The sequence below is a fragment of the Taudactylus pleione genome, unplaced genomic scaffold, assembly GCF_031769625.1.
Source record: "Taudactylus pleione unplaced genomic scaffold, aTauple2 ptg000391l, whole genome shotgun sequence".
NCBI lineage: Eukaryota > Metazoa > Chordata > Amphibia > Anura > Myobatrachidae > Taudactylus > Taudactylus pleione.
In genome coordinates, this window is record NW_028284792.1 from 16,686,921 (window position 1) to 16,975,278 (window position 288,358).

The following is a 288,358-nucleotide window of genomic DNA, read 5'->3' on the forward strand; positions in this document are numbered from 1 at the left end:
TCAGCCTGGTAACAGGCTCATTAGGGCTTGCAGCTGGAAATGGCTAATATAAGCATGGTTTGTTTGAGGCTGAGTGTCTCACACCTGGGAGAGCAGGCAGACTAGCCTGTTCAGAGACACTTGGTGATAATCCTTGTAAGTACTGTGCTAGTGTTTTGTTGATGGTAAGGGCAATAGGCCCTACCATTATTATAGAGATGGAATCTGCTGTGTAGCTAGTGCCCAGCTGGGCTAGGACTTATGTTTATGTTTTGTTTGTGTTTATATTCATTTGGCACAATAAAGACTGGTGCCAACCAGTTTGTACGAGAACCCCTGACTTGTATCCTGTTTTCTACGGCTGCTGTGTGTGTAAAGAGGGGGTCCATCTACCCCAGGAGAGGGACCCCTATCCCGACTGTGTTACAATATATATATATATATATATATATATATAAGCTAAAAAGAGATTTTGTTTATCTTTGGGCGTGCTGCGGCGCTGGCTGTAGCTGCTGCTAGCGCTGCTTAGCAACAGCCCATGTGACTTGTTGTGCCCAGTCCGCTGCGTCACTTCCAGTTATGGTGCGTTCCATACAATGGAATGCACGGTACTTCCGGGTTGTGGCGCGGCGGGGTTATTTCTGCTATGTGCATGCTGGCTGAGTGCGCTTTGCCAGTTGTGCGGGCGGGGTCTGTGTCCTAATATTGTGAGTATGTACATTATGCATATTTGAGTAATGGTTTTCCCTATATGTACCCTCTTCCGGGTTTTCACTGGGGGTGGGGCTTTGCTAATTGATGTGGCTATATCAGATGGAAAATGGGTTGTTGGTCTATGGGTCTCCCTGGTGGTAGCTTTGTGGTGCCTTTTCTGTCCTGACAAAGGTCCTGTTGTGACTGAAACGTCGACCATTGTTATGTGATCCGTGAGTAATTAAAATATGCCTTTTACTGATTGGTGAGTGCCCATCTCTTTTTTGCTTATATATTTATATATTGTGACACAGTTAGGTTAGGGGGTCCCTCTCCTGGGTAGAGGACTCCTTCCTTACACACACACACACAGCAGCAGGGAAGCAGCACACCAGTCTGGATGCAAGTACCAGCTGGTCGGCGCCAGTCTTTATTGTACAATGTCAGAAATAACATAAAGAAAACATAAACATAAATCCTAGCCCTGTCGGGGCACTAACTTCACAGGTAGTTCCCTCACTACCAGAACCTGGCAGGGCCTAATGCCTTCACCAGCAACAAAGGCACAGCACAACACTCACAGATAGGTTTTCCAAGTGTCTCTGAGCAAACTCCCTGTCTGCTCTCCCAGGTGAGACACTCAGCCCTAAACATACTAGGCTTATATTGGCCACTCTCAGGTGGAAACCCTAACAAGCCTGTTACCAGGCTAAGAGAACCAAAACCTGGAGTGGCCGTGGGTGGAGCCCTCCCTCTCCTCTCACCCACAACCCCCAGGTCCCAAACCGGCTTTTCAAAAAGCCGAGACTCAAGCCTGCTACACTGCAGACTTTCTCCTGGGGGTAAAAAACACATAAGACAAGAATCTGGGACAAATGTACCTGCCACAGACCACTTTACCAGTGATCCTATCACATATCCCCACCCTTTGTTTCGACCTGTGGGGCGGAACAACTGAAGCCCCCAAACAATGAACGCGTGACAACGCGTCTGCATTGGCCAGCTGGCTTCCTGGCCTGTGTTCCACTGAAAATGTAAAAGTTTGTAACGCCAAGAACCATCTCGTAATTCTCGCATTACTGTCCTTATTTTCGGACATCCACTTCAAAGGAGCATGGTCAGTGATCAATTTGAACTTTCTTCCAACCAAGTAGTACCTGAGAGCCTCTAAAGCCCACTTTATGGCCAACGCCTCCTTCTCCACTGTGGCATAGTTTCTCTCATGTACATTCAACTTTCTGCTTAGATAGAAAATAGGGTGTTCCTCACCCTCCTTGTTCTGGGACAGGACCGCTCCTATACCTACTTCTGATGCATCGGTTTGTACTATGAATTCCCTGTCAAAATTAGGAGTCATCAGGACTGGTTGGGAACACAACGCTACTTTCAACTCCTGAAAAGCTTTTTCTGCCTCAGGACTCCATTCTACCATGACTTTTTGTTTGCCTTTGGTCAGGTCAGTCAGTGGGACTGCCATGGTGGCAAAGTTGGGTATAACCTCCTGTAGTAACCCGTAATTCCCAAGAAGGCTCTCACCTGCTTCTTATTCAGAGGCCGTGGCCAGTTTTGTATGGCATCAACCTTATTGAGCTGAGGCTTTATCAGGCCTCTACCAATGGTGTATCCCAGATATTTTACTTCCTCCATGCCTAGACAACACTTTTTTGGGTTGGCTGTCAAACCTGCCTTATAGATGGAGTCCAACACTGCTTGTACCCTGGGTAAGTGAGACTGCCAATCAGGACTATGAATGACCATGTCATCCAGATAAGCAGCCGCATACCGTCTATGGGGCCTTAGAATCCTGTCCATCATTCTTTGGAAGGTAGCAGGTGCCCCATGTAGCCCGAAGGGCAACATCTTGTACTGAAACAAGCCATCTGGCGCTGAAAAAGCTGTCTTTTGTTTGGCGCTCTCGGTTAACGGTACTTGCCAATACCCTTTGGTTAGGTCAAGAGTGGTTAAATACCTTGCCGTCCCTAGTCTCTCAATCAGCTCATCCACTCTTGACATCGGGTAGGCATCGAATTTTGAAACACTGTTCAACTTTCGGAAGTCATTGCAGAAATGCACACTCCCGTCGGGCTTTGGAATCAACACAATGGGACTTGACCATTCACTATGTGATTCTTCAATAACCCCTAATTCTAGCATATTTTTAATTTCTTTCGACACCGATTCTCTTTGTGCTTCTGGTAACCTATAGGGCTTTAGATTAACTTTAACCCCTGGGTCAGTGATGATGTCATGTTTAATGACCGAGGTTTTCCCAGGTACGTCAGAGAACAGTACCCTATTTCTAATCAGAAACTCCTTGACCTCTTGTTGTTGAATTGCCGACAGGGTTTTTGCCACTGTCACTTCGGGAACTAAGGGCCCTGGATTTACTGGAGGGGCTCGGTCGGCCGACAGTACCATTCTATCTTTCCAGGGCTTTAACAGATTTATATGGTATATCTGTTCCGGCTTTCTTTTCCCCGGCTGGTAAACTTTGTAATTGACCTGCCCCACTCTTTCTAAGATTTCAAAGGGCCCTTGCCATTTAGCCAAAAGTTTATTTTCCACAGTGGGAACCAATACTAACACTCTGTCCCCAGGAGCAAAGCTGCATAACCGAGCATTGCGGTTGTATACCCTCTGCTGTGCCTGTTGAGCCTGTTCCAGGTGCTCTCTCACTATCAGCACTACCGCAGCGATTCTCTCCTGCATTTGAGAAACATACTCAATCACCGTTTTGTAAGGACTAGACTGCCCCTCCCATGTCTCTTTGGCAATGTCTAGTAACCCCCTTGGGTGTCTCCCATACAACAAGTCGAAGGGTGAAAACCCGGTGGAGGACTGGGGAACTTCTCTTATGGCCAACAATAAATACGGCAATAAGTAATCCCAATCCCTACCATCCTTGTCAACCACTTTCCTAAGCATGTGTTTTAACGTCTTGTTAAGCCTCTCGACCAGCCCATCGGTTTGGGGGTGATAAACCGAAGTTCTTAACTGTTCAATTTTGAACAGGCGACATAACTCTTTCATGACTTTTGACATAAACGGTGTACCCTGGTCAGTTAGTATCTCCTTAGGTATACCCAGCCTGCTAAAAACATGAACTAGCTCTCTGGCAATGGTCTTGGTTGACGTATTGCGCAACGGGATCGCTTCCGGGTACCTGGTAGCGTAATCCATTATGACCAGAATATACTGGTGTCCCCTGGCAGACTTCATTAAGGGTCCAACCAAATCCATCGCTATTCTTTCAAACGGCACCTCTATAATAGGCAATGGAACTAGTGGACCCTTAAAATGTGGCCTGGGAGCATGATACTGACACTCAGGGCAGGATGCACAAAAGTCAGAAACCTCTTTATGAAGCCCGGGCCAGAAAAACCTCTGCATTATTCGCTCAGTGGTTTTCTCTACCCCTAGATGGCCTGCCGTTATATGACCATGGGCCAGATCCAACACTGTTCTTCTGTAGGCTTTGGGAACTATTAGTTGTTCCACAATATCTTCCCCCTTCTTAGTCACCTGATATAACAAATCCTGACACATTGCCATGAGGGGACAGGACAAAGGACTATCAGGGTCTACGGGTTTACCATCAACTACTTTTACATTCTCCCTGGCTTTTACCAAAGTAGGGTCATTCAACTGCTCCACGGCAAAGACCTCTCTTCTGACCTCTAAATCAGGCAGACGATTACCTGGCCCAACAACACTTCCCACCTCAATGGGAGGCACATCAGTTGGCGGGCCACCGTCACGCTCCGCATTCTCTAGTTCGCCAATCATAGTAGAAAAAGGGAACAACTCTGACTCAGAAGAAACTCCCTCCTCCACTATGTCGACAACCTCCTCAAATGGATCGGGGTTGTTCACTTCTGGAACAAAACGGCTTTCCCACAACTTCCAGAAGTGAGCAAAGTCTCTCCCCAATATTGCATCGTACATCAGACCATGCACCAAACCCACAGAAACTATAGCTGAACCACATGGTGTCTCGATGTTCACCTCGGCAGTAACATAATATCGAGTATCCCCATGTTTGCAGGTCACACCAACAGTTTTCCCCTTACGCCTCAAGGGGTTCACCAGCTCAGCTTTTGTAAGTGTCACCAAGCTACCAGAGTCTAACAGTGCCTCTACTCGGTTTCCATCTACAGTGAGTACACACATGTGCTTATCAGTCTCAGCCTGCCGGTCAGCCATACAGGCTGTCTGTGCAAAGAAAGACCCCCTGCGGTAGACATGAGTAGTATCACATTGCATAGGTTCAGTTGTAAGTGAACAATTAGCGGCAATATGGCCGAAGCCACCACATCGGAAACACTGAGTCATATTAATGTCTAGTTGTTTATGGGGCAAGAACCTACCTGGCCTGGCAGGCCTGTCTCCAGGTTCTACAACCTCAGTCTTAGGTACATTCCACCGCCCAGCACCCTTCTCCCCTGGAACAGTCTTACCAGTGTCTGTGGGAGTTCGCCGGTGCGCCATCGGGGCTCGGTGGGGCATACTCATCAGCTCCTCAGCCGCCACGTACCTCTCCACCAGCTCGACCAACTGGTCCGCGGAGTTAGGGTCTGCATGGCTCAGCCACTTGCGCAGAGTCACAGGTAATGATCGCAGGTACCGGTCCATCACAACCCTTTCCACAATCTGTGGTCCCGTCAGCGTCTCAGGCTATAGCCATTTTGAGGACAGATGGACAAGGTCATGCATCTGTGAACGTGGAGGCTTGTCCCTATGGAACTCCCAGCGGTGGACCCGTTGGGCACGAACAAAGGTGGTGACTCCCAAGCGAGTTAGGATCTCCTGTTTTAGTTTTTTATAGTCCTTGGCATCAGCCAGGCATAAGTCGAAATAGGCCTTTTGTGGCTCCCCAGACAAAAAAGGTGCCACCAGACTTGCCCACTGCTCCTTGGGCCAACTCTCCCTTTCGGCCGTTCTTTCAAATGCAGTGAGATAGGCCTCCACATCATCGCCCAAAGTCATCTTTTGGAGGAAGTGACTGGCTCGTACGGAGTGAGTGGGGGTGGGAGGACCAGTAGTAACCTCTCTGGGCTGGGCGACCAGGTGCTGTACCACCTCTCTTATGGCCTGGCTGTTTTCCACTAAGGCCTGGCGGGTTTCCTCAATGGCGACCTGTTGTTGCCTCTGGGCTGTCTCCAAGGCCAACAGTTGCACCCTGGTGGATTCCTGCTGAGCCCTGGTAGATTCCTGCTGAGCTGCTGTAGCTTCCTGCTGAGCCCTTGTAGATTCCTGCTGAGCTGCTGTAGCTTGGAGCAAGGCCTTAATGATGTCCTCCATTTTGTCCTGGGGTGTAGGTTGGAAGCTGAACCTTGCCTCTCTGAGCATTGGCTGATGCCTCTTCTATGGGACTCCAAGGACACAGCGTTATTTCCATACTCACAAATTGGGTGTCTGTCCCTTTAATTTTTAAACAGAAAGTTTTCCTCTTGCTGCAACTTCAGTGTGTGTGGGTGCCCGCATTCTCCACCATATTGTGACACAGTTAGGTTAGGGGGTCCCTCTCCTGGGTAGAGGACTCCTTCCTTACACACACACACAGCAGCAGGGAAGCAGCACACCAGTCTGGATGCGAGTACAAGCTGGTCGGCACCAGTCTTTATTGTACAATGCAATGTCAGAAATAACATAAAGAAAACATAAACATAAATCCTAGCCCTGTCGGGGCACTAACTTCACAGGTAGTTCCCTCACTACCAGAACCTGGCAGGGCCTAATGCCCTCACCAGCAACAAAGGCACAGCACAACACTCACAGATAGGTTTTCCAAGTGTCTCTGAGCAAACTCCCTGTCTGCTCTCCCAGGTGAGACACTCAGCCCTAAACATGCTAGGCTTATATTGGCCACTCTCAGGTGGAAACCCTAACAAGCCTGTTACCAGGCTAAGAGAACCAAAACCTGGAGTGGCCGTGGGTGGAGCCCTCCCTCTCCTCTCACCCACAACCCCCAGGTCCCAAACCGGCTTTTCAAAAAGCCGAGACTCAAGCCTGCTACACTGCAGACTTTCTCCTGGGGGTTTAAAACACATAAGACAAGAATCTGGGACAAATGTACCTGCCACAGACCAGTTTACCAGTGATCCTATCACAATATATATATATATATATATATATATATATATATCTCAAACCAATCTTCCATAGAGAAGGAGGCGGCACTCATCTGGACTTGCATCAAAAGGTAAAGAGCATGATTTATTGAGCCGACGTTTCAAAGCCGGAACGGCTTTGTCATCAGGGTGCAGAAGTGAAAAATTCACTTCTGCACCCTGATGACAAAGCCATTCCGGCTTTGAAACGTCGGCTCAATAAATCATGCTCTTTACCTTTTGATACAAGTCCAGATGAGTGCCGCCTCCTTCTCTATGGAAGATTGGTTTGATGTGTAGTTTATTTAGGAAGGCACTGTGGCATGAGTTTATATACCTGGAGTGCCCATCAACATGTATACTATATATAATATATATATATAGTGACACAGTCGGGATAGGGGTCCCTCTCCTGGGGTAGATGGACCCCCTCTTTACACACACAGCTGCCGTAGAAAACAGAATACAAGTCTGGGGTTCTCGTACAAACTGGTTGGCACCAGTCTTTATTGTGCCAAATGAATATAAACACAAACAAAACATAAACATAAGTCCTAGCCTGGCTGGGCACTAGCTACACAGCAGATTCCATCTCTATAATAATGGTAGGGCCTATTGCCCTTACCATCAACAAAACACTAGCACAGTACTTACAAGGATTATCACCAAGTGTCTCTGAACAGGCTAGTTTGCCTGGACTTTACCATCTTTAGTGGAGCATCCCTCATTATATACTCGGTGATATGAGTGCAGCTTCTCGGATTGTTTGTATGTATATATATATATATATATATACATATATATATATATATATATATATATAAAACACGGCTCAGGATGGCACTCCCAGAAATAATATCAATGCGTAGGTGCCCTCCACAATGGTACCGACATGTGTCAGCCCAAATCATAAATCCAACGAGGCGGCACTCTATAAATAATTTCACTGAACACAGGGATGAAAAAATCCGACGTTTCGGAGCTATTTAATACTCCGTCCTCAAGGTACAAACCACAAATACAAATGAAACACATTAAATACACTCACCCACCCTCACGTGTCCTCCATACCGCCTGTCGTCCGGGACCGGGGCGCACTCCGATGACGTCAGAACGCCCAACTCCCACGCAGGCACATCACAATGACGCATCAGCGTCAAGATAGGGGAAGACCTCAACAGACCGCGTCCCGGTCACCCGGGCAACAGAAAACAGCACATCAAAGGCACGACATATTAAATACTGTGGATATCAAAAAACAATACATGTCACATCTAAGACAATACTAAGTGCATCTTATACAATACAAGACAAACCAACAAAAAACAGATAAACTAGCATGAATATATATCAGACACCATGGTGGATAGAGGAGCTACTTTCCAAATCCCATATTTCAAAAAGCACATCATATACTACATCCTGAGAGGCTGGACCATAAATATGAATCACACTTCATTAAAGATGATTGCAATATATCATAAGGAGAGTACGTATAAACTCCATACACAAATAGTGTGACATATGCTAAATTCACAAATACTTTTAACATTATTTAAAAGGAATTGTATACCAAAAGTTCAGACATAGTGTACTGAGCTACAAACGTCCTATGGTAGAGTTTACAGAAAGCAGTGCAAACCCGGATTTTCATTTAATCCCCTGGGAGCTAATACTTCAAGTCTAAAGATCCATCTGGACTCGCATTGTAGCAATAGTTTTGATCTATCACCACCCCTGGGAGGGGGTGGAACATGATCAATAATCATGTAGCGCAGCGTAGCTAGACTCTGACCCTTGGTGCAAAAGTGCCTGGCCACCGGCTGTTCGCTGTTGCCTGAATTGATCGCTGCACGAATGGCCGAACGGTGTAATGCCATATCGGTCTTTCCCACGTATATGAGGCCACAAGGGCACACAATCATATATACTATGAACTTTGTGGTACACGTAACCCGGTAGCGTATTTTAAATTTCTTGCCACTGTATGGATGTGAAAAATGGCTACCCGTCATCATTGATCGACAAGTTAAACAATTAAGGCATTTGAAGCATCCAACTTTGGGACTTAAAAAACCTTCTGGTTTTGCTACTCCAAAAGTGCTGATATCAGTCTTGACGATCCAGTTGCGTAAGTTACGCCCCCTAGTATAGCAGGGCATAACCTGCGACTTCTGTAGTCTTAAATCAGGATCGGTGCCCACAATGGGCCAAAATTTCTTGACAGAACTATTGATCTTATGGCTACACGGATGATAATGGTTCACCCAGGGGATCTTATGTTCATGATCAATATTGTGTTCCCTAGACCTAAGCAACTCCTCCTGGGGTATAGAAAGTGCCCTAATTTTCGCCTGTAATAATAAATCATATGGATAACCACGTTGGCGAAATTTGTCAAACATTAATTCCATATGTTTCAAGGCTGTAGTCTCTTCACTACATATCCTGCGAGCCCGCAGGAATTGTGAATAAGGCAGACCATATTTTAATGGTCTAGGATGACAACTACCATAGTGTAAAATCGTGTTTCTATCGGTACTCTTACAGTAAAGCTGTGTAATTAATTTACCTGTCTTGAGTTCCAAGTTGACATCCAGATAATTCTTCACACTAGTAAAAATCAATACTGTATGTGAATTTAATGGGACTACTAGACTGGTTATGCTGCTCAATAAAGCCCACGAACTCAGATTCAGACCCTGTCCACACCAAAAAGATATCGTCTATGTATCTGGCATAAAAAAATGCTGCCAGACACATAGACGTCCTGAAAAAAAATGTCATGCTCTGCAAAGAACATATATGCATTGGCGTAGGATGGGGCCACATTCGACCCCATCGCTACGCCAATGAGCTGTAAAAACAATTTATTGTCATGCAAAAAAAAATTCTTGGTCAGGATCATCTCAAGGAGATCGAGTATCAAATTAATATCAGGACCAACAAAATGGGGACTATCCATCAACAATTTTTTCACCGCCAACAGCCCTTCATTATTAGGTATTACCGTATATAAGCTACTGATGTTAATGCTACATAGGTAACTACCCTCTGGAATGGAGGTCAGGCTGTGTATTTTCCTTAAAAAAGAGGTAGTATCTAATAAATATCGAGGATGATCTTTAATACACGGCTGTAGAATAGTATCAAGATACACCGATTCTGCCTGGAACAATGATCCCCTGGCCGATATAATCGGTCGACCAGGGGTATTGTCCAGGCATTTGTGTATCTTGGGCAACATATACAGGAGTGCCGTAACAGGACATTTCGGGACGAGTACATCCCTTAATTGACTTGATATCTGTCCCTCACTTACTGCTTGATCCAATCTCTCAAATAGTTGTCTAGAGAAGATAGCAGTGGGATCGCTAGTTAAGGGTCTATATACCAACACATCAGAGAGTTGCCTCTCAATTTCGCCCATATATTGATCAATATCCTGAACAACAATAGCCCCGCCTTTATCAGCGGGGTGAAAAATTACATCTCTATAATTGGACATATTACACAGCGCTCCCCATTCCTCCTTAGAGAGATTACTGTAGCCAAAGTGATCATTCTTAGTTGGAATTAATTTCTTGACCTCCTGGTCAAGTAATCGGATATACGTTTTAATTGCCGCATTGTTCGATGCTGGCTCAAAAGAAGATCTGGATTGAAATTTGTTTAACGATCATGGAATGTCACTGATGGAATCTTGTAAAGGTCTCGGTGTAGCTTTAACTCCATGATAAAATTCATGTAACCTCAGTTGTCTGTTGAGGCGATATTTCTCTATCTCCCATGACATGGGTTCCAATTTGGTGGTAGGTACATATGAAAGGCCACGGCTCAGTACCCTAATTTCTGACTCAGTCAGTGTCCATGAGGAAATATTAATTACCGACGATTGCGTTGAAGGGGGGGTCTTCCCACTCTCCTTTGTTCGCGTCCTTGCCCATTGCCTGCTTCTCCTGGTGTACCTCCGCCACCTCTTATTGGTGATGGGTGCATCGTGCCTCTCCCTAAAGGGCCATAGCATTGGGATGTATTACCAATGCCCACATCCGAATCACTGGTGTTCTGGTGTGATGAATCAGAGTTACTATACATCTGTCTAAAGCCCCGTCTCTCAGGGCGACGCTGTTCACGATAAAGGCGGGGCTATTGTTGTTCAGGATATTGATCAATATATGGGCAAAATTGAGAGGCAACTCTCTGATGTGTTGGTATATAGACCCTTAACTAGCGATCCCACTGCTATCTTCTCTAGACAACTATTTGAGAGATTGGATCAAGCAGTAAGTGAGGGACAGATATCAAGTCAATTAAGGGATGTACCAAATGCCTGGACAATCCCCCTGGTCGACCGATTATATCGGCCAGGGGATCATTGTTCCAGGCAGAATCGGTGTATCTTGATACTATTCTACAGCCGTGTATTAAAGATCATCCTTGATATTTATTAGATACTACCTCTTTTTTAAGGAAAATACACAGCCTGACCTCCATTCCAGAGGGTAGTTACCTATGTAGCATTGACATCAGTAGCTTATATACGGTAATACCTAATAATGAAGGGCTGTTGGCGGTGAAAAAATTGTTGATGGATAGTCCCCATTTTGTTGGTCCTGATATTAATTTGATACTCGATCTCCTGGAGATGATCCTGACCAAGAATTTCTTTTTGCATGACAATAAATTGTTTTTACAGCTCATTGGCGTAGCGATGGGGTCGAATGTGGCCCCATCCTACGCCAATGCATATATGTTCTTTGCAGAGCATGACATTTTTTTTCAGGACGTCTATGTGTCTGGCAGAATTTTTTTTTATGCCAGATACATAGACGATATCTTTTTGGTGTGGACAGGGTCTGAATCTGAGTTCGTGGGCTTTATTGAGCAACATAACCAGTCTAGTAGTCCCATTAAATTCACATACAGTATTGATTTGACTAGTGTGAATTATCTGGATGTCAACTTGGAACTCAAGGCAGGTAAATTAATTACACAGCTTTACTGTAAGAGTACCGATAGAAACACGATTTTACACTATGGTAGTTGTCATCCTAGACCATTAAAATATGGTCTGCCTTATTCACAATTCCTGCGGGCTCACAGGATATGTAGTGAAGAGACTACAGCCTTGAAACATATGGAATTAATGTTTGACAAATTTCGCCAACGTGGTTATCCATATGATTTATTATTACAGGCGAAAATTAGGGCACTTTCTATACCCCAGGAGGAGTTGCTTAGGTCTAGGGAACACAATATTGATCATGAACATAAGATCCCCTGGGTGAACCATTATCATCCGTGTAGCCATAAGATCAATAGTTCTGTCAAGAAATTTTGGCCCATTGTGGGCACCGATCCTGATTTAAGACTACAGAAGTCGCAGGTTATGCCCTGCTATACTAGGGGGCGTAACTTACGCAACTGGATCGTCAAGACTGATATCAGCACTTTTGGAGTAGCAAAACCAGAAAGTTTTTTAAGTCCCAAAGTTGGATGCTTCAAATGCCTTAATTGTTTAACTTGTCGATCAATGATGACGGGTAGCCATTTTTCACATCCATACAGTGGCAAGAAATTTAAAATACGCTACCGGGTTACGTGTACCACAAAGTTCATAGTATATATGATTGTGTGCCCTTGTGGCCTCATATACGTGGGAAAGACCGATAGAACCTTAAGAGAGCGTATGGCATTACACCATTCGGCCATTCGTGCCGCGATCAATTCAGGCAACAGCGAACAGCCGGTGGCCAGGCACTTTTGCACCAAGGGTCAGAGTCTAGCTACGCTGCGCTACATGATTATTGATCATGTTCCACCCCCTCCCAGGGGTGGTGATAGATCAAAGCTATTGCTACAATGCGAGTCCAGATGGATCTTTAGACTTGAAGCATTAGCTCCCAGGGGATTAAATGAAAATCCGGGTTTGCACTGCTTTCTGTAAACTCTACCATAGGACGTTTGTATCTCAGTACACTATGGGCCTGATTCAGACCCACTCGCGAGCGGCTGTCCGCTCGCAAGTGGCTCGATGTTCTTCACTGAGCATGCGCACGACGGAGGGAGCTCCGTCGTGCGCATGCGCCAGACGCGACGAGCGAAGGAAAGTCCTTCGCTCGTTGTGTCTGATCAAAGGGGGTGTGCTGTCGATGTTGATTGACAGCACGCCCCCTTTGGTGGGCGTGCTGGGGGCGTGCCTCCCTGACGGGGGCGTTCCTACGGGAACGCCTCCCGTCAGAAGCCGGCCCACTGACAACACTAGTGATGTCAGTGGGAGTGATTTTGACTCTGATAGAGCCAAAATCTCTCCGGAGCTTGCGGTTGAAAACCTCAACCGCAGGCTCCGGCTTGCAGTTTCGATGGTCGCGATGGTCACGACCATCGCGGCCATCAAAATGCACACTCGTATAGGCTGTGGGTGGTGACCCACAGCTATACGAGCGTCCAGGAGGACGCTCCATTTTCATGGAGGGCGGCCCTCATTCAGAGCGTGCGCTCTGCTCAGAGCGTCCGGCTCTGAATGAGGGCCTATGTCTGAATTTTTGGTATACAATTCCTTTTAAATAATGTTAAAAGTATTTGTGAATTTAGCATATGTCACACTACTTGTGTATGGAGTTTATACGTACTCTCCTTATGATATATTGCAATCATCTTTAATGAAGTTTGATTCATATTTATGGTCCAGCCTCTCAGGATATAGTATATGATGTGCTTTTTGAAATATGGGATTTGGAAAGTAGCTCCTCTATCCACCATGGTGTCTGATATATATTCATGCTAGTTTATCTGTTTTTTGTTGGTTTGTCTTGTATTGTATAAGATGCACTTAGTATTGTCTTAGATGTGACATGTATTGTTTTTTGATATCCACAGTATTTAATATGTCGTGCCTTTGATGTGCTGTTTTCTGTTGCCCGGGTGACCGGGACGCGGTCTGTTGAGGTCTTCCCCTATCCTGACGCTGATGCGTCATTGTGATGTGCCTGCATGGGAGTTGGGCGTTCTGACGTCATCGGAGTGCGCCCCGGTCCCGGGCGACAGGCGGTATGGAGGACACGTGAGGGTGGGTGAGTGTATTTAATGTGTTTCATTTGTATTTGTGGTTTGTACCTTGAGGACGGAGTATTAAATAGCTACGAAACGTCGGATTTTTTCATCCCTGTGTTCAGTGAAATTATTTATAGAGTGCCGCCTCGTTGGATTTATATATATATATATATATATATATATATTAGGGGTGAGCGGGTTCGGATTTCTGAAATCCGAACCCCCCCGAGCCCCCCCGATCCGAGTCCGATCCGAGTCAGGCTCGACTTTTCCCGCCTGACTCGGATCTGAAATCGAGGCAAAACGTCATCATCCCGCCTTCCGAGTCTCGCGGGTTCTGGATCCTATATAAGGTACCCGCGTCGGCGCCATTTTCTCACTCGGCTGTGGACAGTGAAGAGGGAGGGTGGGAGTTAGGGCTGTGTAGTGTAGTGTAGTGTAGTGCTGCTGTTGTCCACTACTTCAAAGTCCATAGGGGCTGGCTGTGTTGTGCTGTGCTGCTGTTGTTAATAGGGGCTGTGTCCACTACTTCAAAGTCCATAGGGGCTGGCTGGACTGTGTTGTGCAGTCAGTTCTCCATAGTCCTGTGCAGTGTCCCAGTCCTAAAGGAGTGCTGTAGTGTTGTCCAGGGGGTGCTCTGTCCATCAGGGGTGCTCCCCCCAAGTGCTAAAAAAATAATATATTTTCTGTGTTTGTGAATTGTGTGCGCAGTAGCCGCACGTGCATCAACAAAGTAGTGCCAAGCGTGCGCCTGTGTCATAAGTAAAGGGCCGGCTGGCTTGACCGTTAAAGGGTGCTGTAACCCCCGAAAGTACACTCCAGTCCAAACCAAAAAAAAATTATTTTCTGTGTTTGTGAATTGTGTGCGCAGTAGCCGCACGTGCATCAACAAAGTAGTGCCAAGCGTGCGCCTGTGTCATAAGTAAAGGGCCGGCTGGCTTGACCATTAAAGGGTGCTGTAACCCCCAAAGTACACTCCAGTCCAAACCCAAAAAAATATTATTTTCTGTGTTTGTGAATTGTGTGCGCAGTAGCCGCACGTGCATCAACAAAGTAGTGCCAAGCGTGCGCCTGTGTCATAAGTAAAGGGCCGGCTGGCTTGACCGTTAAAGGGTGCTGTAACCCCCGAAAGTACACTCCAGTCCAAACCAAAAAAAAATTATTTTCTGTGTTTGTGAATTGTGTGCGCAGTAGCCGCACGTGCATCAACAAAGTAGTGCCAAGCGTGCGCCTGTGTCATAAGTAAAGGGCCGGCTGGCTTGACCGTTAAAGGGTGCTGTAACCCCCAAAGTACACTCAAGTCCAAACCAAAAAAAAAATTATTTTCTGTGTTTGTGAATTGTGTGCGCAGTAGCCGCACGTGCATCAACAAAGTAGTGCCAAGCGTGCGCCTGTGTCATAAGTAAAGGGCCGGCTGGCTTGACCGTTAAGGGTGCTGTAACCCCCGAAAGTACACTCCAGTCCAAACCAAAAAAAAAATTATTTTCTGTGTTTGTGAATTGTTTGCGCAGTAGCCGCACGTGCATCAACAAAGTAGTGCCAAGCGTGCGCCTGTGTCATAAGTAAAGGGCCGGCTGGCTTGACCGTTAAGGGTGCTGTAACCCCCGAAAGTACACTCCAGTCCAAACCAAAAAAAAATTATTTTCTGTGTTTGTGAATTGTGTGCGCAGTAGCCGCACGTGCATCAACAAAGTAGTGCCAAGAGTGCGCCTGTGTCATAAGTAAAGGGCCGGCTGGCTTGACCGTTAAAGGGTGCTGTAACCCACAAAGTACACTCCAGTCCAAACCAAAAAAAAAATTATTTTCTGTGTTTGTGAATTGTTTGCGCAGTAGCCGCACGTGCATCAACAAAGTAGTGCCAAGCGTGCGCCTGTGTCATAAGTAAAGGGCCGGCTGGCTTGACCGTTAAGGGTGCTGTAACCCCCGAAAGTACACTCCAGTCCAAACCAAAAAAAAATTATTTTCTGTGTTTGTGAATTGTGTGCGCAGTAGCCGCACGTGCATCAACAAAGTAGTGCCAAGAGTGCGCCTGTGTCATAAGTAAAGGGCCGGCTGGCTTGACCGTTAAAGGGTGCTGTAACCCACAAAGTACACTCCAGTCCAAACCAAAAAAAAAATTATTTTCTGTGTTTAGCCGCACGTATATATCAAATCGATATAACATAAATGGAGGACCAAACTTTCTCCGATAAAAATAAAATAGAGAAAGATCAAGAACCACTTCCTCCTAGTGCTGAAGCTGCTGCCACTAGTTATGACATAGACGATAACATGCCATCAACGTCGTCTGCCAAGGCCGATGCCCAATGTCATAGTAGAGGGCACATACAATCCCAAATGGCAAAGTTCAGGAAAATGACCTTGAAAAAGACATTTAAATCAGCTGAAGAGAAACGTAAACTTGCCAATATGCTATTTACGACACGGAGTGGCAAGGAACGGCTAAGGTCGATCCCTAGTATGTTCATGACTAGTGGTTCAGCTTCACATGACGATGGAAGCCCTCCTCCCACTAAAAAAATCAAAAGAGTTAAGCTGGCAAAAGCACAGCGAAGAACTGTGCTTTCTAAGAAGATATCACAAATCCCCAAGGAGAGTCCAAGTGTGGTGGTGGTTGCGATGCCTGACCTTCCCAGCACTGGACGGGAAGAGGTGGCTCTTTCCACCATTTGCACGCCCCCTGCAAGTGCTGAAAGGAGCACCCACAGTCCACTTGCTGATATGCAAATTGAAGATGTCACTGTTGAAGTACAACAGGATGAGGATACTGGTGTAGCTGGCGCTGAGGAGGAAGTTGGCGAGGAGGATTCTGATGGTGATGTGGTATGTTTAAAGCAGGCTCCGGGGGAGACAGTTGTTGTCCGTGGGATGAAAAAGCCCATCACGGTCATGCCTGGGCAGAAGACCAAACATTCCACCTCTTTGGTCTGGCAATATTTCTATCCAAATCCGGACAACAACTGTCTTGCCATATGTACCATATGTAAAGGTGAAATAAGTAGGGGTAGGGACGTCAACCACCTAGGAACATCCTCCCTTATACGGCACCTGCAGCGCGTTCATAAAAAGTTACTGTCAAGTTCAGAAACTTTGGCTAAGACCGTAAGCAGTCCAGGGACACCTAAATCCCGTTGTCCTGTTGTATCCAAGCGCCTGCAAACCACACCGTCAACTCCCTCCTCGTCAATTTCCTCCTTAGTCAGGATCGGAAGTAGTCCTGCAGGCCATGTCACTGGCATGACTGACTCTCCTATCCGGGATTCCTCTGGAGGATCCTGCATTGCTACGCCTACTGCTGCCGCTGCTGTTGTTGCTGCTGCTGGGAGTCGTTCATCATCCCAGAGAGGAAGTAGGAACACCACTACTTTTACTAAACAATTGACCCTCCAACAGTCCTTAGCGAGGAGGATGAAGTACGACAGCAGTCATCCTGAATCAAAACGTATAACTGAGGCCTTGACTGCTATGTTGGTGTTAGACGTGCGTCCGGTATCCGCCATTAGTGCAGTGGGATTTAGACAATTGATGGAGGTAGTGTGTCCCCGGTTCCAAATCCCGTCTAGATTCCACTTCACTAGGCAGGCGATACCGAGACTGTACAGAAACGTCAGAAAAAGTGTCCTCAGTGTCCTGAAAAATGCCGTTGTACACAATGTCCACTTAACCACGGACATGTGGACAAGTGGAACAGGGCAGACTAAGGACTATATGACTGTGACAGCCCACTGGGTAGATGTATCACCTTACGCAGCAACAGCAGCAGCGTCACCAGTAGCAGCATCTCAGAAATGCCAGCTCGTTACAAGGCAGGCTACGCTGTGTATCACCGGTTTCAGTAAGAGGCACACCGCCGACAACCTCTTAGAGAAACTGAGGGAAATCATCGCCCAGTGGCTTACCCCACTTAGACTCTCCTGGGGATTTGTGATATCTGACAACGCCACCAATATTGTGCGGGCATTACATCTGGGCAAATTCCAGCACGTCCCATGTTTTGCTCACACAATAAACTTGGTGGTGCAGAATTTTCTGAAAAGCGACAGGGGCGTGCAGGAGACGCTTTGGGTGGCCCGAAAAATTTCTGGCCACTTTCGCCATTCAGCGACTGTGTGCCGAAGACTGGAGCGCCAGCAAACACTCTTGAACCTGCCCCGCCATCACCTGAAGCAAGAGGTTGTGACGCGGTGGAACTCAACCCTCTATATGCTTCAGAGGATGGAGGAGCAGCAAAAGGCCATACAAGCCTATACATCCACCTATGACATAGGCAAAGGAGGGGGTATGCACCTGACTCAAGCGCAGTGGAGAATGATTTCCGTGTTGTGCAAGGTTCTCCAGCCCTTCGAACTTGCCACACGTGAAGTCAGTTCAGACACAGCCAGCTTGAGTCAGGTCATTCCCCTCATCAGGCTTTTGCAGAAGCAGCTGGAGAAAATGAAGGAGGAGCTAAGACGGAGCGATTCCGCTTGGCATGTGGGACTTGTGGATGAAGCCCTTCATTCGCTTTGCCAGGATTCCAGGGTGGTCAATCTGTTGAAATCAGACCACTACATTTTGGCCACCGTGCTTGATCCTAGGTTTAAAGCCTATGTGGTGTCTCTCTTTCCGGCCAACACAAGCCTGCAGAGGTGCAAAGACCTGCTGGTGAACACACTGTCAGCTGAAGCGGAACGTGACACGTCAACGGCTCCTTCTTCATTTTCTCCCGCAACTGGGGCTGCCAGGAAAAAACTTAGGTATCCTAAGCAACCCGCTGGCGGTGATGCAGGGCAGGCAGGACCAAGTTTGGACATCTGGTCCGGACTGAAGGACCTGGCAACAATTTCTGACATGTCTACTGTCACTGCATATGATACTGTCACCATTGACAGAATGGTGGAGGATTACATCGGTGACAGCATCCAAGTAGGCATGTCAGACAGTCCATACCTGTACTGGCAGGAAAAAGAGGCAATTTGGAGGCCCCTGTACAAGCTGGCTCTATTTTACCTGAGTTGCCCCCCCTCCAGTGTGTACTCCGAAAGAGTGTTTAGTGCAGCCGGGAACCTTGTCAGCGAAAGGCGTAGGAGGTTGCTTCCACAGAATGTGGAGAAGATGATGTTCATCAAAATGAATTATCAGCTCTTCCAGGGAGACCAGCCTCCAGAAGGTACAGAGGGACCTGTGGTGGTGGATTCAAGTGGGGACGAGTTAATACTTTGTGAGGATGAGGATGTACACACTGAAGAGGGTGAGGAATCGGTGGATGAGGAGGATGAGGATGACATCTTGCCTCCGTAGAGCCAGTTTGTGCAGGGACACATTAATTGCCAGCTTGTTTTGTGGGGGCCCAAACGAACCAATCATTTCAGCCACAGTCGTGTGGCAGACCCTGGCACTGAAATGATTGATTTGTTAAAGTGTGCATGTCCTGTTTATACAACATAAGGGTGGGTGGGAGGGCCCAAGGACAATTCCATCTTGCACTTCTTTTTTTTCTTTGCATTATGTACAGTTTGGGGCCTAGTTTTTCTAACTGCCATCCTGTCTGCCACTGCAGTGTCACTCCTAGATGGGTCACGTGTTTGTGCCGCCCACTCGTGTCGCTTAGCATAGTCATCCAGCTACCTCGGTGCAACCTTTTGGACATGAAAACACTATTGTGAGGTGTGAGGTGTTCAGAATAGACTGGAAATTAGTGGAAATTAAGGTTATTGAGGTTAATAATAGCATAGGAGCAGAAAAACCAACAAATTCTGTGATTTTAGCTGTTTTTATGCTTTTTTAAAAAAAAATACAGATCCAAAACACAAAACCCAGAACCCAAAACACGGAAGGGTGGTTTTGGCAAAACCAATCCAGATCCAAAACACGAAGAAAGATCCAGATCCAAAACCAAAACATAAAACACGAAAAGTGGCCGGTGCACACCCCTAATATATATATATATATACTGTAAATACGAGGTATGTCTATAAAATAATGAGACTGTGACTCCACCTAGTGAACAAAGTAGTCAGAACCAGTTCCAACTGCATACGTAGTAACCTTGAACTTGTCTGAACCTGCATGACAAGCAACAACACTCTATGACGTTCAGTTGATTGTGATTTGCATTTTAATTTGGTTGTTTTTTCTGTAGAGTGCCAAAAAAATGCTAAGTTTAAAAGTTGAACAACGTGTCAATTTGAAATTTTTTGTAAAATTGCACAAAACACCAACAGAATGTTTTCAAATGCTTACTACGGCCTATGGGAATGACTGGAAAACACCGTCATCACCAAGAATTAAAAAAGCTTGTCAAAGCAAGTCAAAATTCAAAGCAATGCTTATTGTTTTTTTCGATATCAAGGGTGTAATTTTGCAAGAATGGATTCCAGAAGGCACAACAGTGAACCAGCATTATTATAAGGAAGTTTTGAAAAAGCTGAGAGAAAGAGTCAGAAAGAAATGGCCGCACCTGTGGAAAAATGAATTCATTCTTCACCAGGACAATGCGCCTGCTCACAAAGCACTTTCTGTCACCATCACAGTCACCATCATTACAGATCATAAGAACTTGGTCTATCTACAGATGGCTCATTGGCTGAATGCTACACAAGCTCGCTGGTCCCTCTTTTTCTCCTGGTTTAATTTTAAATTTAAATTTGACCTGGAGTCCAGAACAAAAGGGCTGATGCTCTTTCTTGGTCCTTCTTATCTCCTTTTGAAGAAGAGGATCAACCGCAAGCTCAGACAATATGGGATCCTTTTGTCTTTGCACCCATTCAAGTCCTTACTCCTCCGTCTGAGAAAATTTTTGTAGATCCCCAATTATGGGAAAAATTGCTGATGTGGGCCCATGCCTCTCTTTTTGCCAGTCATTCAGGTATTCTCAAAACTTTCAAGTTTCTACAGTGTTCCCAGTGAAGGCCCACGATGAGGGAGGATGTTTGGAAGTTCATTATTTCTTGTGCCAAATGTGCTCAACACAAGTCTAGTCGTCATAAAATTGTAATGTAGGTACATTACATCCACTACCTGTTCCGGATCCCACTTGGATGCATATCTCAATGGACTTCATCTCTGAATTGCCATCTTCCAAGGGTCAAAATACCATATGGGCCATGGTGAACCGGTTTTCAAAAATGGCCCATTTTATTCCTTTAATCGGTCTTCCTTCAGCTCCTCAGTTGGCAAAAGTTTTTATTCGTGAAGTTTTTCGACTCCATGGTCTGCCGTAGGAAATTGTATCTGACCGTGGGGTTCAGTTTGTGGCAAAATTTTGTAGGGCTCTCTGTGCTTCCTGTTGTGGGATTAAATTAAAGTTTTCTTTGGTTTACCATCCTCAGACCAATGGTCAGGCTTTTTGTGTCCTCCTCTCAAGACAATTGGATTGACCTGTTACCCTGGGTGGAGTTTGCTCACAACTTTAGGTACCATTCTTCATCTAACTCCACTCCATTCTTTGCAGTATATGGCAAGCACCCATGGGTGCCTGATTTCCAGGAATTACCATGTATGGAGGTTCCAGCGGTAACAAATTTAATGGAGTCTTTCTCAAAACTATGGAAGGAGATTAATTGCTCCTTAAAGAAAACTTTAATTAATTCTAAAAAATTTGCGGACCGGGGACGTCTTGCTGTTCCTTTTTTGAAGGTTGGAGACAGGGTGTGGCTTTCTTAAAAAAATATTCATCTGAAAGTTCCGAGTATGAAATTTGCTCCTCGCTTTATCAGTCCATCAATCCTGTGGTGTACAAGTTGGAATTCCCTCCACAGCTAAAATGTCCAATACCTTTCATGTCTCAATATTACTCCCACTGGTGCTCAATAGATTCCAGCGTTCTCTGCCCAGGACTCCTCAAGTCCAAACTGTTCAGGGAATCAATTTCCAGCATAGACTTGGTTCTCTTCAATACCTTATCGATTGGAAGGGGTACGACCCTGAAGAACATACTTGGATTAAAGCATCTGACGTTCATGCTTCTCTTCTGGTTCGAACTTTCCACAGAAGATTTCCTGAGAAGCCTTATGGGTGTCTGGAGTCCACCCTGAAAGAGGGGGGTACTGTCAGGTTGCAGCCTAGGATCGGCCGTTACTCACCACTGCGTCGGCTTCCCCTGATCCCTCCGGTGGTCAGAAGAAAGGTGTGGCGGCATGTGACGTGTTGAGTATTATACCTAGAGCCATGTGGACATCCGTGTGCTGCGCTGTGTCTTGGTTGCTACGGTAGCCATCATGGACGCAGCCATGACAGTTCACAACACCTGACTGCCCTTGACCCAATGGTAGAATGGTGTTGGTCAGCTGACACTGTCCACCAATAACCTGCTACCTTAGGGTATAAAGCCAGTCTCCAGACAGAAGGAAGTTGTCTGTGCAACGTTGTCGCTACCCTGTGTATTGCTGATACCCAGTTCCAGGTTCCCTACATGATCTCTTCGAGAATCAAGTGCCAACGCCCTGTGCAACAGTGCGTCCAAATATCTTGCCTGTGTGCGAATCAAATGCCAACTCCTTGTGCAACAGTGTGTCCTAACACCTTGCCTGTGTGCGAATCAAGTGCTAACTCCTTGTGCAACAGTACATCCTAACACCTTTCCTGTGTGCGTTGTTCTACCACCTGCTGACGCAATTGTGCGTCTTTCACCACTCCTCCAGTGTGATACCCAGTTCCAGGTTCCCTATGCGATCTCCTCGAGAATCAAGTGCCAACTCCCTGTGCAACAGTGCATCCTAACTTCTTGCCTGTGTGCGAATCAAGTGCCAACTCCTTGTGCAACAGTGTCCTAACATCTTGCCTGAGTGTGTTGTTCTGCATTCTACTGATGCAATTGTGCATCTTTCACACTTCCAGTGTAAGCTGCAAGTGCCATACTGTGACCAACAGTGCCTCAAGCACTTACCCCTTACTCATATGAGTACTAGTTCTCTGTACTTCTTGTAGAAGTATACCTTATTTGTCTCCATTCCCACAGTATCAGACACCTGTCCAAAGGGCCGCGACCTGCCAGCTGGGTGCAGCATAAATACCCATATACTGCTTGGAGGGGTCCCTGGTGAACACCTCCCAGTTGGTTAGACTCCGCGCCTTTGGACAGGTCTTGCCAATGTTTCATATATCCAGGCCTCATGCCTACAGTTCCTATCTTATCCAGGGACCTCAGCTTCCATCCCCTGGGATTCCATTCCACTGAACGTGACAGCATAGGCTTGGTACACCAGCCACCCAGCTTTGTGCATTCCTCTTCAGTTACCCATGCCTGCTCCCAGCCAGATCTAACAGCAGGCATGACACAGCCACAGGAGAAGAGAAAGAGGAAGGCAGTAGTGACCTTCAGAGACAGCAGACTGCACTGCAGAGGTGATAGAGGACTCTAAGGTAAGTTCCAGGAGGGTAGCTCAGGTGACTGGCCCCAGTGAGCCACTGGAGAAGGAGACAGGATCAAGTTGGGGTGGAAGCGATTAGAGAATAGGAGAGCCGAGCCCCGGTTCCTGATAGCAGCTTCTTTTATTTTGTATTCAGAGAATGAGTGACTATTCATTAGAGAATTAGAGAGTTCTCAGAGAACCAGTCCCACCTGAACATCGTTATTTCAAGTCCGATCCGAGTTCGGCTCAGGATTTCCCACCTGACTCTGATCCGAAAATGAGGCAAAACGTCATCAATCCTGAGTCGGATTCTCACGGGTTTTGAATTGTATATAAGGTCCACCCCGCAGTGATTGGTGCCATTTCCTTGAGTCCTGGGCTGTGCTGTGTTGTCTGTAGGGTGTGCTGAGCTCCATCCAGGGGGCTGTGCTGTCCATCCAGGGGTGTGCTGTGCTTCATCCAGGGGGCTGTGTTGTCCATCCAGGGGTGTGCTGTGCTCCATCTAGGGGGCTGTGTTGTCCATCCAGGGGTGTGCAGGGGTGTGCTGTGCTCTGTCCATGGGGCTGTGTCATACTTGCTGACATTCAGCTCCCTCCTTCCGGGAGGGAGCTGAATGCCTGCAAACAGTGGGGGGTGTGGCTGGGCAATGGGTCCATTTGGGGGTGGAGCTGTATGATCGCGTCATCATGGTCCCGCCCCCTCCTCACAATGCCGAAAATAAAGGCATTGTGAAGCAGGGGGTGGAGCCATGATGACGCGATTCAGCGCGAATCGCGTCATTGGGCCCCCCGCTGCAGGGGTTTCTAATAGGTAGTCAGGGGGGGGCAGGCGGAAGCCGGGAGGCTTGCCTGCCTTTCTGGGGAGTCGGGAGCGGCACCCGATATTCAGGAGGCTCCCGAGGGTAGGCAAGCCTGGGCTGTGTTGTCAAGGGGTGTGCTGTTCATTAAGTGTGCTGTTCATCCAGGGGTGTGCTGTCCATCCAGGAGCAGTAAAAAAAAGTCAAGAAAATTAAAAAAATATAAAAAAAAATAATAAGGTAAAAAAAAGTTAAAAAGTAGATTTTTTTTTAGTGCTGTACCCCAGTGTATCCATATAAGCACTGTGATGCTGCAGGCTCTACCCCCCTCAGTCTATTCATATAAGAACAGTGACACTGCTGACCATACCCCAATGTATGCTTCTGTACCCCAGTGTATCCAAATAAGCACTGTGATGCTGCTGGCTGTACCCCAGTGTATCCAGATTCCATATAAGTACTGTGACGCTGCAGGCCATACTTCAGTGTGGAAAAACTTTTATATATACAGTATTTAAACTTAGGTTAATTAGTATACACTAATATGTACCCCAGTGTATCCATGCAAATACTGTGATGCTGCAGGCTGTACCCCAGTGTATCCATACTAGGGGTGTGCACCGGCAACTTTTCATGTTTTGTGTTTTGGTTTTGTATCTGGATCTTTCTTCGTGTTTTGGATCTGGATTGGTTTTGCCAAAACCACCCTTCCGTGTTCTGGGTTTTGTGTTTTGGATCTGTATTTTTTTTTAAAAAAAGCATAAACACAGCTCAAATCACAGAATTTGTGGGTTTTTCTGCTCCTATGCTATTATTAACCTCAATAACCTTAATTTCCACTCATTTCCAGTCTATTCTGAACACCTCACACCTACAATAGTGTTTGTTATGTCCAAAAGGTTGCACCGAGGTAGCTGGATGACTATGCTAAGCGACTACGAGTGGGCGTCACAAACATGTGGCCCATCTAGGAGTGACACTGCAGTGGCAGACAGGATGGCAGTTTGAAAAACTAGGCCCCAAACAGTACATAATGCAAAGAAAAAAAAGAAGTGCAAGATGGAATTGTCCTTGGGCCCTCCCACCCACCCTTATGTTGTATAAACAGGACATGCACACTTTAGCAAACCAATCATTTCAGCGCCAGGGTCTGCCACACGACTGTGGCTGAACTGATTGGTTCGTTTGGGCCCCCACAAAACAAGCTGGCAATTAATCTGTCCCTGCACAAACTGGCTCTACGGAGGCAAAATGTCATCCTCATCCTCCTCATCCACCGATTCCTCACCCTCTTCAGTGTTGTGTACATCCTCATCCTCACAGAGTATTAATTCGTCCTTGCTGGAATCCACCACCACAGGTCCCTCTGTACGTTCTGAAGGCTGGTCTCCCTGGAAGAGTTAATAATTCATTTTTATGAACATCATCTTCTCCACATTTTGTGGAAGCAACCTCCTACGCCTTTCGCTGACAAGGTTCCCGGCTGCACTAAACACTCTTTCAGAGTACACACTGGAGGGGGGGCAACTCAGGTAAAATAGAGCCAGTTTGTACAGAGGCCTCCAAATTGCCTCTTTTTCCTGCCAGTACAGGTACGGACTGTCTGACATACCTTCTTGGATGCTGTCACCGATGTAATCCTCCACCATTCTGTCAATGGTGACAGTATCATATGCAGTGACAGTAGACATGTAAGAAATTGTTGCCAGGTCCTTCAGTCCGGACCAGATGTCCAAACTTGGTCCTGCCTGCCCTGCATCACCACCAGCGGGTTGCTTAGGATACCTAAGTTTTTTTCTGGCAGCCCCAGTTGCGGGAGAAAATGAAGAAGGAGCTGTTGACGTGTCACGTTCCGCTTCAGCTGACAGTGTTATCACCAGCAGGTCTTTGCACCTCTGCAGGCTTGTGTCGGCCGGAAAGAGAGACACCACATAGGCTTTAAACCTAGGATCGAGCACGGTGGCCAAAATGTAGTGGTCTGATTTCAACAGATTGACCACCCTGGAATCCTGGCAAAGTGAATGAAGGGCTTCATCCACAAGTCCCACATGCCGAGCAGAATCGCTCCGTCTTAGCTCCTCCTTCACTTTCTCCAGCTGCTTCTGCAAAAGCCTGATGAGGGGAACGACCTGACTCAAGCTGGCAGTGTCTGAACTGACTTCACGTGTGGCAAGTTCGAAGGGCTGGAGAACCTTGCATAACACGGAATTCATTCTCCACTGCGCTTGAGTCAGGTGCATACCCCCTCCTTTGCCTATGTCATAGGTGGATGTATAGGCTTGAATGGCCTTTTGCTGATCCTCCATCCTCTGAAGCATATAGAGGGTTGAGTTCCACCGCGTCACAACCTCTTGCTTCAGGTGATGGCGGGGCAGGTTCAAGAGTGTTTGCTGGTGCTCCAGTCTTCGGCACGCAGTCGCTGAATGGCGAAAGTGGACAGAAATTTTTCGGGCCACCCAAAGCGTCTCCTGCATGCCCCTGTCACTTTTCAGAAAATTCTGCACCACCAAGTTTATTGTGTGAGCAAAACATGGGACGTGCTGGAATTTGCCCAGATGTAATGCCCGCACAATATTGGTGGCATTGTCAGATATCACAAATCCCCAGGAAAGTCTAAGTGGGGTAAGCCACTGGGCGATGATTTCCCTCAGTTTCTCTAAGAGGTTGTCGGCAGTGTGCATCTTACTGAAACCGATGATACACAGTGTAGCCTGCCTTGGAACGAGCTGGCGTTTCTGAGATGCTGCTACTGGTGATGCTGCTGTTGTTGCTGCGTAAGGTGATACATCTACCCAGTGGGCTGTCACAGTCATATAGTCCTTAGTTTGCCCTGTTCCACTTCTCCACATGTCCGTGGTTAAGTGGACATTGGGTACAACCGCATTTTTCAGGACACTGAGGACACTTTTTCTGATGTTTCTGTACAGTCTCGGTATCGCCTGCCTAGTGAAGTGGAATCTAGACGGATTTGGAACCGGGGACACACTACCTCCATCAATTGTCTAAATCCCACTGCACTAATGGCGGATACCGGACGCACGTCTAACACCAACATAGCAGTCAAGGCCTCAGTTATACGTTTTGCTTCAGGATGACTGCTGTCGTACTTCATCCTCCTCGCTAAGGACCAGGGGCTGGCTGGCAACTTTTAGCCTGGGGGGCAAATGCATGCAGGCGGCCCTGGCAGAGGGGTAGTGTGTAGCTAGGGTGCCCGAAGAACATGCGTGCTACAGCGCCCCCCCCTCAAGTGTTCCAGGGAGGAGGCGGGTCCATATGGGATTAATGTAAAGTAAAAATAAAGATTAGGAACAGCCCCGTCATGGTGCCCATATGCAGTGCCCCCCTGTGCCCCAGGAGAGGATCCCTTTATGCAGGCCTCCAGTAGTGTCCCCAGTAGTGATTCCCCTATGCAGTGCCCCTTATACAGTGCCCCCAGTAGCAGTCCACACCCCATGCAGTGCCCCCAATAGTGGTAACCCTTATGCAGTGCCCCTCAAATAGTGGCCCCAGTTGTAGTCTCCCCCCTTTGCAGTACCCCCAGTATTACCCTTTTTATAGAGCCCCCAGCAGTGGTCCCTCAATGTAGTGCCCCCAGTTGTAGTCCCATCCCCCCTATGTAGTGCCCCTAGTAGTAGTCCCCTCCCCTTGTAGTGCCCCTAGTAGTAGTAGTCCCCCCTTGTAATAGTAGTCCCCCCCTTGTAGTGCCCCCAGTAGTAGTCCCACCAGTTGTAGTCCCCCCTTGAAGTGCACCCAGTTATAATCCCCAGTAGTGGTCCCCCCTTGTAGTGCCCCCCCTGTAGTGCCCCCAGTAGTGATCTCCCCCTTGTAGTACCCCCAGTAGTGGTCTCCCTCTTGTAGTGCCCCCAGTAGTAGTCCCTCCCTCTTGTAGTGTCCCCAGTCCAGTAGTGGTTCCCCCTTTGTAGTGCCACCAGTAGTCCCCCCCCCTTGTAGTGCCCGCAGTAGTAGTAGTCCCCCCCTTGTATTGTCCCCATTAGTAGTAGTCCCCCCCTTGCAGTGCCTCCAGTAGTGGTTCCCCCCTTGTGGTGCCCCCAGTAGTGGTCTCCCCCTTGTAGGGCCAGCCTCCCCCCAGTAGACACACGTAGTAAAACAAAAAATAAAAAACACTTACCTGAATCCCCGCTCCCGCCGTCGCCATCCGCTCCTCCGTCTGTCCTTCCCGGGCATTATGGGAGAGACGTCATATGATGTCATGATGCCTCTCCCATTGCCCACTGCGGGAGCCAGAAGATGGAGCGGCTCCTGCAGTGGGCGCAGCAGCAGCTAATGAGAGTCTGACAGACTCTCATTGGCCGCTGCTTACAAGAAACACACAGCTGCCGGAGCCGGAGCCCGTCCGGTCAGCGCTACACATGAGGTGCAGTCTGTGTCACAGTGACACATACTGCCTGCGGCCCGCATGACGCTGCGGCCTGGGGGGCACATGGCACCCTGCCCCCTGGCCCAGCCCGCCACTGCTAAGGACTGCTGGAGGGTCAATTGTTTAGTAAAAGTAGTGGTGTTCCTACTTCCTCTCTGGGATGATGAACGACTCCCAGCAGCAGCAACAGCGGCAGCAGTAGGCATAGCAATGCAGGATCCTCCGGAGGAATCCCGGATAGGAGAGTCAGTCATGCCAGTGACATGGCCTGCTGGACTACTTCCGATCCTGACTAAGGAGGAAATTGACGAGGAGGGAGTTGATGGTGTGGTTTGCAGGTGCTTGGATACAACAGGACAACGGGATTTAGGTGTCCCTGGACTGCTTACGGTCTTAGCCAAAGTTGCTGAACTTGACAGTAACTTTTTATGAACGCGCTGCAGATGCCGTATAAGTGAGGATGTTCCTAGGTGGTTAATGTCCCTACCCCTTCTTATTTCACCTTTACATATGGTACATATGGCAAGACAGTTGTTGTCCGAATTTGGATAGAAATATTGCCAGACCAAAGAGGTGGAATGTTTGGTCTTCTGCCCAGGCATGACCGTGATGGGCATTTTTCATCCCACGGACAACAACTGTCTCCCACGGAGCCTGATTTATACAAACCACATCACCATCAGAATCCTCCTCGCCAACTTCCTCCTCAGCGCCAGCTACACCAGTATCCTCATCCTGTTGTACTTCAACAGTGACATCTTCAATTTGCATATCAGCAAGTGGACTGTGGGGGCTCCTTTCAGCCCTTGCAGGGGGTGTGCAAATGGCGAAAAGAGCCACCTCTTCCCGTCCAGTGCTAGGAAGGTCAAGCATCGCAATCGCCACCACACTTGGACTCTCCTTGGGGATTTGTGATATCTTCTTAGAATGCACAGTTCTTCGCTGTGCTTTTGCCAGCTTAACTCGTTTGATTTTTTTAGCGGGAGGAGGGCTTCCATCGTCATGTGAAGCTGAACCACTAGTCATGAACATAGGGAAAGACCTTAGCCGTTCCTTGCCACTCCGTGTCGTAAATGGCATATTGGCAAGTTTACGTTTCTCCTCAGATAATTTAAATGTTTTTTTTAAGGTCATTTTCCTGAACTTTGTCATTTGGGATTATATGTGCCCTCTACTATGACATTGGGCATCGGCCTTAGCAGACGACGTTGATGGCATGTTATCGTCTATGTCATGACTAGTGGCAGCAGCTTCAGCACTAGGAGGAAGTGGTTCTTGATCTTTCCCTATTTTATTTTTATCGGAGAAAGTTTAGCCCTCCATTTATGTTATATTGTATATACGTGCGGCTAAGGCGCACACAAACACAGAAAATTATTTTTTATTTGTGTTGGAGACTAGTGCACTTTATGGGTTACACCACCCTTTAAGAAATGAGCCAGCCGGCTCTTTACATATGGGACACAGGTGCACGCTTGGCGCTGCTCCTTTGTTGATGCATGTGCAGCTACAGTGCACACAATTCACAAAGACAGAAAAAAAAGAAGAATTTTTTATTTTATGTGGAGCGCACTTTGAGGGTTACACCACCCTTTAACAGACAGACGCACGCTTGGCGCTGCTGCTTTGAGGATGCACGTACAGTGCAGACAATTCACAAACAGAAGAAAATGTTTTATTTTTGTTGGAGTGCACTTTGGGGGTTACACCACCAATTAACAGACAGACGCACGCTTGGCGCTGCTGCTTTGAGGATGTAGGTGCGGCTATAGCCCACACAATTCACAAAGACAGAAAAAAAAGAAGAATTTTTTATTCTTTGTGGAGCGCACTTTGAGGGTTACACCACCCTTTAACAGACAGACGCACGCTTGGCGCTGCTGCTTTGAGGATGCATGTACAGTGCAGACAATTCACAAACACAGAAGAAAATGTTTTATTTTTGTTGGAGTGCACTTTGGGGGTTACACCACCCTTTAACAGACAGATGCACGCTTGTCGCTGCTGCTTTGAGGATGCAGGTGCAGCTACAGCCCACACAATTCACAAAGACAGAAAAGAAAGGAGAATATTTTTTTTTTTGTGGAGCACACTTTGGGGGTTACAGCACCCTTTAACGGACAAGCCAGCCAGCCCGCCCTTTACTTATGGGACACAGGCGCACGTTTGGCGCTGCTCCTTTGTTGATGCACGTGCAGCCACAGTGCACACAATTCACAAACACAGAAAATATTTTTTTATTTTGTTTGGAGTGCACCTTTGGGGGTTACAGCACCCTTTAACGGACAAGCCAGCTGGCCCTTTACTTATGGGACACAGGCGCACGCTTGGCGCTGCTCCTTTGTTGATGCACGTGCAGCCACAGTGCACACAATTCACAAACACAGAAAATATTTTTTTATTTTGTTTGGAGTGCCCTTTGGGGGTTACAGCACCCTTTAACGGACAAGCCAGCCGGCCTTTTACTTATGACACAGGCGCACGCTTGGCGCTACTTTGTTGATGCACGTGCGGCTACTGCGCGCACAATTCACTAACACAGAAAAAAATATTTATTTTTTTGCACTTGGGGGGAGCACCCCTGATGGACAGAGCACCCCCTGGACAACACTACAGCACCCCTTTAGGACTGGGACACTGCACAGGACTTTGGAGGGGACACAGCCCCTATGGACAACAGACTGCACAACACAGTCCAGCCAGCCCCTATGGATTTTGGAGAGTGGACACAGCCCCTGTGGACAACAGCAGCACAGCACAACACAGCCAGCCCCTATGGACTTTGGAGGAGTGGACACAGCCCTTATGGACAACAGCAGCACAGCACAACACAGCCAGCCCCTATGGACTTTGGAGGAGTGGACACAGCCCCTATGGACAACAGCAGCACAGCACATCACAGCCAGCCCCTATGGACTTTTGAGGAGTGGACACAGCCCCTATGGACAACAGCAGCACAGCACAACACAGCCAGCCCCTATGGACTTTGGAGGAGTGGACACAGCCCCTATGGACAACAGCAGCACAGCGCAGCACAGCACAGCACAACACTACACTGCACTACACTACACTACACCGCCCAGCCAACCCTAACTCCCACCCTCCCTCTTCACTGTCCACAGCCGAGTGAGAAAATGGCGCCGACGCGGGTACCTTATATAGAATCCAAAACCTGCGAGACCCGGAAGGCGGGATGATGACGTTTTGCCTCGATTTCAGATCCGAGTCAGGCGGGAAAAGTCGAGCCTGGCTTGGATCGGCCTCGGATCGGGGGGGCTCGGGGGGGTTCGGATTTCAGAAATCCGAACCCGCTCACCCCTAATCCGTACAGGTACTGTGATGCTGCAAGCTGTACCCCAGTGTATCCATATAAGTACTTTACGCTGCTTGCTGTACCCCAGTGTATCCAGATTCCATATAAGTACTGTAACACTGCTGGCCGTACCCCAGTGTATCCAGATTCCATATAAGTACTGTGACGCTGCAGGCCATACTCCAGTGTATCCCTAACTAACTACTGTGACGCTGCTTGCTGTACCCCAGTGTATCCAGATTCCATATAAGTACTGTGACGCTGCAGGCCATACTCCAGTGTATCCATATAAGTACTGTGACGCTGCTTGCTGTACCCCAGTGTATCCAGATACCATATAAGTACTGTGACGCTGCAGGCCATACTCCAGTGTGGAAATTCTTTTATATATATTTAAACTGAGGTTAATTAGTACACACTAATATGTACCCCAGTGTATCCAGATTCCATATAAGTACTGTAACACTGCTGGCCGTACCCCAATGTATCCAGATTCCATATAAGTACTGTAACACTGCAGGCTATACTCCAGTGTATCCATATAACTAAGTACTGTGACGTTGCTAGCTGTACCCCAGTGTATCCAGATTCCATATAAGTACTGTGACGCTGCAGGCCATACTCCAGTGTATCCATATAAGTACTGTGACGCTGCTGGCCGTACCCCAGTGTATCCATATAAGTACTGTGATGCTGCTGGCCGTACCCCAGTGTATCCAGATTCCATATAAGTACTGTGACGCTTCAGGCCATACTCCAGTGTATCCATATAACTAAGTATTGTGACGCTGCTTGCTGTACCCCAGTGTATCCAGATTCCATATAAGTACTGTGACGCTGCAGGCCATACTCCAGTGTATCCATATAACTAAGTACTGTGACGCTGCTTGCTGTACCCCAGTGTATCCAGATTCCATATAAGTACTGTGACGCTGAAGGCCATACTCCAGTGTGTCCATATAAGTACTGTGATGCTGCTTGCTGTACCCCAGTGTATCCAGATTCCATATAAGTACTGTGACGCTGCAGGCCATACTCCAGTGTATCCATATAAATACTGTGATACTGCTCGCTGTACCCCAGTGTATCCAGATTCCATATAAGTACTGTGACGCTGCAGGCCATACTCCAGTGTATCCATATAACTAAGTACTGTGACGCTGCTTGCTGTACCCCAGTGTATCCAGATTCCATATAAGTACTGTGACGCTGCAGGCCATACTCCAGTGTATCCATATAAGTACTGTGATGCTGCTTGCTGTACCCCAGTGTATCCAGATTCCATATAAGTACTGTGACGCTGCAGGCCATACTCCAGTGTATCCATATAAGTACTGTGATGCTGCTTGCTGTACCCCAGTGTATCCAGATTCCATATAAGTACTGTGACGCTGCAGGCCATACTCCAGTGTATCCATATAACTAAGTACTGTGACGCTGCTTGCTGTACCCCAGTGTATCCAGATTCCATATAAGTACTGTGACGCTGAAGGCCATACTCCAGTGTGTCCATATAAGTACTGTGATGCTGCTTGCTGTACCCCAGTGTATCCAGATTCCATATAAGTACTGTGACGCTGCAGGCCATACTCCAGTGTATCCATATAAGTACTTTGATACTGCTTGCTGTACCCCAGTGTATCCAGATTCCATATAAGTACTGTGACGCTGCAGGCCATACTCCAGTGTATCCATATAACTAAGTACTGTGACGTTGCTTGCTGTACCCCAGTGTATCCAGATTCCATATAAGTACTGTGACGCTGCAGGCCATACTCCAGTGTATCCATATAAGTACTGTGATGCTGCTTGCTGTACCCCAGTGTATCCAGATTCCATATAAGTACTGTGATGCTGCAGTCCATACTCCAGTGTATCCATATAAGTACTGTGATGCTGCTTGCTGTACCCCAGTGTATCCAGATACCATATAAGTACTGTGATGCTGCAGGCCATACTCCAGTGTGGAGATTTTTTTATATATATTTAAACTGAGGTTAATTAGTGCACACTAATATGTACCCCAGTGTATCCATGCAAATACTGTGATGCTGCAGGCTGTACCTCAGTGTATCCATACAGGTACTGTGATGCTGCAAGCTGTACCCCAGTGTATCCATATAAGTACTGTGACGCTGCTTGCTGTACCCCAGTGTATCCATACAGGTACTGTGATGCTGCAATCTGAACCCCAGTGTATCCATACAGCTACTGTGATGCTGCTTGCTGTACCCCAGTGTATCCATATACGTACTGTGACACTGCTTTCTGTACCCCAGTGTATCCAGATTCCATATAAGTACTGTGATGCTGCAGGCCATACCCCAGTGTATCCATAAAAATACTGTGATGCTGCAGCAACATAAAATTACCAATATGGTGATATTCAGGTGCGAATTAGGACTGTTGTTCTAAAGCAGCTGCTAAACAACAGGAGTAGTCAATTCCAATATTAACCAAAAAAGATCCAACAAAAATAGCAGCGCTTTGATATAATACATAAATTACGTAATACCAATGGATTTGTCTGAAATATCACTCAATATTTAATAAGGTAAAAATAAATAGCAAGCAAATATATATATAACATCAATTTAGATCAATTCATCACATGAGCTGCATAGAACAAGAACCAATAATGCTTGTTCCTATTAAATAGCTGGACTAAACTTTAGCTTGAAAATCAATACTTAAGGACTCCTTCAATGTAAGAGCACAGTCCACTCACTAGATAGTTACCATAAATTCACCTCTGGAGAAAAAGTCCCATGCTCGTAGTAGTAGTAATAATCCAAACGAGTAAGTCCTCACCAGAATGCGGTCTCTTTAGTGGAGCCCAATCCACAGGTTCATAAATGTCCAAAAGTCCAAGTTTAGTGGATGTGTAGTCTAGTATTTGTCTAAGCGTTTCCACAAAGGTAAAGTGGTTCTTGATGGCAGGTAGGGAAATTAAGTTCATTTATATACATAAACATTGTAAGCATATATATATATATATTTATACTATTGATAAGACTCAGAGGCAGACTTAATATAAAAACCTAAGTTTTGATAAGTAATAAATTGTAGAAACAGAAATTCATATATTATATTATATTATATTAAGGAGAGAAGTTCCGGCCAATGGAACGCAGATGTGGTCACGTGGTATCCACTCCACAGACTGTCATCTGCTCTTCATTAACCTCTAATCTTTCTTATTATATTGACTCATTCCTGCAGCCCCGAGTTTCTTCATTGAGGTCCCACATCAAAGATACAGTACTACACATTTTTTTAATACAATTAGAGATGTAGTATGGAAGGAGTCTTATGCCTTCCTCACTCTAGGGGGTACATTTACTAAGATGGGAGTTCTATTAAGAAGTGATGTTGCTCTTAGCAACCAGTCAGATTCCAGGTATTATCTTCTAGAATGTGCTAGATAAATGAGAAGTAGAATCTGATTGGTTGCTATGGGCAACATCAATTCTTAAATAGGACTCCCATCTTAGTAAATTTACCCCTAGATGTACAAAGCCTATACACTAATATCCAACATGAGATGGGTTTAAAAGCTATTGCCATTAGTTTGGCAGCTGATGGGGACCTCATGGAGAAACACAGGAGCTTCATTTTGGATTCTATTTGTTTTATTTTGAAACACAATTATTTTCTATTTCTGGACACTTTCTTTTTAAAGGTGATGGGGATGGCCATGGGAACCAGGTTTACACCCAGTTATGCCAACCTCTACATGGGTGAGGTCGAAGACCAACTCATGTGGGGGGTAGATTTGGCGTGCACCTGGTTCTCTATGGCCGATACAGAGATAATCTTTTTATAATTTGGGATAGGGACCTCACATCTATTCACTCTTTTGTCACTTATCTCGATTCCAACCCCATTAATCTTTCCTTTGCCCATTCATTCCACTGTTCGTGAATAAACTTTTTGGATCTGACTCTAGAAATTAAGGATAATAAAATCTGTACATATAATTATTTGAAAGAGATCGGTACCAATGCCTACTTGCACTACAGTAGTGCACATTACCTTCCTTGGAAAAAGAACATTCCAAAGGGTCAAATGTTTAGTCTCAGAAGGAATTGTTCTGAATTGAAGCCCTTTGAGACACAAGCTAAACCAATGATGGAAGCTTTTTCTTGAGTAAGGATACCCAGAACAATTAGTTAGAAAAGTGTTTAAAGAGGTCAAAAATCTAAATGGGATGTCCTCTTGGTGCAATAGAAATCTTGAAGGAGTCACTGCACTTATTTTGATGTATAACAATCGATGCCCAGAAATTAAGAAAATTATTTTGAATAATTACAATATTCTTATACAAGACAATATATTACAGAACATTTTACCTTGTAAGCCATGCTTTAGTTTCCATAAGAATAAGTCCCTTAAGAACTTACTAGCACCAAGTCATTTGAAATGTTTAGAAGAACCACATAAAAGGTCCAATTAAGGAGACAAATTGGCTTCCAAAGAAACCTAAGGGGTTTTATAAGTGCGGTAAAAATAGAAGCACTACTTGTAATTCTGTACCAAATCGAACACTGACAATTACCATAGAGGGGGAAGATAAGCCATACTGTATGTTATTAGGAACTTTATTAACTGTGATACATCCTATGTTATATATATGCTAGCCCGTGGATGCAATCTGAAATATATTGACAGAACAACTCTCCCATTCAAAACACATTTCTTAGAACATCGTAGAAACATGTAAAATAAAGTTCATATGCATAGTGTATCGAAATACTACAAGGATTTCCATAATGGGGACCCCAAATGTCTTCAAATATTAGGTTTGAAACATATTCGAGTAACCCAGTGTGGAAGGGATCAATATAAGAATTTTTGCAGACAGGAGGTATTCTAAATGTTTAAAATAATTTCTATTTTCCCAGAAGGTTTAAATGAATTAGTAGAACTTAATATAGTTATTCAGCTATGTACTACTCCTGCTGCTATCCAAAGCTATTGAGCTCATGTACTCCTAATATGCTGTTTCTTTTCTTGCTTCTTATTATTATACTTCTTTACTTATTTATTCCTTTTTAATGCGTCCCCTTTAAGATCAGTGGAGTGTTGTTGCCATGACAATCTGATGTATACTGTCTAACAATGAAGGGAAGAATTAGTGAACGTGTTTGCGGTCCATGTACTGGTAATCACGTGGGGACTTATGCGCTCCAACCACTGGAAGCTGTTGATAGATTACAAGTGAAGGTACCGCAGTGTCACAGTGATCGGCGCTAGCCTCGGAGTTAGATTCTTCTGATGAAATGGGCTTGCGACTGATAGATCCCACCTTGATGCCGTGTGGTGTAATGGATGATCACAACCACAAGTAGGTCGGAGAGCAGATGACGGTCCGTGGAAACCACATGACCACATCTGTGTTCCATTGACCGGAAGTTCTCTCCTTAATATAATATAATATATGAATCTCTGTTTCTACGGTATAGTACTTATTAAACCTTAGGTTTTTACATTAAGTCTACCTCTGAGTCTTATCAAAAGTATATATATATATATATATATATATATATATTACAAGCAGTAGTGGTGACTGGTGCTAGAAATGTAAATATTCACAGAGAAAATTTAATATTGTCTTTTCCTTAACACCTCACTTGGGGATAAGTTTACACTCCTCTTCTATCAGAGAGGCCACTATTAAAGTCTCCAAACTAGGACCGTTACTCAAGAGAGTCCAATAAATAGTGTTCATTAACGGTGAGACATCAGCGCCATCTAGTTTATAGTCCTCAATAGTTACTTGTGATAATTAGTCCAATCAGGAGAGCTTCTTCAACAACTCCCAGTATTTGCAAGTGACAAGTGAAAAAAAATAAATATAAATTTTTTTATTATTAATGTGATGTACACAAAAGTATACAGCGTATCAAAAACCAAGCTATAAGTGCCACTATATAATAATTAAATAATATAATTGCAAAAAAGTGCAAAAGTGTAAGCAGCAACCAGAAAAAAAGGTGCACTAGTGCTTCCCCACAAGAATAAAGTGCACCGTGCTTCGTGCAACTTTGAATAATAGGTACCACAACCAACAACCACAAAAAATATAGTGCATGTACACATACCAAAAGACTTTTCAAGGCCTTGCCCTGTCATCCACCATGTCACTCATAGGGGTTTGATAGTAAAAATTGAAGCAAAGGTACCAATGAGTAATATAATGTGAGACTACATTTAATAAAAATTCAAAAAAACATACATCTAAGAACAGGATAATCAGCTTATCTTGTTGAGACCATCAGCAAGAGGATATGGACCACCAACACCAGAAATTCCTCAGGTCACCTAGACTTCTTCAGGAGGATATCTAGATGCCAACTAAAGCCCCCTTATATACCCATTCAAATAATGCTAATTACCTTAATTAGAGGGAGCCCAGCATCATTGCTTATCAACTGCGCATGTGCCAAAGCCAGGGAACATGGGAAGAAGGTAATTGTGTCTGTAATACACATATTGCGCTTGCGCCCGTCTATAGGATCACAAGGATCTGTGATTTCCATGCAGGTACAGCGTGTATGTACGTCACTTCCATCCGGGCGCTGATCGTACATGACAGCCTGCTGATTACTGGGAGAAAGACCTCCCCAAGCCACATGACCATCTCTGATACTGGCATCATGTCCATCTCCAACGTCGGCTAACTGCACTGCCTTCTGGGAGGAAAGTCAATGTGCACAGGCATTACATCATTACAAGATCGCATAACAAATTGCACAAAGCCTCCTAGGGCCATTTTCTAGGAGTCCTATATTATATGAAGGTGGCCATTTTGTGTAAGACTAATTTTCGTTCACAGTGGCTACAGCTCCTAGGTCACACAGATACACTACTTGGCAAACGTATATAATGGACTAAAGTGGCATCTAGTTACAATAAATACATGATAATAAAACTAGAACACAATTAAATACAAAAATACATAAAACATGTAAATTAATACAAGAAATAAAAACCTACCATTACAACATATACAATTTTAATCCCCAATACAGGTAAAGTATCAAATATTATAAAAATGGGGCAATCTCATAATGTTCGTTCAAACCATTGGGGATGAGGGTGTTTAAATTATAGATCCAAAACATTTCCCTTCTGGATAAGTTATTATCCAGATCCACACCTCTATTCCCCATTTTCACATGTTCAATTGCACAAAACCTCAGGCTACTAGGATCTACATTATGCTTATTTAGAAAATGCCTAGGCACCGCATGATTATCTTGTTTATTCCTAATACTCCTGACATGAATCTGGATCTTTAGTGGACATTTAGTTTTACCTACATAATTTTGTCCGCATCCACACTCTAGAAGGTAAATAACATATATGGTATTACAATTCATAAAATCTTGGATTTTAAAAGTTTTTAAATTACCTAAACTAGAAAAAGTGTTTGATAATGGATGTGCAAATTTACAAATTATGCAATATCCACATTTTTGAAAACCTCTTATTTTAGTACCAAAAATACCTTTAATATCTTTATTTAGGAGGGGTAAGGACCTGGGTGCTAATATGTCTTTAAGATTTGTGGGCTCTTCTAAAAACCAGCTAAGGTTTATCTGGTAGGACTCTTGAAAGAATAGGATCATCCTTTAAAAGGCCCCAGTGTCTACAAATAACCTTTTTTATTTTTTTCTCCTGGTCATTAAAATCTGTTATAAAAAGAACCTGATCCTTGTTCGATTTATTCTTGGTTTTGTACTCTAACAGTGTTTCTCTCTTTACATTCTGAGTTTTTTCCACAGCTTTCTTAGTAATTTCTTCAGGGTAACCTCTATCTAGAAATCTTTTTTTATATATATCCGATTCATGTTTCATACATACTGTACATCTTCTTTACTACAGTTACGTTTCACTCTACAAAATTGAGAAAAAGGTATATTATCTCCCCAATATTTTGCATGACCACTTTTATAGTGTACATTATTATCACTATCCTTTATTTATATGGCACCACAAGGGTTCCGCAGCGCCTTACACAGTACATAAACGAATAAGCACACAAGAAAACAGATATTAACAGTACAAACAATGCAGGACAGATACATGATTTATACATTGCTGCATAACACTTAGATAAGCAGCATGGTGTCTGTAACTAAGGGTTGGGTGCTGTTGTAAATTACAATATAATTAAGTGAAGGAGAAGCACATGAGAGAAGAGAGCCCTGCTCGTGAGAGCTTACATTCTAAAGGGGAGGGGGCAGACAAACATGGGTGACACAGATTGGCTGGATACAAGGGTCATAGTAGTCTAACATCTATGGAAAGTTAGTCTAAACTTAGGAAACTGTTAGTGTCCACAGTTTTAATGAAACTCGTAGTACTAATTCACCATTAACTGAGGACAATGTTAAATCTAAAAAATCAATGGATTCTTCATTTAAATTATGAGTAAAAGAAAGATTATATTCATTCTGACTTAAATAGTACATAAAATCATTAAATAATTCTACAGTTCCCTCCCAAATTATTATAATATCGTCAATATATCTTTTAAATAAAACAATATTCTTTTTAAACAGGTTATCTTCATAAATATACTTCAGCTCCCAGCTTCCCATATGGAGATTTGCAAAGCTGGGAGTGAAAACTGTATCCATGACTGTACCACAGGTTTGTAAAAAAGTAATTCTCCATGAATTTAAAATAATTATGTTTTAAAATAAAAGCAATCAAATCACAAATTAAATCCTTCTGTGCTATACTCATTGTGGAATCAGTATCCAAAAATTCTCTACAGGATGTAACCCCTTTCTCATGTATAATGGATGTATACAATGACTGTACATAAATTGTTGCATTCTTATATTTATCCTTCCAGGTTACCTTCACCATATTCAGAGGTATTGGCCGTCAGGGAATTAATCCCAGATATTATCATGGTGAAGCACTAGTGCATCTTTTTTCTGGTTGCTCCTTACACTTTTGCACTTTTTTGGATGTATGGTGCAATTATATTATTTAGTGGCACTTATAGCTTGGTTTTTGATGTGCTGTATACTTTTGTGTATATCACATTATTAATATATTTTTTATATTTATTTTGTCGCTTGTCACTTGCAAATATGGGAGTTGTTGAAGAAGCTCTCCTGATTGGACTAATTATCACAAGTCACTATTGAGGAATATACACTAGATGGTGCTGATGTCTCACCATATCTGAACAATATATATATATATATATATATATATATACTTACAATGTTTTTGTATATAAATTAACTTAATTGGATGGATTGTTTGTATCAGGTGTGAACACGCTGCTCATTAAAGAAGGTATATATACCTAGTTTGGTTGCATAGCAAGTCACCATTGATAAAGCTGCACAGGACAGCGGCGAAACGTGTCAGTTGTTCATCCTTACCCACCATCAAGAACCACTTTACCTTGGTGGAAACGCTTAGACTGGACTACTCATGCACTAAACTTGGACTTGTGGTCATTTATGACATTTAGTGGATTGGGCTCCACTAAAGATACCGCATTCTAGTGAAAACTCTACCCTTTGGATTATTACTACTACTACCAGCATGGGACTTTTCCTCCAGAGGTGAATTTATGGTAGCTACAAATTGAGTGGACTGTGCGCATACACAGAAGGAGTCCTTAAGTATTGATTTTCCAGCTAAAGTTTAGTCCAGCTATTTAATAGGAACAAACATTATTGGTTCTTGTACTATGCAGCTCATGTGATTAATTGATCTTAATTGATATTATATATATATTTGCTTAATATTTATGTTTACCTTATTAAATATTGAGTGATCTTTCAAACAATGCATTGGTATTACTGTGACATTGCAGGCTGTACCCCAGTTTATGATTCTGTACCCCAGTGTATCCATATAAGCCCTGTGATGCTGCAGGATCTACTCCAGTGTATCCTTCCATACCCCAGTGTATCCATATAAGCACTATGATGCTGCAGGTTGTACCCCAGTGTATGTTACCTATCCCAGTGTATCCATATAAGCACTGTGACGCTGCAGGCCATACCCCAGTGAATCCATATAAGCACTATGATGCTGCAGGCTGTACCCCAATGTATGTTTCCTACCCCAGTGTATCCATATAAGCACTGTGATGCTGCAGGCCGTACCCAGTGTATCCATATAAGCACTGTGCATTTGTGCTGTGCGGTTGTGCCGCTGCTGTGACGCTTACTTTTTAAAAAAATTTTGTTTCATACTGTATTTATTTCAACTAAAATAATAAAATAGGTACATTTCTCAACCTTGATTTGTACAGTAGATACCAACCTGGTGGGCTTGGCTTTCCTTGATCATAGCAGTCATGTTTTGTCAGATGCAACTCAAGTGCCAAATGGAGAGGCTATTTTGTGATGGTACCTGGAGATGTTCTCCCTCCTCCCCTCCCAGCCTTCCCATACATAATCCCAGAAGCACAATGATAAGACATGTTTAGTACCAGACGTTTAAATCCCTCTGCCCCCTTCCTATTCAGAGATTCCATTTTGTGTACTGCCAAATTAATAGTTCATCCACTCGTTCAAGAATAGAAATGGGCAGGTGCGGCACCGGCATTACTTCCGTCAGTGGGAGGACCCAAGGACATTCCCTCTTACACCTCCTGTCTTTGCATTATGTGCTGTTTGGGGCATTGCTGACTGTCTTTTTGTGTAGATGACAAACATTATTGTTATAGTTTGTTAAACTGCCATTCTGTCTGCCACTGCAGTGCCATTCTCTTTCCAAGATGTGCCATGTTGGTAATTGAAGTGCCACAGCCTCTGAAGTCTTCAACATCTGGTTGCTGAATGCCAAAAATAACCAGAATTTTTTATGGCCACAGATAGCTTCTCCTGCATTCCCCTTTCATTTTTTGTTAACTTCGGAACCACCAAAGAGCTCAACTGGGGCAAGGACTGATGTGAATGATTAAAATATTTTTTGTAAATGCCTCCCCTCCTCTCTCAAATTTGCTTCGGAAATCAAAGCTTAAAATAACTTTACTATGATTCAAACCCTTCCTTCCCCTGCTTTCAACTACATACATACTCCAACTTCCTCAGGCCTCTGGCCTCAGTATTGATTAATAAAAACATTTGTTTCCCGACGTATCATGTTGGAAGTTGAACTGCCAAAGCCGCTGAAATCTTTGACATGTGGTTGCTGTATACCAAAAATATCCAGAAATGTTTATGGACACAGACAGCATCTCCTGCATGCCCCTTTCATTTAAAAAAAAAAATGCAGAACCACCAAAGAGCTCAACTGGGGCAAGGACTGATGTGAATAATTAAAATATTTTATGTAAATGCCTCCCCTCCTCCCTCATAAATTTGCTTTGGAATCCAAAACTTAAATTAAATTTACTACGAATCAACCCTTCCTTTTTGTGCTTTCAACTACATACATACTCCAACTCCCTCAGGCCTCAGTCTTGATTAATAAAAACATCTGTTTCCTGATGTGCCTTGTTGGAAGTTGAACTGCCACAACCACTGACCTCTTCGACATGCGGTTGCTGAATGGCAAAAATGACCAGAATTATTTATGGTCACAGACAGCATCCCCTGTATGCCCCTTTCATTTAAAAAAAAAAATCTGAACCACCAAGTTGATTGGGTGGGCAAAACATGGTAGATTCTCAAATTTACCTAGTTTTTTTCATTGGAGGGGGCTCCATCCCCAACCGGTTGCCTCAGGACCCTGGTGAATTGATAGGCTGTTATAAATAATGGCTCAGCTCAATAAACGTCTTCCTCCTTTGTATGTAGTTGACTCTAAGCGGAATGACAGGATTATGTAGATGGTGGGTGTCATGCGAGAGACCAGAAATATGAGCAGCAGCACAGAGCATCTTCCTGCTAGGATGTGTGCAATAAAGTGCAAATATGTTTAATACAAATATTAGTTGTGTATATTGGTCGCTTACATACAAAATTTACATGTCACACACCGTGCGTAAAGCAGGCTGAGGTAACCTGAGGCATGCCACTCGTTGTTGACAAACAACTTCCAGCAGGCCCAGCAAACAGCACGGATGCTGGGAGTTGTAGTTCAGCCGGAGAGCTACAGGCTGCTTTCCTCTGATATAAACAGCAAGTCTTGGTCCCATTATCCCTAACAACCTCCCTGAGCACAAAGTAAACGTCTGTTTACAGTGTGTACTATTTAGCAGCACCTCCACAAGCAAGGCTGCATTTCTATTAGATGTATAAAAAACCTATTCCAGATCAAATATGAACTTGATCCTACATTGATCCTCCCTCGTGAATTTTCTTCAAAATCAAAACATTAAAATGAATACATTTACAAATTTATCAATACTTCCGTCCTTGTCTACCACTGCACTACCACTCTGTGCCATGTTGGAAGCTGAACACATGTTTGTGCCACCCACTGCTGTCGCTTAGCTTAGTCAGCCAGCTAGCTCGATGCAACCTTTTGGCCTAAACTGGATGAAATCAATATTGTGAGCTGTGAGGTGGTCAAAATTGACTGGAAATGACTGGAAATAGCTGTTATTGAGATTAATAATACTGTAGGAACAAAAACAGGCCCATATTATGTGATTTCAGCTGTTTTTATGATTTTTTAGAAAAAAATAAAGATCTAAAAGCAACTGCACATGCGCAAAACGCTGGGAAAATGGCAGCGGCAGCCATTTTCCAGGCGATTTTGACAGCGTTAATACAGGCGCCCATGTGGGACTCCGGAGGTGTTAAAAATATGGGTGCACGGTGTGTGGTGCGGGCATATCCTGCACCCATTATAGAAATGCCATGTTTCCAGGACGCTAAAGGGTTAGCTGTAGAGTTAGGAGCAAAGCCAGCTTCTGAGTGCTCAATTTGCAAACTGGAAAAAAATAATAATTTTGAGCTGCATGTGGTAAAATGTAAGCAAAATGTATAAATGGACGTGAGCGGTGTGGTCTGGCACAAAGCATGCAGTAATCACAAATCTTACAGTGCAACATACCTTGTTCATGCTGCAAATACTCACCCAGCCCAAAATTTGCCCCAAAGTTAGATGCCTGAGGATATATTCAGCTCACAAATGGTATCAACTATCAAACCAGATTACCCTGTTTGACCAAAATGTTTTGAGTCAGTGAATTCCTGAAACTAGTGCATATTATAGTACCTCAGGCACATGTGAAAATATTCACCTTTCCCTGTGTTAATCTTTATGAAGTTATTTTTAGTTTTCACAGTTCTTAGAGTGCAAGTAATAAAATAATAGCAGTGTATATAGTGTAAAAGACTTGGAAACCACTAATAACCACACACTGCAATTGTCTAAGTCATTTTTTAATGATTGCCTTTGTTATATCTGTTGACTGATTTGTAATTCATAATAAAATGGAATAACATTGTCATCTGTCATCAAGTAATAATAACGGTTGGTAAAAATTACTTATACAGCATGTTAAATACATTCTGTATATATATATTATATATATATATATATATATATAATATATATATACACATATATACACTCACGTTTTTATAATCCAGTTTGCTGGGGTAGCTACCCATATAGGACGCTCAAAGGGGTCCCTGCAGAGATAAAATAAAAATAACAGGGGTGCTCTCACCAGTCTTTAGAGAAACATAATTTTTTATTCCATACAGAAGTGCAGTTTACAGCAGCATGCTGATATAGATGGTGTAATGGTTAGCGGTACTGCCTCACAGCACTGAGGCCATGGGTTCAATTCCCACTATGGCCTTAACTGTGTGGAGTTTGTATATTCTCCCTGTGCTTGCGTGGGTTTCCTCCGTGTACTCCAGTTTCCTCCCACACTCCAAAAATATACTGGTAGGTTAATTGGCTCCCCACAAAATTGACCGTATGAGTATGTGGTAGGGAATATAGATTGTAAGCTCCACTGGGGCAGGGACAGATATGATTGGTAAGATATTCTCTGTAAAGCGCTGTGGAATATGTGTGCGCTATATAAACAAATATATATATATATTATAAGGAACATATATATATCAAACTAAAAACTTACTAGAATGTTAAAACTATTAATTTCAATGCTGAGGCACTACATAGCTAATGCTATATTCCTATGGTAATTACAGCAAAATTGTATGTTTTTCTTTTCTAAGGCTAAACAGTAAAAAAAAAAAAAGATTTCCTTTTAGTATACATATTCCATGAAGACACTAGCCTGAGCCTAATTTACAGAAGTTCTTGTATCCCACTAAAATGTACATTCTCAATAGCATACCTTAATGATTATTCCACCCCTACTCTAAAGGCCAGTATCTGGAATGTACTCTCATGGGGAATCCTGTAGAACGTGCTTCTCTACAGGGGGCCTGTGTTAAACTCTTTTGCAATCACCTAGCATAGAAGGGACAGTGCTTACATGAACTGTCACACATACTGCCAAGGAAAATGATAGTACAGAAGGATGAACCCCGGGAGATCTCTACTCTCTCAGGAAAACCTCAAGGATTTAGGAGACGAATACTTGGATTGTTACCTGATGGATTCTGTCATGAATTAAAAGAGCTGCTTGGATTGGCCATACCTGTGGTAAGAGCTTATTTCTATTACTTTGTATGCGAATGTTAATCATGCATAGTTGACAATCTTAGCATTTACTTTTTCAAAAGGACACTTTGCTGCTGGACACACTATTAAGCACATCACTTATGGTGCAGTATAGGCAGAAACTGATGCACTACAACTCACATAATGACATGTTCACTTAGGGGTCAATCCTATTTCATGCGAAGTGTGCGAGTTGACGTTGCAACAAGGTTAAAACGCCAGTAATGACAAAGCCCCTCGTGCCCTTCGCTTAGTTTTGCTCGTTGTCATGATGACTTGCATCTGCGAGTACATCGCATACAATTGGATTGACCCCTTAGTGTGGCTATAAAAATAGTCCAAATTGTAAAATGTTTGTAATTTATATACAGAATGTATAACAGTGTTATGTAAAGTCCATCAATATTGAAAAATTATGCTATTTCCTAAAGAAAAAACACAAGTATAAGTCCTGAAAACCTCTCTCTTTAATATAGTGTCATCAGGCAACTATATAATTGTACAGTGACAAAACAGATGTCTTATTATTAACGATACCAAGTGACATTTGTTCCAATAAATAGCATCAATAAGATATGTAGTCAGAGCTATTTACCATTACGGTGAGACAGCTGCTCTAATATTGCAGTGGAGAAAAGTTACACTGCCGTGTTCTGTCCCGGTTATGTTCTTGCACATGGGAAACCTTAGGTCAGTGCATGCACAATAACCAGGAGGCACAGTGGGAACTGAAGAAATACCTCTTCACTCTCTGATAGCTCTTTTCATAAAATAGGCTTCGAAAAGCTAAACAACCATTCCGGGAAAAATAAATGGTCCCTTTAGCTGCATACTATGAAAGCATTCTAAACTCTACAGATTTAAGGTTGCACCTATCTTAAGATGCGTGTAACTCAAAATACAGATTTTAAAGTTTAAAGTGTGCTGACTCATTAGGGCATATGGGAGGGTAGAGTGGGAGGGGGAGTGGGACCGGGAGTGTAGGGGAGATGTAACTACGACCCACTACGATACCACAATCCTGCTTTGGTGGCATGCACCATAATATTGTGCAGTCATGCCTCCTCCAGCACCCATATATCCAGTACCCTTGGCAGCCCTGCATATGGGTGCACAACTTTTGCATTCATGGAAACAGAGCAGACACAATCTTGCGTTTCTTGATTTATTAGCAGTCTCTAAGATAACCTAATTTCACCACAATAAAACCATAGAAGAAGTACATATAAAAGAGGGAAGTTACACTTGACGCTTTATACATGCTACAATGTGTATATTTGCTCCTTTTGTTGCATGAAGCATATGAAAGAGGATCTTACCATCGATTGGACAGCATTATCAACAATGTCAGATAAGACATTTTGTTATATCATCGTATCTTTTTTGGAAAGCGCCAAGTTTGATTATCCATTTTTTATGGGTATTACTTTGATAGGTAAATATAACTATAGCTATTAATGCTAGGTGCAGTAACATGAACATTTGTAATATGCTATATTTTATTTATGAAAGAGTACTGTTTTGCGCCTACCTGTCCAGTTCTCATACATGGGACCAATAGTTATCAACACTATAATAAATAAAAATCCTACATGCACCTATTACACACCAGACTGTATGCCATTTAAGTACTGTACAGGTAATTTCAATAATTTCAGATATTGCAATGTATATTTACGACAAATTCTTCCCATCTGGCCAGTACTGCAATGTTCTTCAGAGAACATGACAATACTCTGCCTCCTACTATTAGGGGCTTGATATACAAAGTGGCGGCTTTTGTACACCGGTGCTTCCCAGCGGGTTAGAGGTGAAAATTTAAAATGGCATCTGCAGTCAGCGTAAAGTGGTTTGTAAATAAAGCCTTAGATATCAGGCAAATATTAAACATAAGCAGTGGCGGATTGTTCCTAGGGGCTGTGGGGCTGCAGCCCCCCCCAGTAAAATCAGCCACTTCAGTGAGCCAGCAGCAGTCCATGATTTCACTGGCTACACTGGTGTGCAGCCCTACATGGCTTCTCGGGGCTGCAGTCAATGCAGTTCCCAGAAGCTGGTGTTATGCGCATGCATGGCACCAGCGCCGCTCATTCGCTTGCATTGGTCCTGGCACCTGCCAGATCCATTGCGCAGGCGCCGGGACGCAGCCAGCCAGACCAGCAGCAGTGGCAGCCCCCCTCAAGTATGAGGATAGGAGCTACTGCTGAACATAAGTTATTCTATTTTTGTCGGCAGCCCATAGACTCAACGTCACAGAACCTCCCCCAAGCATAACAATTAGTGGGCACCTAATAATCATCATTGAGTAGTTATATGAACATGGGTGTATCTAGGGGTCAGAGTGCCCAGACAAAGTAAAGTACCCCCAATGTCACTCCAGGCTCCTCCATGTCACTCCAGAACTCCCATGTTACTCTAGGCTCCTCGTGTTACTCTAGGTTCCCCCTGTGTATCCAAGTTCCCCCTGTGTCACTTCAGGCCTCCTCTGTGTCACTCCAGGCCCACCCAGTCACTCCAGGCCCATGCCCTGTGTCACTCCAGGCCCCGTGTCTCTCTAGTCTCCCCCATGTCACTTCAGGCCTCCTCTGTGTCACTCCAGGCCCACCCAGTCACTCCAGGCCCATGCCCTGTGTCACTCCAGGCCCCGTGTCTCTCTAGTCTCCCCCATGTCACTCCAGGCCTCCTCTGTGTTGCTCCATGATCCCTCTGTCACTCCTTGTCCACCCTGTGTCAATCCATGCTTTATTAAATCTCCTCCTATGTCTCCTCAGTTTCTCAGTGGTGCTGTGCGACGTGGCATCATGACACTACATGCACTGTCCCGAAATAAAAAGAAAGTTATTGTACCGGCTGCCTGTTGGGACCTGTGAATCAGCCCAATGGGGAAGGGATTACTCCCCTCAGCTGGCGCCCCTGGCAACAACCATCCTGGCCAAGGGGTACATTCGCCCCTGTTATTGAATATAGTAAAGTATAAGCCTGTAGAACCATCGGCCCCATATGCACAATAGTGGTTGACCTGACCCTCCCGCAGACATAGCGAGACTTCCTGTGTGCAACTAGACCCCAGGCTGCGTCCGCTGCTGCAAGTGCTTAATTTTGCACGCCTCTGAAACACCGTCCAAACGCACAGGCATGCCTGCGTTTGCCCGACCACTCCCTGCCACCACCCACAAACGGCACTTCCTGTCAATCACTTGTCCCTGGGGCTGCGGACTCCCTGCATACGCATACTCCATTGCACTGCCCGGTTTGCGCACACACACTGCGATGCATAAGCATGCGCAGAACAAAACCATCAACCGATTGTGTGCGTCTGCATCTGTGCATTCCTTGCTGAATCAGGCCCTATGTCAGTTTTGTTTATGAGAGACGATCTTCATTCAGGTCAAGGTGTATTATAATACAAAAAAAAAAGGGTCTGTGTGCTTCAGTGCCTGGCTCTTAGCTTCTGGGCTATTAGCTTCTGGGCTATTAGAGCAGGTACTGTGGTATATCTCTAGATGTATTTATTATTGGGAGAAAATATTTAAAGCCAATGAAAACTTTTTTAAGAACTGTTTGAGAATCCCCTGTGTGACAAAAACCTTCTCCAGCCGTCTCTAACTACAGTTTACCCATGAAAAGTATGGTGGAAGCCTATTTAAGAATGATAACAGCTGTAAAATTACTGCTGCTGTCCTGTTATCACGAACACCATTTTAAGACAATAATAGTGGAGGATCTCTAGATGAAAAAAAAAAAATTCCCCTAAAGCAACAATAATAATAAAAAAATGTTTTCTATATTTTAGAATTATTTTGATAATTTATTTTTTTAAATAAATTATTTTTCCATGGAAGTAGAACTGGAAACCCAGCCCAAGCTGGCCCAGCATACTTTTAAATGTAATAGATTATTTATTTGTGATAACAGTGGCGGAACTCCCAGAGACAATGGAGTCATTTGCCGCCAGGCTCCAGCCCTTAAGGGGGCACCTGGCTCCATTGTCCCCCGCTATGGAGATTGAGCACCGCTGATCGGCGCTCCACCTCCAGCGGCGTCAATACAGGTGTGCGGTCGCACCCCCTATTTGCCGGGCGCCCGCTGAGTGTGTTACCTGCGTGCCCCCGGCTCCTTCTTTCCCCTCGGCGGTAGCCGGAGGAACGGAGCTCACTCCTGAGCTCCGCTTCCGGGTCCCGCAATGCACTATGGAAGTGATGTCATGACGTCACTCCCAGTTCCGAGGAGCGGGCGCCGGGGACGGAAGGCAGCAGCTCTGGAGCGGGGTTTCAGGTAAGTACTGTTTTTTTTTTTTTGTATGTGTGCGCGCTCACAGGGGGGGGGCTCACTACAGGGGGCATTATTGGTGGCTCACAACAGGGGGCATTACTGGGGGCTCACTATAGGGGGCATTACTCAGAGCACTACAGGGGGCATTACGGGGGCTTACTACAGGGGGCATTACTGGGGGCTTACTACAGGGGGCTTGCTACAGGGGGCATTACTGGGGGCTTACTACAGGGGGCATTACAGGGGCTTACAACAGGGGGCATTACTGGGGGCTTTCTACAGGGGGCATTACTGGGGCTTTGTACAGGGGGCTTACTACAGTGGGCATTACGGGGGCTTACTACAGGGGGAGTGGGTATGAAATACCGCCGGACGCACGGCCGGCGGTTTGATTCCCGTCAGCGGCAGCCTGACATGAGCAGAGTTCGGAGCAGCGGAAGCCCGACAGCGCTGGAAATCCCGATCATGGATAGGTGAGTATCTACTAACCTAACCCCCCTAACCCTAACACTCCTTAGGGGTGCCTAACCCTAACTTCCCCCCCAAGTGCCTAACCCTAATCCCCCCTCCAAGTGCCTAACCCTAACCACCCCCTTCCCCGCTGCCTAAACCTAAGTCCCCCGGGGGGATGCCTAACCCTAACCCTCCCTCCCCCTAGCCTAACCGTAACCCTCCCAGGGGGGTGCCTAACCCTAAGTCCCCCCCGGGAGCCCTAAACCTAACCCTCCCCCCCACGGCTGTCCGCTCGCGGCGCCCGGCATCACTACAATCGGGATGCCGGGCGCCGGTCTCCCGGCGTCGGGGAAATGCAGGCGGCTACATCTAGACGCCCGGCATTTCACCCTTGCCGGGATATGACAGTCGGGAAGCCAGCTGCCGGTATTTAGGCAGTCGGCTTCCCGATTGCATACCCTACAGGGGGCATTACTGGGGGCTTACTACTGGGGGCACTGCAGGGAGTTAACTACTGGGAGCTTACTACAGGGGGCTTTCTACTGGGAGCACTACAGGGGGCTCACTACTGGGGGCACTACAGGGGCCCTTACTACTGGGGCACTGCAGAGGGGAACCACTACTGGAGGTACTGCATAGGGGGACCACTACTGGAGGTACTGCATAGGGGGACAATTACTGGGAGGCACTACATAGGCAGCACTGCATAGGGGGACCTCTACAGAGGGCACTGCACAGGGGGGCCACTACTGGGGGAACTGCATAGGGAGGCAGCAGCTGGGGCTGGCATAGGTGCTGGGGGGTGGTACATTTAAATTTGGGGGGGCACCAACATTTATCTTACCTCCGGGCACCTGGGATGAAGTTACGCCACTGTGTGATAGGCAGCCCATAAGCCCTCCTACTTAATTAGTGGCTAGTTAGTCAGGAGCCATCTTTCATCGCTCACAAATATTTAGGCCCACTCGACAGTATCTTTAATTTTTTTTTCCCATTGGTAGAAACAAATAAATCAGTGATCATATGAATACGCACTTAGGGGTAAATTTTCCTAAGTATAGAGTGTGGTCGAGTTAGCAAACTCGGGAGAGTTTGGGCATTTTTTCCACTCGCAGATTTACTAATGTTAAACTTGAGAGAGAGATCTCCTTTGCTACGGGAAAATACTGGAGAGTTAGCAAACTTTCTTCAATTCACCATCGGCTAACTTGAGAACCTTTTCACTAGTGAAGATAGGATTCAGGAATTTACTAAGCAGAGAGTTTCTAAAACTCTCATGAGATGGGACAACTCTCCTGTAGAAATTCGGGAAATAAATTCACCTGCCTGTGATCTGCGAGTTTGGCAGAAACATACACAGATCAGTGTGATCCATGTATGTTTGTGCCTGTAAATATAAAAAAAGGGTTCATTTTTATTAAAAAAATGACGCGAGGTCCCCCCCAAGGTGTCCGATCAAAGGGGGCGTGCTGTCAATGTTGATTGACAGCACGCCCCCTTTGGTGGGCGTGCCAGGGGCGTGCCTCCCTGATGGGGGCGTTCCCACGGGAACGCCTCCCGTCAGAAGCCGGCCCACTGACATCACTAGTGATGTCAGTGGGAGTGATTTTGGCTCTGATAGAGCCAAAATCACTCCGGAGCTTGCGGTTGAAAACCTCAACCGCAGGCTCCGGCTCGCAAATTCGATGGTCGCGATGGACTCGACCATCGCGGCCATCACAAAGCACGCTCGTATAGCCTGTGGGTGGTGACCCACAGCTATATGAGCGTCCAGGAGGACGCTCCATGAAAATGGAGCCCGGCCCTCATTCAGAGCGTGCGCTCTGCTCAGAGCGTACGGCTCTGAATGAGGGCCTTGGTTCAGAACCCTTTGGACACCGAGACCCACCCCCACCCAAAATGACTAATTAGGCAAAAACATATTTTTATATACCTTTTTTCCCCCTAATAATGATTAATTTTTGGGGTCAAAATGTGAAAAGTGTTGGAAAATGGGTTTAAAGTACTGGGTGAGGTATTTGGGGCGGCTGTATGGATGGGACATTAAACATTGCAGGTGGCTGCAGCAGGTGTATTTTTCGCATTTTTTTAAAAGTGCACTTTTAAGACACAAAAATATACTTGCACCCATTTTAATGTACCCCCAATGTAACTGCAGCAATTATTTTCTCCCAAAAATATTGCTTGTTATAATTTTTCCACACTTATACAAATATGCATGTAACAGCCATTTGACACAATTTAAAAACTCAAAATACTTTTATTAGGTCCACTAATACACTTCTATATTGATTTCCAATGTCAGTTAGGCTTTGATGGGGTACAGACTGATTTCCCCAAAATGTGCTGTGCTTTTCGTTGGTTTCACACAGTTTCGCACTAATTTATTTTCGTGTCTTTTGTAATAGGATAGTGCAAAAAAACAGGAGCATGCATAGACAACAGACTCGAAAATATCACACCAAAACACACAAATTGTGCAAAAACTTCTTCAACGTTAAGTTTTTGCTTTTTCGTGGCTATTTGAATCCAACCCTAAGTATACTGTGTGTGTGTGTTTATTTGAGCACTCAATAAGCACACCAGACCAGAAATCCAGAGACCAGCTGCCAGCAAGAAATAGGTAGGCATCTTACCATGAGATGGGAGAAAATGTACTTAGAAAGCTCAGTTCTGTCTTCTACTGGTTATTATTTATTACTGGATGTTTAAACTTTTCCTGACCACTTATGTTATTTACATGAGATAAATGTTTGATACAGAAAGTTCGTTTTTTAAACACTCCCCTACAGCTGAGATAACCTGGAGCTACTGCTTACTGTGATCGCTGGCCCTGCTTATGTCAGATCATGATGTATTGCACTCAGGGCAGGCAACAGAAGTCTTGGAGCCCGGTACACTGATGTCTCTGGGGGTCCCACCTTCTCACCACCCCCGATCCCGCACATGCCTCCTCTGCATGTGTGAAATGTGAAGTATGATGTGTTAACTGAAAGATATGCCAGCCTTTAAATAAAGTAAAAATACACTATGACTTACCACACTGTTTCTCTGTCACTGATGATGCAGGCTATAGTTCTTGTCTGCCGTCTCATTCAAGGTCTTCTTGATGACAGTGCTGTCAATGGTAGGAGGGATGGTGTATGCAGCCAGCCATCCTCAGTCCCTCATCACCTTCCTCAGCCCAGAAGCCCCCATCACCTTCTGTCCCAGCCCCATCACCTTCCTGTGCCCCCAGCCCCCATCACCTTCATGTGCCCCTAGCACCTACCTCTGCCCCCAGCCCACATCACCTTCCTGTGCCCCCAACACCTTCCTGTGCCCCCAGCCCCCATCACCTTCCTGTGCCCCCAGCCCCATCACCTTCCTGTGCCCCTAGCACCTTCCTGTGCCCCCAACACCTTCCTGTGCCCCCAGCCCACATCACCTTACTGTGCCTCCAGCCCTTATCACCTTCCTGTTCCCCCAGCCCACATCACCTTCCTGTGCCCCCAGCCCCCTTAATCTTCCTCTGCACCTTCACATTCCTCCATCCCCTATCACCTTTTTCTGTCCCCAGCCCCCTTAACATTCCTCTGCCTCCAGCCCCTAACAGCTTGCCCCCTCACCTTCTTCTGTACCCAGTGTCTATTAACTTTCTGTGCCTCCTACTAATTTAGGACCCCCTCACCTGCGCAGCGGCAGAAGATGTGTGACGACGTGACCTATGACGTCGCCGCCGCGTTGCTCTCTTGGAGGTCATACCGGGCCCGGGCCGCAGCTGAGTCACCGGGAAGAGCCCAGCACTGGAGGCGGAGCCGGGGTTGGGGGCGGCTATTGGTCCCGGAAGCTGCCCATCCGGTCCTCGGCGCCCCACTGGACTTCAGGGCCCAGTACAGGTGTACCCGTAGTCCCCCCTGTTTCCGGGCCTGATTGCACTTTGTATGAGGCAGAACATAGCTTGTTCACTGCAGAGACAAGTTTCACTGAGGAGTAGGTGGGGTGTCTCCGGCCTGGTCCAGCAAGAGTGGTTCTCCATGCTTTCACTCACCAGCAAAGCATTCTCCACGAGCCGGATAGCAGACTCCAAATTCTCAGCTTGATGAATTTGGACCCACTATGCAATATTGGAAGGAAGAAGTCCAGTAAACTGTTCCAGTGTGACCAGCTCTACCAACTGGCCAGAGGTATGCTGTTCAGGTCGCATCCACTTAACTGTGAGGTCACCTAATCTCTGGGCCAGGACCTGAAGTCTGACAGCAGGATCATATACAGACCTGAACCAAATAGCAGCCTTCACTAGTCATAAACCTACACATCCTCTGTTGAGTAGGCAGCATATGCAGCTTGGACCTACCCCAATAATAGAGGGGAGAACCATATGGCCCTGGACTCCTTGGACCAGGCCTAAGAGGTAGCAACCCTTTCAAAAGTGTTGAGGAAGGCCTCAATATCATCCTTAACCAGTATTTTTGGAAGTACTGGAGCCATCGCCACTGCTTCAGCTGCAATTCTTCCCTGGTCAATTTCCTTATAAAGTGCGGCTCTTTCCTCATGAAAATTATGCTGCTGTTTCTGCAAAAAGTCCAAAAACTGCTGCATCATAGCCTCCATAATGGTTTTTTTAGGACCCTTGAAATCGGACCCACCTGATCCCACTTCTGAGCACCACACTTGTAGTGGGTAGATTCAGATGACCACTGAAAACTGAAGTGCTTTGAAACAAATAGGAGTAAATTTACTAAGAATCATTTTTGACTTCTATAGCAAATCACTGGTACTGGAAAATCAAGGGAAAACCGACGTGGGGTCCACCTGATTTTCCAGTAACCAGCACCAGAGGCATACACTATAGCAGGAAGAAGCACAGTGTGGGGTCCCCCTGCCATAAAGTAAAACCAGCCACAACCTGGTCATCAGGATGGAAATCTCTGGAAAGTCAGGACCCCAAAAATAAAATGGGGTCCCCCCTCCCGATGCTGGAGGTCAAGAAGACTGGGGTCTGCGCAGAAGCACACTCCCTCTTTAATTTAACCCCCCCTTGCTACAAGCTTCTCCATGTAACACAAACATTTAATTTCAGGTTTTCGGTAGCAACCTGTAAAATAAATTGCATTAATCATATGGCCTTCTTGAAGTTCCTTTACTGATATCATGGGCAATAAAAGTCTCTCGACATATATATATATATATATTTATAATATATTTATTATTTACTTTGTTAAAATATGACCTTTATTATAATTACAATAAAAATGTGTTCATACCTTTTCAATAACAATTATATAAAAAATATGTAGAGTATGATGTAAGTCCGAAAAATTGTGAATTAAAAATAAATTAAACTGGTTGTCCATCTACAGTAGATTATTATTTATAATTAAGTGCAGCACTCGGCTCCTGACACTGTGAGGGAGCTGCCCAGCTCTGCACACACAGGGCAGTCCACACCTCCGGCACCCCTCCTGCCCCCCCAGTAATAAGCACGGTGACGGGACCATGGGGATTTGGCAACAATGCCACGCCCCCTTCCCATGGCTTTGCCACGAGCACGTTATCCCTCCCCGCACCAGGTGACACCGCGGGGAAGGACGCCAATACTTTGTCCTCCAATTACACAGGTCTGCGAAATTTAAGGTATTGAAAGCTGTTTTAATAATACTTTATATTCTTACTTATACTCCTGTGTACGTCAAGAAATAGTATATTAAAAAAATGACCACATTACATTTACCTATAAGGGGTTACATACATTTTTAAGAAAAAACAAGACGTTTAATTGTTTTTGACATATTTATTGTGAAATACGAAGAACTGTAGATGATTATCACTGTGTTTTTGTCTTAATTACATAATAAAATAACAATAAAATCAAACAATAATAGAAACAAAACCATAATTATTGAAAACATCGTTAATATCTTGTTTTTTTTGTCTTCAAACTTTGTTTTTGTTTTGAAGCTTTTTCTGTGTCGTCTCTGTGTATCATCCAGCAGTAGTCAGCCATCATGCTGACGTCCAAATGACCCTGGTATCTTCTTTCTACATCTTTAACGTCTTGATGGAACCGTTCACCCTGTTCTTCACTGTAGTGTCCGAGATTATTCGGGAAATGCTCAATATGGGAATTCAAAAAATTTACCTTTAAACTCATATTGCAGACAAGGGCCCTCATTCAGAGCCACTCGCTAGTGGCAGTACGCTCGTTCCGAGCGATGTTCGCACATCTGCGCATGCGTACGGTTTTTAGTACGCATGCGCGAAGCAGTCAGTGCGGCCAAAAATCGTTGGTACGCAATATAGCGAGAGCCTGCTATTTTGAGTGACAGAATGAGGCGTATGTGGGTGGTAACAGGGGAAGGTGCTTGAAAACGGGGAGTGGAGATCCGAACGCAGGCGTGCTTAAAGGTCAAAACGGGCGTTTTAAGGGAGTGCATAATTAATACAGCAGCGTCATTGACCACGTCACTTGGTTTTTTTTAACTCAGAACTGCTCGCAAAATAGCGGTTGAAAACACCAACCACAAGAATAGCGAGCAGTTCATACGCTGTACGATGTACTCGATTAATCTAATAAATAGCGGACATGACGTATGGTGCGTGCGGCCAGGGGGCGTTTTTATCAAAAAAACGAGCGTATGTTTTGCTCGCTCGTTCAGACTTAGAGGTGGGAACAGACTGCAATTTGCGAACGGATCATTTGAATAGCCACCCCTTGTTTTTGAATGAACGACCACAAATAGCGAACGGCTCTGAATCAGGCCCAAGGTTTCTGTAACTATTAAGCATTTCCCTGACAATTTTTTTGTAGTTTGGATCCTTGACATTGCCTAAAAATTTTGAAATCACTTATACTATATATGTACTGTCAGGGGTGTTTCTAGAGAGAAGGGGGCCCATGTGCAGTCTCCGACATGGGCCCCCTCCTCTCTGTCCGGCAGCCGGCAGTGCACAGAGCTGTGCATGGCCAGCGCCAGAGTTATAGTCTCTGGGCACTAGAGTTCGTCCAGAGTCTATAGAGTATGCGCAGGTCACCGGGAAAATGTCCACGGCGGCCATTTTCCCTGTACTGCACATGCGCAAAAATACGGGAAAATGGCTGCCGCGGACATTTTCGAGTCGTTTTTACAGCGCCGGACCCCCACGCCGACGTGGGACTCCCGAGAGGTAAGTAATACTATGGGTGCAGGGTGTGCAGTGCGGGGCCCCCCTGGACCTAGGGGCTCCAGTGCCCCGCACACCCTGCACCAATTATAGATACGCCCCTGTGTACTGTGTGTGTGTGTAAATGGTGGTAGGCAGGGGTTAAAATGAGCCGGCACAGGGCAAAATTGTGTTGCATCTGTTGTATTTGGTTCCACCTTCGCCAGCTCACTTTATAGTTGTTGTGTGTGTGCAATGTTCCTTTAGACGGTATGGGGTTTAGGCCCTTTGTAAATTTCAGCTCCAGGACCATGTGGACCTTAATCTGGCACTGGGCGGGGGGAAGTTTTATGACGAGAACTGAGTTGCAAGGTTCTATACTACCGACTGAATTCATTTAAGACAATGTTTTATAATAAATGTAGGCAGAATACATTTATTACTATAAAGAATATGAAAAAAATGACTTATTCATAAATACACATTTTGCAGAAAAACGTTATGTGATAAGCAAAATCGGGAGTCATTTTCGTGTTCAGAAGCCAAAAATCTATAAGTATCACATAAATTAATTCAAAGAGCGTTTCCATTGCATGTATACATTGTGACACAGTCAGATTAGGAGGTCCCTCTCCTGGGTAGGGGACTCCTTCCTTACACACACACACAGCAGCAGGGAAGCAGCACACCAGTCTGGATGCGAGTACAAGCTGGTCGGCGCCAGTCTTTATTGTACAATGTCAGAAATAACACAAAGAAAACATAAATCCTAGCCCTGTCGAGGCACTAACTTCACAGGTAGTTCCTCACTACCAGAACCTGGCAGGGCCTAATGCCCCCACCAGCAACAAAGCACAGCACAACACTCACAGTTAGGTTTTCAAGTGTCTGAAGCCCCCAAACAATGAACGCGTGACAACGCGTCTGCTTTAGACAACAGGCCCCCCGGCCTGTGTTCCACTGAAAATTTAAAAGTTTGTAACGCCAAGAACCATCTCGTAATTCTCGCATTACTGTCCTTATTTTCGGACATCCACTTCAAAGGGGCATGGTCAGTGATCAATTTGAACTTTCTACCAACCAAGTAGTACCTGAGAGCCTCTAACGCCCACTTTATGGCCAACGCCTCCTTCTCCACTGTGGCATCGGGTAGGCATCGAATTTTGAAACACTGTTCAACTTTCGGAAGTCATTGCAGAAACGCACACTCCTGTCGGGCTTTGGAATCAACCCAATGGGACTTGACCATTCACTATGTGATTCTTCAATAACCCCTAACTCTAGCATATTTTTAATTTCTTTCGATACCGATTCTCTTTGTGCTACTGGTAACCTATAGGGCTTTAAATTTACTGGAGGGGCTCGGTCGGCCGACAGTACCGTTCTATCTTTCCAGGGCTTTAACAGATTTTTATGGTATATCTGTTCCGGCTTTCTTTTCCCCGGCTGGTAAACTTTGTAATTGACCTGTCCCACTCTTTCTAAGATTTCAAAGGGGCCTTGCCATTTAGCCAAAAGTTTATTTTCCACAGTGGGAACCAACACACCCAGGATCAAAGCTGCGTAACCGAGCATTGCGGTTGTATACCCTCTGCTGTGCCTGTTGAGCCTGTTCTAGGTGCTCTCTCACTATCGGCACCTCTATAATAGGCAATGGAACTAGTGGACCCTTAAAATGTGGTCTGGGAGCATGATACTGACACTCAGGGCAGGATGCGCAAAAGTCAGATACCTCTTTATGAAGCCCGGGCCAGAAAAACCTCTGCATTATTCGCTCAGTGGTTTTCTCTACCCCTAGATGGCCTGCCATTATATGACTATGGGCCAGATCCAACACTGTTCTTCTGTAGGCTTTGGGAACTATTAGTTGTTCCACCACATCTTCCCCCTTCTTAGGCACCTGATATAACAAATCCTGACACATTACCATGTGGGGATAGGACAAAGGACTATCAGGGTCTACGGGTTTACCATCAACTACTTTTACATTCTTCCTGGCTTTTACCAAAGTAGGGTCTCTCAACTGCTCCATGGCAAAGACCTCTCTTCTGACCTCTAAATCAGGCAGACGATCAACTGGCCCAACATCACTTCCCACCTCAATGGGAGGCACATCAGTTGGCGGGCCACCGTCACGCTCTGCATTCTCTAGTTCGCCAATCATAGTAGAAAAAGGGAATAACTCTGACTCAGAAGAAACTCCCTCCTCCACTACATCGACAACCTTCTCAAGTGGATCGGGGTTGTTCACTTCTGGAACAAAACGGCTTTCCCACAACTTCCAGAAGTGAGCAAAGTCTCTCCCCAATATTGCATCGTACATCAGACTATGCACCAAACCCACAGAAACTATAGCAGAACCAGATGGTGTCTCGATGTTCACCTCGGCAGTAACATAATATCGAGTATCCCCATGTATGCAGGTCACACCAACAGTTTTCCCTGTATGCCTCAAGGGGTTCACCAGCTCAGCTTTTATAAGTGTCACCAAGCTACCAGAGTCTAACAGTGCCTCTACTCGGTTGCTATCTACAGTAAGTACACACATGTGCTTATCAGTCTCAGCCTGCCGGTCAGCCGTACAGGCTGTCTGTGCAAAGAAAGACCCCCTGTGGTAGACATGAGCAGTATCACATTGCATAGGTTCAGTTGTAAGTGAACAATTTGCGGAAATATGGCCAAAGTCACCACACCGGAAACACTGAATCATATTAATGTCTAGTCATTTACGAGGCAAGAACCTTCCTGGCCTGGCAGGCCTGTCTCCAGGTTCTACAACCTCAGTCTTAGGTTCATCCCACCGCCCAGCACCCTTCTCCCCTGGAACAGTCTTACCGGTGTCTGTGGGAGTTCTCCGGTGCATCATCGGGGCTCGCTGGGGCATACTCCTCAGCTCCTCAGCCGCCACGTACCTCTCCACCAGCTCGACCAACTGGTCCGCGGAGTTAGGGTCTGCATGGCTCACCCACTTGCGCAGGGTCGCAGGTAACGATCGCAGGTACCGGTCCATCACGACCCTTTCCACGATCTGTGGTCCCATCAGCGTCTCGGGCTGTAGCCATTTTGAGGACAGATGGACGAGGTCATGCATCTGTGAACGTGGAGGCTTGTCCATATGGAACTCCCAGCGGTGGACCCGTTGGGCATGAACAAAGGTGGTGACTCCCAAGCGAGTTAGGATCTCCTGTTTTAGTTTTTTATAGTCCTTGGCATCAGCCAGGCATAAGTCGAAATAGGCCTTTTGTGGCTCCCCAGACAAAAAAGGTGCCACCAGACTTGCCCACTGCTCCTGTGGCCAACTCTCCCTTTCGGCCATTCTTTCAAATGCGGCGAGATAGGCCTCCACATCATCGCCCGAAGTCATCTTTTGGAGGAAGTGACTGGCTCGTACGGAGTGAGTGGTGGTGGGAGGACCCGTATTAACATCTCTGGGCCGGGCGACCAGGTGCTGTACCACCTCTTTTATGGCCTGGCTGTTTTCCGCGATGGCGACCTGTTGTTGCCTCTGGGCTGTCTCCAAGGCCAACAGTTGCACCCTGGTGGATTCCTGCTGAGCCCTGGTAGATTCCTGCTGAGCCCAGGTAGCTTCCTGCTGAAGTTTGTTCGTCTCCTGCTGAGCTCTGGTAGATTCCTGCTGAAGTTTGTTTGTCTCCTGCTGAGCTGCTGTAGCTTGGAGCAAGGCCTTAATAATGTCCTCCATTTTGTCCTGGGGTGTAGGTTGGAAGCTGAACCTTGCCTCTCTGAGCATTGGCTGACGCCTCCTCTATGGGACTCCAAGGACACAGTGTTATTTCCACACTCACCAATTGGGTGTCTGTCCCTTTAATTTTTAAACGGAAAGTTTTCCTCTCGCTGCAACTTCAGTGTGTGTGGTTGCCCGCATTCTCCACCATATTGTGACACAGCCAGATTAGGAGGTCCCTCTCCTGGGTAGACACACACACAGCAGCAGGGAAGCAGCACACCAGTCTGGATGCGAGTACAAGCAGGTCGGTGCCAGTCTTTATTGTACAATGTCAGAAATAACACAAAGAAAACATAAACATAAATCCTAGCCCTGTCGGGGCACTAACTTCACAGGTAGTTCCCTCACTACCAGAACCTGGCAGGGCCTAATGCCCCCACCAGCAACAAAGCACAGCACAACACTCACAGTTAGGTTTTCAAGTGTCTCTGAGCAAACTCCCTGTCTGCTCTCCCAGGTGAGACACTCAGCCCTAAACACACTAGGCTTATATTGGCCACTCTCAGGTGGAAACCCTAACAAGCCTGTTACCAGGCTGCGAGAACCAAAACCTGGAGTGGCCGTGGGTGGAGCCCTCCCTCTCCTCTCACGCACAACCCCCAGGTCCCAAACCCCTCTGTGAGGCCTGCCACAGAGCCCAGGGCATATATTCATGTAAATTGTTTAATGATAATAACACCAATATACATATTAGTATATTAATATCTATATTTATTAAACATTTATTCTGGCAAAGTTCATATGGATTATTTCTCCTTTCTGTACAGATGTCTTGTCTATAATTGCGTAGATGTCATATCTATAATATATTTTAATATGTTTTGTTTAAATTGTATCAGCAATAATGTAATAGAGTAAATTGCAAGATTTAAATTGCAACGGCAGAAAAGGGCATTCTAAGTAGGCCACCTAGATATATTTGCAGTCCCGGTCATTATTTGAATAGTATTATAGATGCCACCTAGGTTGTTGTTCTCACCAGGGCCATAACTAGGGGTGTGCAACTGGTGCAGCCACACACAGCGCAGGGCCCTGTGGGCGGCACAGTTGCTGCCCCACGGTCCTTGCTTCTGCGTCCAAAGATGCAGCTGTTGTGCTCATATCGTACAACTCTGAATTAGGCCCATAGTACCTTAGGGCCTAATTCAGAGATATACGCAAACCTGATGGTTTACGTACATCTCTGATGTTTGTTTAACTGTGCACATGCAGTACCTGCTACACCAAGTTACTGACCTTCTCGTAGTAGTAACAATGTATAACTTGACTGCTTGGTTTGAAACCTGAATGCTAGAGGATGGGATGGGGACCACAGGCAGTGGGGCACACCGGAGATTTCCCCTTTAAACAAGCTTGGACTGGGCTGCTAGGGGAATCAGGTAATTCCCCGGTGGGCCCCACTATGTTGCAGCCATGTCCCTTTCTGTGAGGAGGCGTAGCTTAGGGGCCTGCTGCCGGATTAAAGACAATGGAGCCGGAGCTCCTCTACTCCAGTTTAGACCCCTGGGCCCTGCCAATTCAGCCCCCGGCAGCCTGAAGCCCCAAGGGAGGCCCAAGCTCCACCCACTCATGGGTAGCCGAAGCTCTGCCCACTCACGGGTAGCTGAAGCAGCGCCCACTCACGGGTAGCCAAAGCAATGGAATACCACAGGTCAGCGTAATATCTGGTTCTGTTCTGCCTGCCTGTGGGGGTGGGGGTTGTGAATATATGTGTGTGTGTATATATATAATATATATATGTATATATATACCCACCAGGGTGCGGCACTCATGGCCCATTCATCCAGAATAAATGCTGCGGATAGCGTATTGGTAAATCAACGTTTCAATATATTATTTCATATTGTCATGAGGATAACACAAGGCAAAAAAGTACCTTATATACCCTTGTCCACCTCCTGAATGTCGGTCTGCAGGGAAGGACTACTCACCCGCCCTGCTGCCGCGCAATTGACTGACATCATCCCCTGGAGCGTTCAGTCACATGATACTGCAAAGTGTATCATCACCATGGTTACAAAAATGGACACTGCAGGAATGAAAATAGAATAGAATGTAGAATGTTACAAAAATGATCTACAGTATTACATATTATCGAAATACACTGTATATAGCACAGAAGTGGTTGATACTAACCACTCTCTTTTGCAACAAGTGTTGCCAATGTTTGCAACATATTACGTATCGGCAAACATGGAAAAAATAGCTCTAAGCATGTGATCTGAGAGACAGCAGAAATAACAACATATCCAAAGATCATTGCTAATATACACTAGACATAACATAGAAAGAATATTAAACTTTTATCTAAAACATGCATATTAAATGTTATCATTGAGGGTTAGGGTTAGGGAGAGTGGGAGTGTTAGGCAGAGCCGTAACTAGAGTTTATGGTGCACTGTGTCAGAAAGAGCATTGGCGCCCCCCTCATTTTTCAAAGGGACATATTGCACCCAAAAAAGGGGAATGGCCTCATGGGGAAGGGCCAGGGAATAGAAAGGAGATGCCAGGAGATGCTGGGGATGAAATAAGAGGAAGCTACAAGCAAGAATGATAATAAACAGAAATTTGACAGGCCCAAACAGCGCCCCCTGACCTGTGGTGCCCTGTGCGATGGCACCGGCCGCACTACCCTAGCTAAGGCCCTGGTCTTAGGATACTGACCGTCAGGTGTCGGTATCCTAACCCTGTCAGGATGCCAGCATCGGGATTCTGACTGCTAGAATATTGACAATATATATTTTTACAACAAATTGCTTTACTTCATTCAAATACATAAACACATATCTTAACACCTACATTAGCACTTTGAGAATAATTAGGGACATATTTATCAATTATCAGGTTTTAGACCTGATAGTAAAAATGTATTATCATTGCCATTCATGGTAAGAAGTTATTTGTCACCTGAATGTATAAAATAAAAACACATGCAGGCACAGGGACGCTGAAAGGAGCCCACCCCTGCAATGTATTAGCAATGAAGTGATTGCATTAGCAGTTACCTTATTACTATATTGGGAACGCCGGCACGCTACTGCGCATGCGTGTTGAGGAATCCTCTTCCAGTAAATTTTACAAATTGTAGCCCAAAGGTTACAGTGGCTAATGCCATCTTTAGATGGTGTTAGCTGCTGGGGCCAAACTTTGGGATGGTAAAGTTGACAGCTTTAGATACCTATGAGGGTTGCAGCTTCTCTCTGAGATATCTGCTGCTGTCCCTACTTTTCACATATGGCTGATACTTAATATTTGCAGGTATTCTACGAAAGCGGGTGCTTTCGGGGAATAAGTTGCAAATATTATATGACGAATAGGCCCCTTAACTACTTAACCGATGATTTTTTCCCCACAAAACTGTTCAGTAGTTGTCAGGTTTTTCTATTATTCAATACAGTTTAAAATGTATTTTTAATAATATATTTAAATATTTAATATATATATACTTCCCAATGGTGTGGCACTCCTGGCCCACACCATTGGGAAGTATATAGCATATTGTTATGCATTTATGAAGGCACCCGGCATATTGTATCTATACGGAGGATGGGAGAGCCGGGACCTTTGTGACTCTATATATATAATTAAGTATATTTATATCAGAGATGAGCGGGTTCGGATGTACTCGGTTTTACTCGGATTTACTCGGTTCTCAAAACGGCATTTTTATCCGCTATCACGTGTTTTGGAAAGCCATTAAAATAAATCCGAACTAATCCGAACTTGCGGTAAAATGGCGCTAAGAACCGAGTAAATCCGAACATCTCTAATTTATATATATATATATTCAATAGTCAAAAAACCTTACGGTTTTACATGTCCCATTAAGGCATCTTAGACATGATCTGAAATTTCACAAAACCTTCTGAAAATCTCATTCTGTGAGAGTGCTGAATCTGCAGTTAACCACAGGGTGTGATGGCATACCATATCTGTATTGCGCAAAGAACATCAGCCTTAATGATCGTAATTTCATTGCTTTTTTTTAGTTTGAGTGGCACATATTCAGTAGGTTTTGTGAAATTTCAGATCATGTTTAAGAAGCCTTAATGGGACATGTAAAACTGTAATGTTTTTTGTCTATGGAATTTCATTGCTTTTTTATAATTTATTAACCATCAAGCTTTTGACGTGCAAACCGGGCCACCTGCAGGGCAGAAGGGCAACAAATAGGTACACTAACACGGGTGGATGAGCAGACAGCACACAGGAGGTGTTTTAAGGGTGCAGAGGGAGAGACGGCTGCGGGGGCAGGCTGCAGGTGTGTGGGGCAGTGGCAGCAGTGGAGCTGCAGAGCAGTGGTAGCAACGGGCGTGCACAGAAGCATCAGTGGGCGACAGAGGGACTCACTGGTGCTGGGCATGCAGCTTAGAAAATCAAATCAATAAGACACAGATGAATGGATGAATCAGTGAGATCCATACATGTATTGTTTTAAAAAATGAATGTGTAATCTTAAAAAAAACAATTGCGTGCCTGCACAGCACAACCAGCATCGGGCTTCGGAGCCCCAGTGCTGGTTGTGCTAAACAGAAGGGACAAACAACGTAGGGGTTCAGAGCCAGTCTTGGTTGCCAAAATACAGAGGATGAGGGACGTAGGGGTCCTCTCCAAAAAAAAATAATTTTCACATAGAGAAATCCCAAGGGGGAATGGTGTTTAAGGGGCTACATCTCAAAAGCTATTGGAGGTACGGTGCTAAAATTTGGCATGGGCTGGTAGAACTGTCGATCGGTGCTGCACGCCAAATTTCAGGGCAAACATAAAAAATTAGGACTTGGAAGTAATTTCAATTTTCAACTGTCAGTATTTTCTGACACTCAATTAGGACCATTTTGCTGTTGTTCTCTATGGGGGATTTTTGGGAAGGCATAACTCAGGGTAAATTTACACTTTGGGTTTGTTTTATTAGGCAGCTATTGTTCCAGGGTAGGTGCTTTCGGGGTTTAGGTAATTGAGAAAGTTATAGTTTTTGAATTGTCACCTCACAAATCCGCCATTATAGAGATAGGAAGTTTCAACTTGATGCGCAGCCTCAGTAGGAGCTTCCATCAGGTGTACTCACTGTGGCTTCACTTGGGTGCACCAAGATGACAGGTCAGTGTGGATGGTAGTGGCGGTGGGCTCGCAGGAAGGAAGCAGCCGCAAGCTGCGGCTGGAACTGGGGATAGTAGGCGTTAGCTGTGGCTAGGACCCATGGGTGTTAGCGGCGGCAGTGGTGCAGGCGGAAGTACCCGGGGGAGGTAGCAGCAGACTGATGCAGGCTCGGATCTGAACAATCCATGATACCTGTATTTAAATAAACACAGAAGCAGGGATGGGTCAGTGAGATCCGTCTGTGCTTCTGTTTAATTAAAAAAAATGGCGTGGCCCCCTCCCTAAAACAACAACCAGCACTGGGCTTTGGAAAGCCAGTACTGGTTGTGCTAAATACAGGGGACAAATGATGTAGGGGTCCCCCGAATGAAGCACAACCAGCACCAGGCTTTTCAGAACAAGTCCTGGTTGCCAAAATATGGGGGACAAATGATATATGGTCCCCTGGATACAGTGCAACATGCACTGGGCTCTGAGCCGGTCCTGGTTCTGGAAGTACAGGGGGAAAAAATGTGTAGGGTCTCCCCCCTGTATTTACCAGAACCAGCACCGGACTCTTTCTAGTGTGGGGGGGGTGATGCTACAGCCAGGGGAGCCCTTTCACCCGGCCCCCCAGCCGAAGCATCACCCCTAACCGCTAGTCAGCCCAGGCCGGGGATCCCTGGGGACACCCCCAATAAAGGGATCCCCCTCTCCAGGGAACCCCATGCCCAGGCTGATAGCCCTGGGCTATCTTCAGCACCCCTGGGTGGTGGGTGCTGGGTTGATTGTGTTGGGTGGTGCATATGAAAATATAAATATTGTCTCTTGCAGTAGTACTACAGGTCCCAGCAGGCATCCCCACATACTGGCACTTGGAGAACCACAAGTACCAGCAGGCAGTGCATTAAGGGCCTGCTGGTACTTATGGTACCCCTGAAAAAGAAATATTAAAATTTTAAAAAAAAGACACACAAGTTTTTAAAGTATTTTATTTAGCTGCACCTTCACCTGGGGCTTCAGCCCTGTCTTCTTGCTTCAGCTGGTCTTCTCTCCAGCCCCCCGACCGATGACTGACTGGACGGGGCCTCGCACTGGCTGTATACAAGCCAGTCAAGGGGGTGGGGCGATGACATCGTGAGCCGTGATTGGCTTGCGGCGGCCATCTTTGAAATTTAAAATGTCGCTGAGGTGCCATTTTTAAAAAGGGCATGTTCGGATCTCACCATTGAAGACAATGGTGAGAACAGCTCATTGGCTGAAAGGTGTAAGGCTCGCCTCTCTCAGCCAATGAGCGCTCTGCACCCGGATTTCTGGACTGAAATCCTGCAGCAGAGCTCTCATTCGGGTAGTAGTGTCCTTAGAGTAGCGTCCTTAGAGGACACCACTAATGTCCGTGGGCTCGCGTAATTGCGTTGTTTTTTTTTGCCAAGACCCTGGATTGCCTACTTTGGAATGAAGAGGACAGATCCACACATAGGAGGAGGCGAGTATGTCATTTTTATTACTGGCACTCCATAGCATTGTCTACTGGAGAATTGGCTTCAGGAATACTAGGTGAGTATGTGAGATAGTGTGTATGCATGTGTGAGTACATGTGTGTGTGCATGTATGTTTTAATAAAATTGTACTTTCTACGGTGTGTGTGTTCTGTGGTTTTTTAATTTTGCTTTTGCTGTGGAACTACAGGTACCAGCAGGCCCATAATGCCCCACATGCTGATATTTTTGGTTCTCCAAGTACCAGCATGCAGGGGAGGCTTGCTGGGAACTGTAGTTCCACAGCAAAAGCCAATATTTTAACTTTACTTGCACCACACTTTACACAATCAACCCGGCACCCACCACCCAGGGGTGCCGGGGATAGCCCCAGGCTATCAGCCTGGGCCTGGGGTGCTCTGGAGAGGGGGATCCCTTTATTGGGGGAGTCCCCAGCTCCCCAGAGATCCCAGCCTGGACTGACTAGCGGCCAGGAGTGATGCTTCGGCTGGGGGCCCGGTGAAAGGGCTCCCCTGGCTGTGGCATCATCCCCCCCCTAGAAAGTGTCTGTTGCTGGTTCTGGAAAACCATATGCATTTTTCCCCCTGTATTTCCAGAACCAGGACTGGCTCAGAGCCCAGTGCTGGTTACGCTGAATACGGGGGACCCATACATCATTTGTCCCCCATATTTTGGCAACCAGGACTGGTTCTGAAAAGCCTGGTGCTGGTTGTGCTTCATACGGGGGACCCTTATGTCATTTGTCCCCTGTATTTAGCACAACCAGTACTGGCTTTCCAAAGCCCGGTGCTGGTTTTTGTTTTTGGGGAGGGGGCCACACCATTTAATTTTTTTACACAGTTTTTTTTTAAATTAAACACAGAAGCACAGACGGGTCTCACTGACCCATCCCTGCTTCTGTGTGTTTTTTTTAAAACACAGATGAAGGTATTATGGATATTCCAGATCCGAGCCTGCATCTGTGTGCTGCTGCCTCCCCCAGGTCCTAACGCCTGCTACACCGCCACCCGCACTGCCGCCGCACCACCACCGCTAACACCCACTACCGTCCCCGGTTCCTGGCCGCAGCTAATGGCCGCTAACTCCTACCCCCTCACCCCCGCATCCCGGCCGCAGCAAACGCTGACTTCCTTCCCCCCCGAAGCCGGCCGCCGCTACCGCCCGCAAAATGCAGTCATCTTGCTGCACCCAAGTGAAGCCACAGTGAATACACCTGCTGAAGGCTCCTACTGCGGCTGCGCAAGGAATTGAATCTTCCTATCTGTATAATGGCGGGTTCGTGAGGTAATACTTTAAAAACTGTAACATTCTCATTTACCTGAACCCCAAAAGGCCCTATTCTGGAACAATAGCTACCTAATAAAACAAACCCTCATAAAGAACAGCAGAAAAGTTGTCCTAATTGAGAATGTCAGAAAAAAAGTGACAGTTGGAGCTATAGATTACTCCCAAATCCTCATTTTTTATGTTTTTGCCCTGAAATTTGCACACAGCACTGAGCACCAGTTCTAGCTTTCCCTTTTAAATTTCAGCCAGGTACCTCCAATAGCTTTTGAGGTGTATCCCCTTAAACACCCTCCTCCCCCCTTCAGAATTTTCTATGGGGATTTCTGTTTTTTTCTATTCAGCCTTAATATAAGGGCACGACCGTACATTTATAATATATCTATAAATATAAATATAGATATATCTATATCTAGGGGGTGTTTTGCAACTTTCCCATCCCCCCCATGTCCATAGGCTGCCATTCTAAAGCAACTTCCCACCCCCTATTGGGAATAGATATCCACAGTGGACATACCCCACATCCCATTACATCCCATTAGTAGTGAAAAATCTGTTCTGTAAACCAACCCTCCCCCCTATAAAAAGCCCCTTTTCTTTGCCCCCTTCCTCCTACCCTGTGACTAATATTTTTTTTTAATTATTTTAGCCCCCCTCCCTCTTCCAGGTCATATTTTTATATATTACCCCTCCCTCACCCCCATTTATGCTTAATTCCCCCCATTGTTACATCCAAACCCCCATGGGCATACACCCCTTCCTGCCCATATGCAAAACGCAGCAGAGTGTGTGTCAGGAGGGACTGATGATCAATCCCTCCTGCTGAAGCTGATTTCTGCACTAGCAGAGATCAGCCAAATTGTTCTTGGAGGGGAACTAAGGGGGAGCGATTCTGGGAAGCGATTCCAGATGTGATGTCAGTGGTCACAGACTGCAGCATCACTTCAGGTGGTCTGGAGAGTCAGAGCCGGGGAAAGCAGTGGGGAAGCTTTGTGGCATGTGTTGCGACCTTGCTAGCTGAATCACTGCTGGCTGCGGTCACACCCATGGAACTAGCCACACCACATGGCACAAACCACACACCCTGTGCTGACCACATCCACACAGCACTGGTGACACTCCAACATCACTAGTCACACCCCCTGTAGTGGCCCACAATAGGCCCTTATTCATTTCAGCTCCAGACCGTTGTGAACTTTCCAGGCGTCTACCTCCGCTAAACCGAGAGTTACACTATTTAAGTGTTTAAGCTACCTACACAAATCTTTGGTGGATCCTCACATAAGGATTTCACAAATCCAGAGGACGTTATGGCTTTCCTGAAAGAAGAAAATGAAGCGATGATCCGTGATATTCCTGATGAATCAACCGCTGTGACCTGATATATCATGGGGTTAAGCTATGGCTATAGTTTTGTTCCTCTATCACCATGTTCATTTTACCTAGTTCCAGTTATTACATTTCTAGTTCTTACTCCTTGTAATAACCCTGTAATGGTATTGTACTACCTTTTACGAATGTTTATAGTTTGCTTTTCTATTTGCCTGCTTATGTGAAGATTTATATAATAGGCTGTAATGAGATGGGTTCTTCATTTCAGCTAGCAATTAAATACTATGTTTTCTCTATCACAAACTAACATTCGCCTGAAGTCCCTTTATTACAACTATTCTGCTCGAATTTTCTATGTCTTGTTGCTTTTGTTTCCCTCTGTACCTCCAATGTCTTGTAATGTATTTTTCCCTAACCCTCTCCCAGACTCCCCTGTTGTTAATGTGGCGACTTTCCATGCTCATATCCATATAAGTCTTGTACTTTTTGTCTATGAGATTTTACGGCCTCCCTAAAAATTGGCACATTTAATGTGGGAGGGATTAACTCACCAGCAAAACGTAGAAAAATGTTATTATATTTGAAGAAACATGATATTGATTTTGCCTTTCTGCAAGAGACCCATCTAATATCTACAGAGACAAAAAAACTCCAAACGCTGCAATGGTCTTTAATTGCAGCTGCTTCGTATAACTCCAAGTCTAGGGGAGTGGTTATACTGGCTAGAAGGGATCTGGATGTACAGGTATTGTCAGTTGAAGCTGACACAGAAGGTTGTTATGTTCTTGCTGAGATTCTAGTCAAAGGTTCTAAATATTATTTATGCAATATCTATGCTCCGAATGTATACCAAAACTGATTCTTTCGTTCCATTTTAGCCAAACTACTCACATTAGAACCTAATACGTTAATACTATGTGGAGACTTTAATCTGATTTCTTCCACTTATCTGGATAGATCCAATACTCCCAAACAACCCCCTCCCCTTCCCAAATTTGGAGTTCCCCTCCTAGCTAAAAGCCTTAACCTTATTGACATATGGAGAGCTCTTCATTCTATAGAAAATGATTACACGTGCCTTTCAGCAGCACACAATACAATGTCACGTATTGATTATACTGTACCCTGATATCCAGTTTCCTTTTCTCTAAAGTACTTAAATCCTCCATTGAGCCCATATCCCTCTCTGATCATGCACTAGTTTAGTTTGAAATCCAGATCACATGCGCATGTGCATGACGGAGGGAGCTCCGTCGTGCGCATGTGCGAGACCCGGATAGCAACGGGCTCTCAGTCGCTCCGGGTCTCGCACCAAAGGAGGCGTGCTGTCGATGTTGATTGACACCACGCCCCCTTTGGTGGGCGTGCCGGGGGCATGGCTGCCAGACGGAGGGGTACCCATGGGAACACCTACCGTCTGAAGCCGGCCCCACTGACATCACTAGCCACTGATTGGCTCTGGCTACTGACAGTTCCCACGTGGTGTGACTTGCCCACGTGGGAACTGTCAGTAGCCGGAGCCAATCAGCGTCTGCTCTACAGTCAGCGCGGCTGCTGATTGGCTCTCGAGATGTGCCAGCTCCATGCATGTTCCGTCAGCTGGCATTCGGGAGCTATCAGTATGTGTGGCAACACACATACTGATAGCTGTTGCGTGGGTCGTGTAAACTGTTTTTTTAGTTTTGCCAAGTACCTGGATTACTGCGGAGACCAGCGCCAGGATATAGGTGAGTATGAATTTTTCTTTGCAGAGCCATTCATTAAGGATATTCTACTGGACAAGGGGACAGACACATCTGGTATAGGTAAGTATGTGTGAATGGGTAGGTGTGTGTAATATAGTTATACTGTCACGGTGTGTGTTTTGTCTTTTTTTAACTATTTATTTTACAGTGAAGTTACAGGTGCCACATGTCTGCTGGCATTTGTTGTTCCACAAGTGCAAAATAGCAGGCATGCTGGCACTTGTAGTTCCACTGTAAAGCACAACAGTTTTACATTATTTGTCCCCCCCATTACCTCCATCCCCACCAAACCAGGGGTATGGGGAAGACCCCCTGGGCTTCAGCGTAAGCCTGTGGTGCTTGGGAGGGGGGGGGACCCTTCTTTGGGGGGTCCACGACTCCCCCGAGATCACCGCCTTGCGCTGACCAATTTGGGGTGCTAATGCTTTGGACCTGGAGCCCCGGTGATTGGGTCTCTGGGCTGTTGCATTACACCCCGGTCGGTTGGGTCTGGTGCTGGTCTTAAATACAGGGGGATCCCCACGCTTTTTTTCCCACCTATATTTAAAACCAGAACTATTCCCTGCAGCCTTGGGTTGGTTTCTAAAATACGGTGGAACCCTACACATTTTGTTCCCCATATTTTTAGAAACCACCACTGGTTGGCAAGCCTGGGGCTGGTTTGGCTTTTGGGGGGGGACCTTATTTAATTTTTTGAAAAATTTTTACCCCGTTTTTTTACAGGTTAAACAAAATGGGAATTTTCAGGAAGTATTCTAAGGACCCCCCTAAAGATGTGCAGATATAGGGGATGACAAAGAGTACCCCCATTTTTAACTCCTGAAGGAAGTCAGGGTTTGTAATAGCAGCGGCAGGTGCATAAATGCGGCTTTGAATAAGGTGATGCAGAAGATCATTTAGAAGTTTTTAGGGCAAAACAACTATGCCCATCAAATTTGGGGTACTTGAAAATGGGGTTCCGCATATTTTAAACTTGCTAAAGTGACTTTAAAAAATCGTGAAAATCCACCTGCCGCAAACACCTGCAATCAAAAAAATACTTGGGGCGTACTTGGGGACCCCCCAGAGTCAAGTTCGCTAGTTTTTAAGTTTGTACCCCAACTTTTTTTTTCGCCCCCTTTTTCAAAATCAATTTTTGGGGTGTCCTTAAGTTTTTTTAAACATTTTTTTGACACAGATTACCTTTGGGGAACTGTCTGAAGGCTGCATGGGGGTTCCCGAAACGTTGCACCCCAAAACCCCAATTCTGCATTTTTTACCGCCTGTCATTCATAGGCGATACTTTACCAACTATTACATTGCATTGACTTTCCGCCTAGGCGGAAAGTCTTTGAAATTGAATACGGGGTAAAACCAAAACAGGCGATAATTACGTCATCGGCGGTAAATTACCGCAAATCCTGACTTAACGCCTCAAATTGAATAGGTCCCTTAGCCTTTATCAAGTTCTAACAAAGATTCCAAAATTATATTAGCCTTGAATGCATAAAAGGCCTTTGATCTTGTATCGTGGCCTTTCTTATTCCTTACATTAGAGAAATATGGCCTCCCCATATTTATATTAGATACTATACGCACTCTATATACTTTATCACACTCTCGGGTTTACTGTAACGGCTATCTTTCTTTGCCCCTCTTAGTTGGCAGAGGTACTCTGTCACCACTCCTCTTGGCCCTAGCAATAGAGCCCCTAGCAGTAGCAATTCGCTCATTCTCTATAATTCAAGGGATTTCTATTGGCAATGTTAATATGAAAATTGCACTGTTTGCACACTTCTCTTCTTATCAAATCCTGATCACTCCTTACCGGCAGCCATGGACTTAATTAACTCCTTTAGCACAATATCAGCTTACAAGATTAACATCACCAAATCAGAAATATTATATATCAATAATACCCCATTATCTCACACAGTTAAAGAAATTATTCTCCCATTTAAAATAGCATAATCACATATAAAATATTTAGGGATTAATATAGGGTCAGATCTCTCAGCTTTATACAAATTAAACTTCACCCTGGTTTTTGAACGAATCTTTCTCCTCCTTGACAATTGGAGATCCTTATCTATATCTCTATTAGGAAGACTAGCAGTAATCAAGAGTATCATATTTCCAAAAAATATTTTACTTCATCCAGATGTTTCCAATATCCCTAACACGAAAAGATATTTCCAAAATTGGAGCATTATTTTCCAAATTCCTATGGCAGAATAAAAGGCTAAGAATAGCAAGACAAAAGTTGAAAGTGCTCAGAAAAGGAGGAGGGCTGGGAATCCCGGACATTTTCGTGTATTCCTTAGTGGTATTCTTCAGATATCTCAGTGATTGGCTGTTGGAGAAAGACGACTACACAGATAGAGCACTAGATGTAGCCCTTTTTACCGATACTCACCTGCTGCTCTCATTCAGACAAAATCTCCTCTTATTCCCCATAGCATTATGAATAATTTACTATTTAAAGATACATATCAGGCTTGGCTTGCTCTTCTTAAAAAACATGATAGAGACCCATTCATTACGCAATATATACCTCTTTGGGGAATTTCATCATTCCCACCTTCATTAATCAACCCCAATTTTCAAGTTTGGTGTCTCCTGTTCATTCAAAGTCTTTGATCCGGGAGGGACTATTCTCCCTGTTTCCGAACTCCAGTGCAAATATGAGCTTCCAAATCAGCACTTTTATATGTACCTCCAGATCCGTCACTATCTAACCTCTATCGATTTTAAACCCTCTGTAGATCCTGGACCTAATTCCCTAGATAACTTACTAAAGTTTCTGGTCAGGAACACTATTAAGACTAGATATATCTATCCTCAAATGCTCCCAACTGTTACCTCACCTCAATGGGATGTACTGTTTGCAAAATGGAAATCTGATATACCTGACTTGCAAGGTATTCAATGCTTATATGTCCACTATGATAATCTTTAAAATTACTACAATCAGCTTATCTACAAGAGGTACACTTTTCTACTCTTCACAGAACCTACATCACTCCTTCTCAACATAAATACATGATCCCAGATGAAACAGGTAAATAAATGCTTAAAATGTGGGCACTCACTTGCAAATTTTATTCATTGTATGTGGGAATGCAGAAAAATAAAAACATTTTGTAAAAAACTCCTTCACTTCAACAAGAAGATCTTCTCCATTGAAATAAGTCCTGATGCCCTGCCATGCTTATGCTTGAATTTCAGAAACTAGGAATTGGGGCCTCACAAGAAGACCATTATTCCCCTATTAGCTAACATTCTAACCCTAGGAAAAAAAGCAATATTAATCCATTGGACTTTCAAATCTGCACCTTCTTTAGCACTGGTTAAACAAAAATTACTTAAACTTCTTTATTTTGATAGAAGAGCCACCATTCCAGAAATAGATAAAAGAGTTGAGAAATGTTATGCTAAATGGGAACTATACATAGAATCTCTAGACAATGCCACTCAACAACATATTTCAAAGCTCTTCGAAAACACTGATTGGTATTTGCTCAAACACATTACTTAATTACCATTAATGTAATTGTTTTCTTGCCTTTATCTCCTTGTTGTTTTCGATATTTATAAGTCTATCATCAAACCACTCTAATGATATTTATATTTTTGCTGGAGGTACCTCCCTACATTTAGTATTGATTATTTTTGTGAGTTTTAAGTCGCCTATCCCTTATTCCCTTATGTGTCTTCCCTTGTCTACACCCTCCCACCCTAATCCCCCTTTAGACGACAATAGTCGTTCTATATAACATAATTTGCATCTCTTTTACTTTGTTCTTGGGTGTTACTTTTATGTATTTCATGTATTCAAAGCATAATACTTCAGTCTTATTCATGATTGGATTCCGTTCTCTAGGATTGGGTCCTGTTGTATAAACAATAGACCCTATTGAAAGAGAATGATTGAGCCTATTTGTATCATTTTTAGTTTCATATTATAACGAGACAATATTGTCGTATCTGTTTTTCATTCACTTCTGTGCCTGATTTATTCAATGGTTGTGTTAAAATAGAGAATAGTTTCTCACAAGATTTGTCTTTGTAAAATATGTAAAAACCTTAATAAATATTATATAAAAAAAGAAATAAATAACAAAATCTTAGTGATCTGTGCACGTTTTGTCTATTGCTTAACTTCTATTCGTCAGTGGCTTCAATGGAAACCGTCATCAAATAGAACACGCCACAGCAAGTTGACATTTGGAAACTGCTGTAAAATGATGACGTCTTCAGCTTAGACAACAGAACCGCCACTTTGTAAATGCTGTAAATTTCACATAGAAACTGCCGTCAGTTGGGGTTCTAGTCAATAGATAGACAGTAAAAAGGTGGACAATGTCTACATAGATAACAGATGCTAGACATGCAATAGTTCATCAGGGACAAAAGGTTGATACAGAAAATGTCAACATGGATGGAGGTCGACAGGTCAACACAAAATTGGTCGACTCTTTTTAGGGTTAGACACTAGAAGGGAAAGATTGGGTTAGGCACTTACCCTGATGGATGGGGTTAGGAACGAGGGAGGGTTAGGCACTTACCCTGATGATTAGGGTTATTCACCAGGAGGGAGGGTTAGAGTTAGGCACAAAGAAGAGGGTTAAGGGAAAGATTATGGTTAGAAAAAAAAAATGTGTTGACCATTTTTGTGTTGACCTTTTTACCCTATTGACCTTTTGTACCTGTCAATATTCATCCATGTTGACCTTTACTGTTTCTACCTTTTGCCCCTGTCAGCCTAGTGTCTCTCTAACATCTGTTGTCTGTCTACACCAGAGGTTCCCAAACGCGGTACTCAAGGCTCCCCAACAGTTCAGGTTTTAGAAATATCTATGGTTGTGCACAGGTGGCTTAATTAGTACCTCACTCAATTTGATTCAAACACCTGTGCTCAACCATGGATATCTCTAAAACCTGAACTGTTGGGGAGCCTTGAGGACCACGTTTGGGAACCTCTGACCTAGACATTGTCTATCTTATTACTGTATATCTTTTATACCAAACCCCTCAATTGATGGTGGTTTCCTTTGGGCTCTATTGGGGCAGATAAAAATATGCAGAAACTAACCATTTAGCAATGTACAGTATTTGCTAGTTGTATAGTCTAAGTATAAAAAGAACAAAAAGTCTGATTCATACAAAGAACTTAATGCTATTTTAACCTTTATTTTCTATTTTGATTTTATTGTAGTTCCTATCACAGATGATGATGTTTCTTTTGGTTTGTGTGAGCGCCATATTCTGCGGTCATTTAGGCAAATTTGAGCTGGACTCGGTAACACTTGCTCTAGCCGTAAGTATTTGTAGTTTTGTAACTAAATATTTGTATAAATTTAAAGAATTAGGTCATCCAAATTGAAAATTCCATAGTTAGCATTAAATGGGCAATATAGATTATCTAAAGTTTGGCGTACCTCTTAATCTTTCAGGACCCATACAGTCTCACATCAGCAGAAATGAGGATAAAACTGCTGTTGAGCTATTGGGGGGTAGGAAGCAAACTTAAAATATGTGAAAAGGTTTTGAATATGGAAGGAGAGAAATGGGGGGGTGCATGTTTCAGCTCAACGTCTCAAAATAACAATATTAAAATAAAGCTGCCTAGTATTTATGTGGTAGATACAAGATCAAACATACAAAAAGAAAATATTTCATTTGCACCCTTCTAAATGAGGCTTTGAGCCTGATTCTGAGTTGGACAATGCTACACGCAGTTGCCCGATGTTTTAAGCCTGCACATGAGTCTGCATCGCACAGCGCATGTGTCCCGATTGTCTGTGCTCAGAGACTCAGTATAGAAGGGTCTGTAATTTTTAGTAAGTGTTTATGGGAGGAACAAGGGAATGGCAAAGTCGATACCAACGCGTCATTGAAAGTGACTGCGTCCAAAAATGCATAGCCACTCACACAGTAGGTCATACTCAGACAGAGATGCTGCACTTGTCATAGGGCAAGTACCAGTTTATATGGTGCAACCAATAGTGTGTCTAAAGATGCACAGAGATGGATATACACGAGCCCTAGTGGGATTCTCAGTTCTGTGAAAATCGGCCGTGCCATTAGTATAAGATGCAGACACGACTGCAGCAAAAGATGCACCTATATCAGACTCAGAGTCAGCCCCTTTGTATCAAAATGCAATAGCTGCTATGTGCCATTCCGGAATTGTTTGGAGGATGAAAGTCTTCCTAGGTGAGGTTGGTTTAGTCTGGAAACCTCAGTCTGCACCTATGTTGGTGTTTCTGGGCATATTTAAGTGAGCTTGTTACATTGGTTTGTGTCTGCACAGCCTGTTGCTCATGCTAAATGGCTTTTTCTTAGAAATCTGCAGTCATTTTAGTAATTGGGAGCCTCCCAAGCTTCCAATATTACATCTGCAGAGGCGGATTCATTTTATGGCACATTTTATTTTATTTCTACAAACACTGGGCACTCAGTCAGCGAAGTTTCCATCACCCAACCCTGCGATCCAATACATGCTCCGCTCATTCAGCTCAGCCTGCCATTCTGCTCGTCTTCCTTGTAGGGATGAACATCAATGGTGGATGGTTACAGACCAGCAATGTGTTCTTATGATGATAGTGTTTTATCATTCGATGGTGGTGTTTTAATGTTGCCACCATTAAATGGTAATTAATCAATGCTGTTCCGATGGTAACCTTTTTGTTTTTGAAATCCTGGGAGCTGCACCACCCCTGGTTTCTTCCTGGTTGCTGCTCTCTACATCAGGGATGCATATTGGGTTCGTTGGAGCCTCTGTCTGCCTCACTTGACGAGACCTGTTCGGTCCCTCCCCGCTCTAGGCTGCTGCTAGGCAACATAGCACATTACTAGCTCTGATTGGTTCTCACTGTCTCATAGCCCGATTCAGAGATATATGGTAACTCGATGGTTAGCATACATCTCCGATGGTGAGTGGTCTGTGCATGTGCAGGACCCGTTTTGCGCATGTGCCGAACGGGTCCTGTGATATCACCCGCAGACTCTCACAAGCCGTAGCATGATTGACATGCTATGGAATTTGGGGGGCAGAGTGGGGGCGTGGCTGGTCTCCATACCCGGAAACAGGGCCATGTCGTCCTTATTTTCTGCAAGATATGAGGCCAGGGTCAGATTTGACGCAGATTTCATGGCCTCACAAGTGACCAGGAACCAGCCAGACTTCTGTAAACTTCAGCCTCCACAACCTGGCCAAAGGAGCAACTATTGCATTGAGACCATTAACAATGGTGATCCCAGGCTGTGACCTTGGTCACAGTGCTGGATCGCAGATGCAGCAAGTAGGTGTCTGTTTCCTATAGACACCTCCTGCTGCATTAGCATTTTAGATGGACAGAATTGCACAGCCACTTGTGTGCGGCTCTGCAATTCCATCCATCTCTGAATCAGGCCCTCAGAGCTTAGCCCTCACTCCTGCAGCAGCAGCCAGCTACGCACTGCAACTATTTGCTTTCCCTTGATATCTGCATCTGCCATAGGGGTCTATTCATCACTGCCAGCAGAGTGGCAGTGCTAGTTTAGTATCCAATTTGCTGCTAATTGCAGCTGTGAGTACTGAATTACTGGTGCAATGCTACATTGCTCCGATGTGGGGACAGCTGATCCAAAAATCAACTGTCCTCGCAATTTCTAAGACTGCTACTTTCAGTGAAACTTTGCACAGCCATCGGTGACCAGTCCCATTTCTTACACCACTTCCCACTAAGGGGGAATTCAATTAGACACAATAAAATGAAAAGTTAATGTTGGAGACGTTTTCGCATACCTCGCATGTTTTGGTGCCATATTTCCGCGTCTTTTGTCTATGCGTGCTGCCATTTTTCACACTATCCAATAGCAAAAGATGTGGAAACACATTTGCACAAAACTGTTCATGGAGTAATCTGTGAAAAGTACAGGTGAATTTGGGGTAATCTATCTGTACCCCTTAAAATAGGTAACTGACATAGGAAATCAATTTAGAGGTGTATTAGTGGCCCTAATAAAAGTATTTGGGGTTCTTAAATTGTGTCAAATGGCTGTTATATGCATATTTGTATAAGTGTGGAAAAATTATAAAAAAAACTATCTTTTTTGGGGAAAATAATTGCTGCAGTCAATTAGGGGTACATTAAAATGGGTGCAAGTATATTTTTGAGACCAAAAAGTGCATTTTTAAAAACTGTTAAAAATGTACCAGGTGCAGCCACCTGCAACGTTTAAAACACTTGTCCCATCCATGCAGCCCCCCAAAATACCTGACCCACTACTTTAAAACAATTTTCCAACAGTTTTCCTTTTTTCACCTCAAGAATGACGTAATTATTGCCCAAATTAAGCTAATTATAAAACATTTTTGTCTAATTTGTCATTAGAGGGTGTCCAAGGGGTTCTGAACCAAGTCCCCATATTGTTAAGCAAAAATAGGGATTATCCACAACTTTTCACCTGCTCTGAGATGGTGAAAACAGTTTGCTGGTTTATGTCCATGGAGAATTCGCACATGCAAAAACTTCGGCAATAGGAGTACACAGTAAGAATTTTTAAGCGCAAAGTTCGCACGTTCAAAAACGCTTTTCGCAGCTAATTGAATCCAACCCTTAGGGGGAAATGTACTAAGCCTTGGAGAGAGATAAAGTGGAGAGAGAGAACCATCCAATCAACTCTTAACTGTCACATCAAAAGCTGTGTTTGAAAAATCACAGTTAGGAAGTGAGTGGTTGGTACTTTATCACACTCCAAGGCTTAGTACATCTGCTATCGAGATGCGGTCATAATGCGGACCACTGGAATATCGTCATTCAGAATGCCAACACTGGAATCCCGACACTTATCAGAATACTGGCGCTGGCATCCCGACCGCCAGGATCCCGAAGGTAAATACTGGGGTTAGGGGTAGGGTTAGGCACTAGGCAGAGGTTTAAGCTGCGGGGGGAAGTTAAGTTTAAGCTATGGGGAGGGAGGGTTATGTTTAGGCATTGGGGTGGAGCTTAGGTTTAGGCTATGGGAAGGGAGGGATAGGGATAGAGATAGGGATTAGGTTAGGCTTACTTACCTGGAGGCGTCAGGATTGTAACCTGGGCAGGATGCCGGCATCAGGATTATGTCCGCCGGGAACCCTGAGCACCTATACCCATCCCCTGCTATCACGTATTTACTCTCACCGTGCTGCTCCCCTCACACTAAGCCCTGCGTCCTCCCTTTTCTCCCCAGCAGCTCTCCCCACAAACTCTTACCTCACACTGAACCCCTCATAAAATATCACTGACAGTATCCCATCCTTGGTCACACTACAGGCCTACCCAGACAGTCTCCCTATTAGCATACAGTCGCAGATGCAACTGCAGCAAAAGACCCAAGGAAGGCCGTGACTGTGTCCAACTCAAAATCAGGCCCTGTGAAGAGGGAGCTGCTTTCAGAAGTTCCCTGGGCTGGTTTTCCATGCCCATATTCAGTGGTTCATAAGCATCAGATGGCACATTGTCATAGACAGTCAATGTTGCTACTGCTTTCTATTGAGGTATTTATCCAATATCCAGATATTCTTCAAATACCAAATTGTACTGAAAAGAATGATCACAACACCATAATGGCAATTAGAATGCACTGTAAACATCTATTATAATCCCATATACAAAGTTAGTAGTTTTAATGGGTGTGTTGGGACCCACGTTGATAATTTAAAATGTAATATTTTTAATAGGTATGCATTAAAATATCTCACTGTATTAAAGTTGTTAAGATTGTGAAATATAAAAAGATAAAAATGTGCAAAAGAGATGAAAATTAACGTGTACAATAAAATATGCAAAACAAAACCGTTGTCAATTTGTCATTCTTTCAATATGATCAGTGTTTATTAATAGAGTGGTCCATTACTTATTATAGTTTATTCTGTTATTTATGTTGCAAATAATTATTTCTTAAGGCTAAATGCCTTCATCAGCTCCTAGAAGGAAGTAGCAAATTCTATCAAACAATGCAGTGACTAACAATGTGTATAGTCAGAATTCCAAACTGATACAGTGTCTTCTCTTCCTATGCTTAGATGTCTTATCCTTATGTATTGCCATGCAGAGCTGGCCCTAGGCCTAGGCATTCTAAGCAAATGCCTAGGGCATCTGGAATGCTTTGGGCATTCCATGGCTCTGCATCTCCCCCATGCTGCAGCTGCGATAAGAGCTTTGCGGCGCTGCAAAAGTGTTTTTTTCTAAGGGGGCGTGGCCACACCACCTGCAATTTGGCCACGCCCCCTGCCAACTGGGCTCGGCTGTTGGCAGGCCTGCCAGCCCCTCTTAGCCAGTACTATGCTTCAGTGGCTGGCTCCTCCCCTGAGACCAGCCACCAACGAGTTCCATTACAGACTGGCACCTCCTCTCCTACCTCCCTCCCACTCCTCTCCTCCCAGTGCCCATCTTGTGTGACCAGTCTTATTCAAACCTTTATACCCCCTTTCTGTGGTCTTGACTACCCCCATAATCTCCAGAACCAGGTAACTGTTGTGTGAGTGTGGGTTGTGTGTGTACAGTGTGTATGGGTAGGGAAGGGGTTTGGTAAAGGACCAACAACTTATCTTGCAGTAGTCCATATAACATGTGCTTGTTTTTGTTTGACAGTAAATATGTGGGTTTTGGATTATAATTGTGTGTGTGTATGTGTGTAGAAATCTATGATTGTTACATGATATATAGCTATATATATAGAAATCACAGGGGCTCTGCACTCACCATAATAACTAACAATAATAATAATAAACATAATAAACAGTGGGGTTTTGGTTCATGAATTGATCAATGCATTTAAGCTTGCAGCCCCTGTCATGGGACCCCACTTTACTGCAAGTCCCTACTCTATTGCTCAGAATTATAACATGGACATAGCCATCACATTAGTGTTAAACTCAGGGTATGCTATCAAGGTTTAAAGCTCACAGCAACTTTGCTTTTAAATGTGAGACAGTTACCAAGCACACTTGTTGCTAAGCACCTAGGAAAACAGCTGACACAAGTTAGATAACTAGTTAAAAGGGGTGCATAAAGAAAATGTGATCACAAAAGTGATTAATTATAAAAATTAATCATAATAAACAAAAAGCACTAATCCACGGCACTCACCATTCCTAGATTTGGGGTGCAACATGGTATGTGACCACATTGTTTAAATAGAAATCACAGGGGCTCTGCACTCACCATAATAACTAACAATAATAATAATAAACATAATAAACAGTGGGGTTTTGGTTCATGAATTGATCAATGCATTTAAGCTGTTTTCCTAGGTGCTTAGCAACAGGTGTGCTTGGTAACTATCTCACATTTAAAAGCAAAGTTGCTGTGAGCTTTAAACCTTGATAGCATACCCTTAGTTTAACACTAATGTGATTGCTATGTCCATGTTATAATTCTGAGCAATACAGTAGGGACTTGCAGTAAAGTGGGGTCCCGTGACGGGGGCTGCAAGCTTAAATACAGTCCTGAAGTCTGCGGTCGCAAAGAAGATGTGTGTACACTGAGGTCAGGACACAGCCTATATACCTTACAGGTTTCAGAGTTAACAAAGGGACAAATTGACAGGTTCTCATTGGTTCTTGCTTCTGGTCAATCTGGTCATTGGTCAGTTCATAAGGTGTCATCAGGGGTATGGCTCAGTCTTCCAACAGTCACATTGTGTAGCTTCCAGCCGAAGAACTGGTTAATACTAGCAACAACACTGAATAGAAGTAATAATATTCTATTAAATAACTCCCTATCATCCATAACTAGAGGACGCATGATGCGACTTCTTTGCCGATAGAAATGGATGTCTGCAAATAAACAGGGATTTAGTATGATACCAAACATGACATGTCCACTGTATTCTGAACCTTAGATCTCTTTAAGTACATCTTACACCATAATTATTAGCTAACAAATACCTTTAATAACTCTGATTATTATCTATAATGTGTGGGAACCATTTTATATGTATGCGTTCACATATGTGCATCTGTGTATGTATGTGAATATATACAGATGAGCGTCCATGTGTAAGTATGTGAATACGCATTTGTGCACATTGGATTGCACCGATGCAAAGTAGCATCCTAGTAATACGTCATCAGACCATAGACAACTATATCGTCAGATAATAATTGTAAAGCGATCATATTCAATTATTTGACTTTGACAGTCCACCCTTTGATAGAAAACATAAAACTATCACATTCTATTCTTAACCTTTTTAGTCATGCATAATAAATTATTATCTAATGTTCTATACGGTATGACAGAATTCAGTCATTGAACCGTCAGTAGTGCACCTCAGGAAAGGGTAAAACAACCCTTATACACACTCAGCAGATCTATAGGGGACCATTGGTAGGATGTGGGACCTCATCAAACTTATAAAGGAAGTTTGGGGGAATTGAGACTACATTATCTATGATCTTTAATGGAACATTTACAATATATTTTATTATACATGACCAAGCCTATTCACATGTTATTATCTGTTGGTACATTACATTTCAGGATTGTAATGCAGTTCTTCATTAATCTTAGTACCTATACCACCACCGCTCACCACTATTAGGATTTCATTTTCATGGTTTACCTTGGTTGTACATTTTCCACATTTAACACAGTAAGAACACATCTGACACATAAACCAATTACTAAGATGACAAGTATAAGAATAAGGAGCTTACCTACACTAGCAATCATTTCCTGGGCCCACTGCCCTAGACAGGAGAACCATTTTACAGGGTTTAGCCATGAGAACCATTCCTCTACCTTTACCTCAGTCTAGTACAAGAAGGTATTATGGTCCTTCCGAATTTCCCATTTCAGTTGTAGGATTTCATCCAATCACCTCTTTGGGGTTATTAGTATTATTGGTGATGTACGTGCAACATTCAACACCAAATTGGGTGGCCAGAGTCACACAATATCCACCAGTAATAGCTGTCAGGTAGTTTAACACTACCCTATGTTGCACCAATTCCTTTTAATAAGCCTGTAGTTCCTTACCCGTATACCTGAAAGCGTCTTCATACATCTCAGTGATGTTGTCTATTAATTTAGCCAGGTCTTGGATGGATCTAAATTTTAAAGTTCCCCGAGTGATCCTGGTGGGATCTAATGCTATAAAAAATTTGGAAGCCAGTTGTTTCACTTATCAACTGTGTGGCTATATGTTCTTCACCAGGGATCATATTTCTTTTGTCACGATGTTCATATTGCATGTGTATGTATGGGGGTGGTGCAGTTTTATGGATACCAATCATTTCATCATGTGTAAGGGTCATTACCTCTGGGACCAATTTGCCTATAAAACATAAACCCTTGGAACTCAGAGATAACCAAGAATATGCCCTTCTTCCACAAATATAGTATACATTATTTGGGAGGACATATGGTATATTACGATCCTGCACAATATCACATAAAGTTTTAACAAAACTACATATGCCTATTGTCCTCATCTGTTCAAGACACGTTTCAGCCTGAATAACATTTTTAGAATAACCCATAGGAACTTTTCCAATAGATACCACATTCGGTTTGTTCCTATGTCCTCGTCTCTGGGGTTCATCACTACTGGTGTGGCAAGCCATTGTCTGATCCAATAGGTCTGCTTTCCAATTCTCCAGTCTTTCTATGTATGATATGTTTAGACACAGCAAAGACCGATCTACAAAGTATTGGCGGAGCTTTAAAATAAGGGACCTCGTGATGTTATACTTCCTGTCTATGGACCTCCCTCCTCGTAATTCATGGACCTCAGAGAAATTTAATGGGAATGATACTAATCCTACATTATGTTGTCCCTGAGGCACATGAGTGCACACCCAACATTCAGTCTGGTTTAAGACCTTACCCACTAAGAAATGGTAATCCTCTAAAGGATGCTCGCCCAAATACAGATTACTCTTGGACTGGCATCTCATCAACTAGGGATCCACAGTACTCACAGATACAATATTCCTCAGACAATAGCCCCTCACACTGTCTCCGAGTTCCATGGCTAACAGATCTCTTAACAATCCCTGAACTGAGCTTGACCATAGGTTGCCCTGATCGTTCTATTGCTCTCTCCTCCGACTTCACTCTATCAACATCACTATCGGCCTCCCTCTCCGTCATCTGTCCTCTGTCACAGAAATAGGAAATTCTGAAATAAATATGAATGAGAAGAACCCTGGAACAAGAAAAAGAAACAGAAACAGATCACCACTCCATTGCTGGATTAGTAATCTGTACAAATCTCTGGCTCAGGTGTTTTCACAGCAGTCTTTAGTTCTCCCGGAACAGGCTCGCAATAGACAGGTCTGCGTTGTCTGTCTCGAATTTGCCTTGTACCTCCTTTGGGTGGTTGACCTTTCTGCAGTGAGTGGAATGTATCTCTTTCTGCTACTTTCAAGGACGTGGTACCTGTCATCAACACATGGTAAGGACCTTCCCACCGGTCTGTCAAACAACCTGAGCGTAAGAAATTTTGGATCATAACATATGCTCCAGGTTCAACATCATGACAGTTTGTTTCTGGGATATCATGTAACAACATTTTCAGTTTCTGTTGCTTTTGATTCAGTTGTCTACTCATTTTTATAGGATATTGCACAGTAACCTCATTATTACTCTTCAAATCATCTTGTGGACTTATAATCAAATGAGGTTGCCTCCCAAACAGTATCTCAAAGGGGGACAGATTAAGAGGAGATCTGGAAGTGGTTCTGATGCTATGGAGGATGAGCGGTAAGGCTTCTGGCCATCCTAATCCAGTTTCAGCCATGATATTACTCAGTTTATTCTTAATAGTACCATTCACTCTCTCCACCTTCACACTGGCTTGCGGTTGGTAGGGGTGTGAAGTCTACTATTGATTCCCATAAGCTTACACATGTTCTGGAAAACATCACCAGTGAAATGAGTACCCCTATCACTTTCTATGATTCTAAGGATACCGTATCTGCATACAAACTCCTGAACAATCTTCTTAGCAGTAAAAACAGCAGTATTAGTGGCAGCTGGATATGCCTCTACCCAATTAGAAAATACATCAGTAAAAACTAATAAATACTTGAGATTCCTGCAAGGTGGTAATTGAATGAAGTCAATTTGTATTACCTGAAAAGGACCATCTGTCAGAGGGATATGGGGTGGCTCGGTTGGTACTGTCTTCCTGACATTTTTCCTCAAACAAGTCAGACAGGACATTGCTTTCTTTCCAGCTTGAGAAGAAAAGCCTGGTGCACACCAATATGCTTTGACCAATTTGCACATACCTTCTTTTCCCAGGTGAGTCAGACCATGCGCTGCCTCAGCCAAGCTTGGGTAGTATGCCCTGGGAGCAACAGGCCTACCTTGTCCATCTTTCCAGAGTTCTGAGGACTCCTGACCACATCCCTTTTGATCTCCAGACCGCCTTTTCCTGTAGGGAACACAAATCTTGCATTTCAATTAATTTCTGTGTGTCTATTGTCTGGAAGACCATCACTTTGTTAGTTGGTATATATATGCGTAAACCTGCTGCTCATTTGGCAGCTTCATCTGCTCTCTTATTGCCCATCAACACCGGGTCTTCTTCGCATGTGTGGGCTTTGCATTTGATGACAGCTACTACCTTTGGTAACTGAATTGCTGTCAGAAGTCCTTTTATGTGTTGTGAATGTGCTACTGGTGTTCCTGCTGCTGTCATAAAGTTCCTAAGACGCCAAAGAGCCCCAAAATCATGTACTACCCCGAAGGCGTACCTAGAATCAATGTATATGTTAGCTGATTTACCTTTTGCCAACTCACATGCTCTCCTTAATGCCACTAGTTCAGCCACCTGAGCTGAGTGAGGTGGACCAAGGGGTTCAGCCTCTATGACATCCTCATCATCTACAACAGCATAACCTGTGCATAATTCTCCTGTGTCTGTCTGTCTGTCTATGACAACTCCCATCCATGTAAAACATCAAATCTACATCTTCTAATGGTGTGTCACGTATGTCTGATCTTGCAGTAAAGGTCTGATTCAAATATGCCATACAATCATGTGTGTCAGTATACCTGCAAAACTCACCGCCAACCAGAAACTCACCTCCTTCCACCCTTTGTGCATCTCAAGGCACATATGGTAAGTACGTTGCTGGATTTAACGTATTGCACTGTTTAATGGTGATATTTGCAGGTGCCATCAGAGCTACAGTAGTTCCCATTTCGTGAACTTTGCTGAAGAGACATGTCTGGTTTGGGCAGAATTCAACAAAGAAGATACTGCATGCGGTGTATAGACAGTTGTATCATGCCCTGCTTAACAATACATCACCTGATTCTAAGCTTTACACTGGTGTTACCTATATAACTCCATTATGTTACTGTTCTTGAATAGCCAGGAGCCACAAACTCTTTAATAATAGAGCCTGCTGTTCAGTGTGACTTCAGTCCTGTAAAAATACTCTTTTTGGAAAGAGAACTATTACAAATCTTGTGCAAACATTAAAAGAAAATTAACACAAGCAAGTTTTTGTCAGTAGTTCTGGGAGAATTCATTGCTGGATTGTCTTTCTATTGAGACATCACCTTATACCCAAGTTAACATTCCATCTATTGTAACCTAGAATCCTGATTCTGGTCAATACTTGATCAAAGTTAACCTCTTGTAAACAACAAATGGATCTATTGTCTAAACTTCTAAGTAGATCAAAGAATAACCTGTTCTCATTAACATATCCTAATCTCAATATTTACTGTAAACAAGGACACCTGATCTTCCCAAAATGCACAACGACGGAAGCTGCATACACTTTAACACATACATAGTGGTGTGTTTATCGTCTTCTACAAAAAAAAAACAACATTTTTCTTTAACAGGGTATAAATTACTTTACAATTTCTTTATTTTTGGTATCAGCTGTACTTCCACCTGCCATTGCATAGGGGGGCAGAGGTGTGCATGTGCTCTCTTCTTTATGCGCGATAACGCTACCTTGCAGCTTGGGTACACTACCTGGCAGCGTGCTGCTTTGCGGCATGAGTATGCTGTTTTGTGACATGCTACTTCACCACATGTGTACGCTACTTTGCAGTGTGCATACACCGCCTTGCCACGTGTTCCCCTCGTGCTACCATAACTTTAACCATCATTATACCTTACTCTTTTCTTCAAAGATTTGACTAAACATATGTTGTCTCTAACATTACTTAGTACCTCCGAATTGAAACTGCCAACTTTGGGAAAGGGTTTCATAATCCTTTGGTCATCTTGACCCATATGTCGCAGTATGCTGTAGCATATGCACCATACTTCACATTCATTATATACCTTGCCGAAGCAGTCGGCCCATCCATAAGCAGCACCTCATTGACCATCACTAGCGACTGCTAAGTACCCATCTGGGACAATGCTTTCGCTACTTTCACTAGGCACTTTGACCGGTGGACGAATTAAACAAGCTGTGTCCACTCACTTCCACCCGCTGTGCACAGCCGACTGCTAAATGTTTTTTTTTTAGCGTACACAATGAGGAAACAGAAAATAGCCTATGCAATTAATCTGCTTTCCGGACAAATTAACCAAGCTTTGTCCGACCGCTTCCTACTTTGAGTTACTCTCCAACTGGTAGAATTTAAGTATTCCACTTACCCTTGCCAGTGATTTCCTCCAACACAACCAATTCACAATCATGGTTCACACAACTATGTGGTCCGATCACATTGCCCAGAGACACTAACCTATCAATGGACTGCGATTACAATTGGGAGTCGACCGATAAAAAACCTCCAGTTTCTCACTCAGTTATACCTGTTGTGTATACTGCTACGGCTGTCCTACCCGCCTCTTGGACACCTTGCCGACCCTGTCTATTTTCAACAGTTCAAAAAGCAAAAACCTTCTCTCCGTTTTTCTTTTTCCTTTTCACATCACAAGCATACGTTCACATTCATATACCTTTGTTTTCTGGATGGAAAAATGTTTTCCCCCGTGACAATACCTATTCAGAGGTTTTAACAAGTGATACAAGAATATCTATCACAAGGATTGCTTAAACATGTGGCAGTACTACAGGGAAGATGCATATGCTATTTGCGAATTGCCTATTGCAGTGCAAAAGTGACAATAAAAGAAACAGACTTTTCTCTCTTGCCCCTGGATTCTAATCAGCTCTCCTTAGATTACACAAAAACGGATATTTGGTTTCACAACATAAAGTGATACACAGGCTTTAAACAGATTACCCGTGTATGACGCGTCCACCCTGTGTTGAGGTGTCAAAATCCATATGATATGTGTTGTCGAAACCGAATAATTGGGTAAGACAGAATCTGTTTGGCAATCAGGAAAACCTGCACGAAGCCATCTTGTGAATGGCAGCAAGACTCCATTTTAGAAAAGAAAGCTTACACAAGCGCCATTTTGTCAAAAATACATAGTACACAATCCACAGTGCAAAATTGATAAAAGTAGCAATTTTGCTACTCACAACGCAAAGTTGCTAAAAAATAGCACTAACAGCTTTTTAACAATCTTCCCCTAACACCTACCGACGGTGTTTAGCAGACATAAAATAACTTTGCAACACATTAAAATTACCACAGACTTATATTTGAGTAGTAGCAAAGTAGTGGTGTTTTCCCTGCATTCACATTAACACATACGCGATGTAGCAAAAAGTAGCAACTTAGTGGTGTTTTCCCTCCACTTCATGTTAAACATAGGACAACGTAAAATAGCGATTTAGACGCACAGCCAGCTTTTTAGCGACCTTTCCCAAACCCATACTGGCATGCTCACACACATACACAGAAGCCTTTCCAAATTAATGCTGGTCGCTAAGTGCCCCACAGACCCTCAAACGCACAACGCAATTTAGTGTCATTTCTCCCCGCATACACATTTAAAAGCAATGGTTCCGCAGCACAAAAGGAATGATTATTACTTGGTTTAATAGCAATGTCAGCATATAAAGAAATTAATGTTTTCTGTAACTATGGCTTAGTAAATGACAATTGGACCGTGTTTGGTGCCGTACTGATCTACTCTGTTCCCACAGCATCGGTGAGAAGATCAGAACATGCGGCTATGAAATATGAATGTTAGAGAGAATAACTTCTTGAAATGTTGTATGCCATAGTTAGATTAGATTTATTATGCAGTGGGAAGGTGAACACAATCAGGCTGTTAGAGGCTGGGTTGGGTCTTTGCACTGACCTACGAATTGTACCGTAACGGAAAAAGCAAGAAGAGGAACCAATGAGAACCTGCCAACGTATTCTATTGTATTGTTTATCCCAGTACGGGTATATATGTGAGTGCTCTGAAACAAGATGCCAGTCTGTGGTGTTCTTGTTATGCTGTTCGATGGAGGTCTCATTATTGATGCCGGTATCTGGTCCCAGAGTGCACGCATATGCATTGACTGTTTCTTATGACCTAATGTTTGTACAATTTATTTTGCGCTCATTGTTAGATCATAGCGTGGTAACATCTGTACTTTTACCTGAATAATAATCTTTAGCGCGTTGGACCACTATTCAACTGTCTTAGAGTTTTATTAATGGTATAATTAAACACAGCGCCAATTAGCGACATCTTGTGATTTTAGAAGGTATAGGCAGGTTTTGTCTTAGAGGTTCTAGGCAGGTGAATCTTAGAGGTTTATAGGCAGGAATGTACTAAAGGTTTATTTACGATTCAACAGTTGGGGGCTCGTAGGTTTATCACGTTATCTGATACACGGTAACACTCAGTCAGTTCTCTCTCAGCAAAAGGGTGGAGGCGCCTTTTGAGAGACGCATTAGTCTTTCATTACCACAGTGTTGCTGAGAGCGTACTGCCGGTTATTGTGTAGAGGAAGCGCTGGTCAGAATCCAGGGACAAGGAGAGAAAAGTCGTTTTCTCTTATTGATAAAAGTTTAGAGGGAGTCGCATAATAGCATTAAGGTAATAACACGTGCGCCTGGTCACATCACTGTGTATGCGACTAGACACACAATTGCGTACACGTACTTCCGGTTGTGCTGCCATGTGTTTGAACAAAGCCATTGAGGTTTTCATTTTTTTCTATTACCAATATCTGGGTTAACATGTATTTTTCTGCGCTGGAAAAAAGTGTGTAACAGTGAATACTGTTGAACAAAGTTAAGGGTATCGTATGATCCTTAAGGGCTAGGTGCAAGGGTTAGCCTAGCCGCGCGGTAAGCAGCTTTACCGTTCTATACACAGTAGCAGGTGTACATGTTGTCTTTGTTGTAGAGAGGTGCATGAGAGTAGCCGACATACAAACTCTCATAGGTGTGGAAGTTGCCTTACTAAATCTTATCTGGGTGTGGAAGTTTCCTTTTTCAAATCTTATCCAGGTGTGGAAGTTGCCTTACTAAATCTTATCCAGGTGTGTGGGCGCCGCTGACTTAAATCGTCCACGGGTAAGTTAAAGTGTCTTGATTGTCTTTCACCGGCTTAAATCTTTATTGAAAAGCATAGGAGTTGTCTCAGAATGGGAGCCACGCAAACAGTAGAGATGTTAGGCAATGATGTGCTGCTAATGGAGGCGCGGATCAGATCGGCCCGTCGTATCATGCATACCAAGTATGGTACTTATGCAATAAGGTATTGTGATTTATGGTTTAATATGACGAGGAAGAGTGTTAGACCGTTTCCCAGAATTGGTAGTTTTGATAAAAATGTGTTAGACAATGTCCGGGATCACATTAATTTGTTGCGCTCCCGAGAGAAAAAGGTTAAATATTTTGAATGTTTAAAACTGTGGCAGCACGAGGGGGAAATGTGGCTGAAGAAAGTACCTGCAAACAGGCGTCGCGGGCACAGTCTCGGGCAATGCGCCGGTGATGCTAAATAGCACCGCAGATGCATCGCTTGATAGCGCGCACGCACTGCAAGGTAGCGTTGCAGAAGGTAGTACAGATGGTTCACCGCCCTATGTGGATGGGGGTGTAGGTGCAGTCAATGTAAAAAATACCCATAAAAATGTAAGAAGCAACTTGTTCATGATGCGGATGATGAGCCTATTGTAATGTCTGCCATTTCCCATGCTGTGCAGATGATAGATGCTGCATCACCACAATCACGAGTGGTGCCGCCATCTCCATCGGTAACAACAAGGGAAGTGTTAATGCCCTCTGCACCCATAGAGGAAGTTGTTCATACCATATGCAGCAGCAGTAGACTAAACCCCCAGCCAGGTAACCAGGTCAAAGGTAGCAGCGCTACCGGTCTGCATCCCATTCGGACAATAACTGTTCCAAATGGAAGTGCAGATGCAAACGGTATAGTGCCCACGAGGGAAGTAGTAATGCATTGTCCTTGGACAAGAGCAGAACTAAATTCCATCATAAATGATTTCCCCGATCCCAAAAAGGAATTAGCCAAATGTCAAAGATTTTTGAGGAATTTGGGTAGTTCACATGAACCCACTAATAAAGATTGGCGTGTGGTGTTAAGGGCCTGTCTGCCACGCAATACCGACGTGACAAAATTTATCACGGATTGTGTATTGGATGATGACTTTCCCTTAACAAACCAAGTAAACCAAGGTAACATTTCCCGCATTGTAACTCAATTGTGTATATATTTTCCAGTAGTAGTTAACTGGAACAAAATTTTCATCATTAAGCAGGAAGAGAGTGAATCTGCAGAAGATTACTGTGATCGGGCTCTGCAGGCTATCACCCAGTACACTGGGATAGAGGATATTAAAGATAGCACTCACCACAGGGGGATGATAGTTATGGTACTTGTGGACGGTATGAAAGAGAGTTTAAAAACTTGGGTTCAGACCTCACAGCCTGGCTGGTGGCCACTTACAATAGATACCCTCATAGAAACTGCCATTGAACATGATAAGAACATCTCCAAAAAGAGAGAAGCCCAGAGCAAGAAACTAATGGCTGTCAGTATACAAGCTCTGGAGGGAATGACGGTAACATCACAGCCAACAGACACACTTGCACTTGCACACACACTCACTTCTGAACAAGTATGTGCTCTCACTAACCCCACTCAACAACAAAAACAACTCTCTCCCACTAACCCGATGCAACCACAGGTCCCAGGCTATCCACCAACTTCTTATCCCCCACAATACCCTTACCCTCCCTATCCTTACCCATATCCTCGACCGTTACCCTCTGCGCAAACCTCACAACACCACATGTCTTCACCCGAAACATGAACCTGTTTTAACTGTAAACAAACAGGACACTTAAGTAAAAACTGTACAGTAAAAGGAGTAGGGATCCCACATCAGGGAAGACCTAGATATCCCCATAAGGGATATGCACAGAGGCCAGCAAATGTTCAGCAGGCACCAGCTCCAATTGTAGCCGTAAATGCTTTATTGGAGAATGGTAGCCAACGCTAGGGGTCAGGTCATACCTGTAGTCTACAGATGGTCAGGTTAACAGAAAGTACTAGGGGAGAACCGGTCATGATGATTGATGTAGCTGGTACTGAATATCCTTTTCTTGTAGACACAGGGGCGACCAGGTCGGTGATAAAATCTCCCGTTAATTTGCAGGTGACCAACGAGACAGTACCAACAATGGGTGTAACAGGTAAAGTGGAACATTATCCTTTAACAAAGTCCACAGAGGTTACTATTTGGCCGTTGCATACCAGGCATTCTTTTCTCCTGGCTGCTGCGGCTCCTACTAACCTACTGAGCAGAGACTTGTTATGTAAGATGGGATGTGTTATATATTGCACCCCTGATGGTGTATTTTTAGATATCCCAGAGAGAATGGAATACGAGGTGCGGGATATGTTAGACACTCCTCAAAGGATAATGTATCACTCTACAGTTTTAAATGAAACTCCATCACAGGTAGATGAAATGTTGTCCCTAATTCCAGATTCCCTTTGGACTAAAGATGGACAGGACACTGGATTAATGGCAAACGTAAGCCCTGTAATGGTAAATTTAAAAAGCGGAAGGCAAGTCCCAAAAATTCCCCAATACCCACTAAAACAGGAGGTAGAGTTAGGGGTGTATCCCATAATTGAGCGGTTATTGCAGTAGGGAATTTTAGTCCGTACAGCAAGTGTAGCCAACAGTCCAATTTTTCCAGTGAAGAAGGCTGGTGGGAGGGGTTATAGGCTGGTACAAGACCTTAGAGGGGTTAATAAGGTGGTAGAGAGCCAATTTCCCATAGTGCCGAATCCAGCTGTCATCCTTATGCAAATTCCACCAAATGCAACCCATTTCACTGTCATTGATCTTTGTTCTGCTTTCTTCTCTGTACCTCTTCATCCTGACTGTCAGTACCTATTTGCATTCACATACAGGGGTGTACAATACACATGGACACGATTACCCCAGGGTTTCATAGACAGCCCCAGTATCTTTTCCCAGGCATTACACAATTGTTTACAGTATTTTCAACCCACCAATGGATCTGTTCTAATTCAATATGTGGACGATTTATTGCTATGTTCTGACTCGTTTATGTCATGTTTGAATGATACTAAACTTTTGTTGCTTCATCTCTCGCAAACAGGACACAAGGTTGCTAAGGACAAACTACAGCTGTGCCAATCCAGAGTTAAATACTTGGGACACTGCCTAACCCAGGGACTGCAACATCTCACTACAGATAGAATCCAGGCTATACAAAACATGACACTGCCACGTAACCAACAGCAAATCCGTACCTTCTTGGGAATGTGTGGATATTGTAGAATGTGGATCCCAGGTTTTTCTATTTTGGCCTTACCTTTACAGGAATTAGTCTCTTCCTCAAAGCCCGATTGTGTCATACACACTGAGGAATCAGAGCAGGCTTTCCTTAATCTTAAGGATAGTCTGACAAAAGCTCCTGCATTGGGAATACCCGATTATGAAAAACCTTTTGATTTGTATTGTACGGAAGCTGATGGTTGTGCTGCAGGTGTCCTTACACAAAAACATGGGGATGCCAGTAGGCCCGTAGCATATATGACAGTGCACAATTGGACACTGTGGCGAGATCACTCCAAAAGTGTTTGAGAAGTGTAGCAGCAACGGCTCTATTGGTCAGCAAAAGTGAGGATGTGGTATTGGGCCATGATATGATTGTTTATACCCCACATGCTGTGTCTGCCCTGTTGAACTCTGCCCAAACCAGACACGTATCCTCAGCTAGATTCACCAAATGGGAACTAGCTCTAATAGCACCCTCAAACATCACTATAAAGTGGTGTAATACGTTAAATCCAGCAACGTACTTACCGTATGTGCATAAGAATGCACAAAGGGTGGAGGATGAGTCTCTGGTAGAAAGTGAGTTTTGCAAAGGTATTGATACGCATGATTGTATAGATTATCTTAACCAGACCTTTACCGCTAGACCTGACATACGTGACATACCTTTAGAGAATGCAGATGTGACATTTTACATGGATAGGAGTTGCCATAGACAAACGGATACAGGTGAGTTATGTACAGGTTATGCTGTTGTAGATAACAGAGACATCATAGAAGCTGAACCTCTTGGTCCTCCTCACTCAGCCCAAGTGGCGGAGTTAGTAGCACTGAGAAGAGCATGTGAATTGGCAGCAGGCAAATCTGCCAACATTTACACTGACTCTAGGTATGTGTTCGGGGTGGTTCACGATTTCGGAGCTCTATGGCATCTGAGAAATTTTTTGACAGCAGCGGGCACACCAGTCGCTCATTCTAGACACATAAAAGAATTATTAAAAGCAATTCAGTTGCCCAAAATGGTAGCAGTAATAAAGTGTAAAGCCCACACATGTGAGGAAGATCCGGTATCATTGGGCAACAACAGGGCGGATGAAGCTGCCAAGTGGGCAGCAGGTTTAAAAACAAATGTACCCATAGAACAAGTAATGGTTTTCCAAACAGTTGACATGCAGAAATTAATTGAGATGCAAAATTTGTGTTCTACCCAAGAGAAAGCAACCTGGAAGTCTAAGGGATGTGGGCAAGAGCCCTCTGGACTCTGGAGGGACGGACAAGGTAAGCCAGTGGCACCTAAGGTGTATTACCCAAGCCTGGCAGAGGCAGCGCACGGACTGATTCACTTGGGAAAACAGGGTATGTGCAAGTTGGTGAGGGCATACTGGTGCGCACCAGGTTTTTCTTCACAAGCAGAGAAGATAGCAATGTCCTGTCTGACCTGCTTGAGAAAGAACATACGGAAAGCGGTCCCTACCGAACCGTCCCACATTCCACCGACTGATGGACCTTTCCAGGTGATACAAATTGATTTCATCCAATTACCACCCTGCAGGAACCTTAAGTATGTATTAGTGTGCACAGACGTATTTTCTAACTGGGTTGAGGCCTACCCAGTGGCCACTAATACTGCTGCATTTACTGCCAAGAAAATAGTTCAGGAATTTGTATGTAGGTAGGGTATCCCTAGAATCATCGAGAGTGATAGGGGTACCCATTTCAAAGGTGATGTTTTTCAAAATATGTGTAAGCGGATGGGTATTAATAGCCGACTTCACACCCCCTACCGACTGCAAGCCAGTGCCAAGGTAGAGAGGATGAACGGGACTAAAAATAAGATAAGTAAAATCATGGCAGAGACTGGACTAGGATGGCCAGAAGCGTTACCTTTGGTCCTACATAGCATAAGGACCACTCCTAGACCTCCTCTGAATCTGTCCCCATTTGAAATATTGTTCGGTAGACAACCTCATTTGATTATAAGTACACAGGAAGATCTAAAGGGTAACAACGAGGTAACTGTGAAGTATCTTATATCAATGAGTAAGCAGTTAAAGCAACAGCAGCAGAAACTGAAATTGTTGTCTAATGATATGCCTGAAACTAACTGTCATGATGTTGAACCAGGAGAATATGTAATGATCAGAAATTTCTTGCGTTCAGGTTGTTTGACTGATCGGTGGGAAGGTCCGTACCAGGTGCTGCTGACGAGTACTACATCTTTGAATGTGGCCGAGAGAGATACCTGGGTCCATTCCACTCACTGCAAAAAGGTCAATCAACCGGTGAAGAAACAAGTCGGAGACAAAGCTGATAGCGTGGATCTGTGCTCGCGAGCTTGTTCCGGGAGGATTGAAAAGGTCGTAGTAAGATACCTGAACTGAGAGATATTCGCAGGTCTTGTTGTGACAATGGACGGGCCTGCTGTGTTCATTTTCATATTCTCTTTTAGAGTGTTCACCATCCTGTTCAGTCCGGGGATATCTAGTGTCTGTGATGGGGGACCGATTGAGGAAACGGGAGCTGATGGCAGTGCTGATGGAGTGGAATCAGGAGGAGTGCAATGCCAATCAGGGAAGTGTCTTTCCAATCTTAGTAATGTTATTGTTAAAAGAGCTGTCATTCTGGATACTCGGGGAAGGTGTGGAGGGTTATCGTCTGAAGATTCCTGTATTTCTGAGCTTTGTGGGTCCCTAGTTGATGAGAACTGTATCCAACGGTGCCAACCTAAATATAATCCGTACTGGGGTGGGTATCCTCTAGAGGATTATCATAGCATGGTGGGCAAAGTGTTAAATCAAACTGATTGCTGGGTGTGTTCACATGTGCCCCAGGGGCAGCATGATGTAGGGTTGGTGCCATTTCCGCTGAATATCATGGAAATTTTAGAATTACAAAAAGGGAAAACATTGGATGGAAAATTCCTCTCATCCAAACCACCTCATTTCATACTCTATCAATTCCAAGTAGATAGATCACTTTTGTGTTTAAACATAACCAACCCCAATAAACCCGGGAGTTGGGAAGTGACGGGGATTAATCAGTCGATGACCTTCTCACAAAGAGCTGATAATGAGTCCATAAACCATGATTTATTGCGCTCCATTAAGTCTGGTGGGAAACATTTTAGGTATCGGTATACATTGAGTTCCACCAAATAAATTATTGGTAAGGTGCCAAATGGTTATTGTGCTAACATAATACATTCAGAAACTTGCATGTATCAGATGGAAGAACCAGAAATAGGATTATTTGCAAGGGAAATGTGCTTAATGATAATGATGCATACCATTCCTTATGTTCTCCCTGATAATGTATATTTCATCTGTGGAAGAAAAGCATATAAATGGATCTCCCCGAGTTCCAAAGGTTTGTGTTACCTGGGAAGAGTAGTCCCAGAAGTTATGACCCTCACACATGTTGAAATGCTGGGTATACATAAAAACACACCGTCACCATATCTTCACACACAATATGAACACAGAGGCAAAAGAAATATGGTACCTGGTGATATACATAAAGCCACTCATTTAATCAGTGAGACAACTGGCTTTCAAGTTCTGGTCACATTGGACCCCACCAGGATTGCTCGGGGTACATTAAATTTTAGATATATCCAGGAACTTGCTAAATTAATAGATAATATCACCGAGATGTACGATGACACATTCAGGTATACAGGGAGAGAATTGCAAGCGTACAAGAAAGAACTGGTGCAACACAGGCTAGTGTTGAATTATTTAACTGCTGTTACTGGAGTGTATTGCATAACATTGGCCACCCAATTTGGAGTAAAATGTTGCACCAATGATACCAGCGACCCTAAGGAGGTGATAGACTGGAAGATGGATGAAATTCTGCAGCTAAAGTGGGAATTTCGCAAGAACCATAACACTTCAGTGGCTGAAGTAGGGGAAAAGATAGAAGGATGGGTGTCATGGCTGAACCCAGTAAAATGGTTCTCAGGTCTAGGGGAATGGGTCCAGGAAGTGATCGCTAGCATAGGCAAATTCTTAATCCTTATACTGATTGTCATCATAATAATTGGCATATGCGTCCGGTATGTTCCTATTGTGTTGAAGTGTGGAAATTGTAAAAACAGAGTGAAACGAAAGAATGAAACTATGATGGTGGTCAGTAATGACAATATGTATACTGAGGTAAATATAGAACTGCATTACAACCCTGAACTAGGAAATACAATCATTTGATGTATTATATTTAGACATGCATAGAATGTATTATTGAAATGTTATTCATAGAACACCTCAGATAATGTAAAGTCTCAATTCCCCTTCAAGAATCTCCTTATAGGATAGGTGCATCCCCACATCTTTCCCATGATCCCTTAAGGATCCGCGGTGTGCATATAAGGGCAGTTTTATGTCCCTCCCGGAGACGCATTATCTGAATGGTTCAAATTACCACACTGTGTCATACCATAATAACATTGAATGGTATATTCTCATGCATGGCTAAACAGATTCAGAATAGGTTGTGATAGCGCTTGATTGGCTATCAAAGGGTAGACTGTCGAAACCGAATAATTGGGTAAGACAGAATCTGTTTGGCAGTCAGGAAAACCTGCACGACGCCATCTTGTGAATGGCAGCAAGACTCCATTTTAGAAAAGAAAGCTTACACAAGCACCATTTTGTCAAAAATACATAGTACACAATCCACAGTGCAAAATTGATAAAAGTAGCAATATTGCTACTCACAACGCAAAGTTGCTAAAAAGTAGCACGAACAGCTTTTTAACAATCTTACCCTAACACCTACCGACGGTGTTTAGCAGACATAAAATAACTTTGCAACACATTAAAATCACCACAGACTTATATTTGAGCAGTAGCAAAGTAGTGGTGTTTTCCCTGCATTCACATTAACACATACGCGATGTAGCAAAAAGTAGCAACTTAGTGGTGTTTTCCCTGCACTTCATGTTAAACATAGGACAACTTAAAATAGCGATTTAGACGCACAGCCAGCTTTTTAGTGACCTTTCCCAAACCCATACTGGCATGCTCACACACATACACAGAAGCCTTTCCAACTTAGTGCTGGTTGCTAAGTGCCCCACAGACCCTCAAACGCACAATGCAATTTAGTCTCATTTCTCCCCGCATACACATTTAAAAGCAATGGTCCCGCAGCACAAAAGGAATGATTATTACTTGGTTTAATAGCAATGTCAGCATATAAAGAAATGAATGTTTTCTGTAACTATGGCTTAGTAAATGACAATTGGACCGTGTTTGGTGCCGTACTGATCTACTCTGTTCCCACAGCGTTCCGGTGGCATCGGTGAGAAGATCAGAACATGCGGCTATGAAATATGAATGTTAGAGAGAATAACTTCTTGAAATGTTGTATGCCATAGTTAGATGCAGCGGGAAGGTGAACACAATCAGGCTGTTAGAGGCTGGGTTGTGTCTTTGCACTGACCTATGAATTGTACCGTAATGGAAAAAGCAAGAAGAGGAACCAATGAGAACCTGCCAACGTATTCTATTGTATTGCTTATCCCAGTACGGGTATATATGTGAGTGCTCTGAATCAAGATGCCAGTCTGCGGTGTTCTTGTTATGCTGTTCGACGGAGGTCTCATTATTGATGCCGGTATCTGGTCCCAGAGTGCACGCGTATGTATTGACTGTACCTTATGACCTAATGTTTGTACAATTTATTTTGCGCTCATTGTTAGATCATAGCATGGTAACATCTGTACTTTTACCTGAATAATAATCTTTAGCACGTTGGACCGCTATTCAACTGTCTTAGAGTTTTATTAATGGTATAATTAAACACAGTGCTAATTAGCGACATCTTGTGGTTTCAGAAGGTATAGGCAGGTTTTGTCTTAGAGGTTCTAGGCAGGTGAATCTTAGAGGTTTATAGGCAGGAATGTACTAAAGGTTTATTTACGATTCAACAGCGTGATTTCCGGTAGCGTGATATCAGTCATGAGCCCCCATCTATGAATACCATTTTTCTTAATAATAAGCTGCATTATTGCATACATGAATACCCAGAGCTACAAAGGTTAACATTTTTACCTATAAAATCTTTTTTTATGGTATGTGATTCACACACATGATATAATGGGAACTACTAATATATATCACATTTAGTGTAGACCCATTAATACTAGGAGTGTTGACCAACTATATACTAACATAATATACCTGCTGTGTGGGATTAAACCTTATAGCTAAGAGACTCAGAACTACAACATATATTTGTGTATACTGCATAGCTAACAAATATTTACTATAAGCATTGCATGGCAATACATAAGGATAAGACATCTAAGCATATGAAGAGAAGACACTGTATCAGTTTGGAATTCTGACTATACACATTTTTAGTCACTGCATTGTTTTATACAACTTGCTACTTCCTTCTAGGAGCTGATGAAGGCATTTAGCCTTAAGAAATAATTATTTGCAACATAAATAACAGAATAAACTATAATAAGTAATGAACCACTGTGTTACTACACTGATCATATTGAAAGAATGACAATTTGACAACGGTTTTGTTTTGCATATTTTATTGTACACGTTAATTTTCATCTCTTTTGAACAATTCTATATTTTTATATTTCACTATCTTAACAAATTTAATACAGTGAGATATTTGAATGCATACCTATTAAAAATATTACATTTGAAATTACCAACGTAGGTCCCAGTGCACCCATTAAAACTGTGATTTCTATAATGTTTAAGTAGTGGGTAGCACCTCAGCAAGCTATATATTTAATCTGTAGATACAGATGAACTGAGTAACAGCTAATTGGAGAGAGGACAAACAAAACTGTAAACTATAAATTACATAATAGATGGCTGGTGAGGGATTGGTGCTCTATTTGTAACATCTATTAAAATTCATCTGATGCAACTGTGGTAGATTCTGTTTAAAAAAACTTTAGATGTGTTTTTTACTATTGGTAGAATTATATATGTAGTGATACATTTGCTGATTCAATAGCTGCACTTCGTTACTAGCTCATGTACAATTTTCGGGAATGGCTTACAGGTACATGGATGATTTTGATGACCATAATTTCCTATCCAGTATACAACACTTTGGCAGCTAAGTAATGCACCTCTTTGTCAGGGGAAGAGTATTCTCCAAACATTTTATCTAGGAGTGATTTACAGTAATAGGCTAGCACTTCAGTTTCTGGTTGGAAAACTTGTTAAAAAAAACCCATGTGCTAAAATCTATAAAATGATATCACAATCTCATATCTATGTTTTTTTTTTCTTCACAGGTAATAAATGTGACTGGCATATCAATTGGTTTAGGCATGACCTCCGCATGTGATACACTCATGTCCCAGGTACAAAAGAAGATAATGGTCTATATATTGTGCACATGCTTTTTAAAAATGTTTAATCAAAAACACTCTCCAATGCTCCAGTTAGTGCTGTCTACAGTACCCGGTACAAACAGTAACACGTCACCTTATGACAATATGCAAAACAATAATGGTGTCAGTATGTGTGGTGTGACAAAACCATTCAGAGACATAAAATAAAGGGGTCAATCCTGTTAGGTGCGAAGGGTGTGATGTGCCTTTACAATGGCATTTAAACGTCAGCAACGGCACCGCTTCTCGCACCCTTCGCTACCCGACTCAAGCCTGGATCCGCATAATTTTGTTCGGAGCCCTATGGAGCTGCGAGCAATATTAGGCGAATCTGGGTTGGCGTAAAGTGCGGCCACTGCTGCCATGACTCGCACCGGCGAGATCATAGCGGCTAATAGGATTGAGCCCAAAGATGGTAACTTAAAAAAAAATATTAAGTCCGGGATGTACTAAGGTTGCGCAGGGACACCAAGAGAGGGGGGGAGCAGGTACTAATTACCGGGGCTTGTTAGGAACAGGCTTTCCTTCCCCATATGCATGACTCAGAGCCTTTAGATACATGGCCTACGACACTCCCATGACACTCCCACTAGACAGAGTGATTCCAGGCACTCTCATTGTTCCACTCATTTGCAGCTCCTAAATGCCCTATTTCACAGAAAGACAAATCCAGTCAAGTTCTGTATGACTAAGAAGGGGACGGAGATACACAAAGATGTGTAAAGTCATGTCTGCACATGCGCTATATGGAAATAGTCACCATTTGTGTCAGTGAAAAAAGATCCGTCCGAATCAGAAACAGTCCCTTATTTCCCAACTGGTATGCAGTCGGGAAGCCGGCGGACGTAATCCCGACAGCCGGCTTCCCGACCGCTTTATCCCGGAGAGGGTTAAATGACAGGCGTCTAAATCTAGACATCTGTCATTTTACCGACGCTGGGAGACCGGCGCCCGGCATCCTGATCGAAGTGATGCCGAGCGGCGGGGGGGACGGTTAGGTTTAGGGCTCCCAGGGGGGGGGACTTAGGGTTAGGCACAGCCCCGGGAGGTTAGGGTTAGGCTAGGGGAAGGAAGGGTTAGGGTTAGGCACCCCGGGGAGGAATTAGGGTTAGGCACCTCCCCAGAGGACAGGTTTGGGCGGTGGGGAAGGGGGGGTTAGGTTTAGGCACTTAGAGGGGGGATTAGGGTTAGGCACTGTGGGGAAGGTTAGGGTTAGGCACCCCTAAGTAGTGTTAGGGTTAGGGGAGGGTTAGGTTAGTAAATACTTACCTGGGGACGAACGGGATTTTCACCGATGTCGGGCAGCCGCTGTCGAGATTTGAACTGCCGGACTTGCGTCGTGCGGTAATTCATACCGATTCCTTCCCAACTAGATTATTAAAAATTGATGGTAAAAGTGACTTTCAGCCATGACTAAAGTGACTAAAAAGAATCCTGTTTGCAGCTTTCAGCTTCCAGATCAAAGATAGAAATTATATTAATATTCTCAATTTATTATTTACCTCTTCTTCTAGACATATGGAGGAAAAAATTTGAAGCGAGTGGGAACAATATTACAAAGAGGGATTCTCATCCTAATGCTGTGTTGTTTGCCATGCTGGGCTGTCTTCATTAACACAGAACAGGTGCTGCTGCTCTTCAAACAGAACCCAGAAATTGCAAGGTAATTCTATATTATAAAACCAATTAATGGTAGCAATAAGAAGAATAAAATGTGTTTGTTACTGTTTTGATTGAAAACTTTATCAATTAGAAATAGTCAAGCTGAAATAAATTTGTGTGTCTTGTGCACTCATTAAACAAGCCCACATCTGTATTAAAACAAAAAATACTGTACATACAGTACTATTTACTATGAAATATATACATCCTAATGTGTAAACATAATTTTAAGCTGCACTGCTACCTATGGAGGGAGTCTTTTTTAAGTTATTGGGGCCAAAACACTGAAAGCTGCTCCCTCCTTTTATGTGCATTATAGTTAATAAAGGGCCTGATTCATCAAGGATCGCTTTTGCTAAAGCGTACGCAGATGGCCGATTGTTGAGTACTGCACATGCGTATGCATCGCCGTGCGTGTAGGCACCACTGCGATCGCACTGCATGCACGGAGACCGCGCAAATCCAACTCAGAGAGATTGACAGGCAGTGAGCACTTGGGGTTGGTGACGGGTGGGGGGTGGCGGTTGGTTGGAGAAATACAGGTGTGCCTGACCGCTGCATGGGCGTGCATAAATTAGCTATTGCGATTGCATACGCATTTTGAGTACTCACTGTGTGCAACGAGGTTAGCAATTCTAACTAAGGTCAGGGCTGCTGTAATTCTGTGTGAGGGGCCGATGGTATTCGATGTTACCGATGTTTATTAACATTTGCAAGGTATTACAGATGTGAGATAGCGGTGGTGGGAGGCAGTGGGCGTCTCTTTGCTGGCAGTGCGATGGTATTGCGATTGCAATCATTAGCATATTTTCGCAACAGATCTGCGTGCGATTATGGAGCTGTGGACACAATAGCGATCCTTGATTAATTAGGCCCTAAGTACGTTTAATGTACAGTGAACAATTCAAAACATAAGTGCAATCAGCAGGGCCGTAGCTAGGGTAGTGTGGCCGGTGTCATCACACAGGGCACCACAGGTCAGGGGACGCTGTTTGGGCCTGTCAAATTTCTGTTTATTATCATTCTCACTTATAACTTCCTCTTATTTCATCCCCAGCATCTCCTGGCCTCCCCTATCTCTTCCCTGGCCCTTCTCCATGAGGCAATTCCCCTTTTTTGGGTACATTATGTCCCTTTGAAAAATGAGGGGGGCGCCAATGCTCTTTCTGGCACAGGGCACCAAAAAGTCTAGTTACAGCTCTGGAAATCAGTTTGAACATAATGAATTTTAAAATAAAATACTCATTCAAATCTATAAAATGAGTAATTGAGGTTTACAAAGACTCTCTAAAAGTAATTGTTAGAGCAGTGGTTCCCAAACTTTGCTGAGTCACTGCACCCTAGAGTTTTAGCATTTTTTTTCATGGCACCCCTATGCCAAAAGATTTATATTGATAATTTCAGCAAAAATTATGAAATCATGTAAATTGTGCTTACCTGTCATCCTTAGGTTCACTTATGTGGAGGTGGACAGAGGGTTGCGCTTTAGTTTGACAACAGATTTTATGAATGGCAGCCACCAACACTGGTTTTGCCTAACACATTGACCATAAATAAATTGATTTGGTCCCATACTACTAATCTGTGGCAACCCTGCAAGTGCCCTCGTAGGCTGAACCCCCTTTTTAGTCACTCCGGGGGTCGGACTGCCCCTGTGGACCACTCCGTGTGCAGTGCCGGCTCTCACATTGTGTCAGGAACCGAGTGCTGCATGTAATGCTATAGTGCAGCACCCGGCTCCTGTCACTGGTGCGCCCTGCACCCCCTGCGTGACGCCTCTGTCCACACTGCCAGCCTGCCACCTTGCATACCCTAACACACCCACGCCACCAGCCTGCCAACTTGTTCCCCTAAAACACCCACACCACCAGCCTGCCACCTTGTATCGCCTAACACACCCACAGCACGACCAGCCTGCCACCTTGTATGCACCTTGTGATGCATTCTGGGGCTTTGATGTAGTGGGTAATGCCATCTTCTGATGGGTTTCCTCTATTGAAGCATATGGGCTTCTCACCACCGAGTGCTTTGAGAGGGATCCAATCAGATCCCTCCCATCACCCCCTGGTCTCCTCGTCCCACACAGACCCCCCTGTGGGGGCAGCTCCACAATCCGAGTTACTGGGGGAGGAGTGGGGAAGTGTCGTCAGAGGCAGTGAAGGAGCAGCAGGCACGGGGTCGACACATTCCCCTTCAGCTCTGCGGGGCCACATGTAAAAGAAAAGGTTTTGAATTTTTTTTTAAATGTCTCCAGGCAACAGGAAGCCCCAAAGGCACATTGTCCCACCAGGAATCTTCCCGGTGAGGTCTATGGTCAATCCGCCCCTGCATGGAGGCAGTGCAGACATTTTTTTGCATGGTCTCCGTGGCTACAGCTTGTCTGTGGAATGTTTTGGGAGAGGGTGTGACTGGGAGGACCAATCAGAAGTGGCAAGTACAGACAGTACTGCTCCCCCTTTATGTAGCATTTTCAAGTGATGAACAAAAGTGTAGGAGGCTGATTCTGATTTGAGAGCAAAGCAAAAAAAAAGCAAGTAAGTTTGCACACGATGTTGCAAGTAGAGCAAATGCATTTGTTTTTTTTAGAAAGTAGGGTAAATACTGGCAGCTTTGCATGTAGCCCATAAATGCTGGGCAGCTTTATTTTTCACTGCAATCTACTGTAGATTTAAGTTTGGACACACCCCTTTCAATTCTATCTCTCTGCACATGTAGCTCTCCCCTACCTGCTGTGCACCTGTATCTGTTTCATTTGAAAATAAATCATTGGAAATCATCATATACTAGAGGTAGTTTCCTTCCATAGCATGTCACTGTACTCTAAGGCAACGATAGGGGGGCTGCAACCAAGCGCTAACTAGAGGAAAGGAATGGTTACAGTCAGAAAATTCCCAATCGCTAACTAAATAATACAGGGGTTTGGGTCTGCGCATCCAGTTGTGTGTGTATTAATGTTTAAAAGGAAGTGTAAATACACAGATTTAGAATGTAAAAATAAACTATTTATTTATTAGTCACAATGGTCAAACTAAACAAGGTATACATTGATTAGAAATGAAGGCAATTCAAATTTATTCATATACCTCGCAAACATGGGTATATGGTTACATTTGCATTACCCTACCTTTTACCACATTGTTTTTACAGCGTGGCCCAGGTTATTTCAATGAATGGAGCCAGAGATGTCACTAAATACAGTAAACCAACTTACACAGAAATTCACAATAATTCATATCAATAAAACATGATGATGATAGTGCTGATTTAAAGCATATGTGAAAGCAGCACCTATGAGCGCCGCGGTAAAGTGGCCATGTACTGCTACATCTGAGAGGCGTGTCATAATACTTACTATACATCCAAATGTAAACGAGCCCCAAAGCAGTCAGTAAGATCTACTTGTTGATGAAAATACACTGATAGTTTCCAGAAAATGCTTGTAGCCATAGGGATCATTGTGCCTTATAACCAATGCAGGGAAATTACACTAATGATCACATTTGAATGTATATATCTGGTTTTTAGATATATAACAGGTTCATAATGGGGGTAAGATGCAATCAGGGATATTGCTAGACTTTTCAGGGAGTCAGGGAGATTGCTGCTATTTCAGGCAGTTGGAAAGTATGATTTAAAGAAATTGGAGCTCTATATGAATCTCTTACAATGGAACTTAAAAAAAAGTTAGATATGGCATAGTACAGTATGAATGATACTGCCATAACATTTCTTGCTCCATTCTTTCAGAAGGTAATTTGTTTGTTTCTCACTGGATGCTGTCATATTTTTAATAGTGTATGTCCCAGAAAGCATAGTATTTGTAAAAAACAAACAAAAAAAAAACAATATTGCTTCAGCGCACACTTTTATTTGCAATTTGCAAAGTGTAAACCCAAGCAAGACAGTAAGAAAGAATATTGTGGCAGCCCCATTTTAAAAGTGCTGAACATGTTGAACTTATGTGAGGCAGTGCAACCACTGTCCTTGCTGTACTATCCCATGCAGTCTTCTCTTAATGACATGCAACATTCTTTGAATATCAAAAAGTTCTTTCACTTTACTTTACTGACATCCGGGCAATATATGTTATCAAGTTGCTTAGATGCTGCCTTTTACTCTGCAAGTGCTGGGACTATTTAAACCAAAACGAAACAATTTTTTTTCTTTTTTCAGGTTAACACAAAAATATGTGCTAATATTTTTACCTGGTCTTCCGGTAAGTTTTTAATTGGTGTTTACTGTTTTAATGTTTTACTGTGTCACATCCCCTGGGTTCTGAACCCAAGATCTGTTTTCATCAATGCTCCTTAACTCCTTTGGGTTACGCTGATTGCTTCTGCACTGTGTTTGTCGCTGCTCTTTCTTGCCCACCATAAGAGTGTCCAGCCAGTGGCGTCACTAGCGGAATGCGGGCAGTGCAGACCAAACCGGGTGTCACTCTTCAAGGGGGTGACACCAAAATGCTGGCTCCTCCTCAGTGAACCGGAGCTGGGAGCTTCACTGTGATGTTAGTGTGCAGCGCCCAGCTCGTGGACACTGAGGAGGTGGCACTGCAGAAAAAGGGGGCAGCCCAGCATCTCTGGGGGGGTTGTGCCACGAGGCCATGCACCATCACAGTAAGGCCACACCCTCCCAGCAATGCCATGTCTCCTTTTCAGGCACGCACAATGGCTCTATTCGGCATACCAAATATCACCGACCCCAGTGACACCACTGTGTCCAGCTACTGTAATTTTCTCATCGCTCCCCAGGAAGTGAATTCTGTAAGACACATTTCTTTCTGTACCTTGCAAGCTCATTGTGTACTGTTTTCTAGCAGGTTTACATTGGGCTAATAACAATCTGTTTATAGATGGAGTATTTGTTGTTTCTGGCATGCTATTTAAGAACTAGTCATAACCACTTTAGGACTCACTAAATGGGTTATAGCATCCCAGTAGTATTTAGCAAATTGCAGTTTATTACTGTACGATGGGGCCCAGCAAAAAACTTTCTGACTTCAGTAAAGTCTTCTAGGTTTTGCTATGTCCCCTGGACCTCTCCGGTCAGGTAAGTTATGGTAAATACAGTGATACAAAACAAAATATACTTAAGGAAAATATTAACATTGTTAAATGGAGCCTTTAGTCTGCCTCCTGTCTGATCCTACTACTTTACGTGTTGGGATCTAGCCTTGTATGGCATGTCTCCTGTGTGTGTGCACGTGATGTGCTATCCTAGCCTGCATTCTATATTTTTTATATTGTCACACTTGCTTGGCCTAATCTGGATACTTAATCACAGGAGCATCTGAGTTACTGATAGCCCCTTGTGAAGGCAGCTACAAGGTTTTACATTAGCAGTTATGGCTTCTGGCATATTACTGAGTGTAGGTCTTTTTCCTGTGTGTGCCGTCTGGTAAATCATTGTGTGCTGTAGTATAGCTTAGAGATGAGCGAGTCCGGATCTCCACCCGAATGTCACAATCTAGGCTGGGATCTGAGTCCAGCTCGGGTTTTCCTGCCTAACTCAGATCCTAAAACGAGGCAAAACGTCATCATCCTGCTGTCAGATTCTTGCGGGTTTTGGATTGTATATAAGTCCCTCCCAGCGGTGATCGGCTCCATTTGCTTGCCGAGTCCTGGGCCATCAGGGCTATGCTTAGTCCAAGGGGGGCTTTGTTGTGTCCCATACAGGGAGATGTGCTGGGCTGGGCTATGATATCCAATACAGGGGTGTGCTGTGCTGGGCTGTATTGTCCAATACAGGGGTGTGCTGTGCTGGGCTGTGTTGTCTAACACAGGGGTGTGCTGTGCTGTGCTGTGTTGTCCAATACTGGGGTGTGCTGTGCTGGGCTGTATTGTCCAATACAGGGGTGTGCTGTGCTGGGCTGTGTTGCCCAATACAAGGATGTGCTGTGCAATATTGTGACACTGTAAGTGGTAGCACAGTGTTTTATTCATGAAAAAATATTGTAAAACTGTAAATGAAAATGCAGTGTAATAGTCAACACATATTGAGACACTGTAAGTGGTAGCGCAATGTTTTATTCATAAAAAATATTGTAACACAGTAGGTCATTGATACCACACTGTAATATTTAAAATTGGTATGAATTGACGTGTGTGCTGTACCCCACTTCGTTCATGTTTGTTGATATGGAGAACGATCAGTTGAGAAGAGAGCAGGAACCACATACTAGTGCTGGAGTTGCTGCCAGTGCCACCAGTTATGATGATACTAGTCTGTCTACATCATCTACTAAAGCTGATGCCCAAGGGCATACAGGGCTTAAGTCAGAGAATCTAAAATCAAAGAAGCAATCTTTTACATAGGTAAGAAAAAACATCAAAGGGAAAGTTAGCTGCAGAAAGACATAAAAATGGCAATATGCCTTTCATCACACAATGTGGCGAGGGAAGGCTAAAGCCTTGGGCTTTATTTATGACTGGTGATTCTGCATCTTATGATGATGTAAGCCCTTCTCCTTGTAGACATTTAAAAAAATGAAAATAGTTAAGGCACAGGAACCTAAGTGTGTCGGTGGGTGCCATGTGTGAACCTGACCTTTCCAAAACTGTACTCGAAGAGGAGCCTGCTTCCACCACTTGTGCATCCTCTGCAAATATGGGGATGAGCAGTACAAGTCAACATGCTGACATAGAAATCAAGGCTACTTTGGTGGAAGGTCACCAGGATGAGGATGATATTAGTGTAGTTGACGCTAATAAGGATGCTGATGATGAGGATGTTGTTGATGAGGATGTTGTTTGTGTGAATCAGACCCCAGTGGAAACAGTTGTTGCCCATGATAAGGAAAAGCCAAATGTCATGCCTGGGCATAAAACAAAAAAATCCACTTCTTATGTGTGGAATCCTTTCTACCCAAATCCGGACAACAATTGTCAAGCCATCTGTACCTATTGTAAAGCCAGAGTAAGTAGAGGTAGCGACCTTATCCATCTAGGAACCTCATCCCTATTACATCATCTACAGCGCATCCATCAAAAGTGTTTGCAAAATTCAGAAACTTTGGCTACAAAAATAACAACAAGCAGTCCAGCTTCAGCTAGCTCCCTTTTCTCTGCTAATTCCAGGCACCTGGCATCTTCACCACCAACACCTTCATCAACAATATCCTCAATCATGATCGGAACTAGTCCTACATCCAATTTGATAAGGCTAACTCAGTCCTCCCCTATCCTAGATTCCTCAGCAAAATCCTTGAGTGCTACACCTGCTTCTGCTGCTGGGAATGGCTCTTCATCCCAGAAGGGGACCAGGAAGACTACTCATAGTAGTTCAAAGAAAACTATTGACTGTTAAACAATCCTTTGCAAGGTGGAGCAAGTATGACAGCAGTCTCCCAGATGCATAGCAGATCACTGATACCATAACAGCTATGCTGGTATTAGATGTGCATCCGATATCCGCCATTAGTGCAGTGTGTTTTAGATGGTTAATTGAGGTCCTGCAAATCCCATCTAGGTTCCACTTCACTAGAAAATCAATTCACAGCCTGCACAGAGACTTTAAAAAAAACTGAATTAGTGTCCTCCAAAATGCCGTTGTACCCACTGTCCACTTAACCACAGACGTATGGACAAGTGGAACAGGGAAAATCCAAGATTACATGACTGTAACAGTCCACTGGGTGGGTGAATTGCCTTCAGCTGCACCAACAGCATCAGCATCTAAGAAAAAGCAGCTCATTCAGAGGCAGGCTACTCTGTGTATCACTGGTTTCACTAAGAGGCATACTGCTGACAACCTCTTAGAAAAGCTCATCGAAGTCATTGCAAAATAGCTTACCCTACTTCTACTCTCCTCGGGATTTATGACTTCTGATATTGCTACCTGTATTGCGAGAGCATTACAGCAGGGTGAATTCCAACATGTCCCATGTTTTGCTCTCACAATCAACATGGTGGTGCAAAATATTTTCAAAAATTACATGGCTGTGCAGGAGATGCTCTCTGTGGCCCTCAAAATGTCAGGACATTTTTGTCATTCAGCAGGTGTATGTAGAAGATTGTAGCACCTGCAAGAAATGTTGAATTTGCCATCACCAGCTGAAGCAAGAGGTAGTTATGAGGTGGAACTCCACCCTTTATATGCTTCAGCAGATGGAGTAACAGCAAATAGCCATCCAAAGCTACACAACGAATTATGACATACAGTAGGAAGAGGAGGGGCAATGTACCTTACTCAAGCTCAGTGGAAAATACTTTCCATGTTGTGCATAGTGCTGAAACCCTTCAAAGTAGTCACCTGTAAAGTGAGTTCAGACACTGCCAGCTTGAGTCAGGTAATTCCCCTAATTATAATTTTAGAAAAGCAGCTTGAGAAACTGAAGGAGGAGTTGAAATGAAGTGATTCTGCTAAGTATGTCGGACTTGTAGATCAAGTCCTTTATTCGCTTTGCCAGGAACCAAGGGTTGTCTGGATCCTACAATCGGATCAATACATTTTGGCTACCATGCTGGATCCTAGATTCAAGTCATATGTCATGTCTTTCTTCCCAGCAGACACAGATCTGAAGAGATACAAAGAGCTGTTGGTAAGAAAATTGTCAGCTCAAGTGGCATGTGATGCAGCGATGGCTCCTCCTTCAGTTTTTCCAGCAAGTGCGACTGCCAGGAAAAAAGTTAACTTTCCCAAAAAAAGACCCATTGGTGATGCAGATGAGTCAACACAACCAAGTTTTGACATCTGGTTGGGTCTAAAAGAATTGCCTACAAATAATTAGACCTCTACCATGACTCTATCTGATATGGTCACCTTTCAAAGAATGGTTGAGGACTATTTTAATGATAGTGTCCAAATTGGTATGTCAGATAGTCCGTTTGACTACTGGCAGGAAAAAAGGCACATTGGAGGTCCTTGCACAAACTGGCATTGCTTTACTTGAGCTGTGTACTTTGAAAAACAAATCAATTGCTTCAGCCACAATTGGCAGTCCCTGTCACTAAAGTGGTTGGTTTGTTAAACTGTGCATGTCCTATATACAACATAAGGGTGGGTGGAAGGGCCCAAGGACAATTCCATCTTGCACCTTTTTTCTTTGCATTATGTGCTGTTTGGGGCATTGATGCCTGACATTTTTAATTTCATAGTTTATGAATGTCTAGAAATTGTTATGGCCACAGACAGCATCCCCTGTATGCCCCTTTAATTTTTAAAAAACTGATCTACCAAGTTGATGGGCTGGGGAAAACATGGTAGATTTTCAAATTTACCCAGTTTTTTTTTATTACTCCCCCCAACCTCAACCGGTTGCCCCAGGACCCTGGAGAATTGATAGGCTGTTATGAATAACGGTTCAACTCAGTAAACGCCTGCCCCTGTTGTATGTACACTCTAAGCGGAAGTGGAATAACTGGATACTGTAGATGGTGGGTGTCATTAAAGAGTGACCAGAAATATGATTAGCAGCAAAGAGCATCTTCCTGCCAGGATGTTTGCAATAAAGTGCAAATACGTTTAATACAAAAATTAGTTGTGTATATTGGTCACTCACATTACATACATATTATTATTTTTTCAAATATATTTTTATTATGACTCTTCAGCATATAAACAAGATATAATATACAAATGTATACAATATAATGTAACAATTTAGCTTACAATACATAACATTACATTGATGTAATTGAAATAACCAACAGTATGGTATATGACACATAACAATTTAAATGAATAAATTCAAAATTGTGTATGAAATTTCCATACAAAAGGAGTATTGGCATGCCAAGAGGGGCGCATATACCCAGGCTGAAGATATAAGGCAATTGATTTCTCTGAATTAGTCTGTAGTCCCGAGATAGCTCCAAAGTCCTGGAGAAGGTTTAGCAGGTGATGTAGAGAGGAGGATGGTTTAGATACGTACAGTAGGATATCGTCTGCAAAAGCAGTGATTTTCAATTCTTGTGTGCCTATTGAAATACCCCTAATATTTGATGATTGTTGGATGAGGCACAATAATGGGTCAATAGATATATTAAAGAAAAGAGTGGACAGGGGGCAACCCTGAGGGGTACCTCTAAACATCTCCACTGTCCCCCCATGTTCCATTCACTAGCAGGGAAGTTTTAGGCGATGCATAGAGATAACGTCCGAAGTCTATGAAATTCCGGCCAAAATCTCTTTGTGCCAAAACTCCACAGAGGTGAGGCCAAAGAACAGTGTCAAATGCTTTATGACAATCTAAGCTAAGAAGCATGTTTCTTGAAGATGGTTTATTAGAGGATATCACTGTAGCTGCTATAGCTGCCCTGATACCATTCACTGAATGTTTACCCTTCACAAAGCCCAATTGGTGTGAAGTAAGAAGATCTGGGAGGATATTTTGCAATCTTATGGCCATTATTTTGGCCAAAATTTTAAAATCGACGTTAAGCAACGTAATTGGTTTATAGGAGGCCACTAATTGAGGGTCTTTATCTGGCTTGGGTATGAAAATAGTATGTGCTGAGTTAAAAGTAGGGTAGAGAGGAGAGTGTTTATGAATATGCCTATAAAGCTCCAACAAAGTGGGGACTTTGTCATGTCTCATTAGTTTGTAATATTCCCCCGAGAAGCCATCTGGACCCGATGTTTTATGAGATTTAAGATTTGAGATAGTATAATTTATTTCCGTAGGGGATATATCTCTATCTAATCTCTCTCTTTGCTCTCTGGTCAATCTGGGGAGGCGTGCTTCAGTCAGTAATCTAACTTGGAGATCCAGATCAATAGGTCTATCCTCATAAAGGTGTTCATAATATTTCTGAAATTGTTCAGAGATTAAATCTGTCTGAGAATATGGGGTTCCGGAGATAGGATCCTTAATCATGTGAATAAAGCTCCTCTTTTCTTTAACTTTAGACATTGTGGCCAACAATTTTCCTGGCTTATTTCCCCAGCGGAAATATTTATTTTTGGCATAATCTAACTTACATTTTGCTTGGGAAAGTAAAAAGGATTCCATCAATTTACATGATTGTCTATAAACTTCTAAAGATTCCCCATTCGAATTGGAAATATATAGCTGGAAGGCTGAAGTCATAGCTGCTTGCAAGGCTTTATATTGAGTATTAGCTTCTTTCCGTTTCCTAGAGATATAATTAATAATATGGCCCCGCATCACCGCCTTTGACGCCTCCCAAAAAAGTACAGGATCATTCCAATGATCAATATTATCATCAAGATATTCATTCCATTTGGTTGTTAAGAAATTATAAAAGTCATTTGATTTGGATAAGTATGTGGGGAAGCGCCTAAGGCGGGAGGCATTTACCAAAGAGGTGTCATATAGAGATATACTTATAGGGACATGATCGGAAAAGACTATATCTCCCAAGTTTACATTTTGTATCTTTGAAAACAATGAATCTGCCACTAAAATATAATCAATATGGGATAGGGTTCTATGAGCTGCCGATAAGTGAGTATAAGACCTATCCGAGGGGTTTAGTATTCTCCAGGGATCAACTAATTTGTGGAGAGACTGAAATCGTGCTAAGTGTTGCCAAAAAACCGAGTGAGGTCTTACAGGGGGTTAGATCTATCCAAGATCGCATCAGCAACTGTGTTGAAATCACCTCCCCCTATTAAGTTCGGAGCATCTCTTGTCATCAAGAACTGAGAGAAATCAGACATGAAATCGGCCTGGGTATTAGGCGCGTAAAGATTCAGGAGAGTATATTTAGTATGAGAAATAGAAATATCTAAAAGAATGAAACGCCCTTCTGGGTCCAAGTATTTATCAAGGATCACATATTGTAAGCCACGATGTAATAGAGTAGCCACTCCTCGCGATTTGTTTCTAAACGGAGCAGAAATACACTCACCAATCCAGGAGTCCCTCAAAGTAGAATCGTCTCCAGCCCTCCAATGCATCTCCTACAAAAATTCTATAGAAGCTTTGAGTTTTTTAAGAAAGGTAGTGACCCTCTTCCTTTTTATGGGTGTATTTAGACCTCCCACGTTCCAAGAGTTCATTTTTAGAGTATTATCTACATTAGAGTGTGAAAGTACAGGTGATGCCATTAACCAATACCTTTAGGAGGGAAGAAAACCCAGCCGCCGAGAAGATATTTCCAGGGGGGCCATGCGCATGGCAGACAAAACATTCAAACAAATACATTTCAGTTAGTACATACAAAACATCAAAAATTTCAACGCATATTTGAACTAATAAAAAATCTAAAGAAAGTGCTTCCGAGTCATTACTTTTTCCTTTTTCCCATCCAAAAACCTCTGCACGTCCCCTTATAAAAGGAGAAGTACAGGAAAAAATTGCAAAAGATATGAGAACTACCAATAGTAACAGTTTACACCATTTTTGCGGACCATCCAGGAACGCCAGTAGTAAACAGTGAACGCGGGGACCAGCCGCAAGTTAATCCACACAATTAAGAGTATAATATTCCTTACATATCTTTTCAAGGCCGTTGATTTGGAGACCTCGGGGGAGAGCGCCTATTAAGGAAGTGAGCCTTAGCTTTGTCAAGGTCATCAAAAAAAATGGTTCGGTCATCCACTTCTACGCGTAGCTTAGCAGGAAACAGGAGGGCGAAGCGTTGGTTATTTTCCACCAGGAAACTACACACCAGGGAGAAGGCTTTTCTTTTCTGAGCCACGGAAGCAGAGGAGTCCTGAAAAATTAAAATTTTGATATCATCAATATACAATTGGGCAGCTTTCCGATAGGCCATGAGGATCTGTTCTTTGGTTCTATAGTCCAGAAATCGGGCAATAACTGGCCTTGGTCGGCCCATCGCATTATCTCTTTCCGGACCAATCCTATGAGCCCGTTCTATCTGTGGCGGGGGAAAATCAGGAGACATTTTAAGAGCCCGTGGCAGGGTTGAAGTAAGATAATCCAGCAGGCGTTGACCCTTCACCGTTTCAGGAACTCCAATAAATCTCAGGTTGTTTCGCCTATTTCTGTTCTCGAGATCGTCCAGTTTCTCCACCAAAGCCCCCGAGGAACGAGAACATTCGTCTAGGCTCACCTGTAGAGAGTGAATTGTGTCTTCTGCATCGCTCAGCCTTTGTTCCATTCCAGATACCCGAGAGGTGTTAGTGTCAATCTGTGCCAGGGCTGAGTCAAGAGATGTTTGCACAACTTCAAATTTTTTAACAATCTGGGGTAAAAGTTTCCTGGAAATTGCCTCCACCATATCTGTGATAGACGTCTGGGCTACTACGACTCCCTGTTCAGGGCAGGAAGTGTCCAAAGGGCCCTACGAGGATTCTGTAAGGCCTTGTGAGGTGGAGGAGGATTTATTGCCCATGGGCCTATTTCTACCCATTTTAGAAGGCTTACAAAAAAAAATTATTTCTCTCTCACTTTTTCTTTGTTAATAGTAAATATTACAACGTGCAATCTTCCCTCGATAATTAACTCCCAGTGGAATCTACACACTAAAACCTGCGGCTAGGTCCCCTTGCACACCGAAAGTAATCACATGTATTCACAACCTGCAGTCATTATGAAAGTTCCGTTAAGAAAAATCTTGAAATTATCGATCACTGCCCCTAGGTGGCATCAGAACACAAAATATTTTAGCAAGATAATTAGCAATCAATTAGAAGTTTTGGTAAGTATTGTCAGGCTTAATGAATATGGTAATTAAATAGTGCTTTGTCACCGTTTAACTTGTTTGAATACTGCAGTACAGGTAGAAACAGTATAAGTACAAAAATTAACTATTAAATGATAGCAGTGTGCTATCAGGAGACCACTCACTTAAGCATTCATCATGCCGATGGTGTTTGGTGAGAAACCTCTATATGAATAATACCGTTTTATAACATTTAGAGAAATGCAATAGAGGTAGAAAATATGGACAAAAGAGCTAAATCACTTGCAAGATAGTGACCTATAGAGAGTATAATAATCTATATGAGAGACACAAAATATATTAGCAAGATAATTAGCAATCAACTAGAAATTTTGACAGGTATTGTCAGGCTTAATGAATATGGTAATTAAGTAGTGTTTTGTCACCGTTTAACTTGCTTGAATATTGCAGTACAGGTAGAAACAGTATAAATACAAAGGTTAACTAGTAGATGATAGCAATGTGTTATCAAGAGACACCACACCTAAAACACTTATCGTGCAGGTGGTGTTTGGTGAGAAACCTTTATAAAAATAATAACGTTTTATAGCAGTTGGAGAAACACAATACAGGTAGAAAATATCAAAGGAGCTAAATCATTTGCAAAATAGTGACATATAGAAAATATAATAAACTATATGAGAAATCACCACTATACAAACCTGCAGAGAAGTAAAAGGTGGGTCTCAGTGGGCAAGGACATCAATAGTCCCTTCAATTTCTGTGCATTTGTAATGTCCAGTTGGAGGGGCAGGACTTTCAGCAGAGGTCACAACTCCAGATCTCCCCTGTAAGGACCCAAAGACCCAGGACACCGGACCAAAATGGGATCTCCCCGCAGAGACTGGTCAGCCGTCAGCCCTGGAGGGTAAGGAACAGCAGTCTCCACAGCTCTGTGTAGGCAGCTCTCTCTCAGCCATCAGCCGGATAATCAGCAGCGCAGCAACTGCGAATCTCCCTCGGCAGCACCGCCCTCCTCCCGAAAAAAGGACATCCACCGCTCACAGCGCAGGAAGGACTCACAGCGGCTACACTTCAACCACGGCACATAGCAGAGCACACCTCCAAGACTCCGTCAGCGGCTCCGTCTTCAGCAAGGTAGGTGCTATGGTCTCCACGAGTCGGCCAGCCAGGTTTTGTGTTTCCAGCCCGTCGCTCAGGTGTCCCGCAGCTCCGCTCCTCCGTTATGCCACTCAGACACCCGCGAACATCACAGATGCTGGGAGTTCTAGTTCAGCCGGAGAGCTACAGGCTGCTTTGCTCTGATGTAAACAGCAAGTCTTGGTCCCATTATCCCTAACAACTAAATATGTGCGGGTTCGTGTTACTCTGTTCTTTTCGCCAAAATTATCGCAAGTTCAGATTAGTTCGGATTTCTCTTATTGGATATCCAAAACACATGACAGCTGGATAGCCAATATGATGCAGTTTTTGAGATCTGAACATATCCGAGTAAATCAGAGTAAAACTGAACCACACATATCTACTAACAACTTCCCTGAACACAAAGTAAATGTCTGTTTACAGTGTATACTAGCAGCACCTCAACAATCAAGGCCACCACATTTCTATTACATGTGTAAAAAACGTCCTCCAGATCAAAGATGTCTTTCATAAACTGAAGAACTTGATCCTACATAGATCTTCCCTCAAATTTTTTTTTTTGTTTTTTTGGATTCAAACAAGAATGTATTTACTGTTCAAAGGACTTGCGGTGGTGTAAGTCACATGCATGTGCACAATAGCACAGTATTTAAACATCACTAAATTTAATTTAAAAAAAAAAACTAGAAGAGTAGAAAAAAAACAAAACAGAAGATATTGACAATTGCTGTGTCCTCTTGAAACCCCCCCATAATTTCCCATGTGTCCATCCACTACCTTATTCAGTGGCAGCAGCCTGCACAATGTCTAGAATGTGAATGGGTAGTGTCTCCAAACTTTGTCTTGTGGCTCAGAATCTCATACATGCAATCATCACTGCAGCACCCCTATACACTGGGAGAGGTCTCGTCTATCTCAAACTGTAAAGCACCTCTGACGAATTAGTAAGCACCGTGATTGTGTTTGAACACTGTAAGCATGACTTTCTTCATCTGCATGCTATTTGCCATCAATTGTAAGATTTGTACCAGGAATTTCCCCAATCCTTTTCTGCGGACACGGATCTCCAACTGCACCTCATAACAATAAAGGACCTCATCCCCGCACTCCACATCAAATCTGAAGTGCACAAAAGCAACAGGCACAGAAAGCTCATCTCTGGCAATAAGATACCAGGCACGTTCATCTGTCAGCTCTTCACGCTTTTCCCTATCCTTCCATCCCCACTCGCTCTGTTCATATAGCAGCTGCATATTTGTCTTTGTGAGTACAAATGCCCAGTATAGAGTCTTCTGGTCCAAATCTGTTACTCTGCAGCACTCTACAGACAAATTCAACCCATTTCTGTCACACTTCTTGAAGACTGGAAAGGCTCCCAAAGGGTCACCCAGCTGATGGACCGCTTGCACCTTGGCACACACAGCTGCCATTGAAGGATGTTCCTCTTGGTGTTTTTTTGTCTTTTGCCCATACAGACTTCCTCCCCTTGACATAGCTGATGACATAATACTCTGAAGCCTGGTTCAGTGCTGGATGGGGTGAAGAAGTTCATACATTTATTTAAGAATCAATACTTCCATCCTTTGCTTGTCTTCAGTCCATAAAATATTCCAACTCCCTCGGGCCTCTGACCTAGTTAATGAAAACATTCTTGGTTTTTAAACTTCCTAGGGGACGTATAGTTTATTAAATTGCCATCCTGTCTACCACTGCAGTGCCACTCTGTGCCATGTTGGAAGCTGAACAACCACATGTTAGTGCCGCCCACTGCTATCGCTTAGCTTAATAAGCTAGCTAGCTGGATGCAAACTTTTGGCCTAAACTGGATGAAACCAATATTGTGAGCTGTGAGGTGGTCAAAATTGACTGGAAAAGACTGGAAATAAATGTTATTGAGGGTAATAATACTGTAGGAACAAAAACAGGCCCAAATTATGTGATTTTAGCTGTTTTCATGATTTTTAGAAAAAATACAGATCCAAAACCAAAACACGCAAGGGCGGTTTTGCCAAAACCAAATCCAGATCCAAAACACGAGGGAGATGCAGATCCAAAACCAAACCATGAGGATGAGCGTACACCCATATAGCTATAAATGGATGCAGAGTATGCAATGTATAGAGGTCCCCTGGGTCAGAGGGAGCACTACACCCATTACAAAGTCGTACTATTGGCCATTCTTTTAAAACATGGTGCATGCGCAGAACATGCTAAGACTTTGGGGTCTATTAATCATCGTAGGACATATGGCCCCCAATGAGTAAGTATTGATCTTGCTGCGAGGGATACTTAAGTATCCAACTTGCAGCGGGGGAACTTGACACTGGAGCAATTTATTAATGCTCCGGTGTGGGGACAGCTGCTCCAAAAAGCAGCTGTCCCCTCGGTTAGTACTTATCTCCTCCCCATCGGCCCGGCTACGCATGTGTGACCCGAGGGCACGCATGCACAAAGCCGCTGGGGAGGTAGTGGGGAGGCAGCGGAGGGATCCGCTCGGATTCCCTCTTTGCTTCCCAGACCACCTTCCCAAAGGAAGGAGCGAGGATCAGAGAACAAGTGCCATTTGAAGATGGCGCTTGTTCTCGGAAGCAAACTCAGATGGTCCATTTGGGACCCCTCATGATGATTGGCCTGGTAACTAAAATACACAGAAACTAGCATTTTCGCATTGGTTACTTCGGCATTTATCGTTTGATGAATAGGCCCCTCTGTGCCGTATCTTCTGTGCATGTGCTATAAATCAAGGGGGGAGGGATCTACAACCTCACTCATGTCTTTTTTTTACCTCACTGTTGTTTGTTGCCGACTACTTTTACTGTTCTGAGTTTTGGCTTGTTTGATTGTTTTACCCATTTATCATTTCACTACCTCACTCCTCTTTTCTGAAATTTTTTTACTTATTTTGCCCCAAACCTAAATCTAAATTTCTGTGATCTGCTTTGACCTAATCTTCCTTCTGCTCCCCTTAACATGAAAGCTGTTACAGGCAGAGCCCTCCTCCATCTTGTTCTTCCCTATGACACTCCATGTCACCGATGTTTGGCTCATTAGTCTCCTTGGGCCTAATTCAGACCCACTCGCAAGCGGCTGTCCGCTCACAAGTGGGTCGATGTTGTGCACTGCGCATGCGCACGATGGCGGGAGCTCCGTCGTGCGCATGCGCCAGACGCGACGAGCGAAGGAAAGTCCTTCGCTCGTTGTGTCTGATCAAAGGGGGCGTGCTGTCGATGTTGATTGACAGCACGCCCCCTTTGGTGGGCATGCCGGGGGCATGCCTCCCTGACGGGGGCGTACCCAAGGGAACGCCTACCGTCAGAAGCCGGCCCACTGACATCACTAGTGATGTCAGTGGGAGTGATTTTGGCTCTGATAGAGCCAAAATCACTCCGGGCCTTGCGGTTGAAAACCTCAACCGCAGGCTCCGGCTCGCAGTTTCGATGGTCGCGATGGTCACGACCATCGCGGCCATCAAACTGCACGCTCGTATAGGCTGGACGCTCCAGAATTATGGATGGCGGCCCTCATTCAGAGCGTGCGCTCTGCTCAGAGCGTACGGCTCTGAATGAGGGCCTTTGTCCCTCTCTCTCTGTCTGTTTTGCCATACATTGGGTACAGGATCACTGAATACTGATTTGATTTACACCTGCAACTCCTGCTAGTGTTAGCAAGTTGCCATACCATTGCCCATGTGGTGTGATATTATACTATGTTCTTATACTGTAGTATGCTATGCCATTGTATATTATGCTTTAATATCCTGTCACAGTGTATGGCGCTGCATACACTTGTGGCACTGTATAAATAAAATAAATAATAATAACATTAATAATAATCAGTGATATTTTTCAGCAGGAACTCAAGACCTGATTCAGATCCGCTCGCTAGGATGAGTTCGCTCATAGCAGGCCGATTGTTGCTTTCCTCGCATAAAAACGCATTGTAGTGCACAAACCAGTGTGAAAGATCGGGAAGCGTTCGCTCATTGCGCATCGACTGCCCAGCAGAGTGAGTGACAGGAGAAGCCGTTTGTGGGTGGTGACAGGGACTGGCTGCTAGAAATGGGGGAGTGGAGGTGTGAACACAGGCGTGCCTGAGCGTCTCAACGCTGTTTCAGAGGCGTGCATAATTAACAGGCAGTGTTATAGTACACGTCACCTGGTTGTATTTCACACTGAAGTGATCGCAGTGCTTGTGGCAGGGTATAGTCAACAACAAGCGCTGCGTTCGCTTCCGATGGTACACGATGTACTGATGGTTGCATACACTTCCTGGAGATGACGTGCGCAAGTGGGCATCTTAAGACAGGCTTGTGGGCATCTACATACACAGAGCGATTGCATGCCAAGACATAGTGGGCATTCTTATGCCTTGCCGTGCGATCGCCTGCCGTGCCTTCACTTAGCCGAATTTGCATATGCTGGGTGCGAGTGTACGCATGTAGCCAGCAAGCAGCTGAACAAAATATTATTATTTTTTGGTAAAGAGACACTGCCTGGGCTGGCTGTAGGGGGAGCTGCAGCGAGCAAGCCCCTCCCTGTCAGTTCCCATAGACCGGTGCACCGTGATCGGATGACAGCGCCTGCCACACTGTCCACAATTGCAAGGCCAGTGCCGGGACGTAGGTGGGGGTGCCCCCATAATACTGCTGTAGGGGCAGCCAGGTGCCGTGTGCGGAAACCCGCTCCCGGAGCCCCGGCTGTCAGGTGACGTGACTGCTGGATGCGTTTACGGGAGCAGCCATCTCTAGGTCAGTGACCGCCGTGACTGTGCTCAGTGCTGCGGGGAATCTTCCTCCGTTCTCCCCAGCCCCAAGGGTCACTTACATAGGACTCCAGCGGAGGTAGGGAGCCGCTCCCAGCTGCCTATAATATCCTGGGGAAGGTGAGTGAGCTGCAGGCACCATGTGTGTACATGGCTGCTGCCGCCTGAGTGAGGGATAGAGGTGCAAGGGGTAAATAAGTAAGGGATGGAAGAGGAGAGGGAAGTAAGGGATGGTAGAGGAGAGGAAGATATGAGAGGTGCAAGGGGTAAATAAGTAAGGGATGGAAGAGGAGCAGAGGTAACATGTGAGACATTATAGAAAGGGGAAATAAAACTGATATGGGGAACAGGTGGATGGTATGAACACAGGTAGGATAACTTTCTATAATATAATATGGTTTCTTTTATCCCATATAGTGTTAAAAAGTATCTAAAATTGATTTCACATTATCAAAATCCCTAAAGCTTTTAGGGTTCTAAGTGTTCCCCAGATTCAAGGCCATTCAAGTCAATATTCCATACCCCCACTCACTGATTTTATTGCCGGAGCTCTCTCCTGTAGCAGCACATGTGTGTATCACATGTTGGTGGTGCCGGCTGTGGGAGGGGTGAAGGATCTTTAATAAATGATGGTGTACTTATTTACCTGCATTCAATTTGCCTGCACTCATGTTTTTAAGTGAAAGTGGTCTTTTTCAATATGTGTGTCTGTGTCAGTATGTGTGTGCGTGTCTGTGCCAGTTTGTGTCTGTGTGCATGTCTATGTCATTGTTTGTGTAATGCGAAACTGTCCATTAAATACATAAATACATATATAGGGAACATTTATTGTGGTTAGATTTTTTTTTTATTGGAAACCCCTCTTTCAAAATCCTGCGTTTGCCACTGCAGGCAGTGCCTCTACTTAGGTTTAATATGTCCTGCCATTATTTCTGTGGGCTTCAACTAATGAATAAAAGCATCATCTGTGCACCTAGTTTTACCCACTCCAGTTCTCACCAACAATGTCTAGGGGTCCCAGTTCTGTGCCCACATCAAATACAAAATCTGACACTGTGTGGGGTAAATTTACTAAGATGGGAGTTCTATTAAGAAGTGATGTCGCCCATAGCAACCAATTGTCAGGTTGCGGTCTAGGATCGGCCGTTACTCACCCCAGCGTTGGCTTCCCCTGGTCACTTGCGTGTCAGACGCCGGGTGCGGCGGAGGGTGATGTGCTGAGTATTATTCCTAGAGCCAGGTAGACTGCCTTGAGCTGTGCTGTGCCTTGGTTACTGCGGTCGCCGTCATGGACGCAGTCATGACAGTTTGCATCACCTGACTACCCTGTAGCCAATGGTAGCATGTGGTAGTCAGCTGACGCTGTCTGCCAATGATCTGCTTACTGCTGGGTAAATAGCCAGCCTCCGGACAGCAGGAAGTTGCCTGTGCAACGTTGTCGCTTCTGAGTGTATCTTTGCTGTTACATCATTCCAGGTTCCTCTGTGATTACTTGTGAAACCAGTGACAGATTTGTGCAACAGTGCGTCCAGTAACATCTAGCCTGTGTGCCTCTATACCAACTTCCGTGCAACAGTGCATGCAGTACATCTAGCCTGTGTGCCAGCTATATCTACTCTCAGTGTATCTGTGCGTTATCATCTTGCCAGCATACATTACTAATAACGGAATCCAACGCAGGAGTGTGTCAAGAACCCCTTTTGGTATATCAGTATATGTGCCTATCTCGACGCAGCTTTGCATCAAGGACCCCTTTTTGGTGTACAAGTTATAGCATCTTTCTACGCAGTTTGCATCAAGACTCCCTCTCCAGTGTACAACTCTCGAGTGCTCTCCTTCTCATCACAGGACACCTAGTACTATCAGCAATATAATACAAGTAGTTATCTCCTGTATTGGTGCTTCTTTTTAGAAGTATATCTCCTGGGCCATTTATATCTATCTCTATTCCCATGGTATCAGACACCAGTCCAAAGGGCCGTGACCTGCCAGTTGGGTGCAGCTAAACCCATATCCTGATTGGTGGGGTCACTGGTGAACACCTCCCGGCTGGTTAGACTCTGCGCCTTTGGACTGGTGTCGTCATCGTCTGACATCCGTGGATGAGGAGATCACATATACAGGCCCCACGCCTCCGATACCTCCCTCAACCCGGGACTTCAGCTTTCACTCCCTCCAAAGGGGAATTCTCCACAACGGACGTGACACCAATCAGATTCCAGGTATTATCATCTAGAAGGTGCTAGATAAATGAGAAGTAGAATCTGATTGGTTGCTATGGGCAACATCACTTTTTAAATATAACTCCCATCTTAGTAAATTTACCCCTGTGTCTCTCCAACCTTAACCTCCTATTTTGCTGTAGTGGCAAGCAATACTTACCATCTTTGTCTTCTGCCTGCTACTCTTCACAGCTCTTCTTCAATTCTGTGTGTGACATCATGATGTCACACATGCTGCGTCACCAAAAAAGGGAAAAACTTTGGTGAAAGGGCTTTCCCTATATGCTTGTGGCCTGGTGGATAGTGCAGTGGCACAGGTAGTGCAGCAGTCAGTAAAGCACTGGCGTGGGGGGCAGATGGAGTGGACTTTGACCCTAAGTGGAAGAGGCCCCTCAGAATCTTGGGGTACTGTACAAGTGTGTCCTTTGTACCTACCTGTTGCCACGCCTAGTCATATCTGACCACTTGGATGTGTAAGGCAGAAAAGATGTCCTGAAAAATTAATGACCATCACTGGTAATAGCCAAAAGATCATTGGACACTGTAGTTAACAGGATGTTAGTGTCTTCTAGCAAGTAGGGTGAAGGTGAAAGGGCTATAAAAATAAATTGAGAAATAGTTGTCTGTATGAATATTATTATTATCCTTTATTTATATGGTGCCACAAGGGTTCCGCAGCGCCTAACAAAATACATAAACAATTCAGCATGACAAGAGAACAATGACTTAAAGTTCAAGACAATGCAAAGACAAGTGCATGAATATTAACTTAAAACCCTACTAAGACCCTGCTATTTTATTGTTATTGTCATTTGATTGTAAGTTAGTTTCTACATTTTATTTAGTGGTTTAGTTAGGTTTAGGTTAGAGTGCAATTTAGATTTTTGTAGTTTTACTTTTAAAGTTTTATATCTGTGTTCTGTGTGCATTGTATGTTCTAACTTTCACTTAACATGCATTTTATCATTGTTACAGGCAGTTTTTCTTCAACAGCTACTAGCAAAATATTTACAAAACCAGGTAAAATGAACATTATTATATATATATTATGGTATTGATTGTGTTAGTTTTATAGAGTTTTAAACCATTGCTAGAGATTCTGGCAGATATGCCTTCATGCAAAGCAGAAATGGAGCTGAAAATTACACCCTGCAAACCAAATTTGGCAACTACCTGAGGCATATACCCCCAATGCACGCATCTAGCTAGATCTATGGAGAGGAGGACTAGCTCCATCAGCGAGTTTGTCATCAGGTCCACTAGTTCAAGAACCATGCATGTGTTGTCTGGGGCCTGGCTACTAAGGATGAAAACCTACCTGTTCTGGATAGATTATTTGGGGGAGTAAGGGATTTAAACAATTAGCCATGAAATTGGCTTCGGTATCATTATGATCTAAGCCTCTACCATTTCTGCCTGAAATTTGCCGGTCTTGGTAACTTCATTATAAAGCTGAACCAGAATGTGAGCTATGGTGTCATCAAAGGCGCTATAGAGGCATTTATATAACCATTGGGACCAGGGTTTTTTTTTCCATAGGAAGAGATTTAATATAGTCTTAGATTTTCTTAAAGGACCAGGGAGCATTCAAAGTGGAAAGCAAAACAAAATACCCACACCTATTATGCTTGTATAATTTCAGTTATTACAATAGGGAGGTGCACCCAGGAATAATAAATGCAATTGGGTACTAGAAAGAAAAGTATTCCTATAAGGGGCACTCACGAACCTTAATATGAGTAATCTGGAGATATTACAGCTAGTTAGGAATATGACATGAGGTTAAAATATAACTTTTAACGATTTAACTATCTAAAATAACGCCAGCGAAATATAGAATTAAAAATCAATTTAGTGAAACATAAAGTAAAGGTGAAAATAAAATAATTTGATGATCTCAAAACACCTATTATTCAATATTACCTCCTCGTTATTTCACACATGAACGACGTCCCCCAGTTATAATGTAATATCATACCATATGTTGTTATGGTATGTAATAAACCTTATAGAGGGTCCTTTATTAAGATTGACTCCTGGAGACAAGTACAGTTTATGATATTAATTAAACATCACAATGTTGTTTAACCATGGTGACTTGTGTTAATTATTAACCGTATGGATGCGTCGGATTATTCCAATATGGGAAAAAAGTAATCACAAAAGGAGCAGTAGTGGTTCTAATTATATAGTGATTTCCCAGCAGGATCCAATTTTATTGCCAATACAATCCTCTTTTAATCCTCATAAACGGTAGCTATTAGGATGGTTACATTATATATATTTGGCAACTAGGGATTAATTAGTCGGCTAGTGTGAAAATATATTCAACAGTATCATACGCATCGTTACATGTATCCTTTAAAATGAAAGAACATATGACTATTGTAATTAGTCAGGCATACTGTTATGTTTCAGTTAGATAGTGTATCTCGCTATTTCCATATGTATCCAGTACCTAGACTAATTCTCTTTTATATATAGCTCAGTTTCACCCCTATAATTATTAGAGGCTATGAGTGCTATTATTAAATTATTGTATGATTCTGTCTTTTACATGTAGACACAGTGTCTTTCTTGTTGCCATTTAGTATTTGCTCATTACACTGTTTCCAAATGAAGTGCATACATATTCTACAGCACTGCAAGTACAAGTATAGGAATTAGTTTCTAGCCATAGCGATATCATTATCAGCATTAGCAATTAATAACTTCCCATTCTGACACCGTTACCCATAGCCTTGTACATACTGCTCATATCACCACTATGGTATAGACATGCATATACTCTTGCATATACATGTGTGATTAGTTAAAAATTTTAACTTGTACGGAGGGAGTTAGATCAATCTTATTTCATTTCATCCCTCAGGTATGTGATATATCATCTCTCATCCTGCCTACTGCATATATACTCTACATAGACCTTCATGCAATCATGTGCAGTTTTTAAATGTATGTGATATTTCATCTCTTGCATAGATTTGTTTTTACATGTGTAGTCTATATTGTTCAGTGAAGCATAGTTTATGGTATATATCTGGCCTGGTTTTTGCTCCAACTCAGAGCAAGTTATCTCCTTTGATCAGCAGACCAATTGAATCAGATGTAGCCTGTCTTAATCAAGGATACAACTCCTTTATATTCAGTATAGGGGCAGCTGGGGCTGTTTGCAGCTGGGGTTAAAAGCACCAAGTGTTAAAGGCACAAAGTGTGATTACATAACAATTAATCAAACAGTTGAACAAACATTGGCCAACATCAAAGTTAATTTCAGATTTCGACAAATTTTAAGGAAATCAGTTTTAAAGTAACAAAACTAATACTCACCATGTACTACACATTTCTTTTCATCAAAACTATTCTTTATATTTTCTCTAAGGATATAACATCCTTAACTCTCCCTGGATATCACCTCTCTGTGCTCATTGCAACCGAACTGATTCACTCCCCTCCTCATGAATAAAATTCATGAGCTTTCTTTTCATCATACCGTACATTGACTATTACAACCTCATTGTGTCACTATAAAAAACCTTTACAACTATATCTACAGTACTTCTCTATCCTTCTGCTTTTATTATCTGGTGACATATCACCAAATCTAGGCCCCACACAAACACACAGCGGTTTTAATATGGAATAAATACCCTGCAAACCCCATGTGTCCCCTATCACCCTCCAAATCAATAAATGTACCTTATGGAATCCACACTCTATCACTACTTATCATTATTTTACATCTGAACATCTCTTTACAACAACTACTTTCACCAATTTCTACATTTACCTGAGACTGCTGGTTCACACCTTAACCATACAGTAACAACCATGGCTTTCCACAGACACTTACAAATACTGTCACATAAAGTAGAATGTCAGAGGTGTAAATCTTACTCCATCTTACTTGCTCACATAATGTAAAACTGGAATCCACCCATCTGTCATCCTAACCCTCTGTCCCATGCTCACTGTCTACCATCTGTGTCACCCCTGTCTGTATGCCCTTTCCCTTTAGAATGTAAGCTCTCACGAGCAGGGCCCTCTTCCCTCATGTGCTTATATTATCTACTCTATACTCCTTATAACAGCACCTAACCCTCGACTTTTGCCATCCTGCTACTGTTGCAGCAATGTTTATATACCATGTACTTGTCCTGCAATGTCTTATACTGTATGTCAGTGTTTTCTTGTTCTGTTCAACTGTTTATGTACTGTTTCTGTACTTTGTTTTTGTACTTGTTAGGCACTGCAGAACCCTTATGGTGCCATATACATAAAGGATAATAATAATAATCATAATAAACACGCCAGCAGCGTGTGTCGCGTGTCTCCCTGATGCGCGTTTCGCTTAACAGCTGATTCATAGGGTCAACCCTTTCCCCGGTTGACAGATCTTTTATAACGATATCCCACCAATCAGACAGTGTCTTAGCTAATTGGCATCTCTTACAGCCAATCAGCTTTAGCCTTCCTGATTGACTCTCTCCAGAGCCAATCAGACTTGCCTGTCAGCCCCCTCATTGGCTGAATCTCGTATAGTGATAACAGCTATAGTAAACATAGAAGTACTAAAGAATTGTCTCACATCTAACATCACAGCATCTTCCCTTCATCAATTGGTAATTTTGTTTTAATGTCTCAATAACAACAGGGGTACAGTATACATATAATCTTTATCCTGCACATAAATATTGGCTTTCTTATTATATGGCATTCTATTGTTACATATTATCTAGATATGCATCAGTTATAATTCCCCAGGTGTCTATTCTATTGGGCATTACAGTAATCCTATTAGTTGTTATATATACCATCTTCTAAACCTATACATAATTATGAAGATTAATAAATAATAAACATTGTTATTTAATATAATAAAATAAATATACATATATATATATATATATATAAAAATATATACATAAATAAATGATTACACTTCAATCAAAATTATTACCATCCTAAATGTGAACTATTATAAATTATTCTGTTGTCTATTACATATACTAGCATATACTTAACATGATCTATCTATAAATTAATATAATAGTAAACATTATCGTGAATATCCCTACATATATTATACTTGTGATAGCCATTAATAAAAACCTAGTGATCCATATTGCATATAAAAACTCATACAAAAAATTAAAAAAATTCCAAAAATTGGTGTTATATCCATACTGAGTGATAATCATTTGTTATTCATGATAATTATTAGCATATTCCCCCATATTCAAATTTGATTCATGATATATTGTGATTAATGTGTATGATGACAATCATAATACCAAGTGAAATATTGTTTTTATATATTTATGGACATAAATAATAATAATAATAATAATAATAATAATAATAATAAAAAGTATATAAAAAATATAATAAAATAATTAAATAGTCAATATTAATAAAACAAACAGTGTTCAAATCAAACCACAACAAGCTGGTGCATTCAAAGTGGTCTAGTGACGGGGAGGGAAGCCCTTGAGGAAAGAAGATATAGAGCCCACAGACAGTGGAGGAGTAGATTGATCATCCCGCAATTTGTATAGCTGGGCATAATACTTAGAAAATGCATTAGCAACATCCAGGGGGTTCAAACATTTAACACCAGAGGGTTCAAGAAGACACTTGACCCTATTGTGGGCTTGATGGCAGTATAGAATTTATGCCGCAGCCAGATAAGGACAGACTTCATATGGAGCATAAAAAGCTACTGAAGTTGCTGATGCAGCTCATACAGTTCTTTCTGAAGGGACTATAGGTAAAACTTAACTTATATTATGGTATTTCTAAAATAAACTAATAATAATGCATAAACGTAGCTATTAGAGAAGAGGTGCTAGACAGTGATGTGAAGGAATTCATTGAGAGATATCCAGTGTTTTACTATAAAGCGGTAAAATAAAGACACAAATAAACAAAAGACATATCACATCTAAAAAACATATCTGATTAAAATGCACCATGTCAGTATTGCAGGTAATTTCTATTATCATGTGCAGGCTTAGTTCAAAAAAAGATTTTAGAATTCAATATTTACAATATACTGTAATAGGTAAACCAACGTTTAATTTTAGAAGAATAGAAAAGGATCATTACACTGTCTTCCAAGTTACGTCTTACCTATAGTTAGAATTTGAACAACCTAAGGGCATTATTCCGACCCGGACTTAAGTAAACAATCAGGGCTCAAATCAAATTCCGATGGACATTCTGAGCAACCATAGGGTTCCTGGAACCCTTCACACTCCCACATGTTATCCTTGAAAAAGTCAAAAGATGAAAAATGTTTCATGAATTGTACGCAGCCTTTGTGATGTCACGTCGATCTGCTGATCCTCTTCCGCATTTACTGCCAACTGCTGGACAAAATGACCAGCAAGTCGAGCAGAGATGAAGAAGACTACTGGTGGCGAAGACATCACCACCACAAAATACTTTACAGACAGCATGTACTTATACTTAGTTCCTAATGTGGATGTTATTACCAGTATTTATCATAATTCATTTCACCATGCAAACTGCCATGGAAGAACTACAGTATTTTCATCTCAATGTTAGGTTTGTCACGTTTACAGTATGTCTCTATTGCACCAGCAACGTTTTCAACCCCAGAGTATGTACATACTCAGGTATGTATGCTGAGTGATCACCTCACTCTACTGAGTCCTTGCTGCCATGCCCCTCCCCCCTCCCCCCATGGGACTGTCTTAACCCCCCCCTTCCTCCCCACAGGTCTCCTCCAAGATGTGCAAGCACACATGAGCGGTATTAAGCTCTATTATATGAAATGCCCTCTGTCCATCACTCTAGAGAGCATGCCCTATGGAGAGGTAGAGGGTGACAGGGAGAAGGTGGCAGGGAGAGCCACTGGGTGACATGGGAGATGCAGACATGGAGAGGCAGGGTAGCCAATGGGTGACAGGAAGGTACAGAGGGTGACAGGGAAAGACAGTGGGTAACAGAGGAAGGTAGAGGGAGACAGCAGAAGGCATAGGGAGACAGAGCAAGGCAGAGGGAGACAGGTATAGGCAGTGAGTGACAGCAGAAGGCAGAGAGTGACAAGAAGAAAGTGGCAGGGAGAGGCAATGGATGACAGGAGAAAGGCAGACAGAGAGAGGCAGTGGGTGACTGGGTAGTCAGAGGATGACAGGAATAGGCAAAGGGTGACAGAGGAAGGCAGAGGATAGCAGGGAGCCGTTATTACATTACACTACTTCAGCTTTAGACTACCTGTATCCCTCCAGCTGATGTGAGACTTGCAGAGTCCCGACATATTTTGCTGCCTCCACCTCTCCTACCCAGCAGCACCTCTCACCTTGTGCTGTGTAGCGGCTTACTCCAGTCTCTCCAGCACTTCCTTTCTCCTATGCAGGCTGCAGCCGACAGGAAGTGGAAGTTAAGGCTGAGGTGCACGTGACTTGTGGGAGAGTGGAGCTGCTTCCTGAGTCCTGCTGCCGCAGGACAGTTTGTAAGTATGGTGGTTGCGGCAGATGAGAGCGAGTGGGTGCCGTCAGATTAGATGGCATGGTGGGGTGACAGCGGCTGCATCTAATTCCCCATCCCTAGAATCACCACTGTACACCAACGTACATCTCTTCACTTATCTCAAAATATCTCCCAACCCCACTTCTCTGCTCTGCACAAGATCTGCGTCTCTCATTCACATGCATTACTTGCTCCCACTCACGGTTTCATGACTTTTTCGGGCTGCACCAACTCTGTGAAATGCTCTCACACACACTTTCCTCTAGTCTCCAAACCTTCAAACTCTCCCTGAAAACTCATCTCTTTAGGCAAGCATATCAAATTCCAGAACCAACCACATAACCTCCATAAGCTATCCTACCCAATTACATCACCACTATACAGTCTACACATAACTTTACATCCTCTGTCTGACTGGATCATACAGGCCACCAAGAACCTCTGCAATCTGGCTGGATCATTATGCAACTGGTAGCACCTATTCTTGTGTTTCAATGCCTATTTTACTATAGACTGTAAGCTTGTGAGCAGGGCCCTTTTACCTTTATGTCTGTCTGTTATTACCCAATCTCGCTTAATTACTGTTTGTTCCCAGTTGTAAAGTGCAATGGAATATGCTGCACTATACACTGAAGTGCCAAGTCATTGGGTGGCGTCACCATACAGTGACATCTTGGAAATGCCCAGACGTGCATCAGTTTTAATCTGACACCATATAAGTGAGTTTAAACGCCGGCTAGGCTAATCATGGCAAGGTGACATGAATTATTGGAGTTCGAGCGGGACATGATGGTGGGTGCCCTATGAATGGGACAATCCATTTCCGTGTGGATTTTCAACACTCCTTGATCTATGGTGTCACATGTGTACCAAGAATACCTCATGGAAGCCACCGTGGATAGCGCAGTAGCTGACCACAGGTGCTTAATAATCGTGACAAACGGTGTCTGGCCAGAATTATCTGTGGTAACAGACAAGTGAAACTGGTTCAAACCACATCCACATTCAATGCAGGAGGTACAAGTTAACACTACGACACCAGACACCGCACCTCACCTGTGCTAGTGATGTCGCTACTTGGACCCTGGAGGACTTGCAACATGTGGCTGGTCCAATGAGTCACAGTTCCAGTTGTTTTGGGTTGATGGTAGGGTACGTGTGTGGCACAGACCCCATGAGGCCATGGACCCCAGTTGTCAACAAAGCACAGTGCAGGCTGATGGTGGTTCCGTAATGCTGTGGGGGGGCATGGGTTGGGTCCGTCTGAACATGTAATTGACCGGTATCCGCTAGGTTGCATTGCTTGATGACCGTTTGCAGTGTTTGTGGACTTCATGTACCTCCACAACAATAGAATATTTTTAAGCAGAATAATGAACCGTTTCATCGGTCTCAAGTTGTCTAGTATTGGTTTGAGAAGCATGTTTGAGAGTTCCAAAGAATGGCGGCCACCACGTTCGCCCGACATGAACTCAATCAAGCTTTTATGGGATGTGGTGGAGAGGTCCATTTGCACCCACGATGCTGCACCTACAAATATCAGGGAGCTTTGAAAAGCTATCCAGATGGCATGGATCAACTTCCCTCCAGTGGTCTTCCGTCCACTTGTAGAATCAATGCCATGTTGAGTTGCTGCACTTTGAACGGGCTAGAGATGGTCCTACATGATACTATCACATGACTTTTGGCACTTCATTGTATAAATAACTGTTATTATTATTATTATTATTATTATTATTATTATATATAGAACTGGCTATGCCACTGATAGTTTCCCCCTAAAGCTGCCCATCTACTACAAGATGCGGGGTTGACAGCACGATTACGACATCATAATCGTGCCGTCGTCCCCCTAGGGTTGAAGTGCATACACTGGATGTTCAGATGTTCAGTCAGTGGCAAACGCAGGATTTCTAGAGGGGGGTTTCCAAATGCTTGATTTTAGAGCGAGTGTGGCCAGTCCATGAAGAGGGCAGAATTAGTACTCAACCAGTTTTAATATGCATCATACAAAGTGTATTGTGTATCATAATTCCAGCATATACAGGACCAGAGATCACAGTAAGCCATTAGATGCGGCAGTAGGCCATCCTTCCTGAGCTGGATGTTTTTATTTTAGATGTGGGCACCATTCCAGACTATTGGAGCAAGTCCGGGAGCCTGGAGGAGCAGTAGAAGAACCTAGCACTGCCCTGGACATATATGTACATATTGGGCTCTATAGCAGTGCATCCCTAATAGTGCATGTTTTCCAGATCTCCTAGTTGGTGCACAGGTTATTTATTACTGTCTGATACATGTTAAAAGATCCACAGGTGGTGCTAATTATTTCATTTGTGATACTGAGAAGAACATGCAACACTAGCAAAATTCTATTATATTACTATTTCTACAGTGGTCATGTGTGTGCTGGAGAGGGGGGTTTCCAGGCAGAGGGAAACCCCCTCTGCGTTTGCCTATGTCAATGTATGCAGATCAATCATCTCCGAACATAGCAAATGTTAAAAACGACCAACGGGCACGCGCATCGCTGGTTGTTTTTAACATTTTACTGCCCGATTTGCGGACGATTTGCAAGCGATTGCACGCTAACAACGTCGTTATCGTGCAATCGCCTGTCAAAATCGCCTAGTGGATGGGCAGCATAAGGGATTTATATCTCATAAGCCCGGAAGTCCTCCTATCGCAAAAGACAGCTCTTATCGTGAGAGCTGTCCTTTGCGATTTTCTTCACACATACCGGCATTATTAATGCCGGCATGCATGCGATGAGTGGCGGGATGCACTGCATGTAAATTGCTTGCTTGATGCATCCCGCCCAATTTAAAGAAGAGGTGTGGGTCGTGGTTCATAAATTACCATATACAGTTATTTGTTTAAAATATGTGTTGATTAGTATTCTCAATAGACACAACAAATAAAACTACTATTTCATTCCTTTTCAGGGTATTATGTGGCCTCAGGTTATCAATGGTTTGTTAGTTAACATAATTAATGCAATTGTCAATGCAATTTTACTATATGGACTGAAGCTGGGAGTGGAGTAAGTAATGTTACATTTAACTATTCTTCTACTTCATGTATGCCAGTGATAACATGCTGCAATTAACAATGTATGTGCATTTATCTTGTTATGTGTTATAAAACATACATAAAGCAATAGTACTAGAAAACAACTAATATGAGTATGAATAAATAAAGCAATCTCAGATTGTGATAACACTTACCATATTTGTATAGCCAACTGAGGAAACCCGGAGTATGTATACCCCAAAGTAGTAACCAATCAGCATCTAACTGTAATTTTACAGACTGTAAAATAACAGTCAGATGCTTATTGGTTGCTACTTTGGGGGATAAGACCTACAGGTCATGCATGCGTAAAAGAGCCCTGGCGTCCGGCGGAAGGAGCCGGATAGGGGGAGAGGAATCTGAAAGGATCCCTTTTCGCGACCTGGGGCTCCCACAGTCAAGCTCCAAAAATATTGTATTTTCAAAGATTGATGAATACGGGGCCATTCTGCGGGAGGAAGGTAAGCAGCAGTTATCTGTGATATCTCCTGCTTCACCTTCTTGATGAATGACCCGAAAACTTAATTTCTACAATTGCAGGTGAAAATGTTCATATTCACCTGCTTTTGTAGAAATTAAGTGATGATGAATAGAGCCCTTAGAGAGATAAAGTGGAGAGAGATAAAGTACCAACCAATCAGCTCCTATCACTTTACAGGCTGTGTTTGAAAAATGACAGAAGCTGATTGGTTGGTACTCTCTCCACTTTATCTCTCTCCAGCTTTGATAAATCTCCCCCTTAGTAACAGCATTGTTTGGTTATACCTTTCATTAGCACCAATCTACAGAGACTGGGCTTGATTCATGATCGCTATTTGCGATAGCAGCTGCAATTACACACGCAGGTCCACTGCGAAAATATGTTTGCAATCGCAATGCCGTCGCAGTCTAACACAAGGATGCCCATATCCCCTTACACACATCCGTAATACTTAGCAAAATAGCAAAACCATCTGTAACACTGAGTACCATCGCAGCCTCATGCACACCTGCTCAAGGTCTGACTCTACTTACAAGTTGCCAACCTTGTCGCACGCAGTGGAAGCTCAAGCTGCATATGCCATCGCAGTGGCTAATTTATTCAAGCCCATGTAACGGCGTTCAAATGCACTGACACGCCTGCATTTCGCTGCCCCCCCCCCGTCACCACCCCCAAATGATCACTTCCTGTCAACCACTCTGCGATGGGTTTGCGTAGTGCGCAGAATGCAACAATCGGCCTCTATTCACCACCACAATGGCTTCGAAATGAAACAAACAAGATGTGATTTAACCGCAGACTTTCAGATTTAATTTGATGGTAATTACATCCAAATCAGGTGAACTGTGTAGAAATTACAACGGTTTCTATATGTGCCTTCCACTTTTTAAGAGGCCAACAGTAATGGGACAAACTAAACAATCCTAAATCTAACTTTCACTTTTTAATACTTTCTTGCAAATCTTTTGCAGGCAATTACAGCCTGAAGTCTGGAATGCATAGACATTACCAGACGCTGGGTTTCATCCCTGGTGATGCTCTGCCAGGCCTCTACTGCAAATGTCTTCAGTTCCTGCTTGTTCTTGGGGCATTTTCCCTTCAGTTTTGTCTTCATCAAGGGAAATGCATGCTCAATCGGATTCAGGTTAGGGGATTGACTTGGCCATTGCATAACATTCCACTTTTTAGCCTTAAAAAACTCTTTGGTTGCTTTTGCAGTATGCTTCGGGTCATTGTCCATCTGCACTGTGAAGCGCCGTTCAATGAGTTCTGAAGCATTTGACTGAATATGAGCATATAATATTGCCTGAAACACTTCAGAATTCATTCTGCTGCTTTTGTCAGCAGTCACATCATCAATAAATACAAGGGAACCAGTTCCATTGGCAGCCATACATGCCCACGCCATGACACCAGGGAAATAATTATTTTGTCATCCACCACAGTTGTTTTCCGTGGTCTTCCGGGTCTTTTGGTGTTGCTGAGCTCTCTGGTGCGTTCTTTCTTTTTAAGAATGTTCCAAACAGTTGATTTGGCCACACCTAATGTTTTTGCTATCTCTCTGATGGGTTTGTTTTGATTTTTCAGTCTAATGATGGCTTTCTTCACTGATAGTGACAGCTCTTTGGATCTCATATTGAGAGTTGATAGCAACTGATTCCAAATGCAAATGTCACACCTAGAATCAACTCCAGACCTTTTACCTGCTTAATTGATAATGAAATAATGAGGGAATAGCTCACACCTGTCCATGAAATAGCTTTTGAGTTGATAGTCCCATTACTTTTGGTCCCTTAAAAAGTGGGAGGCACATATTGAAACTGTTGTAATTCCTACACCGTTCACCCGATTTGGATGTAATTACCCTCAAATTAAATCTTAAAGTCTGCAGTTAAAGCACATCTTGTTTGTTTCATTTCAAAACCATTGTGGTGGTGAATAGAGGCCAAAATCTGAAAATTCTGTCAATGTCCCAATATTTATGGACCTGACTGTACATATATATATATATATATATATATATATATATATAGAAGAGGAACAGCAGCAGCGGCACTCACGGGACCTCCAAATAAGACTCGGAACACAGTAGTGTGGTGGATTCAACGTTTCCGTCAGTGAAGACTTTTATCAAGAACATTCTTGATAAAAGTCTTCACTGACTGAAACGTTGAGTCCACCACACTACTGTGTTCCGAGTCTTATTTGGAAGCCCCGTGAGTGCTGCTGTTCCTCTTCTATCTGCATGCAAGGTCACACACATCTGAGATGGCACCAGGGTGAGTATCCATCTTTTATGCGGAGTGCCGGCTTTATTAACTTGTCAACATTCCCAATTAGGAATTGTCCGAAACCATGCCCAATTCTACAGAATCTCTACCCAGATTCAAATATTGGTTTAAAGTAGTGGTGAATATGTGACACATTCACCTTATATCAACTGTAAAAGATGTGAACTAATCTTGTCAGCAGGTCAAAATATATGGAAGTGTGAGCTCAGAATGCATTGGGGGTGATGTATCAAAGCTTGGAGAGAGAGATTAAGGGTCTCATTCAGACCCGCTCGCGAGTGCTGAGCGCTCGCAAGCGGGTCGATGTTTCCCAAATGCGCATGCGCACGACGGAGGTGCCTCCGTCCTGCGCATGCACGAGACCTGAATAACGACGGGGTAGCCGTCGTTATGGGTCTCGCACCAAAGGGGGTGTGCTGTCGATGGTGATTGACAGCACGCCCCCTTTGGTGGGCGTGCCGGGGGCGTGGCTGCCCAGATGGAGGCGTTCCCATGGGAACGCCTACTGTCTGGGTCCGGCCCCACTGACATCACTAGTGATGTCAATGGGAGTGATTTTGGCACTGATAGAGCCAAAATCACTCCAGGGCTCGCGGCAGCGAGACCCTACTGCAGGGTCTCGTCGCAAGCCCGATGGTCGCGATGGTCTTGACCATCGCGACCATCATCATGGACGCTCGCATAAGCTGTGGGTGGTAACCCACAGCTATGCGAGCGTCCAAGAGGCCGCCTCACAAAAAAAAAAACACGCCCTGATTCAGAGCGGGCGCTCGTTCAGAGCGTCCGGCTCTGAATCAGGCCCTAAGTGGAGAGATATAAAGTACAAAACTGATTAGTTTCTAACTGTACTTTATCAAACATTTATCTCTCTCTACTTTATCTCTCTCCAAGCTTTGATACATCTCCCCATAGTCTTATAGAGTTCACACTTGTAATAGTATTGGCTTAGCAAAATAAGAAGGCACATGATCCTACATTTCTTTTATAGATTAATAAAAACCCCAGACCCAATGTGGTGTTTTGTTTCATATGAAGATTTGTTAAAGAAGGCTTTAACATCACAACAAAAGCAATGGTATATGGGATATATAACACTGGGGAACAGTCAGTCTGTTGTCAGGGATTTAAGAGTCATGTAGATTAATTTTGTGCTTCTGATCATGAATATGCCATGCTTATTTTTTAATTGGCTCTAGTTTTTGAAATATACATATGTCTTTAATATTTATGAAAAATTAAATTAAACGATGTTAAAAATAGTTAAAAGGATTTTTTTTAATTCTAATTAAAATATTATAAAAAGACATTACATTCATAAGTGTTAGGAAGCTATGAGAACCGTTTTTTGTAGGATTTTCTTTTGTATTCTTGTTGTGGGCAGTCCCTCTGCAGACTCCAACAGTAATCGGCCATCGTGTGACGATCCCACCTTCCTTGATATCTTTCTTCCATTACCTGAATATCCTGGTGGAACCGTTTACCCTGTTCTACGCTTAAATCTCCTAGATTGGACGGGAAGTGATTTAAATGGCTGTACAAAATATGTACTTTAATACTCATGTTGGCACCTACTTTCTCGAAACATTTTAGCATGTTGTGGACTAATTCATGATAGTTCCCTGCCTTGTGATTGCCTAAAATTTTTTTAATGACAGACACATAACTCGATTCGGTTTCAGTCATAGATATGGTAAAATTTGGATTCTTCACCAGTTTCCATATCTGTGGGCCGTCAAAAATTCCTGCCTTAATATTTCAATACTAAGAGATGGAAATGTTCGACAAATATATGTGAAACAATCGCCTAACTTGTCCAATGCTTTTACAAATTGTTTATTTAAACCCAGTTTGATATGGAGAGGCGGCAGTGTGATTTTTTTCCTGTCAATTAAGGGCTCATGAATGATGTTGGCTTCTCCTACAGTTATAACTTCTCTTGGAGGCCATACGGTTTGCTGCCAGTGCTTTTGTTTTGCACGACTATCCCATAAGCATATGTGACAAGGATACTTAGTATATCCACTTTGCTGCCCAAGAAGAAAGTTTACCATTTTTAAATTGACACAAACAGACCACTGATGCTGAGAATAAGCAATTTTTTCTAAAACTAACTTGATATTTTCATACTGTTCTTTAAGTTTTGTGAATGACCGATAGGAATCTACGCAAATTTGTTCCCATTGTGCAGTAATACGCATTTTAAGCTCCTTTTAGAACTATCCAAAAAGAGCCGCCAGTCTTTTGCTCGATATTCTGGTAAGCCCATCATCTGGAGAAGTTCCGGAATATTGTTGCAATACACAAGATTGTTATCTTGGCTAAAGAACGGCAGTATGGCTTGCTCTCTATTTCGATATGACATTATAGTAACATCTGGCTCAAGACAGTGCTTTTCTTGAAGTCTGGATGCTAAAAGCTCAGCTCCTTTTTTCGATAAATTGAAGTCACAAATTAAATCGTTTAGTTTTGTTTGAGAAAAAGTGTTTGGAGTGGAGGAACTTTCTTCAAACTCACTTTCATCTGTGTTTTCACTTGCACTGGATGAAATTAATATTTCCACATCATCACATTCAACATCGTACAAAGAACTGAATGATGGTACAGGTATATCTTCACTATGTGGTATCGGTTGTTTTGCAGACTTCATACTTGGGTATTCCCATTTGCGTTTCTTAGATCGATTCATAACCTTCACATTTTCAGCACAAAAATAGCAGTCACTCAAGTGATCTTTTGGCTCACACCACATCATAGGTATGCCGAAGGGCCTGATTCAGACCCACTCGCGAGCGGCTGTCCGCTCGCAAGTGGGTCGATGGTGTGCACTGCGCATGCGCACGACGGAGGGAGCTCCGTCGTTCGCATGCGCGAGACGCGACGAGCGAAGGACTTTCCTTTGCTCGTAGTGTCTGATCAAAGGGGGCGTGCTGTCGATGTTGATTGACAGCACGCCCCCTTTGGTGGGCGTGCCGGGGGCGTGCCTGCCAGACGTAGGCGTTCCCAAGGGAACGCCTACCGTCAGAAGCCGGCCCCACTGACATCACTAGTGATGTCAGTGGGAGTGATTTTGGCTCTGATAGAGCCAAAATCACTCCTGGCCTTGCGGTTGAGAAACTCAACCGCAGGCTTCTGCTCGCACTGGCGATGGTCGCGATGGTCAAGACCATCGCGACCATCATCCTGCACGCTCGTATAGGCTGTGGGTGGTGACCCACAGCTATACGAGCGTCCAGGAGGACGCTCCATAATTATGGAGGTGGGCCCTGATTCAGAGCGAGCGCTCTGGTCAGAGCGTCTGGCTCTGAATCAGGGCCTAAGTCCTTTTCGATCACCTTTAGTCCAATTGCAGAGTGATTCTATGCAAGTTTTACATACTTTGTGAGGCACCCAAATCTTGTCTTGCTGGCTTATGTGACGTCCAAAATAAGCCTGATACACTTGTTTTACGAATACAGTTATATTTTTTCTTTCTTTTGAAACACTATATTTGCTACAAATATAACAAAAAACATCAGGGTTGTTAGTACACCGTCTCCGAGAAGAACTCATTTTTATGACAAAAGCGTTTCGTTCCACACATTCAGTGACAACTTCCAACAAAAGCCGAGGATGTACTAAACAAAATAGGCCCAACCGGCAGGAAATTGGTTGTGGTGGGACAGAGAGGGCTGAACAAAGGAACAGGAGGTGTGCTAACTGCGTCACTCGGTCCTCTCCGTTGCTCCTCTCTGTATGCTGGGCGGAGGCGTGGCTATGGTCTGAGGATGTCCCAGCAGGCTCAGCAGAGCACTGCCACGCCTCCTCCCAGCGTTAGTGAGGAGATTTGAATGTGTTATGTGACTCAAAGGTGACTACCAGCTACGTTATCACAAATACCAGCTACGTTATCATAAATAAGACAAATTCTTGTTACTGTTGAAAGAGGGTAGTTGTAAAAAAAAAAAACTAAGTCGATTCTGTTAAGTAAAGCAGGCCTAGAGATTAGTAAGGTACTTCAAATGGAGAAAATAATAGAGTTTTATAATTTTTCATTAATTTGATAACTGGAGCCAATTCAGCTATAGCGAAGATCTAATGTGAAAATAGGACCTGCGAGTACTCTCACACCGATCTTAAATCCTTGGCAAGAAAAAATATAGATTTTTTTGTTCCCCAGTGTAATATATTCAATTAATCTTTGTTTTTATTTATGTAATTGTATTCATACTTCATACTATAGTATTATTGCTTAAGACATTATTCATTTTTGTTTCATTTGTTTCTTCTAGGGGTTCCGCTTGGGCAAGCACAATTTCGCAGTGGACAATGTCACTTTTGCTATTTTTATACATAACTGGGAAGAGACTGCATGTAGAGACATGGGGAGGTATGTGAATAATGATGCAGGAAGCACAGATTTGTGAATGTTCATTTAGAGACACAGGGAGTGCGACTTTGAAAAACGTGCAAATTTGCAGCAAAAAACATGTGAGTTTGCTTTTGCTGGATGTAATAGAGTGTGAGAAGGTGCAAAGTCGCATAAAACTCATATCAAGCCTTCTTGTCTTGTACAAGCTAGCATCCAGATGTTTTCCCATTTCAAACATAAAACTCGCAGCACGTAATAGGGTGCGAGTTATAAACAGAACTATTAAAAAATGTTTTTTAAATAATAGTTCTGCTTCAGGCTAGCTGGTTTAGCCTGAGCAGCAGCATGTATAGCAGAAGCCTACATATCAGTGAGATCTGTGAATGCTTCTCTGTGTTAAAGTGTAATAAAGTGTTAAGAAAACAGAAAAAAAAAATTACGTGGGGTCCTCTCCCATAAGCACAACCAGCACCGGGCTAGTGAAAATATGGAGGAAAAAAGATGTAGGGGTCCCCTGCAATTTCATCAACCAGCACCAGGCACTGTGATCCGGTCCTGGATGTGGAAGTACAGGGGACAAAATCAGTAGGGATCCCTGTATTTTTCACAACCAGCACTAGGCTCTTATTAGCAGGGGTGTAATGCCGCAGCCGGGGGACATGCTTCATGGGATCCCCAGTCAAAGCATCCATCACCCCACACTAGTCAGCCCAGGGATCCCCCTCTCCAGGATACCCAGACCAGGGATGAAGCTTGGGGCTATGCCCCGCATTCCTGGCCAGTGGATGTGGGGTTGATAGTGTTAAACCATAGATATAAACTTATATTGTCTTTTACCGGGGGACTAGGTGCCAGCAAGCCTCCCCCACATACCAGTACATGGAGGACTACAAGCATCAGCATGCAGGGCATTAAGGGCCCGCTGGTACCTCTAGTCCCCCTGCAAAATAAATATTAAAATAATGACATGATGCACACACCGTTGGTTGTATTATTTAAATACTCATTCACTCACACTCACCTGCACTCACACTACTTACTTACCTTGTACCTTACGCCAGTATGTCCCCTTGTCTAATAGAATCCACACAGTAAAAAAATAATTTATACCACCCCATGGTTTAGGTCCTCTTCGGTCCATGTAGGCATCCATTGTCTTGGTAAAATAAAAATATATAAATAATTTGCCTCTAAGGACAGTACTTACCGAATGATGATTCAGTTGCGGCATTGCCCATAGAAATATATGGGATGACCGTTCATTGTCTGAGAGGCGAGCCCCTGGCTCACTCAGTCCATAAATGCTTCCCCCATAGGTTTAAATGGTGGGAATGAATTTGAATAACCCCACGTTCCAACCTTTGAAGTCTATGGGGGCAGCATTTTTTTCCCTGTATTTCCCAAACTCGTACTGGCTCAGAAGCCTGGTACTGGTTCATTGAAATACGGGGTACCCCCTTAACATTTTTCCCCCATATTTCTTGAACCAGGACTGGCTCACAAAGTCCACTGCTGGTTGTGCTTTTCGGGGGAACTCCACGTCATTTTTCATTACAAGTTATAAGTTTTACCCCAGAAAAACTTGCATGGACTCGTATTTCTGACATACTCTCACTCTCCAACTTGCACTCTATCACATACAGAATTGCAACTTTAAGAACAAACTCACATCTAACTCACTGCGAAATGATGCATAGCATCATTACCGACTCACCTGCAATAGCATGGAGGCTCCCAAATATCTGTGATGCTCTAGGCACCATGCAAGAGAGGGCAAGCCTCCCAGACTGTCCACCACCCCGCTTCCCCTTACAACCCCCCACTTACATGGCAAAAGTGGGCGGTCTAGAAAAGGTCTGATGACGTGATTTGCACTGAATTGCATAATTGTGGCTCTGCCCCCTGCTGTACAATGCCAGAAATCTCCACCACGCCCCACACCACCCCGACGTCTGAAGCAGCAACCTGGCTACCCCCAGAAAGTCTGCATGTATGGTCCATAGTCGCTCAAAAACTCGGACTCTATTACATTTCCACCCCCCGGTGTTGGAGAAAATCCTGTCTTCTTTCTAGGTTGGACTAAAGACTGTCTTCAGGAATGGGGAACATTTATAAACCTGGCCATCCCCAGCATGCTAATGCTTTGCATCGAGTGGTGGAGCTTTGAAATCGGAGGCTTCTTAGCAGGTTAGTTCCCATACTTTATTTATAAAGAAAAAATTCAAACAATGGCAATAGTGATTGATGAGGTTGACTGTTTTGGACAACTGAACCTTTATAGATTGTATATATATATATATATATATATATATATACACACACACACCACAAATTTTTATCCCTTTTCCTGCACTTTTAACTAACCTTCAAGCTGCTCCCTTCAGTAAGCCCTCTATTAGTAGGACCAAATACAAACTCAAATACAAATATACTGATGGGGCGCTCTAATCAGGAAGGCATTATTATAAAACACAATATCTCATAAACGTCCTTGTGATTTCTTTATACTGGACTACTCCTTCAGGGGCTTTATGGTTCAGATTTTTAACTTGAATCAATATTTTCTTTTGGGGCTTTCTCTTTGCTCCAGTTTCTGACATATTAGTCCTTGAGGTTTTTACTGAACTTGTCCATATTAATCCTTGGGGTCCTAAAACGACACCCTCATACCAAAGAACACCTGAAAAATCAGGCCCAAGGCCAACATTAATAGAAATAAAAATCTTTATTAAAATACATAAAATAGAAATTAGAAGAATTTGCTTACATGATATCCAATATATATATTGAGTGGCTGTGCACTATTAGTGAATTTTCACCCACGTTCCAATAGTGGACTGGATCTAATACTTAGTTCACCTATTGCTTCTAAACCCTACACGTTTTGTCTCTCCACAAGATTTCCTCAGGTGTATATCTATAAAAATACATACAGGGTGTTCTAATGATATGAGCTCAAAAATATTAAAACTGCATTTGCAATAAGACAGTAAATAACCAATTTAAAATGATATACCTCAATAAATGCACACATATCCCAATAATTGAGTCATATGTTACAAAACAATTGAAGATCCACTGAAACAGGCAATGTGAGAACCTATCAATATTGAAACAGATGGACTAACTTCTTTAACAACCTTTGTCAAAACGTTTTTTTAAAAACACATATCTTTATTTAATTTAATTGATCAAAAGTCTGAGCATAATGGACAATTATTGGTCTCCTATTCCAGCTTACTTATTACATACCTTCACTGCCTCACTTAGTGAAGATATCTATCAGGTTTATATTCCACTGGGCTCAACATAATGTGATACTTTGGGTTATTAGCTTGGTAGATTGGTGTTAGTGGTGCAGTGATTAGATGCAGAATTAGAGTCCACACATTGCATTCCAGTAAAACAAATGAAATACGGTGCTTTTACTTCAGCATGGACATCAGGAAACAGAAATAAAATAATAAACAACCTAGCCCTTTCTTAGGGCACTAGCTCACTTCTTGAGCCCTCTCTATAGAAGCAGCTAATCTGCATGAAAGTCTCTCACAGTCTCTGAGATTTGTGGTCCTTCCTGCCACATGCTGTACTGGACAGTGGCCTCCTGGCCTGGTATAGCTTTCTCAGCTTGTTGGCTGCCGCCGCTCACAAGGACAGTATCAGAGGTATATGGATCTGCCTGCCTCCTTTTAGGTATGATCCTGATCACCTGGTCTGCTTCACTCACACTGCAGTCTCACCTGGACTGTCTGGCCATTTCCACCAGCAGCCTCACCTGGGCTCTGGTCATACGGCAGCCATTATACATCTTCCCACAATACTTTTCTACTCTGTGTGGGCGGATCTGTCCTGCCCCACACAGAATCTGCTGCTCACCAGTGCCACCTCTGGTGATACTGCCACAATATACATCGACATTTAACCTAATAAGACATTAAAACATATTGTACTAAATAGCTTGCACATATATTTCTATCCTTTAATAGATATAACAATCATTAAAAAGCCGTAATGGTAAACTTTTGCTATCCAACAAAACCATGTAGTTATATATTCAGAAGTCATATATCAACATTGACTGAGATCTCATGATATATCACAAAAAAATATTAAATCAATATGATATATTATCAAATAAACTACTCAAATAGTCAGATCCATTAAAAGACAACAAGTTGGAACCTTTAGCTTCAGGTTAAACAAACCTCCAATATGATAATATAAAAAACTCACCTTACATATAGCACCAATCTTAACTGGAGTTACAATTTAGGAATCCATTGCCTGCTTACTGATATCCAGTGCTCTATGTCCCAGTCCCAATGCTGTAATGAACTCTATGTGGACAAATCTGCCTTTTATTCCCCACAACTAGTGACCTCACTTCATCTCCCTATCTCATTGGTGTGGGAAACAAACTTATCTGGGTCTCCTATTGATTGTACCTTATCTTCTCTATAGAATATCTCACTATTATGTGTTCCTTACCTTTTTAGGTCACCTAATCTTAGCGAGAACATTTCTTTATTTCCAAAGAATTAATTTTTTAATTGCAAGAAAAATAACCACCTGCATAGCAATAATGCAGGCACGCTTTCATTGGTCACTTATATCCATATGACCAAAACATATGGAAACCCATCCTGCATTCCAGCTAATTGTTGGCGGGATCGCTGTCACAGATCTCTCACTCTCCCTGTAGGCCATCCTATTATTTCCTGTATGCATCATGTGACACATCTTCTCGTATTCTGCTGCCCCCTATTGGCTATTTGAAATCACCTGCCTGGTGGGCGGCTACCTGTGTTCCAACTGCATTCCTATACGCATCCTGTGACATGACCTCGCATGTTCTATTACACATTGGTTACTTAATGTCACATGCCTGGAATTCAGGAAGGTGGTAACCTGCGTTTCAGCTAGCAGGAGGCAAGCGCCATATTGGGACTCTCACCTATAAGACCCCAATGGATGGATGCCACCTTGGTACTCTTAATGATCTTTTACCTATTTTTCTAACCTTTTAACCAATCTTGTGTGTGAAAAATTACTTTCCACTTATATATTGTCCTTTTAAGCTGTGTGACCTATCTACTATACAAGTACTCCTGTGTTTATTAATTTAAAATCAACACCTAATTTACAATCAACACATAAAGTTATGGCCACTCCCCAACAATTTAACCTATCCTATATGTACACTATAGTGTGTTCTATATAATGACCCTTATTTAATTATACAATTACAAAGAATTCCCAAATTAAACCTTCAACTTCAAACTTATATTCACAAGTACATAATATATCACAAAAAAGGAACTATATCTATCCGTTCATTCAAACCATTTGGGGCCAGAGTATTCAACGTATAGATCCAAAATGTTACTCTTTATGCCAAAGCTAATTCTCTATTCCCTCCTCTATGATTTTCACCTATATGTTCTAATATTGTAAAAGTGAGCCCCTTTGTCTCTGAATCATGGACTTCCAAAAAATATGTCTCACTGTGATTTTTCATCTTATGTTTTATGTTACGTAGATGCTCCTGTATACGTAATTTAACATTTCTTTTTGTTTTACCGATATAAGATAACCCGCAAGTGCGTGTTATCCTATATATGACAAAGGTGGTCATACATGTATCTCCATCCCATAGTCCAAACTTTCTACCATCCTCACCTTGCCAAGTGAAACTTTTTTCTCTACATGTTTGCAATATATGCATTTATTACATGTATATATGTTACATCCAAGTTTTTTATTCAAAAAATGTTCTATCTTTTAATTTTTGTCTCCACTAGTTCTATCTCTATATACCTTTAATTTACTGGGTGCCAAGATTCTCTTCATGTTTGCTGCCCTCCTATACTCAATCTCAGGTTTTTTGGGGAGATGGGGACCTAATATTGGGGCCCTTAAAAACAAATGCCAATGTCTTCCAAGATTTTTTTTATCCTGACATTTTCTATATTGATTTGCATAATTAAGGGTCTACAACCTTTATATTCCTTGTTTAATTTTCCCTGTTTTTCTTTTATAAGGTCAGTCCTTTCTACAATGGAAGCCTTCCTTCTAGCATTCTCGATTCTTTCAACATCATAGCCCCTTTTCGTCAAACATGTTTCCCAAATGCTCTGACTGTGACCAGTATGTTTCTATATTGCTACAATTTTTCCTCAGTCTGAGAAACTGGGCATATGGCACATTATTTTTCCATGATGGTAAATTACAGCTATTTGAGGGAATAAAACTATTGGCATCAGTATCTTTGAAAAAAGTTCTTGTTTCAATAAAGTTGGTACCTTTAACTTCTAAATAGATGTCCAAATAATCAATACCTACAGAACTATACCTAAATGTAAATTTAAGATTATAGGTATTGTCATGTATACAAAACATGAAAGATTCTATACTATTGTCATTACCCTCCTAAATCACAATGAGATCATCTATATACCTACAATACAATTTTATATTTTCTTTAAACAATTCAGTGTCATAGATAAACTCCTCCTCCCTGCTTGCCATAAAGATGTTTGCATACGATAGGGTGAATTTCGTCCCCATTGCAGTCCCGTTTTTGAAGATAAAATTTACCTTCAAATTCAAAATAATAATGTTCCATTATGAAAAGGATATCAAATGGATTTTCTGGAATAATCATGGCGCAAATTCTAATAAATAGCAGCTCTAAAACTCTATCTTATCTTGCCCAATACCAGAAGAAAATAATACATAAAACAACTTACTGTATAGATTGTATTTCTGGAGCACTTTCTACTTTTTACAATAAAACATATACTCATTCAACAGTCCTTATGTAGCTTGTCACTTTCTTCAAAGATTCCTCTTCAAATACTCGATGTATAAAATGAAAAAAAGAGAAAACCGCATATGTGTAGAATTGTTTTCAGATGGTTATGAAATTATAAATCTCTATAGAAGAAGATCTTGATAGAATTAAATCATTTATTCTTAATTTATGCGATGCAATGATGTACCATACTGACTTTTATAGTTTGTAGGGTTAAAACATATAATGGTTTATTTCTTGAAACAGATTCTCACAGATATTTATAAAACACAGCAAAAGATGATCAATTCAACATGTACCCTACTCACATAAAATAGAATGGGGTAAATCACATAATGGTATCTTTCATGACCCAACTCACATGAAATAAATGTAGTTTAAACACATCAAGGTTTCTTTGTCCAGCTTTTCAAATAACAGCCAATATCAACACTGAGTAATTTTCAGTATTTATTAAGTAAATACACAGATTGACACTAAAATAAAAATGTTAATATCTCCAATCATATGTAAGAGGCTTCCAAAATAGGGATAAAATTCACAGATATCCAGGTACAGTTGTTAAAGGTATATGACAGTCCGGACCAGTCTCTAAAAAAGCATATCCAGTACCTTAATGGAAGTGCGATATCCACAATCCAAATAATCTCTTACTAGTGCACAATAACTCCTCTGACCACTGCGTTTCAATTCCTAAAAATAATTTAAATTCCGTCACATGGTCGGGACCAGATATGCAATAAACTTTCCTAAAAATTGCCTGTGAAGAACTATATTCATTATATGTACCTTTGATGGACAGCCACCAAGCAGTATTCCCTATGGGACCACGTGCCAGCTCCGGGAACGGTAGTCTGGCGTGCAATCTGCCAGGAAGCTCCATTGCTTACTCCCGCGACTCACCAGAAGTGTGCCACAACCGGGAACTTTCAGTATGCACTTCACATAGGTGGAAAGCAAGCTAGTGGCATGGATACAGGTGGACCTCAAACAATAAAATACCGGAAATTCTGGTTGGTGTTCCATAACCATGGAACACAAGTTAGAACATGAACCACAAGTTATCAATACTAAAATCAGAGTGTTTCCTTATTCCACTACACAATATATATCAATAAATGAATATAGAAATAAAAGAAACATTAATATCAGAACTTATCTCATACAACACAATTAAAAATACAAGACACTCAATTATTCTTGCATTATATAACATCTTATAACATTTCTTGTGTAATAATTAGAGATGTGTGCCGACCCTCGTGTTTTGGCTTTGGTTTAGGATCTGGATCTCCCCTGGTTTTGGATCTGGATCTCCCCTGGTTTTCGATCTGGATTGGTTTTGGCAAAACCTCACCTCCGTGTTTTGTTTTTGTGTTTTGGTTTTGGATCTGGATTTTTTTCTTAAAAAATCAAAAAAACTGCTAAAATCACATAAAATGTGCCTGTTTTTGTTCCTACAGTATTAATAACCTCAATAACATTTATTTCCACTCGTTTCCAGTCAATTTTGGTTACCTCACAGCTTACAATATTGATTTTTTTTCCATCTAGTTTAACCACTTAACTGACGAATTCTTTTTCCAAAAACCGCTCCAAAATTTTAGATTTCTTTTATAATTGAATTAGATCACGAACATAATTTTAAACTTATCCATCACTATTTTATTTGAAAATTTTTTTTTTTTAAAACACAGTATACCATCAAAATAACAATTTTTATATTATACTGTAGTGATGGCCATTGACGGCTGTACCATCGATGGTTCAACCATCGTTAGAAGCCATCAATTGTTTTGCGATTGGTTGAGGAGATCTGTGTACACCACAACTGCTGATGTTTCCTAAACATCGATTGAGGTTTGCCATCGATGGTGCAACATTGATGGCCACCAGCAATGGCAAACCACTTGTTTTCAATGGTTTGCAAACCATCGATGGTCAGTTGCCATCCCTAATCAGAGGCTCTGCGATATCTATCGATTGATATATATTATATATATATATATATATATATATATATATATATATATCGATCGAACATTTTATATATATATATATATATATATACACATCCACACAGGCGGCACTCTGTCCTCCAAAAATGACAATACAGGAGGTGTGATGTATATCACCGACGTTTCGGAGCCTTTAATACAGCCCCTTCATCAAGGTACAACACAACAATGTTTTGCAACCTTGCATTAAGGAACATCCTAGATTTTAGCTTGATACCACTTCCTTTTTGAATAAGATTCATGCATTGTCGGAGATTCCATTGGGAAGTTTTTTATGTAGTATAGATATTAGCAGTCTATACACTGTGATCCCTAATGTGGAGGGCCTGATGGCAGTTAGGAAACTTATTGCTGAAAGTACCATCTATAGTGGCCCTGATGTTGGTTTGGTGGTAGATTTGTTGAACATGATTCTCAATAAAAATTTCTTCATGTATAATGAGAAGATATACCTGCAGCTAATTGGCATAGCGATGGGGTTGAATGTGGCCCCATCCTACGCCAATGCATTTATGTTCCAAGCGGAACAAGAGATTTTCTTTCAGGATGTCTATGTATCTGGCATGATTTTTTTTTATGCCAGGTACATAGACGACATATTCCTGATTTGGACAGGTACTGAATTGCAGTTTAGAGAATTCATGATCCAACATAATCAATCAGATAATCCAATTAAATTCACAATTGATATTAGTGATATGGGGGTTAATTACCTGGATGTCAAGTTAAAATTTGAGAATGGCAAATTGGTGACGGAATTGTTTAAGAAGCCTACCGACAGGAACACTTTATTACATTTTGGTAGTTGTCATCCAAAAGAACTTAAGTATGGTTTACCATACTCACAATTCCTGCGGGCTCGTAGGATTTGTATTGATGAAGTAATGGCCCGTAGGGAAATTGATTTGATGAAATGTAAGTTCCTTGAGAGGGGATATCCCGTTAATATTCTGAATCAAGGTATTGAGAAAGCTATGAATGTACCCAGAGCTGACCTTCTTAAATCAGGAAAAGTTAAAGGAAGGAATATGGGCAAGTTGCCATGGGTTAACCATTACCATACTCAAAGTAATGAGGTTAGGAATTTAACTAAAAAATTTTGGCCAATTGTAAGGACCGACCCGGATTTAAATTTGCAGGACTTTAACATCATGCCCTGCTATATTAGAGGTCGCAATCTTCGTAATTGGTTGGTTAAAACCGATATTAGCAACATGTGTAAGATTGATAGGGGATGCTTTTTGCGTCCAAAATTAGGGTGTTTTAGATGTCTTAACTGTATGACCTGCCGTTCGTTAACGGTAGGCAATAGCTTTTGCCATCCATATAGTGGGCTTAGGTATACCATTAGGCACCGTTTGACATGTACAACTAAGTTTATCGTATATGTAATCACTTGCCCTTGTGGGCTCATTTATGTCGGCAAAACTGACAGAACTTTGAGGGAACGAATGGCGCTACACCAGTCGGCTATAAGGGCCGCCATTTCTTCTGGTAGCAGTGACCAGCCTGTGGCTCGTCATTTTGCTACAAGTGGTCACAGTGTTGCCTCATTAAAATATATGATCATAGATCACATTCCAAAATCTATTAGAGGAGGCGATAGGTCCCGCAGACTACTCCAATGTGAATCCCGTTGGATTTTTACATTGGATGCTCTGGCACCACGCGGGTTAAATGAAAATTTGGGACTACATTGTTATCTCTAAAGCTATGATTGATAGTATAAATAAATATTGCATTATATACAACATTTATGTACTATATAGTTTAAATTTTATTACTGTCAGGTATAATGATACTATAGAGTTTGTATGTCTCCTCATACTGTCAGTGTGCTCTTAGAGTATGGTTAAGGGTATATTTTTAAAAATTTTTTCAATTTTTTCATTTTTTTTCAATCTTTTCAACTTTTTCTATATTGCAGTATTCTATGATCATTAATTGTAATGATATTGTCATCTTTTATGATGTCTAGATGATGATGGAAATATCATCAAGCTGTTTCTCTGAGTCTAGTAGGTCTTTTTGCAGTATTTATAAGTAGATTATTGACTGCTTTAACATTGCAGATTTTTGTGTCAGGTATTATGTGTTGTATTGGTATTGTGATATACGTGTTATTGTATATGTCGTTGTTGAATTTATTGTGGTCCGGTGACTGCGCGTTGTCATGACAAGGGGAGACCAGGCTGTGGGCTTCTACCTCTCTTAGGGCTGACGCTGCTGTAGCGCCGATGTGGAGGAGAGGCAGGTGATGTCATCAGCGGGGGACCCGGCCATGGACAGCGCACGGCACGGACAGCACACGTGGAGTTTAGTGAGTATAAATGTTTGTGTCATTTGTATTGTTGTGTTGTACCTTGATGAAGGGGCTGTATTAAAGGCTCCGAAATGTCGGTGATATACATCACACCTCCTGTATTGTCATTTTTGGAGGACAGAGTGCCGCCTGTGTGGACGTGTATATGAGAGGTCATCTTTGGCTGACCTTCTCTGGAGGGCACCTGCTGCAGTATTGTCTTATTTATGGGAGTGCCACCCTGGAGGACTTTATATATATATATATATATATAAATATATATACACACACAGTATATATATATATATATATATATATATATACACATATAGACATATACATATATATATACACGCACACATGTATATACATACATATATATATACACACACATGTATATACATACATATATATACACATATATATATACACATATACACACACATATATATACATATGTATATATATATATACATACGTATATATATATATATATATATATACATACACACGTACATATATATACATACGTATATATATAATTGAACAATTATTATATACATATATATATATATATGTCTGTATATATATATATGTATATATATATACGTATATATATACGTATATACATATATATATACACATATATATACACATATATATATATATATATATATACATACGTGTGTATATATATATATACAGTCAGGTCCATAAATATTGGGACATTGACATAATTTTCATATTTTGGGTCCTATTCACCACCACAATGGCTTTGAAATGAAACAAACAAGATGTGATTTAACTGCAGACTTTCAGATTTAATTTGAGGGTAATTACATCCAAATCAGGTTAACAGTGTAGGAATTACAACGGTTTCTATATGTGCCTCCCACTTTTTAAGGGGCCAAAAGTAATGCGACAAACTAAACAATCCTAAATCTAACTTTCACTTTTTAATACTTTGTTGCAAATCCTTTGCAAGCAATTACAGCCTGAAGTCTAGAATGCATAGACATCACCAGACGTTGAGTTTCATCCCTGATGAAGCTCTGCCAGGCCTCTACTGCATATGTCTTCAGTTCCTGCTTGTTCTTGGGGCATTTTCCCTTCAGTTTTGTCTTCATCAAGTGAAATGCATGCTCAATCGGATTCAGGTCAGGGGAATGACTTGGCCATTGCATAACATTCCACTTTTTAGCCTTAAAAAACTATTTGGTTGCTTTTGCAGTATGCTTCGGGTCATTGTCCATCTGCACTGTGAAGCGCCGTCCAATGAGTTCTGAAAAATTAGACTGAATATGAGCATATAATATTGCCCGAAACACTTCAGAATTAATTCTGCTGCTTTTGTCAGCAGTCACATCATCAATAAATACAAGGGAACCAGTTCCATTGGCAGCCATACATGCACACGCCATGACACTACCACCACCACGCTTCACTGATGAGGTGGTATGTTTTGGATCATGAGCAGTTCCTTTCCTTCTCTTCTCTTCCCATCACTCTGGTACAAGTTGATCTTTGTCTCATCTGTCCATAGGATGTTGTTCCAGAACTGTAATGGCTTTTTTAGATGTTGTTTGGCAAACTCTAATCTGGTCTTCCTGTTTTTGTGGCTCACCAATGGTTTGCATCTTGTGGTGAACCCTCTATATTCACTCTTGTGAAGTCTTCTCTTGATTGTTGACTTTGACACATATACACCTACCTCCTGGAGAGTGTTCTTGATTTGGCCAACTGTTGTGAAGGGGTTTTTCTTCACCAGGGAAATAATTCTTTTGTCATCCACCACAGTTGTTTTCCGTGGTCTTCCGGGTCTTTTGGTGTTGCTGAGCTCTCTGGTGCGTTCTTTCTTTTTAAGAATGTTCCAAACAGTTGATTTGGCCACACCTAATGTTTTTGCTATCTCTCTGATGGGTTTGTTTTGATTTTTCAGCCTAATGATAGCTTGCTTCACTGATAGTGACAGCTCTCCAAATGCAAATGTCACACCTAGAATCAACTCCAGACCTTTTACCTGCTTAATAGATAATGAAATAACAAGGGAATAGCCCACACCTGTCCATGAAATAGCTTTTGAGTTGATAGTCCCATTACTTTTGGCCCCTTAAAAAGTGGGAGGCACATATTGAAACTGTTGTAATTCCTACACTGTTCACCCGATTTGGATGTAATTACCCTCAAATTAAATCTGAAAGTCTGCAGTTAAAGCACATCTTGTTTGTTTTATTTCAAAGCTATTGTGGTGGTGAATAGAGGCCAAAATATGAAAATTCTGTCAATGTCCCAATATTTATGGACCTGACTGTATATATATATATACAGACATATATATATATACATATATATATACGTATATATATATACACATATACAGTATATATATACATACGTGTGTATATATATATATATATATATATACACAGACATATAAATATACATATATATATATATATGTATATATATACACTTATATATATATAAGTATATATATATAAAAAGCACTAATCCACGGCACTCGCCATACCTAGTTTTGGGGTGCAACATGGTATGTGACCACATTGTTTAAATAGAAATCACAGGGGCTCTGCACTCACCATAATAGCTAATAATAATAAACATAATAGCTAATAATAATAATAAACATAATAATAAACATAATAAACAGTGGGGTTTTGGTTCATGAATTGATCAATGCATTTAAGCTTGCAGCCCCCGTCACGGGACCCCACTTTACTGCAAGTCCCTACTCTATTGCTCAGAATTATAACATGGACATAGCCATCACATTAGTGTTAAACTCAGGGTATGCTATCAAGGTTTAAAGCTCACAGCAACTTTGCTTTTAAATGTGAGACAGTTACCAAGCACACCTGTTGCAAAGCACCTAGGAAAACAGCTGACACAAGTTAGATAACTAGTTAAAAGGGGTGCATGAGAAAATGTGATCACAAAAATGATTAATTATAAAAATTAATCATAATAAACAAAAAGCACTAATCTACGGCACTCACCATACCTAGTTTTGGGGTGCAACATGGTATGTGACCACATTGTTTAAATAGAAATCACTCACCATAATAGCTAATAATAATAATAAACATAATAAACAGTGGGGTTTTGGTTCATGATTTGATCAATGCATTTAAGCTTGCAGCCCCCGTCACGGGACCCCACTTTACTGCAAGTCCCTACTCTATTGCTCAGAATTATAACATGGACATAGCCATCACATTAGTGGTATTATTATTATGTTTATTATTATTATTATTAGCTATTATGGTGAGTGCAGAGCCCCTGTGATTTCTACGTACACAGACATATATACAGTATAAACATATATATAAATATACACATATATATATATATATATATTATATATATATATATATATATATATATATATTATAATTGTTCAATTATTTATTGGGGGAATGGGGAGGCGGAGCTGGGGCCGGAAAAGAGTGGGCGGGAGCTCCGGGGGAACATGGCAGCAGCCGCGGCTACCAGAGCCGCTGCTGCTGCTCCTACAGTGATTTTACTGATCACTGTTCCGAGCCGCAGCGGGAGGGTGTCCCGCTAGCGGCCCGGAAACATAGCAGCGGCGGCTACCAGAGCCGCTGCTGCTGCTCCTACACAGTGATCACCTAGTGATCACTGTATTTCCAGAGCCGCAGCGGCAGCGTCTCCCGCTGGCGGCCCGGATACATAACAACGGCGGCGGCTACCAGAGCCGTCGCCGCTGCTCCTTCACACAGTGATCACTATGTGATCACTGTAGTTCCGGAGCTGCAGTGGGAAGGTGTCCCGCTGGTGGCCCGGATACATAGCAGCGGCGGCACTGCTCCTTCCCCACACTTACAGATGGACCAGAAGGTCCCTCTGATGTAGGTGGCTGCGGGAAGATTAGCTTCCCACAGCCGCCTGGTGGGCATTTCTGACTGGTCGTATCAGATACGACCATGTCAGGGAAAGCCCAGCCTGGTGCGGTCGTATCTGATACGACCGTGCCAGGCAAGTGGTTAAGGGCCAAAAGGTTGCATCCAGCTTGCTGGCTCAAAACTGATTGATATAATTATTAATAGAGTTGAGGACTGTGCAAAGATGATGTTTGGGATACCCTTGAGGATTGAAGGCATGGGCCTTCATAGAGGACAAGGAAGTTGACGGCCTTGCATCTGCTGGCGGCAGCTACAACATGTGGTTCTTGGCCTTGCTCTCCTGTCATGTGACAGCCCTCCATATTTTCTGCAGTCTTGAAGCAGTGTCACAAGCACCAATAGTGTAGCCAAGGTGCGGTTACAAAATTCACACACTTGCAGGGGTTCGCGCACAGAAAAAAAATATACAAAAGACACAATTTTTTTTTTCGGGTCCAGAACTTGGGCCCAGAACACAGATTTGTGATGACTGGAGTAGGGCAGCACTAGGTTGCGTTGCTGTATCTTGTGTGGCTAAGCCTAACACGCACACACACACACACACACACACACACACACACACACACACACACACACACACAGACACACAGACACACACAGAATAGAAATAGACAGAATACACTATTTTTTTGGGGGGGGGGGGTTCAAGTCCAGAACTTGGGCCCAGAGCACAGATTGATGACGACTGGAGTCGGGCAGCACTAGGTTGCGTTGCCGACTTGCTAGATCTTGTGCGGCTAAGCCTAACACGCACAGACACACGGACTATTATTAGAAAAAAAAACAATTGATTTTTATTTTTTTTCAGCTCCAGAACTTAGGCCCAGAGCACAGATTGATCACGACGTATTGAGCAGCACTAGCTTGCAACTTGCATTGCTAGCTGGATCTTGTGCGGTACTGCGGTTAAGCCTAACACACACACACACACACACACAGAAAAATATAAAAGACACTTTGATTGATTTTTTTTTCTTACTATGTATATATATATTTTTTTGAGTCCAGAACTTTGGCTCAGATGGACACAGCACCAGCCCAGATGTATCTGCAGGTCTGCACCAGCCCAGATGGACAGAGCAGACATGAAAAACACCAGCCCAGGACACAGCGGACAGCACAGACAGCTTAAATGGATCAGCAACAGCCCAGATAGACACAGCAGACAGCACAGTGACAGCTGTCACAGCACCAGCCCAGAGTGGATCAGCAGTCACCAGCCCAGGACACAGCAGACAGCACCAGCACCTCTCCCAGCCGTACACTACCCACTCTCCCTGTTCAGTCTCCACAGTGAAATGGCATCTCTCTCGTGGTCCAATATACTACATTGATCAGAGATGAAAGCTCGTGAACCGCGAGATTTTGTCTCTATGGTTTTGCCTCGATTTGAGAGATCCGAGTAAGGCGGGAAAATCTGAGCCGGCTTGGATCCGACTCAGATCTGCTAAATTCGGGTGGGTTCAGATCTCTGGAAACCGAACCCACTCACCTCTAGTAATAATATATGAATAACATAATAATAGTCACATAATAATTACAGTAAAAAACTAAAATCACTAAAACATCACTGTAAAAACCATTTTAATTCGAAATCGGCGTTTAAGCCCACTGGTATCAATTTATCAAGTTTAAAAATCCACCTCATTTCAGCTCTAGCAAGGTTTCCTTCCAAATCCCTATTTTTCCAATTGCACTTTATGTTCTGTATTCCAATACATTTTAAAAGGTCTTTATTTGAGCATTTATGGGTGATTTTAAAATCATTAGATAATGTATGTATATCCAAACCTTCTTGATAGTGCATAACTGTTCTGAGAGTCGCGTTTTTAATGCTTTCGATGTCCGTCCTACAGTATATAAAAAAGGCCACATTTACAGGTATACAACATTTGTTGTGTGGCAGGTAATGAGTCCCTCTATCTTATATTCTTTTTCTTTTATTATAAAATGTGTAATTTTAGTCTCTGATGAGGGAATGGTCCTACATGCCACACAATCGCTACATCTGTGGAATCCTTTTGTACGTATGGGGTTTAACGTAGTGCTAAGAAGTGCACTTTTTAACAAAGGATCTTTCAAATTTGGGGCTTTGCGATTATAAACATGGGTTTAGGTTGAATGGTATCTCTCAATACTGGATCTTTTAATAAGATCCCCCAATGTTTTTTAATAACTTTCTTCATGTTTCTATAATCAGAACTGAAGCCTGTGATGAATGCCCATTCAGTATTCATTTATTTTTTATTTTCTTTATTTCCATTTTTTATCATTTTCTCCCTATCCATTATCCATTGATAATACCTCATTTTCTATTTCTTTGATAGATTCTGCTGTATAACCCTTTTTAATGAATCACTCATACTTGACAGCTGCATTTTAAGGTGTTCTTCTTCACTGCAGTTTCTCTTTAGACACAGGAACTGACCATTAGGCATACCCTTTAACCAGTTAGGATGGTGATTACTGGTCTGGGGGATATAACTATATGAGTTGTTGGGCGTAATGTAACCTTTGGTGTGAATTCTTTTGTCTTTTAAATATATTGTTAAATATAAAAAATTAACGTGTCTTACTAATATCAATATCTAATTTAATATTTTTCTCATTATGATTGAGTTTCTCACAGAAGGATTTTAATTCCAATTCTGCCCCCTTCCATATAAACATAATATTGTCAGTAAATCTAAACCAGGATACCAAGTTCGCGCCCACCCCCCACACCTCATCATGCTCTCAGTGGGACATGAATAAATTGGCGAAGGCAGGCAAAAACTAGGTACCCATCGCAGTTCCAATCCATTGAAGGTAATAGCATTCCTCAAAAAAGAAATAATTAATTATTGTTCAAAATTAAATCGATACCTTCCATAATAAAATATATTTTATCTGCTGGCATATCAGTTTGAATTAAATACCATCTTACAGCCTCTACACCGTCTGTATGATTAATACTGGTGTAGAGAGATGCTACATCAACTCTCACCAAGTACATAATTTACAATGAAAACTATATAACGGGTGTGCATAAAACCTGTAGCCTTTATGCGACACAAAGACTAGGATCTCACAAAATCTTGAATACTAAATAAATATACATAAAAGAATGTCTTGTGCCACAAGATGGCGCTGGATATACAACTTAGTCCATATGTAGTAATTCAATATGAAAAGAAGTCCTTTCAGTCAGTTGTTCTTTCAATGTGGAAATCCCAAAAGTTCAAAGTAATCTCCGTTTTGGGCATATGTAAATAAACACAATATGGAGACAATTGCTTAATGATGATGCAGCATTGTAATCACTTTCCTTTAATCAAAACGCAGGATTCTTTTAAAATAATGCAGTACTCCAAATATGTTCTTTAAATATAAGCGTACCCAAACTCACACGCAAAAACATGGGAATAATCTCATCAAGGTTTCTCTAATGTTCAATCTTCTAATAATATATTCACATATAGTCCTTATATAAAAGCTTGCCAAAACTCACAGGTCACATTGTAGAAATAGTCATATCAAGGTATCTTTTTTCTTTAACTTCTGCGATCTCACAACACAAGTACTTCAAGTGGAGTTAGTGTATAAGGTGTAGCATACCTTACTCACATGTGTAGTGTAAAGTTAGATGCTCATCAAGGTATCTTTCAGCCTCTTATATCTACTTTCCAATGTTTGATAGACAGCTCCCATTCAACCTCGTTAAAAAAGGAAAGCAATATGTATAGTAAATTATATTTATTATACATATATGGAGAAACAGTAGTAAATGGTACAAAACAACAAATAGAAAAAGGTATAGAACATTTAGAAAAATCACTGGGGTAATTCCAAAAAAAAAATAAAAAAATTGGTAGATGGTGACCTGATGTATCAGTGCGGTGGAGTCCGGAATCCATCGTGGCTTTCAAAATGGTATTTCTTTTATTGCATTTGTTACCACCAGTCTTTGCTTCTATCATTTGTATGCCTATTATTGTATTGCATTTTCAGAAACTGCTTGGACTATTACTTCCTTTGTCCCACACAGCGTTCTGATGTAGCTGGGTTGCCATGGCAATCCACAGAGACATCCGACGCTCGTCTGAGCCGCGTCATGACATGTGGTCCCCCATCAGAGCCGGGTTGCCTTAGCAACGCATATGCGGCCCCTGGAGCTCTCAATAGCCGCGTCATCACGGCGGCGCCGGTCCCGCCTCTATGGCATAGTTCACTAGGCGGGCGGCAAGGCAATCAAGCATGGACATTATGGGATGTCACTGGGTATTTAGGTATGATGTGCATTTGTTCACTGTTGTTCTTGATAAAAGTCACACCGACTGAAACGTTGGACGCTGATCCTTTGGAGTTGTGAGTCTTATTTATTTCAAGTCCTGTGAGTGCCGCTGTTCTTCTTTGTATATTTGGTTCATACACCATTAGAGGGCACCCAGGCAGGTACAGACTATAAAGTGGAGTGCCGGCGTTATCTCTCTCTCTCTCTCTCTCTATATATATATATATATATATAGATATATATATATATATTTACACTAGAAACCCCAGTTTAAATATCCTGGTTTGCCCCTGCAGATATACATAGTGATGTACATAGTGGACTATACATAGAATATTGCACATACAGTATTTTCATGCAGAGAAGGTTCAGGTTCTTGTTGTACAACAGCAACTGCAGATATAATATGTAATGACAACTCCAGAGGTGGATTTAGGGGTCAGGTCATCCCTAGGCGCAACATTATTGCCTCCCATTCTCCCCCAAATGTATTATTTTCATTAATAAGTCCTAAGCACCTTTCATGATTCTTGGAAAAGCATCCAAAATCTGAAGAATGAGCTGAAGACCATGTATTACAGCTGTGGAGATCATAGCACCTGTAGGACCAATGCTGTGTTAAGCTGTATGGGCAGCTGCATCAGTCACAATGGCTAACTTGGTACAGCCATTTGCTATATAAAACTTCATTAGGCAGACCAAAGTGACATCACACAGGGAAGAGCATGAGTGGGTCATCCTTCTCCCACCAGTCTCCACACCTGTACCACCCTCGCCCCACTTGTGCCATGGTTAGGATTCAGCACCTGCCTGCTCATCTCACATAATAATTGTAAACACAGGCGAGGCTCTGATGCAGGAGGGCCTGCTGTGCCAACCTCAGCAGGTGACACCTAGGCACGTGTCTAGTGGGAAATGCTCCACTGGCTGGCACAATTGTGCACTGACAGTAATGATCGTTACTTTCACAAGTGGGTGGATGGGGGTGGTGCGGCTGCATAGATGTGGCTAACTTATTATGGGCAGAGATCCACATTTATCTCTTAACACTCAATGTGGCTTTATCTGTGGCCAACTTGCATGCAACTCTGCATTTATTTCCCATTATGTTCCTTTGTAAATATTAACACAGAAGCAATGAAAGGTGGGATCTTTAAAAGTGAGTAATTATCTCTCATTTAATTCAACCCAGAAACTCTCAAATATATCTCAGCAGAAACAGTCAATGACAGTGATGCCTACTATCATTAAATCTTAGGTGGTTTGGTGCCCACTGCCAAATTGGTCAATGTGCTAATGAGCAGGTGTACAAATCAACAAGCAGGGTTCTAGGGACTGCATCGGTTGCAGCCCCTAGAAGTCAGATTGGGCTGACGGTATAGCAGGGGAGTAGCTTCCCATTGGTAGTGCTCTCTCTGCTACTTGTTGTCCGGACTGGCAGTCCCTGGGGTAGAAGATACCTTCCCCTGGGACTGCCTGTCCAGCTGTGATTAGCAGGGAGTGCTTTCAATTGGAAGTCACTGCCACTGCTAGGCAGTCCCTGTGGGTGGTAAATTTTACGGGATGCAGTTAAGATGCCAGCGGTCGGGATGCCAGTGGCACCAGTATCCCGACCCACGGCCAGAATACCGTCACTGGAATCCCGACATCACTTGAGATGCCGGAATGCCGACAGCCAGCATCCCAAACGTAAGTATAGCGAAGCGTGTTAGGTTTACGTGGCAGGGATGTGGTTAGGTTTAGACACCACTGGGGGGGTTAGGATTAGGCTGCGGGGGGGAGGGATACGGTTAGGTTGGGGACAGGCATGGTTAGGTATAGGCACCACCAGGGGGTTAGGTTTAGGCACCAACGGGGGAGGGTTAGGTTTAGGTCCTAACAGGGAGGGTAAGAGTGCGGGGGGGATGGTTAGTGTTATGATGCAGCAAGGTTGGGTTAGGGAGGGAAGGTTAGGATACTTACCAAGCCCCTGTCAGGATTCTGAGCATCGGGATGCTGTTGTCTTCTGACCACCGGCATCCCGACTGCCGGTCTCCCGTATGTATTCCAATTTCACTAGGTAAAATTTGCCACTGGACAATGATGTTTGCATTACACTTTTCATCCACAAAAGATTATGTAATAGCCGTGTTAATCTAATTATTATTTTTTTTTATAAGTAAAGGGTATGTTTTCGACATCCTGGTGGACAGGATGCCGCCACTAACATTACCGGTGCCAGAATCTTGGCGCCATCATCCCGACCGTCGGGTTGCCAAAGGTAAGTAACGGGGTTTGGGGAAGGGTTAGGTTTAGGGGTTAGGCACTAGGGGGAGGGTCAGGCACAAAGGGGGGAGGGTTAGGTTTAGGGTGCGGGAGGGGGAAGTTAGGTTTCATACACTAGGGGAGGATAGGGTTAAGCACCAAAGAGGGAAGGTTAGGGTTAGGATAGGGAGAGGGGGAGGGCTAGCATACCGACCAATAAGTATCGGTATATTAACCCTGTCGGGATCCCGGTGTTGGGATTTTACTGTAGTTACCTGTAATTCCTCAGCAAACACCAAAGTCTTCTTAAATAAATTTGAGAGGAGTTTCACATCACTAATATATTTTCATTGGGAGATCCTGATTCTTTCCATTGTCTCACATTGCTGTCACATGCAGTCCAGCCCCCACTTAACACAGTACTCTCATGAAATACCCAGTGCTGCTGTGTACATGCAATCCAAAACCCAAGATTTGTTTTTTTTAATCGGATTTACAGCAGACCCGAACTGGGACTCTGGGCCTAATTGAGACCCACTCGCGAGCGCTGAGAGCTCGCAAGCGGGTCGATGGTGCCCTAATGCGCATGCGCGCGACGGAGGGAGCTCCATCGTGCGCATGCGCGAGACCCGCATAGCAACAGCCAAGCTGTCGCTATGGGTCTCGCACCAAAGGGGGCGTGCTGTTGATGGTGACTGACAGCACGCCCCCTTTGGTGGGCATGCCGGGGGCATTGCTGCCCAGACGGAGGCGTTCCCATGGGAACGCCTTCCGCCTGGAGCCGGCCCACTGACATCACTAGTGATGTCAGTGGGAGTGCTTTTGGCTCTGATAGAGCCAAAAGCACTCCAGGGCTTACGGCAGCGAGACCATACCGCAGGGTCTTGTTGCAAGCCCGATGGTCAAGACCATCGCGACCATCTTTTTGGCCGCTCGCATAAGCTGTGGGTGGTCACCTACAGCTATGCGAGCGGCCAGGAGCCCGCTCCATTTTTAGGTAGGAGGGCTCTGATTCAGAGCGAGCGCTCTGGTCAGAGCGGCCGGCTCTGAATCAGCCCTCTGTTCTACTCAGGACTCCAAAAGTGATCTGAGCTGGGATTTGATTAGACTTGGAACCTCAAAGTTCGGGTGTGTTCGATTTGATGATTGTCAATTTAATTATATGATATGGCCACTACTGGGGGCAATCTATAGGGTTGGCCACTACTGGGGGCACTGAAATAGGGGGTGGCCGCTACTGGTGCACTTTATGGGGGGGTGCCTGCTACTGGGGGCCCTGTATATGGGTGGCCACTACTGGGGACAATTTAGGGGGGTGGCCACTACTGGAGGCACTCTATAGGGGTGGCCACTACTGGGGGCACTGTATAGGGGTGGCCACTACTGTGGGTAATTTAGGGGGATGGGCACTATTGGGGGTAATTTAGGGGGGTGGCCACTACTGGTGGCACTGTATAGGGGGGACAGCTACTGGGGGCTATGTATAGGGGGGGCTATTAATGGGGGCAATGCAGCATAGGGGGATTGCTACTGGAGGGTTACTACTGGGGGCACTGCATAGGGGGGGCGCCAGTCCATTACATTGCCAGGGGCACTTGGATCCCTAGATACATCCCTGGGCGCATTGATCCGGGGGGACATTTACATGGAATGTGTGGCCGCTGGCTCTATGCATAGGGCTGAGAGGCAGGCAGAGAAAGATGCTCCCTGGTGGCTCGGCTTGTTAATTACACACAATCAGAGTGGCCATGCAGTATATAACTGTACTTTGCTGGGGCATTCATATTCTTTTGCATCTTGCAATGCCATCCATCACCACTTACTCATCCAGGCCTATAGGCCTTATCAATAGATACAGAGTAGTATAATCAAATCGTATAATTCATAATTGATTATTTGACTAGGCTGTTACTCTGCCTTGAATCCAGTGTCCTGTGATTTGCAGTTTGGACTCAGTTTCCACTTTAAAAAAAATCATTGGAATTTTGGATGTTTGTTTTTTAATAGTGTTTTCCATTTCTCTCATTTGTTTTTATTTATATTAGTACTGTAATCAATCAATTAATCAACCAACCAATCTCATTGGGGTTTTGAATGCTTGTTTTGTAATAATGTTTTCCACTTTTCCGATTTGTTTTTTATTATAACTATATTACCACTTTATTCATTCATTCAATCAAATCAATCAACCAATCAATTTCATTGGGATTTTGGATGCTTTTTTTTAATAGTTTGTTCCATTTATCACCTTTGTTTTTCTTAATAGTTATATTCTGTAATCAATCAATCCTTTACCTGGCTTCCACTAATACTATAACATGGGTTTACCTGTGCTGGTCTCGGGCCTCTAGTCTACTTCTTGAATTATGAAAACATACTGTATGTTAAACTTCCATCCTGTCTGTCACTGTAGTGACACTACATGTTTTCTAGATGTGCTATAAAACTGCCCTGTGTTTGTGTTGCTACTCTGTCACTTAATTTAGCAAGTCAGCTGCCTGCAGCTTTTAGTCAATATGGGTGAAAACAATATTGTGACCTGAAATTAATGTTGTTGTTGAGGTCAAAAATACTGCGGAAGCAGAACCAGCACAAATTACTTGATTTTACCTGTTTTTATAAATTTTTAAAGAAATCAATCAAGATCCAAAACCAAAACATTTGAGGGTGGGTTTTGGCACATCTCTAATTATTACACTGCAAGTCGTCTTGTGCGGGAGGTGGATTGGGGAGCATTGGAGGCATGTTGAAACTGCTTAGGAGCCTCATTAAACATTAAAACAACCCTGACTGCAGATAGCACCTGACCTGGGTTTGGCACCAAAGGCTGAAGTCTGTTCAGGTACTGTACGTGCAACCTATTGTACATACAGATATTTCCCTGTTGTTGAGCACCATTGTACCTTTTGTTGTCTCCTCTTTCAGTGCAGAAAAGGGGCCTATCAATTAGCAGATAAAATGAACGATTGAACGATATATCATTCAATCGTTCATTATATCTGCTAATGGATAGGCCCTGAACGATGACCGATGCGCACTTCCACGGCCGATAAATCGCATCTATCATCTCTCCAACATGTTGGTCAATTATCACATATAGCTGTACGATATTAGCATTATCGTGCAGTTTATATGTGGTAAACGACGAACGACGTAAGATATTAGAAGCAGCTACAGAGCGCTGCAGAGAAAAAAATCCACTCCATGAATGATGTAATGCAATATCGTTCATTGCTCGTCGTTTGCCAAAATCTGTCATGTACATGACAGATATCATGCAGCACAGCCACTGGAATTTTCAAAGGATATCTTTTGTTTTTCATCGCTCAGAAATACATCTGCTAATGGATAGGCCCCTTAACCTTGGCTAAACTTTACAGTATATTTAATTTCTTAAGCATAGGTTCATTTTGAATTAAAATAGTTTAGGTGGCTATCACTCACTTATGTGTTGTGGTTGTGTACCACACATTGGACCTCATTCAGACCCGCTCGCAAGCGTCGATGTTTAGGCCCTGCGCCCGTGCAGCGGGCGCACTGCATGTGCGCAAGCCCTGGAGCGAGAGAGAAATTCTCTCACTCCAGAGCTCACTACAAAAGTGGCGGCTGTTGATGCTGATCGACAGCTCGCCCCGTTTTGTAGGCGTGGCGGGGGGGGTGATTTCACAAACGCCTGCCGTTTTGTGGGCGGCCGCACTGACATCAGCAGTGATGTCAGTGGGGAGCTTCCTGCTCAATCAGAGCAGGAAGCTCCCTGGGGCTTGCAGTTGCCGAGACCCAACTTTAGGGTCTCGTCGCAAGCCCTGATGGTCGCGAAAGTCTTGACCATCGCGACCATCAACCTGGTCGGTCGCTAGAGCTGTGGGTGGTAACCCACACCTTAGCTAGCAACCAGGAGGCCGCACTTCAAAACCCAAGCAGCCGCCCTCATTCAGAGTGACCGCTCGCATTTTGCGAGCGCCTCTGAATGAGGGCCATTGTCCTATCGATGTAAAGGCTCATCTTGTAATGGCCCTCTCTTTATCAGTTTATTATATTGTCTTCAATTTGCAGATCTTTTAGAATCATTAAATATTTTGCAGAAACAGTTTTACCAGGTTCTATAAATCAGGAATGTTCACGTATCTCAACAATCCACTCTTATGGTTAGGTCACTCAGCATATTTGAATCCCTTTTTAAAAAAAGACATCTCTACTCTTGGACATGTCTCCCTACTATGGGGCATATTTACAACAATCCAAATCTTAGATGCAGATGGGATACCATAAATTTGCCCAAACAAATATGCAATGCTATATTTGAATACAGCGCAAGAATGTTTCAAATATTGTATGAGGGATCAGAGATTGCGTGAAAGCTCTGTCTCTGCGAATCACTTCCCTGCGCTTTAGCATATCTAAGCAAATCGCATTACCCATTACAATGATTTGAAAAAATGTTAGAATTAGGGCTTGGAGGAAATTTTTTAAAATATTCCTACAATTGGCCTTTAGTACATTTAGGTGAAACTAAAATAATGTGCAACAGGTGTAAACACACCTTTTCACAATATTTTAGTAAAAATAATAATTATTATAATAATAATAATAATAATAACAATAAATATGCCCGTATATGCAGAGTTCTCTGTCTCTGGGTCTTCAACTGGTGAACCCATTAATTAGCATTACCCATAAACAGGAAACAGTGCTTTGAAATCTGTGAGCATAGCTCTACAAGATTGTTGTGCGTTAAGAAGCTTTTGTACCATTTGCACTATGGGCCTCATTCAGAATTGCACGTAAGAGCAGGGTGCAGGACCTGTTTTGCACATGTGCAGAATGGGTTCTGCATGATCGCACGCAGAGCGGCAGCAGACTGTCAGTGATTGACAGTCTGCTGCATAATGCCTCCTGCTGCACTAACATAATTGCAAGGATGGAATTGCAAAGCTGCTTGCGTGGAGCTTTGCAATTCCGTCCACTACTGAATCAGGCCCTATGTCCTGTTCGTGAACAATATTACCTGATATCTCTAATAGGTGTTGGAGAGGGTTCTTGGTTCCTGGAACCTATTTGCACATATGATGGGCTTGTCCCAAAGTATCAAGCTATTGGTCGATGATAAGAAACCAGACACTATTATTCATACCGATCATCCATTAACTCCTAAGTAATTTTTACGGTTTCTGATTCCCCCAGGAATAACAAAATACCAACATAAGCTTATTTGTCATATAATTTCACCTGCTGGAAATATCAAACTCCCACTACTATTGTCCCGGTGGTTAAATAAATATGGTATACTTACTTACCACCATATGGAATACATGACTTCTACTATAAACAGCTCAGCAAATTTTTTAAAAAGATCAGGGAACCTTTGGCAACTTATAATATTTATTTACCTTTCTCTCTTTAATTAACTTGCTATCTTTAATTACTCCCTATCATTTACTGTATGTTTTTGTTTTATTGAACTACATCTCATTCAGGGCTACTCCTCCTTATCCCCTTCCTTACTTGTTTCTCGTTCTTTAACTCCCATGTCGCTCACCCAATTAAATAAATGTTAAAGAAAATCCTTTACTGCTGTGTCTGCTTCATTTATAAATGTTAAAACAAGCATTTTCTGATTTTTTTTTTTTTTTTTGCTGATGTTATTTCTAAATATATTGTATGATAACATTTCTAAAATTAAAAAAAAACATGTTTTTATGATGGTAGGACTAAATATATTTAAATTAACACAACCTGTAAACTGTATTTTTTGTTAGGGATTATCAATGCGGTGGAGCTTGGAGGTCAGGCCATAATGTTGCAGTTTGTAACAATGGCTACTATGGTGAGCAATTTCGACTACTGTATTATGCTAATTGTAAATTTATGCTGCACAATTATTTATAATATTATACACTTGGGTATAACTGTCGCTGCTGAAAATGATAAGCATAAACTATTTTCGGTATGCTTTACACAAAAGTTATGGCAAATCCTGGTATAGTGAAGAAGCAACATCTTAAACTCCATGGAGACATATATAGTATGTAGTGTACTAGAAGGACCTACCAAAGAACCTAATCTACACCATGAGCTACTAGACTTTTTTTATTATTATTATTATTATTATTATTATTATTATTATTATTATTAGTTTAGTTAATATTTTTTCTCACTTCATATTATTTATTTATTTATTTTTTTATTAGAGCCAAATAACAATATAAACTAAATATAAAATCAGCAAAGTTCATACCTACAGTTATTTTTTTTGTTTCATGTTGTTTGTTTGGAATCAGTAAGTATATAGTAAAGACATGATGAAAACAAAAATAGAAACAAGTGTTTTAGAGACAAGTGGAGTCAAACCACTGGGGAGCAGTGTAAGAAAATCCATAAGAAGGCTCATGATTTATACATAATCATGGAAATGGCTGCCTAACCAAATAATACAAACTATATCATATAAGTAAGAATATGATATAGCATATTGCTATATAACTATAAGAAATGACACCCTGGACTCCTTCAGTTAGTTTTGTCAAGGTCCTATATTGCACCTCTTAGTTTACTTTACTCCTAAACTCGGCCCTAAATGGACTACAGATGTGTGCACATTCACCTTTGCTCAAATTACACCAATTTAACCCCATTTGGTGCTCCATGCACTTGCGACTTATCCACGACAAGCATCTCGCCAGAGCCCTATTTACTACAATCCGCATTAAAATACAGATTGTAGTGTGATATTACCGACAGAGGGCCTAATTCAGACCCGCTCGCGAGCGCTGAGCGCTCACAAGCGGGTCGATGTTAAGCCAGTGCGCATGCGCACGATGGAGGCGGCTCCATCGTGCGCATGCGCGAGCAGGGGCGCCGAGAGGGGGGGGAGCGGGTACAGATTACCGGGGCCTGGGCTTCCTGAGGGGCCCGGAGGGGGCCCGGGTCCGGCGCCGCTCTCCCTCCCTCACAGCAGCCCAGCACACACCGTGTGCTGAGCTGCAGTGGAGACTATGGGTCTCGTGCCAAAGGGGGCGTGCTGTCGATGGTGAGTGACAGCACGCCCCCTTTGGTGGGCGTGCCGGGGATGTGGCTGGCCAGACGGAGCCGTTCCCATGGGAACGCCTACAGTCTGGGGCCGGCCCCACTGACATCACAAGTGATGTCTGTGGGAGTGCTCTCGGCTCTGATAGAGGCTTGCGGCAACGAGACCCTACCACAAGGGTCTCATCGCAAGCCCGATGGTCGCGATGGTCTTGACCATCGCGACCATCTTTTTGGCCGCTCGCTATAGCTGTGGGTGGTCACCCACAGCTATGCGAGCGGCCAGGAGGCTGCTCTAAAATTAGGAAGGACGGCCCTGATGCAGAGCGAGTGCTCTGTCAGAGTGTCCGGCTCTGAATCAGGGCCAGATTTGCATTTCGAATTCAGGCAATATCACAGGGATTTATTAAAAATCTCTTGCAGGGACAGAGTTTGCGATAAAGCTCTGGGCCTGATTCAGAGCCGCTCGTAAGCGGCCGCTCGTTCGCTCCGAGCGATGTTCGCACATCTGCGCATGCGTATGGGTTGTAATGCGCATGTGTCAACCAGTCATTGCGGTCGGAAATCGAGCGCTCGCAAAATAGCGAGTGCCTGCTAATTTGAGTGACATGATGAGGCGTTTGTGGGTGGTAACAGGGGAAGGTGCTTGAAAACGGGGAGTGGTGATCCGAACGCAGGCGTGCCAAACGGTCAAAACGGGCGTTTTAAGGCTGTGCATAATTAACAAAGCAGCGTCATTGACCACGTCACTTGGTTGTTTCTTAGCCTGAACTGTTTGCATGATTGCGGTAGGAAAATCCTACCACAAGCACTGCGAGCAGTTCAGACGCCTTTCGATGTACTCGATTAATCTAATAAATAGCGGAGATGACGTAGGATGCGAGCGGCCAGGGGGCGTCTTTACAAAATAGCGAGCGCATGTTTCGTTCGCTCGCTCAGACATAGAGGCGTCAACAGACCGCAAAGCGAGCGCTTAATTTAAATAGCCGGCCCCTTTTTCTGAACGAGCGAGCGCAAATAGCGTCCGGCTCTGAATCAGGCCCTCTGTCCCTGCGAATCCCCTCCGCAGCCTTATCACTGTGTTTTTTGCAAAAAATACAGTGACAAGGTGGCTGCGCATGCACCGACCAGCCTTCGCTACCCCCCGCGATCGTGAAAAGTACTTATCTAGTATGCCTGGTGTACTGTAAGTGAATTTGTATGCAACTACTGTATGATGAGAATAAGATCTAAAATTCAGGAAAAAGTGTGAATCGCTATCAATGGCAGAATATCTAGATCACGCCAAGCATCATATGGTGCAAAATGTTACTTTTCTATTTTAATTACATCTATCTATCCAGGAATTACTTCATAATATAAATGTTTAATAAGCTGAATAAGTAATAATTATTTTAAGATAAAATTATAATTATAATTTGGGGAATTTTTACCATGACATTATTGTTAACACCAGGCTAGCTAACCAATTTGTTTTTCTTTTGTTATATATGTATTCCTATAACTATATTTACATGTTTTTAAAAGATTTAGGTAAAATAAAATTATTTTATCAGTTTTAAATGTGATTACATTTCTTTGCACCTAATGTATTTTGTAAAAAACTTTAACAGCTTCCCTATGGCATTGCCACAGCTGCCAGTGTCAGGATAGGAAATGCTTTAGGAGCTGGAAATCCTGATCAAGCCAAAAAGTCCTGCAAAGTTGCACTTTGTTTCGCAGGTAAGAAATTTGTTTTGCAGGTAAGAAATTGTATATGAAAAAAGGTAATTGATAAATGAAAATACTGGAGCATATTTATTAAGAAAAAGGTAGGACAAAAAACAAAATGTTCAATCAATCAGACTTGTAGTACCCCTTGGTATATCTCAAGTACATACTCTCCTGTAATTCTCAGTTTATTCAGATTGCCTGGTGTTCTAAGGATATCAGGTGGGTCAGATCTATCAAGCAGCGATTTGTTACACTCGCAAGTTTTCAGCCTTTTTATTGGGCGTGTTACAAACTGCTAGATTTATCAAAGGCAAAACCACTGGAATTTAGCCTCAAATCCATTTTCAAACTTTACACACTTATGAGTTAATAACCTTTATGGAGCAAATTTATTTTATGAATATATTATTGGGTCCAAGTTACTGTATGATTCTACTAAGAATACAATTTTTACATTATATTAAGTGGGCATTATGTGCATGCTGGCACTTGTAGTGCAACAAGTGAACACCAGTATTTTTTTAGATTGTAGGAGGAGACCAGAGTACGTGGTGGAAAGGACGGACCAATTATTTTTAAGAAATTCCTGTTGATGTGTGTGCCCTTTTTAAAAATAAAAACGAAACAGAAGAAATATGTGCTACAAGAAAATGTCTACACCCAGTTTTTAAAACTAAAAACATTATTAAGTAATAAAGTTAAATAATATTGGGAAATTATTACATTGAAAAAATATATGTAACCCCTTTACTACCACAAGCTCTGAGTATTTCAAGAACCCTACATTCAATCTAGAAAACATTGGGCCTGATTCAGAGATGTAACCCAATGGTTAGAGTACATCTCTAATGGTTTAGGGTCTGCGCATGTGCAAGACTCGTTTTGCGTATGTGCAGAACGGGTCTTGCAAACTTGCTCGCAGACCCCCTCAAGCCGCATGATTGACATGCTGCGGTATTTGGGAGGAGTGGGGGCAAAGCTGGCCACCGTTCCCGGGTACTTGTTACCCGATTTCCGGGAGGGACGAGGTCAGGGTCTGCGTCGGTGGATGCGTATTTCTGTCCTCACAACTGCCAGGCCCCAGTAAGGCTGTGGTAAGCTTCAGCTACCACAGGCTGGCCAAAGGGGCAACCATCGCAACTGATGTTAGCGATAGTTGCGATGGTGATCCCAGGCAGCGAACTTGGTTGCAGTGCTGGCAACGCCGAAGCAGCAAGGAGGTGTCTGTTTCCTACAGAAACCTCCTTCCACATAAGCATTTTAGATGGAGAGAATTGCACAGCCACTTGTGTGCAGCTCTGCAATTCCGATTATCTCTGCATCAGGCCCAAAGTATTTATGGAAGAATGGGATTCAATCGTAGGCAAATGTGCTCCCTATTTCTGAAAAGAGTATCACTGGGTCTATTCCCCAAAAACACTGGAATACTGGAAAAGGAATTGTGGATCATTACAAGAAATAGAACATTTCAAAACAATGCAACAATGGACAAAAAAATTAGATTCAAAATAGAAGATGTGGTAAAAAGAAAACAAAATAAATACCACAAAGGTCTGGAAAAATACAAATCTGACTACTGGAACTGGAAAAAGCATCAGAACACAAAAACCTTATATCAGCGTGAGAAAACAAAATCAAACAAACAGAAGGAAACAATATGGCAGAGGTAGATGCAAGCACCCACAAGATATTTTTTCACGACCTGGAAGTCTTCATTGAAGAAGAGACATAACTGAGAACATGTAAACACATCATACCATTTGATTTTAATACTTATCTACCTTTTCTCAAACTCGGTTAATTAAATACCAGGTGGCCATTCTGACATATAAGACGCAACTGCACCAACCTTGACATCAATGATGAACATAGGAGAATAAGGGAATAACAATTTCTGAAAAGAAATTACCATAAAGTATATTAGCAGAGTATCGGGGTGACAGCAGGTTGGGTAAGAGTAAACTGTAACTATAATGCACAAGTAGATTGTGCTGGGAGCAGTAGTCTTCCAGACAATAGTTAAACCATGGTATAATGTGCTTGGCCAAGATGCATGTGGTGTTACGTATGCAACGCAGTTATTGATGCTGGTGGCTGTTAGTCCACAAGTGGTACAGCTTAACCAGTTCTTAATTTGTTGGTCAGGTAGAACAACAAGTGGCAAATGTGTAACAGCAATATGCAGAATATATACATTTTATATATATATATATATATATATATTGTGACACAGTCGGGATAGGGTCCCTCTCCTGGGGTAGGTGGACTCCCTCTTTACACACACAGCAGCCGTAGAAACAGGACACAAGTCAGGGGTTCTCGTACAAACTGGTCGACGCCAGTCTTTATTGTGCCAAATGGATATAAACATAAACATAAGTCCTAGCCCGGCTGGGCACAAGCTACACAACAGATTCCCTCTCTATAATAATGGTAGGGCCTATTGCCCTCACCATCAACAAAACACATGCACAGTACTTACAAGGAAAGTAACCAAGTGTCTCTGAAAAGGCTAGTCTGCCTGCTCTCCCAGGTGTGAGACACTCAGCCACAAACAAACCCAGCTTATATTAGCCACGTCCAGCTGCAAGCCCTAATGAGCCTGTTACTAGGCTGAAAAGCCCAAAACCTGGAGTGGCCTATGGATGGAGCCCTCCCTCTCTTCACATCCACACCCCCAGGACCCATTCTGGCTTTTCTCTAAAGCCAACATTTCTAGTCTGTTTTTCCCAAACAGACTTCTCCTGGGGGTTTCAGAACACATATGACAGGAATCTGGGACATATATAGCAGCCATTCCACACTTCTCCAGTGCTTCTATCACATATCCCCCCCCCCTTTGTTTCGACCTGTGGGGTGGAACAACTGCAGCCCCCAAACAATGGACACCTGACAAAGCATCTGCATTGGCCAGCTGGCTTCCTGGCCTACCATAAATGTAAAGGTTTGTAACACCAAGAACCATCTCGTTATTCTCGCATTACTGTCCTTGTTTTCTGACACCCACTTCAGAGGGGCATGGTCAGTGATCAATCTGAACTTTCTTCCCACCAAGTAGTACCTGAGAGCTTCTAATGCCCACTTTATGGCCAATGCTTATTTGTCGACCGTAGCATAGTTTCTCTCATGTACATTTCATTTCGGGCTCAAGAAAAAAATCGGTTGTTCTTCATCCTCTTTGCTTTGGGACAGGACCGCTTCAACGCCTACATCTGACGCATCAGTTTGTACAACAAACTCTCTGTCAAAATCAAGGGTAATCAGAACTGGTTGGGTACATAACGCTATTTTTAACTCCTGGAAAGCCTTCTCTGCTTCAGGACCCCATTCCACCATAACTTTCTGTTTGCCCTTGGTAAGGTCAGTCAGTGGGACTGCAATGGTGGCAAAATTGGGTATAAACCTCCTATAATACCCAGTGATCCCTAAGAAGGCTCTCACCTGCTTCTTATTCAGGGGTCGTGGCCAGTTTTGTATTGCTTCAATCTTATTGAGCTGTGGCTTTATCAAACCTCTGCCAATGGTGTACCCAAGACACTTTACTTCTTCCATCCCCAGACAACACTTTTTAGGGTTGGCTGTCAAACCTGCCTTATAGATGGAGTCCAACACTGCTTGTACTCTGGGCAAGTGAGACAGCCCATCAGGACTATGAATGATCACATCATCTAGATAAGCAGCAGCATACTGTCTATGGGGCCTTAGAATCCTATCCATCATTCTTTGAAAGGTAGCCGGTGCCACATGTAGCCCAAAGGGCAACATCTTGTATTAAAACAACCCCTCTGGTGCAGAAAAAGCTGTCTTTTCTTTGGCGTTCTCAGTTAACAACACTTGCCAATACCCTTTGGTTAAGTCAAGAGTAGTTATATATCTGGCTGTCCCCAGCCTTTCAATTAGTTCATCCACCCTAGGCATAGGGTAGGAATCGAACTTTGACACACTGTTCAATTTCCGGAAGTCATTGCAGAATCGCACACTCTCGTCGGGTTTTGGAATGAGCACAATGGGACTTGACCACTCACTATGTGATTCTTCAATTACACCCAACTGTAAAAAATGTTTATTTCCTTTGACACTGATTCGCTTTGGGCTTCTGGTAACGTATAGGGCTTTAGGTTAAACTTAACCCCTGCGTCAGTGATTATGTCATGTTTGATGATCATGGTTTTCCCTGGTAGGTCAGAAAACAGCACCCTATTTCTGATCAGAAATTCCTTAACTTTCTGCTGTTGACTGGCTGACAGGGTTTTTGCCACTGTCACTTCAGGTACCATGGGCCCTGGGTTTACTGGAGAGGCTTGGACGGCTGACAGTGCTGCTCTATCCAGGGTTTTATAAGATTTACATGGTATATCTGTTCTGGCTTTCTTTTCCCCGGCTGGTAAACTTTATAATTGACCTGCCCCACTTTTTCTAATATTTCAAAGGGTCCTTGCCATTTAGACAAAAGTTTACTTTCTACTGTGGGAACCAACACCAACACTCTGTCACCAGGAGCAAAGGTATGTAAGCGAGCATTGCGGTTGTATACCCTCTGCTGTGCCTATTCTAAGTGCTCTCTTACTATCGTCACCACAGCAGCAAATCTTTATTGCATTTGAGAAACATGCTCAATAACTGTTTTATACGGACTGGACTGCCCCTCTTGTGTCTCTTTGGCAATGTCAAGTAACCCCCTTGGTTGTCTCCCATACAATAAATCAAAAGGGTAAAACCCTGTGGAGGATTGGGGAACCTCTCTTATGGCCAACAGCAAATAAGGTAACAAGTAATCCCAATTTCTACCATCTTTGTCCACAACTTTCCTTAGCATGTGTTTTAAAGTTTTATTAAACCTCTCCACTAACCCATCGATCTGGGGATGGTACACAGAGGTTCTTAAATGGTCAATTTTAAACAGGCGGCATAACTCCTTCATGACTTTTGACATAAATGGGGTACCTTGGTCAGTCAAGATCTCCTTAGGTATTCCCAACCTGCTAAAGACATGTACTAATTCTCTAGAAATGGTCTTGGTTGACGTATTGCGGAATGGTATCGCTTCCGGGTACCTAGTAGCGTAATCCATTATCACCAGAATATATGGATGGCCCCGGGCCGATTTCATTAATGGCCCAACCAAATCCATAGCTATTCTTTCAAACGGAACCTCAATAATGGGTAACGGAACCAGGGGACTTTTGAAATGTGGCCTTGGAGCATGATACTGACATTCAGGGCAGGATGCACAATAGTCAGATACCTCTTTATGGACCCCGGGCCCCCTCTGCACAATTCGCTCAATATTTTTCTCTACCCCTAGGTGGCCAGTCGTTATATGACCATGGGCCAGATCTAATACTGTTCTTCTGTATGCTTTGGGAACTATTAATTGTTCCACAATATCTTCCCCCTTCTTAGTCACCGGATACAAATCCTGACATACTGACATGTGAGGATATGACAAAGGACTATCGGGGTCTATGGGTTTACCATTGATCACCTTGACATTCTCCCTGGCTTTTACCAGAGAAGGGTCATTCAACTGCTCCACGGCAAAGACATCTCTTCTGACCTCTAAACCAGGCAGATGATCAACTGGCACAACAACACTACCCACCTCAGTGGGAGGCACACCACTTGGCGAGCCACCACCATGCTCCGCATTCTCTAGTTCACCAATCATACTAGAAAAAGGGAACATCTCTGACTCTGCTACTACATCAGTAACCCTCTCAAACGAGTCAGGGTGATTTACCTCTGGGCAAAATCGGCTTTTCCACAACTTCCAGAAGTGAGCAAAGTCTCTCCCCAATATTGCATCATACATTAAGCCGTGTACCAAGCCCACAGAGACTACCGCAGAACCACATGGTGTTTCTATGTTCACTTCTGCAGTAACATAATACCGGGTATCCCCATGTATGCAGGTCACACCAACAGTTTTCCCCTTACGCTTCAAGGTGTTCACCAGTTCAGCTTTCATAAGTGTAACCAGGCTACCAGAATCTAACATAGCCTCTACTCAGTTGCCTTCTACAGTGAGTATACACATGTACTTATCTGTCTCAATCTGATGGTCAGCAGTACAGGCTGGTTGTGTCACGGCCAGGGTATTTCAGCATGGCGCTAGGCGGGTGTTACCTGTGAGGTCGTTGTGGTGCGGGCTGTCTGGTGGCGGACTTTGGCTGCGCGCGTTGTTGTGTGGGCCTGTTGTCACTCTGCGCTGGTAAGGCCTGGCGGCGTCTCCGTTCCATCTGGCATGGGCGCCGCCATCTTGCCTTCTGGCCATGTGATGCGGCTGGCCAATCCTGGTGAGTCACATGTTCCCTCCGGCCAGTAACAGCACGGCATGGGGTATTTAGGAAGGGTCAGTGCCTTCCTTCTTTGCCAGTGCAACGTGGATCTCAGCCTAGCTGAGAGGGAGTTCTCTGTGCTTATCCTGTTCCTGTGAATTCGCTGTCTGCCAGTCTGCCTGTCAGCACCTAGCTTCCGCTGGACTACCCTGCTTCCTCCATCACCCTTGCCCATACCTGAGTGCCTGAGCCTGCTGACATCCTGCTCATTTGCCTTAGTTCACTACCTGCATACCTGGCTTATTATTTCCTGCATCACTACCTGCATACCTGCTTGATCATTTTCAGTCTCACTACCTGCACACATGGACAGCTCTAATTGTTTCTACTTGGACATTAACACATTACTCCCACCACAGAACTCTTGTGCACATTTATATATTCCTGGACTTTTATTTACTGCCATATTTTATGTCTACTCAAGCACATATTAAAAAACCTAGTTTTTTATTCAAACCCGCTTCTGTGATCGCTCCTGCTACCACCCCGGGTCCACAAACAACCCAGAACATAACAGTTTGCACTGGCCCCATGGAGCCGGCCACGGATCAGGAGTCAGGAGTGGATTTGTTCCAGTGCATTTCTGGTCGTTTAGAAAATCTGGAAAACATGCAGCATCAGATGGCTCAATTTCTGCAAGAGATGTCCAAGCGACAGGATAGTTTGCAAACTTCCTTTTCTACCCCTGGAGTACCAGCATCTACATCCGCATCAGCGCCTGGGAATACAGGAGGCAGATCATCTCCCCGCTTACATCTTCCTTTACCAAGTAAATTTGACGGCAACCCTAAACTCTGCCGAGGATTCCTAAATCAGTGTGACATACATTTTACCCTGCAGCCTGACAACTTTCTAACTGCAAGAACTAAAGTGACTTGTATAGTCTCTCTGTTATCCGGCCAGGCCTTGGAATGGGCTTCCCCACTCTGGGAGCGCTCAGATCCGCTGCTGGATAATTACGCAGGCTTTGTGTCATCCTTCAGGAGGATTTTCAATGAACCTGGGCGTACTGTATCAGCATCATCAAACATCATGACACTGAGACAAGGGGTCCGTCCTGTCAGTCAATATGCCGTGCAAATTCAAATTTTAGCATCAGAGCTCAAATGGAATGAGGAAGCCCTCACCTCGGCCTTCAGGCATGGGTTGTCAGACCGACTAAAGGATGATCTAGTCACTCGAGAGCTTCCTACTAATCTGAACTACATGATTTCGTTGTGTATCAAAGTTGACCTACGCTTCAGGGAACATCAGGCTGAAAAACACAGAACTGACCGGCAAAGGTCATTTGCCCCCTCCATTTCTACCCATCCCATTCCATCTCCTACTGAAGAGGAGCCTATGCAGGTGAATCATACACACCTCTCCAAAGAAGAACGTCAGAGAAGAATACAAAAGAACCTCTGTCTGTACTGCGGAGAGTCCGGTCACCTGCTGATCTCCTGCCTCCATAAACCGTGAAATGCCAAATCCTAACTGATCCTGGAGACATCAAGTTAGGAGTTATGAGCCCGTCTCCAAAAATTAAAGAATTCACGATTACTCTAGCTTTGGATCTTAAACCCAAACCTGTCTTTGCTACTGCTCTACTTGACTCGGGAGCAGCCGGAAATTTCATAACGTCTAGTTTCATAGATAAATTTCAGATTCCCTGTTTGTCTCTCAATCATGCCATCTCTCTGACCTCTATAGACGGACGACCTCTAACTAACGGGATAGTCACCAAGGAGACTCAACCAGTGTTGGTCCGAATTGGGGCACTTCATTCTGAGTCCTTAAAATTCCTGGTGATATCGGAGGCCTCTCAAGAAATTTGGCTTGGTCTGCCCTTGTTGCGTCAACATTATCCCAGGATTGATTGGAGTTCTATGCAGATTCTCTCTTGGGGTATGGACTGTCAGAAATCCTGTCTTCCAAAAATTCGACCTGTAAGAAAGACAGTTCCATTAGTTTCTTCTGCCATTCCCAAGGAATATCAGATGTTTGCCGACGTGTTCTCTGAGCAGCAAGCAAATATATTACCTCGTCATAGGGAATGGGACAGTCCAATTTATTTGATACCTGATAAGATACCACCTCGTGGTCGTACCTATCCGCTGTCCTTGCCTGAGACTCAAGCCATGACAACCTGGCAAAGGGGTTCATTCGCCCCTCTACTTCACCTGCCGGAGCTGGGTTTTTCTTCGTTGGCAAGAAGGACGGTGGTTTAAGACCATGTATCGATTATCGAGGCCTTAATGACATTACTGTAAAGAATCGATATCCTCTTCCCCTGATTACTGAGTTGATTGATAGGGTCAAGGGCTCTGTCATTTTTTCTAAATTAGATCTGAGAGGGGCTTATAATCTCATTCGTATTCGAGCTGGCGATGAATGGAAGACCGCTTTTAATACCAGAGATGGACATTTTGAATATTTATTAATGCCTTTTGGATTGTGCAATGCCCCTGCTGTCTTTCAGAGTTTCGTTAATTAGATTTCCCGGGACCTGTTATATGTTTCAGTTGTTGTCTATCTGGACGATATACTGATTTTTTCATCCTCTGTAGCTAAACTTCATGAACATGTTAAAGAAGTTTTGACCCGTTTGAGAGAGAACCACCTTTACTGCAAACTGGAGAAGTGTGTCTTTGGAGTGCCCAGTGTACCTTTTCTCGGCTATGTAATTTCTGGCTCCAGTTTAGAAATGGACCCCAAGAAGGTACAAGCAATTCTGGGTTGGACCCGACCTCAGACACTGAAAGCCATCCAGAGATTGTTGGGCTTCGCCAATTATTATAGATGTAGATGCTTCATTAAGGAAATTTCTACATTGCTGGCTCCCATTACAGCCTTGACCCGCTAATCCTGCCCAATGGTCACCTGAGGCAGAGTCTGCCTTTCATCTTCTAAAACAGGCCTTTATCTCAGCACCAGTTCTTCGACAACCAGATCTGGACAGGCCTTTTTTGTTGGAAGTAAACGAATCATCTGAAGCTGTGGGAGCAGTCTTGTCTCAATGTTATGAGGACAACCGAGTCCATCCTTGTGGGTTCTTTTCTAAAAAATTCTCACCTGCCAAAAGGAACTACGCCATAGGTGAGCAAGAACTACTAGCTGTAAAGTTGGCGTTGAAGAAATGGAGATATTTGCTAGAAGGCGCCAAGTTTCCATTTACTGTATTTACGGACCATAGAAATCTCCTATTTCTCAAAAACCTTCAATGTGTGAGTCCTCGTTTGGCCCGCTGGGCAATATTCTTTGCCAGGTTTCAGTTCACCCTGACCTTCCGGTCTGGAGCACTTAATCAGAAGGCTGATGCCCTATCGAGATCTCTCCTCTGTGATGATCAATCTGAAAATCAAAGCAATACCCCTGTCTTGGAATCAAGTTTCTCCGCATTACAAGTTCAGCCTCCTACAGGAAAATCGTTTGTGGCCCCGGAATTAAGGAAGCGTCTTCTCACTTGGGCACATTCCTCTTGCTTCGCAGGACACTCAGGCACTCGAAAGACATTGGAGTTCCTGAAAAGACACTATTGGTGGCCTTCTATGAAGGCAGATATAATGGAGTTCATCTCTTCCTGCTCCTCCTGTGCCCAGCATAAATCATCATGACAAGCTCCAGCTGGGGAATTGCTTCCACTACCTACTCCATCACGTCCATGGACGCATCTCTCCATGGATTTCATCACAGATCTGCCAGTCTCTCAAGGCTTCAATACTATCTGGGTTGTAATAGACCGATTCTCTAAGATGGTTCACTATATACTGTTGAAGAAGTTACCTTCTGCTCCTGACCTGGCACAGTTGTTCGTCCAACACATATTTCGTCTTCATGGCCTTCCTGCTGAAATTGTCTCTGACCGTGGTGTGCAGTTTACTGCAAAATTCTGGAGGGCTTTGTGTTCTGTTCTTCAAGTGAAGTTAAACTTTTCCACGGCCTACCATCCGCAAAGCAACGGCTCCACTGAGAGAGTTAATCAAGATCTAGAGACTTTCCTAAGAATCTTTTTGTCATCTTCCCAGGACAATTGGGCTGTCTTGCTGCCATGGGCCGAGTTTGCACATAATGCTTCCTACCACTCGTCAATTAACCAAACGCCATTTCAGGTTCTTTATGGCCTTCATCCTCGTGTTCCCGAATTCCGAAATCTGCCTGTTTTTGATGTTCCGGCCGTGGAGGACACAGTGCGGAATTTTGCTGCCATCTGGACTCAAGTACGGTCTGATTTGTTGAAGGCATCCTCTCGCTATAAACCCCAGGCTGATAAGAAGTGTAGAATAGTTCCACGCATGCAAGTTGGAAACCAGGTCTGGTTGTCTACCTGGAAACTTCATCTAAGAGTTCCTTCAATGAAATTTGCACCCCGCTTCATTGGTCCCTTCACCATAACAGAAGTCATTAATCCAGTGGCCTACCATTTACAGTTACCCGATACCTAAAAATTCCTAATTCCTTCCATGTTTCCTTATTAAAGCCCCTGGTCCTGAATAAGTTCCATAATGCTCTACCTACTTCTCCTCGAGTCCAGATGGAGAGAGGAGTTGAGTTTGAGGTCACCCAGGTCTTGGACTCTCGTCTACGCAGAGGTCATCTACAGTATTTGCTGGACTGGAAAGGTTACGGTCCAGAGGAACGTTGCTGGACTGATGCTCGTGATGTCCACGCTCCCACACTCATCAGGAGATTCCATTCTACCCATCCGGAGAAGACTGGTGAGTGTCCTGAGGCCACCCCAAAAGGGCGGGGTACTGTCACGGCCAGGGTATTTCAGCATGGTGCTAGGCGGGTGTTACCTGTGAGGTCGTTGTGGCGCGGGCTGTCTGGTGGCGGAGCTGGTGTCTGGCGGGGGGCTTTGGCTGCGCGCGTTGTTGTGCGGGCCTGTTGTCTTGTTGGGCCCCTGCGCTGGTAAGGCCTGGTGGCGTCTCCGTTCCGTCTGGCATGGGCACCGCCATCTTGCCTTCTGGCCATGTGATGCGGCTGGCCAATCCTGGTGAGTCACATGTTCCCTCCGGCCAGTAACAGCACGGCATGGGGTATTTAGGAAGGATCAGTGCCTTCCTTCTTTGCCAGTGCAACATGTATCTCAGCCTAGCTGAGAGGGAGTTTTCTGTGCTTATCCTGTTCCTGTGAATTCGCTGTCTGCCAGTCTGCCTGTCAGCTCCTAGCTTCCGCTGGACTACCCTGCTTCCTCCATCACCCTTGCCCATACCTGAGTGCCTGAGCCTGCTGACATCCTGCTCATTTGCCTTAGTTCACTACCTGCATACCTGGCTTATTATTTCCTGCATCACTACCTGCATACCTGCTTGATCATTTTCAGTCTCACTACCTGCACACCTGGACAGCTCTAATTGTTTCTACTTGGACATTAACCCATTACTCCAAACCACAGAACTCTTGTGCACATTTATATATTCCTGGACTTTTATTTACTGCCATATTTTATGTCTACTCAAGCACATATTAAAAAACCTAGTTTTTTATTCAAACCCGCTTCTGTGATCGCTCCTGCTACCACCCCGGGTCCACAAACAACCCAGAACATACATGCACTGGCCCCATGGAGCCGGCCACGGATCAGGAGTCAGGAGTGGATTTGTTCCGATGCATTTCTGGTCGTTTAGAAAATCTGGAAAACATGCAGCATCAGATGGCTCAATTTCTGCAAGAGATGTCCAAGCGACAGGATAGTTTGCAAACTTCCTTTTCTACCCCTGGAGTACCAGCATCTACATCCGCATCAGCGTCTGGGAATACAGGAGGCAGATCATGTCCCCGCTTACATCTTCCTTTACCAAGTAAATTTGCTGGCAACCCTAAACTTTGCCGAGGATTCCTAAATCAGTGTGACATACATTTTACCCTGCAGCCTGACAACTTTCTAACTGCAAGAACTAAAGTGGCTTATATAGTCTCTCTGTTATCCGGCCAGGCCTTGGAATGGGCTTCCCCAATGTGGGAGCGCTCAGATCCGCTGCTGGATAATTACGCAGGCTTTGTGTCATCCTTCAGGAGGATTTTCGATGAACCTGGGCGTACTGTATCAGCATCATCAAACATCATGACAGTGAGTCAAGGGGTCCATCCTGTCAGTCAATATGCCATGCAATTTCAAATTTTAGCATCAGAGCTCAAATGGAATGAGGAAGCCCTCACCTCGGCCTTCTGGCATGGGTTGTCAGACCAACTAAAGGATGATCTAGTCACTCGAGAGCTTCCTACTAATCTGAACGACATGATTTCATTGTGTATCAAAGTTGAGCTATGCTTCAGGGAACGTCAGGCTGAAAAACACAGAACTGACCGGCAAAGGTCAGTTGCCGAAACCACCACATCGAAAACACTGAATCACACTATTATCTAGTATTTTATGGGGTAGGAACCTTCCTGGCCTGGATCGCCCGTCTCCAGGTTCCACACGCCCAGTTTTGAGTATATTCCACCGCCCAGCACTCTTCGCCCCTTGAACAGTCTTACCAGTGTCAATGGTAGTTCGCCAACGCGCCATCAGGGCTCGGTGGGGCACAATCATCAGCTCCTCAGCCACCACGTACCTCTCCACCAGTTCAACTAATTGGTCTGCGGACTTAGGGTCTGCATGGCTCACCCACTTGCGCAGAGATGCAGGTAACGATCGCAGATATCGGTCCATCATGACTCTTTCCACAATCTGTGGTGCTGTCAGCATCTCGGTCTGTAGCCATTTTGTGTTTAGATGGACGAGGTCATGCATCTGTGAGTGTGGAGGCTTTTCCATTTGGAATTCCTTGCAGTGGAGTCGTTGGGCACAAACAAACAAGGTGACCCCCAAGCGAGTTAGGATCTCCTGTTTTAGCTTTTCATAGTCCTTTGCATCAGCTAGGCACAAATCATAGTAGGCCTTTTGTGGTTCTCCAGATAGGAAGGGTGCCACAAGACTTGCCCACTGTTCCTTGGGCCAACTCTCCCTTTCTGCGGTTCTCTCAAAGGCCGTAAGATACGCATCAACATCATTACCCTCGGTTATCTTTTGCAGAAAGTGACTGGCCTGTATGGAGCGAGTGTTGTTTGGAAGTCCAGTGGAAGCCTCTCCAGACTGGACTACTAACTGTTGCACCACATCTTTTAAGGCCTGGTGGGTTTCCTCTATGGCAACTTGTTGTTGCCTCAGGGCTTTCTCCATGGTGACTTGTTGTTGCCTCTGGGCTGCCTCCATGGCCATTAGTTGCACATTGGTAGATTCCTGCTGCGCTCTGGTATTTTCTTGCAAGGCTTTGTTAGTTTGCTGCTGAGTTTTGTTAGCTTGAAGCAAGGCCTTAACAATGTCCTCCATGTTGTCTTTAGGGGTAGGCTGAAAGCAGAACCTTGCCTCTCTGAGCATCTGCTGACGCCACCTTCATGGATTTCACAACTTCGTGTCTGTCACTTTAAATTTTAAAGGTAACATTTTTCTTGCTGCAAACTTCAGTGTGTGATTGCCTGCATTCTCCACCAAAATGAGACATAGTCAGGATAGGGGTCCCTCTCCTGGGGTAGGTGGACTCCCTCTTTACACACACAGCAGCCATAGAAACAGGACACAAGTCTGGGGTTCTCGTACAAACTGGTCGGCGCCAGTCTTTATTGTGCCAAATGAATTTAAACATAAACAAAACATAAACATAAATCCTAGTCCGGCTGGGTACTAGCTACACAGCAGATTCCCTCTCTATAATAATGGTAGGGCCTATTGCCCTCACCATCAACAAAACATGTGCACAGAACTTACAAGGAAAGTAACCAAGTGTCTCTGAACAGGCTAGTCTGCCTGCTCTCCCAGGTGTGACACTCAGCCACAAACAAACCCAGATAATATTAGCCACTTCCAGCTGCAAGCCCTAATGAGCCTGTTATCAGGCTGAAAAGCCCAAAACCTGGAGTGGCCAGTGGATGGAGCCCTCCCTCTCCTCACATCCACACCCCCAGGACCCATTCCAGCTTTTCTCTAAAGCCGACATTTCTAGTCTGTTTTTCCCAAACAGACTTCTCCTGGGGGTTTCAGAACACATATGACAGGAATCTGGGACATATATAGCAGCCATTCCACACTTCTCCAGTGCTTCTATCACATATATATATATATATATATATATATATATACAGGCAGCCTGCAGCTCAGGATGTTGTTGGGCCTTGTAGTGCAGTGGGCATGGTAGTCACTAATACACTGGCAGTGGTGATGGCCTGTACTATAACAGTGGTGGTATGGTATACTTGCGGTCCAGATATGTGGCACTGGGTGGCTCTATAAAGTGAGAAAGTTTGTCTGTCCTCCTGGAATGCCAGGGAGGAAAGAGATTTGGCAGATTCTAGTGACCACCAGCTAAGTCCTACATGTCAGATGCTGGAGGGAGTCAGCACAAGTGTGCACTTCTTCCAACAAAAACTGATAGAGAACGTTATTTTATGATCCAACTACAATGCATACAAATGGAAAGCAATAAGAAGTTATTGCAGGTATAAATATTGGGAAATAGGTGGAACCCCATGCAGTTTTTCCCCCTATTTTTCAATACCAGACCAGACTCATAGGGCCAGAGCTGGTTATGGATTTAACGATCATAGTGACCTATACAGTGCTTTCATCCCACCCACAAAGGTGGAGCTGATTCAGGGAGTCAGGGATGAATAGGAAGTTGAGAGCCGATATTTATGGGAGACTTATATTTTGCCTCTGTCATGACCAGTGTTTCTTCGCATAGGGGATGATGGGTATTACCTGTGAGGGCACTGTGGTGTGGTCCTTCTGGCGGAGGGGCTTGTGTCTGGCGGCAGGTGTTGGCTGTGCGAGGTGTTCCACCATCACTGTGCCATTCTGGCTGGTGTAGGTCTGGTGGTGTTTCTATTCCGCTCTGGTATGGGTGCCACCATCTCGCCTCTGGTCATGTGACTTAGTTGCTCCAGTCCTGGCATGTCACATGCTCTCTCTGACCTATCACATTTCTGTACTGAATACTTTAGGGAGTTCAGAGCTTCCCATAGTTGCCAGTGCAACGTGTTTCACAGCACATGCTGTGAGAGAGTTCCTGTGCTCCTGAAACCCTCCTGTTAGTGTTCGCCTGTGCTCTTGCTGGATCCCAGCTTCCAAGCAGCCTACATCACCCTGCCTGCTCCCAGTCTCCTGCTGGAACCATCCTGCAAATTCTATCTACCCTTTCCCAGCCAAAGGACCCGAGTGTGCAGTTAACCCTGTACCTACACTGCCTCCATTTACCTAGCTCTCTGTTGGCTCATATCACAGCTGAACCTGTTTCTAAACTGAGCCCTCTCAGTACAACTCTCCACTTAACTGATCAGCTGCTACTAATAAAAATACTCCATAACCTCTCTGGATTTCATCTCACCAGTATCAATCAAGTAAACTGTTATCCTGTCTGCAGCCTTGCAGTGACCATTTGGATTACAAAGACTTTTATTAGTTCTGCCACTACTTGGACATTACCTATTCATACTTCACTACAGTTTCTAGTCATCACTTCCCTCTCTATATTTTGGACGTCATATTATCCGTGTACATGTCTGCAAGTTCACCCATTAAAAAACCCACTTTTCAGTTTAAGGGCATGATTCAGACCCGCCCACGAGCACACAGCACTCGCAAGTGGGTCGATGACCAAACAGTGCGCACTGCGCATGCGCGAGCCCCGTATCAAGTGAATTTTCACTTGCTGCGGGACTCACTACAAGACGGGGCGGCTGTCGATTGTGATTGACAGCTCGCCCCGTTTTGTAGGCATGCAGGGGGGGTGGCAAGACAAACGGAGGCATTCCTGAAGAAACGCCTGCCGTTTGTGGGTGGCCCTACTGACATCACCAGTGATGTCAGTAGTGAACTTCCTGCTCTATTAGAGCAGGAAGTTCACTGGGGCTTGCGGTGGACAAGACCCTACCACAAGGGTCTCCTCGCAAGCCCACAGGCCTGGAAGCCGGTGAAAAAAAAACGTCCCACCCTGATTCAGATCAAGCGCTCGCAAATAGCGAGCGCCTTTGAATCAGGGCCTAAGTCTGTTCAGGTGCCTGCTTCTATTTCCACCCCAGGTCCACAACAAACCCAGATCCTAGCAGCCTTGTTTTAAGAACCAAATTTGATGGGAGGAACCAAGGCATACCTCAGTTCAACTTGGTACCCCAAAATTCGGTTGTCAGATTTCTCAGAATCTCTAGTAACAATTGATTGTTTTTTTTCCTCTTTCATATTTACTTTTTGCTAATCTACTCTACCACCAGACACTGCTGACACCCAGAGGCGTCACCAGGTGAACTAAAGGGGATGTGGCTTCATGCCAGTAATGCCATGCCACCTGGTTTGTCCCATTTTGGGAGCAAGACTGCATGTCATGTCCCCATTGTAGTCAGGTTGGGGACTTGCTCAGCACTATGGGAGCTTCTGGTAAGCCCCCAGCCTCTCCAGACACAGGGGTGTGTGGAATGGATGATGTGTGCGTCATCTATCACCGCTGCATGCCACTCAGTGACACTGAGCAGCTCTGCTATTTTGGTGTCATCCGATCAGTTGTGTCACTCAGTGCAGCCCGCAACCCACGCACCCCCTTAGTGACGCCAATGCTGCCACCATGACCACTGTAATATGGGTTTGGGACTTTCTTTTTCACAGCAACAGACAACAAAATAGTAAATATCTCCTTTTCATTCCACATATCACAATCTGTACTTGTCTACAGTTCTATACCCCTAAAGTAAAGCATGCAGCTTTGTAAAGCTTTAATAATAAGTTCAGAAAAATCCTAATAAATTCACACAACGTTGCTACAAATCCTAAATATTTAGTTTAGTGAGCAAAACTCTTTGACTCTTAATTTCATTATTGTTCAAAGTTCTGCTCTCTAAAAATTATTATGGTGCATGATCCCCAAAGGTCATCAAAGTCTGCTTTCTTTATTTTGTCTTCTTATCCACTCTCATACAAGTACAATGGTTTAACAAAAAAAATGCACATGGGCCATGTTATTTACACGCCAATGAGTGGCCAGCATTAGTGCACAGCTTGTGGTCGGTTATTTGTGAATACTGGGCCTGATTCAGACCCGGTCGCAAGCGCTAAGCGCTCGCAACCAGGTCGATGGTGGTCCAGAGCGCATGTATACTCATATGTTGTTCTAATATTAATATTGGAAAAGCATAGACTAAGAAGTAGGAGGAGTCATGAATAATAAGGGGAGGGGTCCATGTCAGGAGCCAGATGCTGAGGCGAAGTGGACCTGTGTACTTTAAATGCCAGGGTCTATTTTTAGTCCCAGTCCGGCCCTGGACATAAGTGTCTGTGACGTGTGCCTGGCGTAAAACAGATGCATATGCTGCTGTCAAGCTCTGCATATGGATGGAAATAATACTACATGTGCTTTTTGTTTAGTCATTTAAGCCGATTTTGCATCCAACTCTGTATCAGCCACCAAGGGCCTGATTCAACGTAATTCGAATGCAATGCAGATGTTCATGTAGTTGAGTGATTATTTGCCATTGCACATGTGCAGAAAGTTCAGGAAAGTTCTGCGACACATGCATTACACAGAGTGTACGCACAAACATTGGGATAGACTGTATGAGAAACGGGGCTGCAAAGTGATGGCCATTCCTAGGTGGTGACTGGGAGGTGGCCTGAAATGAACACAAATAAAGTCCTTCTCATGGGTGTGTTTTCGGCATGTCGTGGGCATGTCAGTAAAAGTAGCTACATCTCATAGCTGCAGCAACAGTTATGTTCAAATGGAGAAACTGAACCTGCCGTAGGACTGGTGCAAGTGTTGATGGTGTACATGATGGTGGCATGTCATGAATCACTGGCAGTGTTACAGCGTTCAGACATCCTGAAAGTGAGAGTCTCATTCAGATGCAGGAATCGAAGCAGCAACTATGGCAACAGACGCAAAAACGTACACAGCAGCGTCCTCCTCTGAATCAGGCCCCAAGTGTGTAACACAACTGCTATAGGACCTGACAGCACATGGGGCCCTTTCACAGAGGACAACATGTGCTTTGAACTGCAAGCTTAATATTGTTTATAATGAATGTATCCAGATATTTATGTGATAAAAAAATAGGATAAATTACTTTATATATAATTGGAACAATTGTGCCAAATTGTTACATATTGTGCACTGCTTGGAGATGAAAGAAACATTATACTGCGTAAGACTTTATGATTATGTGTAAAGTGCCCCAAGACACTCCTGCAGCTGGCCCCAACATTTCTAGTTCTGTCCATGATGTGGCGCATTCTTATGTCCTTCCATATTGTTATATTTATTTATAAGCCAATGATATGAAAAAGAATATGTACTGCGCACTGTTGGCAACAAAAAAAAATAATCCTGTAACTCATTATCACTCTCCCTGTTTTTCAGCAATTTGTGGTTTAATTGTAAGTAGTGTACTGGCTGGATTGAAAGATTTCATTGGGTACATTTTTACTAGAGACAGGTGAGTACATTTAAAAAGTGTAGTTATTTTTACAGTAGTGCTGGGTACACACTGGATGATATATCGTTTGTACCGACGAATGATATTGAATCCGACCGCCTGCCTATGTGTACACAGGATATATCTGTGAACCACGTCGTCCACAGTTATATTGTGTCAGCTGTCCAGCACAGCAGATGTGATATATCTGAAAGATATATCATGCACATCTGCCAGTGTGGTTCATCGGCCAAGTGTGTACCCCACATTAGTTGTTATACTTAAATTCAATTTATCTTTATACTGTGGTCTTACATCAGGCAGATCACCCAATACTCAAATCTTAAACGAGTGATGCTTTCATTATCTTACATCAGGCAGATCACCCAATACTCAAATCTTAAACGAGTGATGCTTTCATTATCTATAAAAGCAAAGGTCAGTGTACTTTTAATACAGAGCAGACTGGACATAAGTATTTTGAAGTAATAACAGGACATGAGGGTAAATGTATAACATGCAGAGAAAATGCTGATGAGTGGTGAGCTTAAGTTATCCTATGGGTCTGGTTCACGACTATCTGGTTATGGGGTAATGGTAATGGAGTGTTGAGCAGTAGTATGAAGCCTACAACTATAGCAGTAAGTACTAATGTTGTCTACCCAAGTATTCTCTTTAGATGTTAGTGCTACTATGGAGCAGTAGTTTCACAGATCCCACAATCAAGGATCAGCTTTTATGATCACTACCAGTTCCTTAAGACATAAAACCAGGTTTGATTAAAAGAGTAATGCTAGCCATGGTATAAGGCTACAATCTTCCCAAAGTGCTTTTTTGGCTGCATGATACTGCATATCTGGAACATTGGACATTACTTGGGATGAAAAAGTGTCACCTGTGATTGATACCCCATGCAGATTGTCACTTGCAAAGAGTGAATGTTTCATTTGCTGTATTATGCTTTTCCTACTTTACTGTACAGTATGTACTTGGACTGTATTTATAGTCCTTTGTGTGAACATTTATTACTGTGCTACCATTGAATGTTATAATGGAAAATACAATGAATATTTAAGGGCTCTGCATAAACAATGATTGCATCATACTGTTTCATACATGTCTGTATTTTATTTTGTTTACATACAGAGAAATTGTTGCCTTGGTTTCTCGTTTGATGGTCCTCTTTGCACCCTTTCATCTGTGTGATGCTGTGAATGTAAGTATTTAGAGAAGCTTTCTGTACATAATAAATATATGAGGGAACATGTATGAAAATTGGGACACGGGCAACTATGCAAAAAAGGGGATTCACCTATTTTTCATAAATGTCCCCTAAAGTGTCTAATGACATCCAGTATTTCATTGCATGCTATTTTCTTGCAGTGCGCTTGTGGTGGCGTATTCAAAGGAACAGGAAAGCAAAAGATTGGTGCTATTACAAATGCTGTTACTTATTACTTCATTGGTCTCCCTGTTGGAATATCATTAATGTTCCTAGTGAAGCTTGGGATCAGAGGTAAGATCATCACACATGCTACAGTTATAATTATTTCCAGCACAAGGGATGAAAAAATATGTACACGTTACAATTGTTAAATATGAAAAGTGTTCAAAAGGGTGACAATACTATAATATGCTTATAAACACAGCAGGGGATGAGGTGACGGGTATGGTTACATAGAGAAGTATATTAAGACAATGGAATTGGCCACCTTTCCAACTGGAATGCCCTGAAACTGTGGCTAAAGAGGAGATGTATTAAATCTTCTAAAAAGGAGAAGTAGAGAAGTTGCCCATAGCAATCCAGGGGAAATGGAAGATTTTGATGGGGGGGAGGGATGGAGGGAGAGAGAGAGAGAGAATATGAATATATTTATATATTATATACATATATATATATATATATATATATATTGTGTTAGAAGCACTGGAGAAGTGTGGAATGGCTGCTATATATGTCCCAGATTCCTGTCTTCTGTCTTTTAAAACCCCCAGGAGAAGTCTGTTGGATAAGCAGACTTGAAATGTTGGCTTCTGTGACAAGCCGGAATGGGTCCTGGGGGTGTGGATGTGAGGAGAGGGAGGGCTACATCCACAGGACACTCCAGGTTTTTGGGCCTTTCAGCCTGGTAGCAGTCTCATTAGGGCTTGCACCTGTAAAGTGGCTCAGATAAGCTGGGTTTTTTTCATAGCTGAGTGTCTCACACCTGGGAGGGCAGGCAGACTAGCCTGTTCAGAGACACTTGGTTATAATCCTTGTAATTACTGTGCAAGTGTTTTGTTGATGGTGGGGGCAATAGACCCTACCATTATTATAGAGAGGGAATCTGCTGTGTAGCTAGTGCCCAGCCGGACTAGGACTTATGTTTATGTTTTGTTTATGTTTATGTTCATTTGGCACAATAAAGACTGGCACCGACCAGTTTGTACGAGAACACCAGACTTGTATCCTGTTTCTACGGCTGCTGTGTGTGTAAAGAGGGAGTCCATCTACCCCAGGAGAGGGACCACTATCCTGACTGTGTCACACTTGGTGGAGAATGCAGGCAATCACACACTGAAGTCTGTAGCAATAAAAAATTTCTTTTAAAATTTAAAGCGACAGACACGAAGTTGTAAAATCCATGAGGGTGGCGTCAGCAGATGCTCAGAGAGGCCAGGTTTTGCTTTCAGCCTGCCCCTAAAGACAACATGGAGGAAGTTGTAAAGGCCTTGCTCCAAGCTACGGCAGCTCAGCAGGAAACGAACAAAATCCAGCAGGAATCCACCAGGGTGCAACTATTGGCCTTGGAGACCGCCCAGAGACAACAAGTCACCATCGAGGAAACCCGCCAAGCCTTAGCAGAAAACCGCCAGGCTTTAGCGGAAAACATCCAGGCCATAAAAGAGGTGGTACAACACCTAGTAGCCCGGTCTGGAGATGCATCCGCTGACCTTCCAACCCACACTCGCTCCATACGCGCCAGTAATTTTTTACAGAAGATGACTTCAAGTGATGATGTGGAGGCGTATCTCATGGCATTTGAGAGAACCGCAGAAAGGGAGAGTTGGCCCAAGGAACAGTGGGCAAGTCTTATGGCACTCTTCCTGTATGGAGAACCACACAAGGCCTACTATGATTTGTGCCGGGCTGATGCAAAGGACTATGTAAAACTAAAACAGGATATCCTAACACGCTTGGAAGCCACCTCATTTGTTCATGCCCAACAAGTCCAATGCTGGGAGTTCCAAATGGAAAAGCCTCCATGCTCACAGATGCATGACCTCGTCCATCTAACCACAAAATGGCTACAGCCCGAGATGCTGACAGGACCACAGATCGTGGAAAGAGTCATGATGGACCGGTATCTGTGATCGCTACCTGCAACTGTGCACAAGTGGGTGAGCCATGCAGACCCTAAGTCTGCAGACCAGTCAGTTGAACTGGTGGAGAAGTACGTGGTGGCTGAGGAGCTGATGAGTGTGCCCCACCGAGCCCCGATGGTGCATCGGCGAACTCCCATTGACACTGATAGACTGTTCCAGGGGAGAAGGATGCTGGCCGGTGGAATGAACTCAAGACTGGGGGTGTGGAACCTGGAGATGGGCCAGCCAGACCAGGAAGATTCCTACCCCATAAAAGACTAAATATTAATGTAATTCAATGTTTCCGATATGGTGATTTCGGCCATATTGCGGCTAATTGTTCAATTACCTCTGAACCTATGCAATTTGATACTGCTCATGTCAACCGCAGGATGTCTTTCTTTGCACAACCAGCTTGTACTGCTGAACGGCAGGTTGAGACAGATAAGCACATGTGTATACTCACTGTAGAAGGCAACTGAGTAGAGGCTCTGTTAGATTCTGGTAGCCTGGTTACACTTATGAAAGCTGAACTGGTGAACCCCTTGAAGCATAAGGGGAAAACTGTTGGTGTGACCTGCATACATGGGGATACCCGGTATTATGTTATTGCAGAAGTGAACATAGAAACACCATGTGGTTCCACGATAGTCTCTGTGGGTTTGGTACAGGGCTTAATGTATGATGCAATATTGGGGAGAGACTTTGCTCACTTCTGGAAGTTATACAGTGGTACTAATAGCAGAGGCAGTCTGCACTGTTTCTATGTATGCCTGGTGACAGTGAAACTCATTCCACATCCTCTGATTTCATTGATGTGGAACAGCAGCATCTGTCCCATAAGTGCATACGTTCTATATTTCAAATCTATTAAACACATGATATGCTCTCATACATTTAACAGAGGGACGCCTCTGTTTATACTATATACTTACTTTTTTGATGAAACGGGGTCAATTATCGATTGCGGTATACAGCCTTTTAATTGTGTTATGTCATGTTGATAAATGTATGTTGTGTATATTAATTTATATTAGATTTTTCGCCATGTTTATGAGGAATATATTTCCTAGGACTAATTATTAGTATTTCTGTTGCGAGTTTTTGGTCAGGAGCCATTTGTGCCCTCACACTATTTCTGAGGAGGAGGATTTTCCAAGTAGATATAATCCTGAATGGTCTCTATGACCATATAACATTTGGAACGAGCAAGTTGGTTATTATATTTTCTATTGTCTATCCCACTGCGCAACACAATCTTGAGATATCTATACTTTGTGACTGTCTTTATTGTGTTTTTGTTATGTGTTATATATTGATCGTGTGATTCTTGCCTATAGACTTAGTATTGATTTTAATAAAACTAATAAAATTTGAATTTTTATACATTCCTTTCTTATGCTATAACTCAGTATAATTTCTATGTTTGGGGTGTGCCTCATTGTTGGGGTCCTTTTTTCTTTTACAATACTATTATTACTCCAGGGAGCACCCCCTGACTTTATTATTACCCTATTGCAAATCTACCGGGAATCACTATACTCCTGTGCGACTGTTTCTCTTTTCTTGTCCTCTGTTTCCCCTTTCCCCCTCTCTTTTTTTCTACATACCTTTCAAAGAATGATGGATAGGATTCTAAGGTCCCATAGACAGTATGCTGCCGCTTATCTGGATGATGTGGTCATTCATAGTCCTGATTGGCAGTCTCACTTGCCCATTGTACAAGCAGTGTTGGTTTATATAAGGCAGGTATGACAGCAGGTTTGGCTGTCTCACTTGCCCAGAGTACAAGCAGTGTTGGTTTATATAAGGCAGGTTTGACAGCCAACCCTAAAAAGTATTGTCTGGGGATGGAAGAAGTAAAATATCTTGGGTACACCTTTGGCAGAGGCTTAATAAAGCCACAGCTCAATAAGATTGATGGCAATACAAAACTGGCCACGACCCCTGAATAAGAAGCAGGTGAGAGCCTTCTTAGGGATCAATGGGTATTATAGGAAGTTTATACCCAATTTTGCCACCATTGCAGTCCCACTGACTGACCTTACCAAGGGCAAACAGAAAGTTATGGTGGAATGGGGTCCTGAAGCAGAGAAGGCTTTCCAGGAGTTAAAAATAGCGTTATGTACCCAACCAGTTCTGATCACCCCTGATTTGACAGAGAGTTTGTTGTACAAACTGATGTGTTGGATGTAGGCGTTGGAGCGGTCCTGTCCCAAAGCAAAGAGGGTGAAGAAGACCCGATTTTTTTTTTAAGCCGGAAATTAAATGTACATGAAAGAAACTATGCTACAGTTGAGAAAGAAGCATTGGCCATAAAGTGGGTGTTAGAAACTCTCAGGTACTACTTGGTGGGAAGGAAGTTCAGATTGATCACTGACCATGCCCCTCTGAAGTGGGTGTCAGAAAACAAGGACAGTAATGCAAGAATAACGAGATGGTTCTTGGCATTACAAATCTTTAAATTTACAGTAGAACACAGGTGAGGAAGCCAGCTGGCCAATGCAGATGCTTTGTCATGTGTCCATTGTTTGGGGGCTGCAGTTGTGATATGTGATAGAAGCACTTGAGAAGTGTAGAATGGCTGCTATATATGTCCCAGATTCCTGTCTTATGTCTTTTAAAACCCCCAGGAGAAGTCTGTTGGATAAGCAGACTAGAAATGTGTGTGGATGTGAGGAGAGGGAGTGCTCCATCCACAGGCCACTCCAGGTTTTTGGGCCTTTCAGCCTGGTAGAAGGCTCATTAGGGCTTGCACCTGAAAGTGGGAGGGCAGGCAGACTAGCCTGTTCAGAGACACTTGGTTATAATCCTTGTAAGTACTGTGCACGTGTTTTGTTGATGTTGGGGGCAATAGGCCCTACCATTATTATAGAGAGGGAATCTCCTGTGTAGCTAGTGCCCAGCCAGGCTAGGACTTATGTTTATGTTTTGTTTATGTTTATATTCATTTGGCACAATAAAGACTGGCGCCGACCAGTTTGTACGAGAACCCCAGACTTGTATCCTGTTTCTACGGCTGCTGTGTGTAAAGAGGGAGTCCATCTACCCCAGGAGAGGGACCCCTATCCCAACTGTGTCACAATATATACACACACACATACATAAATATATACATACACACACATATAGTTACACACACACATATATATATATATATATACACACACACATACATATGTCACACCTTACACTCAAACGCACACGCATATATACACTCATATGTGACACATACATTACAAACAAACTTACCTTGCAGCAGATCTGATGGGGATGGGACCTGGCAGGCTGGCACCGTGTAATTGGGCCCCTCCTCCTCACTGCAAAATGCAGCAGTTTGCAGGTCAGTCAGGAGGGTGCGGGGCAAATGACGCGATTCTAATGGAGCGGGTACTAATTACTACTATTTCCTGGGCTCGCTGGAGGGGCCCAGGTCCGACGCCGCCACCCCTCCCTCTTACCTGACAGCAGCCCAGCGCAAGTTGTTCAAAAGTATTGTAGTGCTGCAACGTTATAGCATCGCAATATATTAGCATATAATTCCAGTGAGACTGGAATTATATGCTAATATATATTAGCATATTATATGCTAATAATATATATATATATTGCAGCCGCAATCACAGTTGTGATCCTTGCTGAATCAGGCCCAGTGTCAGCTGAGCTGCGCATTTAAAAATATGGATTTTTTTTCTATTGATGTTAGTACTACGTCTATGTGCTGTTACCCACTGTGTTTTGTTCACGTACATATAAACGCTGTTACTACACACATTGTTAGGTGAGCTGCAAATTTAAAAAGTGGAAACATTTATTTTCTTCTATTGTTGTCTGTGCGCTGTCCCCCAGTGCATTTTTTTCACCTACATATAATTGCTGTGACTGCACGCAGTGTCAGCTAAGCTGCACATTTAAAAAAGTGGGAATAAAACAATTTCTTCTATTGTTGTTTGTACTATATCTGTGCGCTGTCCCCCAGAGTGTTTTGTTTGCATACATATAAGAACTGGGACTGCATGCAGTGTAAGCTGAGCTGTGCATTTAACAAAGTAGGAATTTTTTATTTATTTCTGTTGTTGTTTGTACTACGGCTATGCGCTGTCGCCCAGTGTGTTTTGTTCACGTAGATATAAGCACTGTGACTGCATGCAGTGTCAGTTGAGTTGCGCATTTAAAAAAGTGGATAAAAAAGAATATCTTCTATTGTTGTTTGGACTACGTCTGTGCGCTGTCCCCCAGTGCGTTTTGTTCATGTACATAGAATCGCTGTGACTGCACGCAGTGTCAGCTGAGCTGCGTATTTAAAAAAGTGGAAAATAAAATTTCTTATATTGTTGTTTGTACTACGCCTGTGTATTCTTTGATAACTCTATAATAATATGGATAATGATCATTTGAGAAGAGCAGAAGCAACAAGCAAATGCTAACACTACAGCTGCTGCCACCAGTCATCATGACGAACAAGGTACTAGTCCTCTAATAAAGAGAGTTTATTGCAGAAAAATCCTAAATTGTCAACATGCCATTCACCACACACAGTAACAAGTAAAAGCTTAGGCCTTGGCCGATTTTATGCGTGGTGGTTTTGCAACTGCTGTCAGTGAGGCATCTTCTTCTGTCTCTCATGACGATGTAAGAAGAGGTGTAAAAAAAAACGGAAAATCAGTGCAAAAAAAAAAGTAAAACCACTAAGCCAGTCGCAGGGGTAAATTACTAAACTCAGTGTTTGCCTGAGATTGCAATCACGGGAGTGTTTGGCATTTTTTACAAACAGTGGAATTTACTATGGAAAAAACGGGTATATTTTCTGTATTTTTAGAGGTGAACATGGCCGAATCCGAAGTTAAAATGCATCCATAAATACAAATACCAATGAATACACCATTATCTGAACACGGCAGTACTTTCCATAGAAATGAATACAACACTGGAATTTACCAAGAATCGTGACTATAATCACGGGTGTAATTGAACCAAACACAGTTAAAAATAGAACTTTCAAATAGACCCCCTCCTCAGTAGCATGTTTGGCAGAAACATACACAGGTCAGTTAGATACATGTATGTTTCTGCCTGTAATTATAAAAACATAGGGTTAATTATGTGGGGTCTCCACCTCAAAGCATAACCAGCCCTGTGCTCCTGAACTAGTCCTGGTTCTAAAAATATGTGGGACAAAACGTGTAGGGTTTCCCTCGTATTCCGAGGGGTCCGGGCTCGGGTTGTTATTTTGCTAAGTCCGGGACTGTACTGAAAAAGAGGACCGACCAGTGCCAGGAGGTAGGCAAGTATTTCATTTTTATTTTTAGGAAAACTTTCAGATTTCTAATGGACAAAGGGACCGATCACAGGGGAGGAGATAAGTATGTGTGAGTGTGTTTAGTATGTAATAAAATGTTACTATCTACAATTTGTGTGTACTGTGCTAATTTTACTTTTTTTTTTACAGTGGAGGTATGGGTGCCGGCCAGCGGCAAATCTACTTCCATAAGTGCTAAAGGGCAGGCACACTGGCACCTGTGGTCCCACTGTAAATAACAATAGTATACATCTATTATTCCCACTATTACCCCTGCACTCATCATCCAGGAGTGCAGGGAAGAGCCCCAGGCTTCAGCCTAGGCTGCGTAGGAGAGGGGGGCCACTTTAATGGGTGGGTCCTCATCTCGCCTGAAATCCCCGGCCTGGGCTGACTAGCTTGGAGTGTTAATGTTTGGCCGGGATGACCCAATGAAAGGGTCCTCTGGCTGTGGAATGACACCCTGACTAGAGTCCGGTTCTAGTTTTAAAAATACAGGGACCCCCACACCATTTTATCCCCATATTTTTAAAACCAGGACTGGCTCACAGAGCCCAGTGCTGGTTCATACAAGACGAGGGTCCCCTACACATTTTGTCCCCCATATTTTTAGAAGCAGGACTGGCTCAGGAGCCTGGGGCTGGTTATGCTATGGGGAACCCCACTTCATTTAAAAATAAATAAATAACCCTTTATTTTATTTAATACACACAAGCAGCCTGCACATATCTCACTGATATATGTAGGCTGCTTGTCCGGGAATGTTAGGCTAGGGACACATAGGGATTAAACACAGGTAGGAACGATCACATACACCATCGATCCTGACAAACAAAATTCCTGAATTTCTTTAAGAAAAAAAACCCTGTGTCTGATCATTCCTACCCATGTTTAATGTCATACAAACACGGGCAAAATATGAAGCTTTGTAAATTTACCCCACAGTGTGTCTGCAAGTGCTATATGCAAGCCTGACCTTTCTGAACTCATAGAGAAGCCTCCTTTCTCCATGTTTGCACCCTCTGCCAATGTGGGGATGAGAAGCACAAGTCAAGGAGTTGCTGACCTAGACATTGAGGAAACTATGGTAGAAGTTCAACAGGATGAGGGTGATAGTTGTGTAGCTGACGCAGACACTAATGAGGATGTTGATGATGAGGATGTTCTTTGTGTAAGTGAGGCACCAGTTCAATAATTTCTTGTCCATGATAAGAAGAAGGCCATTGTCATGCCTGGCCATAACATGAAAAAATCCACCTCTTGTGTGTGGAATTATTTTTACCCAAATTCAGACAACAATTGTCTTGCCATCTGTAGCATTTGTAAAGCCACAGTAAGTAGGGGTAGGGAGTTTAACAATCTAGCAACCTCCTCCCTGTTACATCATGTGCAGCACGTGCATGACATTTTTTTTGCAAAATCAGAAACTTATGCTAAAACAGTAACAACAAGCAGTCTAGCATCAGCTAGCTCCCTTCTCTCTGCTAGATCCAAGCAGCTGCAATCTCCACCACCAACACCGTCATCATCTATATCCTCACTCATGATCAGAACTAGTCCTGCATCCAATTTGATAAGGGGAACGGAGTCCTCCCCTATCCAGGATTCCTCAGAAGAATCCTTGAGCACTAAGCCTGCTGCTGGGGTTGGATCCTCATCCCAGAAGGGAACCAAGAAGACTACTACTAGCAGTAGTTTGAAAAAAACAATTGACTGTTAAACGATCCTTTTATAGAGGAAGCAAGTATGACAGTTGTCACCCAGTAGCACAGCAGATCACTAACACCATGACTGCAATGCTAGTATTAGATGGTGAAATCATAGAAATTGAGGATGATAGTGTGGAGGAAGTGCAACAGGAGGATGAGGGGTAGATTTGAGATCTGACGCTAGTGAGGATTTTGATGATGAGAATGCTGTTTGTGTAAATAAGCCACCAGTGGCAGCAGTTTTTGCTCATGATAAAAAGAAAGCTTTTGTTATAGACCAGAAAAACGACCTCTTGGGTGTAGAATTATTTTCACCCAAATACTGAAATTTGTAAAGGCATCTGTACCATTTGTGAAGCCAAAGTTAGTAGAGGTAGGGGCAATAACCATTTAGGCACATCCTTCCTGTTACATTATTTCCAATGAGTTTATGCAATTTATTTAACAAAATTATAATAATTTGTAAAATAATAATGAGCAGTCCATTATGAGTTTTCAGTAGTTTGGACCAGCACATGCAATCTCCACTGCCAACACCCTCATCATCAACCTCCTACTTAATGATTGGAGGTAGTCCTTCCAAAAAATTGGTTTGTGGGTGCCCAAGCAAACCAAGGAATTCAGACACAAAAGTGTCAGTCGCTAAAATGCTTGGTTTGTTAACTGTACATGTCCTTTTAAATATCCAGCATAAGGGTGGGTGGGAAAGCCCAAGGACAATTCCATCTTGCACCATTTTTAGGGGCATTGAGGATGGTTGTTTTTGCATAGACACAAATTTTTAAAAAGAAAATTATAATAATACAATGTTATTAACCAAGGATTCCCAACAAGAGTTAGAGAACTCGTCACATTAGGTCATATTAGGAGGCTTACCTGCTGGCCATACTACCCCCGCTCCTTCCTCATAGATTTTCTTTATCAATCAAACAATTAAATTAACTAACTAAACAATCCTTTCTTCCTGTCATGAATCGTGGTCTTAGCCTCCCATACAGGGTTAAACATTCATTCATTGCTGTATCTAAAACCTCCAACAGACTATTCCAGTGATTACCGCTCACACGGCTGCTCACCTGGTCAGCCCAACCAATTACCTGTTAGCACTTCCTATATATTTCCAGGCCTAGGAAAGACTCATTGCCTAAACAAATGTGTTCCTTCTTGAGGATCGTTCCAGGTTCAGTGTCTCCTGTGTTTCCAGAGTTTTCTCCTGTGGATACTCTCCTTGCTGAAACTCAACTATTACCCACCTGTACCATCGCTGTTTGTCTCTCAGCGCTGCAGCTTCCATGCCGCATACATATAGCAACCAGGACTGTTTACCATTGCCGCAGACTTCACGCTGCACACAGACTGACCATCGTTGTCTGCATTCCAACTACCACTGTGTACCATCTATCAGCACTGCGGCTCCCATGCTGCACACAGATCGCTTCCAACTCCAGCTCTGCCAGTGTACCTGCGGTGCATACCATCTGCTGTTGCCAAACATCTTATCACATGCGTGGATTCCACTCTGTGTTGTGCGGGCATCATCTGGACTGTGTGGCTATAGTTGGTTACTGCATAATCTAGGTTTACTATTTTGGTTATCCTGTACTGTGTGCTCTGTGGCTATAGTTGATTACTGCATATTCTAGGTTGACTATTTTGGTTATCCTGTACTGTGTGCTCTTGTCTTGGGCTGACAGTCTTTTAGCATCAAGGTGTTCAGTACTGTGTGTGCCTCAAGTGTCTCTCTATCCTGAGTTCCCATTCCGTATTATGGTCCACGTCTGGCATCAGAGTTGTAGCAGGGATATAGCTTCATTAGTTCTTGTCTGGTAACATAAGACTCCAATTCCTGGCTTGGTTCCCAGGTCCAGACTTTCAGTACTATAAGGTTTTGAGTTCAGGTTCTTCTTGTCACTGGAGCAGTTCTCTGGTCTGATTGGCCCTTGGACCATTAGGTGAGAGGCTTCCTGGTGGCTTGGGTTCCTGTTCCATTTCTAGTATCCTTGTATTGCTCCATTCCGTGATTCCTAGTGTCTCTAGTCTGCCAGTATCGGTATTACCTATGAGTCGTGGTTTCTTGAAACCTCCCCATTTCCTGCACTCCAATACCCTGGAGCCCCATGCCAGATCTACAGAATACTAGAACAGTGTCTCTACTGTGCTACTCCTGGTCATCTATTGAAATCTTGCTCCCTACATCCAGGAAATACTTGCTCCTAATCTATCAGGGAGAAGTTAGGTTAGGAGTAGTCACTCATTCAGCACAGAAGTCTGATTGCACTCTCACCGTGATATTGGAACATGCCCAGAAACCCACATCCCTTTCTGCTCTACTAATTCCAGGGCTGCTGGAAATTTCATTACCTCTGATTACGTTCAGATGTTTCAACTACTTTCGTAGCCTTAATCATGACCCATCTCTCTTACAGCTGTCGACGGCAGTCGAATTCCGGATGGTGTCAACACACATCAGACCCTTCCTTGAAAATGAGAGTGGAAGCATTACATTTGGAACATCTGAAGTTTCTAAGTATTTCTAAAGCCTGACACATCATTGTCCTTAGCCTTCCATTGCTTCAAAAGCATAATCCACAGTTGGTTTGGTCAACTCTGCAGATCATGTCTCGGGGACCCTCCAAGTCTTGTTTTCAACATGTCATTCCACTCAATAGTGTGGGTAATCCCAAGCCAGAATATCTTCCTCTGACATAAAGATTTTTTTGACGTCTTATTTGACATTCATCTTCTCCTGCAAGAGCAGGAGAATAAAGATGGTGGACTTTGTCCTTGTATTGACTACAGAAGTTTGAATGAAATTATGATCAAGAATAGTTATCCTATACCACTTAATACCGAGTTGTTCAATTGGGTTGAGGGAGCAACGATTTCACTAAACTCAATCTGAGATGATCTTATAACTTGATACATACTGTATATGGGCACGGGATGAGCATCAAACCGCCTTCAACACCTAGGATAGGCATTTTGAATATCTGGTTATGCCCTTTGGTTTATGCAATGCCCCCACCGTGTTTTTCATAAATTAAATCTTTGGTGATCTCCTTTAAGTGCTTGGTTGTTTATTTGGATGATATATTAATCTTTTCAAAAGATCTGGTATCTTATCGCCTCCAAGTCAAGAAAGTTCTCCATCAGCTTTGTTCTTTTGTAAATTGGAGAAATGTATCTTCAAAGTTCCAAAAATTCCTTTCTTGGGGTACAATATCTCAGATTCTGGTCTTCAGATGGATCCTGAAAAACTTCAAGGGATTCTTGACTGGTCTCTTCCAAGCTCAATTAAAGCTGTGCAAAAATACCTTGGTTTTGCAAACTATTTGCACAAGTTCATCAAAGGCTACTCCACTCTTGTGGCACTATTACAGGCTCAGATCCAACTCAATGGTCTGTAGAGGTTCAATCAGTTTTTCAACTCCTTTCAGCTCTGGTTTTGAAGCAACTAGATGTTTTTGGCCATTTATCCTTGAAGTGGATGCTTCAGTGGTGGATGTTGGAGCAGTTCTATCCCAGCACTCTAAGGTTGGGAAGCTTCATCCTTGTGGGTTCTATTTATGAAAATTTCTGCCAGCTGAAAACAATTACTCTATTGGAGATCAGGAGTTTCTTGCCATTAAGCTGGCATTAGAGGAATAGAGGTATTTACTGGAGGGAGCCAAAAACCCAGTATATGCTCTTACAGATCACAAGAATCTGTTGTACTTAAAATCAGCTCAATGCCTTAATCCAATAGAAGCTTGATGGGCATTATTCTTTTCAAGAGTTGACTTCAAGGTTTCTTTCCATCTGGGATCCCAAAATTGTAAAGCATAAGCTGATTCTCGCTCTTTGGAACAAGATGAAGATTCTGTGAAATGTGTTCAACACAAAGTTTCTCGTCAAGCTCCAGCTGGACAACTTCAACTACTAACTGTTGCTCAACATCATTGGTCACATCTCTGTATGGACTTTATCAATGATTTACCCCCGTCCGGTGGTTATAACACCATTTGGGTCATTGTTGACCGTTTCTCGAAAATGGCCCATTTTGTCCTGGTCTGCAATCTGCCCCAAATTGGTTTGATTGTTCCTACGAGAAATTTTCAGACTTCATAGTCTCCCTTCGGAGATCATATCAGATTGCGGAGTATAGTTTGAAGCAAGATGCTGGAGATCTTTGTGTTCAGCGTTTCAAGTGAGATTAAAGTTTTACTCTGCTTATCACTCACAAACCAATGGCCAAACTGAGAGGGCAAATGATGATCCAGAAACCTTCCTATGACTATACATATCTTTCATTCAAGGGTTGTATTACTACCCTTGAAAGAATTCGCCCACAACAATCATTATCATATCTCCTTGAATTCTACTCCATTCTTTACAGTTTTTGAACTCCACCCCTGGGGACATAAATTTCAACCTTTACCTTCAGCTGACATGCCAGCTGCAGGCTCCAGGCTACAACAATTTGTTAAAAATTGGGAGGAGGTTCTTTCTTCACTCATGAAGGCTTTTTCAAGGTACAAAGCATTTGCTGATCGTAATCGTCGTGCAATTCCAAGTCTTAAGCCAGGGGACCATGTATGGTTGTTCACCAGCAATTTGAGACTGAGAGTTCCCTCCATGAAATTTGCTCCACTCTTTATAGGACCATTTTCAGTGATACAGGTCATCAATCCTTTGGCTTACAAGTTAAAGTTATGTCCTTTCTACGAATTCCCTGAAACGCTAAGTACCCTAACAAGGCCAAGAAGTGTCCTGGGGCCACTTATAAAAGGGAGGGTGGTACTGTCACAACTCCAGGTTCTCCTGTCTGACACTTATCTCTCAGGTGTCTCTCACGACTAACCTGGACTCCACTGTCATCCGGCTGCTACCTGTCATTCCAGCGCTGATCACTGACAGCTTTTGCTCTGTGATGCTGAAGATTGTTCTGACATCCCTCTCCATACAGCTCCCGCCAGCTGCAGTGGCGTAAGTTCATCCCAGATGCCCGGAGGCAAGTTAAAATTTGGTGCCCCCCCATCACAACCACAATTTGTATGCAGACATGCTATAGATAGAAGAAGATAGCAGCTGATGGTCTGACATGGAGCTCTCCACTAATGTATGGTGGCTTCTCAGGTGCCGGGAAGGGGTGCCATGTATTGAGGGTACACTCTGGGTACATAATTACAGCCCTAAGTGGGGTAAATATGTTGTGGACAATGGAGGAGGTGCCCCTTCAGACCTGGAGCCCGGCGGCAGGCGCCTCCATTGTCTCCCATAGTTCTGCCCCTGGCCAGCTGGTTGGTTTCCAAAGCAACACCGCTCTTGACCAGAATCTTCTATCTCAGCAGCATAGTTCTCAGTACTCTAACTCTACTGAGCTATTGCATTTCAGCATCACCATTCCCACTCCAGTATCACCAGTCCAGTCTCCAGCAACATTGTCCCCAGTCTGGTCTCCAGTAGCACTGGTCCCAGTCTGGTCTCTAGCAGCACCGGTCTTAGGGCCTGATTCAGCAAGGATCGCTATTCTGCTTATATGCATGCAACGCAGTTGCTAATATAAGTGGTAATATGCAAATGTTTGCATTCGCATTGCATTTGGAGCCTAACATAAGGACGCCCACTTCCCCTTACATCCGTAAACTGTGGCAACATACCAAAATAATTGGTAACATCGAGTAACATAGGACCCATATGCACAGGCAGGTCAGACCTCACTCAGGAATTGCTTAATTCAGCGCACGCTGAGTCCTCAGGCTGCGCCTGGTATCGCAGTGGCTAGTTTATGCACGCCCATGCAATTCCATTAAAATGCACTGGTACACCTGACCACACTCCCAGTCACCACCCACAAATGGCACTTCCTGTCAATCACTCTTCGAAGGGTCTGCATCGCCACATACGTATGGCCAGTGCGAATTTGTCCAATTGCGTGCATATAAGCAACTGCGATCCTTGCTGAATCAGGCCCTTAGTCCAGTCTCTAGTATCTAGTATCCAGTGTTAAACATTACCGGTTCCAGCCCAGTTCCAGTGTTATGCATTAGTGTTACACATTACCGTTACCAGGGCCTGATTCAGAGCCGCTCGTAAGCAGCCACTCGTTCGCTACGAGCGATGTTCGCACATCTGCGCATGCGTATGGGTCGTAATGCGCATGCGCCAACCAGTCATTGCGGTCGGAAATCGAGCACTCGCAAAATAGCGAGTGCCTGCTAATTTGAGTGACAGGATGAGGCGTTTGTGGGTGGTAACAGGGGAAGGTGCTTGAAAACGGGGAGTGGTGATCCGAACGCAGGCGTGCCAAAAGGTCAAAACGGGCGTTTTAAGGGTGTGCATAATTAACAAAGCAGCGTCATCGACCACGTCACTTGGTTGTTTCTTAGCCTGAACTGTTCGCATGATTGCGGTAGGAAAATCCTACCACAAGCACTGCGAGCAGTTCAGATGACGTAGGATGCGAGCGGCCAGGGGGCGTCTTTACAAAATAGCGAGCGCATGTTTCGTTCGCTCGCTCAGACATAGAGGCGTCAACAGACTGCAAAGAGCGAGCGCTTAATTTAAATAGCCGGCCCCTTTTTCTGAACGAGCGAGCGCAAATAGCGTCCGGCTCTGAATCAGGCTCCCAGCCAGGATCCAGTGTTATGCATTACCAGTCCCAGTCTGGGTTCCAGTGTTATGTATTACCTAACTGAGCCCGTCTGAGCCCGGTTCCTCAGCCACCCAATCAGCAGTCAACATGCCCTATAAAAGTGTTTCTCGGTAGACTAGCTGGTTTTCAGTGCAATGTTGCTCTTGACCAGTGGCTTGTGGCTCAGCTGCATTGTTCCCAGTACTCTGACTCTATTGTGTTACTGCATTCCAGCACCTCTGCTTCCAGTCCAGTCTCCAGCAACACTGGTCCCAGTGCTGCCTCTAGTATAACCGGTCCCAGTCCAGTCTCTGGCAACACAGGTCCCAGTCCAGCTTCTAGTATCAGCGGTCCCAGTCAGGTCTCCAGCATTACTGGTCCCAGGTTGTCTCCAGCACCATCCGTTCTAGTCTGTCTCCAGTACCAGTGTCTCCAGTTCTAGTGTTATGCATTACCAGTCCCAGCCTGGTTCTATTGTTATGCATTACCAGTCCCAGCCTGGTTCCAGTGTCTGGCATTACCAGTCCGAGACCAGTTACCATGAATAACATTACCGGTCCCAGCCCGGTTCCTGATTTATGTATTACCAGTACCAGCCCAGTTCCTGAATTATGTATTACCAGTCCCAGCCTGGATCATAGTCCCTCTAGTACTCTTGGACTTAGTCACCTCATCCACACTACTTGATACCTTCAGTAGGCACTACAAATTTATTGGTTCCAGTCTAGTATTCTCTAATACTCCATCCATGTGCAGAAATTTAATTACACCACCTACAGATGGGTCCACATACATCTAGCCTCCTTGCGCATTAAACAGGCCTTCCAGTTGCACCATGCTGTGGCGTGACTCGGTAGTGCTGAGTGTCTTGTCATGTGTCTTTTTTACCTTCAAATGCATCTTATTTGCACAATGATGCGCCTAGATAGCACAAACAGCTTCTGCTGATTAAAATGATATGAAGCATGCCTATGTTCTGTGAGCAAGTGCGGGTGTATCTGTATACGAAAGGCTATGTTACTGTCAGGATCTGCAGTTAAGCAGATCATATTGGTTGCAGTTTCCATCCAGAGGCACTGCATTAATTACTGCCTGTCTGTGTGCAGTGTCAGGTGCACGGTAATTACCCTCAGACTACAACTACCCAAGACAGACCAGCACTTAAGGCTCCATCCACAGCCCAAAGGCTGCATCTCAACCTTAGCTCTCAGGTTACCACTAGCCAAGACAGACCAGCCCTCAAGGCTGCTTCCACAGCCAAAAGGCTGCATCTCACCCTTGGCCATAGGTCATGACTAGCAAAGACTAATCAGCCCTCAAGGCTGCCTCAACAGCCCCAAGGGTGCATCACATCCTTAACCCTTGGTCACGACAAGTCACTGCATTCTAGACCTCAATGCTGGCAACTGGGCTTTAACCTGCCGGTCCCACTTTTAACCATTAAAACTGCAGCAATGAAAGACCACTCAAAGGGGTACTCCCACCAACTCACTACTCGGAATCGCAACAATTAGTGTCAGCAGCTGTAATGTAGCTACCGAGTCATAGTGAGCTTCCGCCTTATGTGTGGCGCGACTTGTAGCGCACAGAGGATAGATGTATGTGGTCACATCTGTAGATTCCTGCACACAGTTTCCTCTCCAGCTCCAGCCTTAGATCCCAGTCCGGGAATACAAACTAATCCTGATCTAACACTTTCTTATAGGATACCAGTGTTTTTTTCTTTACCAGTTTCAACTTAGAGTCAGATCCCACGATATTCCAGTGTTTCATCACACTAATATGAAGCTTGTGTATCATATGATGTGATAATCATCTGTTTTTTTAAAGACTTCTTTGTTGCTCCAAACTGATCTGGTGTGGAGTGCTGCTACAGGTGTCAGAAATGTAATACACATGAATGAATACCTAATGATATAAATGTATTAACACATGTAATAAGCAATGAATATAAATAGCATATCAACATAAAAAATGTGTAGTTATTCATGTGTATTACATCTCTGACACCTCTAGCAGCGCTCCACACCAGATCAGTATGCATTACTATATTTTAGAGGGTCAGCTCTCAGTGGTAGCAGCAGCTAAGAGCAGCAAGAGTTTAGATTACTACACATTTGAGTATAGCGACTCCTCCTCTTTCTTTGTTTTGGTATTCTTTGTTGCTGCAGCTGCATTGTGAAATTTATCTTTAGCTCATGTAAAGCCTCTTTGAACAATTGCTGGTGAGGACCCCCATTCTATGAGCCTCCCTCTCTTCTCTGACATCTGGGCTTCAGCCTTGATTGGGTTCGCGTTTGTCCTCAGAACCCTCACAAACTGCGATATTAGCGTCCATCCTTGTGGGCTGTTGAATGGAAACTGGTGTGCTGTAGTAAAGATTTATGATCCGCAGTCTTCTTGTATAAGGTGGAACCCAAATTAGTGCCAACCTTATAGACTGTCACATCCAAAAATTTAATAGGGTCAGGTTGCATTTTGGTCATAAACCAAAACCATATAGGGGTCTCCAAACCATTTAGCTCACCCAACATCTTTTCAAAAGCTTCATCAGTATCCTGCCACACTATAAATATATCTATGAAAAGTACATAGCTTAAAATTCCGGGACCAAACTTAGGGTATACATGTATGTTTCTTCGTATTGGGTTATATATAAATTGGTGTAAACTGGGGCCAAAATGTACCCCATTGCAGTCCCAGTATTTGCATATAATAACCCTCACAATATTGAAAATGATTGTTGGTCAGTACCAATTTGATTAGACTGCATATAAATTCAAAGGCTAGATCCTTGATACAGTCTCATCAACAATCTATTTCTTACAGAACTGATGCCTTCTTGATGGAGTATCATGGTGTACAGTGATGAGACACCCTTGGTGCAGGGGCGTTTCTAGAGAGGAGGGGGCCCGTGTGCAGTGCCATGGGCCCCCTCCTCTCTGCCCGGCTGCCTGCAGTGCACTGAGCTGTGCACGGCCAGCGCCGGAGTTATAGACTCTGAGCACTAGAGTGTGCCCAGAGTCTATAGTGTATGCACAGGTCACCAGGAAAATGGCCACGGCAGCTATTTTCCCTGTACTGCGCATGCGCAAATGATGGGAAAATGGCCACCGCGGCCATTTTCCGGTCGTTTTACAGCACCAGACCCCCGTGCTAATGTGGAACTCTGGAGAGGTAAGTAATATTATGGGTGCAGAGTGTGCAGTGCAGGGCCCCCCTGGACCCAGGGGCCCGTGTTCCCCGTACATCCTGCACCCATTATAGAAATGCCCCTGCCTTGGTGGTAAACTTAATGTTGGATGTAAGATCGACCAATGAGCAAATGCTCTCCAAAAAATGGGGTGTATCCAGAATATAGCTGAAAACCTGCATAGCTAACAGTTGTAGAGTTTGATCGACAAACTGAGTGATCAGCTGAAGGACTGAACGCCTTGCAGAAATAATAGGTCTGCCAGGGGGTCTGTCCAGTCATTTATGTACCTTAGGCAGCATGTAAAGTATAGGACATACTGAAGAATCAACCTTCAAACAACTGGCCAGCATATGATCAATACATCCTGCCATATTAGCCTCTTCAGTCATTTGATCAACAGATACCTTGATGTCATACATTGGAATTTTAGCCATTTTTTTGTAGGTATTAATGTCAGACAACTGTGAATAAATCTCTCTATCATACTCCTCAAAATCTATCACCACCACCGCCCTACCCTTATTAGCAGGACAAATTACTATAAAGGTATTATTCTTTAACAATTTAATGGGCAACATTTGTGCATGATTCAAATTGTCATATGTGTCACGACCCAGGTTTTGCAGTGTGGAGGTTTGCCGTCCTTACCGGTGAGGGCACTGTGGCACGGTCCTTCTGGCAGGAGAGTTGGCGGGTGGAGATTGGCATTGCGTATGCACAGAGGTCTGCCAGCATTGGGCCATCCTCACAGGGGTAAGACTACTGGCGTCTCTGCATCACGGCTGTCTGGGCGCCACCATGTTGCCTTTGGCCATGTGACATAGCAGGCCAATTGTCTGTGGGTCACCTGCTCTCTCTGGCCTATCACGATCTGTTGCTGGGTACTTAAGGGTGTTTGGAGCGCCCTGTAGTTGCCAGTGCAACGTGTTTCACAGTTTCAGCTGTGAGAGAGTTCCTGCGCTCCTGAACCTGAGACCTGTGCTCCTGAGCTTGCCCTAGCTTCTTGTCTGCCTTCGGCTCCCTGCAGCCTGCAGCGCTCTGCCTTGCACTCAGCAGGAGATTGCCCTGCACCTTCCACCAGAACCTGGCCTGAACCTGTTTCCGCAGATAACCCATTCCTATACAGTCATCATCACAGCATTACCAGATTCTCCTTTCAGCCATTATCACAGCATTACCAGATTCTCCTTTCAGCCATCATCACAGCATTACCGGATTCTCCTTTTAAGCCATCATCACAGCATTACCAGATTCTCCTTTCAGCCATTATCACAGCATTACCGGATTCTCCTTTCAGCCATCATCACAGCATTACCAGATTCTCCTTTCAGCCATCATCACAGTATTACCGGATTCTCCTTTCAGTCATCCACACAGCATTTCCGGATATGCCTCTCAGCCACTATTCTGAATACCTGGATGTCCATTGCACTTTTACAGTCTTCCTGGATTCACCTCATTCATCTCTGTCACCGTTCTGGACATTCGTTTATTCCCACTCACTACACTTCCCTCCTGCCATATTTATTAGTTTGTTATTTCTGGACTTTAGTTTTTCTTATTGTTCATGTCTACCAACATTCACATTAAACAACCTATGTTTCAGTTTAAACTAGGGGTGAGCGGGCTCGGATTTCTGAAATCCGAACCCCCCCGAGCCCCCCGATCCGAGTCAGGCTTGACTTTTCCCGCCTGACTCGGATCTGAAATCGAGGCAAAACGTCATCATCCCGCCTTCCGGGTCTCGCCGGTTTTGGATCCTATATAAGGTACCCGCGTCGGCGCCATTTTCTCACTCGGCTGTGGACAGTGAAGAGGGAGGGTGGGAGTTAGGGCTGGCTGGGCTGTGTAGTGTAGTGTAGTGCAGTGTAGAGTTGTGCTGCGCTGTGCTGCTGTTGTCCATAGGGGCTGTGTCCACTACTTCAAAGTCCATAGGGGCTGGCTGGACTGTGTTGTGCAGTCAGTTGTCCATAGGGGCTGTGTCCACTCCAAAGTCCTGTGCAGTGTCCCAGTCCTAAAGAGGTGCTGTAGTGTTGTCCAGGGGGTGCTCTGTCCGTCAGGGGTGCTCCCCCCAAGTGCAAAAAAAAAAAATATTTTTTCTGTGTTTGTGAATTGTGTGCACTGTGGCTGCACGTGCATCAACAAAGGAGCAGCGCCAAGCGTGCGCCTGTGTCCCATAAGTAAAAGGCCGGCTGGCTTGTCCGTTAAAGGGTGCTGTAACCCCCAAAGGGCACTCCAAACAAAATAAAAAAATATATTTTTTTGTGTTTGTGAATTGTGTGTGCAGTAGCCGCACGTGCATCAACAAAGTAGTGCCAAGCGTGCGCCTGTGTCCCGTAAATAAAGGGCTGGCTAGATTGACCGCTAAAGGGTGCTGTAACCCCCAAAGGGCACTCCAAACAAAATAAAAAAAAAATTTCTGTGTTTGTGAATTGTGTGCACTGTGGCTGCACGTGCATCAACAAAGGAGCAGCGCCAAGCGTGCGATTGTGTCCCATAAGTAAAAGGCCGGCTGGCTTGTCCGTTAAAGGGTGCTGTAACCCCCAAAGGGCACTCCAAACAAAATAAAAAAATATATTTTTTTGTGTTTGTGAATTGTGTGTGCAGTAGCCGCACGTGCATCAACAAAGTAGTGCCAAGCGTGCGCCTGTGTCCCGTAAATAAAGGGCTGGCTCAATTGACCGTTAAAGGGTGTTGTAACCCCCAATGGGTACTCCAAACAAAATAAAAAAAAAATTTCTGTGTTTGTGAATTGTGTGCACTGTGGCTGCACGTGCATCAACAAAGGAGCAGCGCCAAGCGTGCGCCTGTGTCCCATAAGTAAAAGGCCGGCTGGCTTGTCCGTTAAAGGGTGCTGTAACCCCCAAAGGGCACGCAAACAAAATAAAAAAAAAATTTCTGTGTTTGTGAATTGTGTGCACTGTGGCTGCACGTGCATCAATAAAGGAGCAGCGCCAAGCGTGCGCCTGTGTCCCATAAGTAAAAGGCCAGCTGGCTTGTCCGTTAAAGGGTGCTGTAACCCCCAAAGGGCACTCAAACAAAATAAAAAAATTTTTTTTTTTGTGTTTGTGAATTGTGTGCGCAGTAGCCACACATGCATCAACAAAGTAGTGCCAAGCGTGCGCCTGTGTCCCGTAAATAAAGGGCTGGCTAGACTGACCGCTAAAGGGTGCTGTAACCCCCAAAGGGCACTCAAAACAAAATAACAATTTTTTTTCTGTGTTTGTGAGTTGTGTGCACTGTGGCTGCACGTGCATCAACGAAGGAGCAGCGCCAAGCGTGCGCCTGTGTCCCATAAGTAAAAGGCCGGCTGGCTTGTCCGTTAAAGGGTGCTGTAACCCCCAAAGGGCACTCCAAACAAAATAAAAAAATATATTTTTTTGTGTTTGTGAATTGTGTGCGCAGTAGCCGCACGTGCATCAACAAAGTAGTGGCAAGCGTGCGCCTGTGTCCCATAAATAAAGGGCCAGCTGGATTGACCGCTAAAGGGTGCTGTAACCCCCAAAGGGCACTCCAAACAAAATAAAAATATATATTTTTTTGTGTTTTTATGCATTGTGTGCGCAGTAGCCGCTCCAAAGTCCTGTGCAGTGCCCCAGTCCTAAAGGGTGCTGTAACCCCCAAAGGGCACTCCAAACAAAATAAAAAATTTTTTTCTGTGTTTGTGAATTGTGTGCACTGTGGCTGCACGTGCATCAACAAAGGAGCAGCGCCAAGCGTGCGCCTGTGTCTCATAAGTAAAAGGCCGGCTGGCTTGTCTGTTAAAGGGTGCTGTAACCCCCAAAGGGCACTCCAAACAAATTAAAAATATATATTTTTTTGTGTTTGTGAATTGTGTGCGCAGTAGCTGCACGTGCATCAACAAAGTAGTGCCAAGCGTGCGCCTGTGTCCCATAAATAAAGGGCTGGCTGGATTGACCGCTAAAGGGTGCTGTAACCCCCAAAGGGCACTCCAAACAAAATTTAAAAAAAATTCTGTGTTTGTGAATTGTGTGCACTGTGGCTGCACGTGCATCAACGAAGGAGCAGCGCCAAGCGTGCGCCTGTGTCCCATAAGTAAAAGGCCAGCTGGCTTGTCCGTTAAAGGGTGCTGTAACCCCCAAAGGGCACTCCAAACAAAATAAAACAATATATTTTTTTGTGTCTGTGAATTGTGTGCGCAGTAGCCGCACGTGCATCAACAAAGTAGTGCCAAGCGTGCGCCTGTGTCCCATAAATAAAGGGCTGGCTGGATTGACCACTAAAGGGTGCTGTAACCCCCAAAGGGCACTCCAAACAAAATAAAAAATAAAAATCTGTGTTTGTGAATTGTGTGCACTGTGGCTGCACGTGCATCAACAAAGGAGCAGCGCCAAGCGTGCGCCTGTGTCCCATAAGTAAAGGGCCGGCTGGCTCATTTCTTAAAGGGTGGTGTAACCCACAAAGTGCACTAGTCTCCAACAAAAATAAAAAATTATTTTCTGTGTTTGTGTGCGCCTTAGCCGCACGTATATATCAATATAACATAAATGGAGGACCAAACTTTCTCCGATAAAAATAAAATAGGGAAAGATCAAGAACCACTTCCTCCTAGTGCTGAAGCTGCTGCCACTAGTCATGACATAGACGATAACATGCCATCAACGTCGTCTGCCAAGGCCGATGCCCAATGTCATAATAGAGGGCACATACAATCCCAAATGACAAAGTTCAGGAAAATGACCTTGAAAAAAACATTTAAATCATCTGAAGAGAAACGTAAACTTGCCAATATGCCATTTACGACACGGAGTGGCAAGGAACGGCTAAGGTCTTTCCCTATGTTCATCACTAGTGGTTCAGCTTCACATGACGATGGAAGCCCTCCTCCCGCTAAAAAAATCAAATGAGTTAAGCTGGCAAAAGCACAGCGAAGAACTGTGCTTTCTAAGAAGATATCACAAATCCCCAAGGAGAGTCCAAGTGTGGTGGCGGTTGCAATGCCTGACCTTCCCAGCACTGGACGGGAAGAGGTGGCTCTTTCCACCATTTGCACGCCCCCTGCAAGTGCTGAAAGGAGCACCCACAGTCCACTTGCTGATATGCAAATTGAAGATGTCACTGTTGAAGTACAACAGGATGAGGATACTGGTGTAGCTGGCACTGAGGAGGAAGTTGGCGAGGAGGATTCTGATGGTGATGTGGTTTGTTTAAATCAGGCTCCGGGGGAGACAGTTGTTGTCCGTGGGATGAAAAAGCCCATCACGGTCATGCCTGGGCAAAAGACCAAACATTCCACCTCTTTGGTCTGGCAATATTTCTATCCAAATCCGGACAACAACTGTCTTGCCATATGTACCATATGTAAAGGTGAAATAAGTAGGGGTAGGGACGTTAACCACCTAGGAACATCCTCCCTTATACGGCACCTGCAGCGCGTTCATAAAAAATTACTGTCAAGTTCAGAAACTTTGGCTAAGACCGTAAGCAGTCCAGGGACACCTAAATCCCTTTTTCCTGTTTTATCCACAGAATCGGTGGATGAGGAGGATGAGGACGACATCTTGCCTTTGTAGAGCCAGTTTGTGCAGGGACACATTAATTGCCAGCTTGTTTTGTGGGGGCCCAAACGAACCAATCATTTCAGCCACAGTCATGTGGCAGACCCTGGCCCTGAAATGATTGGTTTGTTAAAGTGTGCATGTCCTATTTATACAACCATAAGGGTGGGTGGGAGGGCCCAAGGACAATTCCATCTTGCACCTCTTTTTTTTCTTTGCAGTATGTACTGTTTGGGGCCTAGTTTTTCAAACTGCCATCCTGTCTGCCACTGCAGTGTCACTCCTAGATGGGCCACGTGTTTGTGCCGCCCACTCGTGTCGCTTAGCATAGTCATCCAGCTACCTCGGTGCAATCTTTTGGCCATAAAAACAATAGTGTGAGGTCTTCAGAATAGACTGGAATTGAGTGGAAATGAAGGTTATTGAGGTTAATAATTGCATAGGAGCAGAAAAACCCACAAATTCTGTGATTTAAGCTGTTTTTATGCTTTTTTTTTCAAAAAAATACAGTTCCAAAACACAAAACCCAGAACCCAAAACACGGAAGGGTAGTTTTGGCAAAACCAATCCAGATCCAAAACACGAAGAAAGATCCAGATCCAAAACCAAAACACAAAACACGAAAAGTGGCCGGTGCACACCCCTAGTTTAAACCTGTTCTGGTGTTTTCTCCTGTTACCACCCTGGGTCCACAACACAGACTCTAACAATATGTAATGACTGGTGTATTTAACATTGAAGTCATTCCTTATTACCCTTAAAAAAGTTAAAATTTTATGGTTCACTGAGGAGGGGGTCAAAAGAGCTTAGGGTCTCATTCAGAGGCGCTCGCAAGTGCCTATGCGCTCGCAACCGGGTCGATGGTTAGCCCTGCGCACGTGCAGCGGGTGCGCAAGCCCTGGAGCGAGAGAGAAACTCTTTCGCTCCGTAGCTCTCTACAAAAGGGGCAGCTGTCGATGTTGATCGACAGCTTGCCCCATTTTGTAGGCGGCCCGGGGGGGTGGTTTCCAAAATGGAGGCATTCCTTAAGGAATGCCTACCGTTCTATGGGCGGCCGTACTGACATCATCAGTGATAAAAATAAGGAAGCAGCTGCCCTCATTCAGAACGAGCGCTCGCTTCTTTCGAGCGCCTCTGAATGAGGGCCTTAGTCTTTTCAAAATTGAACTACAGTCAGCATCATTACAGACATCTGAATCGCCAAAGTGATCTCATAGGCGGAATTTTCGCTCCAACTTGTATTGATCTACTGATGTTACATTTTTCACATGTAAGGCCCGTATTCAAATCCATGCGAAAGGTCCGAATCTGCGGTTAAGTGAGTGACGTCATTTCGCCAGGTGTAAATTTTCTGCCGTATTCAATTGTTGCGACATTTCACCGGAGCAGAAAGTCAATACAATGTACCCGGCAAAAAAGTTTCACCTCTGAATAGCCGGCGGAAAAAAGTGCAGAATTGCGGTTTTGGGGTGCAAAGATGCGGACACCACTCTGCACCCTTTGGACAGACCCCCAAAGGATAACGGCATCAAAAAAAAGCAAAAAAAAGAGGAACACCCCAAAAAAGCACTTTGGAAATGGGGGCCGTTTGCTGAATATGCGTTTTTTGCAGCACTTAAAACTTGACTTTAGCGATTTTTAACTATGCTTGCACCCATTTTCAAGTACCCCAAATTTGACAGGACTACTTATTTTCTCTCAAAAAAATGCTTAATGCTATAATTCACCACTTGTGCAAAGCCACTATTTTGGAGCAATTGACAACACTTAAGTACCCCAAATATCTTCAATAGGGGTAATCGGGGATCCCTAATATTAGTGCATCTTTTGGGGGGTGTCAGGCTGATTTCCCCAATTCTGCCAACACTTTTCGCCTGTTAGAGTTTCACTGGGCGCGTTTTCGCATCCTTTGGAATTGAATATGGCAAATAGCGGGGGCGCGCACGATAAGTTTCCACGGCTAAAACACGTGAAGTCGGCGAAAAGTTCGGCATGCGAAGAAGTATCACGGGTGCGAAACTAATTGAATACGGCCCTAAATAGTGTAACGAATCCCAAATCCATATTAAGCAAGGAGTTTTCCCCTGGAGTAAGGGTATAACTAGATAGAGTGATCACCTTGTCAACTAATAGTGATTCCTTCCACTTCTTATAGCCCCCCCTCCTTGTGTGTAAACTGTGGCATCTATTCTAATGGGGGTCAATGTACATTCCTCTTCCCTCCCTAAAAAAGGAACCAAAGGAGTTATGCTGCTGGGGACGGTAAGCAGTCTTGCCCCTCTATATCAGTGGAGTAGGAAGAATATGTGTCAATTGTGTATACCGGTTTCTCCTAAAACTTTGTATGTTCCTGCGGGGTCTGCTGGTAGTTTCTCCTGCTAACCACCTGTAGACTGTATGCTGTTTATAGTCAAGGTTCACTGTCTCTAATTATTGTGTTAAAACGCTACTAGCTAATTTCTATACCAATCGATATTCATATTGAATTTGTCTATCCACTTGTGATAGATGTCCTTAACTCAGTTAATTCTGATCTGATCTTTCTTAATTCAGATCCCACCTCCCCTAACACCAATAGGATGAGATCTAGGAAACACTTATTAAGAACCCCAAACCACTTTGAACAAAATGTGAGATTGGTTCTCCCTATTGTTGGTATGTTATAAACATGGAATCCTCTAGGTATACGCTTATTTCAATGGTAGTCAGGCAGAAATTGCCCATGCAAGATTAGAATCACTTCTTTCTTATTTAATCTCAATAATCTATGATATAGATCAATGGAAAATTCTGCTGGTAAACATACCAAAATCTTCCTGACCAAACAAAACTTTACTTGCGTCATCATCAGTGAGTGATATTCAGGCATTTTCTGCCTCATGCAATAGATCATCATCCAGAAATTTTGTAGCGGATTGTGTCATATTGTGTCAATAAATCCACATACACTTAAAGTAAACTGTACAGTAATACTGATGTGCTGTAGAGACCTTTGCCTTACTCTCATTAAGATGGACCAACCCACTTATATTTCTGAAATTATCATCAACGCTTCAATGTTCCAAATCATATGATAGTGCCCCCCCCCCAAGCCTAATTCATTAGTACTGACCAAACAATCAACCTCGAATAAGGTCATACTTTGAAAGCAATCCACATACAGTACATGACATAAACCTTTGATTACAAATCGAAATACAAAACACATAATGATCCAGTGCATGAAAATCATGAGATAACATTCTTGTCATCATTCAAAACTGAAGACACCAATACTAAAAATAGCCCAACCATTTAAATCTGTCCGGGTACATAGTCGGGGGAGCAAACAAAGAGCACCTTTATCCAGAATCCAAATGCCATGAACTCACAGACACTGAGTTACATCTACTGATGTGCTCCTGAAGCAACCATAGAAGTGTCCCATCCACATAGGGTCAGTAATCCAATACACATAGAGAAGGGCACTCACCAGTCTTAAAGCAATTTAATAAACAGTTTTATTCATCCATAAAGCATCACATTGCCGCATACAGAGCCAACATTTCAGCTCACTCACAGACTTTAACCATGGCAGAACCATCTCCATCAAAGAACAGCAGTAAATGACCTGCCTCACATGAGTTTGCTATAAATTAAACTCCTCCTAAATCAGAACACCTGATTCCCCAGCAGGTACAGAAACCGTAAATACACATCATGTACATGTACCTGGAAGTGACGTGGAGTGAGGGCGGAAGTGCGGATCCATGCCCATAAAGGCCAACAAAAGAAGAAATTTGTCCCGGGTTCGCTTCGCTTACCACGATTCGGGCATGGTTGTTGCTAGATTAAAATTGGAGAAAGGACCTCTGACGTCACAACCATGTGACCACTACGGCAGAGCCGGTCCGCTGCCAGTGTTACTATCCTCGTGGGCATAGAGGGGGAATATAAACCTGTGGCGAGTGAAGCGAGCCACCGTGCCCGAAGCACGAAGAGCAAAGCGAGCCCGTGAGAGGACACTTTTGGGCCCCCACTTCTGAACCCTGCCCCTCCCCCTGTTGTCGTGAGTCATATGGTTGTAATGTAAGAGGTCCTGTAAACCACTTCGCTTTAGACCTAGTGCTTCGGGCACGTTTTATATTCTCTCTCTATGTCCACGTGGATAGTAACGAATGACATTGCACAGTGACTGATGATGTCAAGGTACATCTACGGATGGGGATTTATCCACTACCTTACTTGCCATGTATTTAAGGTAGCTTATACACTTTCTCACTTACACTATATTGTGCTCACCTGCATAGTACTAGCCAAAACTGTTATATATCCCTTGCCCCTCTGATCAAGCGGGCCTCTGCCGCTTCTTCATGCCGAAGCGTTCCACTTGTTGGATATTGTGACCGGCTCTAATAGCCAATCAGCATATACCACACAGATGCATTCCTCCTGTTAGGTACTGTGGAGTGCATGCATGGATGATTAAGTTTCCAGCAAATCACTCATTGACACTAGATTGTGTAATCTGGTAGCATCTTCGACCGGAATGGATATAGGTTTTCAAGAGACTAATCGCCCCCCAAAATAACTAATAATCCACAAATCCTAGTTTAGGCATATTCACCTCTGATTAGCAATGCAAACCCATGTATACCCACTATAAACAAACTTAACTTACAGTAAGCATAGCTATATATAAATATATAGTATATGTGTGTTTGTACAGAACATACAAACACACATATTACCTGTTAATAAATAAAAATAATTATGTTTATTACAGTTAATATGCGGTCAGTGAATATTTGGAGTTGGACCCATATGATGAATGTCAAACTTTGTGTAGAACAGAATAGATAGTGGGCTTATACCTGCAAGACTTCATACATTTAACTGGGTGTGACTTTCTGAATGAGTCAATATTGTGTGTGAAAGGAATTGACCTAATAGGATCGTGTTACAGGAATATCTCATTCGGATAAGTAATACACCTCTTAATATCAAGGTGATAGAATTGGGTCGAAACATACCTCATTTAAATCTATTATTATTAATGTGTTCACTGATATAAATTAGGTCATCCTGCACATCTGCTTAATGACCTAATTGTGTAATGTTAGGTGTAACACGCACGCGCGCTGGAGCAACGGGAATAAAGAGGACCGAGAATGAGGAGGGTAAGTATAATGGATGGAAGGAGTCTGGGAAGGGAGAGGCGAAGCAGCTAACCGGGATGATGCCAGTTTAATTTATTTACTAGTGAAAAAATAAAAGTCAATGATAAAATTGGGGATCTATGCAATATTTTTTTTCATTATTGTGAATAAATATTTTTATTTTAAATTGTATAGTTGTGGAGTGTGGAGGATGTACGTCTGCTCAGAGATTAATAGCGGTAATCCCTAACTAAAGATAAATATTAGGGACAACAAGACTCAACATTTATAAATACAAATTAATTTATTTATAGGTTTTAGTGCAGGACAAGCTCCACAAATGTTTGATCCTCCAACTAATAAGTCATGTCTGTTTCATCCCATACAGTATATGTAACCATATAATGTGTTTTAAAGGGTTATGGATTGGGCTATTAATTCCAGTGATACTGCAAACCTGCATCTATTTGCCCTGTATTTATCGGATTAATTGGAGCCAAGCATGTAAAGAGGTAATAACATTTTTAGAGGTTTTTATATGCAAATTTGAAGTCTTATTTATAAACGGCTTATGTTGTAAACTTGAAAAGAGTGGTTGAGATCACACATAAATGAATGTCCAAACTTCACTGATCCTACCTTTCAGATGTCAATGACTTCAACCTGTTTGTAAATCTGGCAGTACATGCTACCTACCACTTTTAGGTCAGCCACTGACAATAAACGTGCTTATGGGAGTCAATATCAGCTGAGCTGATTTTCTGCCCTGCCATAGTACATCTGGTGAGATTAGACTGGATCTGGCAGAATGGTGCCACACACAGCAAATTGACTAACTAGCTGTACATGTGCTGCCAGAGCAAAAGGGAGAGAATTATACAGTAGCAATTTTTCTCTTGTATTACTTCATTACTTAATGAAGAAAATTAAGCTGCGCTGATGTAACCTCATAGAAATGTTCCAAACCAGTGCATTAATGTATTTAATTTTTATAATTGTTGGTTACACAATATATTGTATTATAAAATAAACAGTGGTTAATGTAAATGTAAACCTGTATGTAGCACACACTGGAATCCGGGTCAATATCCTGGCACGGGGGATGTAGCGGGGTTAGGTTTGGGTTAGGCACTATGGGGAGAGTTTAGGCACTATGGGGGGAGGATAGGGTTAGGCACCGGGGAGGGAGGGGTAGGTTTGGGTTAGGAAGAGGGGGAGGGTTAGGATACTGACCAACAGGTGTCGGTATCCTTACCCTATCCAGATGCCAACATCTGGATTTTGACCACCAGGATCCCGAGCACCAGCATCCCATACCCAACCCCACACAGTGATTGATTAATGTCACTTTGTAGAGCTCAGGTGAGTACTCATTTAATGTCCAGAGCAGAATAATATATATATATATATATATATATATAAAACTTGTTATATGGTACCGTATTTAAAATTATATGTAATACTTGTCCTCCGGATTAAACAAATTATTCCGCTTTATAAGTATTCATCCACTTGAAATAATTGTAGCATTTCTCTGGAGTCTAGTTAAATGTATTATATCCAGTGGCTATTAGCACAATTGCGCATAGATAGAGCCTGCCCATGGTCTCTATTACAACCAGCCGTACCTTTCCTCCTTGACAGCCGAAGAATACTCAAAGTATGACGCAAAGGGCTCTATTTACTGCAATCCGCATAGGGAATGCAGATTGTAGTGTGATATTACCAACCGAATTCACATTGCGAATTAAGGCAGTATCACAGGGATTTACTAAAAATCCCTTGCAGGGACAGAACTTGCGATAAAGCTCCGTCCCTGCGAATCCCCTCCGCAGCTTATCACGGTATTTTTGCAAAAAATACTGATAAGTGCCCGCGCATGCGCTGACCGGCCGCCACTGCTAACCCACCCCCTGGCGCTGAGCCCCGCCCCCGCAATCCCGGACCCCCACCTCCCTTAATTGCACTTACCTGCATTATCCGGGCTCCGGTGATGTCCTCCATGACTCCGGTCAGCTGACATCCCATACTGCACTGAGACCCGGTCACCTGATGACCGGCCAGCAGTGCAGTATGGGAGACCAGCTGACCGGAGGGAGGACATCACCGGAGCCCCGAACTCCGGTCCCTGGACCCAGGTATGTTAATTTTTTTTTGTACTTTTTTTTTTGCAGTGTATCAACGTGTGGTCTGTTTAAACCACACAGCTGATCACTGGGGCCGGCTCCTGGGCTCTGCTCTGCACGTTAGAGCAGAGCAGGAGTCCGGTAACCGGGGGAGACCCTGGATAACGCCACCTCCTGGTGGTGTTATTATCACAGAGCTTCCCCAGGTATTTTTTTTCACAATTTATTTTTAATAACTTGCACACAGATTGCATTTCCCATTACAATTATAGAAAATGTGATCTGATTACTAAAAATAAGTGATACTTAGAATTTTACGAATTCTACTCCAATTGCCCTGTAGTAAATTTAGGTGAAACTAAAATAATGTGAAAAGGGTGTGAAAACACCCCTTTTCACTTTATTTTAGTAAAAAAATGATAATAAATAGAGCCCTTAGTCTGTGTTCCGCTTCTAACTGCTCCGCTCCACCAGACCCACAGGATTAGCCAGGAGACAGCACTGTAGGTAGCACAAGGCTCTCGTTGCTCTGTCCTCTGGGTGTAGGAATCAGAAGATTTGTAATATTATAATCAGCATGCAGCGGCACTGGTAATGGAAAAGTCCAGTCAATGAGAGGGCAGCCTACATCAGTACAGCTTTATTTTCTTCATTCTGTGTTTTGTGACCTTGGCAATACCTCTTTTCAGCTGCTGCAGATTTATATCTTTATATCCAAGGAGTCATTCAGTTGCTAAATAAACTTCATTACATAATATTTTATGTGAAGTTGAGGTGGCTCATATACAGAGAGCACAGAGCCGTAACCAGACTGCTTTGTACCCTGGGCCTGAAAGGGCATTGGCACCCCCGCTCCCTATTTTTCAAATAGAAACATAAGACGCGTGACAGTAAAAGGGGAGTGATCTCATGGGGAAGGGGCATGACAAATCTAATTTGTCCCGTACGAAGATGAAGAGGTACTGATCCCGTGTTAACACTGTTATCCAAGTGTCACTGCCAAATACACTGTGAATGCAATGGCTGCATTGATGATACACAATAATTATGCAGTATAACTCACCAGCTTTAGGAGAGCGCTAGTGAAGCTGCACCTACCTCAGAACAGCTGTGCACTAGCCTGTAGCCGGCAGTGTAGATCACTGACTGAAGGTATAGAGAGCTGCTTGTAGTGTATTTGCAGCAAATATCAATGGTGGGGAGGTCCGTGTATGTACCCTGCGCTGTTGGCTGAGCTCACCGGCAAGGGCACTCAAAGTGTGCTGGTTCAGGGCTGCCATCAGAAATTGTGGGGCATACAGCTCGACGTGTAAGGTGTCTGATTGCCATGTGAGAGGAGATAGGTTCGAGTCCCAGGAATTACAGTATTTTGAAATGTTTGTGTTAAATAAAGGAGGATGTCACTGAATGTGCTTGGGGAGGTGGCCAGATGAAGGGAGTCAGTCAGGGAGGAGAACGGAACGGACAGGAGATGCCGGGGGTAAAAGAAGTGGAAGCAACAAGTGAGAATGATTCTAAACAGAAAATTGACAGGCCTGAACAGTGCCCTCTGCCTTGCGTTGCCCTGTGCCATGGCACATGTCGCACCACCTTAGTTACGGCCCTGAGAGAGCATATGGCATTTAAAAATAAATATCAAACATCAAAAACGACATAAAGAGTAAAGCTGGGTACACACTATGTGATTTATTGCACAATATATAGTTTCGACTCAGATCAGAATGATATATCGGGCGGATCGCATAGTGTGTGCACGTGCCCTCTGGTGGTTCATCCCATCGTCCCATCTGCTGTGCAGCACAGCAGATGGGACAATGAGATAATGACGCCTTGATGCTAAATGCAGCATGGAACTACACATCGCGTTGTCGTCCACTGCATCGTGCCGTCATTAGGTAAACCAATCGTGTATTGTATACCCAGCATTAGACAGCTACAGTGTAGCTAACACAGAATTGCAACTTCTTTTAGGAGCTTCTATTATTATCAACAATTACCAATTGGGTCTATTTAAGTTAAAAATGTCCTAAAAGTGTAATTATCATTTAAGAGAGAATCTTACCCGAAAGTAAAACATCATTCAGAGCCAACTGCTTCAAAATCAGTGGATAACATTTAAAATAAGTAATAATGTATGAAACCTCTTTAATATTAACCAATATTTTGTAATCATTTAGGCTGAAGTTAGAGCTGGATTAAAGCCGAAAAAAATCATTGAAATCAATATACCATATATAGAGATGCCTAGTACTGAATTTGGTTCAATTGGTAAGAATGCAGTCTTTTGCAATAATATTGTTATTCTTCTATGGAAATATGGGTATACTAGCAGTTGTCCTCAGCACTGCCTGGGTTAGGCACTTACCGGAGGGTTAGGCACTAGAAGGGATGGTTAGGGTCAGGCACCTACTCCGATGATCAAGGTTAGGCACCAGGAGGGAGGGTTGGAGTGAAGAGTAGGGTTAGAAAAAAACAACGTGTCGACCATTTTCATGTCGACCATTTGACCCTATAGACCATTTGTACCCGTCAACCTTTCTCCATGTCGACCTTTATTGTCCATGTCGACTTATTGTCTGGCGTGGCGTGGGCGACGGCATTGGAGATCAACTTCGCTTCGGAGAAAGAAGTTTAATCTAAATAGCGCAGTAATATATTTGAAATATGCCACGATAACATGCAGTATATATGTTGTGCCTATTACACAAAAGATAACAATTTAAATCTGGTAAAAGTATGCATATACTGTATTATAGGATTATGGCTATTATTTATGTTTTATTTTCTACTTTATAACAGGACACACAGAACCAACTGTTTCCGACTATTCAGGGGCGGTTATGTTGGATGACTTCGTCTCTGGTGCCCATAATAAAAATCAGTTAGTGGTGGAAGATGAAAAACCTTTGGAGACATCTAATGTAGTAGGGGAAATCCTCTCAACAAAACAACTGATTATACGCCGTGGTCTGGCAGTATTTTGTGCCTTAATCATACTTCTCATGGGTATTGCGGTTCATTTTATTACTGCCAAATGGTGAAACTGAAGAGGAAAATCCCCAGTGCAAGCTCTACAACCTATAAGTGCCAGATAAACAGGAAGTTACAGCTTAATCTCAATGAAAAATCCGCTCATAAAATTTCCCGCCCAAGGTAATATGAAAAGACGTTTTAGGAAGACTAATGCCAGTAGGCTTTGGCTGTAGCAAAGCAGAGAAATGTATTCACTTTTTAATTCAATTAAAATATTAACTTTTTTCAAACAATTAATATAACACAGGCCATAAGACAGGTAAAATAGTTTACCAGTGAAATAATTTTTATCTTGCAGTTTTCAGGTCCTTAGGGCCTGATTCAGAGCCGCTCGTAAGCAGCCGCTCGTTCGTTCCGAGCGCTGTTTGCACATCTGCGCATGCGTATGGGTTGTAACTTGTAATGCGCATGCGCCAACCAGTCAGTGCGGTCGGAAATCGTGTGCTCGCAAAATAGCGAATGCCTGCTAATTTGAGTGACAGGATGAGGCGTTTGTGGGTGGTAACAGGGGAAGGTGCTTGAAAACGGGAGTGGAGATCCGAACGCAGGCGTGCCAAACGATCAAAACGGGCGTTTTAAGGGTGTGCATAATTAACAAAGCAGCGTCAATCAATGATTGCGGTAGGAAAATGCTACCACAAGAATAGTGAGCAGTTCATACGCCGTTTGATGTACTCGATTAATCTAATAAATAGTGGAGATGACGTATGATGCGAGCTGCCAGGGGGCGTTTTTTCAAAATAGCGAGCGCATGTTTCGTTCGCTCGTTCAGACATAGAGGCGTCAACAGACCGCAAAGAGCGAGCGCTTAATTTAAATATCCGGCCCCTTTTTCAGAACGACCGTCCGCAAATAGCGTCCGGCTCTGAATCAGGCCTTAGTCCAATACTAATTCATTCCAAGGCATAACCTGTTGTGTTTTAAGATGAAAATATCTATTTACTTTTTAAGGCCATAAAGACATTCATTTGGTTACACTTGTCAGGAACAGCAAAATATTATATTTCAAGAAACGTTTACACTACATTCCATTATTGGTGTTTGTATTTGTAAGTGACTATTCATAATATCACATTTTAGAAAAAAAATGTCACCTCAACAACTATGTGTGGTCTTCCTTAATAAATATAGTAAAAATATATGTCACAATCCAAAATTGGGTACAATAACATAGTTAATTTGCCAAATGACATTAGTGGTCACTTTGCTTATTAAATGTGAAAGAACTAAAGTTGACCACAAATGCCGAGAAGTTTACAAGGACCAATAAATAAATAAATTTATCTTGTAATAACATGATTTCACTGTGGTATACAAAATGCAGTGCAGGTTTGGTATATCTATCACTGTAAGCCACTTTCCCCCAGAGCCCTACCAACGCCACCCCCCCCCCCCCATCTCCCTTATTATCTACCTTCTAAAACCTCTGCCCCAGTATTGCAGGCCGACCACCACGCCTGTTATGCATCACCATCGTCATTGTCTACTTCAAATATATTAAGCTCTGATGGTCATCACACCTCATTATTCATCACCCCCTTCATGATCTCACTACTTAACCTCACCTCAACCATTTTTCATCATCCCTTCATCTCTGGCGCTGCTTACGCTTTGCACATGTGATGGGTAGAAGATCGGGAAAAAAAACAAAATCACAAATAGACTAAAGAAGCCCTCTAAATGGTGCTTAATTAAAAATTAAGATATTCAAATAATGTAAATAAAAGGTTATCAATGAAACTACTGGCATAGGATAGGCATGGTAATTCTCTCCAATACTGTATAGGGGCTTATTTAATTGCCTGCGAGATGAAGGCTCTGGCGTGATGCAGGCGAGTCTACCCACATTTTTAAAGGGTTGCTCATTTATACCCCTTTTACACCAGAGCAAAAACCTGGGTTTTTGCTGGGTCTACCCGGGTCGCAGCTCAGTGTAAAAGGGTCCCTGAAAAATAACCTGGGTCAAGTGACCCTGCAATCCAACCCAGGTAGCTACCAGGGTTGGACCCAGGATGGACCCAGGTAATGGTGCAGTGTAAAAGGTGCAACCCGGGTTATCTGACCTGGATCATGCCTAAAATGAGCGGATTGGTGGTTATGGAGCATTCACCTCCCACTTTTTATGACCTCACAGGTTTAGCAGGGCAAACCTGAGTTCAGTGTGAACAGGGCTGACCTGGGAGTAACCCAGATCAAAGGTGCAGTGTAAATGGGTCTGACCTGGGTCTGACCAGGGTTGGAACCATGTCCAAAAACCCAGGTCGGACCTGGGTTTTTGGTGGAAAAGAGGTATTAGAAGACAAAACCAACTTGTTTTTTTTATCATTTAAAGGATTGCCACTTTAAAAATATGGGCAGACTCACCTTCATCTCGCAGGATATTCCTATACTTAAGCCCCTAAATTGGAGAGAATTGCCATACCTATCCTATTCCAGTAGTTTAATTGATAACAAATTGACAGCTCTAAATCATTCGTTCTTTGTCTTAAATGTGTTGCTTACAGTAAAATGTTCAGAAGTTCTACCTAATATACAACCCTTCTATATACCCAGTGGCATATCTATAATGGGTGCAGGGTGTGCACTGCAGTGCACACAGGCCCACACTCTGCACCAATTTCTTCAATACTTACCCCTCCGGAGTCCCATGTCGGCGGCAGCAGTGCTGCAGAAATCAGCGGGAAAACGTCACGCTGTCCATTTTCCTGGCGTTTTGTGCACGTGCAGTAGGAAAATCGCCAGGAAAATGGCTGTCGCACTCTTCTGTTTTTTTCTAGCAGGCTTGTTATACATTAGACCCTGACTGTCGGAAAGACCATCAGCTACTTGGGCATAAAAGTGAAGCTAGCAGGGTTGGGCCAGATTAAGGTCCACATGGGCCCGCTGTTGAAAATGATCAAGGGCCTATTGTTAGAGGTGGAGTAATTGTGAGCAGTGCTGTGTGGGTGTGGCCAGTGTGGGCATGTGTACCCCCTTCACTATCATTCCCAATTTCTCCCTAAATAAGTAAAAGTAGAAAAATTACATTATCTCGTTATGAAATTGAAATACAATTTTAATACTTATGATTTATGACCAGCCATCTTACCAGTTGGACGGATGATTATCACGCTATGATGATGATGGGCATATTTTATGTGGGAGCCTGGGGTTGTAGTCCCATCTGATCCATTTTTAATCTGGCCCTGTAACAGAGGTCTGTAGAAATCACAAGTTCAACATGCTTTGCTGGGTGAAATTTACAATGATGGCAGCCTGAACATAGGTATATATTCTGTCCCCTGTACCTACGGAATCAGTATGAAACCGGCTGTTCGATTCCCGGCTGGCTGTTGGTATAATGTCAGCCGGCTTCCCGATTGCATCCCGTACCTACACTATTGGGATATGCAAAACAAATTGATAATCCATCATCACTTTCAATTTGTGATATTGTTACAATTATTGTCCAAGTATAAGGTGAACTACATACACATAAGGTTGTTTTTATTTAATGTACAGTATTACTATAGTCCTAATAACAGGCAATTTCTGCACATTTCAGAGTGAAGGAACCATTGGCCTTGTGCAGAGTTGTACGCTAATGCTCCCGCAGCTGCCATTTTCACAGCTGTGGATATGCAAAAATATGCTAATGCCACAGCGACCAGGAATGTACTGAGATGCCCACCTGAGCCATCACAGCTCTCCACAACTGTATACACATACGCAGCATCGGGCACAGATCATGCAAACATTGACTCCTTGAGTGAGTCTATGGTCACTCAGAATGGGCGCCGTAACGTAGACGCCAGAGCCATGTTTGCTATGTACGGGATTGGAGATGCAGGATGTGAAACGCACCCGAAATGGCTGAGACACACCTGCATTTTAAGCTGACACTCCCCCAAACGCTCCCTGTCAATCATATTGCGAATAAAAACTTGAAGTGTGCAACTAGAGTAATGTTCCATCACGTATGCGCAGTGCGACTCAGACACATGTGCAGTGGCAAAAACTTGCTCTATTTGTGAAAACATCGGCATAACTTACAAATCTGAACCAGGCCCAATGTATTTATGTGTATAATTTATCATTTAGATGTTGGTTTTATATACATTTTCTAAACTTGCCTCATATGAGTTTTGGATAAAAGCTTTATTTGTGTTAAATATTTGAAAGAAATGCTGACAGATATTTTATAAAACCGAGAAGGTCAAATAAAACATTGCATTTAAATGGTTTAAGTGCCAGTACATGACCGCAAGTTATATAAATTGTAGTCTTATTTTTGAATAAAACAATGTCAACTATCTCAGCACATAGTTTATATCCAGATGACAATGTAATAAACATCTAATGATCTGTCTGTTTGCTAATTGCTAGATATTATGCAATGTTAGATGAATGGAATTAGAAAATGTGCTTATTAAAATAGTAAAACTCATAAATGCGACTGTCTTTTAAATAACCTGCAATATTCACAGTTAAGATTAATAAAGTTATTACAACATCTGCAGTGGCACAAGCAGGGGGTCTGAGAACCCAGAAACCTCACAAAAGGACCAAATATGTTTTTGCCCACGATTGTAGCCCTGTCCCCTTGCGGAATTATGCTGTGCTTCCAAGGTCTGTGGGGAGGGGACATTTTAATGCAATTCTATGAGAATCGCATCATTTCAGTCCCATCCACTCCCTATAGATGCGCATATCATGGCATTATGTCTCCATAAACGACCTGGCTTCTGCAGCATCTCAGTCTCTCAAAGTAAGTGAAAGTGTGTGCGCATGTATGTGCTTGTATGTATGTGTTCTTTGTAATATATGTTTGTGCTATGGGCAGTAACACAAGCAGTTTAGAAGTTCAGAATTTCTAAAAAAAAAAAAAAATCAGCATTCTAAATTGAGGTACTATAATAATAGGCATAGCTATAGTGGGTGCAGGGAGTGCCATTGCCATGGGGCCCACCTCTGGGGCCTGCCATAACTGCACCCAGGTCATAAAGTGTCCTATCAGGGTTCCAGAATTGCTCGCTAAGCACTTAGTGGCATAATGTGAAATGGGGGAACTGTGTTGCATTGGTGCACTACAATGTGATATAATATGAACTGGGTGCACTGTGTGGTATAACTTGAACTAGAGCACTCCTATGGGGCATACCATTAACTATGGCACTACTATCTACTATATAAAAGCGAAAATTTGTCCTTCTGTCTTTCTATACAAATCAGCAGTTTACAAGCCACAATCGTGAAATTTTACATGCGAGCGTATTAAAGCACAGCGGAGGCAACTAAAAAAATTTGAAACTGAAATGAATTACTGTTAAGTTTTAATTAATGGAAAAACACAAATTTTGCATAGCATTCGCCCTCTACAGGTCAGGTACCGAATTACAATAGGATTTAGCTTATCTACCATTTTTTCTTTTCTATCTTCTCTACTATATCAAAGCGAAAATTTGTCCTTCTGTACTTCTGTCTTTCTGTACAAATCCACAGTTTACAAGTAAAGATCGTGACATTTTACATACGAGCATATTAAAACACGGCGGAGGCAACTAAAAATGTTTTAATCTAAATGAATTACTGTTAATTTTTAATTAATTTAAAAACACAATTTTTGCTGGATGCTCATTGTTACACCAAATTACGCAACAACATTTACTTCTTTCTTCCAACTGTGTCAAAATTATGACTTTGCAAGGACACTGCTGTACTTACTGTGAGCTACCAAAATATTACACATGGAATGCTTCTCCCAAAGTTTTTCTGTGCAGAAAACAGGGAGTCGCTGTAGATGGTCATCCTGGTATCAGAGCAACAGAAGCTCTTGGCCGTGTGTACATCCTACAAATTTTTAATGCTTCTATCTCCAAAGTTTGCTTTACATCGTTACAGGTCCTACTTCCTTCGAAGACCTTAGGTCTGTTGATGGGGAAGTTTGTCACACTTTTCGTGAGGCCTGCTTAAGGAGAGGTTGGTTGGAGGATGATGTGTAAACAAACATTCTTAAAATCCCAGGTAATGCCGGGTACTCCAGCTAGTAGTTCATAAAATCAATTAGGGCACTACTATGGGGAATACAATTAACTAGGACACTACTATGGCACATAAAATGAACAAATGCTGTGGAAAGAGATGTCTATCTAAAAGGGGAAATGGCACCTTCAAAATGTTGCTATGGAGTCCACAAAGTACTGGCTACGCCCCTGACTGTAATGACCTTAAACCACCATCACAGAGGAGCAAAAGATCTCAAATTGCAGCATGCAGTGTTTGAACTGATTCACTCTAGTTTTATAGGGCAATGGTGTCACCCATTCATTTGAATGCCACACCAAAGAGCCTTTACATAACTTCTGAATGCTGCTGTTTCCCCATCCGAATATTATTGTGGTCTAAAATGCCAGTGTGAAACCCCCTTAAATGTGCGTTGGTAAATGGATGGTTTACTTTTCTATAAATGTTCTGTAAACATTTAGTGCTAGACTTCTTAAAACATTCTGCATCAATATGCTCCTGCTTCACAGCTATAAAATAGTTACCTCGCAAAACCATAAAATGTAATCCTCACTTATGTCATGATTTTTTCTATATCATAATTCCAAAAGTGAGAATTAAATCCTTAATATTGGGTTTAGTGAGACAATGTTATTTTATAGCAGACATATGAATACACTTTTCCTACATCATATGCAATGAGACACGGGGCCTGATTCAAGTTGGATCGCAATGCTGCGTTCACACGCAACCGGCCACTGCGAATATATGCTAATTATTATTATTATAAAATATTCGCACTGCCGTCATAGCACAACATGCAGACGCCCAGCACTACATAATGCCGTCGCCTTACCCTCTTCTCACGTCCGTACTAATGTGCAAGTATGCAAAATCATCAGTAACATCAAGTAAATCGGAGCTGCACGCACACTTGTGGTTGGCAAGACCCTGTCACAGGAGTTGCTAAACTTCCTGCACGCATTGAGTACTCAGGCTGCGTATGGGTTCACTGTGAATAATTTATGCATGCCCCTGCAACGGCGTTCGAACGCACTGACACGCCTGCATTCCCATGACCACCCCCCTGTCACCACCCACAAACGTCACTTCCTGTCAGTCACTGAGTGGTGGGTCTGAGTTACTGCCTGCAATCGCATTCCAGCGTCTTATACACATGCGCAGACTGCAAACATCGGCCGGCTGCATGCGAACGCAGCATTGCGATCCAACCTGAATCAGGCCCACTATTCCCTGCGCATTTACAGTTATTAAAATGAGTGACTATAATGATTGCCCTGTCAATGTTTTATGACATGGGTGGTATATTATTTATATATTCAAAATATAGACAATCATAATACAGATACCATTATGTTTGCAGGGACATTATGTAAACAATCAAAATGTCGACATGGATTATATGTCGACATTCAATATGCACATAGTCAAAATGCCGACAGGTACATAATATTGACATGGACATAATCTAGGAAATATATAGGCAGTTTGAAATGACAGTCATCCTGTCATGTGTCAGATCAGCAACATTGACTGATGTGTCTATTTTTTATAGCAAGATATGTTTAGAGCAGAGGTAGGCAACCTGTGGCACTCACTGCAACTCCCTGCCACAGATTCGCTGTTAGGACATGGTAAAACTGTGGCAGAGAATGTTGGCATGTGTAGTTTAACAACAGCTAGACTGCCACAGGTTGCCTATTGAGGGAAGAGCACTCCACATGCGCAAACACTCATCCTATCATGTCATACATAGGGCGGAATTCAATTGTTTTCACGGCCCGCATCTCCTGCCTAAAGTGACAGGAGGTTGCGGGCCGCTATGCAATTGTTCCAGATTTTCGTGCTGATTGCGCCCAAAGTGGTCGGGTTTAGCCGCGTAAAGCAGCTAAACCCGACCAAAGTGCTGGGCGCGATCGCGAAAAGTGATGTTTGGGCGCCCAAACATTTCACTTTTCGCACATTTCAGCTCTCATCCCCCAGGGGCTGAAAGCTGAAATGTAGCGCTGGCAGCTGATCGTGCCCGACAGGAGCAAGAATTGAATAGCTACGTCGGGCGCGATGCCGGCAGGAATCAATTGAATTTCGCCCATATTGCCATATTTCCCTAAATGTCACATAATAAAACTCAATGTCACCCATCCTGCTAGATATCCGTGCACAGACTAACTGCATGGCCGTTATTTGCCACACCATACATTAATTGCCATGACCGTTGCGCTAAATACTGTCACAGTATTGTGACTGCATGTTTAGCTATGTACGGTTACTTATACTTTAACTGTTAACATTTTATATGTACTTTTTGCCAACCGACAAAAAAAACCCCAACATATAGTGACTTTCATTATTATCGGAAAACACAATGAATGGCATTGATAGACATATAAATTTAATATCAAGTTAGTATTGAAGTTAGAAGGTGCGAGTAAGGCCTGATTCAGGTTGAATCCCAACTGCGATTACGCACGCTATCGGACGATTGTTGCATTCTGAGCATGCGTATGCATCGCAATACGCGTGTGCGAACCGGCCACTGCGATCGGAACTGTGATCGCAGTGGCTACGCACACGCATCGCATAGTGATTGATAGAAAGTACCGTTTGGGGGAGGTGACAGGGGGTTGGTCGGCAAAAGCCAGGGGTGCCGGTGTGTTACTTTGAATGTCATTGCAGGGGCGTGCATAAGGTCTGACCTTGTGCAAATGTGCGTGAGGCTCCGTTTGTACTCAATATTACCGATGTTTTCACAGTCTTGCAAAGTATTACGGATGTGTGTAAGGTAAGGTGTGACTGCTGCGCACGCGCAGTGCGGCTTATACACATGCGCAATGCTAAACAATCGCTTGATTGCATGAATAATCGCCTATGCGTATGTCTCTAAATCAGGCCCACTGTGGCATAACAAAAAAGTTTAGGCAAATAAGGGCCTAGCAGGCAACTTTTGTTGTACTGTAAAGGCAAAAATAAAATAAAAAACAGGCGCACTATACAAAACACATGTGTGGCAATAGATTTAAAAATAAAAAATGAATGCATATCTAGTCTATAGCTGCTATCAAAGAATAGATAGATGCCTCTACCTATAAAGAACAAGAGAAACAAAAAATATGTAGACAGCGCTCCTAGACAGAATTATTTAATACATATTAAATCACATAAAAATTATTAGCATAACAAAATACACAAAAATAGTAAAATGTATTCAGCCAGCCGGTATAACAATTATCAAAAAAACCTAAAAAATTAAGTACATAATAAAAACAAATAAGCTATATATTCCTGAGTGGAATTATGTAGACTTTGATAACAATGATCAAGCAGACTGAAAACTCTGGGCCTGATTCAGAGCCGCTCGTAAGCGGCCGCTCGTAAGTGGCCGCTCGTTCGCTCTGAGCGATGTTCGCACATCTGCGCATGCGTATGGGTCCTAATGCGCATGCGCCAACCAGTCAGTGCGGTCAGAAATCGTGTGTTCGCAAAATAGCGAGTGCCTGCTAATTTGATAGGATGAGGCGTTTGTGGCTGGTAACAGGGGAAGGTGCTTGAAAACGGGGAGTGGAGATCCGAACGCAGGCGTGCCAAACGGTCAAAACGGGCGTTTAATGGGAGTGCATAATTAACAAAGCAGCGTCATCGGCCACGTCACTTGGTTGTCTCTTAGCCTGAACTGTTCGCATGATTGCGGTAGGAAAATCCAACCACAAGCATTGCGAGCAGTTCAGACGCCTTTCGATGTACTCGATTAATCTAATAAATAGCGGAGATGACGTATGATGCGAACGGCCAGGGGGCGTCTTTACAAAATAGCGAGCGCATATTTCGTTCGCTCGTTCAGACATAGAGGCGTCAACAGACCGCAAAGAGCGAGCGCTCTATTTAAATATCCGGCCCCTTTTTCTGAACGAGCGAGCGCAAACAGCGTCCGGCTCTGAATCAGGCCCTCTGTCAATACAGAGTAAAGGTTTTTAGTACATGCCCAAAGCAAAGAGTGTTAGTGATTAGTTCTCACAGAAAAATCCATGAATCACTTAATATTGTAACTGGTATTAAGCATGCATGCATCCAGATTTTTAGTGCAGAGATAGATGTTAGTCTTTTGTCCAGAATGTTTATTGTACTGGTGTGGCTCAATGGAAAATGGGCCTAGACAAACCTATGGTTTAATTGGTTGTCTAATTTGGGGCTATATATCAAAATGCAAAGGAATATAATGGCACTATATAAGAGTATGCTAATACATGTTAATAGCAATAATCCAATAGCATATACCAGAGATTCAGCCATTACAGTCCACGTTTTAAAGATATCCATGTTTTAAAGATATCCATGCTTGAGCACAGGTGACTTAATTAGTACCTCTGTCAATATTATTTAACCATCTGGACTCAAGCATGGATATCCATAAAACATGGACTGTAATAGCGGAGTTTGGGAACTTCTGTCGTGTACTATTCTAGCGAACTTTGTAAACTGCAAGGAGCATTCTAGTGACCGCTATACAATACAATGAGCATTTTAGTGACCTCTGTACAGTATAGATATAATTCTACAATACACAGTGTATCATGGTCGCCTCTATACAGTACAGAGACAATTCTAGTGAAGTGCGCAATAGAGAAAGCATTCTAGTGATCAGTAAACAATGTAGTGAACATTCTAGTACTATCTGTATAAGAAAGATAGAATTTGTAGAAGTGGGGGATGGCATCCACTGCTCCCCAGGCTGGCAATGTTGTACTTGGCTGTGACATCATCACCAGGTGCTATATTTCCAGCAGATTACTGATCAGGACTGGCTCTCAGTATGAGGCATTTACAGGTGAACTACAAACAATTTCTCAGTGTTTTAGGCATCCATGTACCATTGGCACTCTAGACAACCACCTAGGTTCCCTAATTGTGGCTCCAGCCCCAGAAATAATGTTTAGATAACAACAGTATTGTACTAGGAAACATTACAGCAGAAAGTGGACCTCAGATCACAGGTAACTTTATAATGCATAGCGTTTTCCATACCCAAAATCAACTTGGTCTTGCCTTTTACATGACTGCTATTTTAAAATATTGGGCAGTCCGCAGCAGTGGCGGATAATACCTAGAGGCTGTGGGACTGCAGCCCCCCCAGTAAAAATCCACCACTGCGCTGCCACAGCCAGCCCCAGTGAGCTCCATTCCGATACTCAGCACTTGACCCTGCCACCAGCACTAGGCTCCGCCCTGGCTCCCAGCTCCGCCCCCCCATAAGTACGATAAGGTAGGGAGCGCGAGACAGAAATGTCTCTGGAGTGGCTTCCGATTGGAAGCTCTTCCTTATCATCTCACACAGGGCAGGCAGTCTCAGAAGGAGGAAACTACTCTCCCTGTGGGACTGCCAGTCCAGAGTTTGATTAGCAATAACACATACCTCCCAACTGTCCCGCATTTAGAGGGACAGTCTCGTGTTTCTGAGAGCAGCGTGTATGCAGAGGCAGAATAGACACTGTGCGCATGCGCACAGCATCTATTGAGAGTACGGGGGGAAGCCCAGGGGCTGCCCAGCATCTCGGAGATGCTGAGGCATTCCCCATTAGTGATGTAAACGGGGGCATGTCATCTGACCACACCCCCTTTACTGTTAGGCCATGCCCCTTTTCGGACGTGCGCGGCTTCGGCGTGCGCAGGTCCCGACTCCCTCTCAGCAAATGTTGGGAGGTATGATAACAACTTCCAGTAGGAAGCCCACACTGTGCTCAGGGCTGCCATCAGGGGGAGCCCTGAAACTTGGAGGCCTGTCCGCTCCTACCGCCTGCTACTACCCCCTACCACTGCACAATGAGTTCTGACAATGACAGGCCCAGCCCCGGGCCGCTCTCCCGCTCCACCTACCTACGCCACAGAAGGGGGGTTGTGGAGGCTGCCTATTTTGTCAGTCCCGGGCCCCACAATTTCTGATGGCAGCCCTAACTGTGCTAATCGCTGACCATAATGTGCTTCTAAGGACTGCAGACTGTGAAGCCTTATAAGCTGTTTCACTGCAGCTGTGCATGAGCAAACACTGACTAAGGGCCTGATTCAGCATGGATCACTATTCTGCTTATACGCACATGAAACTGCATTGCTAATAACAGCGGTGCTATTTAAATGTGCGCATTCACATTGCATACGCAGCCTGACATAAGGACGCCCACTTCCCCTTACATCCGTATAAAAGGGCAACATAGCGTAACAATCGGTAACATTGAGTAACATCGGACCCATACGCAGTTAAGGAAGCCCAGACCTCACTCAGGAATTGCTAATTTTTGCGCACACTATGAGACCTCAGGAGGCGTCAGGTACAGCAGTGGCTAATTTATGCACGCCCATGTAACGGCGTTAAGACGCACCAGCTTGCCTGCGTTCCCCTGACCACCCCCCACAAACGGCACTTCCTGTCAATCACTCTGCTCTGGGTCTTTGTAGCCTCTGCAAATGCAGTTTCCATCGCAATTGCTAGTTCGCGCACATGCACTGCATACGCATAACGCAACAATTGTCTGATTGCGTGCGTCTTTGCAACTGCGTTCCTTGCTGAATCAGGCCCTGACTCACTATTCACTATTATATAAATAAGTCACATCAGATATAATTATCATTTGTACTGTTATAAATATTTTTTTTTTATAACAGTGGCTTAGTGTAATAAAATAATGTTCCTTTCTGATGCTATAGAAAAAACTATTCCACATGTTGCTGATGGAAAATTAATCCTATAACTTTAGTAAATAAAATAATTATAGAATACTAAGTTACTATTATAAAATAAATAATCAATGTATTTATAACAGTACAATTGATCATTTATTGTATCTGATATTGCTTATGTTATATAATAGTGAATATATAGTGAACCCTGAACTACTATATACAGATAGCACAGAAACACATTGGGCCTGATTCTAAATCGCACGCCATGCTGATATTCGTGCAAATTGTGGATTTTCTTTTCAACTGTCCATAAGTCACTACAAAGTCACACAGCGCATGTATCCCAAAATATGACCTGCAGAAAGAAAAACATTTTCTATACATGGGCATGAGAGCATTACATAATCTAGTAGCCCGATAATAACACAGCCAAACATAGGGGCACAAAAAATTATGCGGGTATCGCAAATTTTTAATTACTGAGGGTATGTGCGCTCCCGATACCCGTGGTATTGAATTGACAAAAATGGTTTGCAAAGTTTTCTGCGCCTAAAACCAGCGGGGGATAAAAAAAAAAAAAAAAAGTAGCCTCCCCTGTGGAGGGCTGGGAGTAGCAAGAAGATAGCATTAGAGCTGGCACTGAGCAACTCTGACGTGCCCACTAGTCCGCTGGCCATGAAATATGTTAATGCATCGATCTCATGAAATGAAGTGAAGAAGGAGCCTGTGGAGACCAACCTCATCATCAGCCAGTATGGCCGCCTGATCGCCAGGGGATCGCTCTCTTCCATAACGATGAGCACACCCTTCAGCTCCGTGCCCCAGTCCCTGAGTTTTTCGGCCCCAAGCCACAGCTCCGGCAGCGACCAGAAGAGCCACCTAGAAGACTGACCAGCTACCCCCAGCAGATCACCTCCGGGATTCTGTCCGGATATAGTGACAGAGTACTCACACACAATGACAGAGGATCTTACACACACTGAAAGGGGGGTCACACACATTGACAATCCAACACACACTGACAGTCTCACACACACTGACAGGTGGTCTTGCACACTCTGACACCCCCTGTCATACACACACTTACAATCTCACACACAATGACAAGGAGTCTCATACACATCAATAGTGACAGGGGGTAAGTGATAGGGGATTTCACACATGACAGGGGGTCTCACATTTACACACGCTGTTGAGGACACGGAGGAAACTTGAGTGACTTCTATCGGGGAAGAGGAGGACAGCGCTTATGGAAGGTAAAGTAATTCGACTAATTAAGCTAATTGGAAACTTCCAATTGCCTAATTAGTCATGTGGGTTTTTTCTCAAACAAGTGCCAACAATTTTCCATAAAATACTAATAGGAAAATTGGCGACTGTACTTTACACCTTCAAATGGTGTGCTGCTCTATGTGCTGTTTAACTGACTACTAAACCACCTGTGTGCCTGACACTGGATCTTACACCAGCCATCTACAGTATTTGTATAAATGCTAGCTGACCACGGGCTCATACATTACCGCTCACAGCTGATTGTACACGGCTGGAGGCAGAGTAAGCCCCCATTCCAAAGAAAGTCATCCATGGATATTCAACGCAATTATCTTTGCTCGTTGAGCATTACACACACCTGGATCAGGGTTTTGTGTGTCTCGTTTCATCAAGTAGAGATATTTATTTCAGAGTAATTATTCTACACCAGGACCATAGTGTTACCTAACATTACCGGGTCCTGCAGTTTCAAATCTATCCGTGCAGGACATTGAGGACTGTATCCTGTTTTCATACCCTAAGAGGAGGAGAGATCGAGCAGCGCTGACTTTTCTTTCCTTTTTTATATCTACTGTATTATATGCAAACACACAAAGTTTGTTTTTTTGGCTAGCAGCAGCTCTTCATTCTCTGTGTCCCCTCTTGGTTTATTTTCCTTTTTGATAACATTTTCTATTAGGAAACTATATATATGTACTTTTATAACTTAGTGCCAGAGTTTTGAATTAGTTGTTTGTTAGGAAAAATCAGACTTGCTCTGAAGCTGCGAGAAAAAAGCAGTGTTAACTTGTATAGGAATTACCGCGCCTGATTTTCTCTACTTCAATAGAATAGGAGAAGCCTTGCAGCTGCGCGAAAAACACAGCACCAGTGGGTTTTTCAAAACATCTCTGGCCTAGGAGGCTAATTCTAAGGTGGACGCAGCCGATTCTGAGATGCCCACTTGCAGCGGCGCTAATCCTTCGGGGTGAGTGTTTAGATACACCATCGGACACATGGACACATCATTGAATTCCCAGCTTTTGTCCAAAATCATTCTCCAACTACCTTCTTTAATCAGCGGGACGTATGTGCAGTGTGACTCGGACGCTAACACAGAATTACAACCAGCCAACTGCATGCGGAACTGACACTGCATCCACCTCTGAATCATAACCATATTGTGTCAAATGAAAAAGGGGTTCCCTCATTTGATGCAATGCCTTTCCTAGTTTTAAAAATGCAATATTATACCTACACAGAGTGAGGGTTTAAATCGAGACAGTGCAAAAACATAAAAATTGTATTATCATATTTAAGAGTAGTGGTTTTTTTGCTTGAAATACTACATGATGAATTCCTGTTGGTTGCAATGTTAGAACAATGTATTAATGCTGAAGCAAGTACAGTACCATGCTGTATATATTTGTGGTGTTTATAAAAAAAAAAAAATCTGCTTTGACTTTGGTTCACCTTCATGAAATAAAAAAAAAAAAATGATTTGAAAATACTAAGGGCCTGATCTTGAGACAGAAGCAGCGGTGGCCGCCATAGCTTCCGCTAAAGCCCTTTCCTGGTGTACAGCCATGCGTCCATATGTGCAAAGACTAAGATGCCCAATTTCAGAGGCAGCAATCATGCTTGGGGCATCTTTAGAAATCACCATCATTTGCACCATCGACACTTGCATCAGCCCGATGCTAGGTGCAGTCTCTCCGTCTAAAGGCACATATCCACTAGACGACAGACAAAAGACTGCATGATTACGACATTGTAATCGTGCAATCATTTGTCTGTCTGTGATGTGCCTACACTGAATGAGCAGTTGTTCAGTGTAGGTACATCAATCATCTGCTAACATGCTCAACCTGACGATATCGTCAGGTTGTACAACATATTTGTACGATGATAGATGTCTAAACGATCAGCCGGAGCGCGCATCGTTGGACGGTTTACACATTTTTTAAACAATCTGCAAACGATTTACAAACGATTACCGAACGACAATGATATAGTTATCGTTCAATCGCTCAAATTAATCATCTAGTGGATGTGTGCCTTTAGTGTGGCCTCCAATGTTAGCAACTTAGCATCTGTTTTCAACGACACGTCGGCGACACTGCCAGCAAAGCATCTCTGTATGTCTGAACAGCCACCTCCCTCTCCCCCCCCAAGAATGCCCAATACATTCACTGACATAGAGTCTGAATAAGGACTGTAACTCTGGGCCTGATTCAGCGAGCGCTCGCTCTGAATCAGGGCGGGTGCTTGTTTTTTAAGTTCCGGCCTCCTGGCCGCTCGCTTAGCTGTGGGTGACCACCCACAGCTTATGCGAGCGTCCAGGTGATGGTTGCAATGGTCAAGACCATCGCGACCATTGGGCTTGCGACGAGACCCTTACGGTAGGGTCTCGTGGCCGCAAGCCCCAGTGGACTTCCTGCTCTAATAGAGCAGGAAGTCGACCTACTGACATCACGAGTGATGTCAGTAGGACAACCACAAACGGCAGGCGTTCCTGCAGGAACGCCTCCATTTGCCCAGCCAACCCCCCTCCCCGCCTTCCAAACGGGGCGAGCTGTAAATCGTTTGTAAATCGACATCCGCCCCTTTTGGATGTGAGCGCCGGAGCGAGTGCTTTTTGCGCTCGCTCTCGCAGTGCGCACTGGCCCACCATCGACCCGCTTGCGAGCGGGTCAGAAACAGGCCCTCTGCAGACAATAGGGATGCATGCGCGGTGTGACTTAGATGCATGCTCAGAAGAAAGTCATTGCTCCACTCCGTCCGAAATCGGCAGTGCGTGTTACTCAGAATCAGGCCCTAAGATTTCTGAAAAAAAAAAAAAGGTATAATTTCTGTGGGTACTGTATAAAAGAAAATCTGTAACATTGATGTTGGCATGTGACAAGCACTAACGTCAGAAAATGGCCTCAGCACAGAGGTGAGAGAGACAACCATCAGCAGAGAAGGGGTTAGGATACTATGCCCTATACCAGGGATGGGGAACCTCCTGCCCGGGGGCCATATAAGGCCCTCAGAATCATTTGATGTAGATAAAAGGAAGGGATGCACTAATCTATAGAGATCTAGAAGGAGTGGTTGCTGCTAGGGGTACATGAGGGCACTGCCAACCTCATTAAGTTAGACGTGGTAGATATAGGGTGGGAAACACCCAGCGCATACAACTCCTAAATCAAGCCCAAATATCAACACTAATATGTGGGTATTAATCTGCAAATGCTGAATAATATCATGAAAGGGATATCAGTATTATCTTCAATTAATACGTAGTAACTGCGGTATTGCAATATGAAAATAGCGACACTTCAATAAAAATATATAAAGAACACTCGAGAGTGATATCCTAAAAAATTCAATATTTATTGATAAAAATATAGATCAATAAACCACTAATTGTGGTATATAGAAAGACTCAAATATATGAACCTATTACCGGTATAAAATACAATCAGACAGATAAACAAACATCACATATATACATAGACACATATACACTTGGCACTGAATGTGCGCTCTGCAGAGTGATACACTGTGGACCTCATTCAGAGTCGGTCGAAGCGGCCGCACGGTCGTATAGAAAAAGGGTCCGGATATGCAAATGATGCACACGCATGTTGCGTCCCTAAGGTCGGATCGTTAGCTGGCCGACCAAGGGGTGGATGCGGTCGGATCGCTAAAAATACGCCCACATCTCGTACACATAACACGTCATCTCCGGCTACATAAGGATTAATCGCGAGCATCGTATGCCATCGGAACTAGTCGTAGAGCTAAAGGTTGACCTGACCCTCTCCTAAGCTCTACGATCATGTCAGTGTAAAACCTCCCCTGTCACGTGTGCCATGACACTACTTTGTTAATTATGCACTCCCTTAAAACGCCGTTCGCATAAAGAGGCACGCCTGCGTTCGGATCTCCACACCCCCGTTTTCAAGCACCTTCCCATGTTACCACCCACAAACGCCGCAATCTGTCACTCAAACTACTCACCTGGCGGTGTTCAAGGAGAGAGAAATTTCTGATCGCAGCCGCTAGTTTGCGCACGCGCATTGTGAACTGTACGCATGCGCAGATCAGCGAACATCGGCTGCGTACGACCGTGCAGCCGCTTCGACCGACTCTGAATGCAGTCTTGTGTGTGTAAGCGTTTTACTCACTCTGTCCACGTGATAGTACCTGGGATAGATAAGCATACTGATAATGTAATTTCTCCAAAACGAGTAAAGAGTCAGTACTTCAGTGAATAAAAAAGACTAATGTCCAGTGCTGACAGGTGATCGGATCTCGTGTGCTACAATGAGGTGGTGATTACCTTGGTCTTCCTGGTATATACCGAATATATGCGGGTGCGATGTCTCTCCAACCGGAGTCCTTGAAGAATTACTGAACAATTTTAAAGATAAGAAATATGACCCTCAACGTCTGGAGCGAGAAAGATTGAAGGCCGATAGTCTCAATAGAGAAGATCTCCTAAAGTATAAAGAAAAACCAGAGGAGCAATCAGAAAACCTCCTCTTCATCTCAAATTACTCAGCAAAAAGCACTCTATTAGAAAACAGTATCAGAAAACATTGGCACATCCTTAGAGCGGACGAATAACTGAAGAAATACCTACCGGAACATCCTAGGATGGTATATAGAAGAGCTCCCACCATTAGATCTTCATTAGTTAGCAGCCATCTTAGGGAAGGATGTCCCAAAAAGCAATCAACCATCACAGGATTTTCAAGATGCGGGATCTGCACAGCATGCAAAAAAACAAAATGGAACCATACACAAATAATAAAAAAAGTTATTTCCTTTAGCAATAATAGAGAATTAGTCATCATAGACCGTATTAGTTGTCAGACCACAGGTGTGATCTATATGCTGACATGACCATGCGGCCTTCAATATGTCGGAAAAACAAAAAGAAAACTTCACGTTCGTGTACAGGAACATCTCTGTAATATTAAAAATCAAAAAGAAAACCATAGCATCCCGATTCACTTCAAAGAAATACATAATAGCAACCCGCAAGATCTACAATTTACTGGCCTCAAAAAAGTGACAGCACCATGGAGAGGAGGTAATATGGAGAACCTCCTAAGTAAGGAAGAAACCAAAATGATTTATGAAATGGGCACATTAAACCCAAAGGGATTGAACCTGGATATTGAGATCGCACTTTTTCTATAAAACATCCACCCTTTTTAAAAAAAAACAAAGCATAAAGTAAAAAATGACCCAAAGGGCACATTATTTAAATTCCAAATTAGTCAACTATTACTATACATTTGGCAGAAACATTTGTCCCCAAATGTCGCCATATTGGAAACCCTCCCCTAGTCAATTTTATTCAGTATGATACCATTGATACATTAATAGGTGTGATTAAAATCAACACCTTAATGTTCATTGAATAGTTTGTGGTAACTGCAGCATATAATTGTTGGAATTTTGTTTATTTTTATTATTTATTATTATTTTTTATTTATTTATCTATTTCTATTCTTATTTTTACCTTTATTATTTTTTACTTTTATTATTTTTTATTATTATTATTATTTTTATCTATCTATTTATTTTTCATTTTTATCATTATTTTTTTTTTATTCCTGTTTCTGTGTATGTATTTATATGTTGATGTCAGTGTGGTGTTCATGTCCAGTATAATGTATACACAGATAAGCATACTTCTGGCAACAGTGCTACAAATTTCCCTTCGCTAAAATGGACACTATGAACACAATAAATAAATGATTCATATCATGGGCAATGGTTCCCTGAAGTAAAATGGCCACCGCTTTACAGACAGGATGGTTGAAATGGTTTAAATGGAGCCCCAGCGGGCTAGACTGTTATCTTGAGGAAGCCATCTAGGCGAAACGCGTCGATTACAGAGAAGTCGATCCCCTTACAAGGCGCAAGAGAAGCTATGCTTCTCAGTGTGGCACATCAGGGAGAATACAGAGAAGTTGATCCCCTCACAAGCCGCAGGAGAAGCCACGCTCTCAGTGCGGCACATCAGGGAAGTCTGCCGGCAGACACCCCAGCCCCACGGGACTCACAAGGACTCCGGTTGGAGATCGCACCCGCATATATCCGGAATATACCAGGAAGACCAAGGTAATCACCACCTCATTGTAGCACATGAGATCCGATCACCTGTCAGCACTGGACATTAGTCTTTTTTATTCACTTTAGTACTGACTCTTTACTCGTTTTGGAGAAATTACATTATCAGTGTGCTTATCTATCCCAGGAACTATCACGTGGACAGAGTGAGTAAAACGCTTACACACACAGTGTATCACTCTGCAGAGCGCACAAGTGTATATGTGTCTATGTATATATGTGATGTTTGTTTGTCTGTCTGATTGTATTTTATACCGGTACTAGGTTCATATATTTGAGTCTTTCTATATACCACAATTAGTGGTTTATTGATCTATATTTTTATCAATAAATATAGAATTTTTTAGGATATCACTCTCGAGTGTTTATTTATATATTTTTATTGAAGTGTCGCTATTTTCATATTGCAATACCGCAGTTACTATCATGACATTATTCAGCATTTGCAGATTAATACACATATTATAAGTGTTGATATTTGGGCTTAATTTAGGAGTTGTATGCGCTGGGTGTTTCCCACCCTATATCTACCTCAGAATCATTTGGTCTGGCCCTCACAGCTTTTTTCTGCTAGCCTCATCTGGCTAGCAGGATGCCTAGAATGGCACACTGCAGCCAGAATCTATGCAGCAGTGCAGCCTGGAGTGTCCTTAGGACACTTCAGACAGTCACACCGCTGCCCCAACAGCTCCCCGGAGCATCCAGGGACAATCTGGGCATTGCTGTAATCACTGGCGATTGTGTCCCCGCCCTCGTGTGATGTCACACGGAGGGGACGTGGCCTGCACCAGACCTGCAAATAATGTTATATATATCAAAATGGCCCTCGGCAGAAAAAAGGTTCCCCACCCCTGCTCTATGCATATCTTAAAGCAGTGGTCTACAACCCCTAGCTGCAGTACTGCTGAGACAACAAGAAGGAAGTGACCTCTGACAAAACCGTGAGTTGAGCATCGGGGAAGCGGTGATTGCCATAGGGCGACACAATACGTGATGGACACCATCTGGACATCACAGGAGTTGACTGCATTTGGGCGAGTGACTCATGCCCAGCCCTACCGGAAAATCACACAGCAACTTTGCCTATATCTTTTGATCCTCTACTGTACTTACCTCTTTGGAGCCGGTAATTAAAAGTGAAATATGCAACAATATCACTGTATTAATTAAATGCATTGTTGTTTTCTATTAAACATTTTTTTCATTCTCATTAAATGATTTTAAATTTTTCAGTTATTAGCCAGATTTTTTTTTTTTAAATGTTAGTGACTCTTCAAGAGGTTTCATTTTTCTCAAGTAGCTCACATCCCAATTAAGGTTGGCGACCACTGTCTTAAAGCTTTCATAACAAAGACACGATGGTCATCATCATTAACTTTATGAAATTAAAATTGTGCCGCCATATTTGTACTCTTGGGGCAGTTGTTGCCAAAGTAAAATGTAAAAAATCATTTAATACTTTTATGACGTCTAAGCCTTGACTGAGCAAGCGTGTGCTTATAGAAAGACTGCCCATTGTTGTCTTAGCATGCTGGAGCTTATAGAACTACAATCATCAGTAAATACCATGCTATTAGTTCATTACTTATGCTGCGGCTGCAGTATATTGACTTGTCTTTGTTATAAATACTTTCTTGTTAACAAAGCAACTTGTGACTTAGGGCCCCATTTATTAATGATCGCAGTTGCAATGCGATCTGGGCACGAAATTAGCTCCCATGATCGCATTGCTGGAGGCGATCACATTGACCGAATGTATTACTGAGCACCGTCAGGGACAGGAGGAGCCTGCACTTGCGATGTGCTGGAAACGAAGTGACTACATCAGCGGTCTCTTCACTCCTGTGCTGGGACTCCAACGCATGCGTGGTCTACTGACCACACGCGCCACAGCCATTGCCAGGTTCCTATGGAACCCTCTACTAAACACATGTGGCTCTTACGTATTAAAGGCCTGTTTCTGGGATGTGCTTTAATGTCGCCGCAGCTGCAAACTATGCAAATGTTGCAGCAGCTGGGATTTGTACTGAAACACCCACTGGTGGCTTTGTAAATCCAAGCAACTGCGTACAAAGACGCAGCATTGGTCACAATTAATTATCGGACTTCTGTGTAACCTTATGGTCGTGCAAAATGTCCGCCAGAACTGATATGCTGGAGCCATTTTTACTGCGTTCTGGATTGTATTTGCAGGCAGAGGCATGCCTCAAAAACGATCACAACACGCCTGCGTTCGAGCCAACCCCTGTTGCTGCCCACAAACGGTCCGTCTTTCAATCACTTTCCAAATAAATCCTCACTGCTCGTGACAATCGGCAATAAAACTAAACTTGACGCATGCGCAGACCACCGATAATCACGGAAACATCGGCATTGTGTCCAACTCTATAATTGCTAGCTTTACAAAACATAAAAAAAATTAAAATAAACCTAACTGTATCCAGCACAAGGTATCTCTGTTATCCTGCCCTAACACATCACATGTGCATATTCAATTAACCACGGGTTGATTCACAAAGTCTGCTGCCCCACGTAAAGTGCCCGGAGCTATTCAATTACAGACCCGCAGTCAGCCCGATTTCTGCTCGCACCCTTCGCACTGGATGGAATGTGTGCTTCGTGTCGCAGCTGCGTTACCCTACTTTGAACTGAAGTATTATGGGTAGGAGGCGCCGGCAGCAGTACTGTTGTATTAATACAGCAGCAACTTGTCTGAGTCACATGTCCCGGCGGCGGGTTAGTTACTGACGGCGGCAGCAGCGGTGGTGGTGGTGTAGGAAGATGACAGCCCAGCAGGGAGAGCGGAACGGGCAGCAGGGGATGTTGGAGAAAGCGCCGTTATTTCGGGGGAAGCCCGGGTGTCTGCGGTCACTGATGCGCCGGCTGCTGCCGCTCCACTTCTGGAGTGAAGTAAAGGAGCAGTGCCTGGTGGCCGGCCCTGTGGTAAGCAGCACATCTAACTGTATGTACGGTGTATCACCCTCTTGCTGTGCTATACGTTATATAATGGGGCGTCTTATAGTTGCCGAATCTTCATTGCTGGTTGCAATGGGATTTCATTAGTACAGCGTTAGGTAATACTGACTTCATCTCTGTCAGTTACACAGTGTACATATATATATTGCTTATAAATGCCATGTTTTACATTTGGAAAGTCTTAAAGGGGCATATGTATCAATGCTTGATGTGAGATATCACCAACTAATCATCTTCTAACTTACATTTTGCAAGCTGCTTCTGGAGCTCTGAGCTCCATGTGTGCGCTGTGCAGGTTGCTGTTGATGCTGCCACTATGAAGGATAAGGTGATGTTAACACGTCCATATCCTCATTGTGCCAGGCAGCGTTTCTGATACAGTATGTTGAACATACATATGATTTTGACATCTATAAACTTGTGATTTGAAAGACACTAGTCTTGAAAAAGGTCATAAATTGGACCGAAACGTCGACACAACCAAATATGGTGTCTGACTTTAACGTCTAAAAGTTTTTTGAAGAAAAATGTCTCAATAAAATCAATAATTTTTAAGTGAGTGCCTTCATCTGAGAAATTCACAGATATTTCTTATATTTTGGAACCCAAGGGTTTGGAGAGCACCCTGAACATATAACTTTTTAAGGTGTGAGTGCAGTATATTGGACTAATATATATATATATTTCTACTTCAGGGTCCATAGGGTATCCACAGGATACCTTGGGGTATAGGTGTGACGTCAGTCGCAGGGCACCAAAGAGTTAAGCTTTCAGCCTCCCAGGATGCAGTAGGTCCCCCTCCTATACCCCGCCCCCGGGCCAAGGCACCTCAGTTTAGTTTGGTGCCCGGCCGGCGTCGGGTGCACCTGTCGGAGTGGGGGCTAGAAGAGCCCCTGAAGCTTTCTTCAGTGCAGCTGTGGCTGCACATCTGGATGTACAGCATGGACAGTCAGTCCTGACGTCCATGCTGTCTTCCCTACACCCCCGCCGGTACCAGAACGCCGGTACCGATCCGGGGATGCTGGTGAGCATCTGGGGTCACAGCTAGCGGTGACCCCAGATGTTCCGGACCATGGCCGGATCCAAGGGGGACAAAGGTAAGCAGCGGGGTCCCGCGGTGGGTCCCCGCTGGTCACATGGTCCTAAGTCCCCAGGCAGGGGGCTCCCTGGGGACTGGCTGCAGCGTGGAGCCAGGTACTGAACCTGCGCTTTCCACTACCCCCTGGGACAGCGGACCGCAGCAGAGCAGGGGTTAAATGCATGCCAGGGGAGCGCACCTTCCCTGTCTCACAGCCGGCGCCTCCCCCGCTGCACACAGCCCTCTCTGCACTGTGCTGACTGGTCCTGTGTCAGCGCTCCTCCCCCAGGCCAGCTTCTCTCTGCTCCTCGGCTGCCATCTTCTCTGCAACGCATGGTGAACGCTGCTGGAAGTCTGGAAGGAAGCATCGTGGTCTGGGTCCCCCCGCATACCTCTCCTCCGCTGTGGCTCAGGTCTGTGTATGCAGCACTGTGTCCTACCAGGCCCTGTGTCTGTGTAGTTGAGTGATCAGCGCTGTTAGTGCAGGAATTGTTATTTCTCTGCATTGTATGTGACTGTGCTAGCGCTGCCTGTAACTTTTCTTCTCTAAACTGTCAGCTTTATTACTGTCCCTGTTCTTTCTGCTAAAGCCCTTGCGGTGCGGTGCTGCAGGGTGGTCTCTCGCCTATTTAATACTTAATTGGTGAGAGAGGTCACATACGTGGTGCCATCATGTCTGAAAGTGATTTTCCCCTCCGGCTACAGTGTACCACGTGCAAAGTACCGTTAGCGGAGGGGGAGGGTAGCGCGGAGGGCCTTTGCCGGCAGTGTTTGTCCATGGCGCGGCCTATTACGGTTACAGCACCGGTACAGGAGCCGCCCTGGGCTTGTTTCGCTCAGGCGTTAACAGCTTTAGTGGGCCAGTTAGCTCCGCAGCCCGCGTTTACTCCGATGGGTTTGTCCCAGCAGTCTGTGGTGTCGTCACCCATGCAGGGGTTCCCACGACAATTGGTGGTACCCCACAGTCTCCCTATTTCCCCGCTCCCGGGTTCTCAGGAGCCAGCGTGGGTTAACTCCCTGACGAGTTCTGTACAGCACTTGTCGGATGTGTTGCAAGGGGAGTCTGTGATGCGGCCTCATAAAAGGCCGGTGGCGTCTCTGTCCGCTCCTTATGAGGATGACGAGGGGACGTCTGATGATGGGGAGATTCTGGATCCTTACGATCAGGAACCTCTCCATACTAAGGACGCTGATGCTAAGTCCAAAGTATATATTCCTGGACTTATTCGGGCGGTCCGCACAGCCTTGGTGATTGAGGACGAAGTTCCCCCAGCGGCTAAATCTAAGTATGCCTTTTTCAAAGATGTGAAGGGCGATGCCACAGTCTTTCCTCTTTCGGGTCAGTTGGTGGACCATTTAGAGGAGGCGTGGAAACAACCTGGCAAAAGATACCAGCCGCAGAGACGCCTGGCGGTGGCTTATCCGTTCGCGGATAATTATTTTGCTAAGGTGGGAATCCCCTCCACAGGTGGATTCTCACGTGACCCATCTTGTCCGTAGTGCCACATTGCCGATGCCATCCATGTCCTCCCTTAAGGATGCTACGGACCACAAGGTAGAAATCTGCCTGAAGTCCGCTTATTCCCTTGCAGGGGGGGCAGCACGGCCGGCTATGGCCATTTGCTGGGTTGCCAGAGCGATGGAGCGCTGGGCGGATTCATTAGAGGCTTCTTTTGAATCCGACTGTCCGGCCGAACAGGCGGAGTTGATTGGCAATCTCCGTGATTCGGCCACCTACATCAACGAGGCGGCTCTAGACATTAGTACTCTGGTGTCTAGAATTTCTTCAGCAGCGGTAGCTGCTCGTCGCACCTTGTGGCTGCGATCCTGGAAGGCGGACGCAGATTCCAAGAAAGGTCTGGAAGCGTTGCCGTTTACCGGAGAAGTTCTCTTCGGTCCGGATCTGGATAAGATTGTGGCCACGCTGGCGGCAGCCAAATCTGCTTGTCTCCCGCGGCCGCTGCTCCTTCTGGTTCTGGACCATCGTCCTTTCGGTCATCTAGGGCCCAGGGCAGGCCCAAACCACAGTCGTTTCCTCGACAGGCTGGCCCTAAGAAATCGGTCAAGCCCCGGAAACAGGCATGGAGTACCAGACGTCCGGCCCCCAAGCCAGATGACAAGCCTGCGGCCTGACGGTCCGGGTCTCCCCTTGGGGGATCCCAGGGTGGGAGGCCGCCTGCTGCAGTTCTCCCGGTGTTGGTCGTTCACTACGACAGACACTTGGGTTCTGGAGGTGGTCTCCCACGGGTACGCCCTCTCCTTCCGGCACAGACCCCCGGCTCGATTCTTCACCACTGGTCTACCATCAGACCGGAACAAGGCTACGGAGCTGCGGAAGGTATTGCACACTATGCTCCAGGCTGGAGTTATAGTGCCTGTTCCATTCTCCCAGAGGGGCCAGGGTTTCTATTCAAATCTATTTTTGGTACAGAAACCCAATGGGTCATATCGTCCGATTCTCATCCTCAAAGCACTCAACAAGTCTTTGCGGGTCCCGAAGTTTCGGATGGAGACCCTACGGTCCATCATTCTGGCGCTGGAACCTGGGGACTACATGGTGTCATTGGACATACAGGACGCTTACCTGCATGTCCCTATTCTTTTGCGCCATCAAGAGTTCCTTCGGTTTGCAATCCGCAGCGACCACTTCCAGTTTCGGGCGTTACCTTTTGGCCTGGCGACAGCACCACGTGTTTTCACCAAGGTGATGGCGGTCATGGCGGCTTCTCTGCGGCTGCAAGGAGTCCGCATGTTGCCGTACTTGGACGACCTGTTATTGGTGGCAGGATCTCCAGAGCTCCTGTTACACCACTTGGACCTGACCATTGCACTGCTGCAACGGCACGGCTGGCTAATCAACTGGCAGAAGGCCACTCTAATCCCGTCTCGGAGGATTCTGCATCTTGGAGCCTTATTGGACTCGGGACAGCAAAGGATCTTCGTGACGGAGGACAAGATCTCTGCTTTACAGTCAAGGGTGCGCAGTTGTCTGCACAGCCGCCGGGTGTCCTTACACTCGGCGATGAGGTTACTGGGCTCCATGGTGTCGGTGTTCGACATGGTGGAATACGCCCAGTTTCACTCCAGACCTCTGCAGCACCTGATCCTGTCCAAGTGGAACGGGCTGCCTCAGTCTCTGAAGTTCCAGACGATTGTGCTCACCCCGGAGGTTCGCCTGTCCCTTGCGTGGTGGTTAAAGACGACCCACCTCAACAAGGGACGTCCGTTCTGGGTTCCAAATTGGGTCTTGTTGACAACGGACGCCAGTCTTCGGGGCTGGGGAGCAGTTTCGGGTCCACACTTGTTCCAGGGCAGGTGGACGCCGACAGAAGCGGAGCTTCCAATAAATATCTTGGAACTCCGTGCGGTCTTCAATGCTCTCCTGCAGGCACAGCGGTTTCTCCAGGGTCACCCGGTGCAGGTCCAGTCGGACAACGCTACCACCGTGGCCTACATAAACAGGCAAGGAGGAACTCGCAGTCGGGCGGCTCTCGTAGAGGTCTCTCGGATCCTGGTTTGGGCGGAGCGCAATCTTCCGGCCATATCAGCGGTCTTCATCCCGGGAGTGCTAAATTGGGAGGCGGACTTTCTAAGCCGCCAGGACGTTCATCCAGGGGAATGGTCCCTGCACCCGGACGTTTTTCAACTACTGGTGGACAGGTGGGGTCTTCCAGAAATCGACCTCATGGCGTCCCGGCACAACAACAAGTTGCCGGTGTACGGGTCTCGCACAAGAGACGAAGGGGCGTCTCTGGTGGATGCTCTGTCCGTCCGGTGGACGTTCCGGTTCGCATACCTGTTCCCTCCGGTCTCCCTTCTTCTACGGGTAATCCGGAAATTCAAACAGGAAGGAGGGATGCTCCTGTTGATAGCTCCCGCGTGGCCCAGACGGCACTGGTTCTCAGACCTTCAGGGTCTGTCCGTGGACAGTCCTCTGCGGTTGCCGCTACGACCGGACCTTCTGTCTCAGGGTCCTTGTCTTCACCCGGACCTGACTCGGCTGTCTTTGACGGCGTGGCTGTTGAGACGGCCATGCTGAGGTCCCGAGGGTTTTCCAGCTCTGTGGTGCGTACCATGTTACGAGCTCGGAAACCGTCTTCCGCGAGGATATACCATCGCGTGTGGCATACGTTCTTCCAGTGGTGTCGACCGAGAGGTTATGCACCGCGGGAGTTTCGTCTGTCTCGGATTCTCGCCTTCCTGCAAGCGGGACTAGATCATGGGCTTCGCCTTGCTTCTTTGAAGGTACAGGTTTCGGCCCTATCTGTCTGGTTTCACAATCCCGGATGTGCGCACCTTTATGCAAGGTGTTCTCCGTATTCAGCCGCCCTTTGTTCCACCTGTGGCGCCTTGGGATTTGGCTGTGGTCCTGAGGGCTCTCCAAGGACCGCCGTTTGAACCACTGGGCTCAGTGGATATTAAATGGCTAACAGCTAAGACTGTTTTCCTTCTGGCCATTGCTTCGGCCAGACGTGTTTCTGAGTTAGGGGCTCTTTCTTGTAGACCCCCTTTCTTGGTTTTTCATGGGAACAGGGCAGTGCTCCGCACTCGGCCCGAGTTTCTTCCCAAAGTTGTTTCCCAGTTTCATGTTAACGAGGAAATAGTTGTTCCGGCCTTTAACTCACCGGGTCTTTCCGTGGGTGAGGCCTCTTTGGATGTTGTGCGGGCCTTAAGGACTTATGTTGACCGCACTTCTTCGTTTAGGAAGTCGGACGCTTTGTTTGTCCTCTATGGCTTCCGTAAAAAGGGTTGGCCTGCTTCAAAGCAAACTTTGGCAGCCTGGATCCATATGGCTATTTCTGAAGCTTATCTTCATGAAGGCCTACCGGTCCCTCCTTCTCTGAAGGCTCATTCCACTAGGTCTGTGGGTCCTTCGTGGGCAGCTCGACGTGGTGCCTCGGCAGTTCAGATCTGCAAGGCTGCTACGTGGTCTTCTGTCCATACCTTCGTGAGGTATTACAGGTTTGACACCTTCGCCTCTCAGGATGCTTCCTTCGGGCGGTGGATTCTCCTTTCTGCACAGGAGCGTCCCCACCCTTAAAGGATACTGCTTTGGGACATCCCCAAGGTATCCTGTGGATACCCTATGGACCCTGAAGTAGAAAATATGAGATATGGTAAGAACTTACCCTTGTTATCTCTATTTCTACTTAGTCCATAGGGTTCCACAGGACTCCCGCCCTGTCGCACCTGTGCTGCAGATGGGCTTTGCTCTGGTCACCGGTTTTCCGTCTCCCTCTGGTGAGAATGTGATTCTTGTATGTGTCCAGATCTTTGTTCTCTCTCTTCCTTCTCCTCCTCCGGCCTATGGCTTGGTAACTAACTGAGGTGCCTTGGCCCGGGGGCGGTGTATAGGAGGGGGACCTAGTGCATCCTGGGAGGCTGAAAGCTTAACTCTTTGGTGCCCTGCGACTGACGTCACACCTATACCCCAAGGTATCCTGTGGAACCCTATGGACTTCGTAGAAATAGAGATAACAAGGGTAAGTTCTTACCATATCTCATATTATATATATATATATATATATATATATATATACACATACATACAGTTCAGCTAAGCAAAGATCACAGGCAATGCACTACTACAAAGGTTCTCGAAGTCGGTCCTCAGGACCCCGAACAGTGCATGTTTTCCAGGTATCCTCACAGAATCACAGGTGAAATAAATATCTCCACCTGTTGATCTTTTAAAGTGTCAGTAAGTAATGACAACACCTGTGCACCTGCTGGGTGATCTGGAAAGGGTGACCTGTGTGGGGTCCTGAGGACCGAGTTTGAGAACCACTGCACTACTACTAGGCAGAGGAGGACCGTGATATGGCCAGCTACCAGATTAACTGAAATACACTATTTTGTACAGTCATTTCCTCAGACGGCAAGCTAAATGTTAAGTTTTAATGAATGTTCTAGTGATCAACTTAGGGTCGTCCATCGATGGTTGGCAGTCAATGTTTTGTGCAATGATTTTTCCTTGAGATGGTAGGAACCCTCTTTCAGGGCTCCTTTCCTGTGCTCATGCACAGTTGCAAACTATCGCTGATTCAACCATTGATGTTTTTCAGATGATGTCTGTTAGCCCTTTGATGGACAAATTTATATCATCCTCACCCCAATGCTGCAGAATTAAGCTGGCCATACACCAGACCAACTTTCCTCCAACCATCCAACTAGGATCACCATCATGAGTTATGGTGTGTACACACGGGACGATTAAAATGCTCGATATTAACGATATCAATCATACCGTTATCGCTCACATCGTGCATTTTTTGGTCCCTTTCAACCCACCTACGACCTGCAATGCGCGGGCATGTATGGACGATAATGATATCGTCCATCGCCTGTACATGCAGATCAACCTGGTCGATATCGACCAGGTTACTATAGGGACCTGCGATCATTGATCGTGGGTCGTTGGCCGTTGTTTTGGGTTGCTGGATGATCGATATCAATCATCCAGCACACCCGGGAGACCGTTCAGAGATATCATTATCGCTTACGGTCGTCGCGTGTGTATGCACCATAAGTTTATTGCATAACTCAGATTAAAAAACTAGCAAGGACTGCAGCTACCAAAAAATTAACAGCTGGGGCCTCATCCAAGGAAACATGAAGAAATAAACAATATAAGGAGCGCTGTCCCCAGATGGTCCTAAAAATGTATTCAAGTAGCAATTAATCAATAATTATCCATAAAGGATCACAGAATGAATATACAGTGTACATAAAATATACCAGCATAGGACATCTGTAATATTAAAAATTTGACATCACATGGCTTAGACTTGTAGATAAACTGCACTTCAAGACACTAATTACTTGTTTATACTATTATCATCCTTCTTAGTCACTTGATATAAACAGTATATGTAATCAGCAGCATATGAAATCCATTTGGTATATAGGATGTTAATAATATTTTTTTTTTTTTTTTTAGTAAATAATCAGTGTCCTAGGAGTTCATATAAAACAACAAGTCTGACAGCAAATTATGGGTTATTATCCAGTTGTTAGTAATTGCTCTCCTCCAGCAATATAAATCATGCCGTCATTCATCAAAAAATCAAAAGCAGCAATGTATATAGGCAAATAGAATACCTGTGAGTAATTATCACTGGCCGTGCACGGCTAAAATAAAGAGTAGCTCACTGGTCGCTTTGGGAAAAAAACGTTCCAACAGTACTGCAGGAGACAGGCTGAGGGAGCCGGCAATGTTGCTTCCCTCTTCTCATATAAAAGACCGGTATCTCGTCTCCTTCACGAGGGAGAGGGAAGCAACATTGCCTGCTCCCTAAACTACATCACACACAGTTCTGTAATGTAATTGTCTTTGACAATGTCTTAGGTACTTGTGTACTCTACGGACTCATTGCAGAGAGAAACCAAGTGTCCTACACTGATTATTATTATTATTATCAATCATGGTAATGTCTAAATCCCCTTCACGGAGAGGACCTTGACATCATCAGTCAGTGTCCAGCATCATTCCCTACCATCCAAATGGGCGTAGAGGGGGAATATAACCTTGTAGCGAGCCACCGAGCCCAAAGCGTGGCTAGCACAGCGAGCCCACGTGGGGACACCTTTCTTTTTTAGGTGGGGACAATTTTCGGTACTTATGTACATAAAGTACACAAGTACCATTTAAAACATTCTTTTGGTTCTCTCTGCAATGAGTCCGTAAAGTACACAAGTACCATGTGTTACTATAATCACCAGTATATTGACTAACTAGGCATCTTTTATCATGTGCATACCCAGGAAAAGAAACACATTTTTCTTAAAACATTTTAGTAAGTGCAAATGATATAGAAAAAAAAGTAGCAATATGGGAGCATACCATATACTTTCAAATATTACAGTAAATGAATAACCCTGGCATATGCACTTTTCTTCTTCGGGGTCCATGGGGTCCACAGTTGATATGTTGGGTATAAATCCCGGTCACCAAACAGTTAAAACAAACGAGCTCTCTGCTCCCGGGATGCATTGGGTCTCCCCCCTCATATACCTCGCCTCCGGCCCCAGGTAGCCAGTTATTTCCTATTTGTGGTTTCACCACAAAGACAGTGGGACTGCAGGAGCAGTCCCACAGACAAGTAAACAATAAAAAAAAAAAAAAGTGAGTTACCTCTCCATCCGGCAGGTGGTCTGATTTGTCCTAGAACCTTGGTGGCTAACCTTGACACTCCAGATGTTGTGGAACTACATATCCCAGCATGTACTGCTACCATTTTGCTATTAGGGCATGCTAAAACTGTGGGAAGGCATGCTGGGATATGTAGTTCCACAACATCTGGAGTGTCAAGGTTAGCCACCACTGTCTAGAAGCATCCTCGCGTCTGACTGGAGTCTCACCGGCCAACTGCTACAGCTACCTCCTCCGGTGCCGCAACGCTGTTAGTGTCTTTGGCAGGGGCTCTGAGCCCTGGACTGCATCCGGATCAAGGGGATGACAGGTAAGAGGGGTTTTCGGTGGCCGCTGACGCCGAGACCTCGTGGCAGTCCGTCCTCCGGCGGAGAGACTGGCCGGAGGTCAGCTGCAGTCCGGAGGATATACAGCTTGTCTCCTACACTAGACCGCCGGATATGACTAGCTCTTGACAAGCCGGGGATTGTGTTTGCGGCGGCCATGTCAGTTTACCAGGCAGGTCCAAGCCGCATAGGGGAGGTTCGCTTTCCCGGCGGCCCCTCCCCCAATCCACACGCTAGCCAGTCACTGCCTCAGTGTTGTGGGTTGTCCCACCCAACCTCTCCTATATGAGCAAGCCAGATACACTTTACAGGTGCTTTCAGATGCTGCTTGCTTGGAGGCTGGGCAGTCTCCCTGTATACCTCTCCTACTGCTGGACAGGTTTTTACAGAGCTCTATCCTACTATGCCTAGTGCTGAATTGTAGTAGTGAGAGCAAAGAAATTGCATATTGCTCGCAGAGTGTTTATGCATTGCATGTGATTGATGTTTTTTAAGTACTGTCTTTTTTTGATAATTGTCAGTCCTTTAACCTTTTAACTGCTGTATTTTCCCCTCATCCCTCAGCTGCAGGTGTGTGGGTTGGGGGTAGAGATCAGCTCATGTGCTCTCGGAACCTTGGCATAATTAGTTCATATGTCAAAGGAATCTGAGGGTCAGGGGGTAAGTGCCTGATATCCTGTGTAGCCTGCAGAGCAGGTTTATCCTCACAGGACTTTGTACAAAGTGGACTATGTGGGAACTGTTTTAGGCAGTCACCACATCAGTCAAGTTTACCCATTACGGGGCCTGAGCCCCCCTGGGCTTCCTTTTCCCAGGTTATGGCCCAGGTGGCAGAGCGTTTGGCTGCCCCTGCACCCCCGGTTTGGGGTTTCCCTCAGCAGATGCATCCCCCTATGGTTATGCCCTCTGTTTCCATCCTGGATGGACCTTGGTGCTGGTAGAGGTATGGCGTCATCGTGGGGGGTTTTTCAACTGCAACAGGCCGCCAAACCAAAACAGCCGAAGTCTATACGGCGTTCGGCCTCCCATACGGGTGAGTATTCTACTACATCCTCTGAGGAGGACCAGGCACAAGATTCCTCTCAGGAGTCTAGCTCTGAAGAGGGTGAAGATCACTTCCCGGTGGCTGATGTCCCTTTTCTGATCAGGGCTGTCAAATCAGTGTTAAATATTGAGGAAGGAGATCCTCCACATAGGAAAACAACTCTGTTTAAACGCCAGAAGGTGGTTAAGGCAGAGTTCCCGAAGTCTGAACATTTATCAGAACTTATGGGGTAAGCATGGGTTTGTCCTAATGGATTCCTACCTACCTATACCTTCTAAAATTGTCGCTATTTAGCATAATGAGTCGCACATTAAATAAATGCTTTCAGACTTTGAATGTGGTTCCAAAGCACAAAAAGTTATTATTCAATATAAAAACAGATGGTTACACGCTGTGATCTAAATACAATTAGCGCAAATAAATCATACAGACCCAAGGTACAGTTGTTACATACGCACGCGCTCTGGACCCAGATACCGGCATCAATATAGAAACCTCCGTCAACAGCAAGGCAAGAAGACTGGCATCCAAGTTTAGAGGTCCCACGTATATACTTTTACAGGGATAGGCAACACAATAGAACAGTTTGGCATGATTCCATTAGTTCTTCTTCCTGGTTCTTCTGTTACAGTATAGTTCATAGGTCATTTCGAATGGACACAAACCAGCCTCCAACAGCCCTTTGTGTCCTTTTTCTTGCTACATACTAAATCTAAGCTGGTTACATTACAGAGTACATTTTAATGTTTAACTCTCTATAGTCCATAGTTTGCAGACACATGTTGCGATCTTCTCACCGATGGTACCGGAAATAGAGATATCAAATTACATTTATTTCACAACATTAATAATATTGAATAAACCTTGAATATTACACTTTAATGCTAGGGAACCTTTTATGTAAGTGTGCAGTGTGTAAGTATTGGGGTTTTGGGAAAAGACGCTAGTTAGCGTTGTGCGACTACGTGTTTGTGGAGTACACCATGATACACGTTTTGCAGGGTTAATCATTTTATATGTTTTAGTGACTGTATTTACAGTCAGGTGCATAAATATTGGGACATTGACAGAATTTTCATATTTTGGCCTCTATTCACCACCACAATGGCTTTGAAATTAAACAAACAAGATGTGCTTTAACTGCAGACTTTCAGATTTAATTTGAGGGTAATTACATCCAAATCAGGTGAACGGTGTAGGAATTACAACGGTTTCTATATGTGCCTCACACTTTTTAAGGGGCCAAAAGTAATGGGACAAACTAAACACTCCTAAATCTAACTTTCACTTTTTAATACTTTGTTCCAAATCCTTTGCAGGCAATTACAGCCTGAAGTCTGGAACGCATAGACATCACCAGACGCTGGGTTTCATCCCTGGTGATGCTCTGCCAGGCCTCTACTGCAAATGTCTTCAGTTCCTGCTTGTTCTTGGGGCATTTTCCCTTCAGTTTTGTCTTCATCAAGTGAAATGCATGCTCAATCGGATTCAGGTCAGGGGATTGACTTGGCCATTGCATAATAGATAATATAATTGACTTGGCCATTGGTGAATAGAGGCCAAAATATGAAAATTCTGCCAATGTCCCAATATTTATGCACCTGACTGTGTGTGGTGAGGACTTTGAACTTCTTTCCATTGCGTGGGAATCACACGACGCTAAATAATAGCATCGCCATATGTAATTATAATGGGCAAGATTCACTAAAATGGCGCTGGGTGGCCATTCGCAAAATGGCGTCGCGCAGATTTAATTTTAAACCGATCCTGTCTCAGCCAATTATCCGGCTTCGACAGTCCGGAAAAGAAAAAAACACCCCTCCGAAGAGTGGCGTTATTGTATCCTTTTCCGTCAGAAGAATGTGTGCGAAATGGGAGACTCCACCTTCTGTTGATGCGCATGTGGCACAGCTAATAAAGCGTACCACGCTTCTGATCCCGGCGGTCTCACTGAAGGAAGCCACGGATAGAAGGCTGGAGGGTTGCCTTAAATCAATTTTTCCATGTCGGGAACAGCCACTCGTCCAGCTATGGCCATAGCTTGGGTTGCTAGGGCCATTGAGGAGTGGGTGAAAACTCTGGCAGAATCATTGCCAGAGGCATCCAAGGAACAGCTGGACATTATTTCCTTTATTAAAGAAAGGGCGTCCTATTTGAGAGGCAGCCTTGGATACTGGGATCCTTTCTTCCAAGGTCTCAGCGGAGTCCGTTTTGGCAAGTAGGATTCTCTGGTTGAAGGATTGGAGAGCGGATGCAGGGTCCAAGAAGGCCCTAAAATCCCTCCCTTTCACAGGAGGAGTCCTTTTTGGTCCAGAATTGGACAAAATTGTGGCCTCCATGGCAGCCTCGAAAGCTGCAGGGCTACCTTCAGCATCTTTGGCTAAAACCTAGATGGGAGTCCTTTCGGGGGTTTCGACCACAGGGCAAGACCAAGGGTCAGCCCTCGGCTAGATTTCCGCCTAAAAACACAGGATCTAGGAAACCCTGGCAAGGTAAACGTCCAGAGCCCAGGATAAACCAGTGGCCTGATGGGACAGGCCTCCCTCTGGGGGATCCCAGGGTGGGGGGCCGACTTCTCCGGTTTTCGGAAGCCTGGCATTTCACAACAGAGGATGCCTGTGTTCGGGGAGTGGTCTCCCACGGGTATGCCCTGACGTTTTGGAGGAGTCCTCCTCAGAGATTTTTTTTTGTGAAAACCCAAGGGAGGGTTCTGTAAAAGCCGTGGCCCTTCAACAGGCTATCCAATCCCTACTAGCGTCGGAAGTTGTTATTCCGGTACCAGAGAATCAATTACGGGAAGGGTTTTACTCCGACCTGTTCTTTGATTCAAGAAACCGAATGGGTCATACCGGCCCATTCTAAACTTGAAAGGGCTCAACAAATTTGTTTGAGCCCCCGGGTTCCAGATGGAAACATTACGGTCGATTGTGTTGGCCATGGAACAGGGGGACTATATGGTGTCCTTGGATATACAGGATGCCTACTTCCACATACCAGTCACCCGGACCCATCAACAATTTCTACGGTTTGCAGTAGGGGGAGAGCATTTTCAGTTTCAGGCCCTACCATTTGGCCTGTCCACTGCTCCCCGGGTATTCACCAAGCTGATGGCAGTAATGATGGCATGCCTCTGACGCCAGGGTGTCAGAATTCTGCCGTACTTGGACGATCTCCTGTTGCTAGGTCAGTCTCCGCAGCAGTTACAGGATCATTTGGGACTGACTGTCCTATCTGTTCAGTCACGGCTGGATTATAAACTGGAAGAAATCGTCACCCCTTCCAGTACAGCAAATGTATCACTTGGTGGCAAGATTGGACTCCTTAGCGCAGAGGATATATCTGCCAGAGGAGAAGATTCTTGCTCTGCAATCACGGATACGCAGATTGCTTCAAAACAGACAAATATCTGTTCAGTCAGCTATGCAGGTGCTGGGGTCAATGGTGTCCACATTCAGTATGGTGGCGTACGCTCAGTTTCACTCCAGACCGCTGCAGCAGTTAATCCTGTCACGCTGGAACAAGGATTACCGCACGGTCAAGTCCCAGATACTGCGTCTCTCTCCACAAGTACGATTATCCCTGTCGTGGTGGTTACAGACAGGGCATCTCAGACAGGGCCGTCCCTTTTGGGTGTCTGTTTGGACGTTACTCAAGACCGATGCCAGCCTTCGGGGCTGGGGGTCGATGACAGGATCACACGTCTTTCAGGGAAGGTGGACATAGGCGGAAAGCCAGCTACCCATAAATATCCTGGAACTAAGAGCAATACTCAGAGCTTTAGTTCAGGCTCAGGAATTTTTGAAGGGTAGACCTGTGCAAATACAGTCCGACAATCGCACTGCAGTAGCCTACCTAAATCATCAAGGAGGCACAAGGAGTCTGGCTGCCTTGACAGAGGTGTCAAGGATCCCGGTGTGGGCAGAGCATCACCTCCCCACAATATCTGCCATGTTCATTCCGGGAGTCCTGAACTGGGAGGCGGATTTTCTCAGTCGGCAGGAGATAAGTGCAGGAGAATGGGCCCTGCATCCACAAGTTTTTCAAACACTGGTGGACAATTGGGGTCTACCAGAGATAGACCTCATGGCATCAAGAAGGAACAACAAGGTTCGAGGGTACGGATCCTGGTCAAGGGATTCAAGGGCCGAGTTTGTAGACTCACTGACTGTAAGATGGCGGTACAGGCTAGCATATCTGTTTCTGCTGTTTGCTCTTCTCCCCAGAATCGTCAGAAAGATCAAGCAAGAGGGCAGTAGGGTGACATTAATAGCTCCAGCATGGCCGAGACGTCATTGGTTCACTGACCTACAGTCTCTCCGTGGATACTCCATGGTCCCTTCCGTTGAGACCGGATCTGTTAGTACAGGGTCCTTGTTGCTACCTAGATCTTCAGTGGTTATTTTTGACGGCATGGCTCTTGAGGCCTTGGTCTTAAGAAAGAAAAGGTTTTCTGAGGCTGTGATACAGACGATGCTGAAGGCACGTAAATCGTCCTCTGCTTGTGTTTACTATAGAATTTGGCATGCTTTCTTTCAGTGGTGTGAACTGAGGGAATATGACCCGGAAAGTTTTCGGGTGTCTAGAGTGCTTGATTTTCTTCAAAGCGGACTGGAAAAGGGGCTCCGCCTGGTCTCATTGAGGGTACAGTTTTCAGCACTTTCAATCTGGTTCCAACAGAAGATCGCCCTAATGTTAGATATAAGGATGTTTTTTCAGGGGGTGTTGAGGATTCAGCCTCCCTTCGTTCCCCCGGTAGTTCCGTGGGATTTGACGCTAGTTCTCAGGGCCTTACAGGCTCCCCCGTTTGAGCCCATAAATTCAACAGAGTTTGTGGTTAACAGTAAAGACAGTATTTCTTCTGGCTATAGCGTCTGCATGCAGAGTATCTGATCTGCTGCGCTTTCCGTCCGCGCTCCCTTTATGGTATTTCATCAAGAGAGAGCAATACTGCGTACTAGGCAGGATTACTTTCCAAAAGTGGTATCTAAATTCCATATAAATGAAGAGATAGTGGTCCCAACTTTTCAGGATGCAAGTCTCTCGATGGAGGAGGCTTCCCTAGATGTTGTCCGTGCATTGCGAATTTATGTAAAACGCATTAGCAAGTGGAGGAAGTCTGATTCCCTTTTTGTGCTTTATGGTTGTCATAAGCATGGCTGGCCAGCCAGTAAACAGACACTGGCCAAGTGGATTCGCATGACATTCTTTCAAGCTTATACACAGTCTGGCCTGCGGGTGCCGGACTCCGTAACAGCACACTCGACCCGGTCAGTAGGGCCTTTGTGGGCAGCCTGCCGGGGCGCCTCTGCTGAACAATTGTGCAGGGCAGCCACATGGTCTTCCATCCATACTTTCATCAAATTTTATTCCTTTTGACACCTTTGCCTCTTAGGATGCCTCCTTCGGGCGTAGGATTCTCCTCTTCTGAGACCCAGGAGCGTCCCCGCCCGTAGGGTTAGTGCTTTGGGATATCCCCAACATATCAGCTATGGACCCCGAAGAAGAAAATAACGAAGGTATGTTATACCATAACTCTTAACTCTTTTTCTTCAAGGTCCATGGGTTCCACAGGACACCCACCGTGACGCACCTGTAGTTCCGGGAGTTTTCATGAATTCCTTTCTCTTGAGAGTCTGGACTAGTGAGTATGGGTTTTTTCCCTCATATACCTGGGGCCGGAGGCGGGGTATATGAGAGGGAGACCTGGTGCAGAGCTCGTTTGTTTTAACTGTTTGGTGACTGGGATTTATACCCAACGTATCAGCTGTGGACCCCATGGACCTCGAAGAAAAAGAGTTAACGAAGGTATGTTATACCATAACCCTTATTTTTGGGCTGGATTCAATTTGCCTGCGGTTATTTACCGCTGGCGAATTGATCTGACGGGGCTATTCAGTTATAGCTTGCAGCAACCCGCGATCTGTAGTTAACAGATTTCAGTTTGGGTGTCGCGAACGTGTTATCCTATAGCTCTGGGAACTTATCCCGGATCCTATGGGATAATACGTGTTAGCGGATAATTTACCGCTCGAGGAAAAGAGGCTGTGACTGACTAGTCCTGGGCGTTAAAGCCTGAGGCTATCGCGCTTTTCCTGGCACGGTAATTAACCGCAGGCAATTGAATCCGGCCCTTAGTATCCCGTCTTGGTCACCAAGGCATTTACAGTAGATGAGCATGTGACTCGAGTGGCCTGTAATCCAATGTGACTTGTCAGTGTCATCCTATAGACTCTCAGCTGCATTTAAACTCTCAAATTGAAATTACTAAAAAAGGGTTGGTTGCTTCAAACTGAGTACCTATCCAGTCTGTGCTGCATTCTAAGGGACCTATTTACGAAGTCTTGGATGGAGATAAAGTACCAGCCAATCAGCTCCAGTCATTTTTCAAACAGCCTGACATGGCAGTTAGCTGATTGGCTGATACTTTATATCCGTCCACTTTATCTCCATCCAAGGCTTAGTAAATAGACCCCTAAATACTTCTACAGAAGCCATGCCCCCTCCTGCCCTGATTGGCTGAATGATTCTTTGAAACCTACAAACTTCCGTTAGATCTCTTACATCACGTAACACTCTCTGCTGCAGTTTCAACAAATATGACAGGCTGGTGACTCTACAAATCTTCTGTAGAGGACTACCTATAGTATGCAAGTAATTACCGTATTGGCAGTATGACCAGGAGCCCCCTCCCATGCAATATAGGCCACGTCTTGATAAAAAAAAAAAAAAAAAGTTTTGACTCATGTCCTGTGAATTTTTTAAGAACTAGATTTTGCTGCACAAACCATTTAATCATAAATGTTACCTTTTACGAATCAAGTATTTTGTTTTTCATTTTAAGTTCAGTTTCAAAAGATATACCTGTCCAAAGGAACAGATCCATAAAACATACTTAAAGTTAAATTATTTATATCAAACCACTTACTGTGTCTTTGGACTAGTGCATACAATGAACAAATGTGAATGGCAGGACAAAGTATGAAATAATATGGTATTTAACTGATGTTTAAGTTACCCTGCAGCCTCAGGAGAGCTACTGTAACTCTCGAGGCGCCTACACACATAGTGATATTTTACACGATTTGGTCGATTTTGACGAATCGTGACCTCAAATCGTGAGTGTCCACTCACGATCACGATGCCAATGCGTGTCCCCGCTCGTTGTATATCGCATCCTCAGATCGGCCGTGCTGTAGGGCAGATTTGGCAATCCAGGACATGATGTGGTGCCGATTGTGAGTACTTTTTACTCACGATGTATCTCGTGATTCATCATACGTCGCGTATTTTGACTGACAAGACCCTGTACACTACCAATCACCATCTTGTGCAGCATCGTGGATAGGACGCACAATTGAGCCTGCACACCTGAAGTCTGGATTTCTGCACTTTGGTGAATATTGGTACTGTCTTGATGCAACCCCACTGCCTACCAATGTGTGCCACCCACCTATAAATGCATGACCCGGCCGCCGAAATGAGGCAGGCGGTGGCTGGGTCATGCATTAACCTCCCATGTCCACCAATGTGTGCTACTCTCTCACTGCCCACCAATGTCACGGCACACCTAATAAATACCTAGAAAATATGAAAACACTCCAAATATATTAAAATTTCATAAACAAATATATTACAACAAGATAAACAAATGCATTGCAACAACATAAACAATTATATTTCAACAGCATAAACACATGTATTACTTTTGTTACTGTAATATATTTGTTTATGATATTGTAATATAACACCATAAACCAATGTATTGCAACAACATAAACAAATACATTGCAACAACATAAACAAATCTCTTACATCAGCATAAACAAATATATTAAAATCCTGTAAAAAAAAAAAAATATCCTCAAGACTGTAAAAATCACAACACCATTTACAATTATAGTTAAAAATGTATATGTCCCTCTTTATTTTTTTTATTCTTCCTAGGCATGTCTATGGATAGCGAGCGCGAGTTTGGACTGTAGGATCTCGAGGAATCCATTCACAAAGAATGTTTATGGCGGATAAGCTGTAGACAATACCATAATAAGTCTCAGAAATTGGCAGCTTTGGAGGTGTTGTTGAAGTACACAAAGTTTATTGCGGATGCTACCCTGAAAACAGTCCGCAAAAAATCCAGAACCTTCGTACAGTCTACGTCAAGGAGAAGAAAGTGGACGATTCGAAAAGCTCAGGAGCAGGCACCGACTACTTGTATCATCCAACGCTGTGGTACTATTACTTGATAAGCTTCATCAGCGATCAGGAGCCACGACGCCCGTCTGTCGTCCTGATGGCCGAGCGAGAGGGAGAAGAGGCGGCAGTAGTGAGTGGAACGTCTGAAGAAGTTTTGGTGAGTAGAGACACCGTTCATAAACCAAAACCTTTTCTTTTTTTAAACAAAAAGTTTTAGATGAATCCCAAATGTCCACTATAGTCAGTTATCTCATAGACTGTCCTCCTGCCATGGCACTGCATCTGGTCCATTGAAATAGGCCATATACTCCTCCCTCACTTCTTTGGCACGTGCTGTCGATGTTGTTTGAATTGGAGGTGCAGACACTGATGTAAACTGGGCAGTCTCCGCCGGATGTCCTGCATCTTCTGGTCTAGCTGTGACTGGTCCTCTTTGTGTAGCTTTTCTTCGCAGAAAGTTATGCAGCACGCCATCACGACCCAGTCTATCTTGTTCACACGTAGGTTGATGGTGGTGTGGAAAATGTGGAACCGGTTACTGAGTATTGCAAACGCATTTTCCACAATGCGCCGTGCCCGGGATAGACGATAGTTGTAGATACTCTTCTGTCTGGTCAGGCCCCTCTGTGGAAATGGCTTCATCACATGTTCATGTAAAGCAAAAGCCTTGTCTGCAACTTAAACATAATTTAGGGCGTGCTTTGTCTCGTCCAGTGACGGCAAGTTGAGGGTTTTGTTGGTGAGTTTCTGGTAGAATGCCGTCTGTTTGAAGGACCCACCATCTGAAGCACGGCCATTCTTGCTAGCATCCACAAACAAAAATTCGTAGTTGGCATTCACCACTGCCATGAGAATGATGCTGAAAAAGCCTTTTATAGTTGTAGTAATATGATCCGGTGTTGGCTGGTGGGTTGATGCGTATGTGTTTTCCATTGATGGCTCCTCCGCAGTTAGGGAAATATATATATTTTTTTTCCTATATAGACTCCCACCCAAGAGCCTGATATGTCCTCCACGCCGGACCTAAGTTTGATCGGGGACAGCGAGGTGGATACTTCTTCCCCAGTGCCAACAACCATTCAAATCCCACCCCCCCCCCATCATGTTCCGCACCTCCCCAAAGAAAAAAGAAAAGGCAGGGGAAAAAGCACCATCAGCAGTACACAGAGCAGGAGGACATATTTCTGCAACAAGCACAACGCATCCTGCAAAAACAGCCGGACGACATTGATGATTTCACAGCGCATATCAATAGTACAATGCGTAAAATGGATGACCCAAAAAAGAAACCTTTCCAAAGGCTGGTGTATGAGCTATTAATAAGGTCACTAAATTGTAATTTACATGGGTCAACATACAATGCAAGCACACTTCTGTATTCACCTGCCCCAACCGCCTCCCCCAATCCCCTGCCCAGTTGGAGGCTACTCCCCCACCAGTACCCCATCCACAAGCCAGGCAATATACACTGCCATGCTGGAGGCAGATGATGATTTGCCACAGTGTTTGAAATGTTTTTATTTTTTCTATTTTATTACTGTTTCCTGTACTATTACAAAATGTTATCACTCCCAATAGGTGCTGTATGCTATACGGTGGTGATGACGCTGATTGGACAAGGTCACTACACACATGGCGTAAGTACAGATTGATGGAAGCCGGGGCCACAATCTGTACTTGTGTCGTGTGTATTGGCCTGTTCAATCTGGTGTCTGACCCACCGTATAACATACAGCAGCCTACCTATAGGGATTGATAAAATTTGTTGATAATGCTGTTTTCTACATTATGTATATAGAATGTCAAATTTATATATTTAAAAAAAAAAAAAATAACAAAAATTTTTTTATTTAATACTGTGCAGTTATGTTGGCACAGTCTTGTTAATGCAACCTCATTGGCTGTCAACAGTTATATAAAGAGATAAAAAAATAAACTTTTTTCTTTCTTTCTTTCACAAGAAACGTGTGTGTGTGTGTTTTTTGTTTTTCTTACCGTACTGCAGCACTTTAACGATAGCCTTGCAGGTCTCCGGGATGACGCCGAAGGACTGAGGGGAGATGAGTGTCCCAAACTTCAGGTCTTCCAGTGACCTTCCTGTAGCCAGATATTTCAGGGTAGCCACCAGTTTCTCTTCAGCAATGATTGCCCTCCACCACTTTGTATTGCCTCTAGATCTGGGGGGTCACCATACTCAGCAACTCCTGGAAAGTGGCGTCATCCATGCGCAGGTAGTTGCGGTAGTCGTCCGGGTTGTTCTCCTTGATCTCCAGCAGCAGGGACATGTGAGAGTGAGTATCCCTTTGCAGCAGCCACTCCTTGGTCCAGCATGCTCTCCTCCTTCGCTGGGCCCCGTCCTTCACCACCTTGAGCCCAGCATAGGCGACCATCACTCTATACCGATAGGGCTCCATCAGCACAGAATTCAGGAACAGGATAGAATGCAGGTAGAACACACTTCTTAAAAGGCAAGCCAAATACAAAGCAGAGCACAGTAGCAATGTACGGGGTTCAGCAGCTATACACCTAGCCTCACCAGTAGCAGAGCAGAATGTGCACAGGGTTAAAATGGCGCCCGCTTTTTATACCCCCTAGCTAGCCCCGCCCATTATTTAAATTTCCCACTGATCGTGAAGATCCTCGTGTGTTTGGTAAATTACGATTTATCATGCACGATCTCACGATTTCGACTTCCGACTTGGTGTATAAAGCACAGAGTTTATGCAGTGTGTATAAATATTTAAAATGTTTAAATTTGATAGTACAGTACATATTTAAAAGTAAAATGCACTTACCTTTTCTCCGGCAGACTACAGGGATCTGGAGCCCTCTGTGGGCTGCTAGTTCCACCCCATCTTAGGAAATTGGAATGTCTTCCCCAGCAGTCTCCGGACTCGGTGACTTTCGGAGGTGCAGGGAGTGCTGACCTATGCAACCAGCTAATTGTTTCAATGGAGCCCTAAAAGGTACCAGCTTGTTTGCAAGGAGACTACTGCCTTGAGATCTGCTCACTCTGCCTCTGGAGACCAAATGTGTCCAAAGGTTATTTGGGGATCTAAGTATGCCTAGGTTGAGATTAGGGTGGGGGGATATGGGAGAGCTGTAATTTGGGTGTTTGCTTTTGATAATGTAGCGACTCTAATGATTTAAATATTTTTTTTTAATTATCCTGATTTGATATCTGACAATCTTTATACTAACAGATTACTATTTAGGTTGGTGTTATCTTTGCCCCATATTTATGTTGCCATATATGTGTACTTGAATGGCGCTTTCGGGTACTTCAGTGTTCGCAAAATATGCGCTATAGCGCGTATTTGCGCGTTACAGACGATGATGGGCTCCGTTTTTAAAAATGACCGGATCCTGTAGGGACGCGCTGTGTGCCCGCCGCAGCAGCCGGGGCCAATTACATCCTAAGCAGCTACCCCACCAATCAACATGGGCGGCAGCGTCTTCACTTCCAATCGGCATCTGAGTCTCCGCCTCCCCGTCACGTGACACTGCCGGGCTTTCTCTACTCAAGATCTCTGCAGCACCGAGTCCTGCCTCCTGTTCCCTGACACCCTGCGTGCCTACGGCGGACAGCATTGACATGCGACGCTGGCTGGCATGTGACACTGTGCGGCTATTGGCTAGGTGACTCTGGATCCCCGCTTCTCCTCCTGGGCCGATCCTCAGATCTCAGCCGTTTCCAATATTGTCTGTCGAGTTCATGGGCCCCAAGAACAGGCTTCTGAACAGTGAGTAGCCGCTGCCGGGTGCTTATGAGCTTGAAGTCTTCCCTGAGCTGCAAGTGTGTGTGGTGGGGACTTTGTATGGTGCCAGGGTGCTCCCCCTGTAAGCCTTCTTTGCGATGCCACTATGTGTTGGGACCCTACTGTTTGGAAACATTGTGCTGCCAGTGTACTACCAGTGTACTACCAGTGTGTGGTGGGACCCTACTGTGCAATGCCAGGGTTGTGCCATTGTGTTTTGGGACCATTCTGTGTAGTGGGTGGTGGGAGAGGACCCTTCTGTGCAGTGCCATAGTGGTGCCAATGTGTTTTGGGACCCTTCGATTTGGTGCCATTGTGTGATAGGGCCCTTCTGTCTGGTGCCAGGGTGCTGCCAGTGTTTACTGGGGTTCTACTGTATAGTGCTAGTGTTTGCTGAAACAGGTTTGTGCAGTGCCAGGGTGCTTTCAATGTGTGGTGGGACCCTTCTGTCTAATGGCAGTGAAATGCAGTAACCCCCTCCTTGTCCCCCAGTACTGCACCAGCTGCTATTTACCTTTGCCTCACCCCTACCCCCAGCCTTGCCTGCCCCTTGTCTCCTCCATGCCCCCAAGCACTGTCGCAACTGCTGTTTGCACCTACGCCCTCTCTACCTCTAGCATTACCTGCCCTTACTTCCCTCTACACTCAGCGCTACCCCATCTTCTCCCTGCCTTTACCCCCTCAGCTCTATCCCAACTGCTACTTGCCCTTAACCCCCTCTACCCCAACTGCTACTTGCCCCCTGCACTGTCGCAACTGCTGCCTGCCCTCACCCCCCATAATATGTGATGGGACCCAGGAACAGTGGAGTAGGACCCCAATTTTCTAAAGTGAGGGGTCCCCAGGACCCACAATTATTTATGCTCAGCGCGATCACTGTACTTGTACTCGTCAAACTATCCATATAGTTTGTGACTTTTGCATATCCTTGTTATAAATATTATGCTATAAGGTATTTTTGCTTTTTGAAAATATCTTGAGGTTTTTGCATTCATACAAAGACTAACAAGATAAAGATCAGTTCCAAGCATCTTAAAAGCAAACACAGGGAGACAAAAAATATGAACATAGCTATGAACCTAGGGTGAGTCTATAGATCCGCTAAGTACAACGTGGTACTAAATCTTAAATCGCTCACATAGTACTAATACATAGAGAAATTTGACTGTGATTAGTACATTACACAGGTAAATATAAATACTAAAATAATAATAAAGGAACTAAAATGATGTAAATATATCACAGTAGACAAACAGGGGGAGACAAAGTAGAACACAAAAGGGAGAGGAAAAGGGGGTTCCAAGTGTTCACAAGTATCTAAGCAATCCTAAAATCAATGTATCAGCTTCTGCTTTCACCAGTAGCTTCTGTATCCCATATAACCCACAACCATAAACTTGCGTAGGGGCAAGAACAATTAGGGAGCTAAAACTAACTTTCTATGAAGATACCAGTCTGCAGACTCAAAAATATGGAAAATATGACTTTGTGTATCTAGGTCAAAGGTATCTATATATTTTCCCCATCTACGATAAAAATGGAGTACATCCTTATATCCAATATCTGGAAGGGTAGACTGTCTGTCATAAAACATCAAGCGTTGCAGCATTTGTGACACTGCTTGAATAGTAGGCCTAGAATGAGATGTCCAATGCTGTAATATTACCTTTTTTACCACTGTAACTGTTATTGTGAGAAAAGGTGTCAGCGATCTTTTTTTCCAACCCCCAAGTCCCATTATTTAAAATTGGCACACTAAGGCCCGTATTCAATTTGAGGCTAAAAGCCATTTCCGTGTGTTTTGGGCGGAAACTTTTCGCCGATGACGTAATTTTCGCCTGTTTTGACTTTACTCCATATTGGAAAACTTTTCGCCTAGGCAGAAAGTCAATGCAATGTAATAGGCGGAAAAGTTTTGCCTGTGAATGGCAGGCGGAAAAAAGTGCAGAATTGGGGTTTTGGGGTGCAATGGTGCGGGAACCCCCGTGTAGCCTTCAGACAGTCTCTCAAAGGTAAACTGTGTCAAGTCTTTTTTTTTTTTTTTTTAAATTAAGAGCACCTCAAAAAAATCACTTTGAATTTGGGAGCGAAAAAAAAAATGTTGGGGGACGAAGTTAAAAACTAGCGAACTTGACTCTGGGCCCCCAAGTATGCCCCAGGTGTTTTTTTTTCATTGCAGGGGTTGTGGCAGGTGGATTTTTCACGATTTTTTTAAACTTCACTTTAGCAACTTTAAAATATGCTGGCCCCAATTTTCAAGTACCCCAAATTTGCTGGGATAAGTTATTTTCTGCAAAAAAAAATCCTGAATACTATTCTGCACCACTTATACAAAATAAGCTATTTAGCAGCTATTGAGCCCGTTCAAAAACACCAAATACCTTCAGCAAGCCAAATCAGGGGTACCATATGGAACCCCATGTCAGAGCATCTTTTGGGGGGTGTCAGGCTAATTTCCCCAAATTTGACAGTACTTTCCGCTTGTTTAAGTTTCGCCAGGTCCCGTTTTTGCGTACTTTGAAATTGAATACGGCGATACGTGAGCGATGCTTTTCCGCCTGCAAAACAGGCGAAGTAGGCGAAAAGTTCTGGGAGGCAAAAAAGTATCGCGGGTCCGTTCAAATTGAATAAGGGTCTAAAGTGATCTTCAGATGAAATAATAATTTTAGGTTTACTATTAGTTTATTCCAATTTTTTTAATTATCCTGCAATCCCACATTTTATGAAGAAAGGTGGTGTGGCTATAGCTGCATCTAGTGCGTTGAAGTGGAGAAATATAATCTGTTAATCGTTTTACATGCACCTCCTGTAACATAGCTGATTGCAGTCTGAAAAGCGTGTTCCATTTTTTTTTTTTTTGTATGTATTCTGTTTTTATTGAAATTTTCCCAGAAACATTACACATGAATCAATATAATACTGAATATATTAGTGTATAGACATATACATGTCTGAAATAAAGCTTGTGAATGGAAAAGAGTGGGAAGGGATCTTTCAAAAGTAAGAGAAATGATGATCCCTGTCCAAGGGTCATAAGTTTGGTAGTAGGCTGTAAAGAGGTCATATAATTCTTGAAATCATTAGAAGACTTGTGCTCTAGCCAGGGAAATCAGATATCAGTAAAGTCACAAGGTTTGTCTAATACAGAACTTAAGATATCTTCCATAGACCTAAAATAATCAATCCTATGGACCCAATGTTTGCGAGAAGGGGATTTATCAGAATTCCACAAAATTGGAATGACGGAACGCACCGCGTTACTTAGGTGACGAAGTAGAGAATTTTTGTATTTGGAGACCGGAATAGGGGAATGATTTAGTAGCCAAAAAGAAGGGTCTGTAGGCAGAGAGCAGCCTATGATAAGCTGGGAAATAGAAATCACCTCAGACCAAAGAACGATAGGCAAGAACAATCCCACCAAATATGCTTCAAAGAACGTAAGGCCGAGGAGCATCTCCAGCAGGTGTTGGGGATAGATGGGAACATGGCATGGAGCCTCGAGGGGTGTCTGTGCCATTGCATTAGAATCTTATATTGTGTATCTTTTACAGTAACACAGAGCTGGAATGGGTTTTAATAAAAATAGTCTGCCAATCCTGTTCAGAAAGAGAGAGGCCTAATTCCTTTTCCCATGCCCTAGTCCAGGAAGAAAGGGAGGGCCACCTGTTCTGCTAATAGCATTTGGTAGAGAACAGATGTCATGTGGGAGGGGGAGACAGAGTTTCACATAAGAAGTAAGTTCCCTTTTAGCTAGAACTACTTTATTGTCCGAGTTTAGGAAATGGCGGACCTGAAGGAAATTCCAAAAATCAGAGTGTCCCATTTGTCACGGATCTCTGAAAATTGTTTAATGCCTGAAATGGATACCAGTTGGCCCACTCTAAAGAGGCCCGCAGAGGTCCAGGTGTGGAAATGTGAAGGATTAAGACTTGGCGGGAATTTGGGATTAGCTAGAAATGAGGTGAGAGGACCAAAGTCCGAAGAGATATAAGATTTTTCTCAAAGACTTGTAGATAGAAAGCCTAGAAGAAATTGTTGGGTGAGGAGGAGATAATTTGGGAAGGGAGGGTAGGACAACCACGGCACAATTTCAGAATGCGGTTTCATGAAGCAACAATGGGTCACTCTAGAGGGCTGCTTCATGAAACCGCATTCTGAAATTGTGCCGTGGTTGTCCTACCCTCCCTTCCCAAATTATCTCCTCCTCACCCAACAATTTCTTCTATGCTTTCTATCTGGAAGTCCTTTGAGAAAACTCTTATATCTCTTCGGACTTTGGTCCTCTCACCTTGTCACGACCAGTGTTTCTCGGCATGGTGGTTGACGGGTAATACCTGTGAGGTGGCGTCTGGTGGTGGCGCTGGTGTTTGGCTAGGGGCATTGGCTGTGCGTGGTTCTATGCGGGCACATTGTCACTCTGGAATTGTAAGTTATAAACACATTAGTGGTGCGCTCTGTGTTATTCCTAGTGTATGATGTGCATCCTACTATGTTCCCTTCACTACTTGTGATCAGGTGATAACCTATAACTTCCAAAGGAAAGTCCCAAAGAAAAGTCCTGAATGGTAATCTGTCAGTAGCGTGTTCTTTAAAGAAAATCCATAAAGTCTTTATATGTCCCTGTCCTTGAACGGGATATGTCTCTAAATATGTCCACGATTCCAAATGAGCTCTTTTGGAATTAAAATCATGAGTGACCCAGTAGGTGTTCTTTTAATATCTGTAGGATGGGTGTTCTGCTTTAAAAGTTAAATCTCTTCTCTCTCCTCTCCACCTCAAATATAATACATTAGCACAGTATCAGGAACTAGGTAAACACAATTGTGCAGGATAGGTAAGTGAGGGATTGTACTTACCCAATCAGTTGATTTGTTCCTGCTGGTTCTCCTCGTCCCGGTGCTTGCAGAAGTTGTGATGGAGATAGGGGTGATGTGTGTTATATAGGAGACTCTGGACTCCAGTCTAATAATAATAATAATAATAATATGTTTATTAGACTGGAATTGGAATAAACATCTTATAACATGTCCCTGTCCCGTTCAGGGACAGGGACATATAAAAACTTTATGGATTTTCTTTAAAGAATACCCTACCTACAGTTAACCTATAACTTCCAAAGAAAAGTCCCGAATGGTAATCACCTAATCACAAGTAGTGAAGGGAACATAGGATGCACATCATACACTAGGAATAACCCAGAGCGCACCACTAATGTGTTTATAACTTACAATTGCAGAGGGGTCGGGATACCTACTAAGCGTGGGGCAGCTAGGGAATTTTTAACAAAGCATGTAGAGCGCTGTAATTCTTCCCTTCTTCAATACATTGTCACTCTGGGCTGGTGAGGCCTGGCGGTGCTTACGTTCCGCCCGTCATGGGCGCCGCCATCTTGCCTCCGGCCATGTGATTCAGTTTTCCAATCCTGGTGTGTCACGTGCTCTCTCCGGCCAGTCACGGTGCGGCACTTGGTATTTATTTAGGGAGGTCCAGAGCCTTCCTTCATTGCCAGTGCAACGTGTTTCTCAGCGACAGTTGAGAGAGAATTCTTGTGCTCATTACCTGCCTCCTTGGAAACGCTACCTTGCCTGCTCCAACCGCTGGACTTCCCTGCACCCTCCATTTATCTTCCCCTTGCCTGAGTACCTGAGTCTGCTGTCACCCTGCACCTTGCCTCCTCTTACACTCTGCTGGATTATATCTCCTCTGCCTGCATATCATTTCAGCTCACCATACCTGTATACTGGACTGTTTCCTGCCTATCACTATCTGGACATTCTACCATTTGCTTCACTACGTTCCCAAGTGCACTTCAGTGCTTTGCCTGGACTTTTAATTTTGCCATATTCATGTCTACTAAAACCACTCATTAAAAGTTCCACATTTTCATTTAAATCTGCTTCTGTGTCTGCTCCTATCGCCACCCTGGGTCCACAACAAAACCAGAACCTCACACACCTAATTTCTAGCTAATCCATTAAAGTACTCTATTCAGGTGAATGGCATGACAGTAAGACTTTTAATATCTGGAAGTTGGAGGGCCCTGACTGTTTCGAACGTGATAATAAATCCCGTTGAATTCTGGGACGTTTCCGGGACCAAATAAACTGTCAAAACAGAAAATTGAGTAAATGGAACCAAGACTCAGGCACCGTTATTGGAATAGTCTGGAGGATATAGGTCAATCTGGGGAGCGTGTTCATCTTAACCACATTAATTTTCCCCAGCCAAGAAAGCTGTTTCATATGCCAGTGATTATAGTCCAAATGAATTGACGATTAGAGATGGGAGAAATTAGTATGAAATAGTTGACATATTTTTAGTGAGTTTAATCCCTAGGTATGTAATAGGGGAGGTGTGCCATAAAAATGGGAAGGCAGCTTGCAAGCCAGCTACTGTAGAGGAGAGAGAGGAGATGTTGATGGCCCTGGACATTGAAAAATTAATCTTGGGGCAATGGTAAAGTTGGATGGGAAATGGTGGCCAACAAATCATCTGCAAATAAAGCGAGTTTATACTCCACCTGCATTTATGCCTGAAATATTAGTATTGGCCCTTATAGATTTTGCTAAAGCTTCCATACAAAGTATAAAAATTAACGGGGATAATGGGCAGCCTGTTAGGATCTGAGTTTGTTGTGGACCCGTGGCGGTAATAGGAGCAGACACCTGAACAGATTTAAATTGAAAAGTGGGTTGTTTAATGGGTGAACTTGCAGACATGTACACGGATAAAATAAAGTCCAGACTATTAAGAAGATGGTGATGATAGAAACTGTAGTGAAGTAATAATAAACAATGTCCGGTTAGTGCAGTGTTGGCTAACCTTGACACTCCAGCTGTTATGGAACTACATAACCCAGCATGCACTGCTACAGTTTTGCTATTAGGGCATGCTAAAACTGTGGCAGGGCATGCTGGGATATATAGTTCCACAACAGCTGGAGTGTCAAGGTTAGCCAACACTGGGTTAGTGGCAGAACTAATAAACAGTCTTTGTAATCCAAAAGGGTTACTGCAAGGCTGCAGACAGGGAAACCGTTACTGATTGATACTGGTGAGATAAAATCCAGAGAGGTATAGAGTAATTGGATTAGCAGCAGCTGATGAATTGAACTGAGATGGCTCAGTGGAGAATCAGAGAGCTAGGTAATGGAGGTAGTGTAAGTTCAGGGTTAATTGTACACACAGGTCCTTTGGCAGGGAAAGGGTAAGTAGAAGGTGCAGGATGGCTCAGATCGGTGCAGGCTACTTGGAATCTTGGACAGATTTACTGCAGCACAGGAACTCTCTCACAGCATACGCTGTGAAACACGTTGCACTGGCAACTATGGGAAGCTCTGAACTCCCTTAAGCACCCAGTGCAGAATCGTGATGGGTCAGAAAGAGCATGTGACACTCCAGGACTGGAGCAGCTAAGTCACATGACCAGAGGCAAGATGGCGGCGCCCATACAAGAGTGGAATGGAAACGCCACCAGGCCTACCCCGGCCAGAATGACACAGTGCCCGCCACCAGACACCAGCCCCTCCGCCGGAAGGAAAACGCCTCAGCACCCTCACAGGTAATACCCGTCGTCCCCTATGCCAGGAAACCCTGGTCTTGACCCTGGTCTAGCCCTGTCGGGTGCCATTTGTAATAGAGAAGGCCTCTGACATGGTGCCGTTAACTCTACTTCGTGCCGAAGATGTCGCATATAAGGCTAAAATTCTTTGTAAAGCGAGAGGGCCCAATCCCATGTGACCAAGCACAGAACTCATAAATGTCCAACTTATCCTGTCGAACGCCTTTTCAGTATCAGTTGCCAGGAGAATGATGGGAGTATTCATCTGTGATGCTAGATGCATAAGATTAAGGACCTTTTTGGTGTTATCACGTGCTTCTCGCCCTCTAACGAAACCAACCTGATCACTATGGATCAGTTGTGGAAGTAGGGGATGGATCCTATTGGCTATAAGTTTAGCGTATAACTTAAGATCAATGTTAAGGAGCGAGATGGGTTTGTAACTCGTGCACAGGGAGGTGTCCTTACCTGGTTTAGGAATTACTGAAATATGTGCTTCCAAGGATTGGTTAGAAAACTGGGAATCTGCAGAGACTGAATTGAAAGCATGAAGCGGCATGGGAGCCAGTACGTCTTTAAATGTTTAATAGGCTATGGTCAGACCATCGGAGCCAGGGCTTTTGCCTGAGGGGGAGGAAGATATAGCTAGTTTGACCTCTAATGTAAAAGAGAATCTCTGGAACTCCCCATCAGAGGGAGAGAGGGTAGGGAAAAAAGACAATTTTACATTTTTGGAGGAAGGGAGGTTGATGACCGCGGAGAGGAGACTGTCAAATTGTAAAGAGTAGAGTAATATTGTTGAAAGTAAGAAGTGATTTTAGAGGTCTGTGAGTGAGATGAACCAGAATTGTCCTTAGTAGTATGTATAAACCTAGATGCTTGCTGAGCTCTCAAGGCTCGGGCTAAAAGCTTACATGTTTTGTTTCCCCATTGTTAAAACCAAGTTTTGCATTTCTGCAACGATAATTTAATGTTGTCAGAAAGTAATTTATTAAGTGCTGAGCGTGCTTTTGATAACTCGAGTTAGGTATCACCCTTGAGAGAAGACTTGAGGGAGGTCTCAAGTTGTTTAATATGATGAAGTAAGGCAGAGATCTGTGCAGATTTCAGCTTTTTAATATAGGAACCTAATTGAATGAACTTCTGAGTACACATTTATGTGCCTCCCAGACAGAAATCTTAGAAATATCGGGAGTATCATTATGGGCAAGATATTCAGCAAGAGCAATTTCAGTCCTACAATGAGCATCTTGTAAAAGAGATTAATTGAGTCTCCAAGTCCACTGTCTGGGTGAGGTATGGGGTAAAGCCAACTTCGGCGAGATTGGAGCATGATCTGACCAGGTAATTGGGCCAATAGAGGCATCAGCGAGCAAATGGATATGTCTACGACTCAAAAATAGGTAATCAAGATGGGAGTATGTTTTGCAAGGATGGGAATAGAAGGAATAATCACTATTCGAGGGGTGCAATCGTTCTCCAAGAGTCGGCCAACTGGTAATCATGAAATGCCCTTCTAACTTGGCGGTACCTAGCATTTGAAAAACGAGGGGAGCTATTGAATGTATCTTGAGTAGGATCCAGAGTCCAACTGAGATCCCCTCCAACTTTTGAGCGTGGTTAAGATCGTATATGTTAATCTGTCAAATTTTCAATGAAGCTTTTACGTTTATTATCAGGAGGACTCTGCCTGGAATTGATCTGTGGACAGTTATATCTGTAATAGGGAGTTTCTCAGAAAAAAGGCAACTCCCTTAGACTTCCCCACTGGGCTATTGCTAAAATAAGGTGGTAGGGAAACTGCGATCTTGGAGGGAGTGGGTTTGAAGACCAGATTTAAAATGGCTTTCCTGAATCATTGCCACATCCACTCTGCTAGCCCATAGGGAAATACTAATAGATCATAAAATACATGTAAGAAAAAGAATAAATAAAATAAAACCGTAAAAAACATCAATCCAGGAAGAATCAGACCAATAAATATTGTGATAATTAGATAACTAATATCAATTAATATCCAGAACAGTAAGTCACTGATGTTCGTAGTAGCCATAGTACAGTCAGCCAGGGGGCATCTTTCTAGTTAGAGATTCTCACACAGCCTGCAGTAACGTGTGACTGTGTCAACAAGGATAAAGGCACCATACACACTTTCTGTTAATAGGCCAATTAAGTGGTATGTTGAAGCACTGTACGGTAGATAACAGCACAATCAGCCCAAAAAGCGTCTCTAAATCCTCAAACAGCCTGTATTCATGTGTGACTGTGTGTAAAGCATCATACACACTCTATGCAATTCAGCCAGTCAGGTGGTATAATGAAGCAATGGGTAGTAGGCAAATAAATAAAAATTTGGATGATAGCAGCAATGCTTTTGTATTAAGGCTGCTCGTCACCTGTTGGTTGTCACGCTGTCTGCCGGCGTCCCGGCTAGGTACAGCGGTGCTCCGTCTGTCTGGTTGCCTCTAGTGCTGGGTGCTGTAATGAATCTCTGTGTCGAGCTGGTGCGGGAAAGGAAGTCCCGTAAAGAAGTAGAGTCCCGGCGGCTGAAAAAGCAAAGTTGAGCTTCTGTATGTGGCCTCTAGCTGGAGGTAGGCTATGTGTTGGGCAGTGCTGTAACTAGCCGGATACTTCCTGGTCTGGAATCCTGGGAATAAACAACTGACGCATTTCTCGGCCAATAGAATGAATTGGAGATGAAAAATTCAGCGAGTATAGTTTTGACAGTTGAGCAGGTATAAACACACCTAAGTATTTAATCTGCATGTCCAACACTTAGTGAATGACTGTAGTGATGGAGACTTGGAGAGAGCAGAAACATCTACTGAGATTCAGTAATAAGCAATTCTGATCTACGTTAATTTTATAACCTGAAAATGTAATAAAAGTCCATCATAATGAACACTGACCACCGAGTGACTACACGCAATAAAACCCGTTTGGTCAGTATGAATGATTGATGGCAATACCTGCTTCAATCTTTCCACTATAATCTTAGTTAAAATTTTATAATCAATATTCAATAATGATAGAGGGAGATGCGAACCCGGATCACTAAGATCATGACCTGGTTTAGGTAAAATCTGAAGTGTGGCTGAATTCAAATATGCCTGCATTGTGTCATGCAGAAGTATATGAATTGTAAACGTGGGACAAATTCTTTTAAAAAGAATGGGGTAAAACTCAGCTGATAAAACCATCAGGTCCCGACACCTTTCCATTCTTCATACTAACTATGGCCCTTTTCACCTCTGATTCAGTGATGGGAGAAAGACATCATAAAAGGCTGGGGAGACCTGTGGAATCGGCAAAGCCTCCCAGAATTTTGAGATACCTGAGGGGAAGAAGTATTACCCAGGCTAGCGTAAAGTTTTTCATAATAATAGGTTCTCAGGACCTCATTCAGAGGCGGTTGCTCGGGAGCGATCGGTCGCACCCAAAGTGATTTGAGAATATGCAAAGTGAGTGCTCAATCGCAATGCACATCGTAAGCGCGGAAACACCCACAACAATGAAAGCACACCTCCTATCTCTACGGGCTAATTCAGAGTCGGTCGCAGGCGGCAACCTACGTCAGCATGATTAACACCTGTTACATTGTTAATTGCCTACAAACATCGGTTGAGGCAGAAACCATCGCCTGCACTCGCAATGCTTAAGGTAGACCCTGGGCTACCTTTAGCACTGCGAGCAGTAGCATCGTTATTGCAACGAGATGACGTGTGTGATGACTCGCTCAGTAATATATGTACTCCCTTAAAATGCCCTTTTTAAGGTCAACCACGCCTGCGTTCGCGCCACCACACCCCCTTTCACAAGCACCTTCCCCTGTAACCACCCACAAACGGCACAAAATGTTAATCACAGCTACGACCTCGTAGTGACTAGCCAGCAAGAGGATTGCGGTCGGAAAGACAGGCTTGCGCACGTGCACTGCCATGTGTGCGCATGCGCAGTTGAAAAAAATCGCTCGCTACGTCCAATTGCTCCGTGCGACTGCCTCTGAATGAGGTCCTCATTTCCTCCATAATTTGAGCACAGGATGTGCTACGAGAGCCGGTAGGAAGGTGTACTGTAGTGGGTGTATTACCATGGGAGGATCACTACCCCTTAATAGGTTTGTAAGTAGTTTACCAGCTTTATTCCCAAATTTGTGAAAACCTATGGTCTATTGTAAAACTATACTCTCCAATTTAGAAACCAAAAAAACTCAGTTTGACGGTCTATTTATTAGATACTTAGATCTATTTTGCCTGGTTGGAGAAGCAGAGTATGCCTGGAATGCATCTGTAAGTCTGGTTTGTGCATGGATATAGTCCTCAGTAAGTTTTTCCTGTAAAGACCCCAATACACTGTGCGATATACACCTTGCGATGCGACGGCCGATCCGATGGCCGACATATTGAGTGGTCCCCACACACGCAGCGATCGGGGGCTGACCGCCCGATATGCCAGCAGCCCCACCCGCATAGCGCTGCTTGAGATCGTACCTCACTTCCCCAGATCAACTGAACATGCAGAAAGATCTGGAGGAGTGATGTACGATCCCACGGGAGCGCGCATTGGCCATTATCATACCCACACACAGAACGATATAGCAGCGATATATAGTTCTAATCCCTCAGATTGGCTGCTATATCGCACTGTGTATGTGCGCCTTAAAACACAACATAAGATAAATAGATCCTTTTACCACCGCTTTGGCGGCTTGCCAAAACCGTACTGGATCTTTCTCTAATGGTGCCTACACACTTACCGATTTGCTCACGATCTGACATCGTGTATGATTTCCCTTGAAACTCTCCCCGTCAGCTCCACAGCAGTCCTGCACACGAATTGGTGTAAAAATGTGTCCAATGTGACAAACTATCTATCGTGCATCCTTTTTTCCCAGAGCATCATGACTGAGATTGTCAGATCTGCCCTACAGCACGGCAGATCTGAAGATGCGATGTACGACCAGCGGGGACGCGCATCTGCATCCTGATCGAGAGTGGAGACTCATGATTAGGACATGTATTACACAATCTGTCGTTCCGATGCGTCTGTTGTGTGTAGGCACCATAAATGGGCTAGATTGTGTTTTTTTTTGTTTTTTTGATTGAGCAATATTTTATTAATTTACAATTTAAAAACTGTAACATAATGCAACTTAGTGATGCTTGACAGGCATAACACAACAACATATCTAAAATTCAATACCAATTTCAACATTTGGTAGATAAAACCAAAGCCCAATTTATACCGCCTAGAGGCAAATTGAGATACACTTCCACATTGAGCCACTATAGCTATAGCAATATACTGTACATGTTCTAAATA

The 288,358-nt window shown here is 43.7% G+C and overlaps 1 protein-coding gene and 1 pseudogene across 1 annotated transcript; one reads left to right on the top strand and one right to left on the bottom strand.

The window, feature by feature from the left end:
* Positions 1–77,965: 77,965 nt before the first annotated feature.
* LOC148507599 (multidrug and toxin extrusion protein 2-like) lies at positions 77,966–234,277 on the top strand. Its single transcript, XM_088445879.1, has 16 exons — positions 77,966–78,067; positions 103,695–103,763; positions 105,308–105,456; positions 109,629–109,671; positions 128,110–128,154; positions 137,577–137,674; positions 144,744–144,841; positions 146,897–147,010; positions 172,175–172,242; positions 175,055–175,163; positions 193,858–193,933; positions 195,059–195,128; positions 195,296–195,428; positions 225,149–225,243; positions 229,035–229,125; positions 229,657–234,277. Exons 1-16 carry the CDS (start codon positions 77,978–77,980, stop codon positions 229,896–229,898), a joined length of 1,590 nt encoding a protein of 529 aa, XP_088302005.1. The 5' UTR covers positions 77,966–77,977; the 3' UTR covers positions 229,899–234,277.
* Positions 120,934–121,596, bottom strand: LOC148507600 (N-alpha-acetyltransferase 40 pseudogene; annotated as a pseudogene).
* Positions 234,278–288,358: the final 54,081 nt, after the last annotated feature.

Excerpts from the sequence above, each read along its gene's own strand:
- LOC148507599 (XM_088445879.1), top strand. The coding sequence starts at position 77,978 with ATGATGATGTTTCTTTTGGTTTGTGTGAGCGCCATATTCTGCGGTCAT. Across the intron at positions 128,155-137,576 it reads CAAAATATTTACAAAACCAG|GGTATTATGTGGCCTCAGGT; the intron begins GTAAAATGAACA and ends ATTCCTTTTCAG. Across the intron at positions 195,429-225,148 it reads AGTGAAGCTTGGGATCAGAG|GGTTATGGATTGGGCTATTA; the intron begins GTAAGATCATCA and ends TGTGTTTTAAAG.